This window comes from Eubalaena glacialis, chromosome 20, assembly GCF_028564815.1.
Source record: "Eubalaena glacialis isolate mEubGla1 chromosome 20, mEubGla1.1.hap2.+ XY, whole genome shotgun sequence".
NCBI lineage: Eukaryota > Metazoa > Chordata > Mammalia > Artiodactyla > Balaenidae > Eubalaena > Eubalaena glacialis.
The window spans coordinates 33,061,985-33,350,342 of NC_083735.1; the positions used below are offsets into that span (position 1 = coordinate 33,061,985).

The 288,358-nt window shown below is 44.0% G+C and overlaps 8 protein-coding genes, 2 long non-coding RNA genes, 1 other non-coding gene and 2 pseudogenes across 19 annotated transcripts; 7 read left to right on the top strand and 6 right to left on the bottom strand.

Moving 5' to 3' along the window:
* The first annotated feature begins 1,188 nt into the window (after positions 1–1,188).
* Positions 1,189–7,946, top strand: PLPP5 (phospholipid phosphatase 5). 5 transcript variants are annotated; one of them, XR_009698828.1, is made up of 10 exons: positions 1,189–1,267; positions 1,432–1,540; positions 1,977–2,067; positions 2,447–2,510; positions 3,281–3,405; positions 4,051–4,221; positions 5,138–5,329; positions 6,014–6,099; positions 7,507–7,610; positions 7,742–7,946. XR_009698828.1 is itself a non-coding variant. In XM_061177591.1 (8 exons), exons 1-7 carry the CDS (start codon positions 1,209–1,211, stop codon positions 5,299–5,301), a joined length of 783 nt encoding a protein of 260 aa, XP_061033574.1. In that variant the 5' UTR covers positions 1,189–1,208; the 3' UTR covers positions 5,302–5,329; positions 6,014–6,257. The 5 variants fall into 5 exon arrangements, 1 of the variants encoding a protein (XP_061033574.1); XR_009698827.1 differs by having other exon boundaries at positions 7,418–7,946; XR_009698826.1 differs by having other exon boundaries at positions 7,507–7,946.
* DDHD2 (DDHD domain containing 2) lies at positions 6,621–35,232 on the bottom strand. 2 transcript variants are annotated; one of them, XM_061177588.1, is made up of 18 exons: positions 35,012–35,232; positions 33,545–33,772; positions 32,538–32,728; positions 31,661–31,750; positions 30,973–31,093; positions 29,737–29,826; positions 28,651–28,786; positions 26,613–26,821; positions 26,263–26,330; positions 25,489–25,611; positions 24,527–24,622; positions 20,868–20,996; positions 20,605–20,760; positions 20,232–20,334; positions 19,921–20,091; positions 19,054–19,216; positions 9,263–9,370; positions 6,621–8,818 (listed from the first exon to the last, which is right to left on the bottom strand). In XM_061177588.1, exons 2-17 carry the CDS (start codon positions 33,762–33,764, stop codon positions 9,289–9,291), a joined length of 2,148 nt encoding a protein of 715 aa, XP_061033571.1. In that variant the 5' UTR covers positions 33,765–33,772; positions 35,012–35,232; the 3' UTR covers positions 6,621–8,818; positions 9,263–9,288. The 2 variants fall into 2 exon arrangements, with proteins under 2 accessions (XP_061033571.1, XP_061033570.1); XM_061177587.1 differs by having other exon boundaries at positions 33,545–33,787.
* A 14,152-nt stretch (positions 35,233–49,384) lies between these two features.
* On the bottom strand, positions 49,385–77,520 carry BAG4 (BAG cochaperone 4). 2 transcript variants are annotated; one of them, XM_061177589.1, is made up of 5 exons: positions 77,223–77,520; positions 60,279–60,386; positions 52,256–52,510; positions 51,131–51,385; positions 49,385–50,401 (listed from the first exon to the last, which is right to left on the bottom strand). In XM_061177589.1, exons 1-5 carry the CDS (start codon positions 77,490–77,492, stop codon positions 49,916–49,918), a joined length of 1,374 nt encoding a protein of 457 aa, XP_061033572.1. In that variant the 5' UTR covers positions 77,493–77,520; the 3' UTR covers positions 49,385–49,915. The 2 variants fall into 2 exon arrangements, with proteins under 2 accessions (XP_061033572.1, XP_061033573.1); XM_061177590.1 differs by lacking the exon at positions 60,279–60,386.
* LOC133081466 (origin recognition complex subunit 3-like) lies at positions 55,171–56,732 on the top strand (annotated as a pseudogene).
* Positions 77,521–77,648: 128 nt separating the features above from the next.
* On the top strand, positions 77,649–87,098 carry LSM1 (LSM1 homolog, mRNA degradation associated). The gene is made up of 4 exons (XM_061177361.1): positions 77,649–78,086; positions 81,960–82,028; positions 83,398–83,513; positions 86,628–87,098. Exons 1-4 carry the CDS (start codon positions 78,041–78,043, stop codon positions 86,796–86,798), a joined length of 402 nt encoding a protein of 133 aa, XP_061033344.1. The 5' UTR covers positions 77,649–78,040; the 3' UTR covers positions 86,799–87,098.
* Positions 87,099–97,310: 10,212 nt separating this feature from the next.
* Positions 97,311–98,905, bottom strand: LOC133081447 (uncharacterized). Its single transcript, XR_009698823.1, has 4 exons — positions 98,461–98,905; positions 98,297–98,378; positions 97,994–98,134; positions 97,311–97,544 (listed from the first exon to the last, which is right to left on the bottom strand). It is a non-coding gene; the product is annotated as an uncharacterized LOC133081447 (long non-coding RNA).
* Positions 98,906–99,175: 270 nt separating this feature from the next.
* On the top strand, positions 99,176–104,017 carry STAR (steroidogenic acute regulatory protein). The gene is made up of 7 exons (XM_061177580.1): positions 99,176–99,320; positions 100,313–100,426; positions 100,707–100,834; positions 101,943–102,101; positions 102,218–102,402; positions 103,282–103,375; positions 103,904–104,017. The coding sequence occupies exons 1-7, from the start codon at positions 99,257–99,259 to the stop codon at positions 104,015–104,017; spliced, it is 858 nt and encodes a 285-aa protein (XP_061033563.1). The 5' UTR covers positions 99,176–99,256.
* A 3,447-nt stretch (positions 104,018–107,464) lies between these two features.
* ASH2L (ASH2 like, histone lysine methyltransferase complex subunit) lies at positions 107,465–144,182 on the bottom strand. Of its 2 annotated transcripts, XM_061177578.1 has the most exons (18): positions 144,140–144,182; positions 134,691–134,946; positions 133,943–134,009; positions 133,678–133,823; positions 130,665–130,753; positions 130,289–130,383; positions 126,676–126,771; positions 125,901–125,996; positions 124,953–125,028; positions 124,158–124,175; positions 122,596–122,689; positions 121,633–121,850; positions 114,627–114,794; positions 114,136–114,329; positions 110,505–110,597; positions 109,083–109,181; positions 108,296–108,355; positions 107,465–108,199 (listed from the first exon to the last, which is right to left on the bottom strand). In XM_061177578.1, exons 2-18 carry the CDS (start codon positions 134,876–134,878, stop codon positions 108,092–108,094), a joined length of 1,905 nt encoding a protein of 634 aa, XP_061033561.1. In that variant the 5' UTR covers positions 134,879–134,946; positions 144,140–144,182; the 3' UTR covers positions 107,465–108,091. The 2 variants fall into 2 exon arrangements, with proteins under 2 accessions (XP_061033561.1, XP_061033562.1); XM_061177579.1 differs by lacking the exon at positions 124,158–124,175 and having other exon boundaries at positions 144,140–144,181.
* Positions 144,183–146,498: 2,316 nt separating this feature from the next.
* Positions 146,499–148,515, bottom strand: LOC133081448 (uncharacterized). Its single transcript, XR_009698824.1, has 3 exons — positions 148,446–148,515; positions 148,175–148,256; positions 146,499–146,576 (listed from the first exon to the last, which is right to left on the bottom strand). It is a non-coding gene; the product is annotated as an uncharacterized LOC133081448 (long non-coding RNA).
* Positions 148,516–148,591: 76 nt separating this feature from the next.
* LOC133081297 (probable ATP-dependent RNA helicase DDX28) lies at positions 148,592–155,715 on the top strand. Of its 2 annotated transcripts, XR_009698773.1 has the most exons (2): positions 148,592–150,355; positions 155,631–155,715. XR_009698773.1 is itself a non-coding variant. In XM_061177377.1 (1 exon), exon 1 carries the CDS (start codon positions 148,594–148,596, stop codon positions 150,238–150,240), a length of 1,647 nt encoding a protein of 548 aa, XP_061033360.1. In that variant the 5' UTR covers positions 148,592–148,593; the 3' UTR covers positions 150,241–150,446. The 2 variants fall into 2 exon arrangements, 1 of the variants encoding a protein (XP_061033360.1); XM_061177377.1 differs by lacking the exon at positions 155,631–155,715 and having other exon boundaries at positions 148,592–150,446.
* LOC133081299 (DPEP2 neighbor protein-like) lies at positions 153,125–155,958 on the top strand. The gene is made up of 3 exons (XM_061177378.1): positions 153,125–153,191; positions 154,314–154,468; positions 155,660–155,958. Exons 1-3 carry the CDS (start codon positions 153,125–153,127, stop codon positions 155,783–155,785), a joined length of 348 nt encoding a protein of 115 aa, XP_061033361.1. The 3' UTR covers positions 155,786–155,958.
* A 9-nt stretch (positions 155,959–155,967) lies between these two features.
* Positions 155,968–156,074, bottom strand: LOC133081493 (U6 spliceosomal RNA). Its single transcript, XR_009698832.1, has one exon. It is a non-coding gene; the product is annotated as a U6 spliceosomal RNA (small nuclear RNA).
* A 1,475-nt stretch (positions 156,075–157,549) lies between these two features.
* Positions 157,550–162,498, top strand: LOC133081286 (dipeptidase 2-like; annotated as a pseudogene).
* Positions 162,499–288,358: the final 125,860 nt, after the last annotated feature.

The window sequence follows — 288,358 nt, forward strand, 5'->3', positions numbered from 1 at the left end:
AGATGCTAAATGATGACTACAACTGGTTCTTTTTATATACAAGGGTGTGTGCATAATTGGAATTGATAGGAGAAATTCATTTGTATCCACTTGTGATATTGCACAACAAACAGATACCTACAGATTCTGCTCTCATTTCCTCCTGATCTTTATAATTACCTTTGTAGATTGGTTATTTCTGTACTTTGTTTATCTGTAATAAACTTTGTAGATCCTGTGAACTGTTATTTTTTGCCTAAATCCCTTGAGACTTGAGTCTTTAATAACAAAGCATCAATATTCACTAAGTCAATCTCTTTTGAGTTTCTGTGACTTGGCTAGAAGCTCTTGACACTAAAGATTAGTGTTCATTTTCCCTGGGGGTATTCCACTAGGGCATTACTGTATAATGACTTGATGTTGCCACATAGACTTCAAGATATATGATATTTTGGGGATTTTGTTGATTGGCCTATGTTTTATTGCATAGTGTGAAACGTGTAAAGCTTGGTTAACCTGTACATAGATAGCTTATTGTTGCCTAGTTATGGTGTATTAGCATTGCCTGTAATATTTAAGCTTCTTACTACTGTGTGTGCTGGTAGGAACATATAATTTTTGTACATTATATTTACTGAGATGCTGCCTTTCTTATTTTACAAATACTTTGGAATTCAAATGTGTTTTTTGCTTCCGTGAGGATTAATTTGGAAAGGTTTTTAATGACATTCCACTGATTTCAGATTTTGCTTGAGGTTGACTTCAATAAATTGTCCCGTATGTTCCAAATTAAATATGTGGACTTGTTCATTGCCCGTAATTTCTTGCTACCACTCAGTGGGCAAGAGGCCATCCTGGGCGGGAGGGGACCAGCGCGGGGCCGAAAGACCCAGCGCGTCCACCGCGCCGGCGAGGCCCGCAAGGTCCTGCGGGAGCCCGGCACGTCTTCCCGCAGCACGCGCTGTGCTTCAGGGGACTTGGATCCGGAAACGAGGAGTCCGCGTGGTCCCCGGGAAGGAAGGCCTGGGCCTCGGTAAGGTACGCAAAGTCGCGCGCGCGGACAGGCGGGGAACAGACAGTTGGGGCGACCCCTCACTTCCGTCCGTCGCTGTCTCAGGCGCTGGGGGCCGCCCCCGCCCCCGCCCCGCTCTCGCCCCGCCCCCGCTCCGGCCCCGCCCCTCTCCCCCTCCCTCGGCGCCGCCACGTCAGCCTTGAGCGCGCGCGCCGTGATGGGGAAGGAGGTGGCGGCGGAGGTGGGCGTGCGGCTCGCGCTGTTCGCGGCCTTCCTGTAAGGACTTGCGCTCGGGCCCCCGGCCCCCGGTCCCCGGTCCCCGGTCCCGGGTCCCCGGCCCCGCTCCCGAGCCCGGGGCCGGTAGGTCCTGCCGCCCGGCCGGGCTCCGCGCGCGCTTCCGGGAAGCCGCCGACGCGCCCGCACCTTTGTGTCCCCTTTAGGGTAACAGAGCTGCTCCCGCCCTTCCAGAGGCTCATCCAGCCCGAGGAGATGTGGCTCTACCGGAATCCGTACGTGGAAGCAGAGTATTTCGCCACCAAGCCGATGTTTGTGCGTGGAGAACCAGCCTTCCTTCTGACCGCACTTCTCACGGAGCCGAACGCTAGGGAGGGAGCGGGCAGGTCCCCCTGGCTCCGCCACGGAGCTGAAGACGAGCCTTCGCGTCGTAACGGTTAAGGGCCAGGTTGAGAGAGAAGTCCGTCCGCTTCAGCTCCAGGGACAGGGTCCGAGGGCGGCTGCTCAGGGCGGCCCGGGGCAACTGGTCATTGAGAGGAGGGGTGACGGCGGCTCCCGCGGGAGCTCGGCGCCCAGCTAGCCGCAGGCAGACCCGGCACACCGCACTTGCGGGGGAGCCGGGAGGTCTGATAGGCCAGTTCTGTCACTTCACCCCTCTTGCTGTGGGAGCTCTTTTCCCAGCTAGTTGTGTGACGTTCTCGGGGCGGCCCTGTTTCCTTTCGTGTGCTGAGCTCTGCCGTGTACGGCGCAGGTCGTCGCCTTGCTGGCCCCGCTGGCCCCGGTCCTCCTGGCCAGGTGTCTGAAGAAGGCGGACGCAGCGGACAGCCGGCAGGCCTGCCTGGGTAAGCGCGGCCTCCCCAGCGCCGTAAGCAGGAGGCGGGGGCCCCCAAGGGGCTTGCGGGGGGGGGGCCGAGCTCTGCGTTCCTCGGTGACTGTCTCCCGGGTGCCCCGCCTGCTACCTGTGAGACGTGCTCCACGTCCTGGGTGCACGTGCGTGCACCGGACTATTTGCAGCTGCGACGCGTCCTCAGTCTGGGTCGCGCGTTCTCCCTGTGCCACGGCGGAGTGGCCACCGGGGGCCGGGATTATTCTCACGCTCCGCTCCGGCTGGAGCCCGAGCGCTCCTCTGTCCCCGGAGACCGCGGCTGCGCCTAACGACACGGGCACCCGGCCGCTCCTCCTGGGCAGACGCTACCAGCAGCTACTTCCGTTGCCTTCCAGCTGCCAGCCTGGCCCTGGCTCTGAACGGCGTCTTCACCAACACAGTCAAACTGATAGTGGGGAGGTGAGTGCCCAGCGCTGCCGCCCCCCCAGGAGAGCAGGCGCACGCAACTGCTGCCACATCTTCCCCGTAGCCTTTTCTCTTTATTCAGTCTGATCTTTTTTTTTTTTTTTTTTTTTTAATTTATTTATGGCTGTGTTGGGTCTTCGTTTCTGTGCGAGGGTTTTCTCTAGTTGCGGCAAGCGGGGGGTACTCTTCATCGCGGTGCGCGGGCCTCTCCCTATCGTGGCCTCTCTTGTTGCGGAGCACAGGCTCCAGACGCGCAGGCTCAGCAATTGTGGCTCACGGGCCTAGTTGCTCCGCGGCATGTGGGATCTTCCCAGACCAGGGCTCGATACCTGTGTCCCCTGCATTAGCAGGCAGATTCTCAACCACTGCGCCACCAGGGAAGCCCTGATTTTTTTCTTCTAACAAACACTCCCTCCCTTCCCTCTACCTCGGTCCCTCGGGTGACTCTCGGGCTCTTTTCTACCCTGAACAGCATTTCCCACTGACACAGAGTAGGTGTCCTCCAGAGCACCCCCAGAAGCTGCAGCACGACTCACTCTTTGCCCTAAAAAGTAACTATGTGCCGCAGTGGCTTTTTTTCCTTCCTGATTTAAATATTGACCCTGGAAATAAGGCTTTTCTCTTAGTGGTGACTATCCAATCCAGTTTCACTGTTTTGCCTGGGACACTATTTGACTGACAGTTAAGAAGGTATCTAACACAACCAAAAAATAATTTCTGCAGTTGTAAATGATCCACGTTCAGACCTTGCTTATTTCTTGCAGGCCACGCCCAGACTTCTTCTACCGTTGCTTCCCCGACGGGCAAGCCCATCATGACTTGACGTGCACAGGAGATGAGGACGTGGTGAATGAGGGCCGCAAGAGCTTCCCCAGTGGACATTCTTCCTGTATGAATACCACGTGGACTCCACATCTATGCTTTTTTTTTGGATCACTGAATTTAACCTAGGAAGCTTGTGAGGATGGGAACATCTCACGCACTCTTGTTCTTCTATCTAGAAATCGGAGAGCCCCCTTCTTTAATAACAAGCTTGAACCTCGAATATTAAATGTTCGAGGACAGAGGAAGTAGTTTACCTTCATAAAATTTGAACATTTTATTATTACTGTATTATTTGCCTAAATCCTGCAATCTTGGTCCAGTCATAAAAATATTAACCTTTATTGAAGAGTTACTGTATGTCAGGTGCTTCCGAAAGCATTTTAGATTCGTGTCTCGTTTGATACCATAAAGAAAGAGCCCAATGAGATGGGTACTGTTATTTTTATGATTCCCATTTATGCATCAGGAAACTAACACATCAGGAAGTGAAGTGCCATCGCTAGGATTCCAAAACTATTCTCAGGGTAAATGTTACTCACTTTGGGAAACGGTCCTTTATTTTCCCTTTTGTTTCCTTCTCCCTCATAACTGATGATGTAGATCAATGATCTACACCAAAAGTTACCAAAAGGGAGAAAAACATGTTCATACCCGCTAGCCTCCTCTTTTTCTTTAAAAGACACATACTTAGAGGTTTTCCCTCTTCTAGTTGCATTTGCTGGTCTGGCCTTCGCGTCCTTCTACCTGGCAGGGAAGTTACACTGCTTCACACCACGAGGCCGAGGGAAATCCTGGAGGTTCTGTTCCTTTCTGTCACCCCTACTCTTTGCAGCTGTGATTGCACTGTCCCGCACCTGTGATTACAAGCATCACTGGCAAGGTAAGCAAGGCATCAGGCCATGGACGCCTCCACCGTTCTCCCATCGTTTCTCCCTAGCACTCGGCACAGGAGACGCTCCCCAGGTGTCTGCTGAATGAACAGACAAGTGAGCAGAGGATGGCCTGCATTCTGTACTGAGTATGCGTTTATCGCTACACAGAAAATGAAAAAGCACGCGGTTAGCTTTTAAACAGATTACCAAGGAGGAACATTCTGATTTTCCCATGACTTTGAAGCATCATAAGTTCAGAATAAACTCTATAAGAAATTTTTTACAACGAACCTCAAAGTTCAATTTACTTACACTGTCTGTCTTAAAAATCAAGTTCACTGTCGTTGAGATTTTTGTTCAGAAATGAAAGTAAAATTCAAGAAAACATAAAATTGTAATTAAACCAAAGAAATTTAAGTTGAATGACAGAGTAAAACATCCAAATTACAGAATATTTGCACAGAAAGCCCACAGTTCAAAAAAAAAAAAAAAAAAGCTGACAGTATTGCCCAGAGGACCTTAGGAGCTCAGTTTTAAAGAATAAACTAAATTTTTGCAAAGAGAGGCAACTCCTGAAGAGTTTATTCCTTCCTCTAGAACCCTTTAAATGTGAGAAGGAGTTGTTGATAGCATTAAGTGAACCTTCAGTATTCTTCTCAATTAAAAATATTCAATGCAGTGAACTCAGAAAAAGCCTTGTTATAACTACCCAACTAAAGATGTGTTTTGATTTGGTGTTTAGAGAACAACCTGACAATGACAATCCTGCAACTGTACGATAAAATTAAGAAAACCCAAAAAACCGATAAGCCTGGAATTGAGGGGTTTTGCAGGCTAAACAAGTAGAGTAGCCTGGAGGGCCAAGCTCCCTCTGCTGGGTGGCATCACCGTGACTGAGGGAAGGCCCGTCTCCTCTGCCTTCAGATGTCCTGGCTGGATCCGCCATCGGCCTGACGTTCGCCTACGTCTGCTACAGGCAGTACTACCCTCCCCTGACGGACGCCCAGTGCCACAGACCACTGCAGCGCAGCCCTGCTCTTCCCACCGCGCAAAAGCAGCCCGGCGACCCTCGTCATTTTGATGTTTAGACACTGGAGCTGCCTCCCTGGAAAACAGGTGAATCAGCCCCTCCTAACTCACCACACCCAGGACAAGAATTTCTGACCTTTTACCTCCTGAGAGGTACAGGTGAGGACAGAAGCCCCCATGATCATGCAGTTTCCCTGGCTCACAGGGATTTATTGCGAGGAGTCAAGGTCCATTTTAACTACTGTTCACCATGCATTCCAGTAATGAGATCTTTCCATGGTCTTTCCAGCTTATGAATGTGGCCCATCGGATTGGTATCCCAAGATCTACAGTGTTTTTACACTTAACTTCAGTACTGTTCTTGGAATGATTATGTCACAAAGAAGCTTTCACCTTAGCCCCACTTTATCCTAGAAGCTAGTGTTGATTATCAGAACTTAATTTCCATTTCCCATAGCTCAAAATCTTAAAATCTAGGGCATGAGCAATTAAATTATTTTAGTTCTGTTTACTTTCTCTGGTGGCAATTCCATCACGCCTTCAATAGGAAAATCTCCAATTCTGGCTTATTTACCACTGTGCCTATCTTATTCAAGTCCAGCTAAGTACTGCTGTCCATTTTGAATACTGTAAACATAAACAATTTGATAATTTGTTGAATTACTGAGTAAACACAATAAAAAAGAAACTGGTCAGGAGCGTGGATTCAGTACTCACTCTCTCCACCTTACTTGTGTAACTGTGCTCACAAGCTGCTTTCCCTTCACTCAGGACTGAAGATCCGCCCAAATGTGCCAGCTGTGCCAAGCGGCCAAGGCAGGGCAGGGTAGTCAGAGACACGGCTGTCTGGAGGGCAGGTGAGTCTCCCCCCGCCCCGCCCTCACGGTAGGGTATAAGGGACCATGACGGGACATCGGCGGAACTGATGGTGTAGGACCTATAACGGCCTTTCTCTGTGTTGTGATTATATTTTATTTGTTTTCTTTTTGTGATTATATTTTAAATATGACCTTGATTTGTGTATTTCTATAACATATTTTCAATATATCTTTTTCCTAACGGTGAACGTGGTTTTTTGTGCTTAAAGTTCCATTTGAGACCTGAAACATTTCCAAAGTTAGACACCAGATTCCCTATCTGACACAACTGATTCCACTATCTATAGCAGTGGCTGATGTCAATAATACCAAAGGAGCATCTCAATATTTACCTTATAATCGCCGCACTTTAAATCAACAGTCAAGGGCAAAGAACCTGAATGTTAGTTCTTTGCCCCAAACTCTTTTTAAACTTGTTTTAGTAGTACACAAGGGGAAGAGAAATGGTTATTGTATTGACTCTCTTTACTTTATGATGGATGAGCCAGGTAAAAGTAGGCAACTGGTCAATATGGTTTTATTTCAGTATTTACTAAAGTTTTAAATATAATCACATAAAAAACATTTCAAAAAGTGCAAAATATCAGAAAGCTAATCAGTGCTATTAATCTTTCCATGCAAACAATCTCTTTTGCTGAGATAAGCAATACCAGTTCTGCAGCTGGGAATATGTATAAAATGATACTCTACCAGCATTTAAAAATAGGCTCGGTCAAGAGATTGCACATGATACAACTGAAGTAGTGCAAATAATATACAACTAAACAAGGAACTCAAGTCAAGCTTATTACCCTGTGGAATATACATCCGTGATACCAGCACAGGGGGACAAACAGGATATAAAGCTCTTTTCCAGTCACCTGCCCCTCATCACCAGGAAGGAAACACTTCTTAGTACAAACAGTGGTCTATCTAGCCATCCAGGTTGATCCTGTTCATCTTTGGTTACAGGGACTCTTGCTGGTCCTTTGGTTTACTCTTAAATTTTAGTTATTCTGTTAATAGGAAGACCAAATTTAAATTTGAAGACAACAACTTGATGAAAGCTTCCCCTTTAATATGTACTGAATGCTACTGAATTCTCAGTAACCCTTACTTCAGACTCAGAGTTTATGTAGTAAAGAAAATAAAGTATTTCATATAGATGAGACTTCTTAGTGGCTTAGCATTAGTCTGTAAGCAGATGGACAAGGAAAGGCCAGGCTCTCACCTTTACCCCAACCTTCACTCTAGGGTGACAGTAATTAACCTTCCCTCTGCCGTCAAAGAGATGGCTTATGTGAATGTTAAATTCCAGGGCTTTGGATACCATGATACATTTACTTACAAGAAACCAATATAAAAAACGAAACACAGCTTGCCTGTCTACACCGCTCTGTCCACCAGGGCCTGTAGGAACCTGAAAGGAGTGTGAAGGACTGTCACAAAGAGAACTGCAAAGACAATCACACGCTGAGACCTGTGAGAAAGAAAATACCTGCAGCACAGTGGTGAGCAAGATGCCTTGGAAACAATTAGTCTCCATTCACCCGTCCTCTTCAAGGTGCATCTCACTTGCACGCTCTGACACTGACTCTGCAACAGCTGTTCCTGGCCCCACAGACGCAGGTTTGTCTTTCAGAATAAGGAACACTTCCCGCTAGCCAGATCTACCAACACTGCCTGTGCCGGGAGCCTGTCCCATAGCGTCCTGCACTACGGGTACCTAAGAAGGCAACGCTGTTTATGTGCTTGAAGAGGACACTCTTCAATACTCCCTTCACCCAAGCAGCTGTGGCAGATGGCTTACACAAATTCTATCTCACCATCAATGTACCACTAAAACATTTTATTCATCACTGAATAAGCAGTCAAAGCTGTGTAATTTCAGGTCTGTCAGCTTTTATAACCCTCAACTTAAGAACCAACAACTAAGTCGGACTTTGTCTAGAGTCTCCCAGTTTGAAGTATGATATGATATAAAAGGGCAGGTCTAGGATATATAATATCTTTGCTTTATAAAGATGCACCTGATGTGAACTGAACTGCCCACTTTAGACTGTCCACCGAGAGCAGCTCCAACAGCTGTGGAAACAATGAACAGCTCGGTGATCCCTAGCAATAAATCTGTCAGTCAGCTGTAGAGAGAGTAAACAGTATTTACAAATTTTAGTCTTTCTTCATACAGTACGTGTAGGAAATAAAAGCTGGCTCAAAAGAGTCTGATGGCCACCGGTCTCCCTCATCCACTTAGACTTGGCCTTCAAATGCAGAGAACACCCATGTGTGATGAGCAGACCCCAAAATGCCTTCTGAATCTCGGGAGTCCGCTTCCAGATTAGAATATTTTCTAAAGATAAGCAGTAATTTCTTAGAAAAATTTATACCCAACCCAAAACAAAAACTCAAACAGACTTTATACCATCTCAAGTAATAAGCAATAAAGTGTGGTACCTAAATACCATCATCAAAGTATTAAAGATGCAAACCACTCCCAGCTATGACGAAAGAATGGCAAGTGTTTCTTTGAAGCCAGTGGTAAAAAGTAATAGGGTCTTCCCTTTGCTTTTCCACTCACTTCCAGAGAGGAAGATTATCTTCCAAAGACCCCAGTGGTGAGTAAGTGGCAGGCAACCTGCAGGAAATGTCGCAGCTGAGGAGAGGAAAACTGCAGCAACAAAGAGGCAGGTTTTCTGGGGAAGGATCCCTCAGTGTCCGTCTAAGGGAGAGAGTGGAAGAGGTCATCACGCTGGAAGGCAACCAGAGAGAACGCCAGAGTCTGACACACAAACTTTCTAACTACACATCTACAGGGCTGAGTAACGTAAATCCCAGGGTGAGCTGTTTGTGCTTAAAGCTGTAACTGTTGCCATGGTAACTCTCAGATGGTCAACTATTAAGATTCTGAGTTTAGATTCTAAAAATGGCAAGTATTATTGGACCAAGTCGCTAACAAAACAAACATACACTAACCTTTCTCTAAGTGGCCTACTGTGCTTTTTTCCCATGAATTTTAACCAGAGTCCCTCTAAAAATGAGTAATAACCTGGATCTTGGTGACAGGCAACAAAAAGTGTATTTATAAAGAGCTGAGGCTCCACAGTTCCTCGTCCCATGTTAATATGTAGGAACCATGCTGCATACATGACATTTAAAAACTTACATTAAGCAGCCATAGGTGATTCATTTTTACTGTAAAGGCTGATCAAGGAAGATACCCTGGGTTTGGTAGATTTCTTTGAGGACCAGCAATACTGTATCTTCAGACTCCCTGTAAAGAGAAAAAATTATGTTGTAAAAAGAAGAAACTAACATTCGTACTAGATGCTTTACATATATCATCTCAATCTACACAACCACCTTACGAGTTCATTTTTTTACTGTTTAAAAAAAATCTGACTCAGAGGTGATGTAATTGGCAGTGGTTTGTAAGGTAACCTTATAACAAATAAGTCTAGCATTATGTCCTGTAATATAAAAAAGCCAGTAGTAAATGACCAAGCCCTCCCTTTCCACAGAACTCATTCTTGGAACAACATGGAAGAGTCGTCCAATTCATCACCTTAATTTTTTAAATGTTATTCACCTTTTTCAAAAAGCCAATACAATCATATGAATAAAAATCAAAGATATAAAAGGATATAATAATGAAGTCTCCTTCTCACTGTTTCTTCACCACTAGTCCCCAACTTCTGACAACCGACGTTACCAATTTCTCATACATCTTCCAGATGTTATTCAGTGTGTGTACAAGCAATTATTTATATCCAGTTTGTAAAGAAATTTGATTATAAAAATACAGCATTCACGGATTGCCGTAAGGGTATATGGCTCAAACACTTTTCTAGATCTAAGGTTTGACATTTTTTGAGTCATGGATCTATTTGAGAATCTAATGAAACCTATGGATTTCTCCCCAGAAAAGACACCATATACATATATACCCGAAATTATAAATAGAATTTCACTGGACTCATAGACTTTTTTCTATTCCCCACAAGCTCCATACACAGACGGCAGGCTAAGAAACTCCTTCCTCCTATACCAGTGAGGGGAGATTAGCTAAACCAGATATTAAAATGGTGTGATCCTGGTGCATAAATAAATGGATCAATAGAAAAGAACAGGAAGTCCAGAAATAGCCTTAAATACTCATAGAAATTTAATACAATAAAGTTAAAACCTCAAATCTATTAACAGTGTTGCAACAACTGGATAGCTATCCTGAAAATGATTTGGATCAATCCACACCTTACTATTAGGATAAATTTGAACAGAATCAAAGATTTATATGTAAAAATGAAACCCTAAAATATCAGAATAAACTGTGGTAAGGAATTCTTTGGAGAGCAAGGAAAATCTAAGTATGACACAAATTCCAGAAGCCAAAAAAAGAAAAAAAATAAATTTGACTACATAAAAATCAAAATTTCTGCTTAGCAAAAATTAATGTACACAATGTCGAAGACAAACTGGGGAAAAGGTATTTACAACTCATATCACAGATTTATCAATTAAAAAACCAAAATTTCAATATAAAAGAGAATAAAGGGTATAGATAACTCCCCAAAAAGAAAATTAAAATGGTCCTTAAATATATGTCAAGATGCTCAACCTTATTCATAATAGGAGGAGGGCAATACGAATTATAGAGTGCATGATACATACGCTGAAAACCACAAAACACTGCTGAGAGAAACTAAAGACCAAAATACACTGAGAGATAACTGTGTGTTCATGGGTCAGAAGACTCAGCATTATTAAGATGTCAATTCTTCCCCCAAATTGATCTATAGATAAAATGCAATCACAATCAAAATCCCTAAAAAGCTTTTTGGCTGAAATTAACAAGTTCATTCTACAATATATAAGGAAATGCAGAGGACCTACAATACCTAAAATAACTACGAATAGGAACAACAAAGATGAAGGACTCACGATACCTAATTTTAAGCCTTACTATAAAGCTACAGTAATCAGGACAGTGTTTTATTGGCATAAGGATAGACAGATCAGTGGAACAAAACAGAGCCAAGGCAATTCAACAGTTTCTCCATCTGAATAAACTTTTCAACAAATGTTGCTAGAACAGGAAAAACATGCAAAACAATGAACCTCAATCCTTTCCTCACACCATCTTTAAAAATTAACTCAATCAAAATGGATCATAGAGCTAAATGTAAAAGCTAAAATGACACAACTTCTAAAACAAAGGAGAAACCTTAATGACATTGGATTTGGCAAAGATTTCTTAAAAATGTCAGAAAAGCACAAACATCAGTAAAATGGACTTCATCAAAATAAAAAACTGCGCTTCAAAACCTACTTGCTAGAAAAATGAAAACCAAACCACATCCTGAGGAAAAAAAGTATATCTGAAAAAAACTTGTAACTAAAATATAGAAAACTCTCGAAACTTAATAATGAAATAATCCAATTTTTTTAATGGGCAAAAGATTTCAACAGACAATTCACCAAAGAAGATGTATGGATGGCAAGGGGGATCGATCAACGTGGCAGAGTAAGAGGACATGGAACTCACCCCCCCAAAAAACACATCAAAAGTACATCTATATGTGGAATGGAAACTGGCAGAAAAACTCCCGTACAACCAAGGCTGTAAGAAAGATCCACATGTAATCGTTTAGGATGGGAAGAAAAGTGATCAGGTTGGGACCTGTGCCCCTGGGAGGGGACTCAGAGGAAAAGGGAGAATGCACAGGCGGAGACCCACCCTGGGGAGTGAGCAGTGAGAGCCTGAGACTGAATGCCCCAGTCCTGGGGTCCTAATCAGGGGAGACGAGCCCCCTTGGCTAGCTGGAGGGCAGCAGGGCTGTGGGAGCACGTGCGTGCTGGCTCGCCCCCAGCCAGGGCGGAGAGTACAGTGGGAGGACTGCTCTAGTGGCTGCCAGGTCTCCCCGCCTGGGTGCACACCTCAGCCCCACTTGCTCCATGACGATGCACCACTGCACAGCATCTAGGGCCACCACGACAGGGAGAAACACAGCCAAGTGATGCACAGGCAACCCGGACCTGGGGTGGAGTCTGGGTGGGGTGTCAGCAGCCACTGTTGGCACTTACTCAAGCAGTGCATCAGAAGAAGCCCAGAACTCTTGACGGCGGCCCCTACCGCACGGCTTACGCCCCAACATACTCCAAGAGTCCACACAGGCCCCAGTTGCCCTGCAGTGTGGCCCCATAACAAGACAGGGGAGGCTGGGGGCAGTGATCGACTATGAGGGGCAAAGGGGACATGCACCCAAGGCTGCACATGGCAGACAGCTCGGACCTCTGTCTGCAGAGAGCCCACATGGGCCCCACTTTTGTCTGCCCTCCCCAGCTCTGGGGCAAGGGTTCCAGTGCAGGGGGGGTGGGAAACACACCTAAAGGGAACAGAGCCAGCCTGGGCCGGACCCTCAGGGCTTTGGCTCCAGCAACTTAGGATCAGACCCTGTCCCCAACTGCATGGTGACAGCCACTGAGCAGAGGGGAAGTCCCACCTCACACCCAGCTCCAGCTCCACCCCCAACTAAGGTGATAGCTGAGGAAAGATGACTTTGTCCGTGTCATCAAATCCTGCTCTCCCATCAAAGGCACTGGGCACACACAGTCTGTATAAGGATGCTCCCACATAAGAATACCCCTTTCAGACCGCAATAGGTAACTGTTTCACCTAAATTTATAGTGACAGAAAAAGTTAAGCAAAATGAAAAGGCAGACAAACTGCTCTCAATTGAAACAGCAAGAGAAAACCCATGAAAAAATAATGAAACAGAAATAAACAATTTACCAGATAAAGAATTCAGAACACAGTTAATTAAAAAATGTTAACTGAATTAGGGAAAAGAACAAATGAACATAGTGAGAATTTTAACAAGGAACTAGAATATATAAAAAAGACCCAATCAGAAATGAAGAATCCAATAGCTGCAATAAAAAACATACTAAAAGGACTGAATAGCAGACTAAGTGATACAAAAGAACACATAAGTGATCTGAAACATAGAATAATGGAAATCACCCAATCAGAACAGCAAAAAGAAAAGAGAGATTTTAAAAAATGAAAACCGTATAAGAGATCTCTGGGCTAACATTAAATGTACCAACATTCACATTATAGGGGTCTCAGAAGGAGAAGAGAGAGAGCAGGGCATCGAAAATGTATTTGAGGAAATTGTGGCTGAAAACTTCCCAAACCTGAAGGAAACAAATATCCAGGAACAGGAAGCACAGAGGGTCCCAAATAAGATGAACCCAAGCAAACTCACACCAAGACATAACATAATTAAAATGGCAAAAGGTAAAGAGAGGCTTCTGAAGGCAGCAAGAAAAAAAGAGAGTCATACACAAGGGAATCCCCATAAGGCTATCAGCTGATTTCTCTGCAGAAACCTTGCAGGCCAGAAGGGAGTGGCATGATATATTCAAAGTCCTGAAAGGGAAAAACCTGCAACCCAGGATACTCTGCCCAACAAGATTATCATTCAGAATTGAAGAAGAGATAAAGAACTGCTCAGACAAGCAAAAACTGAAACAGTTCATCAATACTAAACCTACTCTAAAAGAAATGTTAAAGGGTCTTCTCTAAGTGGAAAAGAAGTAAGAACCTATAGAAAAGGGAAAATCCCAATAGAAAAGGCAAATACATAGTAAGGACTGAGGATCAACCACTTAAATAAGCCAGTATGAAGATTAAAAGACAAAAAACTGTAAAAGCAACTATAACTACAATAAACAGTTAAGGGATAAACGTGAAGATGTGAAATGTAACATCAAAACCACAAAATGCAGGGGAGGGGAGTAAAATAACGTAGGTTGTTTAGAATATGTTTGAACTTAAATGACTGCCAGTTTAACACAAGTAGATATAGGTCAACATATACGAACCCCATGGTAATCACAAATCAAAAAACTACAACATATACACACACACAAAAAAGTAAGGAACACAAGCATACTGCTAAATAAAATCATTAAACCACAAAGGAAGAAAAAAAAGAAATGAATACAGAAGAACTACAAAAACAACCGGAAAACAAGTAATAAAATGGCAATAAGTACATACCTATCAATAACTACTTTAAATGTCAATGGACTAAATGCTCCAATCAAAAGACACAGGGTGGGGCTTCCCTGGTGGCGCAGTGGTTAAAAATCCGCCTGCCAATGCAGGGGACACGGGTTCGAGCCCTGGTCCGGGAAAATCCCACATGCCGCGGAGCAACTAAGCCCGTGCGCCACAACTACTGAAGCCCCCGTGCCTAGAGCCCATGCTCCGCAACAAGAGAAACCAAAGCAATGAGAAGCCTACGCACAGCAACGAAGACCCAACGCAGCCAAAAATAAATAAATAAATAAATTTTAAAAAGACACAGGGTGGGTGACTGGACAAAAAACAAGACCCATCTATATGCTGCCTCCAGGAGACTCACGTCAGAGCTAAAGACACACACAGGCTGAAAATAAGGGAATGGAAAAAGGTATTTCCTGTAAACGGAAATGAAAAGAAAGCAGGGGCAGCAATATTCCTATCAGACAAAATAGACTTTAAAACAAAGGCTATAACAAAAGACAAAGGAGGGCATTCTATAATGATAAAGGGATCAATACGAGAACAGGATACAACATTTGTTACTATATATGCATCCAAGATGGGAGCAGCTAAATATATAAAGCAAATAGTAACAGACATAAGAGGAGAAACTGACAATAATACAGTAATAGTAGGAGACTTTAACATTCCATTTTCATCAATGGACAGATAATCCAGACAGAAAATCAATAAGGCAACAGTGGCCTTAAATGACACAATAGACTAGGTGGACATAATAGATATCTACAGGACATTACATTCCAAAACAGCAGAATACACATTTTTTCCAAGTGCACATGAAATGTTCTCCAGGACAGATCACATGTTGGGCCACAAAACAAGTCTCAACAAATTTCAGAGGATAGAAATTATATCAAGCTTTTTTCCGACCACAACGGTATGAAACTAGAAATCAATTACAGAAAGAAAAATGGGAAAAGAACAAACACATGGAGACTAAATGACACGCTACTAAAAAATGATGGGTCAATAAAGAAATCAAAGAGGAAATCAGAAAATACCTTGAGACAAATAAAAATGGAAACACAACTCTCCAAAATCTATGGGATGCAGCAAAAACAGATTTAAGAGGGAAGTTTATAGTGATACAGGCCTTCCTCAAGAAATAAGAAAAATCTCAAACAAACCTACCACCTAAGGGAATTAGAAAAAGAAGAACAAAGCCCAAAGTCAGCAGAAGGAAGGAAATAATAAAGATCAGAGAAGGAAATAAAATAGAGATTAAAGAAAGCAATAGAAAAGATCAATGAAAATGAGAGCTGGTTTTTTGAAAAGATAAACAAAAAGGATAAACCTTTAGCCAGGCTCACCAAGAAGAAAAGAGAGAGGACCCAAATAAACAAAATAAGAAATGAAAGAGGAGAAATTACAACCGATACCACAGAGATATAAAAAAATCATAAAAGGATACTATGAACAGTTATATTCCAACAAATTGGACAACCTAGAAGAAATGGACAAATTTCTAGAAACATAAAAATTGCCAAGACTGAATCAAGAAGAAACAGACCATTTAAACAGACCAAACACTAGTGAAATTAAATTTGTAATTAAAAAAAACTCTCAGGAAACAGAAGTCCAGGACTAACTTCACAGGGGAATTCTAGCAAACATACAAAGAAGAGCTAACACCTATCCTCCTTTAACTATTCCAAAAAACTGAAGAGGAGGAAATACTCCCAAATTCATTCTACGAGGCCACCATTATCCTGATACCCAAAACAGACCAATACAATACAAAAAAAGAAAATTACAGGCCAATATCTTTGATGAATATAGATGCACAACTTCTCAACAAAATGTTAGCAAACTGAATCCAACAATATAAAAAAAGGATCATACATAATGATCAAGTGGGATTTATTCCAGGGACACAAGGATGGTTCAACATTCACAAATCAATCAATGTGATATACCACATCAACAAAAGAAAGGACAAAAATCACACGATCACCTTAATGGACACAGAAATGCATTTAATAAAATTCAACATCCATTCTTGATAAGAACACTCATCAAAGTTGATATAGAGGGAACATATCTCAACATAACAAAGGCCATTTATGACAAACCCACAGCTAACGTCATATGCAACAATGAAAAGCTGAAAGCCTTTCCTCCAAATTCAGGAACAAGACAAAGATGCCTAATGTTGCCCCTTCTATTTAACATAGTATTGGAAGTCCTAGCCACAGCAATCAGACAAAAAAAAAAAAGAAAGGAAAAAAAAAAAGGAAAAAAAGAAAGGCATCCAAATTGGAAGGGAGGAAGTAAAACTCACTATTTGCAGATAGCATGATACTTTGTATAGAAAACCCTAAAGCCTCCACCAAAAAACTGTTAGAACTAATAAATGAATTCAGTAAAGTTGCAGGATACAAGATTAATATACAGAAATCTATTGCTTTTCTATACACTAATGATGAACTATCAGAAAGAGAAAGTAGAAAAAAAATCCCATTTAAAATTACATTAAAAAGAATAAAGGGCTTCTGTGGTGGCGCAGTGGTTGAGAATCTGACTGCCAATGCAGGGGACACGGGTTCGAGCCCTGGTCCGGAAAGATCCCACATGCCACGGAGCAACTGGGCCCGTGAGCCACAATTACTGAGCCTGCGCGTCTGGAGCCTGTGCTCCGCAACAAGAGAGGCCGCGACAGTGAGAGGCTCACGCACCGCGATGAAGAGTGGCCCCCGCTTGCCACAACTAGAGAAAGCCCTTGCACAGAAACGAAGACCCAACACAGCCAAAAAAAATAAAATAAATAAATAATTAAAAAAAAAAAAAAAAAGAATAAAATATCCTAGGAATAAACTTAACCAAGGAGGTGAAAAAGCTACACTCTGAAAATTATAAAACACTGATGAAGGAAACTGAAGATGATACAAAGAAATGGAAAGATATCCTATGCTCTTGGAATGGAAGAATTAATACTGTTAAAATGGCCATACTATCCAAAGCAATCTACAGACTTAATGTGATCCCTACCAAAATACCCATGACATTTTTCACAGAATTAGAACAAATAATCCTAAAATCCATATGGAATCACAAAAGACCCCATATTGCCAAAACAGTCTTGAGAAAAAAAGAACAAAGCTGGAGATATCACCCCCCCTGACTTCAGACCATACTACAAAGCTACAGTTATCAAAACAGATTAGTACTGGCACAAAAACAGACACATAGATCAATGGAGCAGAATAAAGAGCCCAGAAATAAACCCATGCACCTATGGTTAATTAATCTACGACAAAGGAGGCAAGAATGCAAAATGGAGAAAAGGCAGTTTCTTTGACAAGTGGTGCTGGGAAAACTGGACAGCTACATGTAAAGGAATGAGATTAGAAAATTTCTGCACACCATTTACAAAAATAAACTCAAAATGGATGAAAGACCTAAATGTAAGACTGGAAACCATAAACCCCCTAGAAGAGAATATAGGCAGAACACTCTTTGACATAAATCACAGCAATATTTTTTTGGATCTGTCTCCTAAGGCAAAAAAATAAAAGCAAAAATAAACAAATGGGACCTAATTAAACTTAAAAGCTTTTACACAGCAAAGGAAACCATCAACAAAATGAAAGGAAAAGCTACTGAATGGGAGAAAATATTTGCAAATGATATGAGTGATAAGGGGTTAATACCCAAAATATATAAACAGCTCATAAAACTCAATATCAAAAAAAAAACAAAACAAAACCCAATCAAAAAATGGGCAGGAGACCTGAATAGACATTTTTCCAAGAAAGACAAATAAATGGGTAACAGGCACATGAAAAGATGCTCAACATCACTAATCATCAGGGAAATGCAAATGAAAACCACAATGAGATACCACCTCACACCTGTCAGAACGGCTGTCATCAAAAGGAACACAAATAACAAACACTGGCGAGGATGTGGAGAAACGGGAATGCTTGTCCACTGTTGGTGGGAATGTGAAATGGTGCAGCCACTGTGGAAAACAGTATGGAGGCTCCTCAAAAAAATAAAAATAGAACCACCATATGATCCAGCAATTCCACTCCTGGGTATATATCCAGAAAAAACGAAAACACTAACTTGAAAAGATACACGCACCCCAATGTTCACAGCAGCACTATTCACAATAACTAAGATATGGAAGCAACCTAAGTGTCCAGCAACAGACAAATGAATAAAGAAAATGTGGTATATATTACAATGGAATAATACTCAGCCATAAAGAAAAGATGGAATTCTGCCATTTGCAGCAATGTGGATGGACCTAAAGAATATTATGCTTGGTGAAATAAGTCTTAATTGTTTCACAGATATTTGATAGATGTAGAAAAAGGAGGATAGGCCAGTGTACATTTGGGATTAGAATGATTTCTTGTTCAGACAATTACAAAACAGCACACTCATATCATTTGAAGAAATCTTAACAAACAATTAAGACCAAAAAACCCCAAAACAAAAACAAACACTTAGGGGCTTCCTTGGTGGCGCAGTGGTTAAGAATCCTCCTGCCAATGCAGGGGACACGGGTTCGAGCCCTGGTCCAGGGAGATCCCACATGCCGCGGAGCAACTAAGCCCGTGCACCACAACTACTGAGCCTGCGCTCTAGAGCCCGTGAGCCACAACTACTGAGCCCGTGAGCCACAACTACTGAAGCCCGCGCGCCTAGAGCCCATGCTCTGCAGCAAGAGAAGCCACCGCAATGAGAAGCCCGTGACAGCAACGAAGAGTAGCCCCCGCTCGCCACAACTAAAGAAAGACCACGCACAGCAACGAAGACCCAACACAGCCAAAAATAAATAAATAAGTTAATTTAAAAAAAAGATAGACTTAAAAAAACAAACAAACACTTACCAGTAGCATAGATGACTTTGTAAAGCAAATAAATATTCATTAAAACTTTCAATGGGCTTCTCCTGTAGCACATAGTCGATGCGCTGGCCTCCATTCAGCATTCCCACATGGATGGGGGGGGCTTCTTGTTTAACTGCTACAAGGTTCTCTTCTGTGCTAACATCTGGATACAGAAGAACCATAATAAGAATATAAAAGCGTCCAGCCCTCCAAGGTTGTCCTTACTTTCCCTCAGACTCCAGCTGTACCGTAGGATGAGCTACCCTGCTCAGAAAGCTCTCTCTCATTTTCCTCCTCTCAATCCCCTTAAAGCTTCTCCTCAAGGCACACTGATTTTATCCAATCCCTTTCTTCCTTCCTGTACCTTTAATGGCTAATTCCATTTGCCTTTGGTTTACAAACTAAATGCAAACAGGGTTAGAACTCCTTAGGCAATTGAAAACTAAAGCAAAAGAATGCAGTATTAACTGTGAAATTAAGAGGAAAAGTGTCCTAGCTAGTCCCCAGCCAGGAAAATAAAACCAACCCATGAATACACAGACATTCCCCTGTAAAAGCAAGGTTCTTCACAGTGTAGGCTCTGAGCATCACTTCCATAGTGCCCAAGTGGGGACTGTTTTAAAGCCTCATTACTAGATGCTCAGCTTCTCTTGACATCTTCCCTCACAAATAATGTTTTTCCAAAATTTGTGGCTATTAGATGACAGAAAACACCAGCAGAGTTGAAGGCCCATTAGGACTCATAGTATTGGTCCTAAACAATAAAAAGGAGAAAGTAAGAAGACCCTGGGAGAATAAGAACCAGACACCATGGAGTCCCTGTTATCTGGCCTGGTGCAGGAAATCAGTATGTACAGTGTCACTGACCACTAGGCTTCTCTGAACTTGATTCAGGTTCTGCTTCAGTTTCTTCTGCAGTTTCTGAAGCTTGTAAGGCAGGGTATGGAGCTCTGGTAAAAGACTTCCAGGCCATCCGCAGCGAACCTAGCAAGTTGTTCTTAAGGTCCATGCTCATCCTGGTCAAGCCCTCTCTCAGTTCTGAAACATATATGAAAAAGAACATTACATGGTTTACAGAGGTAAAAGGGTTCAACACAGCTAAACAAAGTGAATGAGGTCCAGTCAGTGTGCACTGACCAGAAGGTCTAGAATTATCAGGTTCTATACTCAAGACTTACCTAAGTGCATCCGCTTCCTGCCTTTATGATGCGGGATCAGCATTGGCTCAAATTCTACTCCTGGGACCACCATTGGTTCAATCCTATAGGCCACAGGATCAAACTACATAGGAAAAACAATAGCTACATATACCTCTGCTGCAGAAAGATAATGACAGTCTCAGGAGCTATGTATCAGGCAAGAATAATTATAAGCTCATTTTTTTAAATGTAGTTGTTCTGCCCCATCACTTCCAGATTCATACTATTATAAATTATCTCATTACTACAGAATAATATAGAAAAAAGTAAATCAACACAATAGAATATCGTATGCTCTTTACCAATAAGCCCTAATATTCAGGTAAAACCACAAGAGCTGTCCAATGCTTACAGGGTGATAAATATTGAAGAAACCTTTGCATGTTGGAAATTTGTAGTTGGGGTCAATTCTTTTTAGGCCTCGGACAGTAAGGAACATTCCAATGGGAGATCCAAAGGCAAAGAATATTTCTGGTTTATAGATGAGCCGGGGGTATTTTACAGGCACCTGGAAGGAGGAAATAAAAGCATCTCTCATTAATAACATAAGTTACATCTGTTCCTACCATACCAATGGCAAACAATAAAATGACCAAAGAGAATTAGTATTGTTACCTGCCCAATGCCAACATCCAGATGTTCATCATTCCCAGTACCATTAGTACTACTGCAGAACTCCGATTCTTTGGGGATGTTAGACATATTTGCCCCTGCAGGTGATTTCGGGGTTGGTCTATTAATTCCCTAAAGAATAAAAAATAGTTCTGTGGAGCTGCTATGTAGTGAAAATATCCAAAGGATTATACAGTTTTCTACTGGTTTAAAAGGATGCTTGGGAAGGTTTTGAAATGGTAGTCAATAATTTTAAGAAGAATCTCTCAGAGAACAAGATAAAGCTGATGAAAACAAAAGTTGCCTTAAATTATGAATTGATATCCCTACATGCTCTGAAACAATGAAAGCTGTACAAAGCCATTTGGGTAGCAGTTGAAACTTTAGGCAACCATCATGAGAGAAAACGATAGCAGAGCACTGTGGAATGAATGTTGGGGATTGCTGAGGAGTTCAATGAAGTGCTATGCCTTTCTAATCAAAGCAAGTAGTATGTCTCTATCAGCCTTAAATCAGAACTGAGCAACCTGCTAAAAGGTTGAAAAATAATTAACTAGACTATGGAAAGGAATCAGTGGCCAAAAATGCTCAGTGCAGAAGCACTGTTACAACACGGTTATACCTTGAATACATTATACTAAGAGAAAGGAGCCAGTCACAAATGGCCACATATTGTATGACTCCGTTTATATGAAATATCCAGAATAAGAAAATACATGAACACAGAAAATAGATCAGTGGTTCACAGGAGGGAGGACTAGGGAGTGCCTGCTAATGAATATGATGTTTCTTTTTGCGGTGATGGAAATGTTCTGGAATTAGATAGTGGTAATGGTTATACAACTCTGCAAATATACTAAAACCCACTGAATTGTATATTTTAAAAGGGTGAATTTTATGGTATGTGTTGTGAATTATATTTCAATAAAGCAGTTACAAAACAAACAAAAGAAAAAAAGGAAAAAACTGAATGGTGGAAGTCCAGGGGAGATAAAGACTTCTGAAGCTAATAACACTTTTAAAGATATCAATAAATCAATCAACGTGATACATCATATTAACAAATTGAAGGAGAAAAACCATATGATCATCTCAATAGATGCAGAGAAAGCTTTCGACAAAATTCAACACCCATTTATGATAAAAGTCCTGCAGAAAGTAGGCATAGAGGGAACTTTCCTCAACATAATAAAGGCCGTATATGACAAACCCACAGCCAACATTGTCCTCAATGGTGAAAAACTGAAACCATTTCCACTAAGATCAGGAACAAGACAAGGTTGCCCACTCTCACCACTATTATTCAACATAGTTTTGGAAGTGTTAGCCACAGCAATCAGAGAAGAAAAAGAAATAAAAGGAATCCAAATCGGAAAAGAAGAAGTAAAGCTGTCACTGTTTGCAGATGACATGATACTATACATAGAGAATCCAAAAGATGCTACCAGAAAACTACTAGAGCTAATCAATGAATTTGGTAAAGTAGCAGGATACAAAATTAATGCACAGAAATCTCTTGCATTCCTGTATACTAACGATGAAAAATCTGAAAGTGAAATTAAGAAAACACTCCCGTTTACCATTGCAACAAAAAGAATAAAATATCTAGGAATAAACCTACCTAAGGAGACAAAAGACCTGTATGCAGAAAATTATAGGACACTGATGAAAGAAATTAAAGATGATACAAATAGATGGAGAGATATACCATGTTCTTGGATTGGAAGAATCAACATTGTGAAAATGACTCTGCTACCCAAAGCAATCTACAGATTCAATGCAATCCCTATCAAACTACCACTGGCATTTTTCACAGAACTAGAACAAAAAATTTCACAATTTGTATGGAAACACAAAAGACCCCGAATAGCCAAAGCAATCTTGAGAACGAAAATTGGAGCTGGAGGAATCAGGCTCCCTGACTTCAGACTATATTACAAAGCTACAGTAATCAAGACAGTTTGGTACTGGCACAAAAACAGAAAGATAGATCAATGGAACAGGATAGAAAGCCCAGAGATAAGCCCACGCACATATGGTCACCTTATCTTTGATAAAGGAGGCAAGCATATACAGTGGAGAAAAGACAGCCTCTTCAATAAGTGGTGCTGGGAAAATTGGACAGGTACATGTAAAAGTATGAAATTAGAACACTCCCTGACACCATACACAAAAATAAACTCAAAATGGATTAAAGACCTAAGTGTAAGGCCAGACACTATCAAACTCTTAGAGGAAAACATAGGCAGAACACTCTATGACATAAATCACAGCAAGATCCTTTTTGACCCAGGTCCTAGAGAAATGGAAATAAAAACACAAATAAACAAATGGGACCTAATGTAACTTAAAAGCTTTTGCACAGCAAAGGAAACCATAAACAAGACCAAAAGACAACCCTCAGAATGGGAGAAAATATTTGCAAATGAAGCAACTGACAAAGGATTAATCTCCAAGATTTACAAGCAGCTCATGCAGCTCAATAACAAAAAAACAAACAACCCAATCCAAAAATGGGCAGAAGACCTAAATAGACATTTCTCCAAAGAAGAGATACAGATTGCCAACAGACACATGAAAGAATGCTCAACATCATTAATCATTAGAGAAATGCAAATCAAAACTACAATGAGGTATCATCTCACACCGGTCAGAATGGCCATCATCAAAAAATCTAGAAACAATAAATGCTGGAGAGGGTGTGGAGAAAAGGGAACACTCTTGCACTGTTGGTGGGAATGTAAATTGATACAGCCACTATGGAGAACAGTATGGAGGTTCCTTAAAAAACTAAAAATAGAACTACCATACGACCCAGCAATCCCACTACTGGGCATATACCCTGAGAAAACCATAATTCAGAAAGAGTCATGTACCAAAATATTCATTGCAGCTCTGTTTACAATAGCCAGGACATGGAAGCAACCTAGGTGTCCATCATCGGATGAATGGATAAAGAAGATGTGGCACATATATACAATGGAATATTACTCAGCCATAAAAAGAAATGAAATGGAGGTGTTTGTAATGAGGTGGGTGGAGTTAGAGTCTGTCATACAGAGTGAAGTAAGTCAGAAAGAGAAAAAGAAATACAGTATGCTAACACATATATATGGAATCTAAGGAAAAAAAAAAAAAGGTCATGAAGAACCTAGTGGCAAGATGGGAATAAAGACACAGACCTACTAGAGAATGGACTTGAGGATATGGGGAGGGGGAGGGGTGAGATGTGACAGGGTGAGAGAGTGTCATGGACATATATACACTACCAAATGTAAAATAGATAGCTAGTGGGAAGCAGCCGCATAGCACAGGGAGATCAGCTCGGTGCTTTGTGACCACCTAGAGGGGTGGGATAGGGAGGGTGGGAGGGAGGGAGATGCAAGAGGGAAGAGATATGGGAACATATGTATATGTATAACTGATTCACTTTGTTATAAAGCAGAAGCTAACACACCATTGTAAAGCAATTATACTTCAATAAAGATGTTTAAAAAAAAAAAAAAAGATATCAATAAAGTAAATGTGTTTAATTTCTGAAAAGAGAGCCAAAGGTCAATTTTAAAAATTGCTTAGCTCCCTATACTAAACACCTCACAAAGCACAAGGATACAAGGAAGTCAAAAAACTGTTTAATCCTACAAGCTATATTAAGCACATACCATTGAATTTTTTCTGGTCCTTAAGTAGTTTAGTATCTTCTTTCTTGGTCCTAAGGGAATTCCCATTTCCTGAAGATCTTTGTCTGTGCATAAAGCCTAAGCATAAAAAATCAAATATCTTTATTTCTAGGCAAAATAAAATCAATTAAATGTCCTAAAAATAAATAAGTAAATGCCCTGTTCTCTGAGAGGAATAAGGCCTAAACACTCTGTTGTTCTTTGCTTTGCATGACTAGGACTCCCTAGTGGTAACAAAAACAAATAAACAAGCAAATATCCACAGCAGAGCTCTAGAAAGTATAACAGAAAATAAGAGTTGGAAAAGTTAGTGGTCATTTATTCCTGCTCTCATGTTTTCAGAGCTGTGCTGTGTTTTAGTCTTTGCTCCATTGCTATTAACATGGCTCCTTGGAACTCCTAACCTCCACAAAGCAAAGATCACTTTATATGATAAAAAGCACACAAATAAGGCTAAAGAGCATTACTAATGATAACGAAGTATTTATGACTAAAATGTTTCTAAAGGGCAGGCTCTTAGCAAGCAGTACGATGAAAAGAAGCAATAAAAATACTGAAAATGGGGAACTTCCCTGGTGGCACAGTGGTTAAGAAGCCGCCTGCCAATGCAGGGGACACGGGTTTGATCCCTGGCCCGGGAAGATTCCATATGCCATGGAACAACTAAGCCCATGCGCCACAACTACTGAGCCTGCGCTCTAGAGCCCGCGAGCCACAACTACTGAAGCCCGCGTGCCTAGAGCCCATAATCCGCAACAAGAGAAGACACCGCAATGAGAAGGCTGCACACCGCAAGGAAGAGTAGCCCCACTCTCTGCAACTAGAGAAAGCCCATGCGCAGCAACGAAGACCCAACGCAGCCAAAAATAAATAAATAAAATAAATTTATTTTTAAAAAAATACTGAAAATGGTATAGTGCAAAGTTTTAAAAGATTATTTTTACCAGAGCTTCCTTATCTACTTTCTCCTTCTCAAAGATACTAAAGAATTCAGAGAGTTGAAGTTTCTTCAAATCTTCCTCCAGTGTCGGTGTGTCTCCTTGATCCATGAAAATACTTGGCAAATCCTAAAAGTTAAATTGTAAAGCTCGTATTCTCTAAATTCATTCAGATTTTTATTAATATTACTTTGCAATAAAGGAAAGTACTATGTTAGATATCCACAGAGACCTATCTTAACTTTGAATAAATTGTAATTTATACGAAATATAAATTAAGATGTGATTGATCTTTAAGTTTTTGCAGTCAGTTGAAACCTAGTATGTTTTTAAATAAATGAATGAGTGAATGAATGAGTATCAAAGTATTCTTCATCATCATTAATAAAGCCTTCCCTGAACTCTTATTAATGTTTAAGGATGGCTTGCAAACAGAATTTCTATAAACTATATCAGTTTGCATCCAATTCACTCATTTCCTCATATGCAAATTCCATTTCAACTCAATGATTCTATAATACTAATAACAGATCAGTAGTGCATATTTATAATGAAAAAATAAGATACCTATAATTATTTTAGAATGTGGCAAATATTTGTAGAAGCATACTACTATCTTGCTTCTATCATCCAAGAATGACAGAGATAATTACAAGTCTGTTAAAATTAAAATAAATGTAAATATTATGGTATGAGACTAAGCGAAAAACAAAAAGCCTAAAATCTAAAAATGCTTACTAAGAAAGCATACAAAAGAACCTATCTGAACATCTAAATTACCTTTTTACTGTCAACATCCCCCAAAGAATCTTTCTGATTTGTTAGGATATCGAACAATATAAGTGAACCTACAAGTAAAACAGAAGAAAGAAGGGACAATTTCAAAGCATCAGCACTAAATAGCTGTCTTTTATACAAAAAAAAGTAATAAGCCAATTACCCATGAAGCAAAATCTATGAAGCAGGGAGTCATTCTTTCCAATCCACCACCACCCTTCCAACCCCTTCCAAATTCTTCATCATAGACCAGTTCTAGACCTCTGAATCTGATACTGATAAAAGACCCTGTACTTCAAAAACAGGTATCCTTAAAATGTGATAGTCATCTCTGGTCACATAGAATCCGTTACCTAAACTATGACCAGCAATGGATACGCCCCCTTTGAAATTAGGGTTCCTCTGCAGAAAAAGTACATATAATCGGTTCATTTCAGAAGCAACTGTGTCCACAATAGTCTGACAGTAGGTGGGGCTGTTGTAGAAGAAGACATCCAGAATTGTATCATTGGTGAAGTGCCTTAGGCGGTTAATGCTGGGCAGAGTTATTCGCTGCAGATCTCTGAAAAAACAAAAGATATTTTAAGCAGAAAACCTAAATACATTCCATAGCCTCCTCTAAGTTATTATCCAAATTACACTTAGAAATTAAGATACAAGGGATAACTATCAATTTACAGGAAATATAGAGGACAGACAGACATTTGTAATGAAGCCAAAGGGATGTGACCAGCAAAATTCAGAGTGTGAGAAACTCTGCAAGACAAAAAACCCAGCCTCCTCAAGACATAAATTACAAGAAAATAAGAGATAGAAAGGTAATCAAGAGATTAAAAGAGACTTAAAAGACATCAACTAATTGCAATTTATGATCCCAGTTTAAACTATGTGTGTATGTGCATGTATATGTATGTATGTGTATATATAAATCATGACATTTATTAGACAATTACAAATTCGAATACTGATTGTATATTTGCTGATATTAAGAATTTTTTTAGATGTGATAATGGTGTTATATATATATTTTTAATCCTTAACAGGATATACAAACTGAAACATTTAACAGATGAAATGATGATGTCTAAGATTTTATCCAAAAGTAATAGAGTGGAGGGATGGGCAGTACACAGAAGATATGGATGGGGCAGAACTGGCCACGTGTTGAGGCTTGTTGAGCTGGGTAATCATAATCAATACATGAAGATTCATTATATATGCTACTTTTGTGTACAAAATTCTCTATAATAAAGTTTTTTAAAAGATACAAGAGGCTTTTCCTAGAATTCTCAGCATTAAGGTTTTTTGATCACAAGTCAGATGATAAATGGATCAGCTCTCTCTACGCCGAATTTCTAAAAGCTGAAAGAAGGTGAGACTGCCAGATGCCAAGGACAAACAGAACTCATATCTCGCAAAGGAAAACAGTGTTGACATAGTATAAATCAGCTTCCACATAAAGCTTTCTCAAAGCTCCCAGAAAGACTCCTCAAACCTTCAACATCTTCTGTAGCTTAGAGAGGGCTATGTGCCCCTAGTAACCACTTAGCATCAGCTCAAATATGAAAGAATGTGAACTCTGTACACCTAGTAAAAGCAACACCACAATGGAGCATTTGGCATGTGGAATATGCTCAAATCCTAGGGTATTAAGAACTGAGAGACATGGAATCAGAAAAGCCATTTCCAAGACCAGCATGGAAACTATGCTACTTCCTTTATCTACCAGAGAAGCATCTCCTAGTTCTATCCTAGAACTATATTATGAACATACTTCTTTCTGGCAAGCCCACAGCTGAATATCCTTAATATAAGGCAACCTTCTCTGACATTACCAAAAAGTTTACAAACAGAACTACTGAGCTTATAACTTAAGAAAGCCATCACTTAAAAGTCATTGCACCAATTATACCTCAAGTTATAAACCCCAATTATTTAATATTTGGGAATTTCCTTTTTTCCCCAAATTTGGACAAATATTATCTAAATGTGATCACAAAAGGAACAACAAAATACTTTGTACATCTTGAGGTAGGTTGGCTTTTGACATCTTAAGATGGAAATGCTTATACACTATGGGGAGAAAGCAACATTTGGCTTTATGCTAAAGAAATAATAAAGCTGTAGTAGTAAACACTAATGAGCCAGTAAAACATACTGGAAGAAGATACACACAACTCCCCACTCCTAACCCGAGCTAGTTAAACAAAGGGATTGGTCCGCACTTAATAATGTATCTCTTAAGAAAAAGACACAGAAGTACAAAAAGTTTTCTGTTGAACAAAATTTTATATATACAATCAGCTATAGCAGAAATGTTCCTAAGCATATCAATGATCAGAAAACATTACAATCACAGTTAGCAACTCAAAGGTGTAAAGTACTACTCACACATCCACACCAGTGGAATGCAAAGGACTGTGCCAGTTGACTGGGAGAAATTCTACCCTCCCAATCTGCTGATTTTCTTGGGCTTTCTTAAAATGTGTCTGTAGCAGGTTCAAAGAAACACTGCGAAAATCATTAACTAGAAAAGAAAATTAACTATGCATTAATGGTGAAGCGATCAATTTGTAGAGCGAGGATGCAACAGATCTTATAATTATACTACACCCATCTATATTTGCTTATAGCACCTACTGACTCGAGTCAAAAGTAGAGTGAGTATTCAAGAAAAAATTAACAGTGCATGTAGGAAAAGACATTCCTTTAATATAGAACTGCTGTTACTATACAAAACATTTTTATATTAAAAAAAAATCACACAGTAACTTCAAAACTTCTGCCGTGTCAAGGGAACTGTTTCAATTTTTTAAAAAAACCACTTGACTATGTCAATTGGCCTTGCAGTCAGCTTCCTATCCTAACTTTCTGGTTCTTATAAACAACCTTTACCCAAAATGTTAAATTTTTAAAAAATACACTGCTGTTTGGAATTCATATTATGTCGATCTTAACCTTCTAGGAGGTTTATGCTTAGCAGCATTAGCCATTAGGATCAGACTCCCAAATTAGGGCAGTTAGACTATGAATACTACCTTTCAAAGTCAAGTTATACTAATGACCTAAATATTCCAATGAGAATATCATAAGGTTTATCACAGTATGAATTACAAAAATGGTTGAAGCTTCTGTTATTCATTTAAACTATATTATCTTCATGGTCATATATTTATGGTTCCCTTTAAATTTAGAATGGTTATAAACAGGACCATCACATCATAAAACAATATTATAAGACTTGAGGGCTTATTCACTCAAGATTTATTAGTTAAGAATATAAACCTATTAGCCTAAGGAATTTACTAGCAATTTAGGTCTAAGCTGGGAAGCTTGACTACCTTGCCACCTGTCTTTAGCTCTCCAAATCTTATTATGCAGCTAAGACAACAGACTAAAGACAACACTTTATCTCAACTCACAGGAGCACTAACAGTCCCCTTACATGATCTAATATGACATGCTTTGCAAACCTACCACACTGTACAATGCTTCGAAAGCGGAGATCACAGGCTGGTCCGATCCCATGGACTACAAAAACCAAGTGATCTATCTGTAAAGGTTCCCCTACAAGTGAAATTACAAAGAAAAATTACTCTATATAACTAGTCATGTATTCTAAAATCAAACATTCACAATGAATAGATAATAGAAATGGGCAAGTTAAAATATGAGCAGATATTTTAAAAGACACAGTCCCATATTTAACTACTTAGTAAAAATATAGTGATTTTACTTTGTTTCTAATTTATCTTGTAATAAGTCAGTGAAAAAATTGTTCAAGTTTTTTAAACTTTTTATTTTGAAATAACTGCAATCTTATTGAAAACTTGAAAGAACAGTACAGAAACTCTCATGTTCTTTTTATACAGATTCAACACTTTAACATTTACCACATTTGCTTTATTTCTCTATGTGTATGTGTATTCACACACATTTATTTTTCTGAACCATTTGGGAGCAGGCTGCATACATTATCAGATGGCATATATCACATCTCTTTAACCCTTTAATATTTTATTATGTATTTCCTAAGAATATGCTCTTATTTAACCACAGGGCAGTTACCAAATTCAAGTAATTTAATATTGACAGGATACTTTTACCTAATATTCTATTTTTATCAGTTGTACCAATAAAGTCTGGTATGTATTTGAAGCCTGAAATTTTAAACTCATCTTTTCAAATTACAGTAAGTCTACGACTTTGTCCAAGAGACAAGCCATCTCCTCTGAAAGATGAAAGGAATTTTATAATCCAGTTAAATATATTATAAAACCAACCATAAATGACCCTAGCTAGAGAGCAATGGATAACCATCAAGGTCCTACTGAAAAATAGTTTTCCCTGGTTGAAAACCTCCTGAAAACCTTCAGGAGTTACCAGGAATAAATTAATAATCAAGCAGGTGGAATCACACTTCTTAGAATTAGGACTAAATCAGTTCATTTGTACTTAGTGACCTCCTGATTAGTACTGTCAAATTTTATCCACCCCACCATATATACTTAGCAACTTTAAAAGAGATTTTTGTACCTATTAAGATTCTTAGTAGATGAAGTAATGCTAATCTTAACTTAGAATAAGCCCATTTGATTAAAGACCATTTTTAAGCCTTGACGTAATCTAAAGCCATAGAGAAAGACCATGATTTAAGTCATAAACAAATAAGTATATCAGAAGATAAGAAAAAAAGTGAATGATTAACATTACCACAATGAATGTCAACAGAGATGTTCTCAACCCCTCTCTTCACTGTTCGAGGTCGGCCCTGCTCAGTAGGTGTTGAACCCCATTCATCAGACCCCGCGACTGGCTGGTAATGTACCATAAGCTTAAATAAAAAAGATCAGAGCAATAAACATACTCTACATTAAAGACACTTCTATTTATACATTCTGAGGGGTAGGAACGGGTCTTTTAAAACATAACACATAGTCAAATCTCAACTGTAGTTTTGATATGCAACTCCTACAGCTTGAAATGAGAATCCTGAAAATACATTAGGCTAATGTTGTACACTTTAAATATCTTACTATTTTGTCAATTATACCTCAGTAAAGCTAAAAGAAAAAAAAAAAAAAAAGGAAAATGAAAATTCATCAGGCTAACAGATCTTTCAACCATACCCTACACGTGGAAGAGGTGCCCACATAACGTGTCAGTGATTTTCTAAATCTACAGTGACATAATTTTCCCTAAGAAAATTTTTGTGTAAGAGTTGAATGAGGAAATGACGGTAGGAGCCACAGCTTCAAGTTTCGTAACTGTGAATGTAATATAAAAATGTCCAAAGCTTATCCTAGGTAGAATCCCCAGAAAAAGAAACCAATTAAGTTCTTCTTACTAATGCAATTAACCTTTAATCCCAATGTTAAAGAAGGGCATTAATTTGCTTTACCTTTGGATTGTGCAATATAATAACTTCTCTGTTGGGAGACTCCAGTTTCTTTTTCCATTCATCCAGAGTTACAGCAAGCATGTAAGTTTCCTTAAAAGAAAACACATTTCATTAGATTTCCATAATGGTTTTTCTATTAAAACTGAACTTTTTTACAAGAATACTGCTAGATAAACAATTACAATAAGAATATCTTACTCTAATTTATCAAATTTATTTTAATTCTCTTAAAATGAGAACAGTACTAGTATAGAACAAAGAAAAAATAATCACTTCTACTTTTATTATCTAGACTGGAGATAATCGCTGTACACATTTTGATATATTTCTTTCAATAATGTTAATGCATGTATATTATCCATAAAATGAGGATTACATTACATATAAAGTTCTTTCTCTTGATTTATCAAATTTATTTTAAAATTACAATAATAGTACAGGACAAAGGAAAAAAATCAGTCCCAATTCCATCATCAAGACTAGAAATAATCATTGTTCACATTTTGATATATTTCGTTCAATAATATTAATATCCTACTCCAATTTAAAGCAAATTTCAGAATATTTTCAGAGCAAGAAAAATAAAAGGCAAAAAAGACCAATCCTGTGGTCACAGTTTAAATATTCACAAAGATCACCATTAGAGAAAAAAAATTTTAATTTAAATACATAATAGTTTCCATAGTATTTCAAAATTTGAAAATAAAACTACTTTATCCTGAAACGAACTTGCAAAAAGAAATGCTATGAACTGTGATGCAAATAGAACCAAACTCTCTCTGTAAATTCACAGAATAAGTCACAAGAGGAAGAAAAGATTATGAAATAAGAGAAGAACACAATGAAGAAAATGAGTAAAAAAGGGTCACAGGACTACCTCCAACACTTGGCTGAAGCTCTCCGAGTACGGAACATACTTATTATCTTTGTCTCCCTTGTAAAACCAGGTACAGCGCCTCACTTCCGATGCTAGCTCATCCCAGTATACGGCGTACCGCATCCTCTCCCCCAAATGAACATCATATCTGCCCCCATCAGTGGGCACAACTCTCCTATCACAGTCTTTTCCTATCAGGGAGTGGAAAGGGGAAAAGAAGTACATAGTATAGCAAAATAAAGCTCCCAAAATACAACTCTGAGTTATGCTCTAAATAATGTTATAAAACACACGAATGATCTGTTTCTTCTTGGCTAAACTACTTTATAAACCATCAACATCATTCTTGGTTTTAATGAAACATGAAAAAAATAATACCCAACGCTGTTTTGTTCTTTTTCTGAGGAGAGAGAGGAGTGTCCCTTAAAAAAAAATGTATACAAGAAAGCTCTTCTGAATTTTTTGTTTAAGGGACCAAAAGATAAATTAATGACCATCATGATGATAAAGTAGTAACCAGCATCATTCTTGTTTCCATAAAAGAAGAAAAAACAAGAGAAAAATGAAAGAATTCATTCTTTTGCAATGTGACACTGCCCGTACCACACTCTTCATAAACAGAAACTGAAACATAAGAAACATTATTGGTTAACTATGCAGGAATTACAATAGGTACTGTTTTCAAAATACAGACCAAATTCTTGAATATTATAAATTGGCTGGATAGTAATGCAGAACTTCTATATAAAAATGCTATAGGATGTTATAAAGCAGAAACTAACACACCATTGTAAAGCAATTATACTCCAATAAAGATGTTAAAAAGAAAAATTAAGTAAAATTTGGAAAGTATAAAAAATGTAAAGCAAAAAAAAAATGCTATGAGACAACTAGAAAAAAATCTAAAATTTACTTCTAATAGCACTCACTATAAGGACTTTTATATTATAGTTTTAGAGAAATGACAGTAAGTCCTTGTCTATTACAAGTCATAGCTTTCACCCTACCAGAGCCGTATGCCTCTTCCAGCTGCTGTGAATCCTGAGAGTTGAAAGGAATCCATGTCTCCTTAGAATCTATTATCTTACAATAAAACCAATGAGGAGAAACAGGTTCGTACAAACTGCCAGCATCCATGTCTATCAGCTCAAAGGAACTACATGAGTTTGGTGACGGGGATGGATCTGACTGGGACAATTGTTCCTCGTGTGATTCCACTGATGACATTTCTTTCTCTAAAAGACAAAAAACTATCAAAATTTCCTTCTATTAACAGTGTAATTGTTCACACACACAAAACTGGTCATTTTTAAGGAGTCAATTCTGAAAAAAAATCTAAGGGGGCTGCATAATTTAAAACAGAAAAAACATAAATTAACAGCTTTTTTTGGTTTTGTTTTTGGGGGTTTTCTTTTTTTTTTGGAGGAAGGAGGCCTTAAAACGCTTCTTATAGTTAGAGCAACCACTTTGCACTGATCTTCCAATCCTCTCAGAAAACTGCATGGTTTTAATTAAACAAAACTGGAATCACGAGAAACACATGGTCGAAACCTTGACTGCAAAAAAATTTTTACCCCAATTTCCAATCTAAGTCTGGTCCCAAGGCAAAAACGCGTACTCCGTCTTATTAACACCTGGTTTTAGGCTCCAGGCCCTTGTCATTACACATTTACCTGACTACTGGAATCACAATATTTAAAATAAAACTATTCACTTAAGAACCAGTCACTTTTTATCAATGCTTGAAGGGTGCTTAAGTAGAGACTGTGGTACAAATTCTGAAAACGCGAACCCTCGCTTGGGGCCGCTGTGCGCACGCGCGCACCCACTCGCACCATCCAGGTCTCAGACGAAAAGTAACAAGTGACCTCAAAAGCCTCCTTCCCTCAAGGAAGACCGTGACCTGTGTATTTCCGCCCCTTTACCACTCGCAGAGACTAACACTGCAGACGTCGACAGTAAACCCAGGCTCCTCGGAGGGGCGCGGGCAAGACCATCGCTATCTCAGCACCGAGCGCAGCGGGACCGCAAACACCCGGCCTCCCTCGGAGCGGACGCTCTCCAGCTTCCGCCACTTTATCTTTTTTCCCAGCACGAATTTACCTCCGCCACTTTGCGTGTCCCTTCTCCCCACGACCCCGGGCCTCCTGCAGCCCAGGTCTGGGACCTCAGGGTTCGCGGACGCCTCTCCCCGTCCCGCGTCCAGCCCCGCAGAGAGGAGCGGAGCGTGGATGAAAACGAGGTAATTTCCCGGTGCCTTCGGGCACGGTCGATGCAAAAGGGTCCCTGGCCGCGTCCCTGTAACCGAGGTCACCCTCACCCCGCCAGGGCTGGTCCTCCCAGCCCCCCTTCCCTGCCTCGGGCATCGCGTCCTCCTTCGCCCCTGGCATCTCCATCCCGCAGTGCCTCCCACCCGCACGCCGGTCGGAGCCCTGGGCCCGGCCGCCGCCCCCAACGCGCCGCCGCAGACTCACCTGGCAGCCCCGCAGCCTTTCAAGTTCTCCTGCCTTCGCTGAGTGGGCTACGACATATCCCCCGCGGAGGCCTTCCCCGCGAGCCCAGGAGGGGCGGGGCGGAGCATAGCAGGGCGGAGCTTGCGGCCTCGCTGGGCTCGCGCCCAACACAGGGCTCCGCCTCGCTCCCAGCGGGCGAGCAGCGGGCCAGGCTGCCGAGAGCAAAGGTGAGGTGACGGGGACCGCTGCGTGGAGGCAACGGGTGAGACGTGGAGGCCCGCAGGGGCGCTGGCGGGAAGTGTCGCGAGAGGTGGAGGGAATCGCGCGAGATGTGCTCCTCCGAGCGGGCTGGAGGTCTGAGTGCTGGGCACGCGGGTGTTGCCGGCGGCGCGCCCTCCGCTCGGTACCCGCACACGGGGTCTGGGTGAGAGGCCTCAGGTATTTAGAAGGCAGGGATGGGGAATGAGACGTTATAGGTGGGGAGCGTTTCAAATTGCAGTGAAAGCAAGGTTCTTCAAGATGACCCAGCCTCCCCACTTAATAGATGGGAAAACAGACCTCTGACCTGGTGGTACCCTGGCTAACCCTGCTCATGGGCCGGGATGGTGCCGGGACGCCGGGATGCCATACCCCTAGTGAGAAGTAGGACAGGGCGCTGGCGGCAGCTGCGTCTACCCAGACCTCCACTTCTGGGTGCTGAGAACGGATACCATTGGCATTTGCAAGGGAAGAAAAGGTCGTCTCTGGGTCTTTGCCCCTCTCCTTTGCGTTTATTGGGATTTAGAAGCTGCCAAAAAGATATCTTTAAAAGATGTAGAGGTGAGCTTGGCAGGATTCAAAAGCCGCAAGACGGTTGGAGACGAGATATTTTTGTCCAAACAAGATGACATAACTGAGGTAAAGAGGTTAAAAGAATTTCTCAAGTAGTACCCCTGCCAGCTCTATTTTGTTTTCTGGAAGACTTCAATTCCTTCGGGCATGCAATAAAATACTTTCCTATTTTCTAACTAGATTATAGGGCAAGGGTTCAGGGAATGTTTTTCTGTCTTATTTCTTCAAAAGCTGAGAAAAAGGAAACTAAAAGAGGGATTTTTTTTATAACAGATTAATTCTCTTACAGTTTAAGAGCCACACACAATTATCCACAAGTTTACTTATACCTTCTCCTCAAATTTATAACACCTGAATAGCTTCTGTTCTTTGCAGATGAAACGGAGCAGGACCCTACGGTCCCTGCCCCCTCACCCCATGTCCTCAGCCCGCCTTTTGTCTGTGGAAAAACTTTAGTCAAAGAATAAGTTTAATCAGAGAAGTGAGAAAATGCAGAAACAAAGGAAAACAGTCAAAGGAGACCAAATAATAGTTTAGTCATTAAGCATAGTCAAGGACCTTCAGTCCCTCCTCAAGGGCTATAGATCATATTCTGAGCCATATCCTGTGAGCTGTCTTACAGATACTGAAATCCCCACCAGGTGGAAGAAGTTAACTACATGATGACCAGACTGTAGCCATGACATAAGCTGCCACAATTCCAAGAACTGGCCTCAAAGAAATGGAAACCCTGGAACTAAAGATTAACTGCTCTTAAAACAACCAAGATGACGCTGATCAGACCACCGCATTACTGGTTTCAAGAGGACTGTCAGAACTGACTGTGCTGTTCTGCTCCCGCCTATGCAACCCTGAAACTCCCCTTTAAAAGCTCCCGTCCCCTGAGCAGCAATCGGGAGTTGGTTCTCGGACAGGAGTCCACCCTCTCCCCCGGTTGCCAGCCTCCGAAATAAAGCAACCTTTCCTTTCCTACCAACACTCGTCTCTCGAGAATGGGCTTTCCAGCGGCGAGCCGCCGGACCTGGGTTCGGTAACACAGAGAGGATGAAGAAAGCCAGGACTGTGCCCCAGCCTCTAGGATCCTGTCAGATGACTAGATAATATAACTAATACCAGTAGCTAGCTTTTAACTCTATGTTGTAGATAGCAACTGTAAGCATTTGACAAGTATAATCCCATTTAATTCTCACAGCAACCTGGTGAAGTAGGTTATCCCTATTTGCAGAGGTAGAGTGACTCACATACTACCAGCAAGTGATGGAGCCAATATTATAAACACAAGGTCTGTCTTCAGAGCCTGCACCTAAGTAACTTACCTAAAATCGCAGTTAAGTGATAGAACTGGAACTTGAATTTAGGCCCTCTTTCTCCAAATCCCTGTTGCAGCCTCTGTACCAGGTGTTCTCAATTTTTTTTTTGTCTCAGGACCCTTTATACTTTTAATTATTGAGAACTCTATAAAGAGTGTTTATGTAGATTGTATCTATCACTATTTAGTGTACTAGATGTTAAAACCGAGAAATTTAAACATTTAATTCATTTAAAAATAAGAAAAATCCATTTTATGTAAATATTTTTGCAGAAAAATAACTAGTTTCCAAAATAATTGTTTAAAAACCAGAGAAAAGGATGACATTGCTTTACATTTTTGTAAATTTCTTTAATGTCTGGCTTGATAGAAAACCACTGGATTCTCATATCTGCCTCTGCATTCAATCTGTTACAATTTTAGTTTTGGTTGAAGTATATGAAGAAAATCCAGCCTCACTCCACTGTGTAGCTGAAGAAAGAAGGACTCTTTTAATGGCCTTTTCAGATAATTGTGGAGTATTCTTTTTACTACTACAATAAAATTCAACAAATGGTAGGTTCTTAAAAGTTAGTTGCAATGTGGAATCTGAAAACATATTAGTGAATTTTTGTACTCTGATACTTTAAAACCCATTGGTCTTGGGCTTCCCTGGCAGTCCGGTGGTTAAGACTCTGCGCTTCCGCTGCAGGGCGCGTAGGTTCGATCCCTGGTCAGGGAAGTTCCACATGCCGCAAGGTGCGGCCAAAAAACAAAAAAAACCCACCATTGGTCTATCTTGAACTTTGAATAGATCTTTTACCCATGCATGACTGATGACATCATGCATTGGTCATTTGTAAAATATCAGTTCACTGAGCTATGCAGCCTTTCAAATGTTAACATATTTCACTATTTTTTTAATTACCACCAATCTAATTAGAAGTCTTTTAAGTATTGGGAAGCTGTCAAGCTCATAGCAGATAAAAGTCTTCCAAAATTCTTTTTCCTGTAAATGTCTAATTTCATTATTGGCAACAAATACTGTCAGTTGTTTTCCTTGAAGTGACAATCTCACTTTTTCTAGAAAAGTTCTGCCAAATACCTAAATCTGCATAGCCACAGTTTGTCTGTTGTTTGTACTTTCAACTAAAAATGATGTTCCATGAAAAAAAGAGTAGCTAGTTCAGTTACCAAGTCAAATAATGTCACGTGCTTTTTCCTCAAGAGACCAGCTGCAATATATTGTGATTTATGGGAAAAATATTTGGTCATTCAGATGAATGTATATATTAATTCACAATTCCTAGCTCACAGCTCCCAAAACCCTTGGACTTTCCTGAGCTATAAAAGCAGTGAGATAATATTTGGTCTCTTGTCCTCAGGTCCTGAAAACGCTTCAGGGAAAGTGACTTTTGGATCCCACAGAAGGAGGGAGGCTGCTTGCCAGGAGAGCCAACCATGTGATTAGAGGGTGGGACCTTTCAGTCCCAACGCCCAACCTCTGGGGAGGGCAGAGCAGCTGGAGGTTGAATCCGTTGCCAACGGCCAGTGACTGAGTCATGCCTTTGTAATGAAGCCTCACTAAAAATCCAAAGGACAAGGTTCAAAGAGCTTCCAGGTTGGGGAACATGTGAGGACTGGGGAGAGTGGTGCACCTGGAGAGGGAACGGAAGGTCCGGCCTCTCTCCCCAGGCCATGCCCTGTGTATCTCTTATCATTCATCTGGCTGTGGTTTTATATCCTTTTATAATAAACCGGTAATCTAGTAAATAAATGGGTTTTCCGGAGTTCTGTGAGCCGTTCTAGCAAGTTAATTGAAGCCAAGGAGGAAGTCATGGGAACGTCTGGCGTATAAGAATTGCTTGTTGGCGTGCGGAGGCCTCTACACACACACTGGAATTGGGTCCAGGAACGCTTTTCCCCAATGTACTTCAGCCCGCAGAATTGTTTCATACATACTAATCATTTTGTCACATAGAATGTGAAAAAGGTGTGAACTCAAGGGTTATGAGTTAATAAAATTATTAATTTTTACTCTTCATGAAGTATATTTTTAAGTGAAACTGGCACTGTGTTTATTACAAATTCATGGCAGTGGACAATACAATGACTGGTAGAACAATTTGTTTCCACTGCCTTAATTCCTGGTAAGGCGCCAGCAATTTTACCCACCATTGCTTTTCCATCAACAGTGCAAATGTCAACAACATAGAAAAAAAGGCAAATCATGTCCTGGTACAATTAAGAAAACAATTTTGATCTTGTGACCCCTAAAGGGGTCTCTGAGACTCTCAGCTTCCATGGACCACCCTTTGAGAACTATAACAATTAAATGTACCTAATCTGGGGCTTGGAATACAAAAGCAATGAATAACACAATACCTACCCTGAAGGAGTTCACAGTCTCAATAGGAAACACAAGCAGGTAAACAAATAAATATATCTTGTTGAACACAGACGTAGAGAACAAATGTATGGACACCAAGGGGGAACGGGAGGTGGGGTGGGATGAACTGGGAGACTGGGATTGACACATACACACTACTATGTATGAAACAGATAACTAATGAAAACCTACAGTGTAGCCCAGGGAACTCTACTCGGCGCTCTGTGGTGACCTAAAAGGGAAGGAAATCCAAAAAAGAAGAGATATATGTAAAAAAAAAAAACAAAACACAGGAATATGAACATTTCTTCATATTACCGTGACAATAAATACTCTGGGTTCAGACCTCAAAAAAAAAAAAAAATAAATATATCACGTTGACTGCTACAACAAAGACAGAGACCAGATACACCACTAGTTACAAGAGAGGGAGTAATCTCATGTCCAGGCATACCTCCAGAAATTCTCATTCAGTAGGTCTTCGGTGGGATTCAGGAATCTGCATTCTAAACAAGCCCTCTAGGTGATCTGGATGCAGACAGCATGAGATCCACACTTTGAGAAACACTGCCTTAAGTATAAATTCTAGGTTTCCAAGAAGGCCCAGCAGGTAGGTAGTTTCAGAAAGAGAGAATATCTTATGATATCTCTCAGAAAAACCACCAGTTGGGCTTCCCTGGTGGCACAGTGGTTAAGAATCCGCCTGCCAATGCAGGGGACACAGGTTCGAGCCCTGGTCCAGGAAGATCCCACATGCCGCAGAGCAACTAAGCCCGTGCACCACAACTACTGAGCCTGTGCTCTAGAGCCTGTGAGCCACAACTACTGAAGCCCACATGCCACAACTACTGAAGCCCGCGCGCCTACAGCCCATGCTCTGCAACAAGAGAAGCCACCGCAATGAGAAGCCCGCGCACCGCAACGAAGAGTAGTCCCCGCTTGCCGCAACTAGAGAAAGCTCGCGCGCAGCAACAAAGACCCAACGCAGCCAAAAATAAATAAATAAAATAAATTAATTTGAAAAATAAAGAAACCACCAGTTAATTTCACTGGCTATTGCTGTTGCAGTGGTATATCAAATCTTTTACCAGAAAAAGGCTTAAAAGGTAAAATCTGAAACAAAGTCTATTTTTTCCCTTTCAATGCTCCAGCGCAGTAGGCAACAAACTTTCTTCTGTAAAGGGCCAGATAGATATTTTAGGCTGCGTGGGCTGTAAGGTTTCTGTGGCATCTAATCAGTTCTGCTGTAGCACAAAAGCAGCCAGAGACAGTATGTAAACCAAAGGGTGTGGCTGTGTCCCAATAAAACTTTATTTACAAAAACAGGCAGTGGGTTAAATTTGGTCTCTGGTGGTAGTTTGCTGACTCCATGCTCCAGTGCAAAAGATAATGCTAATGGCTAGTAAGCTGCCTAAAGAGCAAAAGCAACAGTCTAAGGGTCATGAAACCACTGAATTTCACATCTAAAGTTGGAATAATTGTTAGGCATCAATTTTGAATTCCCATTTCTTTCCAGAATAAATCATATTTCAATATTCAAAAGGTATTGTGTTGAGTGCCTATCAAGGCATTAGGTGCTACGAGGATACACAGTTTTTGGAGACAGAAGTTCTCAACCCCTGGTGGACACGTCAGCATCAAAAGTTGAGAAAACTCCGCAGTTGTTTCTGATGATCTGACAATAAAATAACAAGGCCAGGCTGTGACAGTGATTCTCAAACTCTAATGAATAGAAGGGTATGCTAAGTAGATTCTTTAAATTTCAGATCGAAACCCAAGATAGTTAATCAGAGGGGTCATGAATCTACATTTTAAACAAGAATATACAGGCTGCTGCTGTGCGGCAAGTACCACTTACTGACTTTGTTTATAAAAGAATGTTAGAACTAGAGGAACCATAGAGACATCAGTGTGACGTTCTCTTCCAGCCCCAAGTTGGTGATTTTTATAAGTCCATAAACCATTCATAAAAATGCATTTTATTACTTTATAGCCACAACTGAATAGTTCCTGCCCTCAAGTTGAATAATCTTAGATTTTTTTTTTCCCACTTTGAGGAAAGTGATTTGCCTCTCACTTCAATGAAGACTGTTTTGAGCTGATAACTTCAGTTGAAGCTGTGCAGCAAGGTGTCTCCTTGGGCCCCTGGAGGTTTCCATCAAGCCAAGGTTTCCTCTTGGCTAGGGTTGTTGGACTGAGCATGTGTAAACGTAGCAAATGCGAAAGTAAAATACAACACTTTTAGGAAACAATAAGAGAAAATCTTCAGGAACTGGGGGTAAGCAATGAGTTCTTAGAGACGTGACACCAAAAGTTCTCAGAAGGAAAAACTGATAAATAGGATTGCATCAAAATTAAAAACTTTTGCTCTGTGAAAAACTCTGTTAAGAGGATGAAAAGACAAGCGACAGACTGGGATAAAATACTTGCAAAGCACCAATCTGACAAAAGACCAGTATCTAGAAAACACAAAGAATTCTTAAAACTCAGCAGTGAAAAGACAAACAATGGAACCCAAATTTGGTTTCAATATCATTCTTCAATAAGAGGGACAAGGGCTTCTTGTTGGAGCAACTGGTTCTAGCACTGGAACAGGAAATATGCAGGATGAGCCTGAAGAATCATGTAGTGCCAGAAAGTGAGGAGGGTTCCAAAAAAAAACAAACCCCACACAATCATGGGGGTATGTCAAAAGGACACAACTGAAAGAGCTCCCAATGGCCAAAGCAAGACATTCTGAGCAACAAAATAAATAAGGTAGCATTAGATCATAACACAAAGTATAAAATAAATATCTATGGGTCCATATGGATATAAATGACTGAGTAAACAAACAAATAAATAAATGGGAGAGAATGAACAAATCTACCTTGCAGGTAAATTCTAAAGAATTAACGTAGATAAACACCCTCAATGAGGTGGAAGGTAACTCTCCATCCCCTAAGGGTGGAGCTGCAAACGGGGACTTCCAAAGAATACGGTACGAAAAGGGGGAAAAAAGAAACAGTAACTGTGTAGTGGAGAAACCTGACAGACTCTACGTCAGCCAGGTGATGAAGGTTAACATCAACAGTATAAGCTATGTAGATAGTATATACATTTGATATATGATGAGAAAGGGCACTTACCTCTGTGGTCTTCCTCCCCAAAACCCAAGCCCCAGTGTAATTATGAGAAAAGCATCAGACAAATCCCAGTTGAGGGGCATTCTACAAAATATCTGACCTGTACTCCTCAAGACTATCAAAGTCATCAAAAACAAGGAAAGTCATGGGAGTTCCCTGGTGGCCTAGTGGTTAGGATTCCAGGCTTTCACTGCCATGGCCCGGATTCAATCCCTGGTCGGGGAACTGAGATCCCACAAGCCGTGCAGCGTGGCCAAAAAAAAAAAAAAAAAAAAAAACCCAAACAAACAAAGAAAAAACAAACAAGGAAAGTCTCAGAAACTGTCACACCCAAGAGGTTCGTAAGGAGATATGATGACTAAACGTAATACGGTATCCCGAATGGGATCCTGGAAGAGGAAAACGGTGTTTTCCAGGTAAAAACAAAGGAAATCTGGATAAAGTATGGACTTTAGTCAACAAGAATGTATCAATACTGATCCATTAATTGTGACAAACGTACAACACTGATTTAAGGTGTCAATAACAGGGTGTGGGGTATATGGGAACTCTGTAGTATCATCACCATTTTTCTGTACATCTAAACTATTCTACAATAAGAAGTCTATTAAAATAAACCCAGTTAGCAAGTGGGCAAAAGACACACACAGACATTTTACAGAACAGAATACACAGATGGCAAATAAGCACATGAAAAGATGTTCAATTTCATTAACCATTAAGGAAATGCAAATTAAAGCACAATGAGATATCACCACCTACCCATCAGAATGGTTAAAATTAAAAATAGTGACACCACCAAATACTGGCAAGAATGCAGAGAGACTCATACATTGCTGGTGGGAATGTAAAATGGTACATCCACTCTAGAATAGTTTGGTAGTTTCCAAAAAATTAAACATGCAAGTATGATATGACCCAGAACTACACTCCTGGGCATTTATCCCAAAGAAATGAAAACTATGTCCACACAAAAACCTGTACATGAATGTACATGGCAGCTTTATTCATAATAGCCCACACTGGAAACAACCCATATGTCCTTCAAGAGGTGAATGGTTGAACAAACTGTGGTACATCCATATCACAGACTACTACTTAGCAATAAAAAAGAACTACAGATACAGGAAACAACTTGGATGAATGTCAAGAGAGTTATGCTGAGTGGAAAAAAAAAAAACTGATCTCTAATGGTTACATACTATACAATACTATTTATATAGCATTCTCAAAATGACAAAATTTAGAAATGGAGAACAGATAAGTGGTTGCCAGGGGTTTAGCACGGTGGGAAAGGAGAAGCAGGTGTGGCTGTGAAAGGTCAACAGGAGGAAGAGTCGTGCTGACGGGACTGCTCTGTATCTTGACCATATCGATGTCAATATCCCGGCGGTGACATCACAGTACAGTTTTGCAAGATGTTACCATTGAGGGAAACTGGGTAAAGGGTACAGGAAAGCTCTGAATTATTTCATAAAACTGCATGTGAATTTACAATTATCTCAAAATAAAAACTTTAATGAAAAAAAATACAATATAGGGAACTTCCTGGCAGTCCAGCGGTTAGGACTCCGCGCTCTCACTGCCGAGGGCCTGGGTTCAATCCCTTGTCAGGGAACTAAGATCCCACTAGCCACGCGGCGTGGCCAAAAAAATAAATAAATAAAAAATAAGAAATACAATACAGTTGGTACTCCTATCGATCGGTTCCACATTCACGGACTCAACTAACTATGGACTGACAGTATTTGGAAAGAAAAAAAATTCAGGAAAGTTCCAAAAACTTGAATTTGCTGCATACCCGGCAACTATTTACATAGTATCTACATTGTATTTACAACTATTTACACAGCATTTACATTGTATTAGGTATTATAACTAGTCTAGAGATGATTTAAAGTATATGGGAGGATATGCATAGGTTTTATGCAATACTACAACATTTTATATAAGGGACTTGAGCATCCATGGATTTTGGTATCCGCGGCGGGGTCCTGGAACCAATCCCACGGATACTGAGGGATGACTGTACTCCTAGTTATTCTGGATTTCAGAAAAACAATCATTTTTAGTATCATTATGTCCCATGCCATATGTGGAACACACTGATACTAAAAGATGACTTGTTGTTTATCTGAAATTCAAATGTAACTGAGAGTCCTATATTTTATCTGGCAATACACCCTTGGCATTAGCTTACCAGGATAAGGTATATATTGCAAAATAAAAGAACATTTAAAAGTTGGCTAGAGAAAATGTGCCCTGATCTCAGAAACCCCTAAGTCCTCCCTTCTCAGCAGCTGGCATCTCCTCTGCCTCACATTTTATTACAACAAATGTGCTACTGCCCACCACTCCTGATGAGAAAAGCCACATAGAGTATAAAGCCCTCTTGTCTTCACAGAGGAGTAAAAATTATCCAGATAATCCTCCCTTCTCAACTTCAACTCAAAATAGCTATTCCCTCCAAGAAAGATTATGAAAAAATAATAATTAAACAGGATAGTCAGGAAGCATTTTCTAGAAGCAATTTGGGGTGTCCAGTATAACAACACTGTAAAAAACACAACCAAGAAGTAATAGACATCTGAAAAATATCTCTAACATGAAAAAGATGGAGATTGAAAAAGAAAGGAAAATGCAACTTTGTAGGAAATTCATTATTTGAGAAGAAAAAAAAATCAAGAAATTATCATTAATATCCTCAGAGATGTAAGATGCTACACCCACAAACAAGAGCAGAATCCCATAGAGAACACAGAGCACAAAAAAATTCCTAGAAACTAAAAATATGATAGATGAAACAAAATTCAGTGGAGAGTTGGAAGATAAAGGTGAGTAAATCCCCCACAAAGTACAGCAAAAAGGCAAAAAATCAAAGTGAAAAGATAAGTAAACCAAAGAACCAGTCTAAGAGATCTATAACAGAAACAGCAGGAATTCTAGAAAGACGTAATAGAGATTAGGGTAGCAGAGGAGGAAAGTAAACAAACAAACAAAACCCAAGACAATGTTATAGGACTTAAGGGCAGGAGTTTCCAGAACGAAATGTGCCCAGTAAAATGCCCAGACCCACAACAACACTGTACTGTAGAGGGGACAAAAATATCCTACAAGCTTCCAGGAAGAAAAACTAAGTTTTAAACAAAGGATCATGAAAACACATTTTCAAATACGCAAGATGGAAAAAAATTACTTCCTATGCACCCTTTTCCAGGAAGCTACTGGGGAACATGCTCTACCAAAATGAGGGAATAAACTGAGAAAGAGAACGACACAGGCTATGGAAAAAAGGAATCCAACAGAAGGGGTGGAGAGAATCTCCAGGATGAACAGAAGAGACCAGAATGAAAGTATGCACCAGGAACATACCAGTGCTGCAGTCAGAGGGCTCCAGGAACGCTTCTACAGGAGCCTAAAATTGATAAAATATGTCTGAGCATCTTAAGAGAAGATTTAGACAAAAGGGTTTGAGGTCAAATCTGTCATAAGCACATAGGCAAACAAAATAAGTATGACAAATGATTCATTCCAGAGAAAACAAGGAGTTGTTCAGGAAAAGAAAAGTAAGCAGTTTACTGCATGACTGAGCTCTGGGCAGCATTTACATAGTATAATAACGTACAACAGAATTACCATATAAGTGGATTGAGAAATTGGAGGGATGAGAGCTGGGATGTGTGTATGGTAGAGGCAGAGAGACCTAACCTTCATCCTCTACAACAGAAAATCAGTAGAAATGACCTAAAGCTGATAAATCAAAAGGGAGCAATACAACTGTGTTATTAAAAAAATATGGAGATAATTTTTTTAAAAAACTCAATCGAAAGTAGTTACTTTTGTAGAAGGAAAAATGGGAGTGGAACAGAAGAGTGCTCCTTTTCATAGAACTGACTTTTTTTAAAGATTTTTTTTATTTTTTGATGTGGACCATTTTTATAAAGTCTTTACTGAATTTGTTACAATATTGCTTCTGTTTTATGTTTTGGTTTTCTGGCCGCGAGGCACGTGGGATCTTAGCTCCCAGACCCAGGATCAAACCCGCACCCGCTGCATTGGAAGGTGAAGTCTTAACCACTGGACCGCCAGGGAAGTCCCAGAATTGACTCTTTAAATTGCTAACTTCCATAGAATTATTTGAGTCTTCAAACTCATAACTTTTTTAAAAAGAAAAAAGGATGAAAAACTCCAGTCATCAAGTATCCATCCCCCAAAAAACTTTTTTTAACGCCAATTTAATCCATACTCTTCAACCTAAAAAAAAATCTTCCCACCTCTAATGGTATTACATTAACCAACTACAGAACTGTTTTCAAAACCCCATTTTTCAAAGCACTTTAAAGAATTCCCCACCACCAATGTAGAGACCAGCCCATCCTGCTAATACTTCATTGGGACTTAAATTCATCTAAATATTTACATTGCCGTTTATATTTGGAACAATAGTGGCTTATTATAGAGAACATAGTTGTGTTTAACATGCCAGATCTGGATAACTTTATTCAAGATTTTGACAGAAATTATCCCCTAAGTAATATTAAACTTAGACACTTTTTAAAAGTCCAGATGTGAAATACCAAAAAAAATTTGAATTCAGTCTAGAGTCAATACTAAGAACTGAATCATATCCACAAAAAAAATGAATACTATTTTCCTTCTTATATTCACTACATTTTCTGGAACAGGTTGCAATTTAGTTTTCCTTTCCTTGACATTGGCATTTGGAATCATTTTAACATGGTTTACACCTTTAAGTTCTAAGTCTGTACTTATCCTGAATATCTTATTATAATTAAAATTATAAATCCAGAAGCAATAGCCCTCCCTTACAGAAAGAATCCAATTAATAAATGTAGAAGGAATAAGAGAAACAAAGTCACATTCGAACACCACAGTAGTAACAAGCAAGATCTGCCAGTGGATACAAAAATGAGTGGGCAAAAGTTTAAGCAGAAATAGGACATTTGCATAGCTCACATTATCTCTAGCAAACATTCAGTCATTACAAAGGAAAGCATAGTAAGTTTACAGCAGAGAATCCTAGCAGATGCCACCTCAGGTAGTGGCTAAGGTTAATAACACCAGAAATACATTACCGCATCAGGTGTCAAGATACACTGTCACAGATCGAAGGACGCTATGATGACATGACAACTAAATGCGAGGCAGGATCCTGGAATGGATCCTGAAACAGTGAAAGGACATTAGTGAAAAGACTAGAAAATCTCTACTTTCAAAACTCTCTACTTTAGTTAATAGCATTATATCAAGGCTAATTTCTTAACTTGACAGATGTTCTACAGCTATGTAAGATGTTAATGTAAAGGGAAGGTGAGCGTAGAGTATACAGAAACCGCTGTTTTTGCAACTCTTCAGGAGGTCTAAAATTATCTCAAAACTAAAAAAAAAAACTGTTAAAAAACACACACACACATATATATGGGCGTGTGTGTATAATGTGTGATTTATAGATAAAAAAATCAAGACTTCAGGGAAATTGGTGTCTTGGGCACTCAGTTAAAAAATAGTGTTCTCTTCTGTATTAGTCATTGTCTCACTGGTTTATGTTAACTTAGCTTTAAGGTTCTCCCCCTTCTAAATATTTAGTTTCAAGTACAACTTTTAAATTTTCATAGAAAAGCCTTTTGTAACATTCTTATATTAGGCCAAAAATAAAAATCCTAGAATAAAATTGTCACCATATTATCTCATGAAATCACTCATACCAACCTAAGACCCGGCCAATATTTTTACTTTACTTCTTCTCGTCATATAATATGTTTGTATTGGTTTTTTTAGTAAGGAGAGGAGATGGCTGGATTTATTTTCTTGTTAATAGGCCTGGCAGTCAAGAAAAAAAAATCACTTGGATATCTTATTAAGAAACAGCAGTTTTTCCAATAACAGATACTGCATACTGGAACTCACTTCAGATGAAAAAAGTAAGTTATCTACCTAAGTCTCTTCTACATGATAGCATAGAGCTACCCAAGCAAATCCAGCTAAGACCCTTTCAATATCCCTTCCTTAAATCTGGCTCTAAAATGAATGTTATTAGTGATGGTAAACATCTTTTTTATAAAACAGGCAATACTGTCTATGCAATTTATTCTAGGGAAACAAAGATAAACATCAAATCTACCTTTAAAAGAAGAACACAATTTCCCACTCTAGCTATGGCTGATTCATTCCCTGAGCATGAATCCTCTTTTACCCTCGTTGTTTCTTACTGTAAACTGAGCAGATACACTGAGCTGAAATCTGCTCATAGGGATCCTGATGGTGAAGCTAATATTTTAGATGGAGAATAGCATTCCCAAATGGTTGTATTTATTACTTTTGCAGTTATTATTTCTACGTGCTGTGGCATTTAATTTTTAATCTGTGTTCATCACACTGCTCCATACGGAAGCAGCTGTAGTAAAAAGATAATTAAGGGGGAAGAAAGGAAATTTTAAAGTGGATCTTCATCCAAATACGATTAAGACAGCGAAAAAGGAAATAGCCCCATTTTCATTCCTATACCCATGCCATTTCCAAATTAACCTTCCAATAGTAACATGAAAAATAGAAGTGGTAAAACTCTAACCTAATGATCTATACAAAAAAGGAGACAATCTACCTCAGGAACTCACTACACAGTGCAATATATTCAAGTGGTGAAAAGATATAAATTCATCCAGAACTGCCATACTATCTGGCTGTCAGTATAGTCTCTTGAGTAATTATATTAAACATATTACTACAAAATGTACCAAGAAGTAGAGAATAACACTATATTTGTGAACTACAAGTAACAAAACAAAACAGAGGTCCAAGAAGGCTAAAGTCCAAGCTATAATTTACGCACAAAGTGTACGGTGAAAGCGGTCACAATGTACAAAAATGTGACAAGTAATCCAGATGTTTAAAAAAACAGAGCCTGTTTGTCTCAGACAACATCCAGTCTTATCCGGTAGGTTTCTGATAAGCCTGTTACATAAGGTGGATTTCCCTCCCGCTGATAAGAAGCAGCTTGCAGATACCCATAAATTTCTTAAGGGGTGAGTCTACTTGGCAATACTGATAACTCCATAGCTTCCTATTACATTCATTGGTCTGAAAACTGAAAACAACTCATAACCCAACTGTTCTTCCAAGTCCTTTACCAGTTTTTCAAGTTTTATATCAAAGGAAAGTTGGAATGTATTGCTTCTTCTCCTCAACAGGCATTTCAAAAAGAGGGTAATTAACCAAAATCAAGAGTTCTTTGGTCAAGTTAGTAACAGGCTTCCCCTTTGTTCTAAATCCCTTCATAATCCTTTTTTTTCCAATTTTTCCAGTATGGCCTGGATTTTACAAACAGCCTCTTTCCTGGCCTGCCGGACAGAGTCCTGGCCCCCAGTTTCAACTGAATCCAGTTCCAAAAGTTCCTTGGTTAGCATTTCTTCCAGAAGCCAGTATGCTTTGTCTGTCTTTTTTCCTACGAACTCTTCTACTTCTTGCTCAAGATATTGGACCTTCTCCAGCACATGTATGATTTTTTTAATACTTGGGGGAGTCCCTTCATCTGAAGATAAACACTCTTCAGGAAGATTATTACTCTGATCTTGATTGCTGGGATGTTCGTTGGTGGCATTACCATACAGCTGAGGCTCAGCACTATATTGGACTTGGGAATCCAAGAGCTCTGAATTATCATTGTTCATTGTTCCCGAGGACTCGTACTGATGGACACTGCAAGGAAAGTTGTGCCGGTTCATACCTTGGTCTGATTGGCTATAGGGGTATGAGGAATCCTTGGAGTAGGAGAGCAAAGAGGGGAAAAAAGCTGTTTTAATGGGGATCCATCAACATCAGATTTGTTAGCCCACATCTTTCACCTGACCAGGAAGGTACATGAAAAGACTCCCCACCAATAAAAGTGGACGGCCCTCCTTAATCATTTGAGAAGAATACAGCCCTAAAAAGATAAAAGGAAGAGAATTCCTGAGTATAAAGGCTGGAATCTACCCTGAGACAGGTCATCATCATGAACACCTCATAATCTATCCCTATCACCTCACAATCCGTCCAGTGACTTAATACATAGGAATTATATAGTTTTTTCCCCTAAAGAGATAAAACCTGAAGACAAATCTTAAAAAGGAACCTGGCCGCAAGCAAATGATGTTCAAGTGTGTGGTTTAATAAAACCATGCAATTTCACATTGGTTTTGTCTTCTGTCAGGAGACTGAGGTAATAAAATCTAATCTTTGATTTTGTCTAACATTCCGATGGTATTACAACTACTTTAGTAAATGAGCATTCTCCTGTCGTTTAAAAAAAGGAAGTGAACCTAAAACTGCTCTAAAAAATAAAGTCTATTTTAAATAAAAAGTAAACTGGGCTAGGTAAAGCTATAAGTAGTAGCCACCAACATTTTGAAGTTAGTCCCCATTTAACACAGACCAATGCAGAAAAAGTTCCACGTTGCGCTCCCTTAATTACCCAGACATTAAGAGGACAACGTCTAGAAGCCTCCTACCTTGGGCTGTGGGGCTGGCGGGGAAGGAGGTGGCCGAGGAGAGCCACTGCTCGGCCATGATGAAGCGCTCTCGCTCACGTAGAGACTCCCAGGTGGTGCTGAGGGGGCAGCTGAAGGCCAGGGGTAACGGGCTCCCATGCCGTAAGCACCCGGAGGAGCCCAGGAGTCCTCCTGGGATCGTACAGTTGGTCCTGGTTGTGGAACACTACGATTACCATCCCCATAAGGATAATGGGGCACGCTCATTCCAGGGTTCTAGATTGAGAGGAAGGAAATACACTGGTCATTGCTAAAAAACACTTAAAGAAGTAATGAAAATATTCTAGTGTAAACAGATTCAGAGATGCTTCCTCTCGGCTTAACAGGGTATATTTTAGCTGCTATGGGACTAAACTGTAGTATTTCTAATGAGTTGCAAATATTTTCTCCAAACCTAAAAAAGCTTGGTTCTAAAGATATCAGGGGCAGATTTGGTGACCATCAAACTCAGAAAAATAGGGCCTAGACTTCGGTGGCTGAAGCACAGCACAAGTCTGTCCCACAGATACTATAAATAAATGGACCCATATGCTATCAGGAAGCACAAATAAAGACATACTAGAACTCTCCTTGAAGTGAACAGAGAAATAAACATGGGATCATTCATAGAATATTAAAAAATATAAACCTAACCGCTTGGGTTTCCCTGGTGGCACAGTGGTTAAGAATCCGCCTGCCAATGCAGGGGACACGGGTTCAAGCCCTGGTCCGGGAAGATCCCACATGCCGTGGAGCAACTGAGCCCGTGCGCCACAACTACTGAGCCTGCGCTCTAGAGCCCACGAGCCACAGCTACTGAGCCCGCGTGCCACAACTACTGAAGCCTGCACGCCTAGAGCCCGTGCTCCGCAACAAGAGAAGCCACTGCAATGAGAAGCCCACGCACCGCAACGAAGAGTAGCCCCCGCTCTCAGCAACTAGAGAAAAGCCCGCGCGCAGCAACAAAGACCCAACGCAGCCAAAAATAAATAAATAAATAAATTTATTTAAAAAAAAAAAACCTAACCTCTTGAAAGTGAACAGAGAAATAAACTTGATACCATTCATTAACATGAAAAAATAAAAACACAACAGGCGAATGCTCACCTGTGAAGCAGGATATCCTGGAACCTGCCCCCTAAGAGGGGCTGCTTCAGTCTGGCAGTCCTGCTGGGGATACATCCAACGAGAGACTGGGGTTGGGCTGTTGCCAGGTGAACGGTAAGTGCTTGGAACCTCTGTGGAGTAACCGGTCTGAGCATACCCGGATGTGTAATAAGCCCCTGGGTATGAGGCAGTATTTGTCCCAGGGCCAGTGGGGTATGGTGGGCCATATGCTCCATTTGTATAAGAATTCAAACTCTGTAAAAAAGCAAAGTTGGGAGAAAAAAAAGATGAATGAGTAGATGAGCTGAAATGCCCTCACTTCGAAAACTTTGGAAAGAAAGGAGATCAGTAACTAATGAAAATATGAACTACCTAAGCAACCCTTGAGGTATTCTTTCATATATTATAATCATATACATATATTAAACTCAGATTATCACCTTAGAGTCTGTGTCATAACAATGGGTATATTGTGATGAAGGATGAAGTGATGGCCTTTAGTGCTTCTCAGCCATTTCCATAAGTGCCCCTAACAACTGCACCTAATGGCAGGGAACTTGTCCCCACAAACTGAAGAGGGTGTTCCGGGAAACCTGGGAGAATGGCGAGAGAAAGAAGAAAGTAACCATAATACAACAGAAAGAAAAAAAGACCACAGAGACAGACCTAGCCCTGCCATTGGCTTTGTATTTACCCTCTCTGAACTTTAGTTTCTCCAGCAGGAAAATGGAAATCATAAACATATCTTGCAGGGTTATTGTAAAAATTAATGAGATGACATATATAAAATGCCTAGTATAGTGCCTGGCACGTAGTATGCTCAATGATTTGCAATTTTTATAATACAAATTGTTGTTAGTATTAATGTGGCAAGGTCAGGAAACGAACCCAGATCTGACTCCAAGCCCATGTGCTTTGTATTGATACTATCCCACTCTGCTTCCCCAAATGATAACAGCAGACAGAGACAAATTCCTCATGTATTGCTTACTGCAGTTTTACAACACCTATCCAGACTATTACTGACACCCAGAATCCTCAGTTTAGTAATCCAAACAAGATTAAAGCTAAACACTAAATGATTACCTTAATGTTTTCTATTAATTTCTACTTTACCTTGTTAAAATGGTAAAAACAGAATCAGGTTTTCCTGGACTCATCCTTCTAAAACTAGACAATCTTTCCCATTTTAGGTAGAAGAATAAGAAAAGAATCTTGTGATATTAACTAGACTTATCATGGTGATCATTTCACAGTGTATACAAATACCGAATCATTACACTGTACATCTGAAACTAACGTTATATGTCAATTATACCTCAATTAAAAAAAAAAAAAAGAATCCTGATATCTTCTACAGTTGTTAATTACTGAAGAAAATGAAATTTAAATTTGATTCCAAACCTACCACAACAAAAAGAGGGATAGATTGAAGTGGGAAGGAGGCCATAATTCTGTGGAAAATAAATTCTAAGCCACAGTTTTATGGCAAGAGGATAAAAGACAGGCTACTATCACCACATGGCCAAAGAATTCCGTGCAGGGACAGGGGTGAGGGAAAATCCAGCCAGGCATTCCCTGAGCAGCCACTGTGAGGCTAATCAAGTCTTCTGCCTACAGGCTGCTGTGCCTAACCAAACAATCCCTTATGCAACATATACAGCTGAAGACTTGATTAAAAAAAAATCATGTGACTTTTTGCTCTGTTATTCAAATTCTAGAAATCCTTCCTAAGGAAATAATTCAACTAGAGAAAAAATTATAGGCATGAATTTGTTCATCACAGCATGATTCACCATCACGCAGAACTGTAAACAACCTAACCGTCCCGTACTGATGGAATGATTAAGTAGACTATGGGCTATTCATTGAGGAAATTTTATTCTGTCTTAAAAACTCACTGTTAGGGACTTCCCTGGTGGCGCAGTGGTTAAGAATCCGCCTGCCAATGCAGGGGACATGGGTTCGAGCCCTGGTCTGGGAAGATCCCACATGCCACGGAGCAACTAAGCCCATGCGCCACAACTACAGGGCCTGCGCTCTAGAGTCCGCGAGACACAACTACTGAGCCCTCGTGCCACAACTACTGAAGCCCGCGCGCCTAGAGCCTGTGCTCCGCAACAAGAGAAGCCCACGCATCTTAACGAAGAGTAGCCCACACTCGCCACAACTAGAGAAAGCCCGCGCACAGCAACGAAGACACAACGCAGCCAAAAAAATAATAACAAAATAAATTAATTAATTTAAAAAAACTCACTGTTAGAACTGACCAGACATCTAATGATATTGAAGAATTATTTGGGTTTTTTTTCCTTCAAGTTTTAATAATGGCATTGCGGTAATGTCTTTAAAGCTTCCTTATATCTTAAAGATACATGCTTAAGTATTTACAAGAGACATAACATGATGTCCGGAATTTGCTTCAAAATACTCTAAGGATATATAAATGAAACATGATGGCCATGTATTGATACTTGTTGAAGCTGAGTAATGGGTACATGGGAGATTATCGCACCATTCTCGTTACTTTGGATTATGTTTGAAAATTTCCTTACTATTAAAAAAAAGTTCCTGTTATTTCACCCTATAACATGTAAAGTACATACGATAAATGAAAAGTCATATTAAAAGGCATATGTAAAATGAGTTGTCATATTAAAAGGCATATGTAAAGCTGTGTAAATATGATAGGGAAAAGGCTGAAAACAAATTTACCAAAATATGGATATATTAGGATGACAGAATTAGTGTTTTTTCTCCCTTTTACTTCCCAAATGTTCAGTAATAAAGTTGTATTTTATAGTAAAAAAAATTATGCTATTAAAAATGTCACGACGGGTTCGATCCCTGGTCGGGGAACTAAGATCCAGCATGCAGTGCGGTGCAGCCAAAAAAAAAGTCATGAAATCCCAAGTATGTCTAGAAACTGGCGGGCTGCTTGGACCATAGCTACTTCCATCTATGTCCAAGTAGACTATTTTCATGAAGGGAAATCTGTATCTAAGGATAGCAAGCTGTGATTTGAAACTTGTCAGCTGATATGGCAACAGAAAATCTGAAACTGAGCAACTGCAAGAAGAATTAAACAAAATCTTTGATAGTCATTGAATTTCTGTAGAAGTCTCATTCTGGATTCCAGAAGAAATCAAGAGACTGGAGCTCTTAAAACTCAAAAAATATCCCAAGTGCTGCTCTTGTTCTAGAGGTAAATGTAAATATGACTTAGCATTCAAAAGTCAGAATCATGTCACACCGTATGATGTCTCATTGCAAGCTAAAGATTATCCAGGAGGTAATACTTCTTCCAAAAGTTGGTTTTACAATTGATGGACTGTTTATAGATGTAGAATCCAAAGAGGAGAAAACTGATCAGGTCTCTCACTCAGAAAGTGATACACTTGTTCAACAGATTCCCTTTCCATTTGGTACATGAATATCAAACAGCAAACAGACTCAATCCAAGTGGGAAAAAAAACTTTTTTTCCATTAGCAACACCACAATTCCTCCTGCTGTGCTTATCTTGAAAAACATGGAAGGCTTCACCACAAAAGTACTCCAAGACTTCATAATTATCAGCAGTCGACATCAACTTGAGTTTCTACTAATACTCATTTCTGGAATTGTCAAATCTATTATCATCCACTGGTTACTTCCTCATGCAGTATCTCTCCTTATAGAACTATTCCAATTTTTGTCTCACAGGAGCTCCAAACCACAGTACTTAATAAGCTGTACTTTACAACCCAGGTCCCCCTTAAATTAAATGAAAAAGTGTTATAGGTTCTGATGAAAGTCCTTTTGTATCATGATTTCTCAATTCAGAACATTATAAGAGGACTTCAGTTTTCTTTCTTAGAGCATTTCTATTCCCAGGTACTCAGTGTTCTGTGGTGTAATCTCCCAGAACCCAAGGGAATTATCTTCTTTATCAGAAAATCAATGTGAAAACATCTGTCTTTCATCCTTTAGATACGTGGAAAAGAAGCTTTGGAAAAACAATTTGCATTCATGACCAATGAGAGGATTTTAAACAAAAACACCCCACCACAATCATTACTAGAGAACCTGTGTATTTATCATGCTTTTCCCAAGTACCCACTGGGTCAATGGATCAGAGCTACAACATGCATGTCTACAAATGATCAGCGTCGGAAGAACATACGTTAGCCTTGCAGTTGCTACAGACGTTGACTAAGGATGAGCTTATGATCATAGTTCAGAAATGTTCAAAGTTTTTAAGTCTTCTGAAGAGTAGCCTGGCAGCATAGCAAAGAAAATACAGGAGTTCTTGGCCCAGTTTCAAAGCCCTGATACAGAGGCCAAAGAGAAAGAAAATACTTCTGGGGCTTCAGAAGACAGTCCTTGATGCACATGAAGGCGTTAAAAGCAAATAAGAAGCAATCTTAGTTTGAAGGACTCAGAAAATACCTCGTGAATTTCATCAACAGTCTGGTGAGACCAAACCTTCTGTCCTGAGCTGGTTTACTTCATGCGGCCCAAACCCGCGCCACAAACCGTCCGACATGCTCCTCAACAATCCTTACTATGAGCTGAAAATGAGGAAAGCTGTATTTCGAAGACTGTCCCCTGTTCCTGCGTAGCACATAGACTGCACCTGAACACAACAGGCTCATCAGCTTTGGGGACTGCTCAGGGGCCCTCCCAACATTCATCGATTCTGAAGAAACGGATATACATTCCACATTACCAGGGGGAAAGTGCATGAAATTACGCACTCCCAGTTTATAAGAGAAGAGTGATCATGTGGCAAAGCTCACATGAGGCAGCAGATAGAAGGCAAAGGAGTGAAACCATTCAATTTTTAAAAAAGGAAACCAGTCATATCTACATACCACTACAGGAGTCTGTTTTGGTCAGAAGATAAATGTATAATCCCCATGTGATGCTTCAGCAGAAAATACACGTGTGCTAATCCCATACAAGCAAATGTCTAGATACCTTTGGGTTTAGAATCCAACAATTTTTGTATCTAAAAGCTCTCTCACATTATTGCTGTTGCTTTCAAAAAGTCATCACTAAATTAAAAGTGAATCTTTCTTGAATATATGTAATATATACATGTAATAAATGCCTTTATCTAAGGGGGGGGATGTCATCTCCAAAAATAATCTTTTTTTTTTTAATATGTTGACTTCCTTTTTTATTTGGCTGCGTTGGGTCTTCGTTGCTGTGTGTGGGCTTTTTTCTAGTTGAGGCTGGCAGGGGCTACACTTCGTTGCAGTGCGCGGGCTTCTCATTGCAGTGGCTTCTGTTGTTGCGGAGCATGGGCTCTAGGAGCGTGGGCTTCAGTAGTTGTGGCGCGTGGGCTCAGTACTTGTGGCTCACGGGCTCTAGAGCGCAGGCTCAGTAGTTGTGGCGCACGGGCTTAGTTGCTCTGTGGCATGTGGCATCTTCCCAGACCAGGGATCAAACCCGTGTCCCTGCATTGGCAGGCGGATTCTTAACCACTGCGCCACCAGGGAAGTCCCCAAAAATAATCTTTATCAATAGGAACAATTGATGAAATCAGACAAATTAACATTGCTGAGAAAAATTGTGACTCATGGCTTTGAGTTCTGTCTTCCTCTTACATTAACTGTAAAAGTAATGCATGCTACTCTCCAAATTGATCTATATGCAATCCCAATGAAAATCCCAGCTGCCTTTTGTGCTGAAATTGAAAAGTTCATTTCCTCATTGGCAACCATTGTGAAAAGTAATTTGGCTATATTAAACAAAGATGTACATATCCAAACCCACCAATTCCATACACTAGGGAAATGCTTGTCTCATATGTTGTACAATAGAAAAGAGAAAAACAATGTTGAGTTAAAGAAAAGCAAGCTGCAGGAGAATGCTAGTACGAAACCACTCATATCAAGTTTAAAATCATGTTAAATAATACTATAAAAATGCATATACAAGTAGTAAAAGCATAAAAACACATATGAGACAATTAATATAACTTTAAGAAATGGAAAGAAGTGTTATATGGGGTTTCAACTGTATTTATTTTACTTCTTTTTAAAAATCTGAAACTTAAAAACTGACAAAGCTAGGAGCTAGATAAAAAACAATGTACATATTTTCTGTACTCTTTCAGAATGCTTGAAATATTTTAAATTTAATATTTGTCATAAGAAGTCAAAATTTTTTCAACAAAAGCAAAGGCAACAAAAGCAAAGGCAACAAAAGCAAAATTAAAAAGTGGGATTACATCAAACTAAAAAGCTTCTACACAGCAAAGGAAACCATCAACAAAATGAAAGGCAGGGCTTCCCAGGTGGCGCAATGGTTAAGAATCCGCTTGCCAATGCAGGGGACACGGGTTCGAGCCCTGGTCCGGGAAGATCCCACATGCCGCAGAGCAACTAAGCCCGTGTGCCACAATTACCGAGCCTGTGCTCTAGAGCCCGTGAGCCACAACTACTGAGCCCGCGCGCCTAGAGAAGCCACTGCAATGAGAAGCCTGCGCACCGCAACGAAGAGTAGCCCGCACACTGCAACGAAGAGTAGCCCTCGCTCACCGCAAGTAAAGTCCGCACGCAGCAATGAAGACCCAACGCAGCCAAAAAAAAATTAATTAAATAAATTAAAAAAAAAAAAAAAAAGGCAACCTACTGAATGGAAGAAAATATTTGCAAATCATATATCTGATAAGTTAAGGAGTTAATATATAAAGAACTCATACAACTCAATAGCAAAAAATCAAACAATCTGATTTTAAAAATGGGCAGAGGATCTGAACAGACATTTTTCCAAAGACATACAAGATGGCCAACAGGTACATGAAAAGGTGCTCAACATCACTAATCATCAGGAAGTGCAAATCAAAACCACAATGAGATACAACCTCACACCGGTTAGAATGGCTATTCTCAAAAAGACAAGAAATAAGTTTTGGATGAGAATGTTGAGAAAAGGAAACCCTTGTGTACTGTTGATGGGAATGGAAACTGGTACAGCTACTGTGGAAAACAGTATGGAGGTGCCTCAAAAAATTAAAAACAGAATTACCATATGATCCAGCAATTCCACTTCTGGGAATATATTCACGGGAAACAAAAACACTAACTCGAAAAGATATCTGCACCCCATGTTCACTGCGGCACTATTTACAACAGCCAAGACATGGAAACACCCTAAGTGTCCATCACTGGATGAATGGATGAAGATAATGTGATATGTATATATATATATATATATATATATATATATATATATATATATATATATACACACACACACACACACACAATGGAGTATTATTCAACCATAAAAGAGAAGGAAATCTTGCCATTGGAACAACATGGATGGACCTTGAGGGCATTATGCTAAATGAAATGTCAGACACAGACAAATACCATAAGATCTCATTTATATGTGGAATCTAAAAAACAAAAAAAGCCAACTCATAGATACAGAAAACAAACTGGTGGCTGCCAGAGGTGGAGCAGTGGCTTGGGGTGCAGGAACGGGTAAAGGGGGTCAAAAGGTACAAATTTCCAGCTATAAAATAAGTAAATCATAGCATGTAATGTACAGCCTGGTAACTATAGTTAACATATTGTACAGTATATTTGAAAATTACTAAGAGAGTTTATCTTAAAAGTTTTCATCACAAGAAACTTTGTATGGTGACAGATGTTAACTAGACTTCTGTGGCGATCATTCTGGAAAGTATACAAATATTGAACCTTTACACTGTACACCTGAAACTAATATAATGTTATATGTCAATTATAGCTCCATAAAAGGTCAAATTTTTAGAAATAAGTACATTTTGCGTTTGTTGTTTCCAGGTCCTGAGAAATAATCTATCATGCATCAAGCTACCTTTGCCATAGGTAGTATCTGCCTAGATATTTCCTTATCTCTGAGCTAAAAACATTAAAATGATTAAGATAAAGTGCATTATATAACAAAAGCCCACACACCTTCACTATGAAATCTCCACAGGTTCTGAAAATAAATTGATTCATTAAGAAAAAATTCAGAAAGTCTGTCAATTTTAGACCCTACCTGGCCTTGCATTTCCGGTCTTACAGGATATGTACTTGGGTAAGGAGCCCGAGGTCGGGCAGGAGAATTCCAATAGTTGGAATTGTAGCTAGGATATGGTGGCTGCTCCTAAGGACAAAAAGGAAAATAAATTCACTTTTACTAACATCCTTACATCATTCTGAAAAGTTGATAGAGGCAGGTATAAGTATCAAAAAAAAAAATAGGCAATAGACAAAAAGCAATGGAACCCCACTCTAAAATCACTCATTATTAAAATTGATGCAGATACATGGTCAATCACGTGCCCTAGAACAAAGCAATTATTAACTATTCTTGTGCATTATGCCAGTTATAACAAATGATATATCTACTATGTCAAGTTAATTAGCAAAACCAGAGACATTCAATTCCTTTATCCTGCTCCAATCACTAACCCATCACTACTAATTTAATTAGTGCAGCACAATTATAGTTATTTGCCATTGTTAAGAAGAGTAGTATAATACTTACCTATCTCAACAACTTTGAAACTTGAAGTAATATTTTACTACTAAACTTTACTTCAAATGCATACACCTTCAATACTCAACTTCTTTGCCTGGCCACACCCTAGTTTTTTCATATTCCTCTACTTTCTGCTATGGCTAAGGTTTCTGCTGGCAGCCCACAACTAACTCGGGATCAGGAATTATGTAGAATAATTACCACTCCCAGGAGAAAATCTAGCTATGGCATTAATCTCTACAGCTTTCACTTCACCTCAAAAAGTTAGTGCAATCATTTTCAATAAGCCAATACACTCTGATAAGAAACTAGAACAACTCAAAACTTTTCAGGCTGTTTTAATATATACATTTGTCATCCCATGAGTTGAGTTATTTTGCTTTGAGCTTTATAGTTTAATTTTAAGCTTAAAGAGGATCTTCAAATCTTCAAATATGGTTTCACAAAGAAATTCACTGGCAGTTGTAGTCTCTGAGAATTTAATTATCACCATCTGAGCTTAACTGCACTACTTACCAGTTTCATAATACTTTGTTTTCAAAGCATGCAATTATTCCCCATGACATTATACAAGCTGGGCAAGTAACATCTCCCTTACATAATACAGCAACTAGAGCAATATAGAAACTAGCAACTTCAGATCCTAACAGCCAAATTTCTCAATCAGGCAAATTCCCCTGACCAATCTCCACCCGCACCCCCCCCCCCCCCCCCGCCTTCTTCCCCCGGTTAAGTGGTATTTGACTAATTAATTGATTTCTCTCTACCAAGAATTTGAATCTTAATTAAAGAGGTGAAAAGACCAGAGTTGAAGCTGACTCACTCCAGCAGTGGTGAACTAACACCTAAATCCCCAGAACTTCCTTGGTTTCTGTCCTTTTCTACTGATCCTCCGAAGTACCCCACACATTTTTACTACCTCTCCACCCACCCTGTCCTCACTCCTTCCTTACTCAGCTTCTCAACACCTTAAATCCCTTACCACTCTTTCCCTCGGATGTTCTCACCTGCAAAAACCTAACCCAGTTTAAACCCAATTATCCACTGATTCCACATCTGCACTTCACCTAAATATCGGGGGAGAGAAACACAAGCTCTCTGGTTTCACACAAGCAGACACTCAGCACCGCCTAGCAACTACACTATCCTTCCTCAGTATGTTCATCCCACTCACAGAACAACTATTTCACCTTCTTGTCCCCTCAAATCTCCAGTATCCTCTTATCCTACCCCTCATTTTTCAACTGATAGCTTTATCAGTTAATATGATAACTTTATCTCATATTATACTTAATATGAATTGAATTGGAGGAACAGGTATAAATTCACATATTTTTTAAATGTAATTTAACCTTGTATGCAAAACAAACAAATATGGGTAAGTGACAGCATGCCAGTTTTAAACAAAGGATTTAGGAATTAATGCAAATTCTAGGAACCCATTTGCACTCCTGCCCTCCACCATGGACTAGCAAATCCCATACAGGAGCTGTCATTTCAGCCTGAGTCCCAGAACAAAACACATGAACAAACTTGAACCCAACCCAGAACCTGGAGATGAGCCTCTGCAGTGACATCACAGAACAAAAGCAAGAAATAAATATTCATTGTTGTAAGCTGCAACTCTTGGAGTTGTTTTTTACCACAGGAAAAATCAACTGATGAGATAACTAAACATCAAATTGGTAACGTAACCATACAGAAAAAAGAATTATTTCTAATAACTTTTAAATCATCTTACTTTGACTGTACACACTTAGTGGAATATATTCTAAAAACCAGATAAACTGCAAAGAAACCTAAACTGCATCCATTAGGGAACTGTTAGTCATAATATTGATATTATTATTTATATTAACAGCTTTATTGAGATATAATTCACTACCATACAATTCGCTCATTTAAAATTGTCGAAGTCAATGATTTTTAGTATATCCATAGATATACTATAGAGATATGTGTGATCATCACCACAACCAATTTTAGAACATTTCAAAACCTGAAAAAGAAAACCCTTTAGCTATACCCTCCTATCTGTCATTCCCACAGTCCTACACCACCACTAATCTACTTTCTATCTCTATAGATTTGCCTACTCTGGGTATTTCATATAAATGGAATCATATAATATATGATATCTGGTGGCTGGCTTCTTTCACTTAGCATGTTTTTGAGGTTCAACTATGTTGTAGCATGTATCAGCGCTTCATTCCTTTTTGTAGCCAAAAAATATTCCACTGTATACAAATATCACATTTTGCTTATCCATTCTGGGCATTTGGATTGTTGCCACTTTTTGGCTATTATGAATAATGATGCTATAAACATTCACGAATAACATTTTATGTGGACATATGTTTTCAGTTCTCTTCGCTATATACCTAGAAGCAGAACTGCTGGGTCATACAGTAACTCTAACAATTTAAAAAACTGGCATTTGTTTTCCAAAGAAGCTGCACCATTTTATATTCCCATCAGCTAAGTATAAGGGTTCTAATTTCTCTATCTCCTCACCAATACCTGTTTTTTTCTGTGGTTTTGCTTGTTTTTATAGTCATCCTAGTGTGTGTGAAGTCGTATCTCACTATGATTTTTATTTGCAGTTCCCTGAGGACCAATGATGTTGAGCATTTCTTCATGTGCTCATTGGCCATTTGTACACCTTCTTTAGAGAACTGTCTATTCAGATGTTTTGCCCATTTTTAAATTGGGTTATTTATATTTTTGTTGTTCAGTCTTAAGGGCTCTTTATATATTCTAGATACAAGTCCCTTTTCTGATATCTGATTTGCAAGCATTTCCTTTCTTTTCACTTTCTTGATCATATCCCTTGAATTATAAAAGTTCTTAATTTTGACGAAGTCCAATCTGTCTATTTTTTATTCTGTTGGTTGTGCTTTTGGCATCTTATCTAGGAAACCATTGCCAAATCCAAAGAAATGAAGATTTATCCCTATGTTTTCTTCTAAGAGTTTTATAGTTTTAGTTCTTACATTTAGGTCTATGACCTATTTTGAGTTAATATTTTTAATATTATTTATTTTTTGGCTGCATCGGGTCTTAGCTGCGGCACGTGGGATCTTTCCCTGTGGTACGTGGGCTCCTCGTTGTGGCGCATGGGCTCCAGAGTGCGTGGGCTCTCTAGTTGTGGCACTCGGGCTCTCTAGTTGTGGCACGCAGGCTCAGCTGCCCCACGGCATGTGGGATCTTAGTTCCCTGACCAGGGATCGAACTGGCGTCCACTGCATTGCAAGATGGATTCTTAACCACTGGACCACCAGGGAAGTCCCTTGAGTTAATTTTTATATATGGTGTAAGGGTCCAACTTTATTCTTTGTATGTGGCTATCCAGTTGTCATGGTACCATATGTTGTGCCATAGACTTTTTCCCTCCATTGAATGGTCTTAGCATCCTTGTCAAAAATCAACTGACGGGCTTCCCTGGTGGTGCAGTGGTTAAGAATCTGCCTGCCAATGCAGGGGACACGGGTTCGAGCCCTGGTCCGGGAAGATCCCACATGCCATGGAGCAACTAAGCCCGTGTGCCACAACTACTGAGCCTGCACTCTAGAGCCCATGAGCCACAACAACTGAAGCCCAGACGCCTAGAGCCCGTGCTCTGCAACAAGAGAAGCCACAGCAGTAAGAAGCCTGCGCACCGCAACGTAGAGTAGCCCCCCACGCACCACAACTAGAGAAAGCCCGCGGGCAGCAACGAAGACCCAACGCAGCCAAAAATAAATATAAATAAATAAATTTAAAAAAAAATCAACTGACCATAGACACTCTCAATTCTATTCCATGTAGACATATAGGTTATGTATGCCTTTTCATTTCTTTTTCTTGCCCGGCTGCCCTCGCTAGAACCTTCAGTACAATACTGAATAGAAGTGGCAAGAGCAGATGTCCTTGTCTTGTTCCTGATCTTAAGGGAAAGCATCCAGTCTTTCATCATTCAATATGAGGTTGGCTTTGGGTGTTTCACAGATGTCTTTTATCAGGTTGAGGAAATTTTCTTGAATTCCTAGAGTGTTTTTATCATGAAAACGTTTTGGATTTTGCCAAATGCTTTTTCAACATCTATTGAGGTAATCATAGGAGTTTTGTTTTTTATTTGAATGATATGGTGTATTACATTAATTGATTTTCAGATATTAAACCAACCATGCATTCCTGGAATAAATCCTATTAGATCATGGTACATAATTCTTTTTATACATTGCTGGATTCAGTTCACTAGGTTTTTTTTGCGGATTTTTGCACATCCATATTCATAAGAGATATTGGTCTGTATTTTCTTTTCTTGTGATGTCTTTGCCTAGTTTTCCTCTCAGGGTAATAATGGCTTCACAGAATGAGTTTAGAAGTACTCTCTCCTCTTCTGTTTTTTAGAAGAGTTTGTGAAGAATAGGTGTCAGTTCTTTAAATATTTGGTAGATCCATTCAGATTTCCTATTTCTTCTTGAGTTAGTTTTGGTAGTTTGTATCTTTCCAGGAATTGTCCACTTCATCTAAGGTACCTAATTTATTGGCATACAATTAGTCATAATATTCCATTATAATCCTTTTTATTTCTGTAAGATCAGTAGTAATGTCCCCTCTTTCATTTCTGATTCTAGTAATCTGAGTCTTCTCTCTTTTTTTCTGGTTCAATCTAGCTAAAGGTTCATCAATTTTGTTGATCTTTTCAAAGAACCAGCCTTTAGTTGCATTGATTTCATCTATGGTTCTTCTATTCTCTATTAATTCATTTCCACTCTTATTTTTATTATTTTCTTCCTCCTGCTTGCTTTAGGTTTGGTTGGTTCATTTTTTCCAGTGTCTTGAGATGGAAGATTCGTTCTTGATTTGAGATCATTCTTCTTTCTTAATACTGGCACTTATGACTATAAATTTTCCTCTAAGCACTACTACTTTAGCTGCATCTCATAAGTTTTGGTATGTTATGTCTTCATTTTCATTCATCTCAAAGTATTTTTTTATTTCCCTTTTGATTTATTCCTCGACTTGCTGGGTTTTTTAGGACTGTTTTATTTAATTTTGACATATTTATGAGTTTCCCAAAGTTTTTCCTGCTATTAATTTCTAATTTCATTACATTATAGTTGGAGAACATACTCTGTATATTTCTATCCTTTTATAGTTATTAATATTTGTTTTATGGCTAGTATATGGTTTATCCTGGAGAATGTTCCATGTGCACTTGAGAAGAATGTATATTCTGTTGATGAATGGAGTGTTCTATAGACGTCTGGTAGGTCTAGTTGGTTTACAGTGTTGTTCACATCTTCTATTTCCTTGTTGATCTTATGTCCAGTTGTTCCATCCATTACTGAAAGTGGGGTACTGAAGTCTCTATTATTATTGAGTTGTCTATTTCTCCTTTTATTTCAGTAAGCTTTTCCTTTGTGTATTTTGTTCTTAGGTACATATATATTTATAATTGTTATATCTTCCTGATGGATTGACCTTTTTATCATGTCCCTCTTTATCCCTAGTAATATTTTTTGTTTTAAAGTTTATTTTGTCTGATATTAGCATAGCCACTCCAGCTTTCCTCTAGCTACAGTTTGCATGATATTTCTTTTTCCATCTTTTTACTTTCAAGCCATTTGTGTCTTTAAATCTGAAGTATGTCTCCTATAGACAGCTGAGAAGGAAAAACTTCCTATTCCTATGTTTCTCCTTTATTCTCACACTGTCACCACACTCAGAACACTTCTGATACCAGATGTCGGGGGTTTTCCCCCACACCAAGCAATTTCGCAACACCAGCTGGGTGTTCCACAATTCAACTTAATTCTGACACTTTCTATCTGGAGATAGCATCAGATTCCACGGGTTAGGGGCTCAGTCCCATGAGACTACCCCCCCTTACTTCAGATGCCAATTGCAAGTAGTCGGTCCCCAGGTTACCCATAACTTATGTCTGACTCGGCTACAGATTGGAGGTTCTCATGATCTCCTCCTTCTTTGATTTATTTGCTAGTACAGCTCAAAGACCTCAGGGAAATACTTACTTAAGTTTACCAATTTATTAAACGATATGATAAAGGATACAGATGAACAGGCAGATGAATAGATACATAGGGCAAGGTCTGGGAGGGTCCTGAGCACAAGAGCTTCTGTCCGTTTGGAGTTAGGTGTGTCACCCGCCCAATATGTGAATGTGTTCACCAACCTGGAAGCTCTCTGAACCCCATACTATTGGGATTTTTATGGAGGCTTCCTCATGTAGGCATGATCAACCCCTCTCCAGTCTCTAAAGAATGGGGAATGAGGCTGAAAATTCCAAGCTTCTAATCATGAGTTGGTCTTTCTGGTGACCAGCCCTATCCAGGAGCCATCCATGAAAACACCTAGAGTTGCCTCATTAGTATAAAAGACACTCCTGTCACCCAGGAAACTCCAATGGATATAGGAGCCCTGTGTCAGGAACCAGGTTCACACACCAAATACTAGGACAAAAGATGCTCCTAGCGCTCTTATGACTTAGGAATTTACAAGGGTTTCAGGAGCTCTACACCAGGAACCTGGGGCAGAGACCAATATATATATATATATTTTTTCCCATTATCTCACACAGCATATAGTTGCATCTTCTTTTTTTCAATCCAGTCTGACAATCTCTGTCTTTGATTGGATTGTTTAATCTATTCACACTTGATGTTATTATTGATATAGTTGGATTTACACCTGCCATTTTATTTTTTTGTTTTCTATATCTCGTATTTGGTTTTGTTCCTCTATTCTTCCTTTACTGCTTCTGCATTAAGTGAATATTTTCTAATGCAGCTTTTTAATTTCTTTAATGAGTATATATAAATATATGCATTATATATATGTATATATATGTCTATCTTTCCTTGACCACACCTAGCTGTTAAAGCTCCACAGATTTCCAGCTAATTTCTTTACTGTTTACTTGGGACATAAATTGCTCTACAAACTGATCCAATCAAATCTGGGTTCCTTGGAAGGGACACCTCCCAAAGTCAGTGTTTGAGATGTGTTCCAACCCCAGAGGGCCCCTCCCAGCGATCTCTTTCCCTAGTTCTCTCCAGCAAACTGGCTGGCCCGCAGCCTGGTCTGTATCTGCAGTGAACCTACTGATCTCCTCCCAAATGCCTTTACGACACCCTCCACAGTTTTTGAGAACATCCTTCGGCTTCAGCTTCTCCACATTCTGATGCAAATAAAGTCAGTTCCTTTGGGAAAAGATTAGGAGCTACTGGTTTTACAGCCTGCGTCTGCCTCCAGATAAAATGTCTGAGCTACACTCCGCAGTTGGGTTGGGGACAATGGTGTGCTTCTCTGAGAGACACCCCTGCTTTAAAAGCTGAGCACCTGGGGGGAAAGGGCAGTAGCCTCAGGCCTTCCCAGCTTGCCTTACAAGCCAGGGTAAGGGTGATCAGAGCCCCAGTGTTCTCAGCAGTGCCCTACCCAAGGTAAAGCCTCCATTCCACAGGTAGGGACAGGGCATGGGTAGGAACCACCACTATTGGCCACACTCGCCCGGAACGTGGCCTCTGCAACAGTAGCTGGGGGCAAGATGAGCAATGTCGATGTGCTGCCCACCCAGGAGGACTGGGACCTGGGGAGCGAATAAACTTTGTTTTATTTGCCTCTCCAGTCTAATGGAGTTTCTGTCTCACTGAGCTGGGGGTTGGGGGGGTGGGAGAGGTGGAGGATGGCACAGAATCTCACTATTCTTACCGAGTTTGAGTAAATTTTCTAAAATAAATGTTTCTTCATTTGCTAAATTCCTTAAGACCATTTCCAGAGACTTTAATTTGGTTGTTTTTTTAAAATATTTTTCACCAGTTTCACTGATGACTGGGCCCACAGAGCTCCTCACGCTGTCATGCCAGAGCTGCAATCTGGCATTATTTTGAACTTATTTTATATATTATTGTAGGATTGTACAAGTATTTGTAATTACCTTAATATTGTTAGGAACCAAAATTTTCCATACAAAAGTAATAAATACAATCTAAGAAGTAAAAATAATCTATGACATTAAACTTGAATTAACACAAATATGAACTTATTTATTTTTCTATTTTAAAATATTGATACTTATTCACAACATTGTAAATCACCTTCACTCCAATAAAAAAATTTTTTTAAATACTTATTTTATATAACTCTGTCCATTGAAAAGGTCTAGAAGCAACGACAACACAACAGCAATCAGTATGCCTAGCACCCAAATGTAACTTCTGTACCAGTTATTAAGCTACTGGCCCTCAGCTCCAAACACCGCGTTCTGTAACTGGCTCTGAGACGCAGCATCAGGAGTCTGCAAACATTTCTCTTTGCCACTTGCTTACTATTTGGCTCTGCCAATAGGGGGCACTAGGTTAGAGGAGGGGAGAATGGACTTGCTCCTTCCTGGTTGCACGCTGGCTTCCCACTCCTGCCAGTGCCAGCCCAGCAAAGCCCTTCAACCTGGGGGCAGCGTCAGTCAGCAGAGGCTGCAGACTCCTGGTTTCCCGAGAACTCCCTCACAGGTACCAGCACCTGCTCGGCAGTGCCTCCTCGGTGCCAGCTATACCAGGCCATTCTTCCAAGTTTCCAGGTTCTAATACCCCCAACCCCTTCTCTTTATTCCCCAGCCCCAGGAATTGAGGCTGTTTCCTGCAGTAACTATCTTCTGTGTTACATTTTCTCTTTTTACCTTTTCAGATCTCCAATACCCATTTAACTAATTTCCTAAATCAAATTCTCTCTTTTAAAAGAACTAGTGTAGGTTCTGTTTTCCTGCCTGGATCTTGACATATATAGCTTCTAAATAAAATTCTCCAATTAAAAAAAAAAAACACACAACAAGGTTTCTTAAAAGAATGGCTGATTATAACATCTGGGACAGACTACAATAAGCCTGGCATATCTTGTACCAGAAATCAAAGAAGCTGTCAAAAATCAATGGGTCATGTCAAAAGGACTTAGAAGCCAAGAAGAGGGGGCTCCCATTGGCATCACATGGGATCATTTAAGCAATAAAAGAATGACAGCAACTGATTGAGACACATTCAAAATACTGAATATATATATGTGTACACATACATACATATGTTATGCAAATGAGTTCATAAAATACTTTAAAAAACAGTAAGAAACACAGTTCCCTTTCTGTAATTTTAATGGGGTTTAGAGATGAATAAAAATTAAATCTTCCATCTTATCCTAGGAGTCCTTTTTTTAAAAGATGGATAAATATTTATACCTTGATTGTGGTACTGGTTCCATAACCATATGTGTTTGTCAAAACTCACAGAACTATATCTTAAAAATGGTAAAATTTATAACATATAAATATATCATAATTTTTATATGAAAAAAAGAATGTCCTCAATGAAGCAGTAAAAATTATTAATTTTATTAAGTCTTAATTAAAAAGACTGCCTTTGCTTTTTTTTCCCCCCTTTTGGACAAAATGGAACAAATCTAAAAATATCCCCAGCAACAATGAAAGTCTGTAGCTCAAGGCCCTCCTAACATGACACTAATTCTATGAAATAGCGTTTGGTTTCACAGGAAGCTGGCTGAAGTTGACAGCTGTTCTATAAACCAAATTGCCAATTTTATCATGTGCCGAAGTCTCTCCAAACTTTTTATGTGCTGTCTGAAACTAGACAAAGGTGATGATAAAAGATGATGTAAACTAAACAAATATGATAAAAGGTTTTCACAAGTGGGAATAATGTGAATTAAAGTTTTTGTGACAAAGGAAATTTGATTAAAATTATGCAAGAACATAATAAATTTATTTACTTTTTTCTCCTTTGAGAAGAAATACTTATATCTCAGGTGAAGGCTGGAGTCAACGCCTTTCATGTTTATCATAGAACTATCTAGTCCCATAAGAAGTGGATGTATGGTTTACAAAGTGACTTGCCACCATGCCTCCAAAAGATAACCCCAGCCCAAACAAATCTAACAGTAGAGGAATCTCAGTAGTGCTGGTACTACCAAAGATCCATTTACAAGTTTGTTTATATGTTTCGTAAGAATTAAGACAAAAAAAAAATTATTAGAAAAATACATTACAAATTATTTTTATAGCGATATATTCCAAAACCACTACAAAGCACTTTATGCTCCTGTACTGGCCATCATCACAAATTTCTCAGCTTTAACCTCATTTGGGTCTCTTCCGTGCTTCCCTACCGTGCCTCCTTTCCCCCAGCACCTGCTTCAGCATCTACCATATCAAGTTCCCAGCGTATCCCATCCCACTTCCTTTACTCTCAGATGACCTCGCCTCCTTCTTCATCGACAAGGACATCGAGAGCCAGGAACTCCTCCAATGCCCCTCTCCTGCAACTCAAAGCTTCCTTTCTCCCCCTCTAGCTCTGGAAGAGGTTTCTCAGCTCTTCCTCACTTCTTAATCCGCTTCTCCCCAAGCCATATTCCATCCTTTTGTTAGCATCTTTTTTCTCAATCTACTAGCTTACTCACATCAATTAAGTCTATCAGGTCTATTGTGTCATTCAAAGCTTGTGTTTCCTTATTTATTTTCTGTATGGATGATCTATTGGTGTTAAGTGGGGTGTTAAAGTTCCCCACTATTATTGCGTTACTGTCGATTTCTGCTTACAAACATCCTCAAGCCACCTCATCCTAAAAATTCTTCCCTCAATCCTGGTTCCCAGTCAAGTGACCACCTTCTCATTTACTAACAGTTTACACCACTTCTCTTGCCATCCAAACCCCCCATTCATTACTTAAATACTGTTTTAAACTCCCACCACTAAAATCAATGATACCTCTTTAATTGCCAATCCAACTGCTTCTCTTCAGTTCTCATATCACTCACCTGCAAAATAACTGTGGCCTCACTTGGTCTGTATCACACGACTTTCTGATTTTCCTTCTATCCAGGTATTCTCGCTCATTGTCTTCTGGGTCCTCTCTCTCCGTCACCCATCCTAGATCTCAAAGCTCTCCCCTGGCAGCATAACCTGGTTTGGTAATTCACTTATGCTTCCATTTGATGACTCTCATATCACTGTCTCCAACCCCTGTCTCCCTCCTGAGCCCCACATCTATTGTTTTGTTCCCAGACAACAACTCCTCAACACCGCAGACTCTAAAATTGGACATCAAAAAACCACAAAACAAAAACAGAAAATCACAGACGTCTCTCTCTAATCAATCACATACTTTGCATCAAGAGCTTGGCTCTCAGTAACCACCGTCACTAACTGGCTTTCAGCAGAAATGAAATAAAGGCAGTACATAAACCCTTGGCAAGTGTTTGTATTTTGTATTTTTTTTAAAGCTCCTCTATTAACCAATCACTAGTTCTTTTGGTACAAAACTAAACCAGGGCTTCGCTGGTGGCACAGTGGTTAAGAATCCACCTGTCAATGCAGGAGACACGGGTTCGAGCCCTGGTCTGGGAAGATCCCACTTGCCGCGGAGCAGCTAAGCCCGTGCGCCACAACTACTGAGTCTGCACTCTAGAGCCCGTGAGCCACAACTACTGAGCCCATGTGCCACAACTACTGAAGCCCACGTGCCTAGAGCCCGTGCTCTGCAACAAGAGAAGCCACCGCAACGAAGAGTAGCCACCACTCACAGCAACTAGAGAAAGCCCGCGCGCAGCAACGAAGACCCAACACAGCCAAAAATAAAATAAATAAATTTATATATAAAAAAACTAAACTATATATATCTTCCCATAAAAACCTGTTCCTCTTCTTTGTTATTCCTATGAAATACTAAAAACTCAGAATTACCTTCTGTTTCTCCTGCAACCCTCACTTGCAATTGATACACACCTTTGAAAATCTTTCGAGGGACTTCCCTGGTGGCACAGTGGGTAAGACTCCGCACTCGCAATTCAGGGGGCCAGGGTTCAATCTCTGGTCAGGGAACTAGATCCCACATGCATGCTGCAACGAAGAGTTCGCATGCCACAACTAAGGAGCCCACGTCCTGCAACTAAGGAGCTGGCGAGCCACAACTAAGGAGCCCACCTGCCGCAACCAAGACCCGGTGCAGCCAAATAAATAAATAAATAAAATTTAAAAAAAAAAAAGAAAAGAAAATGTCTTTCGAATCTATGTAACTTGTTTTTTTAAAATATTTTTTTCATTTATTTTTATTTTTATTTTATTATTTATTTATTTATTTTTGGCTGTGTTGGGTCTTCGTTGCTGCACGCGGGCTTTCTCTAATTGCAGCGAGCAGGGGCTACTTTTCGTTGTGGTGCCCAGGCTTCTCATTGCAGTGGCTTCTCTTGTTGCAGAGCACGGGCTCCAGGCACGTTGGCTCAGTAGTTGTGGCTCGCGGGCTCTAGAGAGCAGGCTCAGTAGTTGTGGCTCACGGACTTAGCTGCTCCGCGACATGCGGGATCTTCCCAGACCCGGGATCAAACCTGTGTCCCCTGCATTGGCAGGTGGATTCCTAACCACTGCACCACCAGGGAAGTCCCCTATGTAACTTGTTTTGAAACACATCCAAAAAATAAGATAGATAGATGTGATAAACATAATAAGTGCTAACCATAGAATCTAGGTGGTGGATATATTGGTTTTCACATACAATTTCAACTTTTCTAGATGTTTGAGAATTTTTATAATAAAATGTTGAAAAAAAACCTGTCTACATTCAGACATTGTTGAAACACATGCCCTTTTTGTTTCTTTTCTGACCTAACTGGGAGCCTAACTAAGCTGTCTCCCCAAACCCTCCCACTGTAGCCGTCCTCCAAGATGGCTCCCAAAGACCCCTGCCTCCTGCATTCACATGCATGTGAAGTGGCCTCCCACACTGTACTGGGGCTGGTCTCCACGACCAGTAGTATACGGCAGAAGTGATGGTGGATCACTTCCCAGCTTAGGTTAGAAGAGACTGCAGCTTCCAGCTTGCATCTCAGCACTCTCTCACATGACTCGTTCTGGGGGAACACGTAAATCCCCCAGGGATCTGGTTAAAATGCACACTCTGATTCAGCAGGTCTGGGGCAGAGCCTGAGATACAGCATTTCCAACAAGCTCCTAGGTGATGCGTATGCTGCTAGTGTAGGAATCAAACTGCAGTGCTGAAGTATAGCTAACAAGGTAAGAAAAGAAAGAACACAGGGAGAGGTTCTCCGTTTTTCCCCCTGCCATATTTAAATAGGTTAATATAAAGTCAAGCCTTTGTAGTGGTTCAGTGCAACATCATCTCAATACATTCAATTCTGCCGAGCAGTGCTTCTCAAACATGAACGTGCATATGAATCACCTGAGGATCTCATTAAACTGCAGCAGCAGTAAGTCTGGAGCAGGAGAGATTTTGCATTTCTAACAAACCCCCAAGCGACACTGAAGCTTCTGGTCCACGGCCCACACTTTTTAAGGAGTAAGGTTTTATTTTTTTTTTTAATATTTATTTATTTGGATGTGCCAGGTCTTAGTTGCAGCACGCGGGATCTTTTAGTTGCGGCACATGGGATCTAGTTCCCTGACCAGGGACTGAACCCGGGCCCCCTGCATTGGGAGCGTGGAGTCTTAGCCCTGGACCACCAGGGAGTTCCAAGAGTAAGGTTTTAAAAGGCTGCTATACCTTTTTTTTTTTTTTTTTTAATGCTATTCTTGTCTGTGTATGGCTGTGTTGGGTCTTCGTTTCTGTGCGAGGGCTTTCTCTAGTTGTGGCAAGCGGGGGCCACTCTTCATCGCGGTGCGGGGGCCACTCTTCATCGCGGTGCGCGGGCCTCTCACTATCGCGGCCTCTCGTTGCCGAGCACAGGCTCCAGACGCGCAGGCTCAGTAATTGTGGCTCACGGGCCGAGCTGCTCCGCGGCATGTGGGATCTTCCCAGACCAGGGCTCGAACCCGCGTCCCCTGCATTGGCAGGCAGATTCTCAACCACTGCGCCACCAGGGAAGCCCTATACCTTTTTTTTTAAGTCTGACATGTTTGATTATATAAATATGTAAAATTTACATGGCAAAAACCACAATAAAGTCAAAAGATAAACAACGAATTTAGAAAAAAAATTTGCAACACACGTGACAACATGTTTATCTTTTTTATTAGTTTCCTATTGCTGCATAAGAAATTATCATCCAGGGACTTCCCTGGTGGTCCAGTGGCTAAGTCTGCGCTCCCAATGCAGGGGGCCGGATTTCGATCCCTTGTCAGGGAATGAGATCCCACATGCCGCAACTAAGAGTTCGCATGCCTCAACTAAAGATCCCACATGCCGCAACTAAGAGTTCGCATGCCTCAACTAAAGATCCCACATGCTGCAACTAAGACCCGATGCAGCCAAATAAATAAATAAATAAATATTTAAACTGTTAAAAACCCTATCATCCAATACTTTTCAAGTTTCAGAAACGTCAACCTGAAAGACAGACTCTTGAAATGGTTTACAAATGCCAATTACACATTCCAGCTTTTTTTTTTTTTTTTTTTAATTTTATTTATTTATTTATTTTTGGCGTGTTGGGTCTTCGTTTCTGTGCGAGGGCTTTCTCTAGTTGCGGCAAGCGGGGGCCACTCTTCATCACGGTGCGCGGGCCTCTCACTATCGTGGCCTCTCTTGTTGCGGAGCACAGGCTCCAGACGCACAAGCTCAGTAATTGTGGTTCACGGGCCTAGTTGCTCCGCGGCATGTGGGATCTTCCCAGACCAGGGCTCGAACCCGTGTCCCCTGCATTAGCAGGCAGATTCTCAACCACTGCGACACCAGGGAAGCCCCACATTCCAGCTTTAAGCCCAGTCCCTCCAGCACCATCACCCACCCTGTGTGCACACCTGTACTCCACCAATACCTGACAACTCCCTGCACAATGTTAAGATCTTTACTTCTCTAACCTTAACCTGAAAACACACTTTTGTTTTGATAACATAGCAAGCCCAGGCAGTCGTCAGTTCAGCAGTCCTTCCTTTTTCCCTTCAAGTGAGCCTCGGTCTAGTTTGCCTACCTATAGGCTAAGCATTTCATCTTTCTACTCTGTCATGGGACTGAAGTCCCACGGCTACTTATTCCAGATTTAGATAGAAATTATGGACCTTTCTTCACAATTAACCTCTCACTACATGTTTTTACTCATACAATTTTTTAAAGATATACCATAAAACCCACCCTTTTAAAGTGTACAATTCAATGGTTTTTAGTATATTCAGAGTTGTGCAATCATCATCACTAATTCCAGAATATTTTCATCTTCCCCAAAGGAAACCCCATACCTTTTCTCTATCTTCCCCAATGTCCCCAGGCCCCCAGCCCCTGGCAATGACAAATCTTTGTCTCTACAGATTTGCCTATTCTGGACATTTCATATAAATGGAATCATACAATATTTGGTCTTTGTGACTGTCTTCGTTCATGTAGCGTATTTTCAAGGTGTATCCATTTGTAGAATGTCTCAGTACTTCATTCCCTTCTATGGCTAAACAATTTCATTGTATGAATATACCATATTTTATCAGTTTTTCAGTTGATGAGCATTTGGGATATCTCCCTTTTTGGCTATGATGAATAACGCTGCTATGAACATGCGTGTGCAAGTTTTTATGTGGATGTGTTTTCAGCTCTCTTGGGTGTATATCTAGGAGCAGACTTGCTGAGTAATATCCTAGCAGTATGCTTAACGTTTTGAGCAACTGCCAAAACCATTGAACCATTTTACATTCCCACCAGCAATGTTTAGAAATTTTCAACCAATGAGGATGTTATAATTCCTGAAGCAAAGGAGACGTATGCCCCCACCGTATAACGATAATTCTCTACGAAGAATATTGCATTAACAAAACAGAAGTATATTTCCGGCACGACGACACAGAATAAAATGTTAGAGGTCCGAATATACTGAGTGAGTTAACCTTTCACAGCCAGCAGTTCTTTCATCGTAAAATAGGAACGCTGTGATGACATTTACGTTGCAGTCACCGTTAAGATGAAATAAAACAATCCACGTAAAGGTGCTTTCCTACACTGATTATCCGTGATCCAATGCGGGGCAAAGCTTTAGGGGCAAAGGGCTAAATGCCCAGTTCCCTCCCCTTCCCTCATGTTCCTTCCCAGCGGGAGGGGTCGCTGAGCGACGGAGGAGGCTGCAACCACCTCCCTCCTCGGGGAGAGCCGAACTGACGAGCCACGCAGGAAAAATTGTTAGGACTCGAAAAGCAAGAGCCGGGCCACGCCAGCCCAACTTCGTCCCCAGGCGAGAGATTCGCAGCCTGCTACTCAGCTTCACAGGTCAGCGCAGGATCTTTTTTCCTCCTTTCATGGTAAGACATTTATTATGGTTGAAGCAGAAGACGAGGGGCAAAGAGAACACAAGCAAACCACCCCCCCACCCGCGATCCTAGTCTCTGTCTCTCCAAAGCCCCCCTAAGGAAAACACAGGAAACCCGATTCATTACGAACTCTTGGAGGTGGATCAGTCCCAATGTCCCTCACCCCCAAAGACTACCCTGTCGGACCCCCTGGGACAGATGGCGCAAAGCTTACCTGGTGGCCTCCTCCGGCCCGACCCGGCTCCGACCAGGCGCCTCCAGAGGGATAGTAGCCATCGCCTCCTCCGCCTTCTCCCGGCCAGGTGGTCTCAGCCGGGCCGCCCCCGCGCACTCGCCAGGAAATGGGAGGCTGGGGGGGTTCGGGGCGGGGAGAATATATGGGCGGAGGTGGGTGCACGGGCACATCTCCAGCCCCAGGCCCGTAGTAGCGCCCATAAGACGGACCGTCACTGGGGCCGTAGCCCGAGCGCCTCAAGGCCGACATGGGCTCCACTGCCCCCGGGCGCTTCCCGCCCCCCCAAGGCCGGCCCATTGCGCAGGCGCCTGCGGGGGAGCGCGACTGGACAGCAGGGAAGAGGGGGTCGGCAGGCAACAGCCAATCCCAGGCCGGGTCCCGCCCCCTCAGCTTCCGCGTCCTGAAAGTGGAAAGACGGAGGTCCGTGACTCTGGGGTCTGGGAAGCAGGAAAACGAGGGGCGGCACCGTGTTCCTTTGAAAGGGAGAACACATTTCCCCACTGTCTATCCAATCTAGATTCCTCTTCCCCTCTTATCAGGGATGCGGAAAGCGTATCCCAGGACCGCGCTACGGCCCCGCCTCTTCTTGAGGACGGGCACGTGATGCCGGAAGTGGGTGGGGGTAATATGGTGGCGTTTCCGGCAGGCCCCGGCTGCTGAAAGCCGGCGCGGGGGAGTTGGTCCGGGTCCGGGTTCCTGTCCCGGTCCCGCCGAGGCGGCGACTGCGATAGGAGGAAGGACGTGTTGGACGCGCTGGCCCACCGCCACTATACATTGCAGCCTTATCTCAACTCAAAATGAACTATATGCCCGGCACCGCCAGCCTCATCGAGGACATCGACAGTGAGTAGTTCATCTCCACCGAGTGAAGTCTGGGGTGAGACCCTTCTTCCCAGGAGGGTGCCTTTTAGGAGGGAGCTCATAGAATGAGTCTGGGCCGGGGGCGGTGTGTTTTTAGTAAGGTTCTGGACGTCCGGCGTTGGCATCTTCCACAGGATGCAGGAGCCACGGGACACACCGTTTGCCCACCTCCTAGCCTGCTCCCTGTATCCTGTCTCTCGCAGCCTTCACCGGCCCCCGGGCAAGCTGTAGAATTCACTTCTGCTTTTCAGGGATGCGGCTGCTGAGGCCCAAGTGTGAAAGTTGCCGCCTCCCCGGTGCATCATCTCCCACCTGCGGCATTTCGAAGTACCAGGTGGTTACTGGTGGATGAATGAGAATTCTTAGAGAAAGGATTCTTCAAGAAACGAAAAGAGTAATACAACAGCAGTTGGACTTAATTAGCACTAAACATAGGATTTATGCTGTGTGGCCGTTTGCAATCTTTTACCGTTGAGGGTATTCAGACTTTAGGGTTGTGGTAATGGAGACCACTGCCCGACCAGGTATTGCCTTTTCCAGAAAGACTGAGTCACTTCAAACTTACCTTTTTCTTCTGTTAGACAGTTTTCTCTCGCATTTATTAAGACCTCCCTTATTCTTAGTCACTGTCCTGAAGAAGAGCTCACTTCTGTACAGTTGTCTTTCCTTTTTCCAAACTCTCATCTGTGAATTACTCCTTAAACATTTTTTTAAAGTTGTCTCAATCGTGTGATCTGTCTCGTTAACTTGTAATTGCTGCAAAACGGTTTACACACAGTTCCAAACAAGTTACAGGAATCTCTACAGTTACTATGTATGTAAATTAAAGAGTGAGTTTATGATTAAATTCTCTTCCTGTCGTTTGAAATCACTTTTTAGATCCAAATTAGTGATTTTGCTATTGAAGGGAAATGTAGGTTGGACCAAAGTCATGTATGAATAACCACTGTACAAGCCTGTCTGTAATGGGTGATGAAATCTTCAATCTTAGTTGTCTGAGGATGCCCTTTTGCCCTCACCTCTCTTGTTATGTATCTGAATTATGTGAGGCTCCTAACACATCCTGCCATCCTACTAAAAATAATTGCTTTTCTCAAGCCTCTAACCCCTTTTTTGCAGATTCCAAGCTCCTCCTTTACTGAAAGATTTGAAACCATTTCATATGCACCCTTCACTGTGACATTCGCTCTCCTCTCCTCAGTCTTTCTGTATTTTCACCCAGCCTCTCATTTGAATAGAAAGTATTCCTCCCTTTCAGTTTGTATCTTACTTCTCTTTCCTCCCACTGCTTCTGGAACCTTCTTCCATTAATATCCTGTTGCTCTCATATCCTCTCTTGCTCCCCCTCTGAATCCTCCCCTTCATGTATGTTCTTGTCTGTCGAATTTTTTTCTCAGTTGTGTTTCACCATCCAATTCCCATCCCTTTTTTCACATCTTTACCCCCAAACCTCTTGAGTAATCTCCCATTTTAACTCTACTTCCTGACCACCTGCAATAGACCACCTACCTCTATTACCCCTGCAATCTGATTTCTTTTGTCAACACACTACTGAAACTGCAGTCTGAAAGACATCTTCTGATGCACTCCTCCGAGTTCTTCCCTCTCCTCTGAAACACTGTGATACCGTTACCACAGGATTCTTCATTTTCTTGATTTCTCCAACACTGGTACTTGATTTTCTTACCTCTGCAGCTGTTATTGTTCCCTAAAATAAATGGACACTTAGGTCCCATCTTTGGCTTGCTTCTTTCTTTAAATCGCTAGGAGGGCTCCTGGACTTTAATTATTATATCACCTCTTTGTGGACTTATCCAAAAACTGCTGTGATCCTGACTTCTTTGGCCAGTCTTACATCTCCAGTTGCCAGTTGACATTTCTACATCGGTGTCCTGATACCACTTCAGAATCACTACAGCTAATCACCTTCCACTGAGCTTGCTTCTTTTACTCCCAGCTCTTGGTAAATGGTCCTCCCTGATATGATGACTCAGAATTCCTACATCGTTAACTCATCTCTTCAGCACCCCACTCTCTCACACATACCCACATATACAAACACACTTGGCTGACAAATCCCATCCCTTATAACTGCAGTGTCTTGGTCCTCCCATCCTGTCCCTTCCCATCTCTCCCCTGGTTCAGGTCTCTTCTTCATGTCTCAGACTCTGGGTCTAGCCTCAAAACTGTTCTCTCTTTTCTGCCAGTTTAATCTTCAGAGTTTTCTTGTTCCCTGTGAAGTCACATCCAAACTCAGCCTGCTCCCAGTACTTTTCTGATTTCATCTCCTGTTATTTCCCTTCACACCCTCAACTTTTAGCCAGACATTTGGATACATAGCTCTTTTTTCTTCTGCCTAAATTACAGATTTCCCTCCTCTTCCCCTTCCCTGTCACTCTTCCTATGGCCAAAAATGTCCAACTCAGATACCTTCTCCAGCTAGATATAGTTTCTCTCAGTCTCATATAATTAAGATTTGCTCTCTTGTGGTACTTAATTATAGCCCCAAAAAGCCTATAAATTCCTTCAGGAAAGAATCACTGTCTTGTTCCTCTGTTCTGCATCTAGAAAGTACTTTATCCATGGCATTAAAGAACAAATGAATGACTTTGGCTACCTATTCTAGTGACTGGCTTACTATCATTCTTCAGTGTCAGCTCAAAGTCACCTCTTCAGAGAGGTTTTCCCTAGCCACCCTCTCTTCTGTAGCTTCTTCCCCTCTTTTTCTCATCCTGCTATCTTGTTTATTATTCTACTAGACTAATCACTATAGGGCATTTTTAAAAATTGGTTTGACTTTCTCCATCAGGAATATAAGTTCATAAGGTTGGTGACTCTACATGTTATTCTGTACCGCAGCGGTCCCTAACCTTTTTGGCGCCAGGGACCAGTTTCATGGAAGACAGTTTTTCCACGGACCGGGGTGGCGGGGCGGGGCGGGGGACGGCTCAGGCGGCAACGCGAGCGATGGGAGCGGCAGATGAAGCTTCGCTCACTCGCCCACCTCTCACCTCCTGCTGTGCGGCCCGGTTCCTAACAGGCCTCGGACACCAGTCCGCAGCCCAGGGGCTGGGGACCCCTGCTCTACTCTATATCTAGGCCCCAGAACAGCACATAGCTTTCCATAAATTTTATTGAATTTTTGCTCTAGTTTTATTATCAGTATCCTCATTCTACATGTCTGAGGTATTTTTTTTATTTAAAACCTTCCCTGATTCCAGAGTGTGAAACAGAAGCTCTCCATCTCAGTTGAGGGGAAAATAATTCTTGAATTAAGATCATAAAGATCACCTAGATTCAATTTCCAAATTTGCAGGTATAGAAACTGACATGACACTGAGAGGGTTTAACTGTCAAGCATCAGCATCTAGAACCAGTCGGTCAGGCCCCCTGACTACGTGCCCAGTCCTTCCCCACTCTGCCGCCCCCTCGGATTCTTTCATTACCGGTCTTCTCATCTAAACACCGGGCTGCCGGGGTCATCCCTCTAATTCCTCAGTGAACTCTGCCTTAAATACACTGGAAGAGGAAGTGGTAGAGCTTAATCTGCTATGAACTTTGTTTTTGTTGTTACCCTGCAAACTCACAGGCTAACGGACTTCTCATTGCAGTGGCTTCTCTTGTTGCAGAGCACGAGCTGTAGGTGCGCGGGCTTCAGTAGCTGTGGCTCGCGGCCTCTAGAGCGCAGGCTCAGTAGTTGTGGTGCACGGGCTTAGTTGCTCCGCGGCATGTGGGATCTTCCTGGACCAGGGCTAGAACCCTTGTCCCCTTCATTGGCAGGCGGATTCTTAACCACTGCGCCACCAGGAAAGTCCCAACAGTTCATTTTTTAAAGATCTTTTTTCCTCTCCCCAGAAAAGCACTTGGTCCTGCTTCGAGATGGAAGGACGCTTATAGGCTTTTTAAGAAGCATTGATCAATTTGGTACGTATTAGTCACGGACTTCTCCTGTACTCTGGATAATAAGAGCTGCCCATTGTATTTTTGTGTTGTTTCATATCGAAGTTTATTTGTCTGCAACTTTTTTCACGTGTCTGGCATAATGGAATATTGGTTTGAATCATTACATCATTGTTTTCTAAATTACAATTAGGTGGTTCAAAAGCTTGTGTTTACAAGCTTGTATTTCTAAAACTGGTTTTCACTAGAACATGCGCTGAGTGTTTTGGACTATTTTTTATTTTCCCCATTAGAGGGAGCCAGATGATAGAAATAAACTCAGTCCACTGAAAAAGCTGCTCATTTGTACATTGGCTTGGGTGCGACTACTCTTCAAAGCAGTTCCTGCCCTGAAGGTAATCCCTCCCTGTCCAATGAAAAGTGGGTCAGAGGCCTTTGCTGAAGCTTTTTAGGGACCCCCAACATTAAGCTTAGGATTTTATACCTTGGGATACATTAGACTCAAGGTCTTGGTCTTGGTTTTGCCTCCTGCATTTTTCTAAAGAGACCTTATATTTGCTTCTGTCTTAAGGAACTTCTCAGTTCATATCAGCATTTGCTGGACATCTGCTTAGGTCAGTGGCTTTGGGCCTGAGGAAGAACAACATAATTGAAACACATGTAAGAATTATAGCCGATAAGAGCATAGATACTGCGTTTCTTCACGTAAGACAAACAGCACCAATTGAAAGAGGAAAAGGAATTATTCTTCACAGATTGTGGTTCTAAACCTTAAGTCAAATTCATCAGACTACATGAGGGAAAAGTGGTAAATAGTGACTTTACTCGCTCAGATTACCAGATTATGGTTATCTGACAAAGGGAAAAAATAGGTTACCGTTATATCGTAATCCATGAATACCTACATTGGGTTAAATGAATAATGAATCCTAAGTACTGAAACAAAGTTAAATCTTTGGTAAATCATCACACAACACAGAAAAACGGTTTCCTTCCAAAAAACCCCAGAGTTTTACTTTCTGCAGTTGTTTGGGCTTTAGAGTTTTCCAAGTGCCCTATATCATTTATATTTTCTTATAGCCATGTTGATATTAGCAACTAACTCATAAGGAATTTAATTTTCTTCATTTATTTCCACCGTCCTCCTTATTAGTGCAACATAATCCCAAATACTCTCTCAGTTTGCAGTTGTTTAAAAGTCTCCTAAGTGGTTTGTCTCAATGTAAGAGTAAGAGATTGTTTGAAATTTTAGCTTTTTCCAGAACTAGAAAGTTTGAAAATCATGTTCAGCTAAATCTTTTCTACTCAAAATAACTGATTAATTGAGTAATGGACCTTCACCTATAAAGTAATTTGAACTAAATATCTTTGTTTCTTCCCTGTACATTTATAGCTAACTTAGTGCTACATCAGACTGTGGAGCGTATTCATGTGGGCAAAAAATACGGTGATATTCCTCGAGGGATTTTTGTGGTCAGAGGAGAAAATGTGGTCCTACTAGGAGAAATAGTAAGTGAAAACTGTTAAGTTGCTATGGCTCTTGATAATCATGCCAGTTAGGTTTCTTTTTTGTCTTTTCAAGAAGGAAAAAATATATTTTCCACCTTCACCCAGCTTCTCAAGGAAACCACCCAATTAGCTTAGGAAAGCCACATTGTAAAAGGAAAGCTACAGAGAACAATTAACTTTGTTTCAGTGCCTCCTGGCATTTTAAAGGTTTTGATCCCATTAGCAGCAAAATACCATTGATTTTTACCTGATACCATAAAAAATACTGTCCTACATGGGAATTCCCTGGCAGTCCAGTGGTTAGTACTCCCGATCTCACTGTCAAGGGCCTGGGTTCAATCCCACAAGCCGCACGGAGCAGCCATAGATATATATATATAAATATATATACGTAAATACTGTCCCACACAAATGTGTTCATTAGTATGTTGTTATTGTATCTCTAATAGCAGAAAATTGAAGCTTGATACCTAACAGGAGAAGAATAATTCAATGAAATGTGGCTTGTTAACACTGGAATATTCTGCAGTCATTTAAACAATTGGTTACAAATGGTTTTTCATGACATAAAGGTAATTAGTGGTGTTTGGGGGAAAGACACACTGCATATACAATGCGATATCTATGTTTTTTAAAGGGGGGAAGGGGAAAGAATGGCTGCAGAAGAAGGCTTTCTGTTAACTTTCCGAGGATGGGCTCAACTTCACTTGGATCCTTAGCTCCCAGCCAGGGCGGAGAGGTACCTGTTATCTGTGTCAGGAAAGCCAGCTGGCAGGTGAAAAGTTAGATCAGATCCTCTAGAGTGGTGTCACTGTAGGTCTATATGTGTATGTGTGTGAACTATTAGAAAACTGTTCCCCCAAAATATATATTAGAAGTACTCAGACATTTTTAAAGAAAATAAAACTTGATTTCACATTTTACATGAGACATTTACTTTAAAAGAAAAGTACTTTATTTAATACCTTTGACTTGATCTTCATGCTTCTGATTATTGGGTTTTCCAGGAAAAGCAAACCTTGGCGTTTGCTTGATTTTATCTTTAAAGTTTTCAGTAAAGTTTCCCAATCCCTAGCCACATCTTAAATCACGTTTACAGAAGTCTTTGGAGTGAAGTAGTTTGGTCCGTAGCTATTTTTAACGGTAGACCATTTGAGAAAGTAAGGAGGTAATTTTGCCAGGGTCATGTTTGTTCAGAGACCTCATGTGGGAAACAGCTAGAAACAACTAATCAATACTGTCCAAGTATTGCTATGAAATAACTTTTTCTAATTTTAAAAATATTGTTGTGGTTGATATTTTTGGTTTCAGTGTACGTTTAAGCAGCGGAAATTGTCACCTCTTTGTTTTAAAGAGGAAATGTATTACTTTGCTGTCGGGGGAAAGATTTAAGTTAAAATATCCATGCATACTGTGCTTCAGTTGTATAGTAGTAAACACCACATCCATGCTTTCTGTGCCAGTTACATTGGCACAAACATGCCCCTGTGTAGATGTATGTGAAGAGAAGTGAACTTGTGTTTATTCTTGAAGATTCATTGTTTCCTGGGAGCCCTTTTGTGGAGAAAAGTGCTCTTTTTTTTGTATGTTATGGTTTGGATGCTGCAGAATTCTTATAATGGTACCACTAAAGAAATATGGTTCAGGAATGCTTACGTAGTTCTATGAATCGGTAGTCAGTTTGAAGACATTATGAGCCAATTCTAGGAAAACTCAAACCTAGAAGCCATTTGGATTCTGTAAACATGCAGTTGTTTGCAACAAGTCCCTGGATTCTACCTCAAGGATGATGAGACACACGGCCTTAAGTAATAAGCTGATTGTTAGGAAACAGCATTACCATAACCACATGCACAGCTCAGCACATAACGCTGAAAAGCCCAAGAGGCAGTACACTAAGCCAAGAACGTTATCTTCCCTCCTGCTGCCCATGGGTTGTGAGGGAAGATGACACTTGATAATATATATTTTGCTGGATGCAGTTAACTTTTGACCCAGGGCAGGGCTTGCTTATGTAATTTATGTGGCTTTCATTCTAACCTTTCTGGTGAGAGTCCTCCATCTGCTGTGTCACTGCCTGCGGGTTCCGAGGCCTTAGCAGCATCTGAAGATAAGTATCCAGTGGTCGGCTGGAACGTCTGGAGAGTTTGTGTATGTGTTGATGCCTTCCCAGAATTTTATAGTTAAAAGAGAGGAGGATGAAAAATAAGAATGCCCTGTCGGTATAGGCTTTCCATGTTACTAAAACACAGAGTGACACCTGTATACTCATCTTAAGGAGAGTGAACTGAGTCTGTAGGTAGGTAATTTTATAGCAAGGTTCTGCATTATAAAATTGGTTATCAGATGTTTAGAAGGTGTTCAAAAATAAAAATATTAAGCATATTATGCCATATTAAGTGGGAAAAGTAGCCAATATTTGCGAGAAATATATTGGGGCCAAAATGGTTTAGTAACCTAACTGGTCTGCTGAGGTTTTCTCTAGAAGACTCGTTGCCATGGAGGGGAAAGAAGTCCTGTGTTATAATGTAACAACTCCTGGGTAATGCGACAGAGGGACAGTGTATTGCCTTTGGCTCGGGATGGAGCCAGGGTCCAGGGTGGTGGTGGGGGAGGGTCGGGGTGGGAGGTGGTGGTGCTACTTTGAATCAATGTTCTCTACCTTCTTACTGAGCACAAACCCCCAGAAATTAGGCTGACTTTGATCATGTATAAATACAAAATTTATTTTAAGCCATCTTGACCTCAGTACCTTCTCTCTTGGATTCCCTGGGGTTGGGGAAATAGCTGTAAGCAGCCCTAATCTTTTTTTTTTTTTTAAAGAGAAGGAGTACTTGTCTCATGTAGGACTTTACTTTGGATACACTAAAGCTTTGTTATACATGCCGATACTGATCCCTGTTAAACCACACTCATATGTGTTCTATAGGAGCTTTGCCAGCCATTTCTTTGTAAAATTTATCTGTCCATAGGATATTTCTGCCCTATCTCAAGTACGAAAAATAACCCAAGCCGGATATAGGAATCCATTTAGGAACCGGTTTGCCTTTAGATCTATGATGTTTTCTATTCTTGGTCATCAGGTGAAGTTTTCCAAACCTGCTTGTTTTGTAGGACTTAGAAAAGGAGAGTGACACACCCCTCCAGCAAGTGTCTATTGAGGAAATCCTAGAAGAGCAGAGGGCGGAGCAGCAGACCAAGCTGGAGGCCGAGAAGCTGAAAGTCCAGGCCCTGCAGGACCGAGGCCTGTCCATCCCTCGGGCAGATACTCTCGATGAGTACTAAGTCTTCTGCTCAGAGGCTGCAGCTCTTGGGGAGCAGGGGCTGTCACCAAACCAAGTGACACATTTGACGAGAGACTGCAGAGCTTTGAAAAGTCATTTTTATTTGGAATTCTTCCACATATGCAACATGAAGAAATCATGCGTTTTGTTTCGTTTTTCTTAATAACAAAATCATCGTTTAAAGAAACAGTGGCATGGACTCCTTTCACACGTCACTGTGGAGCCAGCAACTACTTCTTTATATTGCTCTTCTCACCCCAAATTAGTGGTTACAGGGAATATTCTTCATTTGCTTGTAAATAAAATATGAATCTCAAAATTGCAATGTTATTATTTCCCAAGTTTGAGTTGCCTTCAGTGAATAGTCATGAAATTGCTGCTTTCAAAGGTATAAGCAGTCCATACACACACATGCTGGGATTTCCCTTCTGTCACAATTCCAAGCTGCTAGTTACTTATGAAGGAGTATTTTCATACCAGATATCCTGCGGGTCCTCCTTTCTCCCCTTGTCGTGTTTTCTTCTGATAAGAAAAGCAAGTTTTCAGGCTTGAGGAGGGCTCTTTGCGTGAAGTTTTGCACTTACGATTGTAACAGAAGCTGGTGTTTGAGAAGCAGCGTCACTCCTGCTCCTGCTGCTTCTGCCTCACCAACAGCTATCCCAACCGCGTTCCCCTGAGATCCGCGTAATGACTTCTCTACATGTTCTGTTAATTTCATTAGGTTTTCTAGTCCTTTGGATTGAGTCTTGAGCCTCGTGTGCTGTGATCAAAAAGCACAGATAAAACGGTGTTTCAGTGACTGACATATCTCGGTTATTCTCGACCAAGCCAAGTGATGCCCCTTTTCTGGAATGATGTTGATCACACAGGAAGCCTAAGAGGCTGTACTCTCCGAGGGTACAGGAGACGTGGGTTAAAACCTGGACTCTGTTCTCTCTAGCACCTTGGGCTCAAGCAAGTCACTTATCCTCCCTGATTCTCAGTTTTAACTGTAAAATTATTCCAGATACTTATTTTATAGTCTGTTGAGCAAAGACATTGTTTGCAGAGAAGATATTTATAGCCAATTCCTATGTTTGAGTTATTTTATAGTATTAAATAGACCACATTTTAAGAGCTCAGGTGTTTTTAAAACTGCCCCAAATGCAGACTTCTGAGCTATTCATCATTGGGTTGGTTTCAACGTAGCTAACTTGTGAAGAACAGTTGCACTTAATGATTTATCTAGTGTGTTTCATCTCTAACCTTACTGTTGAATAGCCAGAATTTGTTACTAACTTCCCACACAAAGGGAAGACTTGTGGAAGAGGTGGCTAACTTTCACTACAAGAAGATGTTCTTTGAGAGTCAGCAGAATTACAGCATTCTGTAAGCATTCTTTTTTCTGAGCACCACTGTTTCAGAATATCCGGCACCTTCAAGAGATTCGGATTCACTGTACTCGTCTTTTCAACCTCCTTCAAACAGAATTCCAAATGCAATCAAAAGAGTCATGATTTATTCTTACGTTCAAAGAAGAAGAGAGACAATTTCCATGGTAGTTCAGGAATTTCCAAGCCATAGCTGGGCTTCAGTCATTATGCGTAATAACGTATTGCCTTTAGAACTTTGTCACACAGGCAGCAGCAAAGAGTCAGAGCTGAAGGATGGAATGAGACTCCCTGCTTCCCTCCTGTTCATCTCCCTGCTGCTCAGCGCAACGGCCTGCCCTCAGCTTTGCCCAGTCCAGGCTTTCTGCAGGTACTGAAATCGTGCTTTTTTCCTGGACTACTCCTCTACTGTTATCAGGCTTCAGAATCAATCTCAGTTCTATACCTTTGTTTTGTCTTTAATAGTTTCTTCCAATAGGGGTTCCCATGAGACCACTTTCAAGGAAAACAAACAAACAAGGAAGATCTACTGCAGCCCCTTTCCTGGCGATCTTTATTCTGATGTAACTGGGTACAGCAGCCTCTCTCTCTTTCTCCCACCTGTTCTTTTCCCCTTTGCTTGGCCCTTGACCTTACGTCGCATGTTGTCGGCTGAATTTAAGCCACAGTATCTGCTCTCCTCCCCTGCTCGGATAAACTCCCAACAGGCCCTGGATACTTAGCAGAACCAGATGCCCTCATCCTGCCCATTGTGGAGGGCTCCTCAGGGATGCCACGTCAGCGTGAACCCCAGGGGTATGACACAGATGTGATGGCTGGAGAGTGGCCTCGGTTTTGCTCACAGGAGTATGGGTGGCAGGTCAGGCAGAGTGAGGTACAGACGGCAGACGGTGCAGGCCAGCAGGCAGAGCAGATGCAGCAGGCCCTGGACGAGGCCGGAATTTCCTGTTCTCTCTGCTTAGGACATACTTGTCCCAGATAACTGCAAGAATCCTTCCCTCACGACCTGTTTTAAATAGCACACCTCCCCCCTCCCCCACCTATATCCTTGGCAGCTTTGCTTTTCACCAGAGCAAGTATCGCAGTCCAACGTAAGTTTCACTTTACTGTCTGCTCCACTCCCCCACTAGAATGTAAACCCTTAAGGACAGGATTTTTGTCATGTTCACTCCTGTAGTCCCACATCTAGGATGATACCGGGCATATATCAAGTCTCAGTACATATTTTTGGGGTTGAAGGACGGGTTGATGGACAGATGGATGGATGGGGAATGCAGTGAATTCAGGCTGGTCAGATAAGATACTTCAGAGACCAGTAAGGCCTCAAAGGATGAGGACGGCAGGACCCACCGAACATCCCGGAGTGCAGTGATTAGCAGAGATCCTTACACTGAATGTGGAGATGTTCTCTTACTGCCCTCACTGGAGACCACAGCCCCCCAGGCATGAAGAGTCTGGAGATGACTGGTGTGCCAACGTCTGGAAGAGCATCCCAGGGAAACGGGGCTGGGGGTGGGGGAGGACTTGTCAGGGTTGCTGGAGGCAACAGATACTCTTCAGTCCGTGTTCCTCCCAACTGCAGTGCCCCACCTCCACCTTCCATATTACCCCTTTGGGGATAAAGAGCAAGAGACTGCTTCATGGGTGCTTGCTTTTGCCAGCGAAGCAGGTTTTGTATCTAGCTAAGTGACCCAAGACCTCCTAGCCTGAAAGAATTAGGAAACCCACCCTAGAAAATGGCATGTACCTACCTGTCCCAAAGCTCTGGGGCTGTCCACCCTGGTTAGCACTCCCCTACCTGTGTACTCCTCCGGCTCTGCCAGGGCTCCTTGGGAGCAGAAAATAAAATCAAGTCCTCTTCTTTTCTCATGTCTCACTTCACCGCTTTGCCTCTCTTTTTCCCCCTTCTCAACCTCCTATTGTGTACCTATTCTCCTTTAAAAAAAAAAAAAAAATTTTTTTTTTCCCCCTAACTTCAGACATTCAGCGGCAGTTGCTGCAGGACCCAGGGGTAGAACATGGTCTCAAACGCTGCTGCTCGGGAAACGCAGAGCATTGAGTGGTGTCAGAGCACCAGCCGGCCAGCAGCTAGAACCGCAAGAAAGAGAGAGGGCCCAGTGCTGGCCGTATCCAAGGTCAGAAACCCAGATTGCCTGGGAATTCATCCCTAAGACCCAGTTTTATTGACGAATAAGTTTGCATACAGTAAAATTCACTCTTTTTAGTGTACAATTCTGTGAGTTTTAACAACTGCATATAGTTATATCACCATCACCCCTGCCCCTGTGAATTTAACTTCTCCCTCCTTCCCCAGCCCCTGGCAACCACTGATCTGTTTTCTGTCCCTACAGTTTGTGTTGGCAACTAATTCAAAAATTTTCTAAAAATAGTGTGCAGGTCAAATAAAATATCTGGAAAGTTAAACTCAGCCCACCTGCCTTCAGTTTGCTCTTCTGGTTTAGGCTATTACAGAAGACAGAGAGCTTTAACTGTGGCCCCTGCCAACATCCCTGGCTCTCACCTGCTGGAAACAGGCAGACGAGAACAAGGGAACCAGTGTAAAGGGACAGCTGAGCATGCTGAGCATCACCCTGAGATTTGTCAGGTATGAGAGGCAAATATGGGCCCTGCTTTTCAGAGAGAAACAGGAGATTTTAAAACGTGAAGAGCACACAGGCATAAAAAAGAATGAAATAATGCCATTGGCAGCTACATGGAGGACCTAAAGATTATCATACTAAGTGAAGTAAGCCAGACAGACAAAGACAAATACCATATATCACTTATATGTGGAATCTAAAATATGACACAAATGAACTTATCTACGCAACAGAAACAGACTCACAGACATAGAGGACAGACTTGTGGATGCCAAGGGGGAGGCGGGTGGGAGAGGGATGGAGTGGGAGTTTGGGATTAGCAGATGCAAACTATTATACAGAGAATGGATAAACAACAAGGTCCTACTGTAGAGCACAGAGAACTATATTCAATATCCTGTGATAAACCATAATGGAAAAGAATATGAGAAAGGATATATATATGTATGTATAACTGAGTCATTTTGCTGTACAGCAGCAACTAACACAACACTGTAAATCAACTGTACTTCAATTAAAAAAAAAAAAAAGGGTGCAGGCTTCCCTGGTGGCGCAGTGGTTGAGAATCTGCCTGCCAATGCAGGGCACACGGGTTCGAGCCCTGGTCTGGGAAGATCCCACATGCCGCGGAGCAACTAGGCCCGTGAGCCACAACTACTGAGCCTGCGCGTCTGGAGCCTGTGCTCCGCAACAAGAGAGGCCGCGACAGTGAGAGGCCCGCGCACCGCGATGAAGAGTGGCCCCCACTTGCCGCAACTAGAGAAAGCCCTCGCACAGAAACGAAGATCCAACACAGCCATAAATAAATAAATAAATAAACCCAAAGTTTAAAAAAAAAAAAAAAAAAGGTGAAGAGCACAGGCTGTGCGTCCTGGTTTCTTCACTTCAGAGCTTGGTCCAGCGGCACCTCTCAGCTCCTTGTCTGTAAAATGGGGATCTAATAGCACCAGCTCTTTGGGTGGTGGTAAGGAGTGAGTTAACATGTGTGAAGAGCTTAGAGCCACCCCCGGCTCAGGAGCGCTCCACGCCAGCCATTATCATCTGCTGAGTCCCCCCAGACTCATGGGATGCCTTCCATCCCCTCACTGAGCTTACACTTAGTCTCCTCTGTACAAATAAGAATGATAACAGGGCTTCCCTGGCGGTTCAGTGGTTAAGACTCCATGCTTCCAATGCAGGGGACGTGGGTTCGATCCCTGGATGGGGAAGTTCTGCATGCCACGTGGCACAGCCAAAAAAAAAAAATAATAGAGTGATAACATAACGGCAACCAACTCAAATTGAGGAATTAAGTGCTGGATTACATAAAATGTTCTCTGGGCTTCCCTGGTGGCGCAGTGGTTAAGAATCCGCCTGCCAATGCAGGCGACACGGGTTCGAGCCCTGGTCCGGGAAGATCCCACATGCCGCAGAGCAGCTAAGCCCGTGCGCCACAGCTACTGGGCCTGCGCTCTAGAGCTCATGTGCCACAACTACTGAAGCCCGCGCGCCTAGAGCCCGTGCTCTGCAACAAGAGAAGCCACCACAATGAGAAGCCCACGCACCGCAACGAAGAGTAGCCCCTGCTCGCCGCAACTAGGGAAAGCCCACGTGCAGCAACAAAGACCCAACGCAGCCAAAAATAAGTAAATAAAAATAAATTTATTAAAAAAATATATAGTCTCTGAAGGGAGGTAATCCATAATGACCTCAAGCCCAATGAGTTAAACTTGCCTTAACTTTCTGCTGCCCTCTCACAATGGCCCCTTTGGGGGAAAACACTCCACTCTTTAGATATTAAATAAGCATGTACCCTATAAGCAGGATGGAAGAGCTGGAAGAAAATCAATACTTATTGATAATGTACAAAGTGCCAGGCTCCATGCTTCCCAATCATTTACTAAACATTTATTCAGTATCTATTAATTATCCAGCACTGTGCTAAGTGCTGGGGAATCAAGAATTTGGAAAGGATCCAAGTCCTCATGGCATTTACAGGTCCTTACGGACGGAGCTCACAGACACGGAAAGAGGGGGGATCTACAGGTGCGGGGGCAGAGGGTCTACGGGAAATCTCTGTTCCTTCCTCTCAGTTTCTCTGTGAATCTAAAACAGCTCTTAAAACAGTCTTTTAAAAAAGGTGTGTGTGGGGAATGGTAACAGTCTTACTGATACTGTGATAAATGTCTGCCGGGGGGCCCAAAGGTATTGAATTCTAACTAAAGAGTAGGGGGACGGGGTGCCCAAAGGGAAGCCTTTCAGGGGGTAACGCTGTGAGCTGCCCTGAACGTGGAGGGCACCTCGGGAGCGCGCTGAGCTGGGCAAGACGAGAAGGGTGGCTGGGGGAAGTCGGGAGGGCCCAGACACTGGCTGAGAAGTTAGGGCTTGGTCCTGGGGGCTCTTGATGTATTGTTACCTGATTCAAGCCTTATAACCATCCTGAGAGGATTACACAAAGAAAAAGAAAAGGAAAAAGAAAACATACCGCTATTTTATAGATGAGGAAGTTCAAACTGAAGTGAGGGGCTCCCAATCATAAAGTAAGTGGTGGGAGTGGGATGGGAAGTCCGTCTGAACTCGACCTCTGTGCTTTCTGCCCTCCAGTCCACAGCTTCCCCGCACACCCAAGGTCGAAGGCCGCTGGCGATGCCCAGTACTCACCTCCTCGGGGCCGGGCCACACCAGCTCAAGGTCCCCTCCTCAACTCGTGGCCTCTGCTTCCCGGGAACCTGCAGAGGAATCTTCCCACGCCCACCCGGCTGGCTCTGACCTCTGCCTCTCTCTCCAGCCTTGATTTCCCTCCTCGCCCTACAAACACGCCACAGCTGAGCACCCCTCAGATTTTCCCCCCCAACCCCCGCCCGCTCCATGCTCTACCTGGAGCGCCTGCCCCCCAGCCCCTCTCCCACCTGGCTGACTCCTTCCTAATCTGACTTCCCCCCAGAAGCACCCCCTTCCTCCTCCTGTGTCGTTAGGTGCTCCCTCCTCATCCGCCCTCCAGCTCCCCACAGGGGGTCACCTGGTTCATCTTCCCCTGTAACTGTGGAGCTACACAGTGGACACTCAGCAAAGGACTGCTGAGTGAATGAGTGGGGTCCTCCCTCCCCGGCCCTGGGCCTTCCTGTCCAGCACTCTGCACGGCCTGGGCCGCATCTCTTCCCTCCCGGCCTGCGGTGCCCTCTGGTCTCCACCCTTGAGGGCTCTGCCCTCATCCAAAAGCAAAGCCAGACACAGAGGACTTCCAGAACCAGAGGGAATTCCCAGACCTCTCTGCCTACCTTCCTGCTCAGAGGGACCGTGAGAGTTAACAAGGCGCTCAGCCTGGAAAGGCTGAGGAAGAGAACCTTGGCCCAGGAGGAGGTCACCAGCACCCCACACCCGTCCCAGAGTCAATGGCAGGCTCTGACATCAGCAGCAGCCTGTGCCCCGATCCTGCAGTCTCCCCATACCACCTCCTCCCCGTCACAATGGCCATAATTCTCCCCAGGACAGCAATGGCAGGGCCTTGAACGTTATCTGCGTGGCCTGTCCCATGGTAACCCCTCTCCTCCCCCACCGAGAGGCACGTGTGCACGAGGGCGCACGTGGGCCAGGACGGAGGAGAAGCCTGGGGCGGCTGGCCTGCTGCCTTCCCCCCGGGCCCTCCGACCTCTTTCCACGCCGCTGGCTCAGGCTGGAGACAAACAAGAGGCCAAGGCTCTCCCTCTGGTGCCAGCTTCCCTGTGACTCTGAGAGGGCTGGAAACAAAGCCCACAAGCAGGGTTCCGAAGAGTCAGCTCCCCAGCTGCTCCCTGTAGAGAAGGAGCAGGAGCCTGCCCTGTGCCACCACCTGCCCCGCCGGGAGCTGAGCGCTGGGAGGGCAGGGGAACCAGCCACACAGAAGAGACAGCAAGCACGCACACGCCATGACACAAATCGGGACCAAGACAGCCCCTCTAGGGGGACCCACAGTAAGGGACAAGCCAGTTCCAGAAGGCTGGGTGGCCTTCACAGCTCAAGCGGGCGGCGGGCGCGGGGGCCCTGGAGGGCGGGCCGGGGCCGCCAGGCAGCCACTGCTCGGAGCGGAGCCCGGGACAGGCGTTTCTCCGGGTCACTGGCCGCATCTCACTGTGCCAGCACGGCCTGAAGGGGGCGTGTGGGACTCACCTGTTCCCTATGGACACCAGGCACCCGGCCTGGCTCCAGGCAGGTCCTGCCTGTTTCGTCCTTTCTAGAGTGAGGGGGACAGCAAGAGCTGGTTGGGGGGCCTTCCCTCCATCTCCGTGCAGTGGTGACAGGACACGGAACTCTCTCACCTGCGGGGCAGGCCCAGGCCCAGGGCCAAATTCAATGTGATTCTCTCGACCCCCGACCTTCTTGCCAGGTGAATCTGGCTCAGAAGCAACCTCAAGGTCAACCTTAAGAGGAAAAGATGTCATTGGAGACCAGCATACAGACTGGAATGAGATCCCCCTCACTGGGCCTGGACCAGAGCGTGGGAACTGCAGAGGAAAGACTGGGCCTCTCACGAGTCCCCGTTCAGACCACAGGGCCCCCCAAAGTGGAAAGACTGGGCTGGGCACCCCAATACCCTGTCTTTTGAACCTTTCAGCTCATGCCAGGCCAGCCTAGGTTGCTCGGGGAAGCATGAGGAAGGGCGTGGGGCATGGCCAGGCCCAGGCCCCCCCTCTTTGTGTCTCTGGCCAGTTCCCCCCTCTGCTCTGTGAGCTGACAGGACTCAGCCCTGAGGTGTCATCCTTGCTCCAGAACTAACCCCTGAGAAGGGAACTGAGCCTAAACAGGGCTTTGGTAAAGGCTGTTGACAGAAATGGATGAATCAATAATTGAACAGCTGAACACACGAAGTGTCGGGGGGCTGCAGGAGGAGCCGTGTAAAGATGGACTGAAGGTTGTTGTCCCAGACCTGCCGCCGACCAGCTGTGTGACCCTGAACAGCTCATTTCCACCGTCAGTTGAAACGCACAACGTGAGAGCTGTGACTTTTCAGTTTTGTTTGGAGACTTACCGAGGACTGTAGCCCAGGAGCCAGCCTCCCAGCTCTGAGGAACTGCTCTGAAGTATACGTGAGTTAGGTGAAGAGGGTACGTGCGACCAAGCACGTGTCTCAGAGAAGGGTGCTGCTAGTCATGAGAAGCGGGTATCTCCTTTAACGATTTTAGTGCTTTTCTAAGTAAGGGAAGATGCAAGAGTCCGGGTTCACAAAAATTGTCTCCTGAAAATCTCTAACTATCTGAGGGCCAGTTCTGCCAGTTTTCCCAGAGCACGGAGTGCCTCATCCTGATCTTCGCCCTTAAGTCCTTCTAGGGGTAACTATAGGTCAGCGACTGCAGGGGCTGTAGAACTGGATGGTGGGCAACATTCCTCAGTTGGCAGTACCCTCCCCTTGGTCATAGTTTTGACCAAGGTTTAGGAGGCGTTTCATGACCAATTTGTCCCATGGCGCTAGGAAGGCTCATTCTTAGGTCTGGCGAGGATTTCGTTGATACGGGCCACTCAATGTGCTGTTACTGAACTGGGCCCGTAACAGTCTTACTAGTCTGTTATAGTTTCCCTCTTACTGGAAACTACAGGAATAGTTTCCCTCTTACTGCTTCTTCCCATATCTAGGGTTACACTATTACAATCATTGATCTTATGTAGAACTATTTATTTGGTTAATCAAGTCGCCTAGTTGTCATTATTTTCATTGGAGGGTCCTTCTATATAGGTTGGAGAAAGTCCTTTAAATGATATATTTTCTAGTATATGTAATCTTGTTACAGGTCATGGGGCATCTGATCTTCATCCAAGGATTACTGTGATAAGCTTCAGAAACAAACTTACAATGTCCTTTTAATAATTCAATTAAACTTCACAATAATGTAACAAGGAGCCAATAAAAGAAGTGAGCCTTGGGCAGTAAGTACAAACTTGGAAGGCAGCTGACAACATTAGAACTTAATATCCACTAGAACTTTTTTTTTCTCTAAAATCACCTTCATTTCTACCAAATATAGCCCAATTAAGGCTAATCTGTTTGCAAAATAAACTTGGTCTGATTATTTACATAAGTGTAATTGATTATATAGGCTCTTTTAAATTGTTTTTCCTGGAACTTTTCATAAGGAATTTCAGACTGAACTTTTAAAAGGCCTCTCAAGTTGAGCCAGGAAAGCCATGCCAAGGGCTTGCCATTAGATTCCGCCACAATAACTACAGATTTGGGTGAATTCCTCTCTTCTCAAGGTCTCCAAAATACCTTGACATTCTTGCACCTGCCAGGAGTTGACCTTCCTTATTCACCTGATAAGGCTACTGGGAACCTGAAAGTTTCCATTTTCTGGAGGGATCAAGTAGAAAGAAAAGATAAATGTTTCAGTTCTGCTTACAAAGGTCTAATTTACCAAGCTGCTATAAATCATAATTAGCTTAAGGTTTCCTTATACCTAGAAAACAAAGATTAAAAGCCAGTAATACTTCTGACAAAAAGTCATAAAAATTATAACCATACTCATCAGTTATCAGTCATATATAACCAATCTTTTTTTTTTAAAAATTTATTTATTTATTTATTTATTTTTGGCTGCATTGGGTCTTCGTTGCTGTGCACGGGCTTTCTCTCGTTGCGGCGAGCGGGGGCTACTCTTCGTTGTGGTGTGCAGGCTTCTCATTGCGGTGGCTTCTCTTGTTGCGGAGCACGGGCTCTAGGCATGCGGGCTTCAGTAGTTGTGACACGCAGGCTCAGCAGTTGTGGCACACAGGCTTAGTTGCTCCGCAGCATGTGGGATCTTCCCGGACCAGGGCTCAAACCCACGTCCCCTGAATTGGCAGGCAGATTCTTAACCACTGCGCCACCAGGGAAGCCCTGTAACTAATCCTTGATCTTGATCCTTTAACAGTTTTATTAAGCCATCAGGGTTTCCACTAGAATTCTTTAATTTCTTACCCAGTTCAGTGGTTAGTTCCCAATTAAGTAAGTACTTGTAAGATAAGTTCCGTATGTATTTTACATCAATCTGGCTGGGGTGTTAGTCAGAGGTTGGCTTTCTGACACCCCTTAGTTGGCCTAATTGAGGAAAGACATTTGGCCAGCCTCACACCTAGTCACTCAGTCCAGACCATTCAGTGTCTTTCTGGAGGCAGAACTGGGCGGGGGGCACTCCCCGAGTATCTCTCAACTGGGCGTCAGGTACCTGTTATACACCACCAAATAAAACTCAGGATTATCAACCAATAATTGGGAGATCTGAGAACCAGGAGAAACTCACCCAAATTCGTCTGGACTCGCTGAGGAGGTGGATGGGAATAAAAGGCCCTTGCGGCTACCAAAGTCCTGACTCTTCATAGTGTTCAGACAGAGGAGAGAAGTTATTAGCTCTGTGCTCCTTCATGGTCGGCAAAACTGTCGACTGAAAAAAAACGTACAACAAGAGAGCTGTGAGTTTGTTTTATTTGGGGACTTACTGAGGACTATAGCCTGGGAAACAGCCTCTCAGATAGCTCTGAGGAACTGCTCTAAAGAGGGAGAGGTAAGGGGGACGCTGGCTATGTGTGATTTAGGTGAAGGGTACCTGCACTCAAGCACACATTTTGGTAGAAGGTTGCTCCTGGTCACAAGCGACGAGTTTCTCCGTTCATGATTTTAGTGCTTTTCTAAGTATGAGAAGATGTAAGAATCCAGATTCATAAAAAATTTCTAAAATATTATAATATTGATAACTGCCCAAAGGCTTACTTTGCCTGTTTTCCCAGAGCACAGCGGGCCTCATCCTGATCGTCTTCCTGAATTCCTTTCAGGGTGTACTGTAGGTCAGCGACCGCAGGGGTGATGACTTGATTCTTGTAGAACCAGGTGGGAGCACCGTTCCTCCCGAGACTTCAGGCCCCTCATCCTGGGGCTGGGTGGCCTCTGCCAGCTCTGCCTGTCCCCTATCAGAAGCCCTGGGTGCTCTCCCAGGGCAGAGCTTCTCAAAGTCTAGTGTACAGTTCACAGAATACCTTCATGGCAATCACCTGGGAATTTTTTTTAAAATACAGGTTTCAGAGCCTCAATTCTAGACTTGTTAAATCTGGAATTTCTGAGCATGAGGGCTACAAAGCTGCATTTTAAACAGCTTGCTGCTTGAGAACCACTGTCACATGTGCATACTTTTTTCTAAATTGCCTTGACCTCTGCTGCTCCTTTTTTTTCTCTCCCCTCCATCCACCCCGTCAGGCAGCAGCCTCCCAAGCCCTTTCCCCACCCCCGCCCGCACTCCCCGCAAATGGCCAAAGGCTCCTTGTGAGGCAATCCCTCTATCCTTGGTGCCTTCCTTTACACGATGAGTGATGGCTTTTTTATCTCCTGGTGATGAAACACAGCCTTCGGCTGGAGGCATTTAAGGCGCAGGACGCACAGTCCGGCTGCGGCTGCAGGACCCAGAGGCCAACCCTGACAGGCCCAGGAGGAGAGGAGCAGAGGAGCAGAGGGAGGAGCAGGGGCCAGAAGCACCACCGCCAGCCTCCACGCCTGCCCCCACCGCCAGGGAACCATGCTCCTCGCCACGTTCAAGCTGTGCGCCGGGAGCTCCTACAGACACATGCGCAACATGAAGGGTGAGCTCCTGGGCCCCCCTGTCCGGTGACCAGGAGCCCGCAGGCAATGTCTAGTGGGGAAAGTGTGGGCCTGGGTGGGGGGGGGGGACAGGCCACTCAAGTCCCAGGGGTGCCGCTCACTGGGGGAGCCTGTGCAAGCCTTTCCCCCCACCCCGTACCTCAGTGTCCCCCGCACTGAAGAACGGAGCTGGATGCGAAGGTTCCTGGGTGCCTTCCAGACTCTGTCATCCCCATTCTCCCCTCCAGGGCTCCGAGCTGTCTTGGCTTCTTCCTGACTCTGCCTTTCTCTAGGATGGGTACCAAGGGTGCCAGGGAAGTCCGAGCCGCAGTGGCAGAGGCAGGAGTCAGCCTGGACTCCAGGAAGCTGTGTTGGCAAGCCTGAGGCAGGGCAGGCGGGAGACGGGGAGAAGGACAAGAAAGGGGAGTAAGACAGCCGAGGAGCACATAGAGAGGGAAGGTGGGTGAGGTGGGCAGTCTCGTTGTCATCAGTCAGGAGGCAGAAACCAGGGTCACTGGAGTCAATCCCCTGCTGTCGCTGAAGGGACCACAGACACACCTAAGCAAGTCCTTTCTAATTACACTGGGTTCAAGTGGCCACTGTTTAGATGGAAGCCGCACTTGGAAGACCTGTACCCGGCGTGGGGCTGTTCTCTCTAGCTCAGCGGGAACCCCCGGGCACACGGAGCAGTTACTCACGCAGAGGCCACACAGACCTCAGGGGACGGGTGGCTGTAATTCCCCTTCTGTAGCAGGATAGGTTGTTCAAAGCTTCTCTCCCTTTCAAGAAGGAAACCAGCAAGCTTGAGTGTGGCCCCTGCCTCCAGGCCCGGCCAGCCCAGAAGGCAGGCAGGTTTCTGGGCCCTGGAGGTATTCCTGATCAAGTCACTTTCTGCCCCAGGCCAGCTTCCTCCTCTGTGATGAGATGAAGGGGTGGAACATTCTCTAAGGGGCTTTTCTGCTCCTAAGCGACAGTTTCCCTCCCTTCCCTGCAGGGCTGAGGCACCAGGCTGTGCTGGCCATCGGCCAGGAGCTGAACCGGAGGGCCCCAGGGGGCCCGACCCCAGCTGCCTGGATTAACCAGGTTCGGCATCGCGGTTCTCTGCTCGGTAAGTGCTGAGGCTTCTGGGCTTCTACCAGTGGCGGGGGGCTCCGGGGGGGCAAACAATGTGCATGTGGCTCTGGTCCCTGCCCCCGCATCCCCCAGCCGTCCTCACTCACTTTGATGGGAATGGCGTTGTTCATGGCTAGACCCCCTTCCCTGTCCCCTGTGTCTAACTTAACCTGCAGGCTGGACCATATGGCTTTGGTCTGGGCTCTTCAGAGATGAAAGGGGTGAAAGCTCGTGGGAGGCTAGGAAGCTCAGCCTCTCCGTGGCTTTGTGTCCAGGTTCTCAGCTGGAAGACACGCTCTACAGCGACCAAGAACTGGCCTATATCCAGCAGGGAGAGAAGGCCATGCAGAGGGCCCTGGGCATCCTCAGTGACCAGGAGGGCTGGAAGAAGGAGAGCCAGCAGGTAAGGGTGGGTGCGGAGGAACACACAGCTCCTCGCTCTTCGCGGGCCATGCTCAAGGCCAGCTGGGGTCTCTCCTCCTCTCAGAAGTCTGGCCTTGTGCAACAGTCACTGGGCAGCAAGCAGTTTTGAGAATTCTTTCCCAAGAATATATCCCCAGATACCCCTTTCCCCCAACAAAGATGTCCTGGAGACTCACGTTTGAGAAACGTTCCTGCATCCTTAGCTCCCCTCCAAATGCACTGTACACCCATTCAGACCATGCAAAACGGGGACTCCAGGGGCGGCAGAGGCCTCATCCCCCTGGGTCAGAAGTTCCAGTGCTGAAGCGCAGTGCCTGTGCTGTTAGCCCACCTTATGGCTGACCTCGCAGGGGTGACCTGGGCTCACCCGCAACAGGGCTGGACTGGGATACAGGTGGCCCAAGGCCCTCTGGGGTGCTCTGCTCCTGAGCACTGCCCCTTCCCTGGGAGCTGGGAACAAGGCGTGTGTTAAAGGCCAACGGCTCTACCGAGACTTTGGTGGCTTTATCTTCACCAAAAGCTCACATGCTGCCCATTGGGCAAAGTTCAGGTGAGATCTTTCCTTCTCCAAGTTCTCAGAGTTAAGAGACTACAAGTTTACGAGTTGGGAAATCTGGGATCTAGGCCCAGCAATGCTCTTAGTTAAGGGTCCTGGGGCATCTCACTGACCTTCTCTGGCGTAAAATGAGGGATTGGACTTTTAAAAAAACCTGTGTGTGAAATTAGCTGGTTGTAAACCACTTTCCCTGCTCCCAGGTGCGTCTCTCTCAGGATCTTTGAGCTTCTGAAGTCAAGTAAGGGCCTTCTCAGGTGGCGCTTACCCACACCCATCAACATTTACACCCAAGAAAAAAGGGCCCAGGGAACAGGCAGGTTACCTCCCCAGTCCTCAGCAGACATACGAGGCAGGCGGCAGGAAAGATGACCTCCTCTACCTTAATCAGAGACGGTTCCAGGCTTACTCAGGCTTAGCTTAGAGTTCCCCTGGCTGTTCCCCTCCTGCCTTGCCTGGCACTGTCTACGTGTCCTCGGCCGGGAATATTTTTTTCTAACCTTTCCCTTGGGGCTCCTCTCTTCCCTGCCGATAGGCGAATGGGGACGAAGTGTTGAGTAAAGTGATCCCAGACGTGGGCAAGGTGTTCCGGCTGGAGGTGGTAGTGGACCAGCCCATGGAGAGGCTTTACGAAGAGCTCGTGGAGCACATGGAGGCCATGGGCGAGTGGAACCCGAATGTCAAGGAGATCAAGGTGGGGAGGCCCAGGCGGAAGCATGGCCACAGCAGTCGGGAGGGGGCTGTGAGCTGCGGTGTGCCTCGGCCCCCCGCCTGGCTGAGTAGTGACTCTGGTTCTCTGTGGCCTGGCAGGTCCTGCAGAAGATTGGAAAAGACACAGTCATCACTCACGAGTTGGCCGCAGAGGCGGCAGGAAACCTTGTGGGGCCCCGAGACTTCGTGAGTGTGCGCTGTACCAAGCGCCGGGGCTCCATGTGTGTGCTGGCTGGCATGGCCACACACTACGGGGAGATGCCCGAGCAGAAGGGCGTCATCAGGTAACACTGGCAGCAGCCTCAAAAGCTCCCTTTTTTAACACAGGCTGGGGACATGCACCTGCCAAGTGTGTGATGCATCCCCAGCTCTAAGAAACCAATCCTTGGCTCCTACCCTCAGCTTCCTTTCACAGAGGAAGTCTCATTTTCCATCGCAGTGGGGGGAAGACAAGACTGGCCACACTTACATAACCAGTTTGTCCTGACCCTCCCAACAAGTTTAAGAACCTTAGTAATTTTCTAAAACAAGAAGTAGGGCTGATGGGACGAAGTGAGAGAGTGACATGGACATATATACACTACCAAATGTAAAATAGCTAGCTAGTGGGAAGCAGCCGCATAGCACAGGGAGATCAGCTCGGTGCTTTGTGAACACCTAGAGGGGTGGGATAGGGAGGGTGGGAGGGAGACGCAAGAGGGAGGGGATATGGGGATATAAGTATACGTATAGCTGATTCACTTTGTTATCCAGCAGAAACTAACACAACAATGTAAGGCAATTATACTCCAATAAAGATGTTAAAAAAAAAAAAAAGTAGTAGGGCTGAGGTTTAGCTGGTATGCTCAGATCCCACTGTAATGTTGATTAAAACAGAACCCATACCACTTAGAACAGTTGCTACCTGAGTTTCCCAGGGGCCCCAGCACCACCCTGGACCCTTCCTTGACCTCCCCGTCATCCAGCGACTAAAAGGCACCGCAGGAGGCCTCCAGGCTTCAGCTCCAGCTCCAATCAGCATTTGTTCTGATGAGCTGGTAACCGTGCCAACTGTTAAATGTCACCCTTGGCAAAGGACACTTCTCTGATGAGATTTGGGAAGACTAGTCAGCGTTTGAGAACTCAGCCTTGTCCTCCTGACCTGACGTGTCTTCACCCGGCAGAGCTGAGCACGGCCCCACCTGCATGGTGCTCCATCCCCTGGCTGGAAGCCCCTCAAAGACCAAACTCACCTGGCTGCTCAACATCGACCTCAAGGTAAGGGGTGGGGGGGCGGGGGCGGCTTGGGACAGGCGGTGGTGAACATAGTAGGCTCTTACTTCTCCCACATCATCCCGCACACAACTGGAAAGAGCCTCCACTTTGAGGGAACTGGACCATTGCGGAGGGGACACTGGAGTGATGGCCTAACTGCTATTCCACCATCTCAGAAGCCTGCACTGGCTCCCTCTTACTTCTCATATCAAATTTCAATTCTGTAGTTATTTTTAGAAAGAAGGAAACTTGGGCCCAAGAAGGTATGGTTGCTAGCTCAGGGTCACACCGCTGGGAAGACAGGGCTGAAATCTGTCTGGACAGCAAATCCAGCGCTTCTGACACGGTCATGACAGCAGGGCAGTAATGCAGTCCTCCAGCCCCTGACCCTGATCAACTGAACGGGGGCACGTACCAACAGAGCTAGAAGGCCAAGCCTAGGCAACCCACCAGGTGTGTGATCGGGCATGGCAGTGTCTAGAGCGGAATGTCACCCACAAGATGGCCAAATTCTTCTAACTTCAACTCTAGGGATGGCTGCCAAAGACTATCATCAACCAGGTCCTCTCGCAGACCCAGGTGGATTTTGCCAGCCACCTGCGCAAGCGCCTGGAGTCCCGCCCTGCTCTCGAAGCCAGGTGTTGAAGACCAGCCTGCTGCTGCCGACGGCCCCCAGCTGAGCGCGCTTGCAGGCTCACGAGGAGGTCTCTGCTGGAAGCCTACAAGTCTGTTAAAGATCTTCATCCAGGGACAGTGGGATGGGATGGTGGTGCATTTCCAATATGATACTAGAACTCAGATGGGTAACATTTTAGTACCAAGAAAGTGGGGACAAGGCTCTTTTAACTTCATTCACTGATTAGCTGTAAAATGAAGCATAGGAGTCCCAAAATATTTGTATAACTTTTTTTTCTGGGTCCTTGTCTACCTAGAAACATCTTTAAAATGCTACCAGTTAACGAACGCAGGGTGCAGAGGGTGCAAAATACAAGGATTAGGACCGCATGCTTGATGAGCTCAAGAGCTCCATTCCCTGTGGGCCATGTGTGCAGACAGAGCAGGTCTTACATAGGGCCTCCTGAAACCCTCTGCTCCTCCACCACGACGGTAGAGAACTGCGCCAAAGAACAAGCAACTCCCACAGCAGATACCGTCCAGAACTCTAGTTCAAGTTATCTTAATGAAAAAATACAAAACTAATTATCAGACTTATTCCCCTACTTCTTCCATGAGCAGTAGTCAGAATAAAGAATCGTAACTAACACAAAAACTTTAGTCTGTACCTGTTTTAAAATTCTACTCTTAAAATCCATGCTAGCAAAAAAAAAAAAAAAAAAAAAAAAAAAAAATCCATGCTAGCAAATTGCAACTTCATACTAAAGGAGTCATGGATGAAGACTTTAATTAGTTAAACTAAGTCCCCTACCTCATTCAAAGGAAAAACTCCAGGGGACTTAGGTCATTCAATCATGTAGGATCTGTCACCAGAATCTTTCATAAAAATTTAATTTACAGGATAAGCACAAGACTAAATCAGTTCTTAAAAGAACTCTATAGCTGGTAGCTGATTAACGGGCATTGGAAGATGAAGATTATGACTGAAGATTTTTATTTACCTAATCAAAAGGATAGAACCAAAGGCGAGTGACAGAATGGTATTACTAAGATAAAATCAAACAAAAGCAAATTTTATTACTTTCCCATGAGTGATTGTTTAGACCTAAAAAGGGAGCTGAATCTTTAGTTTGGAGTCTATTACATTTCCTCTTAGCTTGACTCGGGGCTGCCAATTTCTCTGCTTTAACAGGTCAATGTTTTACTATTTTGGAGGAGATGGCTGGAAGAAGGGGTGATAGGGTGACAGCAAAATCCCTTTCCAAGATTCAGAGAATTGGGGCTTAAAAAATGTAAGTTGAGATGGGGTTATTTGGCTAAAATGTATAAGTAGGATGAAAACCTAACCATTATCACTTGAAGCTTTTCCATTCCATAATCACTTGAAGCTCTTCCATTCCAGTGCTAACAGCATTGATGATTTACACCATTTGGAATTAGAGTTCTAGCTTATTTATTAAACAAATGAGCAGTAGCAGGAATGCTGTTATAATTTATTGAGGTATTGAGAATTTACAACTGATAGAGATATTTATTAATATTTATTCTGATTGTTTCTTAGTAGTCTATTTTTGGCATAGATGAAATTATGTTTATCCAGCCAGGAGCTTCAGAGTGAGATGGGATAATTGTAAAAGTGTTTCTAGAACAGAATTATCATCCACTCCCAGCTAAGAGAAAGGGTTACTTGTTGAAAGATGTGTAGAGCAACATATGCTCCGGTTTCAAGAGAACAGGCTGACAGTAAAGAAATGGGCTTTCAACACACACCATGGTTTTGAGTTTGATTATAATTTGCCTTTTTCAAACTATGCAACTGTGTCTTTGAGGTACCTGGGGAGATATTTTCTCACTTGTTTAATTTTACACTGGAATAAAATGAATTGTCAGTGATGATCTGCTTACAGAAACCATTTTATATAGGACTATAAGAAGAGTGGGTATTCTTTGAGCCCTTCAAATGAATCTAATCAAAACACACACACAGAATATGCAGTATAAACAGGCAAAAATCATTATTTCTGTAACCTCCAATTTATGAAAGCGAAATGCACAAACCCCTAATTTGATCATTTAAATGGAGAGTGGGTGCATAACTTACATGTGTGGTAATTCATGCTACAAAGAATTCATCTCCAGCTTCCTCTAGATAACACCATCCTCGTTTACTTAGAGTTCTTCAAACCCTGATGATCCAGAAGCTTTATAACCAAGTCTGCTCCATAAGACCACGAATGAATAGACCTCAGCCTGATTCTGTTGGGTTTCCTGTTAAGAGAGGTGGAATGACCGAAACAAAGACCCTGGGTCTGGGTGATTCATTAGGAGACAAATACATTAGTCAAAGCTTCTGTGTTAAGATACCAACAGTCACTTGAAATTTGGGAAATTAAACAGGCATAATATATGGGGGTCCTTGGCAACATATTACCGGACTCTTGGTGAACCACTCTATTAACCTAGGTAGGAAGTTACACGCAGGGAAGTCTGGAGCAATCCTGGGAGGACTGCATTGCCACTGATTAAAAGGGGGACAGGGAAGCACTCAGGGACCCCGGGGAAGGCTCATTCTTACATTCTAGTTTTTTGTCTTCTGAAAACTGTCCTTTAATCATCAGGTATTACAAAGGAAGATAAGCAAGGCAGGAAGATAACCTGCACAGATCAACACACAAGTTCAAAGGGAAGAGCTGGAGGGAGACCATTTACCCTTTTAAGTTCCTGTTCACCTTTTTAAAAAAAAAATATTTATTTAGGACTTCCCTGGTGGCGCAGTGGTTAAGAATCCGCCTGCCAATGCAGGGGACACAGGTTCGAGCCCTGGTCCAGGAAGGTCCCACATGCCGCGGAGCAACTAAGCCCGTGCACCACAACTACTGAGCCTGCACTCTAGAACCCGCGAGCCACAACTACTGAGCCTGCGTGCCACAACTACTGAAGCCCACGCACCTAGAGCCTGTGCTCCGAAACAAGAGAAGCCACCGCAATGAGAAGCCCGCACACTGCAACGAAGAGTAGCCCCCGCTCGCTGCAACTAGAGAAAGCCCACGTGCAGCAACGAAGACCCAACGCAGGCAAAAATAAATAAATAAATAAATTTATTTATTTTAAAAAATTTATTTATTTCTTTCTTTGGCTGTGCCGGGTCTTAGCTGTGGCATGCGGGATCTTTAGTTGCGGCATGTGGGATCTAGTTCCCTGACCAGGGATCGAACCTGGGCCTCCTGCATTGGAAGCGCAGAGCCTTAGCCATCGGACCCCCCAGGGAAGTGCCCCCTGTTCACCTTCTTGAGAGTCGGGTTTCACAGGATAAGAGGGGGTGGTCAAATTGGCTGGAGGGAACGAACAACGGGGGAGGGTGGAGATAGAAACCTGTCTCTCCTCCAAGGCTGGCTCCCCTTCCTCAGAGTGCCTTACTGTTCCGACACTGTCGCCACATGGACCCCAACCTGAAAGGGAAGCAAAGTGCCACACACACTCGAAGACAAGTTTTATTTGGGAAGAGTTTCTAATTGTTAAAGCTGCAAGCAAGTTCCCTTCACAAGTATAGTTCTACAGACCTAGTAGTTTCAGAGATCCCAGTGTTCAAAGGTACACCTCAAAATTAATAACAAAAACACACCCACGGCGAAAGGAAAGAGCTGTTAAACTGGTTTGGAATGTACAGCCATGGATTTCAGCTGTTCTCAGAAACAGGCCCACCACTTCCTTGGGAACCAGGCGGGATGGAAGCAATGCCCGCAGAAGGACATGTCTTTAAACATGTTAGCTACTTGGGCAAGATTATCCACTCCTTAGAAAACACAGTAAGCAGCAAGTCTCAGCTGGTGGGGTACATGGCACAGGCCCAGTTCACAGGGCGCTTATGGGATCCCAGGGTCGGCAGCTGTTGGGAATGGCACACGAAGTAAAAGCCATGATAGAAGGGGGAGTGCTGAAGGGCAGGGAGTCTCTCTCAGACCCACCCGGCCTCTAATTTGCTACAGCAGAGGCCGTGTTCTGCAGTATCTTCGGGAAAACATTTGCCACAGTTAAAAAACAAAAACAAAACCCGCTCATATTATTCCCCAGGAAGTCCGTGTCTGCAAAGAAAAAGGGACTTGGTCAGGGTTCCCACGGGGGACTCCGCCTCCCATCCACTTCTGTTTCCACGTGATACAAGACGTCAGCCAGAGTGTGTTCCACCACAGCGCCCCAGCCCATGTCACTCATCTGCGGGAGGAACAAGGAACAGAGAGGGGAGGTGAGACTGGAGGAACTGCAGCAAGAAGACTGAGGATGCACGCAGACATGTTCAACGTTACTCACAGGGCGGTACGTGAGGTCCTTTGGAGGATACTTGAAGCATGGTCCAAAGTTAATGGAGACCTGGGATAAATTCAATCCAAGCAGACATGAAGAAACAGAAGAAGAAAGTAGTGAACACCTTAACGTGACATGGGAAATTTCTCGCTTTAAATGTAGCTGTGATATTCACGGTATAACTGAAACAAATGATATACATTAATACTGCTAAAAGTGGTGAATACCCTATAATAGCCATCAAGAATTAGGTAAATAAAATAAACTTGTTCTGATTTCTGTTTATAACCTAAAGATTTCCTTATATTACTTCAATGGGGGCTACTGACAGAGTAAGAGGACATGGAAACTTCCAGGCATTGTCTTTTCAAATAATTTGGTTTTTTTAGCTGGTAGGGTCTAATGATAGTCCCTTCATGCTGGATCATATTTTTTAAAAAATCACTATAAGCAACAGTTACTAATGATGGTAGGTTATCACGACACATAACACCAAATTGATTTATGCGTGTAAATACTTTAGATCCTTTACACTGAACAACAGTGACCACACAGCACATCCAAAGGAAAGGTATGGGGCTTTACAATAACTTCATGATCTTTATCTGTCCAAGCAGATACTTCCTGGAGGACCCACATGTTTTTGGAACAAGCAGTAACAGGAGGAATACGCTCCCATCCCACTCCAAGGCCTTTCAGATTTCCTTCTAGAATCCCATCCATGGCTCTTTCACCACAGCCGTCCACCTATCTCCCTCAAGTTGTGTTCACAGGATGAACAGACGATACGTACCGTGCAGCTCTTGTACAGCGAGATGGCCGGAAAGTAAACCCCCTCAAAAATATCTTTGTAAGCCACACCTTGATTGACACCATTTTTATAAAAAATTATCTGAAACAAAAACCATGGTTTCACTTCAGAATTTTAAAAAAGAACAAACTAAAAAAGAACTCCGTTGGAGAACCCTTTATTAGCAGTATGGTGGCAGCACTTGAAGAAATCCTAAGAATAGCATGTAGCTTGTGTAATAGCAATAGCTGACATTTATATAATACCTTAGATTTTTCAGAGCCTATCTACATGCACTATTCCAGCTGGTTATCAGGGTTTTTTTTTTTTTTTGAGGTGCAATGGTGCTTTTTTTTTTTTTTTTTTTGGTCCTCAGGTTTAATTGCTTTCTGAATTCCTATGCTACTTATATCAAACAGTTCCACTTTCTGTTTTTCATTACATTATATTTATAAAAGGTAACGATCCCTTGGAACTACACCCTTTTGAGCTCATTTATCTGTCCCCTTCCCTTGCCTCAGGTCCTCACTTCTGCATTTCTACTTTGAAAATTTCGCAGGATCTTCTGTCAAAGTCTCTGAATCCTCATTTCTTTGTCCTTTCTCTCTCGAAACTATCCTGAATATTCTCTTAACCACTATGGATGGACTTCAGAAAAGGCTCCTTTTTCTGAAGTAACTTTCTCTACCTCTTCTTCCCAGCAAGAGCTATCTTCTGCCTGGCTGTATTTTCTGGCTGTATTATCTCCTTAGCTCAATTAACTGTTTCCCTTTACTACTTTTTCCCTAAAAACAATCGGAATCCTAGTTTATTTCCCCTACATTTGCTTCTATTACTGATGCAGGTGGCTTCACAGCATTTTTATGGAAAAATGTTTCCAGCTCAGAACTTTCTTCCATCCCTTCCCCTTCTATTTTGGGCCCTTGTGGTTGGTCCAGATGCACCAGCCCTTCTTTGATTGTGCTATGACCTTGGGCAAACATGTTCCCAACAACCCGGGAGAAGGGAGGCAGGGAAAGTTCTAGAAGGCACTGAACGAGCCATCACAGCTCCTGCTGCCCCCCGGGTCACACAGCGAGGCCCTGAATCTCCTATTCCAGTTTCCTCCTTCCGCACTTGCTACCTCCTCTGACAAAGGATTAAGTATCTCTGACTTGCTTCCTCAATTGCCCTCAGACTTTATTTGGCCACTGTTTTATACCCCCTTTTCTCTAAGAATCCCGGTCATCCCTCTCACAGCAGCAGCAGGTAGCCCAAAAGAACAAAACACGGCAGGCAGGAGAGTGCGCTGGCCCTGCTGCTGCTCTGTTAGCAGAAATCCCTTCATCCACCCTGTGGGCCTCAATTCCCTCACTTTCATAATAAGGGGGTTGGACCCAATGCTCAAATTCTTCTAATTCTGACATTTTGATGACCATGACTCACCTCGCTATGGGGAGTCTGCTTTAGGCTCTTCTCTGCTTTATCCACAAAGTCTTTTTCTTCAAAATACAAATAACTCTTGAACTTTATCAAAGCCTTGAAAACCAAGAGAGAAGAAAAAAAAGAAAAAAAAAGGAAAAATGAACCATCAGCTACATGATCATGGGGCGGGGGGGGGGAAGCCAGGTTCACACAAATAGCACTGAGTCCTTGTGTTCTGAACAGAAATTTAAAATCTTTGCAGAGTCAGCTTTGTTAGATTTTGAACAATTATGTGTGTCTTAAGAATTACCAGATGGCACATGCTTGTTAAATATTTTCACAAAAGGCCCTTACTAAGATTTGGGGGGGGGGGGTTACTTCCTTCCCTCCTAGTTCCCTACCTGTTTCTCCCACAGGTGGTCTCTGGGTCACTCCTTTCTTACTGGTTCCCAAGACTCTGTTTAACTATTCACTCCCAGGTAAACGTATGACATTAATTTTCTTTTTTTAACTTTTTTTTGTGGCCGCACCATGTGGCTCGTGGGATTTTAGTTCCCTGACCAGGGATTGAACCTGCACCCTCAGTAGTGAAAGCGTGAAGTCCTAGCCACTGGACCGCCAGGGAATTCTCTGACATTCATTTCCTTAAATTTGAATTTTTTCACACATACATACACTGAGCGTGGTGAAAAAAATTCAAGAGGTATACAAGAACACAAAATGAAGACTATCTCTCCCACCATGTCCCTCCACACTCAGTTTTCTGTTGCCAAAAGCAATCACTGTTCCAGTGTCCAGGTATCCTTCTAGAAAGTCTTGGCATATATTAATATCTTCAAAATTAAAAGGCATACAAATGGCAGCATACTAGCCATTCTGATTTGCATCCTGACTTTTTCATTCAACAATATACACCTGAGGTCATTTTATATCTGTATATATGTAGCTTCTGAACAGATCCACAGTATTCCATTTTATGGACATATTAGTAATTGCTTATTCAAATTAAAAACAAATTTTTATAATGGAAATGAAACAGTAAATAATTTTAAGGATTCCAACAGTATCCTCGCGGCAACTGCAGACCTCTGTGCAGTGTAGAACCAAGCACTCGTGTGGTTGAAGGTTCTAGGCGGTGGCAGGAGTGACGAGAGTCAGCAGTGTGATGCCACCAATACAATGTGCTCTGACTGCTTATTATCAGAACAACCTTGGAGGAGACACCACCCGATTTTTTTTTTTTTTTTTTTAATTTATTTTATTTTATTTATTTTTGGCTGTGTTGAGTCTTTGTGGCTGCGCACGGGCTTTCTCTAGTTGCAGTGAGCGGGGGCTACTCTTTGTTGCGGTGTGTGGGCGCTACTCTTCGTTGCGGTGTGTGGGCTTCTCATTGTGGTGGCTTCTCTTGTTGTGGAGCACAGGCTCTAGGCGCACAAGCTTCAGTAGTTGTGGCACGCGGGCCCAGTAGTTGTGGCTCGTGGGCTCTAGAGCGCAGGCTCAGTAGTTGTGGCACACGAGTTTAGTTGCTCAGTGGCATGTGGGATCTTCCTGGACCAGGGCTCGAACCCGTGTCCCCTGCATTGGCAGGCGGATTCTTAACCACTGTGCCACCAGGGAAGCCCCACCACCCGATTTAAGCACTTACTCTAAAGCTACCATCATCAGGACAGCGTGGCACTGGCAGAAATAAAGGTCAACAAATAGATCAGCGGAACAGAGAGCCCAGGAATAGATCTCCACAGTCATTGGACTGTCACAAAAGGAACCAAAGAAATGAGGAAAGGAGTTTTCAAAAATGGGGCTAGAATAAGTGGGTATCAACACAGAAAAAAAACCTAAACTTGGGGGCTTCCCTGGTGGTGCAGTGGTTAAGAATCCACCTGCCAATGCAGGGGACACGGGTTCGAGCCCTGGTCCGGGAAGATCCCACATGCCGCGGAGCAACTAAGCCCATGCGCCACAACTACTGAGCCTGCGCTCTAGAGCCTGCATGCCACACCTACTGAAGCCCGCACACCTACGGCCCGTGCTCTGCAACAAGAGAAGCCACCACAATAAGAAGCCCGCACACCGCAACAAAGAGTAGCTCCCGCTCACCGCAACTAGAGAAAGCCCACGTGCAGCAACGAAGACCCAACGCAGCCAAAAATAAATAAATAAATTTATATTAGAAAAAACCTAACCTTGACCTCTACTCCATGTCATTCACAAAAATGAATTCAAGGTGGATCAGAAACCTAGATGTAAGAGCTAAAACCATGTTTTCAAAGAAAACGTGGAAGAATACCTTCATGACTTCCTGAGAGCAGGCAAAGATTTATTCACTCATAGAAAGCAATATAATTGTAAAGAAAAATCTGAGATGGACTTCATAAAAATTAAGAACTTCAGTTCATCAGAAGACACCATTAAGAAAATGAATAGAAAAGTCAGAGTAGGAGAAAAATACTTTTTAAAAAGCCATTTCCAACAAAAGACTGTAATCCAGAATATATGAAGAACTCCTACAACTCATTAAGAAGACGAACAACCCAATTTTTTTAAAAAGTCAAAATATTTGAACAGAAACTTCACAAAAGCAGATGAATGGCCAGTAAGCACATGAAAAAATGTCCAATATCATTAGTCACCAAAGAAATGCTAATTTAAACCAAACGAGATACCTACTACACACCCACCAAAGTGGCTAGAATTGTTTGATAACAACAAATGCTAGCAAGGATGTAGTGCAACTAAAATACTCATACACTGTTAGTGGGAATGGAGAGTCTGACAATCTCTTATAAAACTAAATGTATAATGACCCAGTAATTCTATTTCTAGGCAATGACTAAAAAGAAATAAAAACATGTTGACAAAAAAGGTCTGTACAAGAATATGCATAGCAACTTTATGTATAATAAACCCGAACTTGAAATGGCCCCAGTGTCCATTAATAGGAATATAGGCAAGCACTGTGGTATTGCACAATGGAAACTACCCTGCAGTAAAAAGGAACAAACCACAGATTCCTGTAACAGCATGGAAGAATCTCAAAAGCATTATGACAAACAATAAAAGCCAGACACAAAAGATCACACACTGCATGGTTCCATTTACATGAGTTCAAGAACAAGCAAAACTAATGGAACAGAATTGTGATGTGGGGAAAAATTCACAACAGTGGCCGCCTCAGTAGGGGTAGGAGCTGGCACTGACTAGGATGGAGTCTGAGGGAACTTCCTGAGGTGTAAGATTCAGCGTCTCCACAGGGGTTTGGCTCAACCTCAAAACTCAGTGAACATACACTTAAAATTTGTACATTTCATTTTATACTGTAAATTTTATTATCAAAAGAAAAAACGAAACAAAAGTTAATCTCTAGCTAATGATATGCACCCTTAAGTACTTGGCAGGGGGTTAAAAAACATGGATGAATGGGTGGGTGTGTGGGTGGAGGAATGAATGGATAACATGTTAATGGCAGAATCTAGGTGATGGGTATCTGGACACTGACTTTTAAATTCTTTCAATTTTGTTATGTCTTAAAATTTTCAAAATGAAATGTTGGGAAAGATGTAAATGGATAAGCATCACTAAGAGAACACACAGTTGAAGGCATCAGCTGCCACGGGTCTTCAAACCCAGGAATCTCTCAGGAGGACAGACTCACCTTATCTTTATAGGTATCGGGCAGTGACTTGGCTGTCTCTGTGTCTTCAGGAAGACTGATATAAAACCCCAGGACATCTCCCTGTCCATAGCCAGAAGAGTAGTGCTTGCCAATGGACTGGTGGAATTTGGTCCCCTTTTTGCTCCGCCAAGAATAGCTAAATTTATCATAACCTAAGGGAGCTTGAAGGTTACCTGTCCCAATAAAAAGATACACAGGAAGTCAGAACTGCAAGTCAACTCTGGTTTGCTAAAGGAAAATACTCTACTCCTTTTTTATTTTTACTTTTTTGCCAGTTTTGTAAAATGGCTAACAAACTATTTCTCACAAGCAATGAATTATAAAAATATTCCTAGGAACTGCAAACCACCTAAACCCTCAGGAATTGAATTTTATGACCACAATCCAATAAGCCTACAAGTCGTGAAGCTCAGCCAGATGGTCTATACCTCTCCACCTGTTGCCACGTCCGTATCATAGCCCCAGCTTACCTAACGGCTGGGACCAGCCCAGCCTGGCAGCGGTGTCTGGCGGCATCTCATCCACCGTGATTTCAAAGTACCAGGCACCTTTCCGAACCCCATGAGAAGCCCGAACCATAGAGTAGCCCTTCTCTCCGACCACAGTCAGCCGGTCATCGGAGATCTTTAACTGGGGAGCTGCAGTGATGGAGATTAAAACAAAGGCCTGCAACTTATTTGAAATACTTGGAGACAACTGCCACAAACTCTTACCCTCCAGTAAAACAAAATAAAAAATCAGAAGTATCAAGTCAGGAATTTGAAATATTAGTTCAGGAGTTTAAAAGTCTCCAGATATAGATGAAGGAGGAGAAAGAAAGAAAAAGGAAGAAAGCTGTCGAGTAATCAGTTTTTATTAAATGGATTATTTAAGATGGCAGGTTAAAGCCAATTATACTTGTCTATTCCCTAAAATATAACAAACCAGTTGTAATGTGTTTGGATCCTGATGTGAATAAACCACCCTTTAGAAGACTTTTTATTTGAAACAATTTCAAACTTTCAAAAATAGTGGAGTCCTCACATGTCCTTCACTCGGCTTGCCAAGTGTTAACAGCATCTGTGACCATCACACAAGGATCAAAACCAGAAAATTGACATTGACACAATACTGTTACACTAATCTATGGGTCACCTTCGAGTTAAGCCAATTATCCAAATAACATCCTTTTTTTGTTCCAGGATCTAATCCAAGATCCCCCATTTCATCTAGTTGTCGTGTCTCCTCAGGTCTTTCATGACCCTGACATTCTGAAGGGTACTGGTCACTTGGATTGTAGAACTGTCCCTCAAACAGGTCTGTCCGATGCTTCCTCCTGTCTGGGTCCAGGTCATGCCTCTGCCGGGACACCACTGCAGTACTGCCAGGCCTCTCAGTACGTCAGGTCAGGAAGCACATGCTGTCCAAATGGTGATGTTAAACTCTGATCACTTGGTTAAGGTGGTGCCTTCCAGGTTTCTCCACTATAAAATTACTATTTCCCCTTTGTAATTAATAAGTATTTTGTGGGAAGATAAAAAGATATTTGAGACAATCAAGGAAATCTGATTTGGACTGAATTCAGATGATAGCAAGGAATTATATGTTTTGCTAAGTATGATAAGAGCTTGTGGCTATAAAAGCAAACTCCATACTTTTTAGAGATACATATTTTTAAGAGTACATAGGGTGAGACTTACTTCTTAAAAATTAAAAAAAAAAGAGACAGTGAAATAAAGGAGCAGATAAAACAAATACGGCAAAACCTTGATAACTGTTAAATCTGGATGAAAACTATATGGAGCGTCACTGTATTCACCTCTCGACCTTTGCGTATAGTTTGAATCTTACTTTACTAAGAAACCATTATGTAACATAAGGGGACAATCTAAACCAACTGGAAGGGACACTGTGACTTGAAAGTGAAGCAAAAAATGACAAAAGGTGGGAGAGTATTTTCGCGCTGTGTAGGTTGATTTTATAGATGTAGAAACATCTCCAACCCAATTAAGACTTAACTGAGGGAAAAGCATTTGAAATAGTATTTGTGGGACTCTAGAAGTTGTCTGAATTCTACTGGAAGAACAAAATTTAGTTTCATTAGCTTTTATAAAGGCTTACGATTTATGAAGTACTTTCATAGGTAGGTAGGTAGGTAGGTAGACAGATGGCCAGACAGACTCCCCCTCACAACTCCCACCTCCACTGGAGAAGCAGACCACGTGGCTGTTCAAGATCACACCGCAGCTGGCAGAGCCTGACTGAAGCCCTGGCGCTGCACTCTTTCTGTGACCCTGCAATGGCTCTCGTATTCAGGAGATACAATGATAACCTCCCTAAATTAAATGCACATTGTTTAACAGAACTTGCTTAGGTATTTGGCAAATTCTACCTTCTCAAATACAAATACTTCTTCCTTTACTCCTTCCTGATCAATTCAGTCCTAAAGCCATTAAGTGGGGCTGAGCAAGGTAAGTGTCTGTGACAGAACAGGATATTAAAGGGTCTACCTCCTCGCAAAACTTTTTAATTACAAAGGGAAAGAAGAGTAACTTTACAGTGGATAAACCTGGCAGATACCACCTTAGCCAAATGATCAGTGGACATCACCAGTAATGGGACACATTAAAGTCCTGCACCACCTACAGGATGTAGTATGTGAGATTATTTCTGTGATATTCCTGTTGAAGATGCAGAATTTGGATCATGAGGAACGAGATGAAACCAAACAGGGATATTCTGTAAAATATCCGCCTTCTAACTTTCAAAAGCGTCTAGGTCAAAGTCTAGGAAAGATGGAGAAGCTGTTCCAGACTGAAGACTTAAGAGTCACGACAACTAAATGCAGCAAATGATTCTCAACTGGACCCTTCTGCTATAATGGACATTCTGGATCAACTGGGGAAACCTGGATAGAATATGAGCATCGGATGGTAGCAATCAGATGCTAATTTCCTGATTTTGATTGTTGTGTCAGTTCTGTAAGATGTGAAAGTTCAAAAAAATATCCACTAGTTCTTTCATATTCTTCCTCTCAAGAGGTGGAGCCTAATTTCCCTCCACTTGAGTGTGGGCTGAATTTAGCGACTAATTTCTTGTAACAAATATAATGAAGTTGAAGTGACTGTCCCACTTCAAGATAGGTCAAACTCTTTACAGCTCTCTTGGAGAACTTGCTCTAGGAGAAGTTAGCTTCCATGGATGAGGACAAATTAGCAGTCTATGGAGAGGCCCACACAGTGAGGACCTGAGGGTGTCCTGTCAAAGCCACGTGACTGAGCCATCTTGGAAACAGACCGCCATCCCCAGCTAAGAGCTTCACTGCAACTTCCTGAGTTTTCCTGAGCCAGACCACACAGCTAAGCTGCCCCCAGATTCCCAACCCTCAGAAACTATGGGATGATAAACACTGGTAGTTTTAGAATGCTAAGCTTTATGGTAATTCGTTATGCAGCACTAGGTAACACAGGGAGAATGTCCTTGTTTGTAAGAAATACACAATAAAGTTCTCAAAGGTGAGACAGCATCATGGCAACTGACTGTCAAGTAGTTCAGGAAAAAAAAAAGTTTAGTACTGTTCTTACAACTTTTTTTTTTTTAATAAATCTGAGACTATTTCAAAATAAAAAGTTTAAAAGATACAATATAGATTTATTGTTAACTTTTAAAAGGCTCAGCATAAACAGCAGGCAGCCACTGCTATCCTACGTATTAAGTTCTAACATGTTACTGCTAAATAAGGGCCAGTGTTCTCCCATTTTTTCCCCTCCAGAATTACAGTTATTATGTAGAGCGAAACACGACAAGGCTCACTTCTTAAACCCTGAAGTCACTTATTTGGCCCTTCCCTACTATCAAAGTATGCTTGTCACTCACAGGAGTCAAACCGATCCATGTACAATGGTCATTAAACTGAGGGATTACGTCCAAGTGACTTCACTTGACTCCTTCACTTCTGAATGACTAGCATCAGTACAAGTGTTACAGCTTTTAGCATCAATTCAAGAAATAATGAATGGGCTTCCCAATGGAATAACTATATGGACATGTTTAGATTCAATTCAAAGAAACAACTGAAAGAGGCATATTTTAAACAACTGTGGAAATGTGAATATGGACTGAGTATGGAATAATTAAGAAATTATTATTCACCTCTATCAGGTAAGATAATGGCACAGTGGTTGTTTCTTAAAATCCTCGTTGGAGATAAATACTGAGATATCTATGGGTGAAATAATATGCTATCTGGATTTGTATTAATACTTCAGAAAAACAGCAAAGAAATCCATGAGGTACACTTGTCTAAAAGTAGTTTATTTAAATTCACTTTCACATTCTAACGGATAATGAATGCTATTCTCTGAATAACTGAATAAATTATGCCATTAAAAGAACTATTATACATTAAAAAGAGTTTTGCATGACAAAAAAGTCATAAACAAAGTTAAAAGACAACTGAAAAACTGGGAGAAAATGTTTACAACATATTCCACAGACAAAGGGCTAACTAACATCCCTAGCACATAAAGGGACAAAAGACCAAAATACCAACAGAAAAATGGGAAATAAAAAAACACAAACATAATTCACAAGGTAATGACTCTTAAACATGAAAGAAAATGTTCAAACTCAAAGAAACACAAATTAAAACACTGAGATTCCATTTCTCACCTCCCAGGCTGGCCAAAATTAAAATCTAGGACAACACCTTCTGTTTGTGAGGTTATGGGGAAACAAACATTCTCTACATTGCTGATGGGAATGCAAACCGGCACAGCCATTTGAAGGGGAATTTGGCAATATCTAACAAAACTAGGTATATACTTACTTACCGTTTGGTCCAGCAATTCCACTTCTAGAATTCAACCATGAACGTATACCACCAAAAATATAAAAACACACAAGCCCATGGTTATTCACTGCCTCTTGATGAATCCAAAATCCTGGAAGCAATCTAAGTGCCCATATTCAGAGTGGTTGAATAAACCATGTACATCCACATAATGCCATATCATAAAGTTAAAAAAAGAAAAACATGAGGACAAGCTCTTTGAACTGGCATGGAGTAACGGCATGAAGCAAAATGCAAGACTATCTACAGTATGCTGCCCTTCATGTATGAAAAAAGGAGATAAAAGGAAATACACGCGTGTGTGCTCACCTGTGCAGAAGAAATAAAGGATGAACTAGAAACTAGAGAGACTGGTCATGTAGAGGGTGGGTGGGAAAGTGGGAGAAAAAGAGGAAATGAGAGTGGGGCAGCAGGGGCGAGGAGGGATGACTCTGGGCAAACCTTTGTGAACAACAGTAGCTCTAGAACTACAGTAATGTTGCACATACCCTTCACACTCCCATGACACAGACGCACATGCCCCCAAGATGTGGGAGAACCCCAAATGGCATACCAACACTAACAACTGAGCCTACCGTATCACAAATGAAAACCATAAGCACACTGAAGGAGGTGGGGAAGGAAAGAACTAATCTAAGTTAGCAGTATCCTGATGGGATATGCAAGGCTAAGACAGAAACAGCTGTACATAAATGCTGTAATCTAGTTAGGGAATGTTTCCTACAGTGGTTTGCAATTCTCAAACCACCTTATGTGCATGTTAGACATGAACGAGTAAGAAAATGTATTGGAGGTAATTAGAGTCAGGTCTCTTACTGTTCAAGAAAGAAGTTACAAATATGGAAAGGTGGAAGGCTGGAACAACCTTGTGGTGTTTGATTAAAATCCAAGGTAGCACAGTAAACTCAGTATAGGCATGTATATATGTGTCGGTCAGGATACGGACATACATTTCCCACCTCGGTCCACTGCGGAAGCCTAGAAGCAACACCCTGTAACAGTAAGCACGCCAAACGCTCACATCTTCATTTCTAAACACCATTGTCCAACCAAAGGAACCCGGGCTCCTTGGAGAAGGAGCCGATACTTGGCCTGGAGCACGGAAAATATGAAATGAACCAAAAACATCTTGTGACGCCAGCAAGTAAGGAAAAAAAAATGATGGCACTTATCGAAAGGACACAAGATTCCATTCGCAACAATGTAAGTGGACCTGGAGGGTATTATGCTCAGTGAACTAAATCAGACAGAGAAGGACAAATACTCTGTTATCATTTATATGTGGAATCTAAAAAACCAAATGAATGTACATGACAAAACAGAAAGAGACTGACGTATATAGAGAACAGACTAGTGGTTACCAGGAGGAGAGGGAAGGGAGGAGGGGCGAGATAGGGTTAGGGGATCAAGAGGTACAAACCACTATGCATAAAACAAATACCCAATAAAAAAATAAAAAATAAATAAAGCAACTATACCCCAATTAAAAAAAAATGATGCTTTAAGGATATATTGTACAGCATCAGGAAATATAGCCATTATTTTATAATAACTTTAAATGGAGTATAATCTATAAAAATATTGAATCACTATGTTGTATACCTGAAAGTAATACAATATTGTAAGTCAACTATACTTCAATAAAAAAAAAAAAAAAAAGGAAAACACAGGAACCAACCTAAAGAAGCTCCTAATGGCCAAAGCTGGAGTAATTTGAGCAACAAAATAAAATAAATATCTGTTAAATGCACACTGATAAAAATAATCAATTAAATAATAAAGAAAGGAAGGAATAAATAGCAAATGATCAGGCAAATACCACATTAACAACTGTTGCCGACAAGATCCACTGATGGATGTTAAAATTAGTGGGCAAAACTTTACAGAGAAATGGGATACTTGCATAGCCTCGCAGTATCTTTCCCTAAGATATTTATGAACTATAAAGGGAAAGACAGTAGAGAGAGACAGCAGAAACCACCTTAACACAACCAATAATAAGACAACACAACCAATAATAAGACACATCGACATCACCAGCTCATGAGGTGATGCAGTGGGAAGGATTCATGTCTGCGGTGTTCTTCCAAAAGTGCAACACCTCAGTCTCATCATGAAAAAAAGTCAGACAGACCCTCACTGAGGAACAGTCAACAAAGTAACTGATTAACACTGCAACAGACTAAGGAGAAATAACTAAATGCAATGTGAGATCCTAGAAAAGAGGCACTAGAGGAAAAATTGGTGAAATTTAAATAAAGTCTTTAGTTTCATTCATAGTATTTACCGATGTTAATCTCCTGGTTTTGATAACTGTACTATGGTTATGTAAGATCTTATTATTAGGGGAAGCTTGATGAGGGATATATGGAAATTCTATTATTTTTGCAACTGTACTGTAAGTTTAAAATTAGTTCAACATAGAAAGTTAAAAAAAACCCACACACCATATATAATTGGCTAGAGCTTATAAGAAGAGAAAAGGAAGAAATTATTTCTTGCACATCCTGGCTGGGTCTAGTCAGAGATGGGGGTGAGGGAGCGGTAGCAGACTGACGTGTCCGTCGAATTCTAGACGGGACACAGCTGACAACAGAAGTTCAAAGTAACACTGGGTCCAACACGATCATTAATAGCTTACCTACCTCGATCATGTAGGGCTAACAAAACCCGTTCATACAAGCAGGCTCTGTAGAGGTCTCCAGGAATCGGTTTTCCTGCCCAGCAGTCGAGTTCAAGCTTCTCAGGGTCAGGGGCGTGGGGATCGGGCTCAGCTAGAATATACCGATAGCCATCTTTGTTAAATGGGTGTTCCAAGGGGTAGCCATGAGGGGGAAGGCGCTGAGCAGAAAACAAAGGGTCACTGCAGAAAGGAAAAAATAAAATCAAGAAACTAAAACCCCCTCTAGCTCCAGTGCCTTCACTTCCGTAAAAAAGGCCTCTGATTTATTAGAGTTCAGCTGGAACACATGCAACTTCAAATGCTTTTCATTATTCAAATAGATCATCCTGCCCTCTGCAGGCAAAACGGGGAAATGAAAATTACTTTAATCTGTATGGATATCTATGAAACTGAGCCAGTAGATCACAGGGGAGAAAGGGTACAGAGGAACAAGGGCAGTTGCCTTTAGTATATTTATTACTATAACTAATGAACAGAAACTCAAGAGATACGAGCACTTACTACCTGTTTCCAGGCTGAATAAGAAATGACCTGGATTTCGCCACCTCAGTATTGAACAAAGTGAAGGGAACAGCCATGAGAGGGGAGAGGAAGAAAGTTTACGTAAAAGGGCTAACATTCAATATCGGTTTCACTCTCTCTGGTCCATCTACTCTTCCTCAAGAAGCCTTAATGGAACTTTGCTCCCAGGTAAATCACCACAGGCGTGCTGCCCCAGGGCTGTTGCCCCAGGGCTGTTTCACTTAGTAACAAGTTCCTAAAACAGGTCACCTAGTCTGGGGCTCATTCACCCCTCAAAGTGCTAAGGATTTGAGAAAAAGGGCAGGCTTGCGTCCTCAGACACCTGAGCTCTTCCCTGCTGACGGACTCTGCCAGCCGCAGAGGGCGCTCTAACAGAGGTGAGTGGGGTGGGTGTTCTGCCCACCTCCGGGCCTTCTTGGTGGTCCCTGTGGCCCCGCCATCCTGCTGTTTGCGCTTAGCTCCTCTTCCTTTTCCACTGCTTCCCGCTGCAATTCCCCCTTTAAAGAAAAGGCAGATCACTTTCAATGAGCTGTGACAGACGCCCCGTGGGGATGCTGACACTCCACGGGACTGACACTCCCAGCGTGCATTTGTGTAACACCACAGGAGGACTTCCTGCCTGAAAGCAGACTGCGCTTCCCCCCGGTTCAGAACAAGTCTGCTGAGCGGCTCCCACCCCAGGACTCTGGGTTCTGGCAGTACGTCCAGTGAACCTAGCACTAACGATACCTGTGTTATAGTTTCGACCTTCGCTTCTTACATGAACTGCAACTCCTAGTACACTTTCCGAGGATGTGACACAAATGCATTTCCACTCGTTCAGATTCCCAACACCCACAGCTAGAAACAAGTGCATGGATAAAACCCTTCTCCACCCAAGTGAATACAAACACCCATAAGGAGAGAATGTCCTCACTATAAGGGGGGTGCGCGCGTGCTTGAACTCCACATGGCGCACACTCCATAAGCATAAGAGAGGCACAGCATCTGCTAAAGCACTGGACTTGAATTTCCAACAAGACAAAAGTACACCAAACGTGGAAAACAAAAACAGAGGTACTAAAAAGGTGTTTCTGTCCAGTGCTGCTAGGCATCCAGTATGGTTGTCTGTGACACAAGCAGGAAAGGCGGCTTCAAATTTAGCAGGCGATCTTTACAATTATTAAAATTGTGCCAATGCCCCAAATTTAGGTTAGACTAACCTGGCTTGTGGAATTAAGAGAAAATACCCATAGAGAATTTATAAATTTTATTTTTTAAAAAATGAGCTACATACAAGGGCCACAAGGAATACTACCTTGTATATTTCTAAAATAGGTACTCTGGAATATTTGTCCAGTTCTGTCATTCCTCTCAGTTTGTTTTTCCAACTTCCAGAAAATATCCCTGGACTGTAGGAAAACACCTTTATGTAAACAACTGCATGAAGTACTGTATCTTAATTTGGGGCAAGCTTGGAAATCATCAGCAGTTCTGCTGCAATAAAAAGAGGATCAAGACACAGAAGGCAGGTCATATTCTGCATAGACAGGACCAGATTCATACTGAACTTCCTTTTACGAACATACCAGCTTGTCATTCCTAGTCCTCATAAAAGGCTTAATGTTAAACGGCTGCAACATTAACTTCTCTAGTTCGAGTTACCTTCATCAAAAAACTATTAAGTTTTTATTGGCACCTGCATTTCAATTATTTTGAGAGAAGTTTTAGATCCATCTTGAACAAAACAAGCAACACAAAGGGGACTGCTGGCCATGCTAGGCAGAATATGACAACGTACAAGCTTCCAATTACTAACATTAAACCGGAACTACTGTTTCATATCGAGTGCTACTGCCACCATCTCCACAATGCTTTAAAAATTTAACTTAGGTTTAGCTTCTACCACAACTCAGCGAAAAGCATTTTCCAAAACACAAAATACTTAAGTCTGAGAGGCTGAAAGAAGACAGAGGAGGAATTCACCTCCAAAAGAGGCTCCACCTGTAAGAACAGAAGTGGCACCATGTATTTGTCAAATTTTAACAATTAAAAGGAGATTAAAATACAATTATGTAATTTAACAATTACATAATTTTAACAAATAATGTAAAAAGATGAACAATACACTTAGCTATTTCCCACCCATCTTAGAATACTAGTAACAGTGGAAATGATTACATATTTAAGATGCTACCACTCCAAAAGACAAGGTAATGACACCATGTGTCAGATGAATAGCTAGCTACCTCCCCATTATACCCACTCTCATTAGATTACCATTACTAGCAAAGGGCTTTCCTGCTCTTAGATGGGTTAGAGAGAAAAATATGCTACTGTGGGTGATCAACATAGAAATGCCGTCATGTGAATAAGCTGAAGATTAAGGGCAAGAAAAATGAGAATGTGGGCAGGAAGTATATTATATAACAGCTGAATTAAGGAAAAAGAGTGCAGAGCAAGTGAATCTAAATTAAGTGTTAGTTATGAAGATACAGATGGGGAGTCTAATATAAACACAGCGAATCTGACCTTAAAATTGTACCTTGTTTTATGCTAAATCTGTTTCACTTAAGACCAAACTGTAGTGTAAAGTGACAAAAAGTTCTCCCCTACTACCATCTGTCAAACCCTTGGCTAGCTCCTAAAAATTGAGATTTGGACTTTAAAACATCTTAGTAAATATCCAGTTAATAGTCAACCCAAAGACTGCCCAATTCTAGGCACATCTGGATTCAACAGCTTACAGGTATTTCATCGATGAGACACTGAAACACTTACCATTTAGATTCCCACTGGTAGACACAGCACTGCTTTGTTTTTGGTTGTCATAAGCAGGACCAATGTTACTAAGATCCTAGAGGGAAAAATATTCAATTATAAAGGGAGGCTATCTAATCAAACCAACCTGGCAATGCTCAAAAGAACAGGAGAAATTCTAATTGAATGACAACCTAGATCTGAAACCTGCAGAGGTCCCAAACTTAGATGCTTCAGGGATCAGCCAGTAACATGTGTGAGGCAGCCAAGTGTAAGGATCCAAGTGGTTTAAGAATGAGGATGAGTGGCAACCAACCTGTGCTGGGGGGTACGGCCGGGCCAAGGGCGCACCTCCCTGTGGGAACCAGACCCAGTGTAGTCAGAGCTTCGAATTTTTTTCTCTTAGAGCTTCGCATTTTACAAGAAAAGGCAGAAATCTGAATTTCTATATGAAATCTTAAATTTTCAATGTGGGCAAATCAAACATTTTAAGGCACAGCTGAAAGATTTGATCTCCTGAGATGCTGGATGTGACCCCTGCCATTTAAACAAAGAGGGGAAGTTTTCTTTTTCCTAATATTATGCTAGACACACAACACAAATTCTTCTTCACAGCAAATTTTTCTTCACACTAACAAATGTTTTTAGAGCAAAATTTGAGATGGAAAGAAAAGGAGAAATAACTTGGAATGGCATATTTGTGTTACAAGTGAGGAAATGGAAGTTAAAAAAGATAAAAGTGACACGCATCGAGTCATAACATTTTAGGGAAGAGCCAGAACTAAAACACCAGTGTCCTGGTTTAAGGTGAGTGTTCTTTCTTTCCGTGTGTAGTAAGAACCATTTATTTGGAACCCACCATGCTATGGGCATTTGTAAGTGGCAAACATACAAATGTAAACAAAGCCTGATTCTCTCTGTCCCCATGGCTTAAAAATCAAAAGGGGATTATGAAGCATATTAATGTACCTGATCCAGAAGGCCAAATTTGGGGTAATCTTCTTCTGGGTCCTTACTCCCAGGATCGGGGTGTTCCTTTACTAAGAATACATCTCTTTCTTTACTCTAAAAGGAAACAGTATTTTAGTATTACTGGAAATTTTATACTTAAAATGAATGGATGATGAACTGCTAACTCCAATCCCTAGGTGTAATCTCCAAATCCCAAAGCCCACCCCCCACCAGAAAAAAACCCAGCACACAACAGTATTGTTTTTCCCTGATTAGAAAATTAATGCATGACCATCAAAAAATTCAAAAAATAAACTTAAAAAAATGAGAGCCACTGTCCTTCATAACCCCCACCCATCACCCATCCCTGCATCTCACAGAGATACATACTGTTAACAGCTTGCGCTGACTTCTCCCCAGGTGCTCTCTCTAATTCTAAGGACAATAATGTTCAGAGTTTTTTTTTTTTTTTAATCAATGAAAACAATTGTCTCCAATTTCAATATAAAAAATTATACTTGCCAAAGTGCACTGGACAAAGGTTTCAGCGTCATACATAAAACTATCATGTCTTCATTTAAGACACAATGTGCAATTTACTGATTTTGTGTGAAAACTATTAAAATTTACAATTGCGCTCCAAGATTTAATACTAAGTTGTTCTCATTTTCTCAGTCATCACATTATTTCAGTGAGACCAAAAATATATATATATACAGATATATATATATAAATTCTTACAAGGAACACTGGTTTTCTAAATGTTGAGTCTAGTCAATTTTAGCCTACTTACCATCGTTTTAACAATGTTATTTGGCCAGGTCATTTTCCCAGGTCTCTGTCTGGTCGTCATGCACTCCCAATATTTATCAATAAATGGTATGATATCCTAATTTTTAAAACAAAATATACTAAAGCTTTTATAGTTGCTTTCAAAATTATACTCACAAAAAAAAAAAAAGCATTTTCAAAGACCTTGTCAGAATCAAAAGACAAATTCATGTTTTGCCTTTTAATAACTGAACAAATACATAATTGCATGCGAACAACATATAGGTTGTGAGGAATTTCAAACAAGTATACATATACAAGGACTTCCCTGGTGGTCCAGTGGTTAAGACTCCGCGCTTCCACTGCAGGGGGCACGGCTTCGATCCCTGGTCGGGGAACTAAGAGCCGGCATGCAGCAAGGCGCAGCCAAAAAAAAAAAAAAGATTCTGATTCAAACAAGTATATACAACTCTTAGTCACATAGGGCTTATAATCCAGTTAAAGGGAAAAGATCTGCCCTAACTCTGTAAGATGACTCCCAAGTACTCTCTCTCCTGAGCTCCTGTTCCTCCCCACCAGACACATCTCCACCTGGAAACCCCGCAGGCACCTCAGACTTCTCGTGACCAAGACTGAACTCTGTACCTCACCTCATAAATCTGCTCTTAACACTCAGAATCGCCCGTCACCCAGGGTCACAGGCTTGACACACAGAGTCACTCTTGTTCTTCTCGTACAACCTGCGCATCTAAACGGTCACCAAGTGAATTTTTTAAAAAATATTTACTTATTTATTTATTTATTTGGCTGTGTCGGGTCTTAGTTGTGGCGTGCGGGCTTCTCTCTAGTTTTGGCGCGGGCTCTAGAGTGTGAGGGCTCAGTAGTCTAGCGGCATGTGGGATCTTAGTTCCCCAACCAGGGATCAAACCCGTGTTCCCTGAACTGGAACAGCAGATTCTTAACCACTGGACCACCAGGGAAGTCCCACTAAATGAATTTTTAAATTTCAGAAACTTTTCACCAATCAGGGCTCCTTTCCACCCCCACTGCTTTGACTGTGGTCCTCGCCAGTTCCTGCTTGCATGACTAAAACAATCTCTGAGCTTGATCCTCTGGCACCAACTTCCCCCCATCCTAGGCCACCTCCCCCAGCCAGAGTTTGTCCGCCACTAACACCTTCCACCAGAATCAGTTCCAAATCTTTACTAACAGGAACCAGGTTGAATCAGGCAAAGCACAAGGGAAGACTGGGATGTTTTGTTGTTCCAGAAAGTAAGGAAGAGTTCAAAGACTGAAGAGGGACATATCAAAAAGTGTCAGGAGTCAGCCGGGATGGGTCTACACTGGTCAAATCTGAGCATCAGAAATCCAGAAATCCCATAATGGACTATAAAAATCAGTGATTCTTAAAATTAAAAACAACAACAACGGTGGGGGGGAGGACTCTTCTTCACAGAAGAATTGTAAACCAGTAAATGTATTCTGTTTACAATGACCATTCTATTAACTGCTTCAGGCTAGGACAGTCAATGGCTGCTACAACCACTGCTTGAAAGGGTTCATGCAAACTCCATGTATTACCCCATAAATTACTTAATAATTACAATGGAAACATCAAGTAGTTAAATTCAGGACGACTAATAAATAACCTCTTTACCCCAGTAGTCAAATTTAGGATCACTAATAATAAAACAAAGCAATATCTTATGCCTCCTGATGTGATACACAGAAAAACACACACTATCTACATAATATTCTTGCCAAAAATGTTTAACCCGAACCTAATCATAAGGAAATAATCAGATAAATGCAAATTGAGGAGCATCGTGGCAAACAACGGTCTAGGCTCTTCAAAATTTCAAATGTTATAGCAGACTAAAAAAACAAAGTAAAATAAAGGAACTATTCTAGAGATAAAAGAGACATTACAACTAAATTTAATGTGTGATCCTTGATCAGGTGCTGGATAGAAGAAAAAGCTATGACGGATACTATTTAGACAATAAAAATACTGAGAAAAATACACTCAATACACAAAAATATAAATTGTATACATAAGATAGTTGTATTGCATCAACATTAAGTTTTTTCAGTATGATTACTGTACTGTGGTTATGAGAGAATATTGGGTAAAGTGTAATAACTACAATTTAGTCTCACATAAGCTTAGGGGTAATATACAGACATGGGGAGATAAAGCAAACACAGCAAAATGGTAACAGCTGGCAAATCTAGATAAAGAATAAACAGATGTTCATTGTACTATTTGAATTTTTCTATATATTTGAAAAATTCAGAATAACAATTTAGAGAAAAAAAAAACTAAGAGGCAAACCTAATCACAGCACACCTCTATTTAAATGCATTCTTTTTAATGCAGGAAAAAAGGTTGGGGGGTGAGGCATGGGGTGGGGGACCCTCTGCTGACTCCTCCGGCTTACAGGATTAAGTCCTAACCTCTCTGCTTAGTAGAAAAGGCCCTGGTCAGTCTGATCCTGAATATATTTGTCTCACTAAATACCCTACACCAACCAGTGTCTTTCTTTTTTTTTTTTTGGCCTGGCCGCACGGCTTGCAGGATCTTAATTCCTCAACCAGGGATCGAACCCGTGCTCCCTGCAGTGGAAGCGTGGCCCCTGCAATGGAAGCTCCAAGTCCTAACCACTGGACAGCCAGGGAATTCCCCAACCAGTGTCTTTCAAACTGTAGGCTGCAATCAATTAGTAGGGTATAAAATCAATTTTGTAGGTCAATACTAGCATTGACTAGAATAGAAAATATCAGCATGCAGAGGGAAAAGATCAGAGGGTGCCTCAGTTTTAAATGAGAGTGGGTACATATGCATGTATACCAGGTCACAGTGTAAACTCCAAAGTTGTAAAATTTACTTAACTCCTATTCTTTTTACCGTGAGTCACAGTAGGAAAGACTCACGGACGGGCTGATCATCTAATTCTGAGTCCTGACTTTAGTCATGTGGTTTTCCAGTTTAACAATAAAGGATGAATCTTTTTAATAAACTGGCCTTCTCCCCTGACAAAATCTGTGACTGGCGTCCATAAAAACAGCTCAAACTAAGCTGAGAAGGTTCACCTCAACGTCTGATTATTAACTGTGGGACAGACAGTTGTTTGTTTCTATAAAGCCAATAAAAACTACTTAAGGATTTATCTTTCTTTTTTTTTTTAAATACACTCTTTTTTAATATAAGGATTCATCCTTCTAATAGCTAAGCCAATGACACAATGAGCACACACTAGGAAGTTAGTAAATCACATGAAATGAGAACAAAGTAACCACTGAATTAGTCATATATTCATAAAACTTGGGGGGAAAGAACTTATTGTTAGACTGTACAGTTGACCCTTGAACAACTCTGGGGTTAGGGGCACCGACTGTCTACACAGTCAAAAATCCTCATGTAGGTTTACAGTCAGCCCTCTGTATTCGTGGTTCTACATCCAAGGATTCAACCAACCTTGAAATGTGTAGTACTGTAGGATGTACTTAGTGAAAAAAATCTGCATATAAATGGACCAGTGAAGTTCAAACCCATGCTGTTTAAGGGTCCACTGTATTTAGAAGTTCCTCCTGATTCTTTGGCATAATTGCAATTACAATAATTCTATCTCTACCTTATCTTTGGAGAACATGGTTTTCGGATGTTCATCCTGTGTTCGGGACTGCCAGGTTAGGTTGGCCAAAGCACTAAGGCACATTTCTTTCAAGTCTATAAAAACAAAAAGGAAGAAAAAGTTACCTGTAGTAATATATCCCTGTTACCAAAAGAATATTCAACTAGGTGGTCCACAGATTAACAACTACAGCAGCAAAGAATAGAGTCATCATTTGATCTGAAATGGACAATAGCAATTATTCAGAGCTAAGCCCCAAGGTAACTTCTACCAGTTACCAAGCAAAGGTTTCCTGATTCGGCTGAGCCCAAATCCCTTTCCTTTGCCAGCTAACCAGAGGACAGTCACTTTGCAGTACTCTCGAGTTTGTCCTTACTTGCTTGCTTCCGGAGGAAGTAGGTATTCCCACTATGATGGCATACATTGCAGTGGAAACTGTAGTTGGTCATGAAAGGTAGACAGGATCTGGAGAACAGCCAAATTGTGCAAATTAGTGAAGTTCTGAACACACACTTATGAGAAGTAAATCAACAGGGATCCTTTCCCTCAGTGAAAGTTACATAATAACGCTAATGTATTAATATACTCTTAAAACTTAAAAAGGTCACCAAGGGAATTCCCTGGCGGTCCAGTGGTTAGGCTTCCACGCTTCCATTGCAGGGGGCATGGGTTCAGTCCCTGGTCAGGGAACTAAAATCCCACATGCTGCGCAGCAGTATCAAAAAAAACGAAAGGTCACCAAAACAGGGCTCATATTTTTACAAATACCTGGATTTTTCTGTCACAAAAATTTAGTAGGACATCATCCACTATAGTTGATAATTCGGCATCTGCAAGGTTCTGACCTGAGCCCTATCGAAGCTAGTTTACTGTAGTTTTTAAGCACCTAAAAGAGTATACCAGGCGACTTGTGGAAGAAGACAAAGCAGTCTCTTTAAATATCTTTACATTTAAATACCTGTATTTATATTATGTTCAAGTATCTTTGTAAAGTGCCAATACCATTGTTGGAAAGGGCAGACAGGTATAAAAAGATTAATTTTAAAATGTAAATAATTATTCAAGAACAACACAGAAGTCACAAAACATTACTTGCCTCATTACCAAATGAATCCTACAGATGATAGTCTTATTTAAGAGTTTAAAGGACCCAAGTAGTAACTTCAGATTTAAGAGTTAGGGAAGATTTTCTGAGGACACAAATTAGGATTTGGAAAGATGAGTTGGTCTTCTTTTCTACAGGCAAACTATTTTGTGTAGAGATGAGAAAGTGCAAACTAGGAGGCAAAGGGGCAAACTGGTGTACACAAGTTTGGCCAGGGGAGGGGAGTTGTCGGGGGTATGGTAAAAGATAAGGCTTGAAAGGTAAGAAGTACAAGAGGCCTTACATGCCCGTGGAAGTGGATCTTCTCTGTGGGTAACAGGAACATCTTGAAGGGGAAGCCACCTTGTGAAAGCAGTAAGTTTGGTGACAGGATGGGTCTGAAGGGAGGAAGAGATTAGAAACGGGAATACGGAAGAAGCTTCTGTAGCAGTTCCAGCAGAAGGTTAAAAAAAAAAAAGCCCTCACCTTGAGTGAAACAATAAAAATGGAAAGGACAAGCAAGTGTACAAGAAGAAAAAAAATTGGTCAAGCTTGGTAGTTGATTTGATGGGGGCGGGCATGAAATAAAAGGAGTCCTAACCACTAAGACTGCTTGTACCATAGAGGAAATCTCCTAAGAGGTGAGCTGGGGGCAAGAGAAGGCCTGTTTGAAGGCAGAGGGGAAGAAACTGGTGGAGGGAGAGACTGAGGGCTAACAGGAACCATGCAGTAGAGAAGTGTGGTGGCTCTACTGGGTGACTGGAAAAGTATAGGGAGAGCTTGGTCCTGAAAAGGAGAAAGTAAAAGAAAAACAAAAGACTGGTTTAAGTTGGAAGAGAAGAAATCAAAATAAAGGCAGGTTTATCTTGGACTTTGCTGAAACTGGTTTAAGGTATCCTTAAAGAGATGTTCCCAAGTGTGTGTCTACTGCCACCCCTCAAGGAATTAAGAAATATCCTTATGACTGTTAAGATCGACTTCCGTTACCTTTACCTCTCTCTAGAGCCCCTTCCATTAAACAGTCCATTGTGATAAGCTCACTTACAGAAGAGATAGGCAGGTATATAGTTACCTAATTCAAATACAATCAGGTGTTTAGAGCAGCCTTTTTCATACCCTGCTAGCTCACTCACTTCCTCCATCTCAGCCATAAACGATAATCTGTCCCACCTGCTGGGTTTTAGGTATAACTTCTCAAATTCAGGTACAAACTGGTCTCTACCAAACCTCTGAACTGTGGTTTGATTCACTGCTGGATTGTTCCACATTATCACTCTGATAAATCTCCTTTCCTAGGCCCTGTTTATCCAAACAAATTCTCCTTGGCAAAAGTGGCCCAATTTTAGGTCTTTTCTAACTGACCAGCTTATATATTTTCCCTATAGGTCTTTCTACCAAGATCAATTCTTCCTGATCCTTCAGTAATTTTCTTTCTTTTTTAAACATTCTATCCTTGCTCACCAGTCACATATTAATCAGAACATTAGTATTTCTTTAACTTTTTAACTAGAAAGTAGTCATCAAATTATAAAGGAAGGTTGTTTCTTCACAAACCCATCCAAGGGGGATTAATTTCAGAATCAACAACGCAGCCCTATTCTGAGACAGTCTTATCTAAATTTATTTGTATAATACGGACCATAAAGAACACCCCAGAGAGGCAGCAGTATAGTTATTTCCATAGACAGAGAGTCAGTAATGCTGCCTTGCTAGCTGTTGACCGAATCCCCAGAATAAGTAAAGGAGCCTTTCATTCTCAATCGTTCATAAAATGATTTTAATTCACTAGAAGAGGTGTAAAGACTGGAAATTGGTTTTGCTGAGGAGAGAATTCAGGACACCTAAAGGGAGTGAATTAGAAACCAAAAGGAAAAAAAGGATGGCTCAGGCATGAAGAGGACTGGCCATCTCAAATTTTTGACATCAGGCTTTTTCCACCATATACACCAACCCTTTCCCCCAAATCCACAATACCCAATACAAGGTTTAAATGATATTGTCTCAAATTTGTTTATTTAATGCTTTGTAATTACATGGTTCGTCTCCCATCCAGGTCCTAAGTGCAAAAACAGCGATAATAACTATCATTATACCTGTTAAGGGCTTACCCTTAGTAGACAGAAGACATGCTCAGGCTATGAAAACAATTCCTGATTCAAATCCTACTACTCACTGAACAGGGATCAGGAGACACAGGAAATACTACGCATTTACATTTGCCTACACGCTGACTATTCAACTGTTGGACGTGTTGAGATCTAGTATTTACAAAGTGATTCTTACAAAGTCTATGACAAATACTCACGAGGTATCTATGCCAAAGGTGTCTGCTGTGAACCATTTGGTACATATTCCACACTGCAGCTCCACCTCTCCCAACTGGCGACCATTCTCTTCATCCACGGAGCCCGCCTGAGTATCCATCACCTCTGAAGTATCCCCAGCACCTTCCTGTGTCCACAGAGCCATGAGAGAACCAAGTTAGTTGACCTGATTTTATTTTTGATTCGCTTAAAAACTTTAAAAACCAACCCTATTTTGCTTTGCAAACATCCAAAAGAAATACTTACTAGTGTATCCTTTCCATTAGAGGATTCTGTCTCCAAGCCACCACTTACATCAACTGAGTTTGCATCCCTGTAAAATAAGGAAAGCACTCAGAAAGAAGAATTTTCAAGAGAAACACACCTGAAAACGCCTATTCCCAAAGATGATGATCAAAGTACAGCTGAACTTCACACTCCTACTTTTTTCAGCAAAGACTGTTCTCAGACTGGATGCCCAGCATTAGGAAGAATGTGGCCAAGATAAACGCAAGCCCATGGGGCATCAAGGAAACCTAATCGGCCCTTACAGACAAGTCTACAGAGGATGGAACTGGTCCTGGGGGAGGTTCGCAGAGATGCAGCTTTTCCTCTCTGTTTTCAGAGGGACCATTACTTCCGCCAGTCTGGCAGCGCAAAGTGGTTTCCTCTCTGGAATTTCTGAAGGGTTCCTGCTAGAAAGTGACCTATCAGCACCCTGCTGGGGTGCAAGGGCCGGGAGGTAGAAGGAGAAACTTGGCCTAAAAGGTGCGAAAGAGGCGTAGCCCGAGATACAGTGCAGAGGGGACAGGCCAAGCGGTGGGCGGGACTAAGGTCCGGGAAGGAGCAGGGCGAGCCGTTGGCCGCAGGACCTGGGTTCGGAAGGGGCGGGCTGGAGGGCTCCCGGGAGCCGCGGGATTCCGAGAGGGGCGGGCCTCCCTCCCCCCTCCGGCTCCCCCCTCCCCCCTCCCTCTCCCCCCTCCCTCTGTCCTCCTCGGGCTGCAGGACGTCTCACCCGCTTTCGGCCTCTCCAGAGCCAGGCTCCGCGGCTGGAGCAGCAGACGTCCCCTCCCCGGCCGGAGCGGCTGCTACCGCTACTACCGGTTTCGTTTCCCCTTCTTCTGCCGGTGTTGCATTTGCAGCCACTGCCGGGCCGGGTCCTGCATTCACTCCCGGGCCGGGTCCGGTTCCCGCCGCCGCCATCACTGCCGCCTCCCAGACTTCTCGCGAGAATACTGTGTCTCGCGCGAGTTGCTCACTGGCCCTCTAACCTTCAAATAGTAAAGACTCTCATTGAGTACACCGCCTGCCAAGGGAAGGCGCTGTCTAAGCCCGCTTTAAGGTCGGGAGGGCAGACAGAGGTGGGCGGGGCCTCGGGGCTGGGTAGCTACAGACCGAGCCACGTGAAGGTGGAGGAGGTGTGATTACTAGTTGGATTTCCTCTAGGACTCACTTCATTTCAGGGTGGACGCTGCGCATTTTCGTGAGCGGGACGAAATCACCCCGCAGATGAGGCGCCTTGAGAGCGCTGGCAGCCTAGAGTCTTTGAATGCTGTGATGTGCATTGCAGGCGTTCCTCACCGTTAGACGTGGGAAACGTCTTCCCGCCCCAGAAGTAGTTTGTTGTACTGCCCTCGTGATCTGCCACTTTGATCAGGTTTCCTAGTGGCGTCTAGAGATGGGCGGCTTAGTTTTGTGACTTTAAAATTAATTGAAAATTTAAATCAAAAAAGTAATTGGGGAATTCCGTGGTGGTCTAGTGGTTAGGATTCAGCGCTTTCACTGTGGAGGCCTAGGTTCAATCCCTGGTCAGGGAACTGAGATCCCCGCAAGCCGCACAACACGGCCAAAACAAAACAACAACAACAAAAGTAATTGGTAATAGATCGCCATGTGATTTGGCATAGAACTTGGAAGTCGTTGAAAGAATTGAGTTGAACTGATTTCTAAATGGGAATCTGCTTGTTTATGTAAACAAAGATTGTCAGCTCTTACATCTATAAGCACGAAAAATAGGAATAGAATTGATGCTGAACCTGTCTTATTCTAGCAGTAGTGATATTCATGGATATATGGATTAATTGAAAATCTAATCCTGTCTCATTAAGAATTGCATCTCTAATACAATTTTAATTTTTATGTTTAGTAATCAAAATGTATACTATGTTTATTCGATCAGTTGTATACTGATAATTGACTGAAGAAATTTTTTTTTATAAGCAGATATTCATTTTAAATTATTATTTATTTATTTATTTATTTATTTTTTACTATGTTGGGTCTTCGTTTCTGTGCGAGGGCTTTCTCCAGTTGCGGCAAGTGGGGCCACTCTTCATCGCGGTGCGCGGGCCTCTCACTATTGTGGCCTCTCGTTGCGGAGCACAGGCTCCAGACGCGCAGGCTCAGTAGTTGTGGCTCACGGGCCCAGTTGCTCCGCGGCATGTGGGATCTTCCCAGACCAGGGCTCGAACCTGTGTCCCCTGCATCGGCAGGCAGATTCTCAACCACTGCGCCACCAGGGAAGCCCTGAAGAAATATTTTAACACTAGAGATTTATGGTCACAGAAAGTATATAAAAATTTAATTTCAACTTTTATACATATTTTTATTGCAGAGAAGTATTTAGACTTTCTAGTTAAAAAATAGATATATACACATATGTATTACCTATATATTTTTATATGTGGGTGCATATATATATGTTACATTTTATCTTATGAAGGAAGAACGGAAATAAGAGATGTAAAATTTCCAGCTATTAAAGAAATCTTGTTCATGTATTTTTTGTTTTTTGTTTTTTTTAAGTATACTCTTCAGTGGTTTTTATTTATTTATTTTGTTTTTTAAGATTTTTTTTTTTATGTGGACCATTTTTTTTTTTAAGTCTTTATTGAATTTGTTACGATATTGCTTCTGTTTATGTTTTGGTTTTTTGGCCGCAGGGCATGTGGGATCTTAGGTCCCAGACCAGGGATTGAACCCGCACCCCCTGCATTGGAAGGCAAAGTCTTAACCACTGGACCTCCAAGGAAGTCCCTGTTTTGGGGGGTTTTTTTGGCGGTACCACATGGTTTGTGGGATCTTAGTTCCCCGAGCAGGGATTGAACCCAGGCCCTGGCAATGGAAGTGCCAAGTCTTAACCACTGGACTGCCAGGGAATTCCCTATATCTTTTTTTTCTAATGCCAGTAGTGACACACTAAATCGATTTGATGACCCAAATTTGAAAAACACTGGTATAGCATTGTTTTCAAAGGGCAGTGGTCTGGGGATTGAACCCTGGACAGCACCTGCATTTTAAATGAAAGTCATGAATGGTCTGAAACCAAGTCCCCCTAAAACCGAGTTCCCTTACTGAATTTATGATTAATCTCTCTATCCAAAACTTCATTCCCTTTCTTGTCCCCTCTGACCTCAATTCCTTGTTTACTGAACAGTAATCAACCAGAGTCAGATGATTAAAATTGCTGTGGTCAATAACATCGTTAATGTACTAAAATTGCTATTATAGACATCACCATTAACGTACAAACTCAGATTGTTTCTCCAGGGCAAGATGAGCTAATAGACCCTGGCCACAGAATGTAAACCAGAGACATTCTGACTCTCGAAACTATGATTAAAAACCAGTGTTCTTAATCACAATGTGAAATGTCACAAGACAGTGTTTAATCCCAGCCTCTTTGGTCTTCCCCTTTAAAACACCCCAGACTCAAAGACCAAGTTGGAGAGTGGATCTGCAGCTTGTCTCCCACTCCCTCATTTGGTGCCCTGCAATAAACACTGTACTTTCCTTCACCACATCCTGGTGTTGGTAGATTGAATTTGCTGCACGTTTGGCCAGCAGACCTAAGTTCAGTTTGGTAACATTCATTTTAAAAGTCCTAGATGATTTCAATGGAGTAGTAGAGTGGTGGGGGCAGAATTCACATTGCAATGGATTGAGAAGTGAATAGAGGGCTGGAAGTAGAAATAGCTGTGTAGACAAATCTTCCCACCTTTTTCCTGAGGCATTTTACCTCTATAAAGAGAAAACCTGAGTCAATAGGGCAAAATGTCAACATCTGCTAAATTTGCTAGTCTGTTGCATGATGTCTTGATGTCTCATGGCAGAAAGAATTCAGTGAGAAACAAAGTGATAGGTAAGAAGTGGATTTATTTAGAGAGAAACACACTCCACAGACAGAATGTGGGCCATCTAGAAGGTGAGAGCAGCCCCAGGGTATGAGGTTGTCAGTTTTTATAGGGGTGGGTAATTTCATAGGCTAATGAGGGGGAGGACTATTCCAAGTATTTTGGGGAAGGGGTGGGGATTTCCAGGAATTGGGCCACCGCCCACTTTTTGACCTTTATGGTCGGCCTTGGAACTGTCATGGCACCTGTGGGTGTGTTACAATGAGTCTATTCAGAAGCTCAAGGTCTAGTGGAAGTCAACTTGTCCGCCATCTTGGACCTGTTTGGTTCTAATTAGTTTGTCGTGTCCCTGGGCTATGTCATTCTTTTAAAGATTGTGCCCTGCCCCCTTCCCTCCTGTTTCAGTTCCGGCAAGGAACCAGAACCTGTGCCATCAACATCAGGTGTGAGTGAAATTGCAGCTTGCCCTCTGTCTCCTATTGCTGATGATCCTTCAGCTCTACCATCTCTCACCTCCACTCCCTCCTCCAGTCAGTAACTCTTCTTTTTTTTAAAATAAATTTATTTATTTTATTTATTTATTTTTGGCTGTGTTGGGTCTTCATTGCTGCACGCAGGCTTTCTCTAGTTGCGTTGAGCGGGGGCTGCTCTTTGTTCCGGTGTGCGGGCTTCTCACTGCAGCGGCTTCTCTTGTTGCCGAGCGTGGGCTCTAGGCCCGCGGGCTTCAGTAGTTGTGGCTCACGGGCTTAGCTGCTCCGTGGCATGTGAGATCTTCCTGGACCAGGGCTCGAACCCGTGTCCCCTGCATTGGCAGGCGGATTCTTAACCACTGTGCCACCAGGGAAGCCCCTCAGTAACTCTTCTTGTCTGTTCATTCAATGCCAGCCCCTGTGTGCCAGCTGTTGTACTGTACTACTGTACTTTTCAAGGTACTGTACTGTAAGATTAAAAATGTTTTCTTTATTTTTTGTTTGTTTTTTATGTATTATTTGTGTGAAAAGTATTATAACCCTATTACAGTACAGCACTATATAGACGATTGTGTTAGTTGGGTACCTAGGCTAACTTTGTTGGACTTACGAATGCACTCTCGAATGGAACTTGTTCATATGTAGGGGACTTACTGTAATAATGATCTTAAGGGAACAAAAGGACAAACTTATCAGGCAAGAGAATTAACAATGGCAAAGGTAACAAATCAGTTGTAAAGACTCACAGTTCTACTTCAATGGTAAAGACTAGCGTAAAGCACTGTCTTGAGCTGTTTTGCAGAATTTAAATCCCTCCTCAAGTGCTCAATCACCAGATCAACTGGAACCTAAGGGGTGATGATGTTGACCTTTTCTGACCCTCCTGACTTCAATCAACTAAAGCTTGGACTGTCCACTGCTCAAGCCCCTTCATGAACATGCACGTACCCTTAGGTTAAAACTTTCCCAATTTTGCTGTTTGGAAACACTACTTTGAGAAAAATCCCTGGTGTTCTCTTTACTTGCTACAAGTAATAAATCCTTCCTTCTCCTTATTTTTGGCTTGGTTGTATCTTATGGCTTGACATCCACCAAGAAGAGACTCAGTTTTCGGGTAACACCAGGAGAGGTTTTTTTGTTTTGTTTTATTTTTGTTTTTGTTTTGGCCGTGTGGCTTGTGGGATCTCAGTTCCGCAACCAGGGATTGAACCCAGGCCCCAGCAGTGAAAGCCTGGAATCCTAACCACTAGGCCACCAGGGAACTCCCAGGATAGGTATTAAAGTGAACTAACCTACTGAAACCTAGTCCCCCAAAACCGAGTTCCCCTGCCAAGTTTATGGTTAACCTCTGTATCCAAAACTTTATTCCCTCCCTTTCTTGTCCTGTACCTGTTCCCCTAAAGATTGAGGAGCATCAGAGGAAAGGGGGATTGAAACTGCCAGGGTACAAAAGCCTTTCCCTTCCCCCACCCCCGCTTCTTTGTTTTTTGGCTGTGCTGCGTGGCTTAGCAAGATTTTAGTTCCCCGACCAGGGATCAAACCCGTGCCCCCTGGGCTTCCCTGGTGGCGCAGTGGTTGAGAATCTGCCTGCCGATGCAGGGGACACGGGTTCGAGCCCTGGTCTGGGAAGATCCCACATGCCGCAGAGCAACTAGGCCCGTGAGCCACAATTACTGAGCCTGCGCGTCTGGAGCTTGTGCTCCGCAACAAGAGAGGCCGCGATAGTGAGAGGCCCGCGCACTGCGACGAAGAGTGGCCCCCACTTGCCGTAACTAGAGAAAGCCCTCGCACAGAAACGAAGACCCAACACAGCCATAAATAAAATAAATAAATAAATGGATTATCACGTTAAAAAAAAAAACAAAAAAAAACCCGTGCCCCGTGCAGGGGAAGCGCAAGGTCCTAACCACTGGACCACCAGGGAATTCCCCTCCCCCACTTCTTTTTTCAGGAAAAGGCTTTAGTCTCCTCGACCTTCCCTGAGTTCCAAAGACCAGTTTCAAGCAGTTATTAATTAGAGAAGTGAAGGAATGCAGAAGCAAAGGAAAAGCGGTCAAAAACAACAGTTCAGCCATGAAACAGAGTCCTAGTTCCTCCTCAAGGGATATACATAACAATTTGACACAGATCTTTGGGTTGTTTTATAGGAACTAAGACCTCCCCCCACCCCACCACCCAGGTGGAGGATGGTGACTACTTGCTGAGACCCCAGACTGGGTGGAACCAGAAAGTTGATGATTGACATTCCTGGAACACCACTGTTACCTCACCACCACCCAATCAGGAGAAAGTGACACACCCCGCAGCCATCACCCCAGATGTTGCCTTTAAAAACTCTTCCCTGAAAACCATCTGGGAGTTTGGGTCTTTTGAACACAAGCTGCCCATTCTCCTTGCTGGGCCCTGCAATAAACCTTTCTCTGCTCCAAACGCTGATGTTTTGGTTTGTATGGCCTCACTGTGTGTTGGGTACATGAACTTGGGTTCAACAACACTACTTCTGTCACCTTTTGAGCAGAGAAAAAATGGTCCAGACCCTTAAGGAACTGAGGATTTTCTTCTCATTTAAAAAGAAAACAGAGATACATGTGAACTGAACTGGATTCTAATTCTGCAGAAACTGACCCAAATCTGTGTCCCTTTTACATCTCTCTGTCAGCACCCCCACTCACCTCTTGCATGAATATTTTCTTGCTGTTCCCTCAGAAATGAATGAAGCTTTCCAGAAATTCCTACCACTTAACAACCCACTATTAGACCTTCTTCCTCCTCCCAGGAGCCTGCCCTTAGCAAAACAGAGTCGTCCCTTGGAATCAGGGGGATTGGCTCCAGGGCCCCTGAGAAAACCAAAATCTTCAGATGCTTAAGTCCCTTATATAAAATGCATACAACCTACACAAATCCTCCTGTACACTTTAAATCATCTCTATGTTACCCATAATACCTAATACAATGTAAGAGCTATGTAAATAGTTGCTGGTGTATGAGATATTCAAGTTTTGCTCTTTAGAATTATCTGGAATTTAAAAAAGTATATGTTTTTGATTTGCAATTGGTTGAATCCACAGATGCAGACCCTGTTGATACGGAGGGCCAGCTGGAGTGGCTCAAGCAGTACTTCACAGAAGCCAGACATCTGGGGGTAGGACCTGAGATTTCTGCATTTCTAACAAGCTCCCAGGTGATGGCAAGGATGCTAGTCTGAGGATCACGCTTGGAGTAGCAGGCAGCAGAGTGTTTCTAGCTCTACTTCACCTCCTCACAAGCTTCTCTAATGTGCTCCTTTTCAACAGTGTTACTGAGCCAAACTTGGGTCCGAAGTAAAGCCAATCTACTGACACGATGTTGTGGTGAAGGGAAGAGTAGCATTTATTGCAGGGCACCAAGAAAGGAGTCCAGGGCAGCTAGTGCTCAAAAGAGCGAACTCCCAGATGGGTTTAAGGAAAGCATTTTTATTTTTTAAAAAATATTTATTTATTTGGTTGTACCAGGTCTTAGTTGCAGCATATGGGATCTAGTTCCCTGACCAGGGATCAAACCCAGGCCCCCTGCATGGGGAGCACAGAGTCTTAGTCACTGGACCACCAGAGAAGCCCCAGGAAAGCATTTTTAAAGGCAAGATGAGGAAGGGGAAGTCCCAGGATACTCATGCACAATTCTCTGATTGGTCAGGGCGGTGTCACAGGGGTTAACAATCCTTAGGCTCCAGTAGGTCTGGGGGCTATGTGCTCATGGTCATCAAGTAGTTAATTTCTTCCATTTGGTGGTGGTTTTAGCGTCTGGAAAACAACTCAGGAAATGTATGTCAGATACTATTATCTAGGTGCTTCAGAGAGGAGCTAAAGCAGAGGATATGGGGGAGGGGTTCTGTCCTGGGAAGGCCCCATAACATCCTGCTTGGTTACATCAGGGCTTTGTTTAAAATTCACAATAACTAACCCTGCTTAGCTATTACTAGATGTAGCAGAAGAGTTCTGAAATCGTAAATTTCCCCTCTTTTCCCTCTTTAGTCTTTTTGCCACACTCCTTCCCTCTCTCCCTTTCCACAAAGTGCTTAACCCTGGCTTTGCATTAGAATCACCTGGGGCGCTTAAAAAAAAAGACAATACCCTTTGGACAATATAACTGAACCCTGTAAAAGAGGGATCCAGAAACTGAGAGCGTTAAAAAAGCTTCCCAACGTGGTTCTAATGTGCCTCCGGGAGAGAGCGCAGCATGAAAAAGAAATAGCCATTACAGGGACTTACGTGGTGGCCCAGTGGTTAGGAGTCTGCACTTCCATTGCAGGCGGCGCCGGTTCGATCCCTGATTGGGGAACTAAGATCTCGCAAGCCGTGCGCCCAAAAAAAAAAAAAAAAAGAAGCCTATAGGGCTTCCCTGGTGGCACAGTGGTTGGGAGTCCGCCTGCCAGTGCAGGGGACATGGGTTCAAGCCCTGGTCTGGGAAGATCCCACATGCCGCGGAGCGGCTGGGCCTGTGAGCCACAACTACTGAGCCTGCGCGTCTGGAGCCTGTGCTCCGCAACGGGAGAGGCCGCGACAGTGAGAGGCCCGCGCACCGCGATGAAGAGTGGCCCCCACTTGCCACAACTAGAGAAAGCCCTCGCACAGAAACAGAGACCCAACACAGCCAAAAATAAATAAATTTTTAAAAAGCCTGTAATACACAATCTTAGAAGAACAGAAAGGACGCTGCACATAACTAAGATGTTTGGGGTAAATGCTTTTCCTCCCACACGAAGAGATTACCCAGGAGATGAGAAAGGGATGGGCCATGATCATGTAGTAAGTCCAGATAGACTGGGACTCAGCCTTGCGGAGATGTGGGTGCCCTGGTGGGGCCCAGATGAGGCAGGAAGACTCCCGTGTCCTCTAACCTGGTCCATACGTAGCGGAGGAAGCAGCAGGAGCTGCAGGGCCAAGGCTTCAATGACACACGTGGGCCCATAACTGGATACCAGGTGGGACGAGGGAAGGCTCGGTGGATGCCTAAGTGGATAGATAGCATCAAGCACCAGCTGCCCCCACCCTGACACCTGAATCCCTGTCCCCAGGAAGAGAGAGGAGCCTCAAATGAAGCCTGGATGTACCACCCCCAATGGAACACAGTTCACGAGAAATTCTGTGTTGGATTATACAAAGAAATGTAAAGAGAATGTAAAGAGAAATTAGGTCGGACTATGTGGATGAAAAATGTCACCTGCCACATTAGTAAACAAAGGATGTTGCAGCCATCAAGCCATCAGTTCCTACAGCCACCCCAGCTGTGCACCCTGAGGGGATTTAGGATGGAGAAAGCAGGATGCTGGCCCTAGATAGCTAAGCTAAGGTGCATATCAAAGGAATGATTTCAGTGAGCCCAGACTCTTGCATCATCCATGCACAGAAAAGCACACTAAATTCATTAACTTGAGATGTCTGGTTTTCTTTAATTAACAAGAATCTTTCATTTTTTCATTTTTGGCTGTGTTGGGTCTTCGTTGCTGCACACAGGCTTTTTTCTCTAGTTGTGGCGAGTGGGGGCTACTCTTCGTTGCGGTGCGCAGGCTTCTCATTGCGGTGGCTTCTCTTGTTGCAGAGCACAGGCTCTAGGCGCTCGGGCTTCAGTAGTTGTGGCATGTGGGCTCAGCAGTTGTGGCTCAGGGGCTCTAGAGCGCAGGCTCAGTAGTTGTGGCGTATGGGCTTAGTTGCTCCACGGCATGTGGGATTTTCCCGGACCAGGGCTCGAACCAGTGTCCCCCTGCATTGGCAGGCGGATTCTTAACCACTGTGCCACCAGGGAAGTCCCAACAGTAATCTTTTGATGTTCCAACTACCGGGTCTTTGTTGCAAAACTCCTACATACCCTGGCTCTTCCCTTACCTCTTCAGAGCAGTCCCTCAGAACTGAGAGGCTGGCTTCTGAGCTTAAGTCCTCAGTTTCGTCTGCAAAATAAAACATAATTCTCAGCTTTTAGGTTGTGCATTTTTTTTAGTCGACAGTTATAAAAAGATAGTTATATTCCTCGCCATCTTGAGCTGTGGACCAAGAATTACATCCATGACACTGGCAAAGATGAAAGTGTTTGCCCTCCAGAAGAGTTGTATTTGTACTTTATAGAGAGGATTCTGGACTCCCAAAGGCTTCAGTGTCTGAGGGAGAGAACTTGTACAGAAACAAGCATGCCCCATCCCTGTACCAGCCTTTGCCAAAAGTCTCTGGATACTTTCCTAAAAAAGTGCAGTTGGTTAGATGCCCAGGACCCTAGATTCCTAGGGTTCCCCCTGCTCTCCCCACCTCACCCCATGCCCCAGTGGTTTTTTTAATCCTCTATAAAGCAAAACAAAGCACTTTGTGTTCCTTGTAATTGTCCAAAAGATGAAGATAATTATTGTGGTGTTTCATCTCACTGGAGCATTCCATTAGTCTCTGCTGGAGCTCTTGGTCCTTAATCTCTAGTGTTTATAAACTGAGTTGACTAAAGACTCCTGATTACTTCCAGTAACCAGGTATCTGGGTCCTACTCAACACATTTAAAAAGAGTTCTATTCTTCCTTTTATTAGAAAGAGGTAAATCTCCACGTGGGTAGGGATTTTTATCTGTTTTGTTCACTGATGTATCCCAGACACCTAGCCCAGTGGCTGGTACATAGAAAGCACTCAGAAATGTTTGTTGATGAATGGTACTGCATTTCTCTCCTATGAATGAGGCTTGTCTCACTGTGAGGCCAAAGTTGCCACCAATCCCTGGGGAAAGCAGCCCAGAGGGTTCAGTAACGGGCTCCTCTGGCATCTGAGAAGTTTGAAAACAAGCTGTCTTTGTCTATCCAAGGACACAGGGGCACCGACTGGCTGGTTCTCCACTCTGGCCCTTGTCGTGGATGTAGGTTTGCTGTGATAGGCTTGGATGAGCAGAGCTGATGTCGTCAAATTATGTAGCTCAGCAGTTCTTAAAGTGCATTCCCATGACTGGCAGCATCAGGCTCATCTGGGGACTTATTAGAAATGAAAATTCTGGGGCTTCCCTGGTGGCGCAGTGGTTGAGAATCTGCCTGCCAATGCAGGGGACACGGGTTCGAGCCCTGGTGTGGGAAGATCCCACATGCCGCGGAGCAACTAGGCCCGTGAGCCACAATTACTGAGCCTGCGCTCCACAACAAGAGAGGCCACGATAGTGAGAGGCCCGCGCACCGCGATGAAGAGTGGCCCCCACTTGCCGCAACAAGAGAAAGCCCTCGCACAGAAACGAAGACCCACTGCAGCCATAAATAAATAAATAAATAAAAATTAAAAAAAAAAAAAAAGAAAAATATCCCCCAGGAATCTGAAAACAAAGACTAGATTCCAAAATAATTACTGTGAATGTACAGGGAGCATATCTCTTAAAAAAAAAAAAAAAAGAAGGAGGTAGGGTGTTAGGTTAGAAAGAGGGATAAAGGGTCTAGGCAAACAGCAAAGGGCTGAAAAGAAAATGATCAGCACTTGTACAACAGTCCTGATGCAGGCAGGAAAATGCAGGAATAGTGAAGGAATACCAACAGCCACTTTTTATTTCTGCAATGCCTTTGCAATTCCCAAAGTGCTTCATTTATAACTGTGATTCTCAAATCTAGCTGTACATTAGAATCATCTGGAGAGATTTTAAAAACTACCAATGGCCAGGCCTCACCCCAAGCCAATTAAATCAGAATATACAGTTCACTAGGGCAGGAATTTTGTCTGTTTTGTCCACTGTCCATATGAAAAGTACCTGGCACATACATGGTGCTCAGAAAATATTTACTGAATGAATAAATGAATGAAGGAATGTACCACTATCACCTGAGATCCAAGGAAGAATTCTTTTCAAAACTTAGGGAGTAACCAGGCAACGTCAGTTACCATGGCAGCCCTGGGAAAAACATTACCAAGTGACACTGACACTCCCAGGAGCCTACATTTGTTTCCACAATAAGTAAACCTTTCTCATTTCTAAAGTACTATACTGTGAAATATGCATCTCAGTAATAACTAGAGGTTACTCAATGTCTGCTGTGAGCAGGAGGAAAAGAGAAGGGCCTTACACAGTATCTAAAGCAATGACAAGAAGAAACTAGGGGCCATGGGCAGAGACAGGCTCAGACAGGCTCCAATCCCTATGATATTCTGAGGTGATCACATTGTAAGGGCTCGAGCATGAGAAAGCAGCCACTAACCAGCTACCCTGTCTCAAATATTTGGAGAAAGTCAATGCAAATACATAGCTATGTATTATTCTTTTCTGATAATTCTTTCAATGTATCCCTCCTGGCTTTGTGCAAAGCGATTCTTTGTTTTGTACCTGAAAAATGAGTGGCACATGTAAATGGATGAAACATGTCAGAGCAGACATCCAAGGAGCTCTTCAGCTAACGAACGAGGAGCTCCGAGTTCTGGGAAAGAATCGTAAAAGTAGTGTAGAATCACAATATCTTAGAGCAGCCTTTATATCAACTCCCCTCTATCATATCACCAATCAGTGGTCATCAGCCTATACATGAACTTTGCAGTGACAGAAAACCCAGCACTCTCTAGACAGATCTAGGTATTTCTAGTTGCTACAGCAGTCTATATCAAACTCAGACTCTGACTCCCTGTCACGCATCAGTCCCAGTCTGCCTTCTGGAATGGTACACCCCATGGCACACCTCATCTCTTTTCCATCTGGCACATTTCCCAAACACATGAGGACAGTTTTGTTCTTCCTAAAGTTCTCTTCTCCCACGTCACCCTCCTAAATCACTCCTTCATGTGTTTATGACTTTCAGGAGCCCCCAAGGTTTTCTCATCCCAAGGACTTGACAAGCAATGGCATCAGTGTGGCTGCTACAGATTCTGGGAAAGGGACAGGGCCACACAAGAGTCTGGCAAATGTGACTGACTACCTGAAGTGAGAGTACATGTGACAACCTCAGCCTCTCTTCAGTCCTCAGCCTCTATCCAAGGTTTCTCCATAGCATACTATTGACATTATGGGCCAGATAATTCTTTTGGGGTGGTGGGGAGGGCTGTCCTATGCCTTGTATGATATGTAGTAGCATCCTGGCCTCTACCCCCTAGATGCCTGCAGCACACGCCCCCCCCCCCCCCGGATGTGACAAAGAAAAATGTCTCCAGCCATTGTCAAACGTCCTGGGGGAAGGGTGAGGGCAAAATCACCCTCACTCAAGAGCCACTGCTCTATCCAATGACTCTGTTCACCCATGAGTACTCAAAACTCTCTCCTCTGCTGGCTTAACAGGTAACTCTCCAGAAAGTCTATCGTGTATCAAAATGCTATTTGAAATTTAATAGTATTTATCTCTATAATGGTATCTGATGAAAGTAAAACTCTTTCCCCAGATGTTAAGAACCTCCTAGGTGGTTAATCCACATTTACCTTATCTCCTACCCCAGGCACTGGAAATTACAGAAATGATCTGACACCCATTTTCGGGATCCGTTCAAGAAGTACCAGTAGTGTAAGGCTTTTTGGCAACCTGAACAACTGAATTCAAGTAAAATATCCTGCCTGACCATGGCTTTGTGAGACAAGCCACAAACCTGTAGCAGGACCCTCCTCGCTGCTGTTTACAGAATTGAGGTATCTGACTGGAAAGCCGGTGGAGGTGAACTAGCCAAGAAAGCAGTGGGTTCAGGATGAGAAGTTGGAAAGGGTGACAAGGGAGGGGAGAATGAACCTCAGCTGAAAAGAAAGGGGAAAAGTACCAAGAGATGAGTTCTCTTGACTGAAGAGAAGATACGCTGAAGGCCATCAGCTTGCCCTCGGGGCCCTCAGCTCTCTGGGGAGCTCTAAGGGAAGGGTGAGCCTGGATCTACGACTCCGGACTCCTGGTCTCGGCCCCCAGGCCTGATCATTCACTCAGACTCTCAATAAATACTTGTATTAAAAGACCTTACACGGGAACCACATCTGGGAAAACATCGCCGCACCCTCATAAGTTACAGGGGGAGACCCGAACTGGCCAAGCCATGACAGGAGCTGTGAGGGCGACAAAAGAGCATTGCAGGGATCAGACATCGGATCGCCAGAAGCCCTCCGCCCTCCTGTTTCGTAATGCCAGGGCCCCATCGCCGTGTATCGCCGGTCCCCGGTCCTGCCTCCACCGCGCACCCTTCCCCAAGGTTGGCCGGGGCCTGGAGTCACCATCCCCTGTTCGGACCTACAGACCTCGCCGCTGCTGAGCTCTACAGATCCCGCTCCTTCCACACAGTTCGCCAATTCCGCGGGCCTTACTGAGCCGCGCCAGCCACCGTCCGCGAGGCCTTGGCGCGCCCGTGACGTCACTGTCGTGCGCCTCTCCCGCAGCAAGGGGAATATGGCTTTAGCACGGCGGCTGCGGCTGTTGCTGCTCGCGGCTCGGTTGCTTCTGGCGCCTCGCCGGGACCTGACGGTCCGCGGTCCCAACGAGCGCCTGCCCGTGGTGCGCATCCCGCGGGCTCTACAGCGGCGGCAGGAAGAGCGGCAGAGCGGGCAGCGGAGCCCCCCGCGGCCGGTGCTGGTGCGACCTGGGCCGCTGCTTATCTCAGCGCGGCGACCGGAGCTGAACCAGCCGGCACGCCTCACGCTGGGCCCTTGGGAGCCCGCGCCAGTCGCTTCGCGCGGCTGGAGGAATCGGCGAGCCCACGGGGACCATTTCTCCATCGAGCGCGCGCAACATGAGGCTCCGGTGCTGCGGAACCTCTCGCCCAAGGGCAGCTTCACCGATCTGGGTCTGGAGCTCCGCGTTCTGAGCGCACTACGAGAGGCTGCTCCCGAAGTTGTTCGGCCCACAACCGTGCAGTCGAGTACCATTCCCCCACTCCTTCGCGGCCGCCACATCCTCTGCGCCGCAGAAACCGGCAGTGGCAAAACTCTCGGCTACATGCTATCTCTCCTTCAACGGCTCTTGGGCCAGCCAAGTCTGGACCCCTGTCGTATCCCTGCTCCTCGAGGCCTGGTTCTTGTGCCTTCTCGAGAATTAGCCGAACAGGTGCGGGCCGTGGCCCAGCCCTTGGGCAGCTCCTTGGGCCTCCAGGTGCGGGAGTTAGGGGGAGGCCATGGCATGAGTAGGATCAGGCTGCAACTGTCCAAACAACCTCCAGCAGATATACTAGTGGCCATTCCGGGGGCTCTGTGGAAGTCCCTGAAAACTCAACTGATCAGCCTGGATCAGCTGTCCTTCTTGGTGTTGGATGAGGCAGACACGCTGTTGGATGAAAGCTTCCTGGAACTGGTGGATTACATCTTGGAGGAGAGCCATATAGCAGAAGGCCCAGCTGACTTAAAAGACCCCTTCAATCCCAAAGCTCAGTTAGTGCTGGTGGGGGCCACATTTCCCGAAGGTGTAGGCCAGCTGCTGAGTAAAGTTGCCAGCTTAGACTCTCTAACTACCGTTACCAGTGACAAGCTCCACTGCATCATGCCTCATGTCAGACAGACATTCATGAGGCTGAAGGGAACAGAGAAGGTGACTGGGTTGGTGCAGATCCTCAAGCAGCATGACAGAGCATATAGGACTGGCCCCGCAGGAACTGTTCTGGTGTTCTGTAATTGCTCCAGCACTGTGAACTGGCTGGGGTATATTCTGGATGACCACAAAATCCAACACTTAAGACTGCAGGGACAGATGCCAGCCTCAATGAGAGCAGGCATCTTCCAGTCCTTCCAGAAGGGCTCCCGAGACATACTTCTTTGCACAGACATCGCCTCTTGGGGCCTGGACAGCACCCAGGTGGAGCTAGTCATCAATTATGATTTCCCTCTCACCCTGCAAGACTACATCCACAGAGCAGGGAGGGTGGGCCGGGTGGGGAGCGAGGTGCCAGGCACCGTTGTCAGCTTTGTGACCCATCCCTGGGACGTGAGCCTGGGTCAGAAGATTGAGCTGGCAGCTCGCCGGAGGAGAAGCCTTCCAGGACGAGGGTCCTCCTCAGTGAGAGAGCCTTTGCACCAGCAAACCTTATTGCAGCAGGCTTATATATGATGCCACCACAGGGACCTTTCCCTCTGTGCTGGATGGGTGAGCACACTTGTCAGTAGGGTGCTCTGGGCTGCCTAGTCACCTTCTGAAGGCCCGGGCTGCTGTCTGGCTTCAAAAGGTAAGCTGCTGGCCAACACTGGAGGGTGAACTACTGAGCATGGCTCTCTGTAGTCTTTCACGTGAAGAATAAAGTCGATCTTGGCTCTGTATTATGTCATGGTTTCTAACAATAAGCGATGTTTCTATGGGTGTCCCTTAATAACAGCTTCCACTGGGGCAGAATTCACTAGACTGAGAAGATTCACACTCCAAACTACCACACTTAGGACGAAGGCTCTTTCAATTGATGTTTTAGTTTAAATTTTATTTCCTGCCCCCAAACATCCATTAAGCGCCCAGGAGAAGGAAAAGGGGATGTGACTAGCAATAGAGGGAAATGTTCTTCACAACAATGGCCATGGCAAGCTTAGGCACTTCTGGTGAAATCTCTCTGGGAAGTACTGGCAGAGGAATAAAAGGCAAACTGACACAGAAGTATTGCTTGGTGTGCATTTCCAGGCTCTGCCTTCTTTCTCATCTCTTGGTGGCAGGCGGAGGAAGAGGAGAAAAGGTTAAACTTTTTTATAAACCGGCAGAATAAGCTTATCACATCCTCTCACTATCTCTGCATAGGTTCTAGTCTCTGCAGCATTATATAAGCTTTGCCCAAAGTAATGAACAGTTGAAAGTCAAATGTAATACTTCACCAAACAACTTAAAAATGCTTGCACACCGGAAAGGATTAAGTGGCAGAGAACACAAATGGACCCAGAGCAACCTTTGCCAAAAGAGAATATTGTGCTAAATGTACAGCCATAGCTCTTTTCCATATGAAGAAACAGTCAGAAGGATACAAGAACTTGGTCAAAATCACACAAGTAAGTAGGACAGAATCTGGTCTGTCTGTCCCAAGGGTTGTGTTCTTTAACCACCAGGCTAGCTTTTCTCAAATCTGATTCATGCATAGAATAACTATACACCTCTGTTTGCCTTGAATATTCCCTGTTTATACGTATGCCTGCTGCAGTTTTTCACATTGCCCACTTTGACTCCCAAAAGCAAGTGAGAATACACAATAATTTGGTCACTCTATCCATGGACCACTGTGGTGGGACTGCCCAGGAAGCTTATTAAAAGTGCAGCTTCCTGAGCCCTACCCCAGATCTAGATGAGTTTTCTGAGGGTTGGCTCAAGAATCCAGGTCCAAGTCTTTTTAAGTGGTTTTGTGGAACCCCCCAGGTGAGTCTCTCGCTCTCTTAAGTTAATAAACCATTTATTCTGCCTCCCCCAGATGCCCAGCCAGGTCCTGTTAAGGTAGGAGTCCCCGCACCACATCAGAGGGATGCTCCCAGCCAAGTAATCTCTGGAGCCTTGGGGAATCTGAATGGTCTCGTGCTGGCCCACCTGCCATGACAAACCTCCTCCAGAGCATTCCCCTTCACATTTTACCTTCTACCACTCCCAAAGGCAGTCTGCTCCAATGAGGCCTGACTTCGTCTGTCCTAACGTGCACCTGCTGACTCAAGCAGTTTAGGAATACAAGGTGCTGTGGTTCTCAACCAGGGTGGCCCAACCTCTAAAATAGTAGTCCAAGCAGTCTCTACCTCCTGGGCACATCCCCTCTGCAACAACCCCAGCAAACGAATGTCCCATCCTTGCTTTTTCAAGGTCGGCAACAGGGAGTCCCCTCCTAAAGAAGGTTCTCTCGCATTGCCACACTCTCAAAGGCTGCCCCCAATGTGGTTCCTTCCTGTGGGCCTGATCAGGCTAAGGGCAGAGTTGTCTCTTTCCTTCTCTGAGTCGGACCAAATCGTCTTAGTAACACCTCTTCACAGTGTTGACCATGTGTTTCACGGGGGCTGCTGCTGAGCCTTTATCTCATCCTTTCATGGTGGAGAGAGAGAGAGGATTATAATGATTTTTACTTCTAGGGGAGAGGGGAGTGTAATGATTATGTTGTCATTTTGTATTATGTCCTTTGGTTATGAACTTGTTTTGAATTTCATATTAAAATGGGCCCACCATTCCCACTTTGTGTGGTCATTCAGCACCCTCATTTTGCACCTTTAAGATCTCTCTCAGTATCACGTGGAAATGTTTGAAATGGCATGAGCTTGTCCTCACATTCCTATCAGCTGTAAATCCGGAGCCCCAACATGAACCTAACCATTGAGCAGAACACCTCTCCACTACCTGTGTAACACTGGGTAGGCCCCTTCACCTCTTGGTTTTCGTCAGTCCTCAGTTGTGAAAATGTGAGGGTTCTATGAGTTTATATTTGGGGCAGGACAAGGTCGAGGACAGTGTGTCTTTGTTTTTATTCTTCCAAACTGGAATGTCTTCCCTCTCTTCCCCATGGGTCCAAATCTCACTTGTCCTTCAGGCCCACTGCCAAGGAGCCTTCCCTGATTCCCCAGTCCACACAAGTCTCTGCCTCTTAGGGTCAGTGCCGTACAACCTAGCTCTCTCTTACGTTAATCTTGCCTCTCAAGCCAATCTCAGAATGTGGGTCTCTCTTGCCCTCCTGGGGCCCCTGGGGCTGTGCCAGCCCACCGGCACGCCCCACGTGGGGTGTCTGCTAGACTAGGGCATGGGTGGGGAGGCCCAGGTGTGAGGGGCCAGGCAGGGTACCTCTGCCTCCCCCCTGCTCTCCTCCACAAAACTGCCCCTCCTCCTGAAGCCTGACCCCCAAGTCACAGGTTCCTTATTATGACCTCACTGGGTAGTGATGACCTCACCGGCCTTCTCACAGTTTCCATGGCAGGGTAACTGCCAATGTGCTGCCCTCAGAGAAACTTGCCTGACAGTTCTCCACCAGATACCAACCTCTTTGGTTGTCTGAGAGAGAATGTGTGACTGGATCGTCTATATTAACTCGAACCTGTGCTCTGTTCCATGGGTGGGCAGTGCGGCAGGTACACCGAGACCGGGCATCTCTACAGGAGGCATGGTGTACACACAACCTCACCTGGCTGCCTCATGTTCCTGTGGGGTTTGCCCACTACGTATACCTGAGCGCGTTCCCAGCTGTAATACCAGTGACCTGGGACACCTTCAGGGACCCACAGTGCTCACTGCTGAGGACAAGTGAAAGGTCATCCCTGGACAAGTGTGCAGGATGGTCCTGATCTTTATAAATGTAGCTTCCCCTTTGGGCTACAGGATGCTTCCATTCAGACCCTTTCCTGATTGGCCTCTTAGCAAAAGACAAGTGCATTTTTGTTGGCAAATGGTAAATGGAGCAGTTTGAGGAAGAGGGCCACTGTTGAAACACACCTTCAAACCCAGGCACCTCTGTGCTGTCATGTAGACATCTATATCGGTGCCCTCAGACACATCCCATCCTGACCTGCTGAGTACTAGGGGAGAGGGTGGTGCCATATTGATGGGAAGACCGGAAGAACCAAGAGGGATGTTGAAGTGCTAATGAGACTGGAGGGCTGAGGAGATGGTGTCCCAGGAGGCTGCGTTGATGTGAGCCTAGACTTGGTACCCAGAACGCGGTTCTCAGTCTCCTGATCACTCTGCCTCAGTATTTGGCCTTGTTCTAATCTAGATAAAAGTATCAGAGGGCTAGAGTTCAGTGTGGTTGAAACAGGCAGTATAAATGGGGCCCAAGAGGGGTTGCCAAGGTGGGAGGGGTTCTTAACCAATTTATATTAGATTATTTTTTTCCGAAACTTGAAAGACATTTCCATTAAAGCCTCAGAAGTGACAGACTGCAAGAAATGTTTTCTCTGTTGTGGAAGGGAGAGATGGAGAGGCTCATGATTGCAATTACTTTCGGGTTCTACTGTTTTCCCTGGAAACGGTGAAGAGACCTCCTCATGTGCTGCAGCCGTAGGCTCTAGGAATTGCTTTTGCAGCCAGTGTCCCTTCTCTAGGGACTCATAGAGGTGATGGGCCAAGGCTGTGTTTTGGATGTCAAGTAGATTAAAGGTCTTCAGCCAGAAACTGGGAGAGACATGAGAGAGGGAAATTCTTGCAGGAGACTGTGTACAGCAGAAGTGACTGATCAGTTCTGATTTTCTTTGCAGCAGCAGTGGCTCCCGTTTCTCCCCCTACCCCTGGTCAGTACCATGTCCTCTACCGAGGGTGTGGAGAAACGCAGTTGGGCTGGCATGGGGAGACATACTGCCTGGTTGGTGGCTACCGGGCCTACGGGGATGTTCCTTTGGCCACGCCAGCAAAGGTGGAAGCAGAGAAGCCAGTCCCTAGACGTGCTCCCAAGAGAAAGCACTCTCCGGAAAAGTCGCGCAAAGATCTGGGTTGCCCCAGACCCAAAATCCGGCGATTGGAGCATTCAAGCCGTTTCGGACTAGAAGGTGCTTTGATTCTCAAGCAGGGTGGCCCAACCTCTGGGCACATCCCCTCCGTAACAGCCCCAGTAAACGAATGTCCCATCTTTGCTTTTTCAAGGTCGGCAACAGGGAGTCCCCTCCTAAAGAAGGTTCTCTCGCATTGCCACACTCTCAAAGGCTGCCCCCAGTGTGGTTCCTTCCTGTGGGCCTGATCAGGCTAAGGGCAGAGTTGTCTCTTTCCTTCTCTGAGTCGGACCAAATCGTCTTAGTAACACCTCTTCACAGTGTTGACCATGTGTTTCACGGGGGCTGCTGCTGAGCCTTTATCTCATCCTTTCATGGTGGAGAGAGGGAGGATTATAATGATTTTTACTTCTAGGGGAGAGGGTGGTGCCATATTGATGGGAAGACCGGAAGAACCAAGAGGGATGTTGAAGTGCTAATGAGACTGGAGGGCTGAGGAGATGGTGTCCCAGGAGGCTGCGTTGATGTGAGCCTAGACTTGGTACCCAGAACGCGGTTCTCAGTCTCCTGATCACTCTGCCTCAGTATTTGGCCTTGTTCTAATCTAGATAAAAGTATCAGAGGGCTAGAGTTCAGTGTGGTTGAAACAGGCAGTATAAATGGGGCCCAAGAGGGGTTGCCAAGGTGGGAGGGGTTCTTAACCAATTTATATTAGATTATTTTTTTCCGAAACTTGAAAGACATTTCCATTAAAGCCTCAGAAGTGACAGACTGCAAGAAATGTTTTCTCTGTTGTGGAAGGGAGAGATGGAGAGGCTCATGATTGCAATTACTTTCGGGTTCTACTGTTTTCCCTGGAAACGGTGAAGACACTTCCTCATGTGCTGCAGCCGTAGGCTCTAGGAATTGCTTTTGCAGCCGGTGTCCCTTCTCTAGGGACTCATAGAGGTGATGGGCCAAGGCTGTGTTTTGGATGTCAAGTAGATTAAAGGTCTTCAGCCAGAAACTGGGAGAGACATGAGAGAGGGAAATTCTTGCAGGAGACTGTGTACAGCAGAAGTGACTGATCAGTTCTGATTTTCTTTGCAGCAGCAGTTCCTTTGGCCACGCCAGCAAAGGTGGAAGCAGAGAAGCCAGTCCCCAGATGTGCTCCCAAGAGAAAGCACTCTCCGGGAAAGTCGAACAAAGATCTGGGTTGCCCCAGACCCAAAATCCGGCGATTACAGCATGGTGCCAGGAGGTAGACCCCACAGAATCTTGCTGGCTGAGCCATTCTGAAGAGAGAGCAATGGTTTAACTCCCTAAGGCAGCGAATGCCTCTTCCTGCTGTGACCCACCCCGTCCCCCCACTGCCCACTGCCACAGATTAGAACCTGCGTCGTTCTGTTTTTTTTTTTTTTTTAACATTTTTCTTTTTTTTTTAATTAAAAATATGGAACGCTTCACGAATTTGCGTGTCATCCTTGCGCAGGGGCCATGCTAATCTTCTCTGTATCGTTCCAATTTTAGTATATGTGCTGCCGAAGCGAGCACCGTCGTTCTGTTTGAGCCTTCCTCAGCCAGGAGCCTCCTTCCACACTAAATGGCCATAAGCAAGGAGCCTCAGAAACTGAGGTTTGAAATGAGAGTCTGCCCTGAACATCCCAGGGCTGAAGCTGGCCTGGAAGAAAACGTGACGTTCCTCTGCTCAATCCTCAGGGGCCCCTTTGTCACTTGAAGAAAGAAAAGTCTGCACTCTGCGAGCCGAGGAGGATGCAGGAGCAGAGACAGGGTGCAGAGAAGCCTTAGCAGTCTACCACATGGGCTCCTGCCCTGAGCCATGGTCAGCGGCCACCACCACAAACCAGGGGGGAGCTGGGTTTTTTGAAACTGAAAGCGGCCATCTGTGGCTTCCCAAAGAGCCTCCTGCCTGGGGTCTCAGGAGGCAGGCTAGAGAGACCCAGGAAGACCTGCTCCCTGAAGCAGGAACAGGATGGAGAGTCAAGCAGCACGCACCCTGCCCCGAGGTTCACATGCTCCTTTATTCCCAGCCCTTTCTGTCCCCAGTGGGGTCCCTTCCTGCTCAGTAAAATGCTTTCCTGCAACAGATTTCTAGGGTCGCCAGTGCTCACACTTAGGTCACTACCCCTGTGCTGGGCACTCCTGCTTCCCAGGAAAGGTTCCAAAGGTGGAACAGCTCCAGGGGGTGCCAGGGATCAGAGCAAAAACTTGAGAGGCTGGGGATGAAGGAGTTTGGGCACAGTCCCTAAAGCATCTCAGGGGTTGAGCTTCTGTGAGAAGGCACATCCCCTCTAGGTGTGTGTGTGTGTGTGTGTGTGTGTGTGTGTGTGTGTGTGTGTTGGGGGGAGGGGGTCCCCAGAGGAGGCAGCCAGGGGGAGGGCCTGAGGCTGGAAATGGGGAATGGCGTGCGGCCTCTGAGCAAGCACAGGCACTTAACCCTTGAGGTTTCTGGGAAAGCTAGAGCCACAAGGGCCACGAGATAAGGCAAGTGTAGCAGCGGAACCCAGGTGCCAGGTCTTTCCTCAGAACCTATACTTCTCCACGAGGCCGGGCCTTCCACGCTGAGGTAGGAGGGATCCTGGCCAGAAGGTCGGCCAGCAGCTCTGGGAGGAAGGTTGCTGCGATGGGGGCTCTGCTGCCATGGAAATGACTTCATTTCCTTCCACTCAAATAGCCTCCTGACTGGGTTCCTGCTCTGTTGAGTAAAAGGGTCGTTGACTCTCCCCAGAAGGTTGTTCAGTTCACATCCCAGAAGTCCCTCTCTTCAGGCCCTGGGGAGGTGTAGCGCCTCCTGAGGGCGCTCTTTCCTGAGGCTGGCTGACAGAAGTGGGGGAGCTTCCTGAGAGTTCCCAGGTGCTGGTTGAAGTCCCCAGAGAATGGTCATGCAGGTTGGGGAGTCAAGTAGGTGGAGAGAGAAGGTCGGGGGCAGAGGGCCCCTTCCTGAATCCAGAGCTCACAAGGTTACCCCCCCATTTCCAGAAACTCTCTCTTCCCCCACACCAGCCCACATGGCCCAGTACCGGGAAACCGGGAGCCCAGAGCACGTGTGGCCGCGGAGACAGTCGCACGCAGCCCTCGGAGTGGGCGGGGCCGGCTGCAGGCAGATGGGGACGAGGTGTGCTCCCGGGAGGCCTCGGGCTGAAGGTGGCTCTCTGAGAGAAGCAGCCCAGCTTGGCCAGGAAGGTTAGAGGCGGGCGAGAGCAACCTAGGGCGCCCCCTCGGAGCAGTGGGAGTGGGAAGAGGGGCAGGGGCGGAGGGAAGCCGCGGTGGGAGGCGAGCGGGCTCTCAGCAGAGGCCAGCTTAGCCCGCGGGCGCTGCCTCTGAGCAGGGGGCGGGAGGGCAGTGCCGCCCTGTGGCTGCCGGGCTTCGCGGATCGCGGCTCTCCGCACACGGGTCGCGGGGTCCTGTGACTCTGTATCCCCTCCCTCACCCCGCCCCCCTCGCGAGGCCGCGCCGCTGGGTGGCCTGTGTCGACGGGCAGAACCGCATCGCCCGCCCCTCTCAGACCCGCCTCTGCCCACCTGCCTGGCCCTGCGCAGCTTGCGGCCCGGGGGCCTCGAAGGTCCCCGCGCACTCAGCCAGCGGCCTCTGCTGTGTCTGCTGCTGCGGCCGGTAACCCGCGTCCAGACCACGCCGGGCACCTCCAGCACCCCAAGTCCGCGGGAGCGCACGCGGGCCCTGATGCGGGACTTCCCGCTTGTGGACGGGGGGGCTGCAGCGTGTGCGGGCTGGTGGGGGCCGGTGGGGGCCTAGCCTGGCCCTGGGCAGGGGAGGAGGTCCGGAGCATGCAGAGCTAGTGGGGAGGCTCCCTCACACCACCCCTAGATGTCCTCTCCATCATCTATGGATGCCCTTCCCCTTCTCTGTCATCCCCTCCCTGGTGGGAACCCCTCAGCCCAGGCCTCAGCTGCTCCTAGTATAGTCTGTGTGACAGTGTGAGGTGGGAGACCCCCCGGCTGGCCCAGGCCAGGCAATGTGTCCTGCCTGATCCCAAGACCTAAGGAGCCCACCCATTTGCCTTGACCTCCCTCCAGCCACAACGACATGCCCCTGGTCCTGAGGCAGTTTTACCACAATGGGCTACAGGATGTTAATCTGTGCAATTTCAGCCATGGCCAGACCAGCTTGGACAGGCTGAAAGATGGTCTCGTGGGTGCCCAGGTACCAAAGGGACACACAAGGTGCCACCATGGCTGCTGGGGAATGTGGGGTAGTTTGGGGGCCTCAGAGACCACAGGTTAGTCACATTGGAACTAAGTTACCATAGTGACCTAGAAAGTGCCATGCCATGGATGCTCGGGGCTACAGGGGTCACAGTGAGCCAACCTGACGGGCATCCAAGTACCACAGAAAAAGCAACGCATTACATGTGACTTCTGGACACAGTGAGTGCTGTGCCAGCTCAGGAGGCTATGAGAAGCCCAAGGAGTTCCAAAGCCCAAACTAAGCCCTGGCCTTCCCTCAGTTCTGGTCAGCCTACGTCCCATGCCAGACCCACGAACGGGATGCTGTGCGCCTCACCCTGGACCAAATTGACCTCATCCGCCTCATGTGTGCCTCCTATTGTGAGCTGGAGCTTGTGACCTCAGTTAAAGGTAGACAGGAGACTTCCCTGGTAGTCCAGAGGTTAAGACTCCACGCTTCCACTGCAGGGGGCTCGGGTTTGATCCCCGGTGGGGGAACTAAGAGCCCTCATGCTGCGTGGCACGGCCAAAAAAAAAAAAAAAGGTAAACAGACTGGTGGTGGTAGGTGTTAGGGACTTCAGTAAGCTACCCTGCCTCTGAAAATGATCATCTGACCTACCTGCCCCCAGCTCTCAACAATACCCGGAAGTTGGCTTGCCTCATTGGTGTGGAGGGCGGCCACTCACTGGACAGTAGCCTCTCCATCTTGCGTACCTTCTATGCGCTGGGTGTGCGCTACGTGACACTCACCCACACCTGCAACATGCCCTGGTGAGCGCAGTGCAGATGGTAAGGACCCAGTGAGGCAGGGATCTGCCCAAGATCACGCTGGGGCCCAAAGCCAGTTTACCCCTGGGATCCAGCCCTGAACCTGGGGTGGGGAGGGGAATGGAGGTTTGCAGAACAAGACTGAATCCCCAGAAGGGCCCTCCTACTGCCAGGCACAGCCCAGTTTGGGTCCCTCCTCTTGCACCAGGGAGTTGCAGGTGTAGACGGTTCGACAGAACCTCTTTCTAGGCTCTTGTAGCCAAGTCATGGCCACCAGTCAGACTGCCTCCTGGCCATCCTGCAGGGCACAGAGCTCAGCAAAGGGTATCCACCCCTCCTACAGCAATGTCAGTCGGCTGACCGGCTTTGGCAAGGTAAGGACCCGGGTTCCATACCCTGCCCCACATGAATGTACAGCCCCGCCTGTTCCCTCCAGATAAATGCACACAAGGTAAATGCAGCCCTGATGCCCTCTCCCCATCCTGTCCCTGCAGAAGGTGGTGGCAGAAATGAACCGCCTGGGCATGATGGTGGACTTGTCCCATGTCTCGATGCTGTGGCACGGCGAGCCCTAGAAGTGTCACAGGCACCTGTCATCTTCCCCCACTCAGCTGCCCGGGGTGTGTGCAAGAACACTCGGAATGGTCCTGATGATATCCTGCAGCTTCTGGTGAGAGACTGCCCTGGTCCTCAAACCTAGAGCAAGAGGTTCAAACCAGGAGCCCTTGAACCTGAGCCTCTTCTCCCTCAATTTCCTCAAACCCCAGATTAAATACCTTCTGCCCCCAAAACCCACGGTCCACAGCCCCTGAACTCTTGAGCCCTACGTGGGGGTCTAGGTGGTAAGATACTCCTCCAAACCCGGAAACCCAGGGCCAAGACACCACCCAGACCAGGGCTGCGGCTCCTCCATTCACACAAACCCAGAGAGGAGACGACTCTGACCTCAACACCTTCCTCACAGGGGCCAAGAGAGTGAACAGGCAGGTGGCTGTGCTGGGGGCCAAGCTGACTGTCCACCGGTCCGCCCCTGCAGAAGAAGAACGGTGGCATCGTGATGGTGCCCTTGTCCGTGCGGGTGCTGCAGTGCAACCCGTTAGCCAACGTGCCTACTGTGGCAGGTGAGCCTCACCCTGGGCTCTCTGAAAACTCTGATTTGGAGCTGAAGCTGGGTCCAAATTTGGGGAGGACTTCAGAAGAGCCCCAGTGGTTTGACCCACCTGTTGGCAATAGGTACAGCTCCCCAAAACCCAATAATGGACGGTACACAGCACCTTGGTGCCATGTGGAACTGGAGCCACGGAATCAAAACTGCGATACTGATGGGTATCAGGGAGGCTGTCAGACACAGAGCCTGGGTGCTGCCCAACTGTGCCTCTGCAGGGGCTCCTAAAGCGCACTGCCCCTACCTCTGGCCAAGGGACTGGACAGCTCCTTAGGTCTCTGGGGTCTTCATCAGTTGTACTCTTGTTCCTCTCTCATCCTCCACACCCGGGGAAAGGAGCCCCCACAGGTTCTCAAGGAGACTGGGAGGCAGGGTGAATCTTGGGTGGGAAATGGCCCAAACAGGGGGCTCTGGGGTCCACTCCAAATCTGAAGTCCGGTCTAGAGCCAGCTGGGATCACTTCAGATCAAACCTCAGGGCCCTCTAGTTGGTACTCTCGGTGCCAGGCCATGAAGGAACTGGCCTGTTTGGCCTACAGGCTGGAAAAAGGGGAATCAACAGAGGCCAGTCATCACCCCCACCCCTGCCCTGGAAGCCCCACACTGCTGACTTCCCATTCTTCAGATCACTTCGACCACATCAGAGCAGTCACTGGATGCCAGTTCATCGGGATTGGCGGAGATTATGACGGGGCTGGCCCGTGAGTGCTTCCCCATGGCTTGTCTCGGGCTGGCTGGGCAGCAGTGGGGCTTTCACAGCCACCGTGCCCACCACACTGTGGTCCTCATGGCCTTGACCATAGCCTCAGGTGTGCTGGCCCAACTGGTATCTCCCCTCTCCCAGGGTCTGCTTCCTGGGCTCTCCTGTTTGGCCCTACTCTAGGTCATCATATTTGTCTAAAACACCACACAGAGCTCATCTGCCCAGCATCTGCGCCCATCCAGTGCCAGCAGACCCACGGCCTCTGAGCAGACTCTTAGCAAGGTCTGGGCTGGGCTGACCATCTTCTCTGCCTGCAGCTGGGTCTGTGCATGCAGGGGGGTCAACCCCGTTCTTAAAAAGCTTTTCTTCTCTTTATAAATGGAGGCAAAAATTGCATTCAGTGAAAGGCATAGATCTTAACAGTACAATTCAATGACTCTTGACGAATAGTCGAGGCGCTTTTGGGGCATTCCTCTGAAGGATGAAGAGCAGGAGTGAATCATTTACTCTCTCCAAGTCTCCATTTTCCATATCTGACCAGGGCTGGGGTTCAGTGGACGCTGGACACATAGGGCTTTGGTTCTGACTCAGGACCAGGAAACAGGTCTGAGGCCCAATAGCTGGCTGGCTGGCGGCCACACAGGTTCCCGCAGGGGCTGGAGGACGTGTCCATATACCCGGTACTGATAGAGGAGTTGCTGAGGCGTGGCTGTAGTGAGAAAGAGCTCTGGGGTGTGCTTCGAGGAAACGTGCGGCGGGTCTTCAGACAGGTGGAACAGGTATGCTGGGCTGGGCAAAAGAGTAGCTCTGAGCAGGTGGTCTGAGCAGGTGTACGTGGGGGTGCTGTGAGAGGTGCTGCCCGCTGACTGCCGCCTCCAGGTACGGGAGGAGAACGAGGGACAGAGTCCCTTGGAGGATGAGTTCCCAGATGAGCAGCTGGGCAGCTCTTGCCGCTCCGTCCTCCCACGTCTGCATCAGAGAGAGGATCTGGCTCCAGACCAGAAACTAACCAGAGCTGTGGTTCGTGGGAATCCCATTTTGTCACCTAAGTGGTCATTCTCAAAATCTTGCCCCCACATGGGCCCAGGCCTCACAGTTATTGCTGCCTTCCCAGTCCTCATTGTTTGGCTCTGGTGATCCAGTTAATCCTGCCAGATGTCACTTTGGCAGCCACAGATACCCCACAAAGTTTCCTTGCATGCGAGCACAAACATTTCCTATGTATTATGTATTTCCTATGTATTATGTACATTTCCTATGTATTATGCCGAACTGGCCAAGCCATGACAGGAGCTCGCCGCTGCTGAGCTCTACAGATCCCGCTCCTTCCACGCAGTTCGCCAATTCCGCGGCGAGCTCATCTTTCTTGAAGTTCTTCCCTTAGGAGACGTGTAAAATGCAGCAGGATTCTCAACCCGTTCCCCGTGGTCACTTGTGCTAGATGGAGCTTTGCAGTGTTCTGTGCCGGCCGTGGGCCGCTGGTGGAACACTGTGTGACAACTGCCTGCACAGGACTTCGGGGATAATGAAATGTCTGTCTTCCCAGCCTGACGCTGCTGAAAACCACGCTTCCCAGAGAAGGAGAGAGATCCAGCTGGTCCACACCTGCATACACATTTGTTGACATGTGCAGATGACAGCAGGCTCTAGCAGGACCCACATCAGCCTAAATTCAAGAACTCGGGTGCCAGCCCTTGACAGCAGCTGAAGGGGGGTTTACAAGAGATGCAACCTCGAACCATACCCTAGGCTGAATCAGAGATGCTGTTGGAAGAAATAGGCCGTTGTGTCACTTTCACGAAGAGTTTGGCCACGAGAAAAGTCCCCCAGAGCCCAGCACTGTGGGAGAGGCCTCACCCACAGAGCAGGGCAAGTGTCCCAGGCAGGGTGCCCCGCGCCCGGCACCCCGCCAACCCAGCAGGAAGGTGCCCCCCCTACGCCCCAGACAACGGGAGCTCTCCCTTCCTGAATAATTGAGCTTCTCATCCAAAAGAGGTTCTCTTCCCACCCAAACATTAGAGCTTCTAAATATTTCAGGATCCCTGGGTTGTAGAGGGTCACTCGCCGTGCCCTTTGGATAAATGAAGCCAACGTCAGCTGCTTCTGGGCTGGCCTTGAACAAAACCATCAAGATGGAAAATCTCTGCTCCCGCCCTTCCTCCCGTCACCCCCCGGCAAGCCTTTCCTGCTGCATGCAGTGACCCGGCTCTTTCGTGAGCAGGTGAAGAACACCCACTGCGCGTGCAGTTCTGTGGTCCCTGCAGAGATGAGGTGGGTGCGGGGGACCCTCAACCATGCTGGCCTCTGCTGCCATCCCCAGGGCCCTTGATACGGGCTTCAGCACAGCACAGCCAGCCTCAGGAGGCCTGTGGGACCACTGGGGCCCCGGCGGCGATCCCCTGGATGTTCCTGGGAACGCTCCCACGACTCCAAGGCGAGCCCTGCCAGCACCCAACTCCACCAAGCTGGCACTCCTTACGTTTTCCGGATTCCGTTCGCAGCCCCCTCCTCATACGCATTCTCAAAGCTTCCAAGGGGGGGTGACCCCACTTCTCTGCTACAACTCCACCCTGAAGGCAGCCCCCGCCTGACAGCACTGCCCGCCCTCCCGGCAGGGCAGCCCTGAGTAGCTGCCCCTCCACGTGCACTGTCCGTTCCCAGGTCCCACACCAGCCCGCCGAGGGGTGGAGACTCCAGGAGAGACACTGTCCGCTCGCACTGCCCCAGCATCGCCACCGCCACTTGCATCCACTCTACACTTTCCTCCTGTGTGCTTCCCCACCCCGGTCCCCTGCGTGGGTCCCCCGCTGCGCGTACACAAGCCTGTGCAGAGACAGAGCACAGCCACCAAGTCTGAGCCTCGCCGCTGACGTCTGTGCTTGGAGAGGCTGGAGGAAGCTGCTCCCCAGTCGGCTTCACCGCAGGGTCCTGGTACCCAGTCTGCCTCCATCAGGGAGGTGATGGGACCCCACAGAAGGATGCCCAGAAGCTCTCCCGGCCTGCGGGGTCTGGGGCTGTTAAGCTCTCTAATGCTGGGTCCTTCGGAGATAAAGTCTTCAGTCACCTGCTTGGGCACCCCATCCCCTCTGAAGATACAAACTAAACCTCCTCCAGGGTCTTGGCCTGGAGGGAGGAGCCGCCCAGGGTCAAAGCCCATCCCTCTCTCTTCCCACCTCTAGACCTGTGGGAAGGGCTCAGGCTAAACTCCCGGTGCCTCTTCTCTCAAACCCTCAAGTGATAAGAGAAGAGGTATGTCTGTCCACCTCGCAGGGTCCTTACTCCGCCTGCCAGTAGGTGACATGGTCCTGGAGGTTCTTCTTAAACTGCCAGTCTCACTGTCTTAGCCTCAGAGTTACACACGCCCAGGAAGGACCCCGGGTACACGGCGTCCCGTTACTCCCAACTCTACTCCTGAGCTTCAGGGTTAACTGACAGCAGGGGACAACCCATTTCAGGGATTTCTCGTTTCCAAGGGCTCTTGAATGCAGAAAGAGCCCTAAGAGTCAAAGGAATTTAGCTCCAGTGGTGAAGTTACAAGTCATCTGGCAAACACTTACAGCTGGAGGGCCAACTAAGCACCCCCTTAAATCTCACCACACAGACTCTGCTGATCCGGGCTGGCCGGTGTGGTTCTCCTAAGGTTGCTTGTGATATTGATCATCTTGCTGTACCTCCCAGTTAAAGACACAGCCTTAGGAAGATGGCTGGACCCAGACCATCAGGCAATCATATTTACCCATTGACCTACCCTCTTCCTCCCTCCTTCCTCCCTCACTTTGGAAGCTTTAGCGAAACATATTTCACTTCCCACTTTAAAATGAAATCATTAGTCTCTAAATAATTAACCTTGCATGGATAGGAGGGCAGGCAGTCTGCACACACACCTGTGCTGGTCGGTCTGCCCAGTGAAAGGGAGGAGCAGAGGATTCCCCAAGGGGCTTTCTCGGAGCTTCTGAGGCTGAAATTTGAGGGTTGACGGGGTGTGCACGTTAGGAAGTGAAAGAGAGAGACTCCAGCTGCAGGAGAGGAGGGGAGAGACTCTCAGTGGTCTTCCTAGTTAGTGAGCTGTCGGAGCGAGTGGCATTCCTCCCCATCTCGCCCATGAAACAGTAAACACAGCACATGTCTCTGTGTCCTTTTCCTAACAATGAATTATTTTTTAAAATATTTTAACTTTGTGTGTTGTTGTACAGGAGGGTCACTGAGGGATATATTTGAGACTAGGACCCCTAACTCCATGAATAACAAAGTTAATATCTGATGCAGCCAGGACGTTGCAAAGCCTCTTGGGACCCCAGGTACCCAGGATCGCTCTGCACGGAAGAGCCAGCTGCCCACTCGCTGCTCATCCACCTGCAGGCTCCCCGGTCAATTGCTTACGTAGCCTCCTGTCTGTATGTTCCCTGTTGCAGCTCACGGCGCTTGACTAACTGAGCCCGAAGCATTCAGAGCCTCTTCTGCTGGGTGCTCAGAGCACTGATCCCAAGAGCTGCACCACCAAAACAGGATTCTAAGGGTCGACAAAATGGGAAATCTTGCAGTTTATCCTCTTTCTAAGGATCCACCGTACTTTTTGTTAGTAAAGCCTCTTAGATAACCTTTAAGAAAGACACCTGGGTTTTTTCCCAAACTCACTAAACTTTTCCCATAATGAAATTTTTATTAATATTCTCCAGACTTGTGCTTCACAAAAACACTCAGGAAGTCTTTTCCAGAATCGTATAGGTCGTGTCTGCAACAGTAGTTCTCGTGCAAATGCAGCAGTGAACTTTGCATGACTGTTTCAAGGATGTTTAATTAAAGCCAAGGGCATGATTCCTAAAATGCAATTCAGTGAAGATAATTATACAAGGAAATAAACTAATATGGTTCAAGTAATTGGCCTTCTGGTAGACCAGTGAGAGGCATCTGCCTCAGAGTGCCTACAGGGGTGGATGGGGCGGGGGACCTTGGATGGTCACTCCTAAAGGGCACTCCTCCCCCAGACTTTGTAAGTACTAAACAGCCAACAATTCGAGGTTAGACTCTCAGAGGGAAATCAAAAGCACTGTTATCTTGCTTTAATAATTGAGGATAGGATCTATATGCTTTGGAGACGAGAAAAGCAAACGGCAGAGATGCCATCCCAGTAGGAAACTTGATGAGCTAATCAGTATTCTCCCCTGAATGGAAGTCTCTATCCTCCTCCAGGACTGAGGCAGGGACGGACTTGCCTGAGGTCATATAGTGAGTTGGTAAGAGGAGAAAGTCACATCCAGTTCCCTGACTCTGTTCAGTGATTACTCACCCTACCAACAACCCAAAGACCTCAGCTCTTCTTGAATATTTTGAACTGAGTTGTGGGCTTGTAAGGTACCTAGAAGTTTTTTATGGTTTTGTTTTATTTTTATTAAGTAGCTGGATGTCTGAGACCACAGTTGATGCACAACCAGAGGAAAGGGAAGGAAAAGAGGAAAAGGTAGATGAAGTGTGTCCTCCTGAACTCTGGCTATTTTGTTTTCAAACTTCACTTCTCCGTACTCTAACCATGAAAATACCGATGGTCATGGTGATGGCAGTGGCTGTGATTTACTGAGCCCCCACTCTGTACTATGTCCCGTCTTAAGCAGGCTCTCTTGATTCTCCTGCTGGTTCTGTCTCATTTTTCTGACTTTTAAACCTTGGAATGTCCCACCCACTCCTCTTCTCCGTCCTCACTCACTCCCTTGATAATCCCATGCAGCCCCAAGATTTTTAATGAACTACACACTGATGATCGTATCCCAGCCCCGGCCTCTCCCGGGGCCCCAGATGCTCACACGCCTCTGTCTACCCATCACCTCCACTTGGGTATCCAAGAGACTACTGCTGCTTAATGCGCCTGAAGCCAAATTCTTGGTTCCTGCACCCCACAACCAAGGGGTTCTCCTTTCACCCAGTTCTCCGTTTCAATATGTGACAACTCCAGTTTACCCATCGTTCAGGACAAAATCTTTTTTTTTATTGCAAAAGTGTTGTTTCGTTTTTTTAAAATTTTTATTGGAGTAGAGTTGATTTACAATGTTGTGTTAGTTTCAGGCGTACAGCAAAGTGAATCAGTTATACATATACATATATCTGCTCTTTTTTAGATTCTTTTCCCGTACAGGCCATTACAGAGTATGGAGTAGAGTTCCCTGTGCTATACAGTAGGTCCTTATTAGTTACCTATTTTATACACAGTAGTGTGTATGTGTCAATCCCAATCTCAGGACAAAATCTCGAGGTCTCTCTTTGTGTTTCACTATTCACCCAACCCATCCCGCATACTAGCTCATCCTACAGGTTCTACCTACAGAATATTTCCAGATTCTGATGGTCACTTATCACCACGACCACTGCTGAAATGCAAGCTCTCTTCCTCTCTCACCTGGAGATGCAGTCACCTCCGACCTGGTCTTTTGGCTTCTCCACTTACAGTGTTGTTGTTTTTTTTATTGGAGTATAATTGCTTTACAATGTTGTGTTAGTTTCTGCTGTACAATGAAGTGAATCACCTATAGGTATACATATATCCCCTCCCTCTTGGACCTCCCTCCTCCCCCCCATCCTACCCTTCTAGGTGGTCACAGAGCACCGAGCTTACAGTCTTAAAATCTACTTTCCACTGAACAACCAGAGTGGTCCTTCTAAAACATACATCAGGTCATTTCTCTGCTCAAGGCCACCAGTTGTTTCCCATCTCACTTAGAGTAACCCTGCCAGGCTGCGTGATCCAACCAGCCCCTGCGTGCGCACACACACACACACACACACACACACACCCTCTCTGCCCTCTTCTCCTTGACCCCCACTTTCCCACCCCTCCAGCCACACAGAGCTTCTTCATGCTTCTTGAACTTGCCAAGCACTCTCCCACTCCAGCACCTTTGAACTAGCTCTTTGCCATACCTGGACATCTATATGGCACCTCATTTTCTTCCAGGTTCTGTTTAAGTATCATCTTATCAAAGATGCCTTCCTTGACTGTCCTTTAAGAAAAGTCATCCCCACATGCATACACTGTCTCCCCTACCCCTCACCCCGGCTTTATTTTTCTTCTAAGTATCATAACCACCTGACACAGATGTCATTGCCGAGTTTTCCATCTTCCCATGTTAGACTATTAACATCCGAAGAGGAGAGACTGTTCTGTTTACTGCTTGATTTCCAGCACCTAGAATACGCCAGAGTATGGATTTATATGTTTATATTATTTGTTAAATCAATGAGTGCAGGTACCGTGATCCAATTTTACAGATGAAGAAACAGAGACTCTTAGAAGCTGATAACCTGCCAAAGACCAGTAAGCGGTAAGTTCAACCAGTAAGTTCATCAGACACTGGAGTCTTTGCCTTGGTGTCCAGTCCCCTGTGGTGCCACCACGTCCAGCACATTCACAGCAATAAGGCATCTCCTCCTCCCGACCTCTCTTCTGCTGCTTCCGGGAAACAAACTGCTCCCGGGAGGTGTGGTGGGGAAATGCACAAACCAGCAACAGGCAGAGAGAAGTACAGGGTGTGTGCGGTTTTATTGGTGTCACACACCCGGCCTCTTCTGTCTCTTGTAATCGAGTTGCTGAAATGTGTACGGCTGCCCCAGATTCCAGGGCACCTACCCCAGAGGGAAAGCGGGGCTTCCAAAGCAGGCTGGAGATGCCCACAGCCACTTTGCTGAGCCTCATCACACGCACTGCTCAGGCTTCTGGATTAATCATGAGATGTGGAAAGGAGCAGGAAATCTACCCCCGTAACTGCAGCTCAGCTGGGTTCCTTAGGACATTTCCCAGCAGGCAGAGTGATCCCCGCTTTGCCAGTACTGCAGACCCATCATTAAGCCCAAGATCCGCCATCCCCTCCCGGGAACAGAGTGCCTGACTCACCCTCCCACCAAGACCTGCCGGGGGAGCCAGTGGACGCCCCTGACCCAGAGCTGCCAACAGATGCCACCGCCCACCTGGCTGCCACAAGATGGGGCCGGGAGGGACAGGGCAGCTGGCCCCAGTCCGGCTTCCCGCTCCCCCTCCCCCTGCCCCTCCCCCCCCCCCAGCGCTGACTTCCCCCAGCTCTCCCCCGGGAGCCGCAGCCCACATGCTCCTGAATCTCAAGCTGTTCCCCTTGTACTCCGCCTCCCAGGCTTTTCCCTCAGGCCAAGGGAAGAAACCTCACCCGAAGAATATCAGTCTATTGATATGGGTCCCGACAGCCTTTCTGAACAGAATACCAACGCCTCAAGCCTGCTCTCTGTCTCCGCCACCTCACACCCTAACTGCAACCTCGGGCTCTCTTCCCGGTTCTGTGGGCCCTGGGCTGGGCTCTGAGGCTTCAGGGTCTTTCCTCAGCCTGAGCTGAGAGGTGCAGGGGGTGGTGTGCAGTGGGGAGGGTGGGAGACAGGCAGAAATAAAGACTGAGAACTGGAGCCATGCGGGGATAAAGCCAGCAGCCTTGCTGCTGCTGCTACTTCAGAAACCTCACTTCTCCTCCCGCCTGTGACCCTTCCACATCCCAAGGACATGTCCCAAGGACATGTGGCCTGGGAGTCTTGCTTCTTCGCATTTCACAGATTGATCTGGGAGCCCGAAGACAGGCTGACAGGCTGGGTTCTGCCACCTCGCTGCCGCTTCTGCTGCGGATGGTGACGATGGTGGTGCTGTTGCAGCATCTCTTCTGGTGCCTCCCCTTTCCTCCATCAGCCACTTTCTACTTGTTGCCCTACTCACGAGCCCATGGGTTCCACATGAGTCCCTGGGATATTAGAAGTCATCACGTGTGTGGAGAGGAGCAATGAAGGGGCCATGGGGAGTGCAATCACAAAGTAGGGAAAGCCGAGTTCAGGAAAGATAAACAGATTTCTTTACTGCGGGACTTCTCAGAGCCTTTAATTTATGTGTTTAGATTGGGAATCCCCAGCAGGAAAATCAAGTAACAGTATTCTCTAACTTATTTTTTAAGAGAATGAGATTTTCAGGGCACTCAGCTTCAGACAAGGGCTTCAGAGACCTATTTTGTGGAACATCCCTGTTGGCATGAAACTTGGCCTGAGGCGTGGGGAGGAACTGGGAAGAGCAGACGCTGAGGTGGGACAGAGAGTCCCCCTTTCAGAGAAGCAAGACGCCCCTGTCAGCACCGCTCAGCCCTGGGAGGACTTGCCACGTGTTTGGAAAGGAAGGACGGGGGGGTGTGTATGAGGTGGGCACCCAGAGAGGACGGGGCGGGGAGACGAGAGAAGGGGGGGCTGGAGCCCTGGCGGAGACGGTCAGCTGCCTCCCGAGATGTGCCTGAGACCCCCGTGCTCTCCTTTCAGGCCTCAGCCTGTCAAGGAGAGAGGAGGGAGGAAATCCGAGGCTGGCTGAGGCTTTGCTCCCAAAGTTTAGGTTTTGTTTTTAATTCTGTAAAGTGAGTCAATGGAACTGAAGCATTTCCATGCATTTCGGTTTATTTTAACCAGTATTTATTGAATGCCTAGGATGGGGCCGGCTAAGTCAGGGGCTGTGAGGAATGACAGTGTGAAACCCAGCTGCCACTTTCAAAGAGTTGGTAGCATTACTGGAGTGACAAGACCACACCAGCGAACGATTAGGGGACGAGAGAAGACAATGAAGACCACAGGGAGAAGCGCCAGCATGGCCAGGAGGGTAGGGCTGTGCACAGGGAGACAGATGGCAGGGAGCCTGGGAGGGTTTCCATCTACAGAGACATGTGGACGGTGGGGCACTCCTGCATGAGGACACTCAGGGAGGCACCCTCAGCAGCCCCCTCCATCCCAAGCAAGATGGCTGGGAGCTTGAGACTCCCGTGGACATGAAAAGGCTGGAGGGATGCTGGTGGCTAAGGCCACATCCCCTATTGGGTACCCTTAGGCCTTGTGGAAAGGCAGAGGGGTAGGGACAGTGAGGGCTACTGGTGGCGTATAGGGATGGTTAGAAGGTCACCCATGTGATCTTCATCACCTTCCCAACTGCCAAGTGGGGATGTTATGGGCTGAATTGTGTCCTCCCTGCAAAAATTCATATGTTGAAGATCTAACCCCCAGAAGCTCAGAATGTAACTATTTTTGGAGAGAGGTCCTATAAAGAGGTAATTAAGTTAAAATAAGGTAATGAGGGACCCTAATCCAATCTGACTGGTGTCCTTATAAGAAGAGGAAATTTGGACACAGACAGGCACAGAGGGAAGACCATGTGAAGACACAGGGAGAGGACGGCCGTCTCTAAGCCAAGGAGAGAGGCCTCAGAAGAAATCAGCCCTGTCAACGCTTTGACCTAGGACCTTCAGCCTCCAGTACTGGGAGAAAATATATCTCTGTTAAGCCACTCAGTCTATGGTACTCTGTTATGGCAGCCCCAGCAAACTCATACAGGGACTAATGCCGTCTTCCCGGCGTTCCTGGATGGAGCAGAGCCTGCCTTCCTATTTCCTCCATCACTTAGTCTTCCATTTTCTCCACAGTTTCATTGTCAAGATCAAATACCATAATACTGTATGGGAAGAAACTTTGAATGAACTTTCTATAAACATCTGTTAACAGTAATATGGCACCAGGCTGGGCAGTGGAGATTCAAGAATGGGCAATGCAGTGGCCCCACTTTCCAGGAGCTCCCAATGGCGTGTGGATGACAGTCACACACAGGAGTGGCTGCAGTTCTTAACAGGTGGTAACACAGTGGAACCAGTGAAGCACAAAGGAAGATTGTCCAAAGAGGGGGCATTTGAGCTGGGCTTTGAGGGATGAATAGGAGTCTGTCTGGGAGAGAAGGCAGAGTATTCTCTATAGAAAAAGGAGCATGTACAAAATCCAGAGGCAGAGTGCATGATGCGTTCATAGAACAGTGAGGAGTTGGGGTGTCTGCATGGACCACGTGGGAAGGGGTGAGAAGGGGCTGGGAAGTCTGATGGGGGTTGTAGTCCAAGGACCCCTGGGAAGGAAGCTGGCCTTTGTCACCAAATAGTGAAGAGCCGTGGAGGGTGCTAAGAGGGACTCCAGTGCAGTGTGGACAGAGCCTGGTAGAGTGAGTAGATTAGAAGTCTGCTTTTGGACCCTTTGGGAGCCTGTGGCGCGTGCATCTGCCAGGCAGTGACCACATGGGTGTAAGGCTTAGGAGAGGGATTGGAGATGCAGTGGAGGGGGTGGGACGGTGGTGTGGACAGCAAAATGAGAAGGCAGTGGGGGCTGGGAACCCACCTGGGCCAAACATTTAACCCTTCTGGCCTCAGTTTACTCATCTGTAAAATGTGGAGAAAAGAGTTCTCACCCCACATGACCATCATAAGGATGAAATAAAGCGAATAAAATAACGTAGAAACTCTCAGCACGGCCTGGCAGGTACACTCAGCGACGTGGGCCCTTGCTGCTGTCCCTGGTCCTGGAGGGACAGGGTGGGGAGCTGGTCACACAAAATGGAGTCTCAGCAAAACAAGGAAAGACATCAAAGCTCGTCACCAACCTGTTTGCCTTGGTGCCACATTTCTCCAGCTGTGGGTTTGCACTGAGCCGTTCATCCCTGACTCGGGACGAAACGTTCTGACGCCGGAGGAGAGTGTGGAGCAGTGTGGGGCGCCAGGTAGGCTATGAGGATGGCAGGCTGCCGAGGGCATGCGTAGAGAAAGGGTGGAGGCTTGGGGAGCACAACGCTCGGGCATGGGGAAGAAAGGAGAAGACAAGGATGTCAAAGGAGTTGTCAGGAAAGGAGGGAAACTGAAAAACTCACTTTCATGGAAACCAAGAGAGGAGACAGTTTCAGTAAGGAATAGGATCTTCAAATCCTCCAGCGACAACAAAGTGATGGAGAAGCAAACCAAGAAAAGCTAAGGATGCTGCAAGGGGAGCCCCTTGGTGCCTGAGGATGCGGATTCTGTGGGGTTGGGAGAGAAGAAGCAGCCTCACGGGCTTGGGCAGCCCCTGGCGTTGGAGAAGTGGAGGCTGGGGGCACAGACCACGATTTGAGGGAAGGTGTGTCAGGCTGGAAGCATTTGGGGGCAGCCGAACCAAAGAAGGAGTTACTTCAGGGGAGACTTGAGCTTTTATTTATGTTGGTGGGAGGGAGAAGAGCCAGTGGCTTGTGAGGAAGAGAAGCAAGATGGAAGGCAGGCAGGGTCCCCAGGGAGAAAGGGAGGCATGGAATCTAAGACCGCCTCGGGGAGGAGCCCTTCTGTCTCTGCACACGGGGAAAGGGGTTGAGAGCAGTGGGCAAGGAAGGAAACCTGCGGGAGAAGGAAGGAAACAGAAGCAGGCTCCATCTCCCGGGTTCCATCAGACAGGCTGGTCATTGCCTCAGGAGGGCTGGGGTGAGGGCAGGTGGCTGAGACCTGAGGAGAAGGAGAAAGGTTGACAGGGCTGCTACAGGAGAGGCAAAGTGGATATGAGGAATGAAGTTCAAGTCTGACTTAATAAGGTTTCCCCAACGGTAGATCCTGGGATACTGATTTGGGGGCTAGTCTTGTATTTAGGAGATGACCCCAGGAAGTGTGGCGGGGAGTTGAGAATTGAGACAATAGAAGGCACATTCGTGGGTGAGTAGCTGCTCTAGGAACATGGGCTGCAATCTCTCAGGGTTGCCTTTTGAGACTGGGGAACTCACACCTCAGAATTGTCTCACCAAGGGACCTGGAAGCCAGGGTATTTATCCACCAGGCTTTCCTTCACTGGTTGAGATTATCCCTTGCACTTAGTGTATCCCCAATGTTCCTGTGGCCAGAGAAATCCCTCAAGCAGAGAGACCCAGAGCTTGAGGTGAGAAATGGTGGTAGTCAGAATTCTAAGGTGGCCCCTAAGAATCCCTCTTCCTGGAGACACATCCTGTCTAATCTCATCTCCTTGCATGTGGTCTGGGCTGCGAATATGATGGGATATCACTCCTGTGATTTATGTTACATTATGTGGCAAAAGAGATGCTGCATATGTATTTAAGGTCCCTAATCCTTTGACTCTAAGCACCATCATTAAGTGATACTGAACTAATCAGGTGAGCCCTTGAAAAAGACAAGAAGCAGTAGTGCATGCTCTCCCCTCCCATTGGCTTGAAAAAGCAAACTACCATGTTGAGGTCCGGAGGGTAGTCTCCAGGAGCCGAGAGTGACCCCAGCCAACAACCAGCAAAAAAAAATGGGGACCTCAGCCCCATAACCACAACCACGAGGAACTGGATATTGCCAACAAGCGGTAAGTTTAGAAGAGGACCCCAGCTTCAGATGAGATCCCAATCCCAGCTGACACCTGGATAGCAGCCTGTAAGATGCCGAGCAGAGGACCCAGCTGAGCTGAGCCAACTCCTGACCCACGGGGACTGTGAGAGAAGAGACGTGTGTTGTCTTAAGCTGCTACCTCTGTGATGGTTCTCTGTGCAGCAATGGGAGACTGAGGCAGAGGCCATCAGCGCATGCAAGCCGTGTCTACCAAGCTGCAGGTGACCTTCAGGGTGGGATGAGGGGAGATGGACCAAGCATCTTCAACCTCCTCCCTCATCCAGAGGCTCAAACCCAATGTCAAGCCCAGGAAGAGGTGGGGTGAGTCTCCCCCCTCCAGGCGCTGCAAGGATCAGCTGATCTGCTTGCAAATACTAACACGGGGTGCTGGGCTCCTGGGCTGTGTGGTCTGGAGGCTGGAGCAGGCACAGACTCAGAGCTGGTGGCCCCACCAGGCTTGTTGAAGGAGGTGTTCTGGGGCTGCCGTGGTTGCCGGGCACAGGCAGGTGATTTGCTTCTCTCTCTTTCCTTGAGTTTTCCCATCACTCTTTGGGCCTCGGGCACCGTGATAAGAAGACCTGGGTTCCTTTTCCTCTTTGCACTGGAGGCACTGCGTTTCCCTCTGCTGGATGTCAGATGCTCTCTTTGTAAGTTTGGATACTTATCTCTCTCCTTCCCTGCTACTCAGCTGAGTGGAAATTAAAGCCAACAGAGGCAATTTTTACAAGGCAGACCAAGAAAAGGTACTTGAAATTACACACAACTCCACACTGAAAAGTCTGGGATCCCCTCCATGGCTAGACTCTGCGCTTAATCATTTTGAAGTGTGGCACTGAACGTATTACCGCAGAATTTCCTTGTCTAATTGAGGCTCTTGCATCTAATGCAAAAGTTTTATGAAAGATTGACACTCAGAAGGTTAACTGGGAACATGATTCTGTATTAGGCTGTGCTTTCTGTGTGTTTTTTTGTGGTAGGATTACCAAGGGTCATGGTGTGTCTGGGTCTCAATTTTACAGATTAATAAATTAGATTTTATTGGTTCATCTAAGGATGAGCACGTATTTGGGAATGAATGCATAATCATCAAACTCACAAAGGGCTGATGGGTAATCTTCGTAATGGGAGCAGCAAGTCCTGTAGAATCATCCGTTCAGGTCATGGCCCGGGTTTAAATTTTGGTGGGTAGGATCACCCCCAAAATAAGATTTAAAATCTTACTCAACAAATATCTCCTGAGTCCTTCTTACGTGCCAGGCACCAAGCCAGACACGTGGTGGGTGCAGCAGTTAACTGTACTTCAGTCGTGCCCTCGAGAGGCTTCCTCACACATAAATGTGATACTGATGAGAAGGTGATACTGTTTTTAAAAAAAGAAAATCTGTAGGGGAATGCGGGGTGGGGGAGAACTCCTTCCAGCAGGGGATGGAGGGAGTGGGGAGGAAATCAGAACCAAGGGAGACAGCGTTCGGGCTGTGTCTTGAAGGAAGTGTGAAGGTTTGTACCCAAGGGGTTGGGGATGGTTATTCCAGGGAGAACAGTCAGTGAGCAAAGACACAGAGGATGGGAAATGAGTAATGTGTCTGATGTGGTAGAGGGGAGGTGCTAAAAAGACAAGGAGGTACCAGATTATGCCTCGTAGTCTCAGAATTCATGGGATGTGTCAATCAAGCAAGGAAAGCTTGATGAAGTCACCTTTTCCGGGGTTTGGAGCCTTCTATTTACATAATCAGTATCGGCTGCTTGAAACTGCCTCTTCCCCCAATCGGGGGAGACCCGCTGACATGCTTCAGTTGGCTCTGCTTAGGCCCCTAATTCTTCCTCAGTCATTAAGGTCTTCTGCCATCGTGACATGACTCCCGACGGCATCTCACAGCTCACAAGACTGTAGCTTATCGTGCGTTAGTTACTCTGTGCGCTGGTGTCTTCCTGCCAGCCTTCTAGAACGCGCCTGCGCTCTGCGGTGAGAGCTACGAGCCTCTGCTCTCACCAGCCACGCGGAGACCCACTGCTCCTGAGGGCGCGTCCTTTCTCCATCTTTGGCAGAACTTAATTTGCTCCCGTGACAGAGGGAGACATTGCCTGACTTTGTCTCCATCTTCAGGGTCCACAAGCCTCCCTGACTGCCACAGGACTGGAGATGGAAATGACCTTGGGTGGGTTGAACATGGCAATCTGGCCCCGGGGTGGCAGTTCGACAAGGTCTTGTGAGTTTCTGCTGCAGAGAACCAGACGTAAGAATTGGCGGGGCATATGTCCATGTTACCTGATTGTCCAGAGCTCCAAAAAAGGCCTGGACCTTGCATTTGGTGAGATGTATTATGGCTGCGAAGGCAAGTTCTTGTCAAACAGAACCAGCTCTGCTACTTGCCAACTGTATCACCTTGGGCACGTTATTTAATCCAAGCCTCGGTTTCTGTGTGTAAAGTGGGGGTCAAGATCGTGCTTACCTCCTAGGGTGGCTGTGAGACTGACCGAGATGAGGTCTACATTGCAGCCAGCACAGTGAATGACCCGTAATGGAGCTGGGTAGGTGGTAGCTGTCATCAACACAGACTCAGAGGGCTGGCAGGGGTATCAGAAACCTTTCAGCCAGTGGGAGGCACTGCCAACTACACCCCTGGTAGGCAGGGAGAGCTGGACCAGTTGCCAGCCAGCCCATCCCTCAGTCTCTGGGGCAACTGCAGGGGTTCCTACCAGCCCCTCCCTCCTTCCTGCATCTGATTCTGATGCCATCAGCAGTCAATGAGCCCAGAGGGACTCTCCAAAGCTCCCCTGGGTTTCCAGTTTCTAATTTCTACCATGATAACCTACCGTGGGTCCAGAGAAAGGCAAACTCTTGGCCACCTGAGGGACAAGGAGGCAAGATACCCAGTCTCGCTGTGGCTGATGGTAGAAAGCATGATGGCAACTCAGGTTTCTAAGCTTCCAAAGACAGTGGGACCAGGCATGTGCCTACCAGCTTGGGTGAGTCTATTGCTACATCTTGGGGAACTGTGTTAGCCGCCTGGCATCCTGTTGGTGACATGACCTGGGTCACAGTGAGAGTGTTAACACACAGAAATCAGCAGACGTTGCCAGTCAAGGTGCCTCCCCTACCCCTACCCCCGAGAGCTGGTGAACGTTTATCAGCCCACCACCCAGCAAGACTGTTCTCGCTCCCCACCCCTGCCTTGGTTGCTTGTAACTATTCCCCTCACACTACACACCCATCTCAAGTGTTCCTGAAATAAACCGCCAGAGACAGGTGATGAGAAGCCACTGGGGATGCGGACAGGGAGGCTGACCCCCTGAGCCAGCATTAAGGCTCCGCCTCCCTCCTTTTACTGTCTGTGCTCCTTCGCGGAAGAAAGTTCACCAGCAGGTATTTGGCTACAAAGACTCATCACCAAGACATTTGCACCAGTGCTCCGAGGTGCATGTGGAGCAAAGAGGAAACCAGAAAAATGACTCAGAGCCCCGGAACTCTGACCTCTAGGGGACCACTTAGGGTCACAGAGACTTGTGGACTCCACCCAGACCCCATGGAGAGGCCTAATGAGGAAGAGCTTGTGGGGCTGGTGGAAAAGGAGGGCTATCCAGTGTCAGCCAGCATCAGCGAGCTCAGCAGAGACCTCAGCTTCTCTGGGGTCACATCTGCATCTCCCCTTGAGGAAGCTGAAAGGAATCCAGAGCAGCAGCCTTGAGGCTGAGGGAGACGGAGCACCTCTGCCCCCATGACCTTCACCAAATGGACACTGGCCGTTCTGTTCCGTCAGGGGCATCACTGAGCAGCAGCAGGCTTCTCCAAGGACCCGGGAGCCCCAGACACTGGGAGTGGCACCGCGGAACCCGCGATGGGCATCCCCCTCCCTCCCCCTCTCTCGCCCATGGAACCCTTTCCCTCCGCAGCAGTAGATTTCTCCCTGAACTTCATCCTTAAGGGAATCTGGTGCATTCGCTCCTACAATATTTATGACCCGCATCAATTTTTCATTCATCCCATCACTCAGCTTCTCAGGCGAGTTTGGAAACTTTCCCTCTGAGTTCTCCTTCTGCTGAGGGTGAGATGGGGACCGGAGTAAAGCCCCAGGGACCTGCTGCGCCATCCGCCCCGCCATGCTCCTGCCCAGAGAGCCAGTGTCTGCCACGTTAACTGCCAGCCCCTCCGCCCCTCTTTCTAAGCCGCTCACAATCTGATTACACCTCAACGTCCAACCGTACACCCCACCTCTGCTGCCCCTGGCTCCCCCCCTTCTCACTGTGATCTGCAAACACAAAGCTTCCCCTCCCTCTCTGGGTGGGGGAAAGGGGTTCCTATTGCTTCTGACCCTGTCCTTCCTTTGGTGCATCTGGCCCTGCCTCATCCTCCAAGCCCAGACCAATTCCACATCTTCCCCCAAGCCACGTTTCCCCTCATCTAACCCCCATACCATCTCCTTGCTCATCCCTGTTTCACTTCAGCCAGTAATTAATGACTCAGTATTTAGCTGTTCTTTAACTATTCTCTCTGGCTGAAATGTAAGCTCCCTAAAGACAGAGTCTGCACTTTCACACTTCTGTGGCCTGTTTCCCATGGGGCTTACAGTATATAGCACCAGCTACGTAGTAGGTGCTTCATAAATAACTAGATACATAAATAAATAGCAAAGAATAAAATAACATAATAAAATGATAAATAATAAAATAATTATAAATAAACAATTTAATACATAACGTGGTGGAAATCATTTGGACTTTTTTTATAATAGTTGGGTCTTGTTCTTATCTGGTCTAATCTCAGATGTAATGATGATAATACAGAGATGTTCTTATCTCTGAGAAATACGATAGTATGTTAATTATATTAATAATAATAACGATTGCTCCAATTTATTGAGCCCTTACTCTGTGCTGGAAGCAGCAAAGTGTTTTACAGGCACTAGCTAGCTGGCCTTTCAGGTAAGTGTTGTTATAACCCCCATTTCACAGGTGAAACACAGAGAGGATGTGACTTGTCCAAGGACACACAGCTAATATGAGTTAGAGCAAATGCTCAACTGCTGTAGCCCAGACCAGGGTTCATGCTTAAACGTCGCCTCGTTCCTGCCACAGCTAGTATCCCTGCATCCCTACATCCCTGCGCACAGTCTCCAGGAGGGCAGCCTGAGGTGTGGACAATGCAGTAGCCACCAAAGGCCGGTGCAACCAGCCCAGCAAAAGAGGAGAACCTTCAGGTAAATATGGGGAATGAGCGTGAACACTTATATCTGCTCCCGCCTGAAATACCAGAAATGTTACGTAAAGGAATAACAAAAGGGTCGCTCCCCAAAGACAGGGAGAGGAGGGGAAGCCACAGCATCAACACGATTCTGGAAGTCAGAGGGTGGGGAGAGGGTGGACCATTAGCGCGCGGGGCCGATGAAGGACCCGCAGTCCCGGGGTGGAGGCGTTGCGTTCTGGGGAAGATAGGTAAGGACAGAGGCTGAAAACAGAACTGTCTGGACACTTTCTACAGAATAATCAAGCCCCCAGGTCCCCTTCTCGTACCCTGCACAGGCAAAGAACAACTCCTTTTCCTAGTCAGCTCAGGCTGCTATCACAAAATACCCTAGACGGGGTGGTTTCAATGGCAAACATTTATCTCTCAGTTCTGGAGGCTGGGAAGCCCAAGATCAAGGTGTGGCCACTTCATGGTCCTGTTGCAGATGGCTACCTTCTTGCTCTATCCTCACATGCCAGGAGGGAGGGAGGCTCTCTGATCTTATAAGGTCACTAATCCCATCATGGGGGTCCACCCTCATCACCTCATCTAATACTAATCAACTCCCAAAGGCCCCACCTCCAAATACCATCACACTGGCATCGGGCTTCAGCCTATGAGTCTGGTGGGGACACAAACGTTCAGTCTGTAGCACCCCTCCCACCCTGCAGGATGGACTTCAGAAAAAGGCACTTGAGGCACATTGGCAGGTGTGGCTGAACTATGAAGCTAAGGAAAGAAAATGAATGATGTCTGTCTACAGAGCAAAGAAACCTTCACCCCTCCTCACTCCCCATCACCCCCTTCCAGTCGCAGACTCCAAATGCCGACAACCAGATAGATATATATCCCAAGGCAGGAGGTCAGACAATATTCTCTCAAGAAACAGAATTCTCTGTTAGCAAGCAGATAGCCCAGAGCAAATGGAGAGTCTCCCCATGAAAAAGCCCATGACCACCCCCATCCCCTAATAGCACAGCCTGGGAGGCATTGCCCCACCACAGTCAGAGAGCTTCACATCAGCTCAAGTCCTCTATTCTGAAACATTGACAGACAGCAAAGTATCAATAGGTTTTTCAAGAAAGCATTCAACATAAAGATCAAAACAAAACAAAAAAAGATTTTTTTAAAATCAGGAAATAGAGAAAATATGGAGAACAGAAGAAAATTTCCAAAGACCATCAGTATCTTTAGAGACATAGAACGATACTATTCTCATGAAACAAGAACAGAATGCTCTAAAACCAAGATGGGGCAATTAGAGAATAAGAAACTCTTTAAGAAACAAAATTAAAATAATGAATGTTAAAATGTTAAAAAAATTAGTGGAAGATTCAATTAAATCAAGTAAATATCCCAGAAAGTACTTTTAAAAAGCAACAGGAAGAGAAGAAACAAACAAATGAGCTATAGATAAGCTGATAGGAGAAGTCAATGAGCAGTTCAGGGCGTCCAATGCTTAACTAGTAGAAGAAGTTCCATAAAACGAAAACAGGGAAAAAATGGATGGGAAGATAATAACAAAGACATAAAGGAAATAGTATAGGAAAATTTCAATCTGGACAGATTAACAGGGCCCATTTAATAACCAATGCAATGTACAAAAAAAAGGCCCAGAGCAGGAAACCCTAATTATGAAATTTCACAATCAGGATAAAAATGATAGTTGAAAGAAAGGGAGAGAGAGAGAGAAAGGAAAAGAATGAGGAGGAAGCAGAGGAGGAGGGAGAGGGAGGGAGAAAGGAAAGTTATATATGATGAGATGAGGATCCGAATGTCATTGGATTTCTCAAGAACAATACCAGATGTTCGAAGGCCTTGGAAGTTCTGGGGGAAAATATGATTTTCAATTGCCAATCAAAATTAAACACTTAACCATCAACCAAGTTTGAGACATTTTCAGGCATGAGAGTAAGTGTTCTATCTCCCATGCATTATTTCCTAGGAGGTACCAGAAGAGAAGTTTCAGGAATAAAGCATATGTGCACACACACACACATATAAACACACACACATGCATACATGCATACAAACATACAAACACGCATGCATACATGCACACACATGCATACACACACACAAACACAAACACACATGCATACATGCATACACACATGCACACACATATATACGTGCATACACGCATACAAATACACACACACATACATGCATACACACAATACGTGCACACACATGCATATGTGCACACACACATATATAAACACACACACATGCATACATGCATACAAACATACAAACACGCATGCATACATGCACACACATGCATACACACACAAACACAAACACACATGCATACATGCATACACACATGCACACACATATATACGTGCATACACGCATACAAACACACACACATGCATACATGCATACACACATACATGCATACACACAATACATGCACACACATGCATATGTGCATACACACATGCATACGTGCATACACATGTGCACACATGCATACACACATACAAACACACACATACATGCATACACACACACACAGACACATACATATATACATAAAACAAACTCAGGGGAAGAGGCAGGTAGGGAGTAAACCAAGAAAGAAGACCAGATCAAGGAAACCAGTGAGACATCAGAGCAACTGAAAAAAAGCCCCAAGACAACAGTCAAGTGCCATGTGCAAAGAAGGGAGCAGAAAAACAGAAAGCTTCTGGAGAAAGAGATCCAGGAGTAAAAGTAGAACAACAACAACAAAAAAACTGTTACAGTTCAGAGAGTCCCCTGGTGGCCTAGTGGTTAGTATTCTGGGCCTTCACTGCCGTGGTGAAAAAAACAAAAAACAAAACCATTGGTTTGCTTTTCTGAGCAAATCCTGATCAATACTAAATAAAGTAAATGAAAAGATTTCTAACTCTAGGAAAAACAAAACAAAAGGATGTATAAGAGCAAAAATATAACCATAATACAGCATGTGGCTTAGCAGTGAACAGTATTTGCATGAACTTAATAAGGTAATGACCAACTACTAGTTTATCTAGAATGTGTGACGTAACACATTCTAGACAATTTAATATTGAGAAGACTGAAGGGGACGTGTACATGTGCAGGTGGGAGGGGGAGGAGAGCTAAATCCTCATCCAAGTTTATTCCCGCCTCTGGGCTCTTGCACTGTCAGTTCCCTCTGCCTAGGACACTGTTCCCCAAACAAGGCATGGCAGCCCACTCCCTTATTTTACTCAAGTCTCTGCTTAAATCTCACTTCTTTTGCCCAAGATATCTAAAATAATGCTCCCCCGACCTACAGCACCCTTATCATCTTACTCTGCTTTATTTGCCTTTGTAACGTTTCCTAATCACGTATAATATAAACCTTACAGAATAGTGCGTGCCACACAGTAGATACCTAATTGATTGAATAAAACAATGAATGAATTACCATGATGTGAAATCCATAGTCCATGTCTGGCTCAGCTTGAGTTTCTCCAGAAGCAGACCCTCAGATAAGAGTTAGTCCAAAAGCTTACTTGAAGTGGTTACCCGGGGTTTAGGGGGGCAGGGGATAATAAGGAGTTAGTGTTTAATGGGCACAGAATTTCAGTTTAGGATGATGAAAAATTCTGGAGATGGATAGTGGTGATGATTACACAGCAACATGAATGTACTGAATGCTGCTGACTTGTACACTTAAAACTGGTTAAAGTGATGTTTTATGTTATGTATATTTTACCACAATAAAAATGGTATGTATGTGTTTTTCTTTTTTTAAGGGAAAAAAACCTTACTTGGGAGAAACAAAAAACACCATAGAGAAATAAGTAGAACAACGAGGCCACTGATAAAGGTGTATGATCAGGGCTTCCCTGGTGGTCCAGTGGTTAACACTTCGCGCTTCCACTGCAGGGGGCACAGGTTCCATCCCTGGTTGGGGTGTGGCCAGAAAAAAAAGAAAAAAAAAAACAAAAAACGGTGTGTGATCAACCAGAGTCCACCAGAGCAAATACATTTTTTTAATTTTTAAAAATTTTTTAAAATTAATTAATTAATTTATTTATTTATTTATTTTTGGCTGCATTGGGTCTTCGCTGCTGTGCACGGGCTTTCTCTAGCTGCAGCGAGCGGGGGCTACTCTTCCTTGCGGTGCGCGGGCTTCTCATTGCAGTGGCTTCTCTTGTTGCAGAGCACAGGGTCTAGGTGTACAGGCTTTAGTAGTTGTGGCTCGCGGGCTCTAGAGCACAGGCTCAGTAGTTGTGGCGCACGGGCTTCGTTGCTCCGTGGCATGTGGGATCTTCCCGGACCAGGGCTCGAACCTATGTTCCCTACATTGGCAGGTGGATTCTTAACCACTGCACCGTCAGGGAAGTCCCAGAGCAACTAGATCTTAATCCCACAGAGAAGTTCTGGGGGTGGCTAGTGCATGCCCCAGAGTGAGGTCCACCAGCAGCGAGGGAGTGAGGGCGTTTATACACCAAGTCCCATCAGGTTGGGGGCTACTTCTGGCGGATTCCTCAGCACTTCTGGCCTGCCCTGTGCACAGGCAGGGTGGTCTTTGAAGCAAGTCTCCAGGCAAAGAGATGACACATCAGCAACTAGAAGCAGACCAGCTGCCCTGAAGGACTAAGGCCAAGGGACATGGGTGAGGCACTGACAGGTCTGTGACAATGCCTAAAATTGATAATACACGTGGGTACTTAGAATCATGGAGTTGAACACCTCAAGCCACAGCCAGAAGATTTAAGAGGGGTTGCATCTGGGGAGTAGGACTGAGAAATGGGAAGGAGATTGCTCTTTTTGTCATAAATTCTGATTTTTAAAAGTATTATTTCACTTTTAAACTATGTCCATGTATTATTTTGAAAAGGAAAAAAAAAGATGAATTTTAAATGAGTATGAATATCACCAGGAAGTCATCCCACACTGATTTGGTTCTAATACTGTTTCCAGTATTTTGCCATGACAAATACCTGTAATAAATAACTTTCTGCATATAGTGTTTTAAATTTGTGAGGATATGTTTTCAGGGGAAATTTCTAGAAATGGGATTGCCGGTCAAAGGTTAAATGCATATGATGCTTGGTTTGCTATTTCCCACCCACAGGGGCCGCCCCATTTTGCACACCTGCCATCACCGGATGGGAGTGCCCATTCCCCACACCGGGGCCAGCAGCGTGCTGTTAAGCCTTTGAACTTTTGCCATATTCATAGGTGAGAAATAATATCTCAATGTGGTTTTAATTTGCATTCTTCTTTTTACAGTAAAGTTGAACATTTTTTTTTTTAAATAAATTTGTTTATTTGGTTATTTATTTTTGGCTGCATTGGGTCTTCGTTGCTGCGCGCGGGCTTTCTCTAGTTGCGGCGAGTGGGGGCTACTCTTCGTTGCGGTGCGCGGGCTTCTCATTGCGGTGGCTTCTCCTGTTGCGGAGCACGGGCTCCAGGTACGTGGGCTTCAGTAGCTGTGGCTGGCAGGCTCAGTAGTTGTGGCACACGGGCTTAGTTGCTCCGTGGCATGTGGGATCTTCCTGGACCAGGGATCGAACCCGTGTCCCCTGCATTGGCAGGCGGATTCTTAACCACTGCACCACCAGGGAAGTCCGAAGTTGAACATCTTTATAAGATTCATTTACATCTATTTTTCTGTGAACTGCCTGTCCATTACCTGCTCATTTTTTTCTATCAGGTTTCAGATCTTGTATCCCTCTCAATTTCTAAGAGTTCTAGAGTGATTACTCCAGCATCTAGGAAATACATTGTAAATATATTCTCCCAATTTGTCACGTGTTATGGCATTTTTCTACATTTAAAAATTTTTTTTAAATTTTGTATTGTCCAACTTGTCAGGCTAATCCTTTCAATACAGCATCGCATGGCAGTGGACATGTAGGACATCTCTCCTTGTTCCTGACATGATGGAAAAGCCTCTATTGTTCTACCAGTGATGTGGCTTTAGGCCCAAGGTGTAACGATACACCTGGTAATGTAATGGTACACACACACACACACACGTTAAAGAAGTGTCCATCCATTACTATTTTACTGTGTGGTCTTTTTTTTTTACATTTTATTTTATTTATTGATTTATTTTAATAGATCTTTATTGGAGTATAATTGCTTCACAATACTGTTAGTTTCTGTTGCACAACAAAGCAAATCAGCCATGTGCATATACATGTCCCCACATCCCCTCCCTCTTGCGTCTCCCTCCCACCCTCCCTATCCCACCCCTCTAGGTCATCGCAAAGCACCGAGCTGATCTCCCTGTGCTATGCTGCTGCTTCCCACCAGTGAACTATTTTATTATAAGGAATAGTTCTTGGTTTGTGTTGAAGGCCTATATCCATCCACAGACTTGCAAGATTTTCCTATATTATTTAATATGGTGAACTATATTAATCAATTTTCTAATATTAAACCATTTTTGCGTTCTTAAAATAAATCTCACTTGGTCATAATGTGTTATTTTCTTAACATGATATTAAATTCTTTCTGCTACTATTTGGGATTTTGCCTAGATATTCATAAGTGAGAATAGTCTGCAGTTTCCTCTTTTTATGATCTCTTTAGCACATTTATTGTATAGCAATATTGTATTGTTTCATAAAAATAATTTGAAAGTCATTCTTTTTAAGCTCTGAAAAAATTGGTATAATATTGGTCTTTCAAGTCTTGATAGAAATCACCTTTGAAATCATCTGGGCTTGGTGAGTTTTTTTCAATGGTGTGGTTCTTGGATGACCTTCTGTATTTCTTTGATGGAAATTAGTCTGTTTAAGAGTTTCTCAATTGAAATCAGTTTTGGTAAATTGCATTTTCCCAGGGAATTCTCCATTTCATCTAGGTTTTAAAATTTATTTGCATAGTGCCTTTGTGATACTATGATATAATAAGAAATATACATTTGGTCTTTGTAGGGGTGGAAAATTTTTTCCTTCTTTTCTAGGTTTTTTTGCTGATATAATAATCAAATTGACCCAAGACAGATTAACAGGAGAAAAACAAATTTAATTTTGTACATACAGGAGTCTCATAAAAATATGAGACCCAAAGGCAGTCAGGCAATTGAGGTTTACATGTCAAAAAGGAATGAGATGGGGGCTAGGATCAAAGGGATCATTCAGGGCAATTCAGGGCAATTCACAGGAAGCTAAGAGCAGATGTTTGGTAATTAGATGTTTACACTGTCATGCAGGAAAGTTTTCCAGATTAAAAAAATCATCTCTGGTAATAGTTCTTATTCTGGGCCAGGTCCTCTATCTAAAATATTTTAGTCAGTTAAGGGAGAGGTCAAAGTTCTTCCTGAGTCTACTGGGTCTGGATCACCTTCAGCCATCACGCCAAAGGGATGCATTTTGGGGTGGCCTCTTCTGGCACAGAGCTTCCAAAAGCCTTTCAATTTCCTGATTGACAGGAGTGATAGGAGCATCTTTTGTTATAATATTTCCTCTTAGTCTCCAGTTCCTGATACAAGAGCTTCTAAGACACTGGGAATCTCCTGAGTGATAGGAGAGAAGTTTGCAAGCTAATGAGATGGCTGGTGGCTGGAGAGGCCCTGGACAGCATGTGGATGGGGGCAGCTTGTCAGAAAGACCTAGCCATGAGTGGAGAGGTGGCGCCGCAGTCTAACATTTCCCCGCCCAGGTGTGTCTCTCAGCTTCTAAGCGCGATTTTATCTGAGTCCTTCCACCGCTGGGACCCAGAGGCACTTGCTCTGTTCTGCACAGTCTCCATCCCTCCCCGCGGTGGTGAGGGCTCCAGCACCGCCCCCCTGGGCTTCAGATGTCTGTTCCTTACTTACTGAGGGTTGCCGTGTTCCCTGTCTTTCAGGTGTGTTGTAGACATGGGTTACAGGTCCTGTCATGCGCCCTCCTTCTTGCTCTGTGCGGTTTCTGCAGAACCTGTGGAGATATTCCAAGTTTGGCAATTACCACCATCCTAAGAGCTCTTGGTAGTTCCTCGACTGACTTTTGAAGACTGCTTTTTCCTTCAAAACTCTTTCTGAAATTTCTTAACTTGGCTTCACTTATTTAAAAAGTGTTGAGTGGTAAATGAGGAAGCTACATAAGCGGTCGGACTCAGCCATCCCCTAGCCTGGGGCATAGGTAAGAGACATTTTCTGTGTCCGGAATGTTTGGAAGGTTCAAAGACCCCAAAGGAATCCTATATCCTCAAATCCTCTTTCTCTTCTGCCTGTTCCTACCACCTGGTCCTCCCAGCCTACCTACCTTTACCTCATCTTGTAAGTAGGAGCACAGGTTCTACTCACAGTGGAAGTCAAATAAGCAAACGACCCATATACAGTCTAGGGCGCCAAGACTGTGGTCAGAAGATTAGACCCAGGTTCACTTCTCGCCGCCCAGTTCCAAGTTCTGGGGACAGTCATGTACCTCTCTGAACTCAGTATCTGTGTATATAAAGCTAGATGGCTATCTCACCTCAGGAGATTTTGTGACTCTCTTATGAAACATGAAGATGCTTTAAAAAGCAGAAAATGCCATAAAAATGTGAATCACGTTGATACAAGCCAGAGACAAACATATAGATGTCACATCACACATTTCAGTAAGATTAGTGACCAACCTGGATGTAGAGTCATTCTAGGCATCGGCGACAGAACACAAGGGTCAAAGGAATAATCACCTCCGCCATGGAATTGAACATCTGCTGGGAACACTCTCTAAGTACCATAGGGATGGAGGTACGTAGTGTGAATTGCAAAACCCTTAATTAGGTTCATAATAGTTTCCTTGGGCAATGGACAGTTTTGTACCAGGCCATTTGGGGACCAAACTAAGAACAAAGGCGGCAGCCCCTGGCATCTTGAGAAAGATTTTTTACTGTTTCTTCTCCTTCCCATTTTTATTTATTCTAAGAGCAGAAAACAGGAATTGGAGACGCCTACAGCGTCTTCTCTGGTTCTTGGCTTGCTAACCCTTTTCTGAGGTCTTAAACAAGTGAAGAGTGAGAGTAGCTTTTTACAGAATTTTGAGAAAGAAGCAGCACTGGAAGTGGCTCAGTCTCAGGGCGGCTGCATGAGGATTATATCCACTTAGTTGGTTATAATCTGATTTGTCTCCAGCCCTGCCCTTCCTATAGGTCTTTGGGGGCCACCAGGAAAGACACCATCTTCTCTGTACTCTAGAACTCCCTGATTTGGTAGACAGTTATTATTTAGTGTCTTTGATACCTTTCCTCTGGAAAATATCTCAGCACCTAATTTATGTTTCCTACTTTTAACTAATCCTCTTCTCTGCCATCATCTTAGAAAGCTAACAACAAATGAGAAGTTACAGCACCTATAATACATATATTTAGTAGACTCCGTTCGTTACCCAAGCTGTGTCTGTTTCTCCTTCTTCCTTGCTAATAGATCCTATTGTGTATAAGTATCTACCCTTTGTCATTCAGGGGAAGGAGATCCCATTCCCGGGGGTAGATCCCACTTTGTCTGAGACAATTCTGGTAATTCCATCCCCCTGCCAATGATTGGCTTAATAGCAGACACAATTCTGGCCAGTGATACATGACGGGACATATACCAAGGCGCTTTTGAGAAGGAATTTGTCACTCCCAAGAATGAGATGAAGGAGGACACCTCCCTTTTGTCACGTCTGGACACAAAGCCTGGAGCAGCCCCAGGCGCCATGCTCTAGCCTTAGAACGAAGCCAGACCTCTGGTTATGTGGAATAATGAATTGTCTTTTGTTTAAACTACTTATGTCAGGGTTTTTTGTTCCAGCAACTAAAACCATCTAATATAATAATGAGAGTAACATAAAGAGCTTCTGATCAAAAATTTCCGTCCAGAATCATCCATACCCAAGAAGTATACTTCCACCTCATTATAAAACCTTGACGGTGAAAATGTTTATGTGGCAGAAGTGAGTGACTTGGCTGTACGAAGATTTCCCTCACAATCCCTTTAAACCACAAAGTGTGCAAATTTTATACAAAGATACCTGAGTTATACACCTAGGAACTTTTCAAGAGAAGCCTTGTTTTAAAAGGGTGTACTTCAGGTGTATAATATTTCACTTCCGAGAAAGTAGAAGCTATGCCTTTGACTTCTTAACAAAGAAGAAGACTGGCCTCTTAACAAAGGCTGGTCACTCACAGGAGCCACCAGCCCTTGCCTACTTATGAAGGGGAAACCGGATGGAGTCCCCATCACCGTCCATCTTGTGTGCTTCTCAGATAGTTACTTCCGGAGCCCCCAGAGCCTATTATTCTAACCAGCCAACCCAAGGCTGTCATCTCATTGAAGATGAAAAGAATGTAAAACTTGAGGGTTTAATGCCCCCAAATATCACCAGAAATCCTGATTTTAAAACAGAGTAAAACTACTTTATTTTAAGTCTCTGCCATAAGGAAGAACATCACCTTGGCTGCCTCTTAGCCGTGACTTGGAAGGGGAGAGTTAGAAGTGGGCTATTTCTAGGGCTTTGGTGTCTCGGCTCAAGAGACACCACTTGGGTTGAGTCTTTCAAGACAGGGAACTGATCGGGGAGATTTTGTGATAAAATAGTTTAGGAGTGATGGACACAGCAAAGCAAGCCTCCTGAGACAAGTCTTAATATGTAAACTCTTACCTGAGAGTAAGAGCTTGGCCAGGTGAACAGACAGTTGTCGCCAATAAAAGAGAATAGTGAAGTTGTTTACAGGTTTGTAGTATTATATTTCCCAGCAAAGTTTCCCTGTAGCAAACAACTTGGTCATGTTGACACAGCTGGTCTCAGTGTTGTCACAAAAGATCATATATCTCAGGGAGCAAGAGAGAAAGGTTTGAATTCAGAGGCAAAGGGAGAAACTGCACGTCTCCTGTTATGTTGCCCAATATTCCCCACTACATCCTGTCCAAAAAGTGGCCTTGTTTGGTTTGGTTTTTAAGGACAGTGACTTCTTAATGAGCTCTAACAATACGCATGAGTTCATGCCAGGTGTTCTGTACCAAATCATGGCCATGCCTATGTGACCTTAGGCAAGTCGCAAATTCTCTGAGCCTTCATTTCCACAACTAGAAAAAATAAATAATACATTCCAGAGTTGGTATGTGGATCAAACCACCTGATGCATGCAAAGTGAACTTAGCATGGTACCTGGAATTGCTCAATACGTATATTGATTTCCTTTCTCTTTCTTCAAAGAACTTACAAAACTTTTGGAGGGGCAAGAATAACATAGTTGACAGGTTAATAGCAAAGTTTGAGACTGCACGAGACAACAAATGCCAAGTGGGTCAAGTAAGTGCTAGAGACAACAAGCTTTGGAGGCTGGGGTGTGTGGGTGTGGGGTGTCAGGACAGGGTCCACGGGGAGGCAAGCTTGAGGGTTCTTGGTATTCTTCTCTGATTCCCCCTGGGAAGAGTCCAAGAGAGCATTTGCTTCAGTCCCAAGACTCCAGAGTTGCAAGTACTACCCGTGTATGGTTGTGGGATACTCTACTTCCCCTCAGGAGTTCACATGGCCCAGACCTCCACATCTGAGCGCACCCTGATGCACTGTAGGTAATTCAGCTGTAAGTGGAGGGGTGAGAAAGTAAGACGCCCACTCTTTAACCCTCAACACAAGCTCTATCCTGAGCCATCACTGCCTGACCTCTCTGCTGGAAGGACTACGTCACATAAACAAGGACTCACGGAGATGCCCTTTGACTGTTCCTTTTGAAGCCATTGAACCCCGAGAAGGTACTCGACGGCCAGTCCCCCCATTCTGTCTCCTAATCTGGCTCCTCTAATTCCCCAGAACCAAAGATGCTCTCAGGCAGTAGGTATCCCTCGGCTAAAGGAGGGAGACAGAGAGAGGGGAACTGAGACCCAGAGGCCAAAGGTTTCCAGCTTCAGACCTTTCTCCTCCCAAAAGGTCCATCCCCCACTTGAGGACCCAGCTTGTTATATCTGCACCAGGAAGCAAAGAGGTCGTTTGCTCTCTATGCCCAGGAGACATAGTGGCTCCACTTTCCTTTTATCTTTCTTTGACTGTAAGGACACCTCCTTACAAACCTCCCTAGATGAAAACTCTAATTCAAAAAGATATGTGCACCCCAATGTTCATAGCAGCATTATTTATAATAGCCAAGACATGGAAACAACCTAAGTGGCTATCAACAGATGAATGGATAAAGAAGATGTGGCATATATATATATATATATATAATGGAATACTACTCAGCCATAAAAAGAATGAAATTTTGCCATTTGCAGCAACATGGATGGACCTAGAGATTATCACACTAAGTGAAGTAAGTCAGATGGAGAAAGACAAATACCATATGATATCACTTATATACTTATATGTGGAATGTAAAAAAAAAAAAAAAGATATGAATGAACTTATTTACAAACAGAAATAGACTCACAGACATAGAAAACAAACTTACGGTTACCAAAGGGGAAAGGGGGGGAGGGATAAATTAGGAGTTTCAGATTAACAGATACACACTACTGTCTATAAAATAGATAACCAGCAAGGACCTACTGTATAGCACAGAGAACTATATTCAATATCTTGTGATAATCTATAATGGAAAATAATCTGAAAAAGAGTATATACATTTACATTTATGTGTGCATGTGTGTGTGTGTGTGTGTGTGTGTGTGTATAACTGAATCACTTTGCTGTGTACACTTGAAACTAACACAATATTGTAAATCAACTGTACTTCAATTAAAAAGTAAAATAAAATAAAACTCCCTAAACTGTTGTGAGTCTGGGCTTCAGCTCAGGATCACTCCTACGGGACCTGGGCCTGAGTGATATGATGCCCCAAACTGCAACTCCATCAGGGCCACTCTGACGTTTTGGCCAGTGTGGCACCCACGTCAGTCTAAAACTCCAGGAGAAACAGGCATTGCTGACCTCCCTCGTAGTTATAAACTGGACTGGAGGTAAGAGGCCTGCAATGGACTAGGAAGACCCAGACCCAGACCCACCAGATGTGATGGTCCAACTCTTAGCCTCTTACTCAGTTCAGTACAAATGCCTTTTCATTAAACTTCGTAGAGACATCTGCTAATTCAAAGGTGACTAGAGATCAGCCTTTTCCAGATAATTCTCATGGGGTGGAGGTAGCAGAGAGTAGAGCTCCACATTGGTAGAGAAGAAAGTAGGACACATGGTAGACTTGGAGGATGCTGAGTGCTGGCCCTAGAACCTTCCGTTTACACTTCAGAGTAACTTGGGAGGATAAATATTATTAGCCCCACTGGAAGAGGCCATGGAGTAACTTGCCTAAGATCACACAGTTAATAAAGTACAGAGCCAAGATACAATGATTCACATCATTCCCAAAGTACTTTCTCCCATGCCTTATATCTCAAACTTTAGTGATTTGAGCACCACTTCCCTGGTCTCACCATACACATGTACATGTGTGCTATCACTTACTGGATATCTTTCTTCATGTGGATCTCTTTTTAAACTTATATACATTCTATATTTATGTATTCAATTGTGTTTATGTTTAATATATGCAAAGACATTCTATTTAAGAGACATCGTAAAACCATTTAGGGATCAATGATCAAAATAGAAGACAACTCTGAAGATAAAAATAATCAAAATGAGTGTCCCTCCCTCCCTCCCCATGGGTCTCCAGGAGAACATCACAAGTACCTGAATAAGGAAAGGACATCAGCACAGGTTTGGATGGAAGAGACCGGTCGTGGGAAACTGACTCCATTGCAGATTGACCTGTGGACCAGCTACTGTCAGCTGCCTGTTTTCATATATCCCATGAGCTAAGAGTGAATTTTACAGTCTTCATGATTAAAAAACTGTAAATGATTCCAAAAAAGAAGAGTGTTTTATAACATGTGAAAATTAAATGAAATCCACATGTCCGTGTCCATAAATAAAGGACACAGCCATGCCCATCTATTTACACACCGTCCACGGCTGCTTTCACTCTGCCGCAGAATTATGTAACTGCCACACAGAGACCGTCCAACCTGCAAAACAGAAAGTATTTACCATCTGCCCTTTTGCAGGAAGTTTGCTGACCTCTGGCCTTGGTGATGGAGGACAGTGCTTTACAAGTGAGTCTGGTCTTTTGTCTTTTGAGCTTCAGGGCTCTTTTATTAGCTGTTATCCAAACCACTCACTGTCACTTCAGGGGACCCCTCATGTAGAATATTCAGGCTCCGGGTGCCCCAATTTATCCCGTGCCAGGAGATAGCCATGAATATGGCCCACGTGTCACCCCTTGAGTATGGATGATGATGGTGGTGGTGATGGTGGTGATGATGCAGGGGAAGAAGAAGGAAATGGCAAAGAAAATGACAAGACAGCACATAGGATTTGTGGATGTTGTGCTTGGTCTAGTAATCCACCTAGACCATCCCATCCTATCCCTATGAGAGAGATACTATTATTGGTCCCATTTCGCAGATGAGAAAAACCAAGCCTGGAGCGGTGCAGTGAAGTAAATTGCACATGGCCACACAGGGGATGGTGGCTCAGTTATCAGTCAGCGTTCCAGCTCCTGAACCTGGATCGTACCTCTCTAGCAGATGGCTGCCTGCAGCACCTTCTGAGTCCCAGGAAGCCTGAAGATTCTTTGTTGCCGTCATGATTGATTTCCTTTTACCCAACAGCTTACTGACACCTGGGCAGGTCCACAGCTGAAAAAGGTGATTCTCAGAAACATTATTAAAGTTAAGAAAAAGAAAAAGTCACAGAAAGTATCAGTCATTCACAAAGTATATTCCCAGAGTGATCCAATTTCCAAATCCAAAATCAAACACAGTAATAAATTTCCCACCTGTTGAACTCAGATGCCTGGGCAGATCTCAGAAATCTTCACGAGAGATCAAAGAATCCATCTATGCATCAGGGCTTAACTTTAGATAAATGAATAGTGTTCTGTACTTAGTGAATTTTGAAGCTCATTAAATGCTATTGTGGTTTAGAAAAGAAATTCATTTAAACAGATTATTGAATTTATATTATCTTTTTGTCAGGAGGCTTCCTTTTCCCATCAATAGTTACTAGATTGGAATAACGGCCATCCCCGATATCCTCACATTGAAAAGTGATTGGGGACCTTGACTGCAACATTTAGCCTCACAATAGAACAAAATGTTTACAGTTGATTCTTGCCAAGCAGACTCGGGTATACAAGCACCGAATTCAGAGCCCTTCCACTTCCATGAGTCTTTCAAATCGAATTACCCAGCTCTGTGTATATCCATGGGAAATGAATATGGACAAAATTTATTTTGAGTCCCATCCAGAAGCTTTTTCCAGAAACAAATTATATTTTTAGCCAACTATAAAGTGGGCACTGGCTAACATCAGCTCTGATTTCTAATAATGAGTAGCTGCCTCAAGCCACAGTGAGCGATGGGTCACCACGAGTGTATGAAAAAGCTGGATGCAGCCATTCACCAGGGTCGCCGCGGATGGGATTTCTACCTTGGGCAGGAGATGCTGATAACCTCAGAGGACCATTCTGATTCAAAATCTATTATTCTAAGATAAGGCCCAGGAGCATTTTTCTGAGACGATCCCAAAGAAAATGTAATAACTCCAGGCACACAGTGGCTCTTGTTCATCACTTACCTGTTTCTTCTGCCTGCCCACCCCCTGCCCCCAACTTTCCATTAAGTTCGTAAAGAGTAGAAGATTTGGCTTGTGGGCTGCAATTTAATATGTGTGTAAAAGCGATATGAGGATCCTGCCCATCAAGAGGGCTGTAGTCCAAGGAACAGGGCAGGCTTTATTAGTTCCTCATCAATTAAACAGGGAAAACCTTCAGGCTCCAAAATGAACTCTGTCTCGGGGGGCAACAGAGAGAGATCGTTTTGTCTAAGACAGCAGAAATCCACTGCGGACAATGGAAGCTCTGTTTCACATGGGGAAAGGGTGGGAGTCTCTTATCTGCCTTCAACAGCTATTTTCAGTGAGGGAGAAAATCCCCTTGTAAAGGAGGGGGTGACAAACAAGGACCCCGGAGGCTATCTCAACCTCCACGTCCTTCCACACCAAGATTCTGGCATGTGCCACTCTGTAGGAAGACTTTTCCCGTGAGACTCTTTTTGTGCAACAATGTTATGGGCAGCACACCTTCTAGATCCTGACACTTTGGTGCAGAAAGAGTGGAGAATGACAAGCCGTGACAGGTGTGTGTGGCCCGGGATGGGAGAGTCTGATGGATATTTGGTAATATTGTGATAGACAATGAAAGGCAGGGACTGTAAAGAGATAATGTTAGAAAATGAGGCTGATGGATGCCTGGTCGTGGAGGGTCTTGTGTGCCAGGGGAGATGCTCCTGCAGGTTACAGAGCCAATAAGGGTTCTGAGAAGGGGAGTGATGGAGATGTAGATCTGTCAGTCACCGCCTGGGGGGATGCACTTGGATGCCCCACAGGCTTCAAAAGCCAAGGGAAGAAGCTTTGACTGGAGATATTAATGTGGGTATCATCAGGGTGTAAGTGATTGATAAGGACATGGGAGGTATGAGATCACCCAAAGGAATAGACTGTATAAGGGGTGTGGACAAAACTGGGAACCTATGAATGAGATAAGAAAGCAACAACAACCACATGGCCCAGGAGCAACCAGGGAAGTCAGGAGGGCAGAGGGACGCAGGAGCCAAGACAGACGCCATCCAAGCACCGCAGAGCGCCACCCTCCTCCCGTCCAAGCGCCGCAGAGCGCCACCCTCCTCCCGCCCGGGCGCCGCAGAGCGCCACCCTCCTCCCGTCCGGGCGCCGCAGAGCGCCACCCTCCTCCCATCCAAGCACCGCTTCCTCTTTGGGGACAAGGGTGAGAGGGTGCAGGGATCCAGTAAACCGGAGTTGAGGGTAACCACTCCTCAGAGATCAAGTGCATTCTTGGTACTAAAGGGGAGAGCAATGACGTAGAGACTTGCATTGTCAAGAGGACGTGGCCCTGGTCTAGGGGCAGGAATGTTGAGCCTGACCTGACCCTGACCGTGGGACTTGCAGAAGGTCACTTTTCTCCTCCTGGGCTCCATTGTCTTAACTGGAAATTCAGGGGCTCGACTGATCTGCTTTCTGCTCTCAACTCAAACAAGCTCCATTTCTACAAGGAGATGAAGTTGTCAGTCGTCTCCCCAGCCCAGCTGGACCAATCATCATCATCCTCCCCAGTTGCCAGAAATATCAAAATTGAATGAAGGGGGCTTCTCTGGTGGCACAGTGGTTAGGAATCCGCCTGCCAATGCAGGGGACACGGGCTCGAGCCCTGGTCCGGGAAGATTCCACATGCTGCGGAGCAACTAAGCCCGTGAGCCACAACTGCTGAAGCCTGCGCGCCTAGAGCCCGTGCTCTGCAACAAGAGAAGCCACCGCAATGAGAAGCCTGCGCACCACAACGAAGAGTAGCCCCCGCTCGCCGCAACTAGAGAAAGCCCGCGCGCAGAAACGAAGACCTAACGTAGCCAAATAAATAAATTTATTTTAAAAAAATTGAATGAAGGGGCCCAGCTATTTCAAAAATAGAGCATTTCCTTTTCTACCTTCAAGCTGCCATAATGTACACGCCCTGCGTCATACCTGGCTCCCAGTGTTACAATGAAAGTACTCTGTTCTTCCTGATCAACAGCAGGAACTCTTCTCCTGGGCTCTGAAGGTCAGTTTAGAACATTCTTAAAGGTCTTGAATGAATCATGAGAGCGTTTCCAAACTCATTTTGGGGAAATGCAATAGCTTAGGGCACAGGAGGAGCATTTTACAGGTGTCTTGGCGACACGGGGATTTGTTGACATCCCAGGGGGTGGGGTGGGACACGTTTGTTTCTCCCCTGCCAGGAGGGTCAGCTCTTCTGCACCAAGAGAGCCCTTTGCACAAGATACCCCCGTGCAAAGCCCTCACCCCCTCTCACGAGATAGTTCAGCCCAGAGCCCCTGACACACACTTAAGTTAGTTGGTAAAATGCATTTGTATCGAATTGCACATCACTATATTATTTCTGACCTTGTTTTTCCAAAATATTCTTATTTTTAATTCTTCCATAAAATTGTCTGCAATCACCTCAAAGTTGCAGTTTATGATTAATGATATGAAAATGTTGATACATTCAATTGCCTCTTCTCTGTAAACCACAATATTTTTATTTAAGAAAAACTATCTCCAACAACAAATTCTACTAAATGAAGGGTAGTCTTGATTCTAATTTTTCTCACATTGAAATGTATAAATATTTCAACCCAAATATTTTCACACTTTTTTTGCTCCCATTCAGAGCAGCTTTCTTTGACACATATTCCAGTAAGACAAAACAGCAAATAAATTGCCCCATCTTTTTGAACTTTGACTATATTTAAATGCTGCCAAGTTGTAGGTCTCGTCAATGTTGTTCTATTCTGGTACCGAATACATATCTTTCCATTAAAAATAGAAGCTCAACAAATTGAGCTATTTCACAGTGAAATCATAGAATATCAGCATTCACTCATTCACCATTTGCAGTCACCTTGTTTGATTTATTCATTTCTCCTTGCTTTATGGAGATAAACTTCAGTGGTTTCCAGTTTGCAAACTTTGTCTTCAAAATCGCAACATTACAATTTGCTAAAAGTTTCAAAGCTTAATTAAAGTTTTTCGGTGTTCTGTTTATTGCATATCTTCATTAAAGATTTTCAACACCTTTTGAACAAAATGCAACTACAGTTTAGAGGACTTATTTCCAAAAATGTCCAAGTCGTCATGTAGCTTAATTCACAAAGGTTCAGATATTTCTAAAGTCCAATTGGTGGCAAATAATGAAAAAAAGAAAGCACATACTACCAATGTCAAACTATTTTGGAAGGAATTCAACATTAACTTCATCAAAACAATTTTGTATTTCAGTTATTCTGTGTATATCTGAAAATAGTCATAAACAGCAACACCTCTGGCCTCTACTGTGATTGGTAGAATATCAAGAGCTTTTTGGACACAATTATGAATTTTTAGTGCACCGCAACCAATTCCAAGTATATTTCTGCTCCATAATTTTCTTAATTAAAAACACTGGTTTTGGGCTTCCCTGGTGGCGCAGTGGTTGAGAATCTGCCTGCCAATGCAGGGGACGCGGGTTCGAGCCCTGGTCTGGGAAGATCCCACATGCCGCGGAGCGGCTAGGCCCGTGAGCCACAACTACTGAGCCTGCGCGTCTGGAGCCTGTGCTCCGCAACAAGAGAGGCCGCGACAGTGAGAGGCCCGCGCACCGCGATGAAGAGTGGCCCCTGCTTGCCACAACTAGAGAAAGCCCTCGCACAGAAACGAAGACCCAACACAGCCAAAAATAAATAAATAAATTTATTTAAAAAAAAAAAAACACTGGTTTTACCACAAAACTGTGTTCTCGCAGACCTTGTTTATATTATCTCTGTAAAAACAATAATTCTGTCTTCAATATTGAACTTTATAATGACATTTATAATAGCGTTCACAACAATGGCTAGATTTTGCCTTAAAGAAAAAGAACTTCTAAAAGCTTTACTCTGTTGTCATGAATTGGACAAAGAATCAAGCTATTATGGGGATTAATTGATTTTCCTACTTGGAGTATCTGATGACATTTTATAAAACTGGCATCACTTAGCTGTGGGAGCAGTTCTCTTAACGGAACCCACATGTCAACAGCTATGGCTTCATGTTTTGTATGCACCAGGAGAACTTGGGATTCAGGATGAGTGATTCTAGAGACCTAGAGTCAGCAATACTGCATCATACACTCCAACATTTGTTAAGAGGGTAGATCTCAGGTTAAGTGTTCTTACCACACACACACACACACGGAAACTTTTGGAAGTAATGATATACGTCTTTTATCTTGATTGTGGTGATGGTTTCATGGGTGTATGCATGAGTCCAAACTCATCAAGTTGTATATATTGAATATGTGCAGTTTATTGTATATCAATTATACCTCACTAAAGCTGTTTAAATTTTTTTTTAATTTTAATGAGTGGAATTAACTTAGAAGCTATAAATGATGTAAATAAAGTCATTGTTATAAACAAAAAGTAATACTCTTCAGAGTAAGTTTAAAACATGCTTTCTAAAGCTGCATGTAGCCTTCTTAAAATAACTCCTGGAGTAACTTCTCAGGTAGATGTTGACCTTTCTTTACCAGATTTGAGTTCTCTGGGTTTTGGGGGCCGGGGGGGCCTGGTCACTGACACTGCTGAGCCTCCCAGGGTGGGCAACGAAGGCCAGCAAATATTTTGTGCACATTACATGTTGTTGATGTTGATGATGATCAGCTTTCTTAAGAAACAGAAATTTAGTACATACTTCATTTTCTGTTAAATACACAATTTTTTTTAACAACCATTGTGATCTTTATAAGGATTGCATTAATTGGGAAAGAACTGATATCTTGATAAAACTTAAGTTTTCTAATATAGGAATTAATATATTCCTTCATCTATTTAGATTGCCTTTAATTTATCTCACTATTACTGTAGAGTGTGATGTATAGAAATTTGACACATTTTTGTGAGATATATTCCTAAGTACTTGATTTGTTTCATGCTATTTTAAATGGTATCTTTTTTTCAGATTTCATTTTCCACCTGTTTGTTACTGGGATATAGAAGTGAAATTAATTTTCCTACATTGACTTTGCATCTGTTAACCTTGGTAAACGTATTTATCTTAACTTTCTGTGAAGATTATTATTCTGAATTTTCTATTACATAAACATATCATCTAGGAATAATTTCTTCTTCCTTATTTCCAGTCCTTATACATTTTATTTTGTTTTCTTGCTTTATTGTACTGGCTAGTAGCTCCAGTACAGTGTTGAACAGAATTGGTGTTGGTGAACTATACTTAATTTTTCAGCTCATTTTTGCAAATGGTAAACGCAATTGCAAAATAAAATCACTCCAAAATAAACTAAATAAATCGTTACATGACTCCATAAGATTAATGACAAAATCAGTGTAGCTGGAGTATAGATGACTCGCTGTCTATGCTTCAGCCTCTATTTCCCACACATATTTCACCTACACCCAGCCCATAATTTCTGGTGTTTTCCCACAAGCCAATGGTGGCCTAGAGGCTTCCTGCATCTGGGCCACAGCACAGGTGTGAGTGAAAGTGGCTGATGCACCAAGTGGACCCATGGGTACAGGAGTGACAAATACCTGTCCCAGCACCACCTGTGATTGGAGGATTTACTGTCCTTAGCAGCTTGTGTCTGAGAGGACTTCATCTACCAGTCCCTCCAAGAAAGGTGTTGGTGTCTTTCAACTGGAAGAGCTGGGAAAAGAGAGCTGAGTGGTTGCTGGTCATCTCCCAGATAAAACCACTGCACGTGCATCTCATACACTAACCAGTAAGGTCACGGCAAAGTGGGAACCACCAAAGGGAGGTCTACCAAAGCCACCCAGGCTTATTTCAACAGAACTATTGATAATAACATTTCATTTAAAAATGAAGAATCCCACAAACACTAAACCAAACTGGGTGCTGAGCCAATAGGCACAAACTACCTCAGCCCTGGGCAGACTAAGACATATGTGCCTCTTTATTCTTCCCTGGCACCAGACTTTTATTCATTTTCTCTTACTGTATATGAGTCAAATATGCAAAAAATTTGGAAGGTGTCTGCAACAGTCAGTATTTATTCTCCATCAACAGCTCGAATACTTTCCATTTCGGAGACTTAATTTTGGTGTAAGAAAAGGAGATGGTGAATGAAGGCCAGGAAATAGAGAAGCCATCAACATCCAAACAATGGAAACATTTTTAGAATTTTACATTACTCTGGGGGCCTTTAGAACAAGAACAAAAGTGAAAAGAAGCCAATCTCCCAGGCACTGTTGAAAAATATTTTGGGGGGTTCCGTCCTTCCCATCTGACTAACGGACGTCAGTGAGACAGGAGAAAGCAGGAGAGTGTGTGCTTTGGGGCAGGAGAAGGTAGTGTTAAGAGAGGAATTTGTCATCCCCTAAGTATTATTCCCCCAAAGCTATGATGTTCCTTCAAAAGAATTGATGTTTTCCAGTCCACCGTAAAACACAAAATTAAAAAAAAAAATAACCAACCTTCTCTCCAAATGTTAAACTATCCATTAGATTGATGCCTGGAGCTCAGCAAGCTGCAGAACAGAGACTAGTATCCCAGAAGGCTTTGCTCCAACTTTCAAGCGTCCCACGGAAAGGCTGGAGGTTTACAGCTGGTTTGAGGGGCAAGGAGAGAGGGTGAGGAATAACCCTGGCCTTGGGTGTGATCCAAAGTGATTTCGGGCAGCTGAAATTTTAGAAAAAAAATCACTGTCCCCACACCTGCACAAACATCTTCTTCCCCCTTGCATTTCCCCTGAAACAATGCTTTAGTAGAGTCTTAACACAAAAATAACATGAGTCTTGTAATCCACTCACAGCGCCCAGAGCATCCTCAAGGTTAGCCAGCTGTCTCTGTAGCTCAGAGGGAGATGCTTCAGTTCAAGTCAAGAACTGTGGATGCTGTTAGCAGGACGAACCCAGGTTTCAAACTAACTAGAGTCCAAAGTCATCAGTGCAAACTTGGTTGATCCCAAACCCACAATAGGTCCTTCATCCTGCATGACATTAACTTTGGCTGTTGTTACTAAACAGGGAACAAAGGGGAAAGAATGCTGAGCTGCTGAACAATGGGTGTGACTGTTTTCTGGTCATTAAAGTCTTTTTTCAGGTTCTCGGAGGCAAGGTCGCCTCCTCATTTCCACCCTCTTCTCTGACAACTGTATTCAACACAAGTGTATCTGAAAATCAAAACAGGGGATTTGACCTCAATAGTTTCCTATTACAGCTATTCAGTCAATACGGACCAATCTAGCCCCCTCTAGCCCTTGAGTGAGGATGGCTTGTAGAGTGTGAAGAGTTTCTCAACTGATCTTTCCTTACACAACAGGAGCAATACTCTCATCCCTGGAATCTACTATCAGTGATCCAACGATGTGCTGAGTGACCACGGACAGCAGAGGTGTCTCCCCCAGCCTATGTTTCCTGCAAGCAGAAGACAAGGGTTACTGGCTTGGAAGGGCTGCGATTTCATGCAGGTGGAGGTAAGGATGCTGCTAAGACAATATTAGGGTTACTGCAGCCAGCGCCCTCTGCCAGATGGTCAGTTCCTGCAGGGCGGTGGCCAAGGGCCTCATCCGCGTGTTCAGCGCATCGTCCAGCATGATTAGAGCCTGGCACACTCTGGAGACCCAGGAAGCATGTCTTCAATTGTGTTCACAGCTGCTTTCCGAAGGGCCGGTGTCACAGCAATGACTGTGCACAGTCTGAATAGATTTGCATGTGATTTTTGCCTCCTGACTTTAGTAAACCTCCTCGCTCCTAGGAACGGCAAATTAGATTAAACAGCACAAGCGTTTTCAAACACCATAGTTTGGACAGGATGCACACAAAATGCAGAACAGATTTCCCAATCAATTCCTCTCATCATCTTTGAGATGGGGAATGTCAGCCCGATAAGGAAGCACTTGTATAAACAGGGGGAGGAAGGAAGGGAAGGGTGGGCAGAAGGTAAACAAGCTGAGGGTGGGAACAGAAAAGGAGCAAACAGACATCATTTTCATAATTCCCCCAATTTTTCTTTGAAACCTGCCTAATCAGTTCTTCAGCTCTTCGTTAACTTTGGTTCCATGTTGGCTTTTCACATGGGAATAGACTGAAAGGAGGTAGAGGGAGGGACGGGGAGGGATGGAGTTTTTCTTCTCTTTGTACCCTCACTACCTGGCCTGGAGCCTGGTCCGTGGGGCTAGAGTTTACTTTTATTTTTTAATTAAAAAACACAATTGTTAGTGAGCTTTCACATACAATATCTCAGATGATGGGAAATGCAGTTATTGCCCGTACTGCCCTAGAACTCCTGCTGCATTTAGCGTGGTGGTGCTGCCAGCTTAACCCCAGTAAGAAAGCTGGGCTCCTTAAAGACAAGCGGGCGAGCGGCAGCTGGGATTGAACTCTGAGGCAGTCTGAGCGGTGCTCTTACCAGCCATGCTGTGCTGCTTCCATTGCCAGTGCCTGGAGGTCACAGCTCCCAGCCCCTTGCGAGAGAGCAAAGGAAATGAAAGATGAAATTGACAGACTCAAGAGCTGAACTCTGAGCAATTGCCTCCCCAGAGACTCAGAATTCTCTGTAATTAACATAGCTAGCTGCAAGGAAAGGGATGTGCATTGCTTTTGAAACTCATCTGGTAAACTTGAATTAAACCAGGGAGAGGGCACTGGCTGGTATCCCTGGGAAAATGGGTTTCCAGACTACTAGACACTGGGGGTGAGCTAAAGTTCAGAGACACCTGGGCACTGACCCTGCTTTATCTGTCCACACCCATGAGAGTTTGGCAAGAACCAGGGGAGCCCCATGTTTGCAAATGGTCCTCTAAAGCCGTGGTTCTCTCCTGAATACCTGGAGGGGCTTTAGAAACTATTCATGCCTTGACTTCACTCCCAGAGATACCAATTACACTAATCTGGGATACAGTCTGGGTATCTGTGTTGTTTTCTTCTGTCTTCATTTTTTAAAAAATCTTATTTATTTTTGAAGAGAGATTACATGTGTAAGGCACAGATTTTAAAATGTACACAAGGACAGTACAGTAAGTCTCCATCCAAGCCCTGTCCTCAGCCACTCACTTCTCTCAGAGCCAACTTCCAGAGATAATTTTAAAACCGACAAGAAATCATATATATTTATACATAAAATGAAAGTGTAGCATGCACTGTTCCCCACTTTGCTTTTGCTCTGTTATCTATATGCCTTGACCCTCCTTGCTTTTTAAAAAGTTTCCCCTATTGGTAACATCTTGCACTAGTGTGGTACATGTGTTACAATTGATGTGCAAATATTGACATGTTACTATTAGCTAAAGTCCATAGTTTACATTAGGGTTCACTCCTGGTGTTGTACATTTCATGGATTTTAACAAGTGTATTAATGACATGTATCCACCATTCCAGTGTCACACAGAATAGTTCCACTGCTCTAAACACCCCCTGTGCTTCACCTATTCATCATTCCCTTTCCCCTCACCCCTAGCAACCATAGATCTTTTTATTGTCTTCATAATTTCCAAGTATATGAAAATTATACTTGGAATCATACAGTCTGTAGCCTTTTCAGATTGTCTTCTTACACTTAGCAATATACATTTAAGATTCTTCCACACCTTTTCATGGCTTGATAGCTCATTTCTTTGTCTAGTTGAATAATATCCTGTTGTATGGATGTAGAGCAGTTTGTTTACCCGTTCACCTATTGAAGGACATCGTGGTTGCTTCCAAGTTTTGGCAACTATGAAGAAAGCTGTTATAAACATCTGTGTACAGGTTTCTGTGTGGACATAAGTTTTGAACGCATTTGGGTGAATTCCAAGGAGTATGACTGCTGGATTGTGTGCTAAGAGTATGTCTCATTTTGTACGAAACTGCCAAACTGTTTTCCAAAGTGGCTGCACCATGTTGCATTCCCACCAGTAATGAATGAGAGTTCTTGTTGCTCCACATCCTTGTCAGCATTTGATGTTGTCAGGGTTTTGGATTTTGGCCATTCCAGTAGGTATATATGCATCTCATTGTTGTTTTAATTTGCAGCTTCCTCGTGACATAGGATGTTGAGCATCTTTTCATGTTCTTATTTCCCATAAGTACATAAGTCTTCTTTGGTGAAGTGTGTGTTCAGGTCATTTGCCCATTTTTAAATTGGGTTGCTTGTTTCTTATTGTTGAGTTTTGAAAGTTCTTTGTGTATTTTGGATACTAGCCCATTATCAGATACGTGTTTTGCAAGTATTTTCTCCCAGTCTGTGGCTTGTTGTTTCATTCTCTGAACAGTATCTTTTGCAGAACAGAAGTTTTTCATTTTAATGAAGTCCAACTTATCATTTTTTCCTTTCATGGATTGTGCTTTTGGTATTGTATCTAAAAGTCATCACTGAACCTAAGATCACCTAGATTTTTCTCCTGTGTTGCCTTCTAGGACTTTTACAGTGTTGCATTTTACATTTGGGAGGATGATCCATTTTCAGTTAATTTTTGTGAAGGGTACAAGGTCTGTGTCTAGATTCTTTAATTTTTTTTTTTTTGCATGTGTATATCCAGGTGTCCCAACACCATTTATTGAAAAGACTATCCTTCCTCAGCTGAATTACATTTGCTCCTTTGTCAAAGACCTGTTGACTCTATATACGCAGAAACCTGGGTATTTGGGGGTATTTACCGCCCACCCCCAGGTGATTCTAATATGTAGCCAGTGTGTGCATTGTTAATATAAGTTCCTCTGGGAAGGTAATGTAAGCCCTGGATATAAAAGGGCAGCGGCTTAAGAAGAATCCACCTGCTTTCTTAATTCTGGAGGGGAAAGTGTCACCAGCAGCTGCATGTCCTGTTAAAACCCCAGCTCCAAGGAAAAGCCACCCCAAGGTGTGTTGCCTCTGCTCCTACATGAACTGCCTTACTTGCTTTAAGAGGAAGATTCCTAATTAAATAGGTTGGGAGCGTATAGTGTGTGTGTGTGTGTGTGTGTGTGTGTGTGTGTGTCTGCAGCCTCCTCCTTGCAATCCTTAAACACCTGAGATCTGCACGGGGTTGAGTATGGCCAGGTGCTCTGCAGGGCATGTGGAAAGTTTAGGCTGGGAGCCAGAAGAGAAGGAGAGGAGGACAAAACGTGGATGGAGAAGGGAGAGGATGCAAACTCTCCCAGACTAGAGAAAGTCTCCAGGGCTGTTTCCAGCTAAGGGCTTCATCAGTTCCTGTCAAATCACCCCCTTGGTAGGGATAACATGCAGAAGCAAGGCCCTGGTGGGGAGAATGAAGTCAGGGCTTCGATCCTGGGAGGTTAGGAAGACAGAGCAGGAAGAACAGGGCTGGGGAAGCAAGGCAGCCTTGGTGCTGGTGGCAGAGCCGAGGTCTGTAGCCGGAGGCCTGGTCCAGCCCTTGGGCCACCCAGGCAGGAAGGAGATTACACAGCGGAGAGGGAGCCAATGCCAGGGACTGGGGGAAACTGGGACCAAGGCAGGAGCCAGGTGGGAACCAAAAAAAAAAAGGTTGGTCCCTGGAGCCTGGCACACAGCTTTCAGTAAGTGTCTGTGGAAATAATGAGTGAATAAGTGAATGACTTTGAAGATTTAATCACTTCAAATCACCCTTCCTGTGATCATCATCATATAATATCTCTCCTTTATGGGGTTTACATCCGTGCTAGATGGTTGCCTATAGGGTAAATATTATTCCCATATATTATGGGCTGAATCGTGTCGCCTCAAAAAGAGATGTTGATGTTCTAACCCCCAGGACCTCAGAATGTGAGCTGATTTGGAAACAGGGTCTTTACAGAGGTCATCAAGTTAAAATGAGGTCATTAAGATGGGCCTTAATCCAATATGATTGGTGTCCTTGTAAAAAGAAGTTTGGCCACAGAAACTGATACACACAGAGGGAAGATGATGTGAAGACCCACAGGCCATGTGACTGGAGTGAAGCAGCTACAAGACAAGGAACCCGAAGGACAGCTAGCAACCTCCAGAAGCTGGGAGAGGCGAGGAAGGATTTTCCCTAGAGCCTTCGGAGGGAGCATCGCCCTGACACACCTTGATTTCAGACTTCCAGCCTCCAGAACTGTGAGACAATAAATTCTGTTGTCTTAAACCACCTACTTTTGGGTACTTTGCTACAGCAGCCCACAGAAACTAATACACCATGTTAAGGTGAAAAAAATTGAGGCGGAGTGATATTCTGTAAATCGTCCAGGTTCACCCAGGCAGGAAGGGCCACTATTGCTATTTGAAATACAGTCTTATTTCTCCAAATCTTTCTTCCACTCTACTATGAAAGTGTGTTGTGGATCTCAAGAAAAAGATGTTTCCCAGCCATGTTTAACCAGGCCCATGTAGACCCACTTCATCATTCCCATCATGATTCTGCAGCCTAGCATAAAGAGACCCTTCTCAGAGGTCAGTACCTCCATAGAGCATATTCCCATCTGATGAGCTACTCCTTCCTGCTCATATAAAAGGAGATCTTCAGTACGACACTTGACCCAATTTCATTTGGGAATGAAGTACAGAATCAGGACATTTACTGTGACAGTCATTCCAAGGGAATATTCTCTTAAAGACAAGGTCAAAATGGGGTTAAACTCAGAACTTAAAAACCAAGTCAACAATGTTCCCTGCAAATCACTAGCCTACAGGGCCTCCCCTAGGGGGACCAGCATGGAATTTGGTCCTAAAGAAGGGATTGACAAATACACACTACTATATGTAAAATAGATAACTAATAAGGACCTACTGTATAGCACAGGGAACTCTACTCAATACTCTGTAATGACCTATATGGGAAAAGAACCTTTAAAAAGTGGATATTTGTATAGGTACAACTGACTCACTTTGCTGTACAGCAGAAAGTAACACAACACTGTAACTCAACTATACTCCAATACAAATTTTAAAAATAAATAAATAAATAAATGATAAAATACTCCTATAAAAAAGAAGTAGGGCTGTGTACAGGAGCTCCCCTGAAGTGATGAGGAAGGGGCATGTCTAAAGAGTGAGCTCATGGAAAAGTGGTTTTTTTTCCAAATACAGAAACCAAGAGTGGGGTGAAATGAGGATGGAGTCAGGTGGAGTGGGGATTGGACTGGGACCCCACGAAGGCAAGGGCAGGAGGGTCCTTAGCCGTTCCTGCCAGCTGGTGGGAGTCTGCGCTGGCTTTAACAGCCATGCCCATGCTGGGTGGCTGCCCTGGGGGACAATCCAGGCGGCCACTTCCTCACCATCCAAGAGGACTTCCCTCTGGCAAGAGCTGTAAACACCTCCTCCCCATCTGTCCTCACTTGCCCTGACTTCCCTGCAGAGGGGAAAAGCACTGAGCAGGCAGGCACATAGCAGGCATTCACTGAATGAATGATGGCGTGCAATTTGCAAACCATCTAGAATGCGAAAACCACAAAAGCACCAAAATGGCACATCCATCAACGGAGTCTTCCCAGGCTATGTTCCTTTTCACTTGAAGGTGTGAGCAGACAACCACTGTATCCAAAGGGAAAATGAATGAAAAGTGAGCATCATGTAGAGTTTACTGATCAAGTAATACATAACCAAGAAAATGGCATGTTGCCGCCTCTATATAAGTGTTATTGTATTGCAGGGTGAATGAGCTGCAATGGTCAGTCACGCTCATAGATGACTTCTATTGGTAATGTTCTTACCCAGAACACCGAGTGTCAGAGTTTTGTCTGCTTGCTGTTCTGCATTACTTATAATTGACATCAATGATGACGCGTTTCTCTGTATTTCCCAGCTCTCATTTAATCAAATATCCATAGCATCTTGAAATAGAACTGGAAAATTAGAAGTGTTCTATTTGAGCATCTGCTTAACACAGAAAATTAAACCCCACAATACACACACACACACACACACACACACACTGTCATCAAGCAGCTGCCACCAGCTCACTTCCCCCAGGTTAGATGCCCTAGGAGAGAGCCCAGATGTCAGAAACTCCAGGTCTCTGGCTGTGGGTACCTGCTCCCAAGGTCATGCTCACCTACAGGGAGAGGAAATGAAGGGGAGGGGAAATGTTACAGGGAGAAACCTTTGGGGGAGAGTCTTGGATTTGAGAAATAAGATGAGATGTTTAGAACTGGGGACAGGGGAGAGGAAGAAGAAAAGAGATGTCTTGATACCCTACTCTTCCTTCTAACCCATCTCTGGCCCCAAACGAACTAAAGCAGATATACATTCCCAGGCAGCCTTGGCAACAGTTAGCTCCGTGGCCAGGAGAATTCTCTCTCCACCTGTCTGAAAATATTATCTTGCTGTTGCCAGATGTTCCTCTAACCAGAGACAGAGCAGTCCCAGACCCCAGTGACAGATAAAAGGCTCTTATGAGCAAATACCTGGGAGGCAGAATTTCCTGATGTGAATGAGTTTCTGTCAAAGTGCAAAAAAGATTAGATATCTTTTTGGATAGAGCCAGCCAGATGGCAAAGAATTCAAGCAAGAACAAAACAAAGAGGGAGAAAAGGTCAGGGGGGAAGAACTACAGACATTGGATTTTCTGATTCAGCATTTGGCTAACAATTGATTCTATTTCCAAAGGCAATTTGAATGTTTTTGTTCTGTGAGTTTTCATGTATTTCTAGCCTCACCACCTTTATGTCAAAATACCCCCAGCCTGATGGATTCCTTTTCCTTTCTAAGCCATGAGACCCTGTGGATCTATCTGACAGTGTTCCTTGCTGTGTACCTTGTACTGTACTTTGGGCATATTAACCTCCTCTCTTACTAAACCATGAACTCCTTGCAGGCAGGCAGCATCTGTGCCTAGCTTCTGTCTTTTAGATAATTTGGGGCACAGCAGAATGGGCAGGAGGGATCTGTTCTCAGGGATCCCCAGGACCCAGGACCACTCTCAGGTTCCATGCTTCTCTAGAAGGACTCACAGAACTCAGAAAAGCAATGATATTCACAGTTGTGGTTTATGATAGCAAAAGGATACAGGTTACAATCAGACAGGTAAAAGACACATAAGGCAGAGCCCAGAAAAGAGACCACACATGACCTTGTAGCTGTCCTCTCCCCATGCATTTACACAGTGTGGAATTCTCCCAGCAAACAATGTGTGACAACACCATGGAGCATTGCCATCTGGGAAGCTCACCTGAGCCTTGGTGTCCAGCATTTTTACTGGGGGTCAGTCATGTAGGCATGGAGTGTCCACAGAGTTGAATTTGGTTTCTTAGTCTCTGGTCACTCCAGAGGTCAGACTGATAAGGTCCCCACCATAAATCACATTGTTAGCATAAAGAATCTGGCCATGGATCAGGGCCCCAGGTAAACAGAGATACCTGAGATCAGGCAGGATATTTCAAGGGTTTAGAGTATATCTCCCAGCAGCTGTCAAGGGGCAGAACTTCTCTGGAATGTGTAGGGTTTGGACAATCTGGACCTGCTGAGTCAACCTTTTATTGTACAGGATCAAAGGAAGATAAACTCTTCACCACAGGTTCATGTTCTGACCAGTCACAGGGGGTTTCTAAGCAGGCCCACCTAGGCTTACAAATGAGAACCAATTCTGGCTGAGGCTGAAGTCTACCTAAATGAGAACAGAGAGCTTCCTCATGTTGAACTTTCTAAAAGATTCTGTTTAAGAAATGAGCATGTTTGCAAAACAACATCTCTCACCTTTGTTGAAGTTTTTACCTATGAATTTCATGATTCTTGGGCAAACAGTAAAAAGGACTTATGTGAGCCCTATGTTTCTATACGCCAGACATACTTGCTTTCTCTAAATGCAGTGGGATTCCACGTAATAAGGGTTGAAAACATAAAATGGAATAACCTAGATCAAAAAGAGAATTCAAAATACCTCTGAAAGAAAGTGAATGGGAGTTAGTGGATGGATAAAGTAAGCCAAGAAAGAGATGGCCTGGATGAGCAGTTCTCAAAGTGTGGGCTGTCGGTAATGTCATTATTATATTTTCATGATAATACTAAGATCCTATTGGCCATTTTCATTTGTTGACATTTGCATTGATGGTCCAAAAGTAATGGTGGGTAAAACTGCAGAGGTCTCATCATGAATCCAGGCAGAGGTACCATATTGTCCCAGAAGTCATTGTATTATTCACTCCCATGCACCTGCAGGAAAAAAGTCAATTTCACCTAAGGATGTTACAACAATTGTTACAGGTTGAAACAGTAAAGTTACTAATTGTATTAATTTTGACCTTTAAGTTTCGGTGTAGAATAGAATATGTATACAGAATTATCCAGAAAGGCTACTAAAATACTCCTCCCTTTTCCAGCTACACATCTGTGTGAAGTCACATTTTCTCTAATACTTCAAGATTGAATGCAGAAGTAGAAATGAAAACCCAGAGGCCTTTTATTAACCCAGACATTAAAGAGATTTGCAGAAAAATGAAACAAAGCCATCCTTCTCACTAAACTGTTTTGATTCGGAAAATGTAGTTATTGTTCATGAAAAAATATGCTTTTTTCTGTTAACATGCAATGATTTTATTATTGCTATTTTTAAATCAGTGAATACATAATTATTTTTTAAATTTCTCGGTTTTAATTTCTGATTCAGTAAACATTGACAGATACAATCCAGATAAGTAAAAGCTCGCTAGCATGCTCAATAATATTTAAGAATGTAGAGTCCAGAGACCAACATGTTTGAGAACATCTAGCCTAGATCATGCTTCTGTCTGTCTGTCTGTCAGTCTACCTGGAGATCTTGAGGGCTGAGTCACCTCGAGGGCTAAGACTGAGAAATGAAGCTGAAAGCTGAGGATTAAAGACAGGTCTATATGGGGGATGGTTGTATCCCACCCACTCCTTCCCCATGGAGCACAGACGGATCTTTCTAGAACCACTGCCTCACTCTGCCCAGGACTATCCTGGATTTTTACTGAAAGTCCCACCACCTGGGAAATCCCTCCCAGATGTGGAAAGACCTGGTTTTCCATTGCGAGTGCAGGAGATTGGGGGGAAAGTATAAAACCCATACAGTGACCCCCAAAGTAGGGACTGAAGCGGCACTATCTTTAACGTCAAGTGGCCGTGGCAGAGATTATTTGCCTTCATAGATGTTGTCATTGTCATTCACCTCTCCTGACCGCTGATGTTGGTGACCACCATTTGTGGTTCACTCATTAGATCCTCTGTGGTTTCATCCCCGAGCGATGAGATTCCAGCGTGCAATTCAAATGCACTGGAACTTTGACTTTGCCCGTGAAGTAATGGCTGTGCTTTGTATTGGGATAGTGCTTGTTTAACATTTCACACGGTGAATACTGTGATCGTGTTTTCTAAGAGTTCACGTCATCAAAATGCGAACAGTGAACTCACACCCGCATGACCCAGACATCACTGAACGAGACTAAACAGCTGTGTTATTTTAATGACAGACGGAAGGATGCATACAACTGGATCAGGGAAATAAATAACCAAAGCAGGGCACACTGCATGACATGCCAGAAAGAGTTTGGTCGCTGTGGAGGAGAGGGCACGAAAGTACTCCTAGAGACTGGACCTCAAACGTCTGGGATGAGACAGGCAAGTACTTCTAAATCCATCCAGTTTTTTGTTTCCCCAAAGACACCAATGCTCAGTCAAAAATAGTGACTGCTGAATTATCTTGAGTACACCATGCAAAAAAGCTCATAGTATTGTATTCTTCTTTTGATTGCTCTATGAAATTGAGTAAAGTAGTAAAATTACATTTTCTGATTAAGAAGATGCAACTGAAATGACCTGTGGGCAAACAAAAGGGAACATTCTGATAAATTTTGTGTTGGCCCCTAATGCTGTAGCACTTCACTCATTCTGTAAAATCTTACCAGGGATTATGCTTCTTACTGTGTATCAAATGAAGCATCAAATTGTAGCAACTAAAAAATTCTCCCCCTAGTTCTTAGGCACTTTGATTTCAAAAATGGAATTTCAGATCATTTTAATCAACAATCCTGTCCAAAAAAAACTCAGCTTCCCTCCTCTAGCTGCATATTTGGCAGACAACACAAATGTAAATCTTGGCAAATTCCATTTCCTGCGTAAAGTTCTTACCAAAGAAAATGAAAGATCTCAGCTGTCAAATGTCCTTCACACCTCGTACAGAACACTGCTTAAAAAAAAAAGATGTGATTTGCTTACCTGTGTGATACTGAGGCTTTCGTAATGAAAAGTTTTTGATCACTTTCCAGGTTCTTCAAAACATGCGGAAGCACTTAGATTTCTGATATTTTGTAAGGAGGTCTCTTCTTGCCTACAAGACGGCTATTTTTGTTGCCAGCCACAGAAATTAAGTTAAGAGATTGTCCTCCCATATAATCATGTTCTCTAAATGTGGGACAAGAGGAACGTGGAAACACAAGAGTGCTTGGAAACACACTGGGGATGAGAATGGAGAAAAGGATTACAGTGAAACAGAAATGTATGTGCTGTTTCTGCAAAACAGTTTGATGATCTGTGAAGAGCCCGTAAGCGTCCTAGAAAAGGTGGGACTCACCGCATCTGAGTTGTTTGATGTGAAATGTAGGTTGCAGTAAAAAGTCACACAGAAAAAAAGAAATGACTCAGTTTTGGGAAATAAGACTACTTCCAAACTCAAAAATCTGTTACTGGAAAGCAGCAGCCAAGTTAAATAGGAGTTTCTTATTTTGTTTACTAAAACCATAACTTATTTGAAATCCAGCTTTGATTTCACAAGTTCAAATTACTTCTGTGTTTTTAAAGTATTTTTCCCCCACAGAGAGAGATTTAATTTATGATGACACCCGACGTGCTTCAGAGTGTTTTAAAATGATGGACATTTTGGAGATGGCCAGCCTATATGATGAAATTATAAATGCAAAGACCTGATTAGCAGAGAGCTGGTCCAACAGGAAAAGTCCATAGATGCAAAGTGAATGAACATTTTGGAAGAGCTGCAAACAAATTCCTACAAGTCTACAAACCTGCTAGTGCTGGTAAGTAAAAATCCTAACTATCCTATGGCCAAATGCCTTTGTTGAGGGGTTATTTAGCTTGAGGCCATCACATTGGCCTGACTCCAGAAATCAGTATAATGTGGGCTTAATAAGAGCACTGCGAGGCAGTGAATTTTGACAGTATTCAGTTTTACTACTACATAAAAGAAAAGAAGGCTTTTTATTTAAAGCTGTAAGCAATTCAAGGAATTCCCAGGTGGTCCAGTGGTTAGGACTCCGCACTCTCACTACCGAGAGCCCAGGTTCAATCCCTGGTTGGGGAACTAAGATTCCACAAGCCACGTGGCATGGCCAAAAAAAAAAAAGAGAAAAAGCTGTAAGCAATTCAAAGAAGCATTATTGGAAAAGGAAACAGAAAGAGTAAAAATATCCAACTGTATCAAGGGACAGAAAATATATGTCATTGTCATTTTTATTAAATATAGGTAATAACTATTTAATTATTCCTACTGTGTTTCCCTTTTTTAAAAAAAACCCTCACATTTATGCATCTTAGGAATACACAATAATATAGCCTAAAAAATGAAAATATACAATAAATAGTTTCCGAAAAAGGGTAAGATAAATTGTTGTATCAAAAAAGAGAAACATTATAAAAATATAATTACATTTTCTTACACAGTATTTGTTTAATTACTATCAATTAATTTTAATTTTTTATTTATTATTAATTCTTTTACTATTAAATACTACTAATTGCTACTGTTCTCTAGTCCTACTGTTATTTTAAGTAATAGCATGTATGTAACAGAAAAGTAAATATTACGGAATGACCTAAAGTTGCAAATAAGCACCTGTTTTTCATATTTTTGTGTTAAATTATAACACACTTAGATATAATTATTTTATATTATACTATTATGGGTTTGGGGGGCCTGTTTTTTGGTTTTGTTTTGTTTTTAGTCTGGCACAACTGTGTCCCAAATTGAGGCTCTAAAAAAATTGATTACCCTACCATTATCACCAATACAGCACTACCCAAATCTTCTCTATATAAATCAGAGAAATCTGGGGGGAAGTTAGGTTTCTAGTGGGAATACTGATGACCCAGAATAAGGCCTTTTCTCAGGGCTGGAGATGGAGGAGGCCCCCAATCTCCCAGCTGACTCCTCTCTCAGGTGACGTAAAATCTGCCAGTTCACAAGCCCTGCTTTGCCTCATGCAACAGGCCTGGTAAGAATCCCTCCTGGGGGGAGAGGCCTCTCCGGGAACCAGGATGCTTACACAGCACCAGAGGAAGCCTCCCAGGCTGCACAGTCCTTTTACATTAAATGTGAACAGGAAACCAGAGATCGTCAGGTATACAAAGAGAATCAAGTATCTTCGTTCTGAACAAGATTTTAAAAGAGATTTTTTAAAAAGAAGAAGAAGAACCAGAAGAAACAGAAAAAACTCAGGGAGCAAGGAAGCACTTTTAAAGCATCCTATTCAAAAAGATATTTTCCATCCCCAAACAATGAAAACATGCCATTAAAAAATACATAATCAGAAAGTCAGAGACTTTAAGTATGGCTGATGAGGGCTGAGAAAGTTCAATAAAAGTACCAGAGAACAAAATAGAAGAAATCTCTCAAAACGCAGAGGAAAAAAATAGAAATACGAATAAAGAGACATGGGGACTAATTCATCTAATAAATGTCCTAGAAAGAGAGCAAGAGTTTAAGAAACAATCAAAGAAATAATAAAAAATAAAATTTTCTCCAGATGAAGGTTACAGGGGCCTACTGAGGGTACAACTCAACAAATGAAAAAGACCTAGACCTATTCTTGTGAAATTATAGAGTATGAAGGATGAAGAGAACACCCTGAGAACTTCCACTGAAGAAAAATAAATTACCTGCAAAGAAACAAAAATCAGATACTCTTCAGCATCACTGATGACTAGAAGATAACAGAGCGATGCCTTTCGATTTCTAATGGAAATAACTTTAATCCTAAAATGTATCTACCAGGAAATAAGTGACCAACTGTGAAGAGAGAATAAAAGTAATTTGAGATGTTCAAGGACTCAGAAGGTTTATATCCCATGCATTGTTTCTTTGGAAGTTCTGGGAGTTCTCCAGGAAATAAAGGGAAAGGGAGATTCAATAAAATAAAAAATATTATGGAGAACTTAGAAAAGGGTTAGGAGATAACAGTGGAAGGAAGGAAGGAAGGGATGGAGAGATGGAGGGAGGGAGGGAGGGAGGGAGGAAGGGAGGGAGGGAGGAAAGGGGAAAGAAAAAGAGAAAGGAAGAAAAATAGTTAGAAACTTTAGGGAAAAAATCTAAATGCAAACATGGTCCAAATAAGAGGCGAGATGAATTATAGCATAATTTGAAGCAATGATCAAATATATTAAAAAAAAACTGTATCTTGCTTTAACAACATTCTCCTTTGAGTGACAAAGGGATCTGCAGGTAGGGATGTATTTTCTCCCTAGAGATCCCATCACCATTCCAAAGAGACTCACATCACTTAGCCAGAATTTAGTAGCATTTGCTTAGAACTGTTTGCTGGTTTTGAACTTTTAGAATCAACTTTTATTGTGGTTACAGGAAAGAAAGAAATGTGATCAACCTGAAGATGGTAAACTTCAGTGTAAGTGACAGAAGGTGGGGAGTGGAAATGGGGAAAGGATGGGGGTAGGAATCCTGATATCTTAATCATAAAAATGGAGTTGAAAGTTGCTGAAACAAGAATGAATGATTAAATGCATTATTCAAAGTTGTAAGGCTAACCAGTAAAAGAACCAAAAACAATCGCACAAATATTAAACAATAGAAGATGTCAGGAGAGAGAAGGTGGAGAGTTCATTAGCTAAAACCTCCTAGTGTGCATTGGGTGACAGCATTAACAGTCCACCAAAGTGGTATGAAAATTACTTTGAACTGAAAACATCTCAACCATCAGCAGCCACAGAAAGAAACATTATCTGAACTTCAGCAGAGCCACACAAAAAATACAGGTGCCGTTGACTCCCCTCCAAGAGTCTCCTGTTTGGGAGAGGACTGACCCTTAGCACTGGGAAGTGAAAGCTCAGCTTCCCAATAGTACCAAAAAGATCAATTAAATCTTCTATACTTTGACACTTAAGCTCTAAACCACACCCCTCTTTTGTTAAGTTGGTTATAAAGGTTTACCTCTGTCTATTCAGTGAGTTACTCGCTACTGAGTACTCCCACATGCATAGTAAACTTTTCTCCTGTTGATCTGTCTATTGCCAGTTAATTTGCAGGCCCTCATGCAATAGACCTAAATGGATAGAGGAAAAGTTTTCCCCCCAATAGTTTTGGTAACAAGGATGGGGATGGCTGGGACACCCCCAGCCTACAGCTCAGCTATTAGGGGCTCTGACAAGCCAGCACAGGTAAGAGTAAGCTTTCTTACCAATCAGACTCCCAGATCCCTGCTCAAGGTCTGGTCAAGGGAAGGCAAGAAGAGCCTCTGTTTCTCTCTCTATTTTTAAAGGGGGATTTTCTAAAATTTAGATTTACAGGATAAAATTTATGCTTAAAACTAGTTCTTTGGATATTTGATTCTTAGAGTTGGACCAGCCCCTCCTACATATAGCCATTCTCTCTGCCTTGCATGTTACCACTTTGTATTGTCCCGACTAAAAGTGTTTTGTGTCCTGCGAGCTTGGCTTTGGAAGCCAGAGTGTTCTTTCTGGCTTTTCCCTGCTAAGGGGCACAAACTGTTGGGTCTATGTCTAGAGGCAGCCAATTGCCAGTTTGAGGGCCCGAGCTTTCTTACTGACTGTCCAGCTCCCCTGTGATTGTCTAAATTCAAATTCTTTTCTATCAAATTGCCTTTGTGGTGCTGAGAATTGCCATCTCAGTATCACCCATCTGGTATCATGGATTGGTGGGTCCATGACTGAAGGCAATTGATAGGGTCAGCAATTCTCAGTTACACCCCCAGAATCTACCATTGAAATTAAAATAGAGGATCAGGAGTTGGATTTTTTTCAGTTGATACTGGGGCAACTTTCTTTACCATCTGCTCTAAAAAAGCTTGCAATCACAATCCCTTCCTCTTTGCCTATGAGATGTAATCTCCTACCACCCGGAACTATCTTCTCAGGGTCTCCTCTGAGTAAGTGCCAATTACTGCCCTCCTCCCTTCTTGAACTCCTGCTGACTATATGCTCAGCCACTCCAGCACCAGCTGTTTCCTTTCTTATTGACGTGACTTACTGAGGATAATTTAGAATTTCAATGGCTTCTTTGAGAAAACTTAATATCTCTCAAACTGGATCCTCTAACACCTTTCTCTTCTCATTCTGCCCTTAAAATCCCTACAGTCACTTAAGCTTTAGGCTTCCTGCTCTATCAAGGGCGCTCAAGGGACTCAGGGACCCCCAAAAGCAGCCACCCCAAACTAAAGAGGCTAATCGCAAATAGACTGAATATTTCATCCGCTCAGATGAGCTTGGGAGACAACTAGACAGCTGTGTGACGCCTCCTCAGCCCCTTCTCCAAAATTTAGTCCACAGCCTCCTTAAGATTACGTATCAGGGCAAATGAAAATCTTAAAAATCTCCGCTACAAATATTCGTTAAAAAGCTTTAGCCCTCATATTGAGCAGCAAACCTTAACTTCTTCCATCTGCCAGAAGCACAACTTGGATAAAAATATAAAGAGATGCAAAGGTGAGAATGAATTCTGATATAAACCAGTGAGTTTTGTGTTACTGTTTATGCCTAACTCGGCTAAACTTTTAGAATGAAAGCCAAAGATCTCTACTTGCATCTGTTTGTATGTTTATGTACTTATGTTTATGAGGTATTTTCCTACCTCCAGATGGTATGCCAAATTAATTTATAAAATCTTTTAAAGGAGCTGTATTCTAATTGGCTTAGAGAAAAATAAGCACTTATTTAAATAAAATATTCCTAAAATTCTCAGAAATATAGAAATTAGTCCAAATGCTTTTCAAGTTCATATGATTTGGGCAAATAAGGCTAGTTCAATATAATTGATTTAATAAAAACAGGTATTTCTTCAGAGTTGTCAGCATTAAATACAGTCCAAGCAAACATCTTTATTCTACCTGGGTTAATTAGTCAAATAAGCTTACAGTATATCTACTGTATGTTTAAGATTATAAAATTTATAGATTTGAATTTAATCAAATTGAGTCATTGTTCCAACACACTTTATTTGAAAAATAATTATGTTTTTCATATCTGCCTAAAAATAGTTTCCAAAACCTTTTTGGTGACTTGCAAACTTAGAGTTATACTTCATGAAGTAACAGATGTTCATTAAAGATATAAATCATTTCTAAATAAGAAACTACTAAAACATTTATTGAGTATAAGTTTCTATACTTTTAAAAGAAACTAGAGATATTTGGATTAGTTATTTTTTAAAAGAAACTAGAGATATTTGGATTTGTTAGTAAACATGTTCTTTTCCCACACTGAAATTGTTGGCTTTTTTACTTTAAAGAAGCATATATCTGTAGAAATTGTGAAATGGTATATATATTCATAAAATTTGCTAATCGCTATAAAATGCTAATACATGACAGACAATTCACAATGGTCTACTTCCTAGTTTTCTCTGCATAATAAAGGTTACTCATAGTTAAAACTTATAATTAATGTATGTAAATGAAACTACTAGAAATAATAAGAGTGGAGGGAAACAATTTTGTATGCACGGAATGTAAGATGTATCTTTGTTAAGGGAAAAAGAAAGTAATTTTGTCCTAAAGTAATTGTTTAGAGGTTGTTTAAAGGTTGTTCCACAATGAGAAAGACAAAAGAATAGGACAAAAACCTGAATGGACATAGAAAGCTATAAAAAGTATGCGGGGAAAAAAAGTGCTCAAGCTGGCTTAGATCAAATAGATTTATCTGTGAGGGTTTAAAATGAGCTTTAATATCAGTAGGTTAGGGACTTCCCTAGTGGCACAGTGGTAAAGAATCCACCTGCCAGTGCAGGGGACACGGGTTTGAGCCCTGGTCCGGGAAGATGCCACATGCCGCGGAGTAACTAAGCCCGAGTGGCACAACTACTGAGCCTGAGCTCTGGAGCCCGCGAGCCACAACTACTGAGCCCATGCGCCGCAACTACTGAAGCCCACGCACCTAGAGCTCGTGCTCTGCAACAAGAGAAGCCACCGCAATGAAAAGCCCGCGCACCGCAACGAAGAGTAGCCCCCGCTCGCCGCAACTAGAGAAAGCCCACGCCACGCACAGCAACGAAGACCCAACACAGCCAAAAATAAATAAATAAATAAAATTTATGAAAAAATAATATCAGTAGGTTACTGATGTAAAACTAGACTTTTCTGTCTCTTAAAATGACTAAAATTCTTGGGTTATTAATCTGCTCTTCATGAAAGATTGTAAAAGGTTTTTCTTTAGCTCTTAAAATAATCCATCTAGGAAACAGATTCTGTGACTAATCAGAATAATCTCCTATGTTGTCTTTATCATGTTCTCAATAATTTAAGAGAAACAAATTTTCTTATTAGTTACAGCTAAGGTTTTTTTCTTGATCAAAACTGTTACCTCCTATATTTACCTTTAAAATCTTTTATCATCACTTTGGTTAAATAAATAACAAAGTATTTTTTTCACAGTGACCTATGATCTTATTTAATCAAGTGTTCAAACTTTTTGACATTTTTGACAACTTTTGATATTTTGCCTTCCCCCAAAGCAAATTCTAAATGAAATCTTTATCTCAAGCTGACTTAGAGATTTCCCAGAGGGAATCTGGAAAATCTCAAGGGATTTGTTTCACGGTCTAAAAAAAGAAATGTTAGAACATAATTAGTTTTACTTGATAAGTTTAATTGTATAAAAAGCATTGTCAAATAAGAAGAGATACTGAACCTTCCCTAGGTTATTTTTATATGGGTAAATGTTGTTAATGTAAATATTTCAGGAATTATATGCAATTCCTAGAAATCTGTCAATGACCTTGCTGTTCATGACAGGTCCTTATGCTGTTTTGCCTGATAGTAGAAAACAATGGTATAATGCTATCAGTCATAATTCCAGAAACTATTGAAAATGTTGTATGTCACAGAAACAACCAAATTTCTTAGTCAGTTGCATTATGTTTATAATGAACTCTCATTAGATCATAAACCACGCCCTTTCTAAGTTTTTCATCATTCACAGATAGTTACGGGTTTACCCTTGTTCTTCTCTGAAAGCACTTGCAATCAGCTGCAGACCCAAGTGAAACTTCAGCAAAAATGAACTGTCTCAGAAACCCAGGAAGAAGACAATGCCCTGTCTGGGGTACGGGTTTTTGATAGCATTATTTAATTCACTTTGAGATCATACCACTGGGCCAAGTCAGGTTTTACAAGAACTCTAGTGGAAAAGCCAATGAGTTCATGAAATTGCTAACCCAAGAACAAGCAGAACAAGAACTAATTACATGGGAGTGAATGAAGTCATGGAGAATACTTATGATTTTTTATGGATTTCGTTTGGAACATTGCATGTTCTTCAGTGTTCTATTTTCTAGATGTAAGGAACTCCTTTCTCTTTTCTCTTAAGCTATCCATAAGTCATAACAATTTAGTAGATTACACTTTTGTAAACAGAAATAAAACATGATTTTTTCTTCCTGCCTGATTCCTCCAGAATTCAGAAACTCTTATTGAGTATTCTTATTTTCATGTCAATATCATTATTTACAGTTTCAGTAAGAATCTATCCTCCTGGTATTAAGACATGACTAGAAACATTAGTTACATAATTGAGGCTTTGACTGGAAGGTCGTATTTGAGAATGATGTGCGTAGAATTAGGCGTGAGCACTCAGTTCTGTGGAAGTAAGGTTGCGTTTATGGAGCCAATGCTTACAAAGTCCTCTTGGAAACACCAGCCTGGTACCTGACTTTCAGGGTTCCCAACCTTACAGGTAATTAAGGAAGGTAACTTCCTGGCAAGCCCAAGAACTATAAGATATTCAGGGGACTGCAAGAAGAGGATTCACACAAATCTGTAGGTTCTGCATGTGAAGTCTAATGACAAGTTCTTGGTTTGGCTTCCTGGTCTCAAGAGGCTTTAGAAGTGCAATCTGAGACTCCTTAGCTTCCAGCAAAGCAAACTTTAAAAGGCCTGTGTGGTCAGTTACTCCTCTTGCTGCCCTTATGAATAATCAGGCCAAATTTAATGAGATAAGACTTATTTTTGTAAGCAAGAATAATCTCACTTTGTTTATCTATGACTAAAGAAGGAGGTAAATGTAGAGAGATGTTTCAATAGAAAACTATAACACACCCTTGTGGGTTATCAGATTCTAGTCCTGTTTGTTTTCTTTGAGGTTTTATTATCTACCTGTAAACTGGACTAGATCATGCCATCTTACACATTTTGTTGGTCTTTCCCAAATTCTCTACTCGTCTAGCTTACTTTGATATTGAGTTATGACCCTCAAAATGAACATTTTCAATTTCTCTCCCACCCTACCGACTTGGTGTCACTGAAATCAGACCTGACTGCCCAGATCTTCCTGGAAGTCTCTAGATTGTCTTGTAACTGCCCTTTTCCCCAAGGATCTGAAAAAGGCCTGCAAGCTGAAGCTGGTTGACTTGATAAAAACTTCCAAGGACTGATCGACCATCAGGTCATGTGTGGGAGGCCATGAATAAAGACATTCAAACTGAAAACCAGAAAATCCATTGGATTGCCACTGGCGTCCTCACCCCACCATCTGAACATGCTTTGAACCCAATGTTTAACCCTTTAGATTCAGAAACTGGGCTTATAGTCTGATCCAACCATTCATCTTTACTTTTCTTCATTCTAATCTGTTCTTCTTTCCCTTTGAAGATTGCTCACGTCCCAATTTCTAAACTGAGTCTTCTCTTCATAGCAATCAACACAGCTTTTTGTCTGTGAAACTTCTTGAGAAATTTCAAAAGGGGGAAACGAAGGAGTTAACAGCTTACCAAAGTGGCATGAAAACTTTTTTCAGTTACTTTAAACTGGGGGCGATCAACCCCCACAGAAAGAAACATCATCTAAACTCAAGCTGAGCCTCCCCAAAATACAGCTGCCATTGACCCCTCCTCCCCTGCTCCCTGTTTGGGAGAAGACTGGCCCTTAGCTTTGGGAAGTGAGAATTCAGTGACCCTTTAGCATCAAAACAACCAACAGACCCTTTCGTACTTTCCCATTAAAGTCCTAACCTCCCCCTTTTTTGTTAAGTTGGTATATAAACCTTTACCTCTGGCTACTCAGCAGGTTACCTGCTACTAAATATTCCCGTGGCATAATAAGCTTTTCCCCTGTTAATCTGTCCATTGCCAGTTAATTCACAGGCACCAATTATACAGACATGAAGTGGGTAGAGCAGGGGTCTCCAACCCCCCAGGCTGCAGACTGGTAGCGGTCTGTGGCCTGTTAGGAACCAGGCCACACAGCAGGAGGTGAGCACAGGCGAGCGAGGGAAGCTTCATCTGCCGCTTCCATCACTGCCCATCACTCCCCATCGCTTGCATTACCTACTGCCTGAACCATCCCCCACAACCTCCCGTCTGTGGAAAAATCGTCTTCCACGAAACCGGTCCCTGGTGCCAAAAAGTTTGAGGACTGCTGGGGTAGAGAAAGTTCTCCTCCTACCAAAGATGTCAAAAATTATTGTCTAAAATTGACAAGTCAAAGAAACAGGGAAGTGCATTGTAAGTGTATTGTCTATAGTTACAAAGGTAACCAATAGAAGACCTCAGAAAATAGGTGCAAGAGATTGTCTTGGGGGAACTGGAAATGGGGTTTGGAAGGGAGAGGATGAGCAAGCCATTTGTTTTTCGTTATGAACTTTTCCATTGATATCTGATTTCTTGGTGCGCACATAATAATACTTTGATAAAAAGAAAATGAAAGTAGTGAAAGCAGAGGAAAGTAATGCCTGAGGACAGGTGTGGACACTTTCACACACTCCACGGAGTCAAGCTTCTCTCCTCACCATCCCCCAGGCCTTCCACGGATGTAGCCCAAAACTGTGAGCCTGAAACATATACATCCCAGGGGACTCATACCTGGGCAAGAGTCCCAGTAGAGCCTGGAGGGGATGTGGAAACTGACTGAGACTTCAAAGTCCAGACCCTGGTGAAGTACACATTCAACTGCAAATGTTTTTGCTGTGCACTCTGACAGGCCCACAGTTGGAGGTATTCATGTGCTAATCAGAACTCACAAAACAATGTTATCCATCAGCAGCTAAAATCAGTACAAATTGTTAGTGCGGAGAAACTTTCAAGAAGCCAAAAGGGAACAGACTTCAAAGGGACCGCATCTAGTTTATTATGGAAAATCTGATTTCCCCACCTGTATCAACTGTGTTGCCTTTCTTTGGACTATCAAAGGATGTGTACACCAGATAAATCTAAGTTTGCAAAGCTTCACCTCCACACGCAATTTTCACAGGCTTTCATCAACCTCCACAGGCTTGTTGAACCGTAGGCCCTGCCCTATTTCATGCACATGTGCTTTTTTCAAAGAAAACCCTGAAACTGAGGGATATACCCAAGAGTTTCCCAAATTTTCTGGGTTCCTGGTGTTCTCAGTGTCTCAGTAATTTGTTTTAGCATTCCAGGCCAAAAGAAGTTTATTATTAAGTAGTTGGGTCCCAAATAACTTAATACATATTTATATTCTTACTAACTCAATAACCAGTTGAAAAAATATACACATAAATTGGAAAAAAAATTATTCTTAGCGACAACTACTTACTACTGGGATGTGTGCCCTGGGTGCACCTGTTTCGGGGTACCACCACCCTCATTTCCTGTTCACCATTGATTTTTTTCACATGATACTTTATTCTTATCACAGTGGAGAGTGGGGAAAATAATTTTGCCTCTATCCTTCTGAATTCTTAGCTGGGACCCCTGTAATAAATGACAGATTAACAAGAGAAAAACAAACAGAAGTTTATTAATATGTATACCCCATGTATACATGGGAGGTACCCAGAGAAAATGAGTAACTCTCTGAGGTGGTTTAAAATTCAGGCTTAAATGCCATCTTCATAGGGAAAAGAAAGGCAGGATGTAGACCTCTTCAGGGAGACTAAGTGATTTTTAGGAAAGATGAATGGGCCCTTCGAAGAACAGAGGGGAGATATAATAGTTTTTGACAAAGTTTGGGTATGGTGTTGATTTCTAGTCTTTTCTCCAGTGACAAGAGTCCATCTTCCCTGGTGGATGAAACACCCAGCGAGGTGATTTAGGACAACTGAGTTCCTTTTGGACGATCTATCTTTAGGCAGATAAGGAGGGTCCAAGGAAAGCCTTTCCCCTGCATTTGCAGTTTTTCAAGCTCCTGCAGCTCGATAACCGATATGCTAAAGTGGCATATTTTGTCCTGAATTCCCTACAGTCATATTTTGGGGTGACACATTGTTACCATTCAGCAGCTGCCTCAGAAAACACAGGTTCAAAAAGATACGGTATCATCAAAAGGAATTAGTGCAATCGTGTTGAAACTGTGGACTGTCTCCAGCTAGTAATTCACAAGGGGAGTAAATCATGAGGTGTCTGACAGATGTCAAGTTCCCCCCAAATTTCACAGTATCCCACAGTCTCTTATGAACTCACTGTGATGCTGGGTGCCTTGGCATACAGTGTGTGAATCACAGACCCATCCCAGACAAATTTGAGGCCACACATAGGTTTCTGAAAAGTTAGGGAGATGGTATTAAGTGGCAGCTGATGGGAAACTGGGGGCTTCACCTGAATACCAAGTAATCAGGAATTTCCAAAAATCTATACATTTGAACTTTAATGCTACCAGCAGAAGACTATTACCGCAAAAAAGTGCCGGAACATTCAGAATACTTCTTGTTCTACAAAGTAAGACATGTAAACCTCAAAGACTGTTTAAACTAGGAGACATGACGGAGATAAGGCAGCCCAACCCCTCCACTGTAAAGTAGAGAATTTAATAACTAACATTACTGAGCTCTTACACACATCAGTCACTATTCCAAGTGCTTTACTTCATTAGCACATGTATCCATACCACAATCCCATGAGTTGCTATTATTATCTTCATTTTACAGACAAGTAAACCGAGGCAGACGAGGTCCAGAAATTTGCCCAGCTTGGGGAGAAACTGGCATCAGACTCCAGACCTCCTGGCCCCAAAGTCCAAGTTCTTCCTCACGTGGAAAAGAGACGTGAAGATTCTTCACTAGATTTGGTTCAGTACTTGACAATTTACAACATGCTTGCAAATCAATTGTCTCCACCAAGAGTGATAAAACTGCAAGGTGGGTGGGACAAATGTTGTACCCAAATTCCTAGTGGGGAAACTGAGACCGAGCGGGATCCAGGCCAAGGTCAAGTTGCTAGTGAGTGATTATATGGGGCAAGGCTGGCTTTCTGGTGAAATTACAGTTCAGTGATTTTTTGTTTTCTCATAAATTTTCCAAGATAATACAAGTTACATCTTGGTAGAAAATTAAAAGACTATTACTGTTCACTAATCTTCAGATAAAATAATAACAGCTTCAAATCACTGTACCACGTGCCAAGCATTGAGCCAAGCCCTGTACCTCACTAAGTCTTCTCCACAACCTTACAAGGTAGATGCTGCCCCCATTTCACAGATGAGGAAGCTGAGGCTCAGAGGTCCTGCTTAGCCAGGGTCCTTCAGCGGTTTCTAGAGTTGACTCTAGTTTTTAGAGATGACTCTAAAAGCTAACATATGCTTAACCATTGTGCAGGTTTTACAAAACCTGATTTGGTGAAAATAATATGCTTCAGTTCCAGGAACTAAAGAGAGTGTTCCCTGGCAATCCTGTTTTCTGGGGGAAAAAATCTTATCTTACCTGCTACAAAATACAATTGTGACTTTGTAATCACTATTTTCTATTTTCAGAAATTGGTGGACACAACAGGAGTGATAACATGGAGAAGTCAAGAGCCAGGGTTTTATTTAATTTGGCTTCTTGTGTAAGTAGAGCAGTGGAATTTAAGGAGATTAAAAACTAGAATTACAGAGAGAGTGGCTTAGGAAAACAAAGGAAATGAACAGGGGTTAAACCCTTATGGTACATCACAAGCCTGACCCTGTTTCCTCCTCAAATCCCCTAACCAGATGAACATTTTACTGGTTTAATAGTGAGGAAACTGAGGCTGGTGGCTAAGAACTAGTAACCCACTCGCAGTGACATGGGTTGGGGGTGGGACTTGAACTCCCAAACCTGAGCTCTTTCTCCTGACAAACTTCCAGACCAAGGAAACTTACAGTGCGAACGTTGGAAAGTGATTATTTGTGCAAAAGTAAAAATCTACAAAGAACAATATCCTGTAACAATTTCTAAATAATAAGTAAAGGATTAATAACAATTAATTTAAAGATCTCATTTCACCAAGAAAGAGAGGCAAACAACCCACTGAGGATATTGAGAGGCCACTCCACCAGGTCAGCGAGGGCTGTGATCCTTGCATCTCCCAAGAAGCCAATACTTTGTTTTTTTTTTTTTTTTTTTTTATTTAGGTAAGAGATGACACCCTTCTCCAATGGCAAAGTTCCAGGGTGTTTTTTTTTTTTTTTTCTTTTCTTCTTTAATTTAATTTATTTATTTATTTTTGGCTGTGTTGGGTCTTCGTTTCTGTGCGAGGGCTTTCTCCAGTTGTGGCAAGTGGGGGCCACTCTTCATCGCGGTGCGCGGGCCTCTCACTGTCGCGGCCTCTCTTGTTGCGGAGCACAGGCTCCAGACGCGCAGGCTCAGTAATTGTGGCTCACGGGCCCAGCTGCTCCGTGGCATGTGGGATCTTCCCAGACCAGGGCTCGAACCCGTGTCCCCTGCATTGGCAGGCAGATTCTTAACCACTGCGCCACCAGGGAAGCCCAATACTTTGTTTTTTATATCACCTTCATCAAAAAAGCAAAATGAAGCTTTTTTTTAATTGTCCATGAATGATTCCCAAATACAGTGCTTAGATTAAAAGACAAAAACAAAAAACCACTCTTAATAGAGTTTAATAACATGGACATCTAGGTTTAAACAGAGGGTTTAAAATACTTGCAAAGAATTATTACAAAGATTGCTTTGTAAAAGGGTAAGTTCTAGAAGAGTATTACCCCCTTCAAAAAAAAAAAAAGAAAGAAAGAAAAAAGACAGATCACATTCCTACAATTTGTCAAAGGCATATGTAGTGCTGTCCTTGGTATTTACTTGTACAGCCTATTACCTTTGTTTTTTCCCTCTGACGGATGTTGACGTGTGTATTCAAAGAAATTTAACTCAGATGCCACCAGACACACACAGGAAGAACACACAAGTCTTCACTTATGTGGACTGACTCAGGACCTACAGAAGAGAAACATGAAGTGACCTTTAAGCTTAACAACAGCAAAAAAAGGAAACACTGTTTTATTTGGTTTTTTTTCTGTTTTTCAAATTAGTATCCACTTCATATGATTGTTGTGAGGATAAGTGAGTTAATTTGTGTCAAGTGCTAAGAACAGTGTAAGCACGTAGTAAGTGTAATAGGGAAGAACAAATCTGACTCCATATTGAATCTGTTTCTTTTACTTTAACCTGTGTGTTCTGTTGCTTTTGCTTCAAGTTAAGAAGGTTGCCTATAGCCTGAAATATACAGGAAGCCCATCCTCAAGGCACTGACCTTTAAGGCTATAACACTTTTCCATTCATATAGAGATAAAAAGTTGCAGAACAGAGAATAACATTTGTCTTGTTGGAAGTTTACAGGAACATCTGACCTGACCTACTGTGGACAGCTGCAAGAACAAAGGATTCCAGCACCAAGAAGTTTGCAACAACTAACCACGCTCCTCCCTCACCTGGCCTTTAAAAATGCTTTGCTGAAATTCTTTAGGGAGTTCAGGATTTGGGGGGCAGGAGCCACTCTTTCTTCTCATGTGGCCCTGCAATAAACGTTTCTCTGCTCCAAACTCCAACGTTTCAGTAATGTTTGGCACATGAACTTGCATTTGATAACATAAGCACTCCAAATTAATGTTGCCTATTATTGCTACTATCATTATTATCATTCGGACACCAATTGACCTACATTGGCACCCTGTGTAAGGCTCCAAAGCCAAAGGTTGCAATGACAGAAAGGTCACGGGACATGAGCTTAGCTCAGCATTGCTTTGCCTGTCACTCCAACCAAGGGAGCCTGTCCGGGCAGGGACATCTCTTAGAGCAGACTTGTCTTCAGTTTTTAGAATGCCGTTGTCACTGTTAGAAGACACATTCTTAAGTACCTGAGTATTGAATCTGAATTCAGTGTTTGGCTTGCTGGGAGTAAGTTACTACCATGTTGAACTTGAAAAACATTTAGTTCTGTCCTAATCTTAAATTTCAAAAAATGTACAACATAGAGTAACCTAAAAAGGATTAACTCGGTGATGTCTGTTTTTATTTCTGTTTCTTCTGGGGTTAAAAAGTAAGTTTAAATAATATGTGATGGAGGCATAGGAAGAAGGGGGAGGTGAGAAAGATGTCACCATTTAACAAGAAGTGGTACCTGGTATTTTAAAGCCTTCCCTCCACCAAAAGTAGCATGTCTGTTATATAAATTAGAATATTGAATATACTTCTGACAGAAACCAGAAGTTTGGATGTGTATATGTCACTTTATGCAATAATTAACTCATGTAACCCTTTCTCCACGATTCTTTTGGTTCTTAGTGCTTCCTCCTTTGCAGGAATTGAGTTATACCAATTTATCTCCCCTACCACACTGAAAGCTCCTTAGAAGTAGAGATTATTTTAACTTTGCATCTCCAGAGTATTACCATTTGTGTTTAGGACATAATAGCCTCTCGGTTACTATTTAAATGAATAAGTTAAACATTCAGTGAGTATTTAACGAGTATCCACTTATCTATTATATATAGTACTATCTTGACCCTAAGGGGGATACTGAGAAATATGAGAAGGAGTTTCCATCTAAAAGGAGGATAAATAAGACTTGATACAGACTGTTAGATAAGGATGATGAATGCCGAAAATGGAGATGGTGATTTGGGGAGGACAGCCGCCCTGCCGTGTCCCATCCAGGAATCCCCGCAGTGTCTAGCATTATGGCAGGTGTCCAAGCACTGCTTGTGGATTGAGTCAATAAACATAACATCAGCGGTCAGATTTGAAAGAGAACTTAGAGTTTATGAAGTCTAACTCCTCATTTTACAGATAAGACTGTTCTTTAGCAGGGTTCCTCCCACTCTGATTATCCTCCCTCTTCTCCATTTTTTCAGGACCCCAGTTGTACTTCATCTTCTTGGCAAGAAGATGCCTTTCTGACTCTTTCCTGACTCTCTCCATGCAAAGTGACCTTACAGCTCTAGGCTTCTCGTAAATCTTAGTTTCTTTTATTTTCTTTCTTTCTTTTCTTCTTCCTGCCTTCCTCCCTTCCTTTCTTTCTTTCCTTTTTCCTTTCTTTTCTTTCTTTCTCTCTTTTTTAAATTTGTTCCTGTCTTCTTGCTTCCTTCTTTTTTTCTTTCCTTCTTCTTCTTTTCTTTCTTGGGTCTCCATTTTATTAGTTACACATTGTACATACTATTCATTTACAATCTTTTAAATTATGAAACATTTCAAGGACACAGTAAAGTACAGAAAAATGATAGAACCAAATACCCACTCTCCAGATTTATTAAAAGTTCACATGTTGCCACATCTGCTTTAGCTCTTCATTTAAACTTATGTCATAAAGATTCGCTTGGGAGCATAGACTCCAATCCCCACGTGGTCCTTACCTCTGAGAACGGAGGAGGTGGAGAAGCAATGGGACGAGGGGCAGAAGTTGGGAATTTAGCTATTAACTGCCTCTGAAAAATTGATGACAGCAACCAAAACATCCTGGAACCTGATTTCTGCTCCTCCTGCATACTCCACCCCCATTCTGATGCTTCTTTTTCACTCCATCCCCCTTCAACAGTCAGTCAGATGCCTCTTTTTCTCTGACTGAGACTCTCTCATTGTGATACAGCTTCTCTGCCTAAGTGTTGTCTCAATAACCAACTCGATTCCAAGCTCCTGCAGGGTAGGGGCCACGTCTTACCCACATTTGTCTTCCACTCAACACAGAGCCATATGGAACACATTGGAAGCTTATTTCATTTTATTAAAACGTATATCTCCTATGAATATGGCATATGCAGCTTATTTGTTTTATTTTAATAAGGGTTTCTCTCTCAAATTATTAACTTTGCAATGTCTTCATTCATTATCTCATGCCTAGTCTTCCCAAGAATGTTTTAAATGGAACAAGTCAAATTTACATACTCTCTCAAACTTGTTTCCAAGGGATTCCCATTACGATGAGGATGAAAAATTGCCGAAGGCAGTTTTCAACCCCATCTGCACGTACCATGCTTTGGGGATTCATTAAACACATTTTCTTTGCTTATTTGGAAGATAAACTGTTGCAGTGTCTCCATGGTGGGGCAGATGTAATCTCGCCTGGCCGGACCTACTGCCGGTGCTCCGCTGCCTGGTGGAGTTGAATGTCTCAAAGGTCAACAGCTCTTTCTATCATTTTTCATTAAAGTGCTTGGAGCAGGCAGTTCCTAAAGGAATAATTACTTGGAATCTGGCATATGATTCTAGCTCTCCCGGTGAGTTAACCTTGAGCATTCCAGCCCAAAGCCAGCTCTTGACAGGTTTTTGTGGGAGTTTCACCTCACACCTTGGAACAACTGAAATGTCTTAGGAAAACCACAATTCCAAAGCAAGAGTTCCCGGGCTGGGTGGGAGACACAGAACGCCCCAAATCACCATGCACCAGGGTGGGCTGACTCGCCAGATGGGAAAGGGGGAGTAGGGAAGGGAGAAACCATCGTGTGGGCTTCACGAAATGGATCGTTTCGAAACTTGATTCCCAATAGGTTCAGGGAGAGAGCAATAAAACTGTTATGATTCTAAACTCCAGGCTCTACTGACAGAATCCAGCTCTTAAGCACAGCCTCAGCTTGACCCAGACACCTTGGGACCCCAGGTGTCCTTCTTGACCAGCAGAATCTCATAATCCAAATCTGGTTCCTGTGGCCAGAGCTGAAGGTCCCACAAGACAGAGGCAGAGTCAGGGTCTGCGGACAGGAATAATGTGGTCCAGGTGATTTCATCATTTCAGACTCTGACCCATTGGGAGCATTGAAAGTGTTCTCTGGCAGAGCTGCAGAATCATCTGTACAACACCCTAAGGAAATTTTGATTCCATTGGTTTATCAGTTAACATCCCTTGGGTTGCAAATAATTCAAACTACTCTGGCTAGGGTAAATCAGAAAGAGAACAGGATGGAAGAGACCTGGGCTGGCTCAAGAAGAAAAGATAGCTGAATAATAAATAGCCCAGGCCTGTGGAAACTAGGAGCCACTCAGCCCCTGGCGCTTCCAGAAACATTTCTCTAGAGCCGTTTTGGCCAAAGGAAATAAAATTCCAACCACATATGTCATCTCAAATTTTCTAGTAGCCACATTACAAAAAATAATAGCAGACAGAAGGAATTCATTTCAATAATATATTTTATTTAACTTGATAGACCCAAAATATTATCATTTCAACATATAATTCAAAGAATTATGAATGAGATATTTTATTTGCTTTATTTTTTTAACATCTTTATTGTAGTATAATTGCTTTACAATGGTGTGTTAGTTTCTGCTGTATAACAAAGTGAATCAGCTATATGTGTACATATATCCTCATATCTCCTCCCTCTTGCGTCTCCCTCCGACCCTCCCTTGAATGAGATATTTTAAATCCTTTTTTTTTTCATATCAAGTCTTTGCAATCCAGTGTGTGCTTTACACTCACGGCCCATCTCAATTTGCATACATGCTCCGTAGCCTCCTAGGGCTACTGAATTGGGCAACACAGCTCTGGATGCCGCCATTGGTCCAAATTATTACCAACGACTCCTGATATCAGGGTATCTAAGCTCAAAATTCCCAATCTCCGGGAGACAGAGATGAAACTGGGCAGCTAGCATCTTGGCCGCAGCTGGATCAGTTAGCCATGTCAGGGCAGGACCACCGAGCACAGACATGGCGGCTGAGGGTCCAGACGCGGAGAAGGGGGAGTCATGAGGAGGAGGCCTTGGGAAGGGGCAGCCAGAGTAGATTTGGGGTGGACATGGGGAGTTTCCAAAGTCCCATGGGAAATGTACGATGGGGGAGACGGGAATCACTGGCTGTTTTCCTGTTTCTTACAGATAAGAACTGAGCCCAGAGGATCCATGGAACTAGTTCAGATATCAGCTTCTTTCCCTGTCACGTAGCTGTGGTTTCAGGGTGAGAGGCGGGCAGCTCTGATGATGTTGTGTCTCCACTCACTGAGAAGGTCCTCTGTGAATGCTTTCAACCTCCCAGGGAGGGACTGGCCCTCCCTAAACCCATAGAAAGTGGGCAGTTTTTGTTATGACCCCAATACTTCAAGACACTGCCTAGACCACATCAGCCCTTTTCAGCCAGCATCAGTCTAAAGGCCTCAGGGGTGCCTTCTCTTAGCTTTCCTTCTCTCTCTCTGGGAGCTCTGATTTGTAGCACTTGCCAATTTCTGTAGCACTGATTTGTAGCACTTGCCAGTTTCTGTGGTGTAAATGTTCCCATCGTGACCAATTTCAAACTACCAGCATGACATCAATCTCCCTGCAAAAACCCTAAAACTTTTTATGTTTTTTTCCTTTTTTCTTTATTGAAGTATATTTGATTTACAATATTGTATTAATTTCAGGTGTGCAACATAATGATTCAGTATATATATATATATATATCTTTTTCTTTTTCAAATTCTTTTCCATTATAGGTTATTACAAGATATTGAATATGGTTCCCTGTGCTATACAGTAAATTCTTGTTGTTTATCTATTTTATATATAGTAGTGTGTATCTGTTAATGTCAAACTCCTAATTTATCCTTCTCTTTCCACTTTGGTAAAACCGTAAGTTTGTTTTCTATGTCTGCAAGTCTGTTTCTGTTTCATAAATAAGTTCATTTGTATCATTTTTTTAGATTCCTCATATAAGAGACATCATAATAAAGACATTCAGATTGCCAACAGGCACATGAAAAGATGCTCAACATCGCTAATTATTATAGAAATGCAAATCAAAACTGTAATGAGGTATCACCTCACACTGCTCAGAATGGCCATCATTAAAAAGCCTACAAATAACAAATGCTGGAGAGGGTGTGGAGAAAAGGGAACCCTCCTGCACTGTTGGTGGGAATGTAAATTTGTGCAGCCACTATGGAGAACATTATGAAAGTTCCTTAAAAAATTAAAAATAGAACTACCATATGATCCAGCAAACCCACTCTTGAGCATATATCTGGAAAAGACAAAAACTCTATTTCAAAAAGATACATGCACCCCAAGGTTCATAGCAGCACTATTTACAATAGCCAAGACATGGAAACCATCTAAGTGTCCATCAACGAATGAATGGATAAAGAAGATGTGGTACATATATACAGTGGACTATTACTGAAAATTTAACAATCAGATCTGGTGACCCAGTAATGAGCTGGATCCAGCATACCACGGTGGTGGAACCAAAACACTTCCCTGTCTGAGCCCTGCCCATTCTCCCCTTCTCCATGTCCCCAAAGCAGCAGCATGGTATGCATGCCAGCCTCAGAGCCAGTCAGAACATGGCCTGTCTCCCGGGTCAGACTCTTTCCCCCAATTGGTTTCTTTGATATTTGGGTTCATGTTAAGTAACTTACAGGACAGTGGTGAGGCTTAGAGAAAATTCTTGTAAAGCTGCACATAGGAAGTATGCCACAAAGTATGCCACTATTCCTATCTTCCCATTTTGAATTTTTGACACGTAAACTCACGCAGAGAGCCAGGATAGAGTCAGATTTGAACACAGGGCAGTCCCTCCAAGGATTTCAAACTAAATTACCAATACTGTCTAGTTCAGGATGGTGTAGACAGGTATGGCACTTCTGACCCTCTGTACATCCCTTGGAGCAAATTGGTGGGTGGGGGGGAGGATCACAGGGAGTGAGAGGTGAAATTGACATTTGGAGCGTAGTGACACAGAAATGAAAAATAATATTAAGTCTTGTTCTTTGTTTCCTGGGACAGCTGTAAGGAGATATCACAAACTGGGTGGTTTACAGCAACAGAATTTATTCTCTTAGTTCTGGAGCCTGGAAGTCAGAAACCAAGGTGCCAGCAGGGACCCATTCTCTCCAGAGTCTCTGGGGGGTGGCTGCTTCCTTGCCTCTCCCAGCTTCCCAAGGGACCCCAGGCATTCCTTGGCTGTGGCAGCAAAATTCCACCCTCTGCTTCCGTGTCCCATGGCGTCTTCGCTCTCTGTGTGTCTCTCCCATCTTCATCTTACAAGGACGCCATCATATTGGATTAGGGCCCCCTCATTTTAAGTTGACTGCATCTGCAAATACTCTACTTCCAAATATGGTCATATTCATAGGCACCTGTTTTTTTTCAGCATGTCTTTAGGAGGACACAATTCAACCCATAACAGGTCCTTTGTAAGATCTGGACACGATAGCACCAAATCCCTAGAGGATATTCTCAGCCCTCTAGCTACCTTTCCTCAACAAGTAGAAAAGCATTTTGTGTATTTATAAATTAAACTAATATATTGTCAAACTCGTTGAAAGCATTGGAGAACCTGGGCCTCTTCTCTAGGTCCATCAGCCAGACTGAATCTGGTAAAACGTAGTCGGCAGGTCTGTTCTCAGCAGGAGGACTCTGAGGGCACAGATACGAGAGGCCCCTGGTCACACAGAATTAGAGCTCAGTCCCAACGTTCAGATGTGTAGAATATCTTTTCAACCTCCTTATTAATTTCTTCCCTCCCTTCTCTACCTCTGCTCTCCCACAAAATGATCATTGCTCATTCATTGTCACTCATTCATTCATTCAACAAGTAAGGATTCAGTGCCCACCACTGAGGGGTCCTGTTGTGTAGTATTTCCAACCATGCCTGATTTGAATCCTGGCTCTACTTATAAGCTGTGTGACTTTGGGCAAGTTACTAACCTTTCTGTGCCAGCTGTAAAAGAGGAAGAAAAATAACACCCCCTTCCTTGAGTTGGTGGGAGGACGACACATAAAGCGCTTACCACAGTGCCCGGCACCTGGTGAAGCACTGAACACACATTGGTCACCATGGTTACCATGAGCCTGGCCCTAGATCAGACCCTGGAGATACAGTGACAAAAAGACCAACAAGGCCCGGTTCAAGGAGTTACCATCCAATGTAGATACTCGCAAACATAACAATTCAGACACACATAACAATTTCAGATTTAAATCACTGTATTTTGTAAAATCTCATTTCTACAACTATTCCCTTGGGCCCCCCTGAGTTTCTGATTTTGTGGCCAGATGTGTTGAGGGCATCTCAGCCAGTCAAGACTCTCCAACCTTCCAATCCAGTCCAGTGAAGTGCTGCCGGCACCCACACGTGGGGGAGGTATATGGAGGGCCAGGGGGTGGGCCCCTATTTATTCTCCCCAAAAAGTCTTCCAATTTGGATGCTCTTGAAATAAGAAAGAGTAAGAAGTAAAGAGATTGAGACAATTTTCCATGTTGGAGTTTCACCAATATAAGCCTGAAAGCAACCTTGATACACTGCACACTCTCCAGGAACCTAAAGAAAAATGTACGACTCTATCAGGGTTCAGTCCAGTGAGAAATAGCCCAGCCTCAGTCTGATCATCAGTAGCTCTGGGAAATGGAGACTGGAGGCAACGGGACATGGGTCAGTGTGACCCCCTCCAGGATGGCCTGGGATCCTTGTAGGGTGGGGGAGGGGTGGTTTACTGGCATCAAGAGATTCTCGCTTGGCTCTTATAAGAAACTCTATTAGTTCCACGTGTATTTAACTATTTATCTAGTTCTCTTCTACCTGTAATGAATCTATGGGTCAGTTCTTTTTTTTTTTTAAACATATAAAGCTAATAATTTTATTTATTATTTTTTTAACTTTTAATTTTATATTGGAGTATAGCCAATTAACAATGTTGTGATAGTTTCAGGTGCACAGCAAAGGGACTCAGACATACGTATACATGTATCCATTCACTTCGATGGGTCACTTCTGATTTTAAATATTCAAATATAAATGAAGCACAGAGAACTATATTCAATGTCTTGTAATAACCTGTGATGGAAAAGAATTGGAAAAATATATACATGTAAATGTATAACTGAATCTCTTTGCTGTACACATGAAACTAACACAATATTGTAAATCAACTATACTTCAATTAAAAAAATACTAAATTAAGAACTAGCTATAATTTATGGGTTTTAACTTATTTATTTTTTTTAAACAGTGAAAGTGATGCTCAACTGTTTTTTTTTTTAATTAATTAATTTATTTATTTATGGCTGTGTTGGGTCTTCATTTCCATGCGAGGACTTTCTCTAGTTGTAGCAAGCGGGGGCCACTCCTCATCGCGGTGCGCGGGCCTCTCACTATCGCGGCCTCTCCTGTTGCGGAGCACAGGCTCCAGACGCGCAGGCTCAGTAGTTGTGGCTCACGGGCCTAGTTGCTCCGCGGCATGTGGGATCTTCCCAGACCAGGGCTCGAACCCGTGTCCCCTGCATTGGCAGGCAGATTCTCAACCACTGCGCCACCAGGGAAGCCCTAACTTATGTTTTAAATTTGTTTTCAAGAAGACATATTATAGCTATCTTTTCGTTAAATGTCTTGGTAAGACTTCTCACGTAAATTATTTAATAAATCAGAAAAAAAATTTTTTCCAGCCTTGTACACTGATGTGCTGTTTGTGGGATATGATCGCTGCTGCAAATCCATCAGCTGCTTGAGAACAAAAACACAATCAGAGAAAAGGGGGCTTAGAGATCATCCCACCCCAAGACCTCCAAATGGACTGCATCAGAATCACAGATATGCAGATTTCTGCTGACTCCCTTCACTGGGGGCTGATCCAATGGTCTGCAGTGAGATGTGGGGATGTGTGTTCATCTTCCCCTCCCCTTGGTAGTCAACCTATTTAAGTAGTACCCATGCCCGACCCCACTGCAGACAATGGAGACCTTGTCTTTGGTGGTGAGGGCTGAGTAACTGAAGCTTGAAAGCCCTCTCCAGTTGGCTTTAGTATGCTTCCAGGGCTGTGATCCATTAACCCGGTGGGAGAGGCAAAAAGGGAAGCAGGTAGAGGGAACACCTTGTGGTTAAGGCTAGAGCAGGTGGGCAGGAAGGACACACCAGCCCTGCTGTCCATGCAGCATATGTTGTTATATGTGCCTGGGTGCATTGGAGGTGTTCCTTGGTGAGAAAAAAACGGCAGCATCACAAAATCTAACAAATGGAATGTCCCCATTCAAAACTCTACCGTGGGCCATATTGTCCTGAGAAATTCAAAATAGGGGATAATTTGTGAAAGAAGAAAACTAACCCTGAATTTGAGGAGTGTGAAGGGAGAAGAGACACTTACCCAGACTGTGATTCAGAAGATACTCCCACATTAGCCAAAAGATTTTAAAGCAAGGTCCCTGGAAGCTGCATTTCCTTCAGATACAAGAAGAGGCAGATAACAGACCTGAGTATTGAATTTTCTCCTGACAGCTGATAAGGCTTCAATTCTGTTGACTAACAAGTACATGAGATGTTCAATTTCCCTGGTAAGCAAAGAAATGCAAATTAAAGGAAAACACCAGCTTACACGCCTCAGAGTAGGAGGGGAAGTCAGATGATGCTCTTGCACGCTGGTAGACATGAGAACTGGGACAACCATCCTGAGACACCACCTGGCAGTCAGTCCCTCAGGACATCAGAAATGCATATGGCGGCAAGTAGGAAAGCCCTCTCTTGGGGGTGTGCTGCTGAGAATACACACATACACATCCAAGCGTGGGTATCAAACACATCAGACTAGGTGCATATGGGGAGAGGGGATGGGAATATGGATGAGGAGACAAAATGAATAAAACAAAGAGGGGAACCCTACAAGACCATTTATGGTAGCATGCCACAAGCTGCGGAGTTTAATTAACTAGATGCTCTCCATCTGAAGCCCAATTTCATTAATTACCTAATTAATTAATTACCTTGACTCTTCAGCCTCTCAGGGCCAGCTCATCCCTTGGCACCGACAAAAGGTAAGTCTGAACCTTCCAGGCAGGGGCTGGTTTCAACCAAGGCCTGCCTTGAATGATGTCATTGTACACCATGAATGCAAATCATCTCTACAGGGAATAATATTTTTTAAAAACCTTTGTCGTTCTGATGAATGGAGAATGTACAACTGGATTTTGAAAGATACACAAGGATTTAAAAATTAGATCTTTCTTTAAAAGTCAAATGCATTTCATTTTATAAAGTGAAGATTTAGTGCCCCTTGTTGATGCCCAAGAAATTCCAAATTATCACAAGGTTGGGCTTGGTCAGTGTGATGGGTAGAATCATGACCTCTCAAATGTCCAAGTCCTCATCCCCAGAACCTGTGACTATGTTACCTTACATGGCAAAAGGGACTCTGCAGATGTGAATAAGGTCAAAGATCTGGGGGTAGTGGAAACGCTCAGGATCATCCTGGTGGCCCTGTGTAATTACACAAGTCCTGAAACGCAGAGAACCTTTCCTGGTCATCATCAGAGAGGGAGGTGTGACCACAGAAGAAGGTCAGAGAGTTGTGACATTGCCAACTTTGCAGACGGAGGAGGGGACCAGAAGCTAAGTCCTGCGGGTTTCCTCCAAAAGCCAGAAAGGCAGGGAAGTGGATTCCTTCCTAGAACCTTCAGAAAAGAATGCAGCCCTGGGATACCTTGATCCGAGCCCAGTGAGACCCTGCTCTGAAGAACCATATAACAATACATCTGTGTTGTTTCAGGCCACTACACTTGTCATAGTTTGTTATAGCAGCAACAGGAGACTCATACAGCAAAGGCGACCTGTCTTATCCCGATCCAGACAATCTAGAGTTAGCTTCTCTTTCTTTTTTTTTTTTTTTTTGTAATTTGCCTGCTAAAACTCTACAGAGTCTTCAGGAGTACAATCAGATGAGGCAGGACTGTGGGCAGCTCACAGATTGTTAGAACTGGAAGCCATCCAAGAGGAAGCCCAGTGCAACTGCCCACCCAAAGCCAGAATCTCTCCTGCAGCATCCCTGACCAGTGGACACTCAGCCTCTGCTTGAACCCAGGGGAGAGAGCTGCAGCTTCAGAAAATTCTACATATAGAATTTTCTCTTCCTAGCTGACTTAGTTCTGCTGTCAGAGAGAATTTCCTATTTTTTTTTTTTTTTAATTTTTATTGGGATCTAGTTGATTTACAATGTTGTGTTAGTTTTAGGTGCACAGCAAAGTGAATCTGTTATATATATACATACATCCACTCTTTTTTAGATTCTTTTCCCATATAGGCCATTACAGAGTATTGAGTAGAGAGTTCCCTGTGCTATACAGTAGCTCCTTATTAGTTATTTATTTTATATATTGTAGTGTGTATATGTCAGTCCCAATCTCCCAATTTACCCCACCCCCCCAAGAGAACATCCCTTATGAGGAAGTCTAATGCATGGCTGGAGGGCTCTATTAAAATGTTCTTTCTTGCTGTGAACCAATATCCACTGCCCTAAAGGGTCTATGTTTTGGCATTAGTTCTGCTCCTGCAATGAAGTAGAAGAGAAGATACAGGGTGTACATTGGGCCTGCGATTAAAAGATTAGGTTCAGAAGACAGGTTAGCAGATTATTGAACTGCCGTTCAATTCCAGCCCATTCAATTCTATATACATTCATTGAGCACCTATTACATCCCAGGCATTCTGTTCGCTACTGGGAATGTATTTGTGAGCACACAGGCATGGCCCCTACATGGTGGAGCTTACAGTTAAAATGAAACAGATAGTGAATAGATCCAAAATAAAAATATAATTATAAATTGTAATACATGATATAAAAGAAAAGTACATGTGTAATATGTATAACAAATGTACTTAAGTATGTGCTTAATCATTTGTCAAAAGGGTTCCCATCCTGAGGCTTAGATCTCAGTGTGAAATGAAACTTTCTTTTGTCACTAGACAGCCCTTTGAGTTCTCAGTAGTTCAGGTGGATATAAAGCTGCCCAGTGCTACCTGACTGTAATACTGTTATTTGAATTCAGGGGCCTGTGTTATGTTTAGTATAAATAAGGCCACAGCTGCCTTAACTATATGTTTTTGATGGATTTGTCAGGATTATTTTGCCTAGGAAGCCAGCCCCTGAGGGTCTGAACATCTTTTCTGTACTTAGGCATCTCATCACCTAACCACACAATCGCCTTAGCTCGGCTGGCCTGGCTACTCCAGGGCAGAGTCAGAACTCCACCCAGCAGATCTTATAAGAGGGCCCTGACGGCTCTCAGGGTGTTGGGCTGTGCCCTGCAGGCCTGCAAGCCCTGTACTTGCCCAGCTGCAAGATCGAAGAGCCACAGAGACACCAAGGGTTTAATGGATGGGGCAGATTACCAGTCTGAAGCAAGGTCCTGGAGCAACACCCCATCCCCCATGGTGCGCAGCAGACGGCGGGCAGGACATGGTGGCCGTCTTTGTATCCCATTAAAGGAGGAATTGACGTCAGGTCGGTTACCAGGGAAACTAGCAGAAGGTCACACCCGCCCCTTTGATAAGCATAGTGGAGAGTTTTGAGCTAAAGCTAGACTGATCATTAGCTGCAACCTGGAGCAAGTATGTAGAAAGGGCAGTCAGGTGAGTGGGGTGTAGGTGAAGCAGGCCCTGGTAGAGCAGAGGATGTACAGAGAGCAAGAGAGCAGCCATCTTGAGTGGCCTGACCATGTACTAGGACAGCCCGAGCCTGCAGGACATCCAGCCATCTCTGATGACATGCTGGGACATACAATCAGAGGCTGTCCTTCGTCTGGTGAACTTGAGAACCCACTGCTGTCAGACCAGAAAGCTGGTTATGTCTACTGATTGTATAGATATATGTATTGATTGATTCATCTATATTCATCCATATATCTATATATTCATTCATCTGTATATCTATATAATCAATATTATCTATGGTAATATAGCTAACATTGTTGGTGAGGGAGAGGACCACCACGTAATGGTAGAAGGTTCCCTTTGCTAAGATGTGGCTATAGACTGAATGTTTGAATCCCCCCCCCCACCCAAATTCCTATGTTGAAACCTAATTTCCACTGTGATGGTATTTGGAGGTGGGGCCTTTGGGAGGTGATTAGGTCCTGAGGATGGAGCCCTCATGAATGTGATTATAAAAGAGACCCCAGAGAGCTCCTCCCTCACCTCTTCTACTATGTGAGGACACTGCAAGAAGACAGTCATCTGTGAACCAGGATATAGGCCCTCACCAGACATCAAATCTGCTGGCATCTTGATCTTGGACTTCCAGCCTCCAGAACGGTGAGAAATAGATTTCTGTTATTTATAAGCCACCCAGTGTATGGTATTTTTTTATATCAGCCCAAGAAGACTAAGACAGATATAATTTTAAAAATATATGTACCTAAAAAAATAGTCTCAAAATACACAAAGTGATTAAAAAGATCAATCTTCAGGGAGAAATAGGAAGTCCACCATCATAGTGGAATATCTTTCTTGATAAAAGGAACACCTTTTTGCTTTTGAATGATCCAGAAGACAGAAAGAATATCATCAGGGACATAGAAGATCTGTAAAACTCAATTAACAAGCTGGGCCTAATAGACATACAATCCTGTACCCAACATTAAAGAAATCATATTTTTCCCCTCAAGAATGCAGAGCAGATTTCTAAAATTTGATTATGGAAATTAGTCAGGCTTTACCTACCCATATATTACTCTTTTTTAAAAATGTATTTTATTGAAGTATAGTTGATTTACAATGTTGTGTTAATTTCTGCTGTACAGCAAAGTGATTCAGTTATACACATATATATATATACATTCTTTTTCCATTATGGTTTATCACAGGATATTGAGTATATTTTCCTGTGCTATACAGTAGGACTTTGTTGTTTATCCATCCTGTATATAATAGTTTTCATCTGCTAATCCCAAACTCCCAATCCATCCCCCCAACAACCCCTTCCCCTTGGCAACCACAAGTCTGTTCTCTATGTCTGCGAATCTGTTTCTGTTTCACAGATAGGTTCATTTGTGTCATATTTTAGATTCCACATATAAGTGATATCACATGGTATTTGTCTTCCTCTTTCTGACTTACTTCACTTAGTATGATAATCTCTAGGTCCATCCATGTTGCTGGCAATGGCATTATTTCATTCTTTTTATCTACCCATATATTACTCTTGCTTTGTTCTGGCAAGGAGGAAATGAAAGCCTTGATAAGGTCCTGTTGGAAATGAAAACCTTTAAAAAGGCCCTGTTGGAATAGAATTTGCACTTGGAGTCAATAGGCCTGTTTACACCATATCCGAGTCCTGTGATTTTTCAGTTCTCTAATTCAGTTGCTTCATCTGAACAATGGGACAGATACCAGACCCCCAACTTCAGAGGGTGATTATGAAGGCCATGTGAGATCAGTTATGGGCTTATCATCATCCTTCTCATCTTCTGATTCAACCTCTCATTTTCTAGAGGAGGACTCCAAGACTGAGCCGGGGGAAGTGATTTGCAAAGATAGGCAACAAAGGAAATTCAGGATGTCGACACCCCCCTAGGGCAACTCTACACCTGCCAATGTTAATCTTCCCCAGAGAGAGAACGCATTCCCCAGCAATTTGGGCAAAGCTGTCCTTGTTATTCTTACGGGACAGCGAGTCTGCAGGCAACTCAGTAAGAAAATCAAGTGATCTGGTTTCCTTGCCAAAGGAAACAATATCCCTAGTTTCCTAAATAAGCATAAATGTCAGGACCAGGGGGATTAGTGGCACCACTGTCTGCAGGATGGAGAGTCTTTCAACTTTTCCTTTTCCCCTGCAGCTGCAATTCCTCCAAAGAAGCCAGAGCAAGTTTAGGATTAAAATAAGCAATCTGGGTTTGGAGGGTGCCTGAGGATGGCAGAAAGAAGAAACACCACTTACTGCATTTCCCCAAGCAATAGCTCCTGGGGGATCCCGACCCCATGTTTTGACTTCGTTCCTCTGGCACAAGAGATCAGTGTTTTCTCGTGTTACGTCCTGAAATTCAGATCCTCTGCAAAACAGTTTATCTCAAACGACTCTCATCTCTGCTTCTTCCCTTGATTCCCTCTACCCACTACAGGATGGACTTTAGGGACATAAAAGTAAAGGCAGATATTTCAGGGAAAAGAGGTAGCAGCCAACCTTTGTAGGGCACCCAGTCTGCTGTTTCACTGGATCATCACAACTCAACGCCCCTAGTATTGTTATCACCATTTCATAGATGAGGCTCAGGGCAGGTACCGGTCATGGCTGCTCGGAAGTGGTGGGGTCAGGAGGCCAGCCAGTTTGTCAAAGCTTAGATTGTCCCCAGAACTTCTTAAACTTTCTCAGGACTGAAATATCCCTAGCAAGAAAGATGTGTTCAGGACTTCCCTGGCAGTCCAGTGGTTAAGATTCTGTGCTCCCAACGCAGGGGGTGCGGGTTCAATCCCTGGTCGGGGAACTAAGATCCCACATGCCTGGCGGCGAGGGCAAAAAAAAAAAAAGAAAGATGCGTTCATGCACATTCCCGGGTGCTCTGGGCTCAGTAGACACAGCCCGTGGTGTTCAGTCTGAATGGAACATTCTTCCTGAACGTTTACTGGGCAAACTCCCTGACGTGCTTCCAAATCAGCCAGTCATCATGTCCTCCAGGAAGCCGAGTCCCGGGACTGGCTCAGTTGCCCTCCCACATGCTTCAATATTGCAACACCAATGAGGGCACTCCCCTGGGTGGTGCTGCTTGTTTATTTGTTTGTAAGGCCCACGAGGTCAAGGACCACGTCTGCCTTGTGTGTCTCCAGCACGCAGAACACTGCTCAACACAGTGGAGCTGCGTGATTAATGCTTGCTGAGTAAGTGTTGACTCAACTTTCTAGCTCATATGCGAATTGCCTCTAGAAGAGCTCTGCAAGCACGGCACCAACACCAGAGAGCATGGACAGCCCACGCCACAGCCATTCTACCGCATATTGTTTGCACTCCAGCCACACTGGCCCTTCTTGAATTCCTGAAATATGCCGTGTTCCCCATACCACAGGGCCTTTGCACACACTGCTCCCTGTAAGTGCACCACTTACTCTTTCTCCAGGTCTCTGCTCGTGGTGCACATTCTTTTAGCACCGTATGCTTCTCCCTCACATCATTTAGCACATGATTCCTGTCTGATTGCCTGGCTCTCACACAGCAAAGGCCGGCAGGGGGCCTTTTTGTTTGTTTGCTTGTTTACCCTGGTGACTCAAGCACCTAGCACAGTGGCTGGCATGTAAGAAAAGCTCAATACATTGTGCGTGAACAATGAAGAGATGCTTAAATGGAGACCTGTGTGGGGCAAAGGGTATTCCAGGCAGCGGAAACAGTTTAAGCAAATCCCCGAGAAGAGAGATGTCATCTGTATTTAAAACCGAGAGAAGCCCATTATGTCTGGACCACAGAGGATGAGGGGGAGAGGGATGCAGGTGAGGCTACAGAGAGGCAGACAGTGCCAGATGCTGCAGAGTCTTCCAACACATGTTAAGGCCTTGGACTTGACCCCTGGGGTCATGGGAAGCCATCAAGGGGTTTGAAGCAGAGGGGTTATTCTCCTGTTCCTCACAGGAAACCTATTCATCCACATCATCACATGCCACCGCATCTGTGAAGTTGGTCTTTGGACCGAGGGTCAGCATTTTACATGTGCACACACCAAGTGCCGCCATGTTTACCCGAGTCCATTGTTCTCACCTGCTGAGGTCGTGTTGCGCCTTCGTTGTATCTTGACTTCCAGCTTGGCGTCAATAGCACTTTGAGGTAATAGAAGAAGTCCCTGCTGTCAGGAAATATTAGAAAAAACAAAGGCAGTTATGTTCTTAGAAGGCCTCCCCTCTGTAGCTCCTGTGGTATCGTGAATTCCAGCCTTAGATTTCTTGGAATGTGACCCCCATCTGTTACAGACTATAAGATAGCCAGCCTCACCCCTCCTTAAGCTATAATTTTATGTACATGTCCTTTTATTTTTTTATTCCCCTATCTTCTCCTTTAGTTCTTCCTAATTGTAGATTTAGAGAACAATATTTTAGGATGGGTATATTTGATAAAGGAGGTGAGGAAGAAGAATTTCCTCACTTACTTCAAATATATAAACTGGATTTCTTTTCCCCAAAGAAATGTGCTTTCTTTTCTTCCTGCTCTCTGATACATTTTCATACATTTGTTTGGGTTTTGTTTACATGTTTTCCAAAAGATATCAGAAATCCAGGGTTTGATAAACATTTTGAACGTAAGAATAACTTCAGCTGGTGATGTTTTGAGAGTCACGACATCCTTCTGGTTTGGAGCAATTATCACTGGAAGGGACAATTCTGTTTCTCCCGGGCAGAGTTACAACAGGATAAACTGCATTGATAGCTTTTTGTTTGTGTGGATTTTGTGGGTCTTTTTGTTTGTTTGTTTGTTTGTTAAAGTATAGTTGATTTACAATGCTGTGTTAGTTTCAGCAAAGTGATTCAGATATATATATATATATATATACATTCTTTTTCAGGTTCTTTTCCATTACAGGTTATTACAAGACATTGAATATAGTTCCCTGTGCTATACAGTAGGTTCTTGTTGTCTATCCATTCTCTATATAATAGTTTGCATCTGCTAATCCTGAACTCCCACTCCTTCCCTCCCCCATCCCCCTCCCCCTTGGCAACCACAAGTCTGTTCTCTATGTCTGTGATTCTGTTTCTGCTTCATAGATAGGTTTATTTGTGTCATATTTTAGATTCCACATATAAGTGATATCATATGGTACTTGTTTTTCTCTTTTTGACTTCACTTAGTATAATAATCTCTAGTTGCATCCACGTTGCTGCATTATTTCGTTCCTTTTTATAGCTGAGTGATATTCCATTGTATATATGTGCCACATCTTCTTTATCCATTCCTCTGTCGATGGACATTTAGGTTGTTTCCATATCTTGGCTATTGTCAGTAGTGCTGCTATGAAAATACGGGTGTAGGTATCATTTTGAATTATAGTTTTGTCCATACATATGCCCAGGAGTGAGACTGCTGGATCATATGGTAACTCTATGATTTTCTTTTTCAAATATTTTTCAAGGTTGGACTGAGAGGTATAGTTTACCTCCCCCATGCCTTCCTCCTCCTCCTTCTCCCCTCCTTGTGTTGGTTTTCTGACAGATATCGACCAAATATGAAAACATCCAACAACTCTTTACTTTTATTTTTTAACATGTACAGATTTACGGAAATCATTTCAGAAACTGAATTCTAGATGCTTGAAACACGCCTCATGGTTCATAATGGATAATGGTAAAAATGGCAATTTGGGGATTATTTCTATATCTGTGATCATATATCAAGAGAAAAAGAAAACACTCAAAAACTAAAAAATTACCAAAGGGGAAAGGGGGGGAGAGGGATAAATATATATATATATATTTAGCTGAGCCACGTTGCTGTACAGCAGTAATTATTAAAGAAAAAAATCAAAATGATAGATCTGCTTTATCAAACTGAGACTAAAAGAAAAAAGATGGTTGCTCCAAAATAACTCATTAAATGGTGGGAGAGGGCAGTGCTGAGGATGACACTCAGGCCCTCAGGCAGTGATGGTCACGGCCTCTCCAGGGTCTGCTGGCCCATCAGTGGGTCAACTCGTTGTCTCTCCTGATCGGCCCTCATTTCTCCATCTCGCCCGCTAGGAGACGAAGAGGGGGCCCTGGTGAAAGATCTCGCTGGAACCCAGGGGTACCGTTCCAGGCACCCCACGACCCATGAGGATTCCATGAGACCAGTTCCAGAACAGGAAGAAGCCGAGTCCAGGCCAATGTCTCAACAAATCCACCAGCTCCTAGTCATCCCTGCTTCTCTCTCCAGATGCTTCTACAATTTGTTTAGCGTCTTATCACAGGTAGCTATGAAATTCTCCGCAGGATCCCTGGTGGCATTGACCTTCCTGCCTTCCGAGCTCTGTGTCTACAGCATTGCGCACATAGAGCCCGGCACAGCTGCCCAGGTGGCCGGTCCTCCGTCAGAGCAGAGCCTGTGACCTCCTTTCAGCACTTTAACAGAGAAGCAGTCATCCAAAAGCAAACATCTTCATTCGCAAGAAAACAAATCCTTCCTGCAACATTTTTCAACCCAAAGAAAGTGCCAGAATGTTTTTAGATTGAAAGTCAGACATGGTTCATGAAGCGCCACTGACCAACAGGAGCTTCAAGCCAGCGTTTTGCACACCAAATGCTACAGACCCCAACTCAGCCCCCGCCATCCAAAGTCATGCAAGGTTCTGGAGAACAGGCCGCGCGTGCCGCAAAGAGACCCCTGGGCCAACGTTGGCTCCAAGCTGCTTACTCATTCGTAATCAGCCCACAAGGACCCACGGTGTCCGGGACTCTCGCGGTCGGCTCACTTCTCTGCCCCGCGGCCCTTACCTGGGGGTGGGCACATGTCGGGGACTGGAAGCCTGATTCTGTTACCATCTGGCTGATTCAGTCCAGATGCTCTGTTTATTTCAGAGTGCAAAAACACACACCAAGAGCTTAAAACTTACATACAGACAGGAAACGCACTCCAGTGTCTGAAACTTGGAGCTGGGCCTCTTCTCAAACAGACGCTGTTTCTTTCCTGGTGGAGGCCCATGTCTCCTGATGGAAAGGGTCCTTCTGTCTCCTCACCCTGGGCAGTTCAAGGCTCGGCTGGCTATACATTACATATCTTAAATGTACTTTGTCTTCCTTTGTCCTTAACATTTAAAAGCAGATGGTTTAAACTTGATCCCAGCCACAGTCCTGACAAACTGGCCGTGATGTACACCTCCTGGCACAGACTTCATGTGCACAGGGGAGTGCCCGCGATTAGCAACAGATGCTGCTTGGAAACAAGCAAGACTGCAGTGCCAGGCCTCAGTCTCTTCACCTGTCAAACGGGGCAAGGACAGGACTTCTCAGGTCTATTCCAGCCCCGGAGCTCCGGTTGCCATGTGCACCCCTGTTGAAGGGGGCTACCTGCCTGTCTCTGGAGTCTTTGCAAAGCTCTCTTTGATATCCAAAGAATGCAAACGATGGAGAAAAGATAAAAAGGAAACCGGTTAAAATCAAACAGTGATGGATCCATTTCCCAGACTTTGGTTGTAAGCCTTAAAGCTCTGCATTAACAACCTAAGCAAGGAGAGTTTGTTGGACTGAATGGAAAAACATGCTGACCAACGAGGCGATCAGAAGGACAGATTCAAGGGCAGATTTGGAGAATTTCCAGAGATGGGGCTGCAAACCATCCCATTATGTTGCTGATATCAGAGTGAGTCATCTCCAGCTGACTTTTTTTCTGATATCTTCACTAAAGATTCCAGTTCCTGGCAGAAAAAGTTTTTTGGGTCCATCTGAGCCACATACCTCCTCCTGTGGCTACGGGCAGCGTCCAGTGACTGACGGATGACCAGGACCAGGGTCAGGGAGGGTTGGGGGCTCCAGAGGAAGGGATGCCGAGGAGGCAGAACCAATGGATTCTCATTCTCAGTGGTCACCTCTGGGTCATCATGAGTGTTCCTTGCTTCTGATGCTTTTCTGTGACATCTAATTGTTTTAGATATTAAACTTTACTGTTCCACAATTATGTGTATGTATGTGTGTGTAGACATATATGTGTATATATGTACACATATTCATAATATATGTACATATACACAACATATACATATATATATATGTATATATATTCTTGAGAAGATCGACACTGGATTCCCTAAACCCTTAGTATGAGTTTACCATTGACCTTTGAACTGCATGGGTCCACTTATACACAGATTTTTTCACATTGAATATGCCCTACTGTACTACACAATACAAAGTTGGTTGAATCCTTGGATGTGGAACTACAGATACAAAGGGCCAACTATAAAATTAAACTTGGATTTTCAACTGCATGGGGGTGGTCACCCCAACTCCCCTGTGTTGTTCAAAGATCAACTGTTTTTTAATCAGAGGCTGTTTTCTAGCCAAGAAGCGTTCTGTCCAGCACTAAAAGGCCGAGAGCCCAGGCAGTGGAAAGAGCCTTGCAGGTAATAGGCACTCAATCAGTTGTGTTCAATAAAAATGGAATGGGGAAGAGCTACAGAAAGAAAAGTTAAGAGGCAACTACTTCACCTGTCGTTGACCCATCCTCTATCCCCTGCTGTGACTAGGGGATTTGACCACATCCTCCTTCCCCCAACCCTATTGCTCTACTGTTTCTCTTTAGAGGAACAGCTAACGAATCTACTTTGAGAAGAATTTTCCTGCCTTTAATTTATGGTTGCAAATAAAGCAGATGCTAGGTCTCCTCCTCACTCTGCATTGTTGCCTGCACCTTAGGACAAAATGCAGCCTCATACTTGCAGGACTACATTGAACAAGACCAGCAGGTGGTGTATGACAAAGCCCACCTCTCTGGTTTTTGCCTCCCACTAGCCCATCAAAGTTCATTTAACAGAGGAGGCATTCTCTCTGCCTCTAGATGACATTCAGCAAATTGATGACTTGTCCTTTTCCACTTTTAGCATAGACAGAGTCCTATGTTCACTCCAAGTTCCAGAGCTGCTCTAAGTTCAGAGGTTAAGTGTCCTGCCCACAATGTTGACGCACACTTCGTTCTCCATTCTCCCTCCTTGACAGAGCCTGTGGTCAGTAGGCAGCCAGGCTTTGGGGGATGAAGCCACTTCTGTTCTTCTCTGTTCATGCCACACCCCCAATTAACTAGCTGCAATTTTGAGTCCTGCCTGGTTTGAAGGGGATGGATGGGGATTAGGGAGGAGAGTTGAAGGAGAGGACAGTTCTATCTGTGGGAAAGCACTCCAGCTCTCCAGCCCAGCAGTCGGTGAAAGCTGACCCTCCGATGGGCAACCCTGTGGGTTCTCTGGAGATTCTCAAGCTGGGGTCCTTCAAATGGAGCCACTCAGATGTGGACTCCATCCACAGGCCCCTCTGCCCACTCTGCTCCCCTCTCCAGGAGCCACGCTACACCTAGGAGGTCCCCTTGGACAGGACCGGGAACAGGTCCTTATGACCCACGTGTCCTCCATAGGAAAAAGGTCCATCTTCAGAGCAGACTGATTTTTCTCAGCTCCCCTCTGCCCCTCTACCCCGCCTTTCCATTCATGTTCCTGCTGCAAGTCAAGCCTAGGGTGTGGAATTCTCCACTTGCAGGGAATACATATCAAGTCCTGCAAGCTGTCCTGTTGAAGACGTTCTCTCTTTCCCTCTCATTCTGTCTCCCTCATCTCCAGGAAAGGAGGAAGCACCATCAATCCCTGCCATCTTAGGGTGTCCAGTGGACCCTAAGGGGGTGGGGCTCACACAAATGCCCCACAGATACCTCTCCTTGCTTTGATGCTCGTGACCTTTTTATAGTCCCATCATGGAGGAGGGTTTCAAAAATCAGGGAGCGAGTTCTTGAGCAGCTGTTTTAAAGCTTCCTCCAGGTTGGTGGGTTCTCATGCTCCTTTGGGCATCTAAGATTTACATCTGGGTCAAAACTTCAATTGTGACATCCTGTTACACTCATGTACTTACAGCTTTTACACATATTACCCATCACCCTGAATCTGTACAACACCCCTGGGGTCCAAGAATCCATTCTATACAACGCCCAGAATCCACATTGACACAATAGTCTGATAAAGAGGTAACACTACCTACACTGTATAAAGATTCACCTTTAAACAGTGAAGTTTCCCAAACAAATTAAATATAACTCGACCGATCATGGTCAAATAGCCCAAAGCACCTCTTCATAAGCAAGGGCGGCCTCCCCTCCTCCCCATCCTTGCCATGGATTCCAGGACCTCACACCCAGCAGATCCACAGACAAGAGGCACTTTGGAGAGAAATGGCTGCCTTGGTCCAAGAGAGCAGGGTCAGGCTGCCCTCGTGATAACCTGCCGTGTATGAAACCTGCACAAGAGTGATACCAGGCAGGGCTCTATGGAGGTGCTGTGCACAAAAGCCTTTCTGTGTCCCCCATTTCTTTGATTACAGGAAATAGGCTTCATTCAGCCTCCATGACCTTTCCTTAGTTCCAATGGGCAGATTTAAGCAGTTGATAGTTAAAGAAGGGAGGGGATGCAAGACCAGGGAGAAACAAACAGTCAAGATACAATAGTGCAGGGACTTCCCTGGTGGTGCAGTGGTTAAAAATCCACCTGCCAATTCAGGGGACATGGGTTCGAGCCCTGGTCTGGGAAGATCCCGCATGCCACGGAGCAACTAAGCCCATGCACCACAACTACTGAGCCTGCGCTCTAGAGCCCACGAGCCACAACTACCTGAAGCCCCTGCACCTAGAGCCCGTGCTCCGCAACAAGAAAAGCCACCGCAATGAGAAGCCCACGCACCGCAACAAAGAGTAGCCCCCGCTCGCCGCCACTAGAGAAAGCCCGCGCACAGCAACGAAGACCCAACGCAGCCATTAATTGATTAATTAATTAATTAATTAATTAAATTTTAAAAAAGAAAAAGAAACAATGGGCAGGCTTGGGGCAGGGTCCTGGATCCCCTTCAAGGGATACACACAATAATATCTTTGAGCTGTTTTGCAGATACCAAAACCCCTACCAGGTGGGAGAAGTTATTAAGGACGGTATGCTGCCCACAAGTACGTAGACCCCAGACCAGTTGGAACCTGAAGGTTGATGATGCCGACTCCTACTTACCTCACCACCAACCCATCAGAAGAACGTCCACAAGCTGATCATGCCCTCTCTGAACCATTACTATAAAACTTCTCACTAACCTCTCCAAGTTGGGACACACAGTTTTTCGAGGCAGGAGCCCACTGTGTCCCCCTTTGCCTGGCAAAGTAATAAAGTTATCCTTTTTTACTTCACCCAAAACTCTGTCTCTGATCGATTCAGCATGGGTGTACAGAGAAGCTGAGCTTTCGGCATCAACAGGACCCGAAATTTCCTTCCGGGTGACTGGTGCTGGCACTTTTTCCTGAAGGGGTAACCATTACCCTGCCAAGTTGAAAGTCTGGCTGGTTTTTAGGGCATTTAAACTTGATTTTTCTCCCGGAATCAAGGGTTTGGCCAAGATAGGAATTTTACAGAAAGAGTCAAGAAGCAAAAAAGGAGATTTGAAAGAGAGGAAGAGACAAAGGAGGATGAGAGGGAGAAAGAAGGAGGGGCTTCAGAGCAGGGAAGGAAGTCCTCCAGCTGCCTAGGGACCCACCCTCCTCCCATACCACCACCTGGCCCGACCCCATCCTGTGATCCCACCGCCGCTGACTCCCAGGGACCAGGGCTCGACTGGCCTGGGACTCCTTCCGCCCCACCCCCACCTCACTCCCACATGTGCAAACCTCAGCTGCACCCCCAGCCTACTCAGGACCCTAACCAGCAAACGGGGCCACAGGGAGCCATGGCTTCCGCTCATGCATCCTTCAAAGGCATCACAGGACAGTGTGTGAGAAAATGCATCTGGAAGACCAAGACCATTCAGCCTAGAGCGGAGGAGCTCATGAAGCATCCCTGGCTTTTTTAGGGCAACGCTTCACACACACACACACACACACACACCCCTCACAATAGTGCAGGGCCAGCTCCTCTCCCCCGCGCAGCCCTGCCCCTGGGCTCACCACCCTTCTGTGTGCCCCCTGGCTTGGTTTCCCCTCTCCAGCCCACCCGTGATCAAGCACATTATCTGGATGTCGTTTTTCTGGGTCAATCTTGTCTCCTCAGGTGAGTGTAGACTCACTGAGGCCAAGTCTAGCCTCTTCTTTGATTAAAGCCTCCCCAACACACACCCTCTGTGACCCTGCGACACTACCGAACCCAGCACAGAGTGGGTCCCCCAAATATTTGCTGCAGCCCGTGGATGTGGCCCACAGGTTGAGAGCTGCCTTGTTCGGAGCTGTGGGACCACGAGGTCAAACCTGCCAAATCAGCCCCGACCAGAGCTGGGGCCCCGGGATTTTCCAGGCCTGTCCCTCCCGAGTCCCCAGGTCATTCCCTGTCTTGGCCATCAGGTGGCACCACGGCTCCACGGGTCACCGGGACTGTGGCGTGTGGGAGGGCAGCTTTCTCATCCTGCTGCCCCGTGTGGACCGTCCCCAGCCTGCGTGGAGGGGAGCCTGGGGCCGTGACCTGAGCCTGGGGCCGGGGCTGCCCCACCTGCCTGGGGCGTGTTGATTGCCCAGCACGTGAGGACACAGCACCTCTGCGCTGAGCAGGTAAGCAGGGCTCGCGATTAGGAGGCTCAGGAAAGCACGAGAAGTCTGGCTGTATCACTGACACTCACCTTCACGGGGCGTGCCTGAGTCCCCACATCCTTTCCCTTCATCGCCACCTGCCCCTACCCACTCCCCTTTCCTGATTCAGGCAGGAGAGTCATTTGTATTCCCTACGAAGGTCATGGTGGACACGAAAGGAGTTGGCACCCAGAGGACCCTCTGCCCCCGAAGCCGCAATTTTCTCAAATCCTACAGCCTTTTCTTCCTAAAGCCACTTTGACTAACAAGCCTTTCTATCAAACTCTCAGCAAATTGATCAGAAAAAAGTACTTACCCAGTACATTTATTTTTGCCAATTTACCTTTCTTCTCTGAAGGCATACAGATTGGATGATGTTGAATAATCGTGATTTCAAATCAGTGCATCCAGGGCTATGACCACAACCCAGCCCAGAGACTCTCTGGCGTATCTGTTGCCTCCGACCTTGCCCTTGAGTCCGTGCACCCCTTGTATTACACAGCTAAGGTCGTAACAACACAACCCACTGGGCCTCTAATGGTCAGAAAGAGGAAGAAGGAAGGAACACAACTTTAAAAGATTTAGTAACAATTTAAAAGACACAAACATTTTAATATATGTGAACTGCATACCAGCAATCAGATGAATATACAGATCACACGGGGCTCGTCTATAAGTTGAGCTTTATTTTGAATTCACATGATCCCCAAGGCAGCTTTTAAATTTGAGAGTTCTCTCTCTCTTTCTCAGTCCCTCTCTGTTTTACACACACACACACACACACACAAACACATATCTGTCCTTTGTGTCAGGTGTCAGTTGGTCACTTATGCCAGACGCCCCTCCCTGACCCCCCGACCCACCAAACTGAGTGTGGCGTGATCCGAGCATCTTAGCCTTGCACTGAATCTTAACTGTCCATGGGCCCCTCTGCACCATTAGCTTCCTGGGACAGGCAGCTGGGTTCCGTCCTTCTCTGGCTCTGGCACTGTGCTCTACAGATCTATTACACCCATGAACACACGTGCATGGGGTGTGGACACACACACACACACACACACACACAGACTCACACCTTTTCACAGGAACTGGTCTCCAGGGAATCTCCAGGAGCCGCAGGGGTCAGACCCTCCCTCGCAAGGCTCAGGGATGCTTTTCCAAACGCAGGCTGTAGAGAAAGCAGCTCCTGTGGACGTGCGCAGCCCAGCCTTACAGTTGATAGCTGTGTGCTGGGCTTGGTGGGGATACAGACACACTGTTCAACATCGAATCAGTAGGAGCCGGACTCAAAACAGCCTTGTGACCCTCTCTTCCCTCCAGTGCCCGGAAATGCCCACTCGTGATGGCCCCGGAGGCCCACACCCCTTCCTAGCGGCCACCAGCCTGAGGATCCGCTGCAGGGAAATTGCCAGCCTGGCGGGCCCCTCTGCCACAGTGCCTTCCCCTCCTGTTTATGCGAGGAGAGCGGCTGAAGTCCACCTCTGCCTCCTGCCAAACCAGGGCCTACACACTCATGCCTCTCCCTCTTTAAAATCCGTAAAATCCCTGCTCCGCTGGGGTATTTCCTCTCACCAAGGTCCTACATTTTTCTAGGACTGAAAAGAAATATGTAAAAATGTTTTAAATTGGAAGATGATAATCCTGGTCTTCCCCAATCATTTCTGTTGGCCGGAAGGAGTAGAGATTCTTGCTCTGCTCCTCTTGGCTTAATAAGTAAACAGGGAGGCCAGCACTGCTCTTGGGACAGGTCCAGAACCTTCATGGGATCGGAAAGGCCCCGGCCTCAGTCTCTGAAATAGTCTCCCCACCGCCTCACCCCAGGCTCCCGCTAACCCTTCCGCGGCTTTCTTTTTCTTCCTGGCACCTCCCCTACCGGAATTATATCATATATGTATTCATTGGCCTGCTCGCGATCTGTCTTCTCCAAGAGGATTTAAGCTTCTCGAGATCAAGAACTTTGTCTCATTTATCACTGTAGCTGCAGAGCGTGGAAGAGCGCCCAGACACGGGAGGAATTTGACACGCGTTTGGAGAATGAACGAATGAATGAATGGTCACTCCTGACCCTCTGCGTCTTCAGCTCCGCCTCCTATACTCTTTCCTGGGTCTCTGTACCTGGGTCACCCTGGCCCGCCGTTCCTCTGCTCACCTTTTCTGTCCCCGGATCCGGCACACCTAATATACACCCACCCCTTCCAGACCTCAGCAGAGACCCTCCCCACCCGTCCCCCACCACGCATGTCACACCTACCTGTACTTCTTCTGCACAGCACTTGTCATGCTTTGCGATGTTGTATTTCTTTGAGCGATTATTTACCCAGCGACTGTGCCCTCTGCCCAATTTCTCATCACATATTCCCCGTTCTTAGCACAGGGGAACACAGCAGGAGCTGAATAAATATTTGCATTTGATATTTATTATGGCTATGATACTTATTATGACTAAATCATATTGATTATGATTTTATCGTGAATAGATGTTTCCTTCAAACTCTTTGAGTTTGGGAGTAAAGGGTACAGTTTACAAAGATAGAAGTAACGTCCCAGGTTGCCAAGAAGTTTTAAAAATCTTTCTGGGCAGACTTTGCTAAATTTTCCTACTCTTGGAAGCCAAAGCACATAGGATTAAACCCATTATTTTTCAGCTATTTGCTAATGGTGATTTTCTAAGTTAGGTGCCAGAAGGATGGAGAGGTGAGGTCTGGAGTGGAAGGGGAATGGGTCATAACAGGGGAACAGGAGGGTTTGCCCAAGAAAGAGGTTAAGGTAGTTAATTCTGAGTTTTGGTCTTTCCTCACTGGGACTACCTTCCCAGCCCCCGCTGTTATAATAGGAAAGGACAAAAAACAAGTCCTTATCACAAAACACCTCGGCAGTTAAGACTGTGAAAATGTCTGCTTTTCCTTACTGCCACAAGATTAGCGAGACAACCTTGGATCCAATTTCATAGCATTTTGGAACGTTAAGATATTGGGGGAATCGTGCTACCCGAGCCTCTAACTGTACAGATAAGGGAACTAAGGTCCACAAGTTAACCAAGTTCGCAGAATTCAGTCCCGTCTCCTACACCACTCTCTCAGAGGCAAGTTTTTGGTTTTCTTAAATTAGCTAAAGTTTCCAACATCGTTGTTTGGAGCAGACTATGGTCAGTAACACAAGGCACATGACTGCTGACGAGAACCACGTGTGTGTATTAACTACCTAGCGTGTCTTCATCTGGGTTTCCCCCAAAGCAGCCTGAGACAAGGGTTTGAGTGAAAGCAGTTGATTCTGGAAGGGGTGTCAGGAAGCGGGTAGGGATGGGGAGGGGATGGGGGGAGGGGGGCAGGGAGGGGAGTGGTGAGACAACAGAGGGAGCCCGTAAAGGTGGGCTGATGAGCAATTTCTAACCTCGCTGGAGATACCCCAGGTTGGTTAGTCATCCAGGGTCCACCCCTCTTCCACTGAGCTCCCTCGGGGGAGGATGATGGGTGAGTAGCACTTACCACCTGCCCGCTGGTGTCTCCTCGGCCATATATAGCACAGGGCTGGGGGGACGTGGAGACCGGCTTCAGGCAGCCTCCACGGCAGGTCAGGGGGCTCGCACAGACCCCCCCCCCACATTGTGTAGGCGGGTGAGATGCAAAGCTATCTAAGGCATGACGCCTCACCCCAGATACCTACAAACAGAGGGGCCTTGGAACTCATCCAACCAGAGCTCGGCAAACATTTCTGTAAGGGCCAGGTAGTCAATGTTTGGGTTTGGGGGCAGCATGTTCTCTACCAGGACTACTCACTTCTGGCTCTATGGTGAGAAAGCTGCCGTAGACAATATGGAAAAATGGAGCATGGCTGTGTCCCAGGCAAACTTTATTTACAAAAACAGGGTGGAGGACTGGACCTGGCCCTAGGCCATAACCCGCTAACCCTTGATCTAAACAAATCTCTTTATTTTAGCCTAGAGGAAAATAGACCCACAAAACCGACCTCAGCTCAGGGGTCATAGCCACTTCTGTGTCAGCTCAAATGACCCAGGACTCTTCCTGGCCCCAAACCACATAGGTTTCAACCCACAGATGTAAGACCTGCTAACTCAACCCTCGGGGAGCTGCCCGGGGAGCTGTCCCTGCCATACGGGGCATCATTGCTGGGGGGAGAAGTAAGCTAAACACACGCCAAGACCTTGGCACCATGGGGCAGGACAGTCACATTCGGTAGAAAAGTCTGTGAAAACCTCCCAAGTGGCCCATGAAGTGCGGTGCCCATGGTCTTAATTCTGAAAACTCAGCCTCTGTGCACAGTTGCCAAATCGAATCTCGGAAACAGAGTTTTGGGTGAAGTAGAAAAGAATAGCTTTATTGCTTTGCCAGGCAAAGGGGGACACAGTGGGCTCATGCCCGCCAAAAACTGTGTGTCCCAACCCGGGGGGTGGGGGTGGGGGTTTGGTGAGGAGTTTTATAGCAATAGTTCAAGGGCGGGGTTGCTGATAAGGGTTAGGGTGTGTGAAGGGCCTGCACTCCTTTAATCTGGCCTCAGATGGTCTCTTGATGAGCTTCTCGAGGTTATCAAACTGTGACCTCTCTGGAACATCTTCCATCTGGTGGGGGGTTTTGTGCTGTAGAAGAGCTCAAAGACATTGTCATGTGTATCCCTTGAGGAGGAACCAGGATCCTGCCCCGAGGCTGCACTATTGTTTCTTGACTGCTCCCCCCTTTTCTCTGCATCCCCTCCCTTCCCTGATTAGCAACTGTTTGAACGGCCCCCTTGCCCAGGAGCCCCACAGGGTCTGGCTCAGTTTCACTCTCATGCACACACGGTTGCATATCTCCTGGCTTTGCCTCAGATCCCTCCATCCTTCCCCACCCTGCACCCTGTTTACCCAGAGCATGGACCGTATGAACCACAACAGCAGGCTCACATCCTCTGGATTCCTGTTGGGTTCAACAATGGTTGGGAGGAAGGAGGACAGTAAAATCAGGACATTAACTCTCCCATGTCCCTCCCAAGTGGTCCCCGCAAACTGAACGTTTCCCTCTAACAAAGGTCCGGCCAGGCTGGTCCTGATACCGACCTGCCCTTGCTCCTTCGAGCATAAGTGAAACCGCAACTCAGATTGGGACTTGAACCCACGGTCTTTTAACTGAGATCACACACCTGGTCTCAGGACTTAATGAAGCTCAGGTTTTTGATGTCTCACCACAGAAAGAATTCAGTGAGGGACAAAGTGATAGGTAAGAAGTGGATCTATTTAGAGAGAAACTCCACAGACAGAGTGTGGGCCATCTCGGAAGGAAAGAGAGGCACCGAAATACGGCATGGTTTGCTTTTATGGGCTGGGTAATCTCATAGGCTAACGTGGGGGAGTATTATTCCAGGTATTTTGGAGAAGGGGCAGAGATTTCCAGGAATTGAGCCATCGCCCACTTTTTGATCATGGCGCTGGTGGGTGTGTCACTTAGCTTATGCTAATGTATTACAATGAGCGTACAATGAGGCTCAAGGTCTCCTGGAAGTTGAATCTTCTGCCATCTTGGATCTAGCTACTTCTAACCAGTTTTTGTCATGTCCTATGGCTATGTCATTCTTTTAAAGGTTGTGCCCTGCCCCCTTCCCTCCTGTTTCATAAGGATGGATAAGGAACCCCCAGATTCCAGCCCTGGGGGTCTACACTATCTTTCATGCTTTTCCTACGCTCTTCCCACATCTTTGTAAAAGTTCCTGTATTAAATATTCATGAATATTACGAAATTACCCCCAATTCCAACGTGCCATGTGTTTACCACTGGGCTCCTGACTGCCAAGATATAATACGTGTCAAATGACTGTCCCAGGCTGTACCTGCTGTGGGACCCTGGAGGGGAAGAAGGAACTTCTCCTGGTGGGTCCAACAGGGGATGCTGACTCGGGCCTTGAGGATGGGGTGCAAAGAGGCTGAACAAAGTGGATGGAGAGACCACGTCTGGAGGTGGAAAGAGGCTGGTGGTATGTGTGTGGCGGTGATCAGTTTCAAATCCTTTGCCCCAACTGAACTAGAGGAGGAGGCCCAGGCAATGCAGTCCAGATTCTGTGAAAAGGCCAGGAAAACCTGCACTCCAAATGGGGAAAGAGCCTGTCCAGACCTGCCAGCTGTGGCCACAGAACCAAAGGAGGAGATTAATCAGCATTGCCTACCAGGGTGGAGGGATGGGGGCGACACCCAGAGGGACCCCAGTGTGCACTGCAGACCTTCAATCCCCCCAAAAGCTCGCAGAGCAGTCTGCAAAAGGTTGCGATTCTTCCCAAGAGGGTGTGGGTAAGTTCTGCCTTGCTTTGGGGGCCAGAGCCAAAGTCTTAGGCGAGGAACCAGAGGCTGAAGAAACCATCAAGGGGGGGAAAGCAGGGAGGGGCGGATGAATTGGGAGATTGGGATTGACATATATATACTAAAATGTATAAAATAGATAACTAATAAAAAAATGCTGTATAAAAAATAATAATAAAATAAAAATTAAAAAAAGAAGAAACCAGTAAGAAACCGTGGCTGCCAGGCGTCAGAAACAAGGTCCTTCTGTCCTTGCAGATTGGACTGGAAGAAAGCTAATGTTTTGGTCACACACAAGCAAGTCACCAAAATGGTGCCCCTCTCCCCTCCCCCTCCCCCCAGTAAAAACACAGAAACCCCGAGAGGGAAGGCGCACACAAACACACAGACACTCAAAGGCCAGGACACGTCATTTCCAAGTGCATTACATGGCCCACTTAGCAGGCTTCCCCGTGGATTCCTTAGACACTATTAGAGCCCTATAATCGGGATGTAAAATTCAGGCAGGTTTCCTGTAGTGTATCAAGCTGGTGACTCCCCCAAACCAGAAAACAGAGCAAGAAGGTGCCAGAGCTGAAGAGGGAGGAGATAGGAACTTTCTGAAGTTAGGACTGGATTGAGGACTCAAGCTTGAGCACACTGCTCACTCAGCCCCCAGGGGGGTTGGGGGGAGCGTCTGGTTCTTCTACTTGACCTTGGCCTCCAAGGCAGGAGATGTTGTCCCTGGTTACTTTTTATGGATTCATCATGCACAAATTCACTTTCCTCTCTAAACTGACTACCTTTGAAACAGCAGAAGTTTCCTTTGTTTTTCTTAATCTGTACCTCTTCCAGCAGGGTACCTAAATTGGGTATTCCAGAGTCTTCTGTCTCTTCCTCTCATCAGCTTCGCAGACTTTGACCCTATTTGCTTTGGAATTTCATCCATCCGGTTGCCATTGGTACCTAGAGTGCCTACTATGTACCCTAGCATAGATTCTCTTGTCCCTCCCTGCTCATTCCTCAGATTATTTTGGTTCTTCTTCCCCGTTTTTTTTTCTCCTCCTTGGTTAACTGCCTAAAAAGCCCCCTTGATCTGCAAAGGTGGAATGGGAGAGTCACCATTCTCTTTCACAAACGAGGGAACCTCGGTACAGAGATATTTTATTCTTAGGGACCTGCTGCGGGGCTGCGGTCTCCTAGGGAGGAGAGAAGCATCTCAGTTCACAGACTTGGGCTCAAATTCCACCCTCTCCTGCCAACCATTCTGGTGACCTTGGACATGCTGATGAACTGTTCTGAGCCTTAGTCTCCTAATCTGGAGAATGGGGATAATGTCACTTCTCTCAAAACATGTTGGGGAATTAAATGAAAAAACTTTTTCAGGTGATGTGGGAGCAGTTCTCCATATGCAACCAGACCGCTTGTTTGCAGAAACATGGCCTTTCCACTAGAAGAAGAAGGCACAGAACTACAAAGAAGGCAGGACAGGGTGAGGAAGGCAAGAAAGAGGATTCCCTGATCTCCTAACATCATGCAGATTATGAGGAGAAAACAACAGTAACCTCCTGCCCAGCATGGTTGGCCCCTCTTGGTCGGGATGCCAGCACCCTCTCCCCTTGGCCAATCTTCCTTTAGAGAGACATCCTGCAAGTGTGCAGAGAACAGAGCTCTTTCAGAGCCATGAAAGGATTGGGTCCTTACATTCAAATAATAGGTTAATGTCACCTCTGGCTGGTTGCTATTTTATGAGATGGTGAGAAGCTGTGTCCATTTTTCAGCATTTACTCTCTCTCTCTGGCCTAAGAAAGAATTCCTTCTAGACCCAGATGTGGACGTGGAGGCTTAGGGTTATACGTGGTGCCCACCTTGCTGAGCTGGAGAAGCTGAAAGCCCTTGAGAGGGAGCTGGGAGCTGTGGAGGAGCCGGGGTATTCAAAGTCACGTTCTAGATCTGGGTGGGTGGCGGACAGGCACCCCAGTGGGGCAGACCCTCAGGTGTGCAGAGCCCCACGGTGTCAGCAGAGAGCATCTGGTCCCTTTTGTGCCCCATTGGTGGAGTCTGCAGCGACCAGCTTGGACCCTGGCTTGTCCTCCGCAGGCCGCGTGGCAGATGGCTGTGTCTGGTACTCCTCTCCTCTCTTCTTTTAAAAGGCACCAAAGATGTGAAACCTTCAAGAATCCCCGAGTGGCAGGTGCTGGCGGTTTGGCTGAAGCATCTACTGTGATCTACTCTGGCATCCGCCCTGGCACAGAAGCAAGGGGCGGGAGGGAACAGTCAACTGAAAAAAAATATGCACAATCTAAAAGTTGAGAATTATGTTTTATTCGGGGTACGTACTGAGGACTTCAGCCTGGCGGACAGCCTCTCAGATCGCTCTGAGGGCCTGCTCCCAAGAGGTAAAGGAAGAACCAGGATATAAGGAGTTTTTGAGAAAAACCCAGGTAGTTGGAGCATCAAAAGATTACCTTTAAAGGAAACCAGGCATCTCAGGTTAACGAATTTAGCACTTTTCTCTGCATGGGAAGATGCAAAAGCCTGGGCTCCCTGAAATGATCCTTTAGATGCGCACCTTAACTATCTAGGGCCAGTATCTTGTTTTCCTCTATCCTGGATTCCCCTCAGGGGTGGGGGGATGGGGAGTATGACTGCAGTGGCTGATGGCTTGATGGCTGCAGCATCCTTTGTTTACTGATATGGCAGGCGACATTCTTTGTCCACAGAACCTTGGGAGCATCTCTCCCATGCTCGCTACTCACCCGTCAAAGGCGGGACTAAGTCAGTATCTTTCTCAAAGTGTGATTCTTGGATCACCCTTTTCAAATGACCAAGGTACGTGGTGACAGTGCAGACTCTTGAGTCCCCCAGGCTGACTAAATGGTTTTTACTTTGGGACCCCAAGACGAAAGAGTCACTAAACCTCTTCCGGACCATCAGTCACACGACCGTGTGACCACACAGAGACAGCAGTCAGCTCCACCCACCTCATCTTCCCACCTTCGAAAGCATCAGGCCTTCAGCATCAGAGTCTGATTAAAGTACCACCCACACTTCATTTCCTTCGCTGAAGGCTCTGGCCCACATTCAAGTCAAATCTCATGGAGTAAACTATTATCAGTCACTTGCACCTAAGTCAGGCCAAGCTTCAAATCCTTTTTGAGGACAGGTATGAACGTGGAGAAAAGTATGGTGGGAGGAGGAGAGGGAAAGAGGAGGGAGGAGGGGAGAGGGGGGAGGGGAGGGGAGAGGGGGGAGGGGAGGGGAGAGGGGGGAGGGGAGGGGAGAGGGGGGAGGGGAGGGGAGAGGGGGGAGGGGAGGGGAGGGCAGAGGGACCAGGGCTCTGCTGGGATGAACGTTGTCCCTTCACAATTTCAGCCGTGGCTGGTGCCAGGTAGGAATCAATCTTTAAAAATCTGCACGTGCTTCGTGAGACAGGGGGTTGTTTCCAACTTTGCTACATGCTTGGAGTTTAGTACATCCTGACTAAAGCCTTCAACCGTCCTTGCAACAGAACTTGAGCTGCAGACTGGTGCTTGCCAAAGGCCTTCCTGCTCAAAAATAATATTTGTGGAGGGACGGAGCGTGTCTCTGAGAAGCTCTGAGAGGTCAGGAAGCTTCTCCCTCACAGGCTGGTCCTGTGCGCCAGCCGCTCCGTAGCCACAACCCCACGCATCCTTCACATTTTGGCACTTCTGGGGGGGACACACGGGCCCCTTCAGACTCTCCAGCAGGAACCAGGAAACACTGGAGGGGAGTTTTTGGCAGTGCTATGAATACCCCCTCTCAGAAAGGGCCAGGGCAGGCACCAAAGCTGTCTTATCCTGAATTTAGTGCTGTTTTCACTTGCTCTTTGAAGCTATTTGGACCTCCCTCCACACTCCTGGGGCTCTTTAGCTGTTTTCCCAAAGACTCAGTTCCTTTTTCTTCATTTATTTCATGCCATTTTCAAACCCCTCACCTCCAGCACTTCCCCTGTGCCCGCCACTCTCCTCCTCCACTGCCCCTGCCCTTCTGGGTGCACTCAGCCCTTTCAAGGGGCTCCTCACAGCAAGTCTCCCTCTGGGTGCAGGTCCACAAGAGCGGCAGGGCCATTCTGGCAGGTGCGTGCTTCCACCTCTCAGAATTAGGTAGGAAACACTGGAAAAGACCGAAAGGGCATGCGTCAATCGGTAAGGTTCATTGAACACAGACTCCTTGCTCAGTACCACGATGTTCTGGGAAAGAACAGAGAACAGGAGCCCAATTCCTGCTCCCAAGAAGCTCAGAGCAGGATGGTGCTGACGGTCCTTCACTCTGCAGGCCCTGCTGGGTGTTTAGGGCAGAAGAGCCTGGAGCACAGACCAGGTGATTTCGGCATCCCTGCCCGTCTTGCAGATACAGAGAGGGAGACTCCTAGAAGTGACGTGGCTTGCCAGGGCCTCACAGGGGTACAGGGGTGGGCCGTGATGCTAAGTCAGGGCATCTGACCCAAAGCCCAGGGAGCGTCCCACCCAGTGGACTGGGGCACCAGTACCAGGATGCGAGGTCTGGAGCTGAGCTCACAGGGTCTGGCACTGGCAAGCCAGGTGGGGACTCGATGAAAGCAGCTGTTCCTGGAAGAACATCTGCAATCCATGTACGAGACGGACTGGAAGGAAGAAGGGTAAAGATTGGGTCGCCATCTAGGCGTCCGTTAAACGAGTTAATATGATCAGGTGACTTTGTGTATATTAATCCTCTTCCAGGGCTGTGATATTGTGATTTATAATAAGAAATACGTATTTGGTCTTTGTCTTGGTTCTAGCATGAGCTCCTAAAACCCTTGGAATTTCCTAAGAGATGAGAGCCTTAAAGGTGTCTTTTGTTATGTTAATGAGGTGACTTTTGGAAAGCCCCTTTAGGTTGGGGGCTGGTTACCAGGGAAACCAACCACGTGATTGGAGGGTTGAAACTTTCAGTCCCACCCCTGACCTCTGGGGAGGGGAGAGGGGCTGGAGGTTGAATCCATCGCCAATGGCCAATGATTTAATCAATCGTGCCTGTGTAAGGAGGCCTCCATAAACACTCTAAGGACTGAGTTGGAGACCAGCCAGGTTGGTGAACACATCACGATGTAGGGAGAGTGGAACCCAGAGAGGGCATGGGAGCCCCGTGCCCTTCCCCCAGACCTCACTTTCTGCGTCTCTTCCACATGGCTGTTCCTCAGTTACATCCTTCTTTTTTTAGATTTATTTATTATCATTATTATTTTTTTAATTTTTGGCTGTGTCGGGTACTAGTTGCGGCACGCGGGCTCTTCCTTGTGGTGCGCAGGCTTCTCTCTAGTTGTGGCATGCGGGTTTTCTCTTCCCTAGTTGTGGCGCACAGCTTCCAGAGCACGTGGGGTCTGTAGTTTGCAGCATTTCCCTGCGGATTCTTTACCACTGGACCACCAGGGAAGTCCCCTGAGTTACATCCTTTTATAATAAACAGGCAGTCTAGTAAGTAAACTGTTTCTCTGAGTTCTGTGAGCTGCTCTAGCAAATGAATGGAAGCCAAGGATGGGGTCCTGGGAAGCTCTGATCTCTAGTCAGTCAGTTAGAAACACAGGTGACAACGTGGACTTGCAGTGGAGTCTGAAGGGGGCGGGGCGGTCTTAGCCCCTTAACCTGTGGGATCTGCTCTCTCGGGGAAGCCGTGTCAGAACCAAGTTGACTCATGGGACAACCTGCTGGTGTTGGAGAATTGTTGTTGATCTGGGGACACCTCCTCTTCCCCAACACTGGAATTGGTACCAGAACAAAACTCAAAAGGGCAAAACTCAAAACAAATCTTTTGTGGGAGGAGGGGATTAACTTTTCCAAGCAAGCCCACTGACACCTACCCTCACAGCCTCTCGAGTGAAAGGAATGTAAAAGCAGCTCCTTTTCTTGCTTTTCTGTCACATCAGCCACCCTCACTCTAACAAGGCCACGGAGCCGGAATTATCACCTGCTTCTCACTATCACCCGTGTTCGAACTGAAGGGGGCTCCGAGTTCAGCCCACGCCATCCACCACCCTGTTCTCCACTCTGTGGGCAAGGCAGTCGTGAGCATCTTCTCCCAGGCCGGGCCGCAGCCAAGCACGCTGCCCCACTCCTAGGAAGTGCCACCAACTGGCTTATCATCCAGGCAACATTTGTTGAGGGCCCATCCTGTACCAGGCACTTTTCCAGGCCCTGAGATACGTCCACAGGCCAAACACCTTCTTCTGCAGCCTTCAACCTATCAGAGAGTGACAGGCATCTACAAGCAGGTAAAAAATGAGATGGCCAAGGTAGGTCATTTGGTAGGTCATCACAGGTCATGGGGAGCCCTGTAGATGGAGGGCCATTGACGGCCTTTTACACTGGGGGTTGAGGCCTGAGGGACGGGGAGGTTTAAGCCGGATGAGAAGCTGGAGGGTGAAAGTGCCCGGCAGAGGGGACAGCTTGTGAAAAGTTCAAAGGCAATCACCGCAGGCTGAGGAACCGAACGGAGGCAGAGGCAGCTGTAACTGGGAGCATGACAGGCCTCGTACTCAGCCAGCGCGTGCGAGTACCCACGCGCTTGTTTTTTGGCCGACATCTGTTCTGATTGGTCAATTGTCCACTCCGATTGTGTTAGGTAGCTAGTCAGACATGAGCCGGTCCTGCCCCATCCTGGAAGGGGTCATCTTTCCCTCCCCCACCTGGACACTGGTAATCAGAGCATGCCCAGAGATCCTCCCTCTTTTGGTCAAGGACCACTGCTAAGTTTCCAGCCCTATCAGGACCAAGCAAGATAAAACCGCCAGCACAGGTCAGCGCAGGCGCACCAAGACCGAAAATGTGACTCAAAGTAACCCGGAGTTCATTATGCCATAATTATAATAAATTAGCATTGCGGTCCCCCCCCCTCCATGGGTTTCACTTGGGTGCTTATGAGTAAGCATCCGCTCACTAAGGGAAAGGTTATATGACCTAAAACTGTCAATCAACTCAGAAAGTGAAACTTAGACAGTCGTCTAAACCACAACAGCAGCATTTCATCATTCCCACCCCAACTCCTGATTTGAACCAGCAGGGTGTAACCTCAAGGATTTTCCATGGTGCACGGAAGACTTGGCCCTAATGGAGAGAGTGTGTCATAAAGGTGGTGGTCAGGAGTGGGAACTGTTCTCTGCTCCCAGCCTGAAGCAGTTACAAAGGGCAGGGCCACCCGGGCTTAGAAAAGAACATCTCGGATGAGGTCCCGAGGTTTGGCTCTTTCTCCTTCACTGGTTTTTCCCAAAAAGGCTAGATGGTTTTGGTTCAGGATCAGCCTGTCCTCTTACCCTTTCAGCTCACCAACCTTCTGTTTCCCCATCTACCCCTTCTATCTCTGCCACAATAGCAAGATCCTACTTTGAACTGTGCGTTCTGATTCACAAAGCTCCTTCACATGCATGATCTCATTTGATCTTCTCAACAACCCTAAGGTAGAGCTATCATTCCCAGTTTACAGATAAAAACCTGAAACTCAGAGGCTATCACTTGCCCAAGTCATAAAAACAGAACTCATGACTTCCCCCCAGATATGCCCTTCCTCCAGCTTTCTCCACACTAATGATGGGATCCACCAGCTACCCAATGATTCATGCCTGGGAAACACTTTTGACACTCTCTTCCCCAGCCTCCATCTCATCGATGACCAAATCCCATTATCTCTGTCTCCTAAATACCCCGCTCTGAATCCAGCTCTAGACTATCATCTAAGTCACCATTATCTCTCCCCTGGGGCTGATAAGACAGCCTCTTATCTGGTCTCCCAACACCATTCCTGCCCTACTTGCCTCCATTTCTCACACCAAGCTGAGAACTGTTGCAGAAATGCAAATCTGATTACATCACTCCCTATTTTAAAACTCCTTACAAAGTCCCAAAGTCTAGTAAAAAAAAAAAAAAAGAAAATGCATAATATGGTTCCCAAGCACTTCATGGTTGAGCTCCTGCCACCTCTTCATCTTCATCTTCATCACACCTACCTCTTCCCCTCCACCCCTAAGTTTAACCACAAAGCCTTCCTTCCATTCTCCAAAGATGCTGAACACGTCCAGCCTCAGGACCTCACACCTGCTGCTCCTTCTGCCTGGAATGTCCTTTCTTTCCGTCCAACATCACTTCGTTTGGTTAGTTCCTACCCAGAGGTCTCAGCTCAAATGTTCCTTCTTCAGAAAAACCTTCCTCACTTGTCCAGATGAGGTCAAGTTGTTCTCTTACATACTTTCATAGTTCCCCATATTCTTCCCTCACCACTAGTATCACAATTAGAATTCGTTTATTATTTACGCAGTTGTCAAAGTTACCTATTGCCGCAAAAATACTGCATCACAAACTGCTCCTAAACACAGGGACTTCAAGCAATAATCATATTCTCATGGATCTGCAGATGAGTTAGATGTGGCAGAGCTAGAGTGTGTGTGTGTGTTGTATGTGTGTGTATTGAGACAAAGAGTCAGAGAGTAATAACAAGGAGCTCAACTCACAAGTGTCTGAAAATCCAGAGTTCGGGTTCTCCAAGTCTCTTGACTTGAAATCCTAATGTATGTTAGGTGTTTTGCCCAAAATTTGGCTGTCGCACTCAGAAACAATTTACTTATCGCCCCCCCAGCCCACCCTGTGCCACTCACTCATATCTGCCAACAGAATGCCAACCCCTCAGGGACTGTGACGGTTCATTGTATGTCAGCACTTGAACGCACTGGGTCTCTCTCTTTTTTTTTTTTTAAATTTAATTTTATTTATTTCTTATACAGCAGTTTCTTATTAGTTGTCTATCATATACATATTAGTGTATACATGTCAATACCAATCTCCCAATTCATCCCACCACCACCCCACCCCACTTTCCCCCCTTGGCATCCATATGTTTGTTCTCTACATCTGTGTCTCTATTTCTGCCTTGCAAACCAGTTCATCTGTACCACATATATGCGTTTTTCTAGATTCCACATATATGCGTTAATATATGATATTTGTTTTTCTCTTTCTGACTTACTTCACTCTGTATGACAGTGTCTAGGTCCACCCACGTCTCTACAAATGACCCAGTTTTGTTCCTTTTTATGGCTAATATTCCATTGTATATATCTACCACATCTTCTTTATCCATTCATCTGTTGATGAGTCTCTTTTCGTCTTCTACACAACGAGATGATTAGACTCTGTGTTCATTAAGGCTTATTAGGCTAAGCTGTTGTAACAAAAGCACCCCAAAATACAATGGCTTAAATAAATTAGAAGTCTATGCCTCTTTCTCATAAAATCTAAACTTATGTAGTTCCGGGTAGTAAGTCGGCTCTAATCAAAGAGGTCATCCAGGGAGCCAGGCTAGTGGGTCACCTCTCCTGTGGTCACACATGCTTCCACCTCTGGATCCAAGGCAACAGAAAGGAGAGAAAGAAGAGCCAGGGCTTTGCTCTTTAAGGAGACGACGCTTTAAAACTTCATACCTCATTCTGTTCACATCCCTCTGGCCCATGACAAGCCACATGGCCCCTGAGCTGCAAAGAAGGTTGGGACATTCAGTTTGTAACTGGATTGTCATTACAAGCTAAGAGTGGGGGAAAGGGTGGGAAAGGGGCTCTGTTTGAAAAGAAAAGCATAAGTGGGAAGAGAGTTTACCACAGAAAAGTGGATCTTGAAAGTTCTTTTGGCTCTTCCAACAAGAAGAGGCTATGTTCTTCAGCCATTACACAATCTTTCCTAAGTATTGGCTTCATCTTGTTGTCATGTCTTTATTCCAGATAGTCCATTGTGTTGTGGGCACATTTCACAATCCACGGCTCACTGTGATCTTGAATCCCTCTGACATATTTCATATGGATTGGCCAGGTCATGTGCTTTTTCTTCCGTCTCTTGCTTGATCGTTCGTAAAATCTGAGCTAATTAACAAGCTTCATGGTGGTTACGTTGTTTCTTTGATGACTTTTCTTTTCCTCTTCATTGCTATTATTTCCGGTTATTGGTTGGATTTTCACATGTCATGGAAAATCCTTAGGTTATTTTCAGATTTCCCAGCCCCACCCCCCTTGGTAATCTCTTTTCCTAATAACTGAGGCATTTATCTGGCTATGTGCAACATCCTCTTCCCTTTATTTCTCCTAAAGTTACCATACCATAGTGTTCAGCCTGGGAGAAAGAACGAAGGCCAGGGCAAGAGTTTCCCATATGCCTTATTCCACCTTTTGAAAGCCTAAAGAGATTAAGGTAAGTCAAAATTCACAGAGGCTTGATTTTCTGCAGACTATTCCCCCTTAATTCTTCTTTAGTCTAAAGGGAGATTTCCATACTTTAATACTTCACTTAAAAGTGACCATGGGGCTTCCCTGGTGGCGCAGTGGTTGAGAATCCGTCTGCCAATGCAGGGCACACGGGTTCGAGCCCTGGTCTGGGAAGATCCCACATGCCACGGAGCAACTAGGCCCGTGAGCCACAACTACTGAGCCTGCGCGTCTGGAGCCTGTGCTCCGCAACAAGAGAGGCCGCGATAGTGAGAGGCCCGCGCACCGCGATGAAGAGTGGCCCCCGCTTGCCACAACTAGAGAAAGCCCTCGCACAGAAACAAAGACCCAACACAGCCATAAATAAATAAATAAATAAATAAATAAATAAATAAATAAATAAAGGACACTTCTGTTTTAAAAAAAAAAAAAAAGTGACCATGGCAAGATCCACATTTCCCAGTTTTTTGCTAGGGTTTCTTTCAGCTAATCTACGAGCTCCATGCATTATTTAGCATCGTCCAGCCTCATCCAACAAACACAGCCAGCCCAGCACTTATGATGCCCTTGACAGCACTTCTGCAGCGTGCTTTCCTTGACTCTTAAGCCACTTTCCCTCTCCTTTATGCTGGGATCCTGGTTGCTCATGACAACTCTTGTCTGGAGAAGAACAGGAACCTTGCCTGGACGGAAGAGAGGAAGAAAGTGAGCAGCACTCAGGAAAAGGGGACGGAGCCAAGGAGAAAACTGCAAAAGAGCAGAGGCTTGGCTGGAGCTCACGCTCTGGAGGTCATGGCCAACGGACCTCGAGGGCCCACGAACGATGGCAGCCAAGGAAGGAGGTGCAGCCAGCTGGCTCGGGAGCCCTAGAAAGAGAGGACTCTGGACTGATGGGTCCTCAGAGTGCCCTGTGGGGAGCAGAAGAGAGAAGTGAGCCTCCATCAGCCAGGCTCTGATCAACAGATGGAGGAGAGAGAATGAAGAACACCAGACGTTAATTTCCAGGGTGTGGTGAAGAAGACAGCCAGTCCTAGGGGGGCAGAACTGGCCAGTAAACCATGAGCCCATGTGGGCAGCTCAAGAGTGCTGCCTTTTGGTGAAGCAGGGGCTGGGGACGCCTGGCATCCTCAGGAGGCTTTGCAGAGGTAGATGTGGTCAATCTTTGCTCTGCAGAGTTTGCTCCGGACCCTTCATGTTTTTCAGGTGAGTGAGTGAGTAAGGGGAGATTGGTGCTAAAACAGTAAAGAGAGTCCAAAAAGGGTCTTCCATTTCTCTGTATCAGAGACTCAAAATGAATAATAACAATGGTTGAAATGAGCCTGAAGTTGCCCTGGTTTGAGTTTTGTTCAGGACAAGGACAGATATTTGAAACAGTTCACATCAGAACATAGAACTGGAAATACTTCCATTTCAGGTTGAAAAGCATCCTTGGAATCAATTCTAGGTTTAGCAGGAGAAGGAGGGTTCAGGGGTAGTAATGCTTTGAATCAATTGCGGCTTTCATCTCTGGGGAAAGAATCTCTTCTTCTTTTACCACGTTTTCTATCTAAGATGGTATTAAGGTCGGAGAATCTAGGTCACAGTATAACCTCCTCTGCTACTTAAGAAAAAGCAGAGACAGAGACACCCCTTCATCAGTTGAGGTGCAAGTTTGCAGGGGAGCCCTGAAAAATTGCTCAGAAAGACTCGCGCATGATCAGAAAGACTTGGCGACAAGACAGGACATTTATAGACGTTATTCTCTGAGGGGCTGTCTTACCAGGCTCTGCCCCCTCCGACTTTCAGAGGGACAAGTCCCATCCTCCACTCTAATTGGACCCTACCGTTTTCTCATTATTCTAGAGCATCTCAAACTCAAGAAGCCCAGGACATAGTCTCTGGGTCTTGGGTGATTAGAGGTACCAGCAGGTTTCCCAGAAGTCAAGATAGACCTCAAGAAATAGAAGCAAATCCCTCTGTGAGCTTTTTCACATTCCCACAAACATTTTGCAGATGAAATCAGATTAAAACTTTAAAAAATGTGGCTGCTTTACATTATTTACAATTGCAAAGTTATGGAAGCAACCAAAGTGTGCATCCATAGATGAAAGGATAAAGAGGATGTGGTATTTGTATACAGTGGAATACTACTCAGCCATAAAGAGAATGAAATTTTGCCATTTGCAGCAAAGTGGATGGACTTGGAGGGCGTTATGCTAAGTGAAATAAGTCAGACAGAAAAAGACAAATACCGTATGATATCACTTATATGTGGAATCTAAAAAATACAACAAACTGGTAAATAAAACAAACAAAAAAAAGCAGACTCACAGATATAGAGAACAAACTAATGGTTACCAGGGGGGAGGGGAGAGGGACAATATAGGGGTTGGGGAGTGAAAGGTAGAAACTACTGGAGGTAAGATAGGCTACAAGGATGTATCGTACAACACAGGGAATAGAGCCAATATTTTGTAATAACTGTAAATAAGTGTAACCTTTAAAAATTGTATAAAAAAATTTTTAATGAAAAAAAAATGTGGCTGCCTTGAAAAAAAAAGTATTTTCCGAGAGGACAGTCTGACCGTGTTATGCTGGGGGAAGGGCACATGAAGACAAGAGGCTGACCTTTGCGTGTGTCCTGGTGATGATGGCCCGGAAGGACTGTGGGCTGACTTGAAGGTGAACACAAGCCTCTCTCGGGACTTGTACACAGTGTGAATTTACTCCACAAACTGTAGGCTCAAAAAACAGCCCATTTCTTTATTTTTCTAAATGAGATTCAACCTTGCTCAGCTTTCTAAGTCAGGCTCTGTGCCATCCGACTTTCAATTCCTTTTGGGTCATTAAAAAAATTCCTGGGGTTCACATCATCCCGGAAGTGGGGAAGGGTCTCTGCCTCAGCACCTGTCTTCACTACTTTGATGCTCAGTGTCCTAGCCTGTGTGGTCCATTCCAAGACCTGGGCTCTGCTGGCAGGGAGCCTCAAGAACGGGGATATAGGGATATATGTATACGTATAGCAGATTCACTTTGTTATACAGCAGAAACTAACACAACATTGTAAAGCAACTATACCCCAATAAAGATGTAAAAAAAAAAAAAGAAAGAAATGCATATACTAAAACAAAGGAACCCTTCACAGCTCTTACGGAAGTGGTACTTCCTGTTCACCCCGGACATCTCCACACTCATTCCATCCAAGGTCCTGTACCTCCTGCCTCTGGGTGCAGGCAGAGCACAGGTCCCCATCCCCCGGGGGCCCAGGAGCTCTCCATCCATCCGCTCTGGGCGTCCTTCCTTGGGATGTGTCTCCCCTCCCCTTCAACCTGAGAAATCCCACACTGGGATCAGCCAGCTCCTCCCCTGCACAAGCCTGTACTTGTTTCTCACCTGGGGCAATGGAGGTCCAGGTCCCCAGAACACAGAGCCCCGGCTGTCCCTGAGGGGAGGTGGGAAATACCACTCATTCCTTCAAGAGGCCCATACAGCCCGGAAAACAACAGGGGATGGATTCCTGAGTCAGACTGTATGGCCAGCACTGTATAGGGGGGCCACCTCCCCCCACAGTCCTCAGGGGTGATTTCGCTGACTCTCTGCCTAACGGGGGTGAGGGAAGGAAGCCTGGCATCCCGGCTCTGATCTCCTCTTTCTGTTCATCACACAGAGACACTGACCAAGGGAGCAGGGGAGGCTGGCTGCTGTCAGGGCTCCTCTCCAAACCCTGTGCCCGGCTGTGGGGCTGCGTTTCCCTGGAGGAGGTGCCTTTCTCTCTGCCTGGTCTGGGGTCAGCCCTGGACCTGCGTCTGCATGCCCTCGGGTGTCAGGGCTGACTCACATGGACACCTTGGGAGCATTGCCCAGTGCTCTGTGAGGCTTACACTTAGCACGGGGGTCCCACGAGGAAGGGAGAAGTGAGAAGAGGCTTCCCATCCCAGGAACCAAGCCCCGGAGTCTGACAGCAAGGATGACAGCCAGCATGCTTGAACGATGTGGCTCTGCTCAGCTGTCTCCGTAGTGGGTCAGGCAGGGCCAGGGCGGGACATTTTCCCCTCTGGACAGTCTCTTCCTGGAAAACTCTTCCCCAGTTGAGCTGACTTACACAGCTTACTGGAAAAAACTCTGAAATAGGAGTTGAGAAACTTAGGTTGCTATCTCACTAAGTGACCTTTGAAAATGATTTCTCTCTTCTGGTCCTCAGTTCCCCCGTCATTAGAATCCCAGGTTCCACTTAGAGTAGTTAGAGGATCATATTAAGGATGGATAAAACTCCTGTGAAAAGTACAAAGAAATACACAAATATTAGTAGCAAGAACGAGAGTTCTGTTAGGTTTGAGGGAGTCTCTTCTTTCACTCAGATCCTTGCTCCTATAACACGTCCTGTACAGGGAGTGTAGGGGTCCAGAAGGAAGCTGAGAAATTACAGGAACTTTTCTTGATACAAAACCAATGTCTCCCGTTCTGTCTTGACAGGAGAGGACAGACAGCCTCCTCCAGGCTTTCTAAACTCTCAACCATGGTTTCCGGGAGCTTCAAGCAATTTGTCCATTTGGGTTGGGTCTTGAGATCATCCTGGTCCCCATCCCCTTGGAGCCCCCCAGAGACAGCCGTCCATCCTGGGCTCACCCCCTTGAAGGCTTCATCCTTCCCCAGTCATGTCCAGGCCAAGTGCCCGGCTCTGGGGAAGAAAAAGAATCGGTGGGGAGGGGGCGTTGGCACAAGGAATCCAGGGAAGGACAGGGAACTTTGGTCCCCCTGCCAGAGCAGACTTGGACTCTAAAAATAGTTTCATGATGTAAACCCCAGAACAAAGTCTTCTTTGGCTCCAGAAGTAAAAATTCTCTGTTTGGAATTCAATCCAAGGCTTTGTTCTAAATACTTTACATGACAGAACCTATGAATATCTCCAGCTAATTGCTCCGAGTTTTGTAATCTCTGTGGCAAGAGTTCCAGCCAGGTCAATTAAGGGGAGTGGATATGCTCTATCGGGGGGGCCCCCCAAGTTCCTGTAAATCAGATCGTGTTTGGCTTTGTACCCAACTCAGAAGCCTGTTGTATGACTTGGTCTAAAGGCTCTGTTTCCAACCCAACCTGTTGGGTTCTTGGCCATTATGGTGGGGTGGCAACACAGAGGGGGCAGGGGACGCACAGAGACATGCACTTTATCAAGGCTTAAAATGAGGCAGGATCTCAGACCGCAAGCACGTTTCCATGAGTTTGCTTTTGGTTAGATGCGAGAAGGGGTTGCTGAAAGCTCCAGCCTTATGCTTTGTAAATTGGATCAATCAAAATCTACCCTCTGGCTTTTATTAGGGAAACTCCAGGCCCGAGGCAGGGTAGGCAGGCTCTGTTCTCCCACAGGAAGACCCAAGCTCATCATGAACAGAAATGATGGACATTGAGAATTCAGAAAATGGTGGCAAGAGCATTTGGCCCATGGCTCTGGCCCAAAAGAAGACTTACAGAGAGAAAATAGCTTCAAATTTGTATCCCCAGGGGCCTCCCTAAATGTAAAACTTTATTAAAACAAATATGCAACATTTCCTTCATGCACCACAGGTAGGGGCTGAGGGACTGAGAATTATTTACTTGTTGCTCCAGGAATCATCTGAAGCCACTAAGATCAGTGAAGGTAAATGATATTAAAATTTAGAAATCTTCCCAGATTGCGGGGGGGAAACAGACCATCCCACCCACACATAGATTCAAGGGCAAGTTACACACAAGCAGAGCAGAGTGATAGGCAACCTGGTCACAGACTGTTTTTTTTCTTTTTTTTAACATCTTTATTGGAGTATAATTGCTTTACAATGGTGTGTTAGTTTCTGCTTTATAACAAAGTGAATCAGTTATACATATACATATGTTCCCATATCTCTTCCCTCTTGCATCCCCTCCCTCCCACCCTCCCTATCCCACCCCTCTAGGTGGTCACGGAATCTAAGAAAAAAAAAAAAAAAGGTCATGAAGAACCTAGGGGTAAGACGGGAATAAAGACACAGACCTACTAGAGAACGGACTTGAGGATATGGGGAGGGGGAAGGGTAAGCTGTGACAAAGTGAGAGAGTGGCATGGACATATATACACTACCAAACGTAAAATAGATAGCTAGTGGGAAGCAGCCGCATAGCACAGGGAGATCAGCTCGGTGGTTTGTGACCACAGACTGTTCTTTAAATGGAGTTGGAAATTCCCCTTCAGATCTTAGTCAATGGTTGTTTCCGGTTTGTTTGCTTCCTTGTTTTCCTTTCTCATTAATTACTTTTAACATGTTAATTTGCTCATTCAGCAAGGAGTTTTTGAGGGACTATTATATCCCAGCTTCTGTATTAGGTGCTGGAAATTCAACAAAGAGCAAAACTGGCCAGGACTCCTGTCCTCCTGGAGTTTACCGTCCAATTGGGTGGCGGTGTTGGGGGGAAACAAAGATCTTCAGAGGGTACCAGGAGAGGCTGCATTGTAGGTGGTGGCTTATTTTGTTTGGAGGTTTGATTTTACTTTGTTTTGGGAGATTGTCTTCTGAAGAAGGTGGTTTGGGATATGGTTCTTTCAATATGATTTTTACTTGTTTTGTTCTTAATCAATGACATCTTGGACTGTCGCTGAAAGCTCCTCTTGGCTGAAGCTGCTCGAATGATCCATCCCAAATTGTTTGGAAATGTCAGGAAGATGAGCACACAGGCTGCTGTCACCAATTCAAGTCAGAGCTCAAGAGTAACCCGCCGGTGACCTCTGACACCGAACGCCGTGGGCTGTGGTCGCCTCTTAGTTGCCAGGCTCTGCAGTGGTCCCTGGGGAACATTCATCTGGGTGACTGCCATGGGTAGATGTCTCTTCTTCGAGGTGATGACATCTTTGTGGGGATTGAGCTGGCACCTCATACCAAGAGTTTAGGTCTAAAATGAAAGGCACTTAGAGGGAAGGTTTGTACAACTCTTTTCCAAATACATCAGTTACTGACGTGCAGAGAAGGTCCTTATAGTAAGATGTGGAAACTGCAGGCTGCTTGAACACTCTCCCCAGTGTTTTCTACCCAACCTGGGGAGCAGCTGCTCCTGAAACAGTCCTGGCCTATATAGACTCTGGAGGCCACAGCTATAAAATCACCATTTAGTCAGACCTCCCAGCTTAACCTGCCATTCTACCAGCCTTCCTTCCCTCCACCCACCAGAAGCCTTTCCTTTGGGCCTCCCAACTGTGCATTTCCTTTGAGTCTCAGAACCTAGCTTCCAGGTGAGATGCTAAGCCTGGAAAGGTGGATGACTGAGGGCGCCATGTTTGAACAGCCATCGCTGAGACTCACTCGTGAATGCGGGGTGGGCAGGACACGGGCCATCTCCTAGGTTTCCAGTCCACAGCATCATCTATCCCTCCATCTTCTAGAAACCTGGACATGGGGTTTCTATTTACCTTCTGAAGAAAATCAGTTCCAAGCATAGAATTGGCAGGATTCCTAAGAGCTCTTAATATTCATCCTCCACCATGTCATAAATCTTCTCTAATCTGTCCGCTTATGAAAGCCAAACAGACAAATTTCATATTCTTCTCTCCTTCCTCTTTTCCTTTTTTTTTTCTCTTCTACTTCTCACATCCCTCTCCCCCTAGCAGGGGGAGCGTGAAGGGGCACAGGGGCCTCCAACTTTCTGTTTGTGCAGAGGAATTATTCTCAAGGCAACAATTTTCCCAACAACGATGTAATTATGAAATATTACCCAAACACATTGGGTATTATTGAATGTGCCATTTCTGGATCCTGGCCAAAAGGCTTTGGCAGAAACAGGACTCAGGAAGAAAAGAGGGAGAAAAATTATGCACACGTCTCCCTTTCCATCCTGCTGTTGAATTAAACCACATGTAAGTTTTGTAGCAGCGCACAGCAGAAAGGAACAGCTCCAAAACACGTGTTTCAGAGCAGAGATCTTGTCTTGGGGATTTTGAAAATTAGTGGCTAAAACAATATAACATGAAGTCAGGGCATGTGGAAGTGATTAGGGACCGTTGCCATGTACGGTAAGAGCTGTTAATCAGCGCCTCACTGCTGGCTACTTGGAGACAGGATTTGAGTAAACATGGAGTTGAGCTCAATAACTAACCCAGGGGTCATGAGGACCCTGGGGTCAGGGATCACATTTACCCTTGGGAAAGAGGTGGAGTTAATGACACAACAAATTCCTTAGTAAAGCAAACCCTAGAGGGATGCTAAAGCACAAACCTCTTCCACAGGGTTGTAATTACATGTGCCTGGGGCTCGGAGGAGTCTCTGGCATTTCTTCCCGCCACAAAGACTTCACAAAGAAGCACCTCAAAGCTAGGATGTGTACGGTCTCCTTATATTTCTATCATTCACTCATTGTTTCATTTATACATTTGTTCATATAAATATTCAAGTAGTATTGATTGCGTTAACTACTATGAACACACACTATGGACAATGTAAAGATCTGGTCTCTACTCTGAAAACACCTGCTACCTAATGAAAATAGAAAACCTATCATTATAACAAGCTGAATTAACAGTAGAAGACATGACATCAGGAAACATACATGTAACTAGTAAAGGAATAATGCAGACAACAACCTTTCAAGGAGTTTAGGAGAGGGTGCTGAGATTGCTGTGGTCCAGGGTAACCTGAAAGGGATGGGATTTGGGTTGGGCTGTGGATGGGTGGGAAGGAGGAGAAGAGGCATTCCAGGTGAGTTAGGCCAGTGTAGAGTGGAGGTGAAGTCCTTCTTCTTTTCTCCATTCATGTATAAAAGCCATGCAAGAGCTCTGCCATCAGGACAGGGCTGAACAGATGAGCCTGACATTGACAGGAGATGCCAGAAAGGATGACCAGTGATGGTTACATTAAATGAGGCCATTAGGGTGGGCCCTAGTCTACTCTGACTGGTCTCTTTATAAGAAGAGGAGATTAGGACACACAGAGAGGCACAAGGGGTGCACAGCACTGAGAAATGACCTTGAAGAAGCAGCAAAAAGGGGAGCATCTGCAAGCCAAGGAGAGGGGTCTCAGAAGATGCCAAATCTGCTGACACTCTGATCTTGGACTTCTGGCCTTCAGAACTGTGAGAAAAGTAATTTCTGTTGTTTAAGCCACCCAGTCTGTGGTATTCTGTAATGGCAGCCCTCACAGACTAATACATATGGCTTTTCTCATTTCATCTGTGGATGTAAATTACAGTAACAGATTTAAAAATGTTAATTCATGCTTGCATTCTTAGGATAGACCAGTTATTTAGGATATATTTTTAATACATTTTACTTAGGATATTTACATCTGTATTCCAAGGTGAAATTGGTCATAATTTCTTTTCACGTATGATTTTTAATCTCATTTTGTCATTAAAGATAAAGGAGTCTCTATGAAACAAGTTGAGGATCATTCTGTTTTCTATTTTATGGAAAATTTTGAATAACATTTAGTAAAATTCACCTATATAACCACTGAATCTAGTAGAATTTGTGTGTGTTTTGGAGGTGGGGGAGGGGATAGACTTTTTTAAAACACTGACTCAACTTTTATAAAGGTTGTAGATGTATCCAGGGTTTATATTTCTTTTTGAGACAGTTTTGTTAAGTTATATTTTCTAGGAATTTTTAAAATTTTTTCAAGGATCATTATACAAGAATTAATTGCATTCCTAAGTAGCAGAAACATAATGATAGAAAGCTTTTAAAATATACCATTAACTACATCACAAAATATAAAGTGCCTAAATAAATAAATCTAACAAAATAAGTACAAAGTTTAGAAGAGCAAACTAAATCCAAAGCCAGCAGAAGAAAGGAAATAATAAAGATAAGAGCAGAAACAAATAAAATAGAAAAAACAATAGAGAAAAATCAGAACCAAAGTTGGTTCTTTGAAAAGGCCAACAGAATTAAGTAAACTGAAGCTAGACTAACCAAGATTTTACACACACACACACACACACACACACACACACACAAAGAGAGAGAGAGAGAGACTCAAATTAGTAAAATAAGGGGAAAAAAGAAGGGGCATAGCTACCAACCAAACAGAAATTTTAAGAATTATAAAGATATACTATAAACAATTGTATACCAGCAAATTAGATAACATAGATGAAATAGACAAATTCCTAGAAAGACATAAACTACCAAAACTGACTCAAGAAGAGATAGAAAATCAGAATAAACCTATAACAAGAAAAGACACTCCTCACAAAGAAAATCCCAGGCCCAGAGGGATTCATTAATGAATCAGTCAAATATTTAAAGAAAAAACACCAATCCTTCACAAACTCTTCCATAAAACAGGAGAGGACAAAATGTTTCCCAACTTTTCTTATGATGCTTACCTTGATATCAAACAGAGACAAAGACATCACAAGAAGACCACAAATCCTGTGGATGTAGACAAAAATTCTCAGCAAACTGCTAGCAAACTGAATTCAGCAACATGTAAAAGGCTGATACACTATGGCCAAGTGGGATTTATCACAGGAATACAGGGTTGTTTTAAAATTTAAAAACCAATCAATGTGATAAACCATACTAATAGAATAAAAGTCAAAAACTACATGATAATCTCAATGTATGCAGAAAAAGCATTTGACAAAATCCAATATTCTTTCATGATAAAAACATTCAACAAGCCAGGAATAGAAAGAAGCTTCCCCAACCTGAAAAGACCTTCTACCAAAAACAAAACAAAACAAAACAAAAACAAAAATGAAAAACGTGAATATCATACCTAATGGTAAAAATGAATACTTTCCTACTGAAATCAGGAACAAGACGAGGATAGCCATTATTGCTACTTTTATTCAATACTGTATCAGGATTCTAGCCAGGGCAATTAGAAGAAAAAAAAAGGAAGGAAGGAAGGAAGGAAGGAAAGAAAGAAAGAAAGAGAGAAAGGAAGAAAAAGAAAAGGCATCCAATCGAAAAGGAAGAAGTAAATCCATGCACGTTTGCAGATAACATAAATTTGTATATAGAAAATCCTAAGAAATTTAAAAAATACTGTTAGGACTAATAAGTGAGTTCAACAAGTTTGCAGGATACAAGATACAAAATGCAATTGTATTTCTATATAACAATAAACAATCTGAAGATAAAACTGAGACAATTCCATTTATAATTGCTTCAAAAAGAAGGAAATATGGAACAACTTAGGAATAAACTGAACAAAATGTAGGACTTACACACTAAAAACTACAAAATAGTGTTGAAAGAAATTAAATAGGACCTAAATAAATGGAAAGACATCCTGTGTTCATAAACTGGAAGACAATATTGTTGAGATAGCAGCACTCCCCAAATTGATCTATAGATTTGATGCAATACCCATCACAATTCTAGCTCCCTTTTCTTCATGAAACTGACAAACCAATCCCAAAATTTATGAGGAAAACTAAGGGAACCAGAATAACCAAACAATCTTGAAAAAGAAAAATGAACTTGGAGGACTCAAACTTCCCAATATCAAAACTTACTACAAAACTACAAAACCACTAATTAAGATACGTGGAACTGTCATAAGGATGGACATACAGATCAATGGAATAGAATTGAGAATCCAGAAATACATCCCTACATTTACGGTCAATTGATTTTTGACAAAGGTGCCAAAACAGTTCAATAAGGAAAGAATAAGCTTTCCAATAAACAGTGCTGGGACCACTGGATATCTATATCCAAAAGAATTAAGTTGGAACCGTAACTCACACAGTATACAAAAAATTAACTCAAAATGCATCATAGACATAAATATAAGAGCTAAAACTATAAAACTGTCAGAAGAAAACATCAGAGTAAATTATCATGACCTTGTATTAGGCACAGTTTCTTAGATATGACACTAAAAATACAGGTGACAAAAGAAAAGAAATAGATAAATTGTACTTTGTCAAAAGTATAATAAAATAATTTTGTGCTCCAAAGAAAACTTTAACTTGTACGCGAGTGTTCAAAGCAGCATTATTTACAATGATAAAAAAGTAGAAACAACCTAAATGTCCATCAACTGATGAATGGATAAATAAAATTGGTCTATGTTCATACAATGGAGTATCATTAGGCCATAAAAAAAGAAGGAATTACTGATACAACATGGATGAACCTTGAAAACATGCTAAGTGAAAGAAGCCAGGCACAAAAGACCACATAGCGTACAATTCCATTTATATGAAATGTCCAGAATAGGCAAATCTATAAACACAGAAAGTAAATCAGTGGTTGCCAGGGACTGGGGACAGGCCAGGGAGAAGGAGAGTTGGGGAGACTGTCTATGGGTATGGGATTTCTTTGAGGTTGATAAGAGTGTTCTAGAATTAGATAATAGTGATGGTTACACAGCTCTGTAAATATAAACTACTGAATCACATACTTTAAAAGGATGAGTTATGTGGTATGTGAATTATATTTCTATAAAGTTGTTTTTAAAAAAACAAGAAAAACTTTAAAGAAGACATAGCTATATGAAGAGAACATCATGATTACAGCTTATAACATCAATATTTAAACATGCCAATTCAATCCAAATTATTTTAAAGAGTCAATGAAATACAGCCTAAATCACAATGGGTTTTTTTAAACAGACTTAAAAAGCTAAGTCTAGATATTATTTGGAAGAACTAGCATTCAAGAATAGCCAAGGAAATTTTAAAGAATAAAGTGAAGATGGGTGATTTCCCTACGGCTATGAAAACATATTTTAAACTATATTAATCAAGACAGAGAAGTGTTAGTACAGGAAGAGAGAGGTATAGAAGAGATTAGACCTTCCAGAGACACCCACAGACATATACGGAATCTTTTTATATGACAGAGAAAGCATTCAGCCCTCAGGAAATAGGAAAGGATGAGCAAAATGGACCAAATTCCTAAAGAAAGAATCTGAAAACAGAAAATCCAAATGACCAATAAATATATGAAAAATGCCCAATCACACTGGCAATCAAGGAATTAAAAATTAAGACCATAGTGAAATACTATTACATATTTATAATGTCTGACATTATGATGAATCAGCAAGAATATGGAGCAATGGGAACTCATATCCAGCTTCAGGAGTTTAATTTGAACAATCACGTTATAGACTGATTTAACAATATACAGTCAAGTTGAAGATGTGCACATTCTATGACCCAGATATTCCTTTTCTAATAATCTATCATAGAGAAACTTTTGCACAAATCTCTCTATGGGCTCAAAGGAAGTACAAAATGTTCTAACAGCACTATTTTTAATGGGAAGAACTGGATATTTTCCTAAATTTCCAACAGTAGGCAAATTTCTGCCTTGCTTGCTACTGAATTCTCAACACTTATAACAATGCCTGATAGTACTACTCAAGAAATATAGGTTGCATCAATAAATCAATGTAAAAGAAAGACGTTCCCAAGTCCCCCCATCCATCAGAAATCTAAGTGGGAAAAGAGGACTTCTGATAGAATTTTCCATGTTGTCTCTTAGGCTGTACAGTCTGGGGTTCACCTCCTCAGGGTCTAGCAGTTCGTGATTTATCTCTTCTACAGCAAAATGGAAAGAAGAAGATTCTTGTAGCTCCTCATTTTTCTGCCTCACGTTATTACTACTAAAAATCACCGTGGCAGCCTTCTGGAAAAAGAATTTTCTCCCCAGACAGTAGCCTTTATCACCTATTGGAAAAACATTTTTTACCAAAATGTATCTCCACCAAAGGAAGCACATTTTCTAAAATGTAACATGGCTATCTATCTATCTATCTACGTAGCTATGTATCTATGTATCTATCCATTTATGTATCTATGTTATCTATCCATCTATGTATCTATGTATCTATCTATCTATCTAATCTATACGTATACATTCTTACTCATGTCATCAGAGGTGTCAGTGCTTCTGATGCCATATTTGTCAACAAGCCTTAATGAATAGCATGAGATGCTGATAGTCGGAGCCTTGTGACACTACAGATCCCAGGTCACAGTCAGAAAACCTCCATGGGGACATTGATGCTAGAGTGCCTCCTTGACCTGTTCCTTCAGGATGATCCATTGCAGAAGCTGCATGAAATCCCTGGTCCCGGTGTCTCAAAATGGGTTCAGAGAGTAGCTGCCTGATGCAATCCAAACCTTCCTCAGTGATCTACGTGAGCTATCTGCCTACAAAGGCTTCCATTTGTGGGAAATCACGTTGCTATTCTGAAGACTGGGCTATGCAGCTTATCCAGGAATTCTTTACATGAAAGAATTGGCTAGAAGCTCTGTCTAGTGGCCTGGATTTAATCCTGAAATTGAGAGGAAGGCAGGGGAGTGGGGTACGTGCCAGACTAGCCAAGGGAAGTGATCAAGAAGCCAGAATCACCCATATTTCTTTCTCAGGGATCATATCTGGGGAAGAATATCTTGGTTTTGATCTGCTTCTTCTCAGACGGCTCCTGATTGTGGTTGATTACAGCTCCTGCGGCATCAATCACAAGTCTAAGCCAGTTAATTGAAAAACACTGATAACCAGACATTATGGTTTCTGACTCTGGATTTGCTTTTATCGTATGGATGTATCTCTACATTGTCTGCATTGTTTCTCAAAGTCTTGCAACAGAGGTATTACAGATATTCTTAAATCAATTATTGAAGGAGGCTAGCCAAGAAAACTTCTCTGGTTTCTCATTTCTGATATAACAACTGAAGTCATTCTTGTTGAATTACTGAAGAGGAAACATCTCAAATCTTGCCTAACATTTCCAGTCAGACTTAGATAAGACCTTACAACACAATCAAGCATATATTCTGAATGTTTCTTAATGATGCTCTTTCTACACCTACTTTATTCTCTTTTTTGCCACCAATGCCGGCATTGTAGGAACCATGGGATTTGAATCAAGAAATGAGCTCCTGACACCAAACTTACGTCAAAGTCAGTGACCTGGAAATCTAGAATCAGACAGACCAACGAAGCATTGCCATAATGAAAGCTATTTATGGAACACCTGAGCACCAACTATGTATTAGGTACTTTTCGTAATTTCTCCCTAGTTCACACATCACTACAATATAGTACATATCTAATCTCCATCCCCATTTTTACAGATAAGGAAATGAGCTCAGAAAGATTAAGTAAATTTCCCAAGTTACAGCCACTAAGTAGAACGACAGTCCAAACCCAGGTCTGTCTCCCCACCAAACCCACTGCAATAAGCAGACTATTCTTCACGATGGCGGCTATAGCCATGGCCCCCTTTTAAGAAGACTGTTCAACTCACTGCACCTGTACGATGAATAAGCCTTAGATGCTTTCTTGTATGTGTTGCCCTGCTGAGGTCATTGTTAGCTCTGGCCAAGCTGATTGGAGCAGGGGTGAGTCCTGCCACTAGGCTGCCCAATTGGCCAGTCGATAGGTTGAACTATGAAGTATCTCTGACCAAAGAGCATTGCCCAGAAAGCATAATGATGATTCACTTCATCCAGTCAAATCCTCCTTCTCTTGGACTTTAACAGCAGAGACAGGGAAAGAGTCGATAGCTAGCTTTGTTGGGGGAGCACTAGGAAACCACACAGGAAGAAGACATAGAAAGAAGACAGGCCATGAGGACTCAAGAATAAGCAGTGTCAATGAGAAGCCGAAGATCTGAGTCAACAGAATAAAACGCCTATAAAGGATGGGGGATGAGATAGTAGGTTGGTAGTCACCTGAGTGCTGGAAGCAGCGAGGAAGACGCTCTGAGTCACCGGAATTGTGGGAACCAAGAAACTCCAAGGCTGGGGAGGAGCGGGTGGGAGAAGGCAACCTGGTGACTAGAGCTGCATCTTTCCATTTCCCAAGCTATGTTCCCGTGTCTTTGAGGCCAGCTCTGCATCTCTTTCCGAGGATACTGTGACATCCCTGTCCCCCTTGTTACGTATGTATTCTTGCTCTGAATCCGCATTCCTTGACATCACTGAGGACCAGGGGAGGCAAACTGACCCGCACCCTCCTTCCCTTATGTGGTGCTCCATGGGGAATGAGTGCCTGCAAAGTTCTCTCCTGTTCCTGCTGCAGCCCGGCCAGGAGAGCGGCTGAAGCATCTCTCCTAAGGTGGCTGAGTCCCAAAGCCTCGCTGGTACCCAAGAGGGGACCTCTGGTCACAACTGCGGAAGGTGCAGATCCCTGGCATTTTCATACAACACAGGGACAGCCTCGAAACAGTGCGAAACGACTTAACTAATGGAAAAAGGATGGGTGGTTCCCCTCTCTGCTTTTGTTTCTTTCTGGGATTGTGGGCACCTGTTCTTATGAGGTTCCTTACAGTCTGAGCCTCAGAGATACACCCTTAGCATGGTCTCGTGAGTTTTGCCTGGACTTGAGGGTCTGCTTGCTTCCTGCGTGTTCCTTGCTACTTGGGTACAGCCAGAACTAAGCAGAGGGTTTCTGGTCAGGAATAAAGTTGAGAGAAGGGAAATGAGAAATGGTCAAAAACTCCATTTGAGACCCAGAAAAAAAAGGGGGTTTATAAAAGAACATGCTCATCCCCTTCCTAACGGCTCTGGATCTGCCCCAGAAAGAGGGAAGGACCCTCCTCTGCCCCAACTTGAGTCAGGAACGCCGGCCAGCAGCGCACTCAGCCACAGAGGACCAGGCATGTCGTCCTGCAAACTTCCTTTGAACATCAAAGAGCCCACGGCCTTCTGGGTGACCTTGGAGGAGGGAAAGAGAAACGGGGAAGCCCGGAGCCCCGTGTTGATGGTATAAAGATCAAACAGGACGCAGTGGAACAGAATGTTTCCGTTTATCTCCTGACTCTTAAGAGGCTTCAAACTGCCCGCTGTGCCCTGAAGCTGGGGAATTAGGAAGGAACTGAGGTGTCTTTTTTCATTCGAGGAGACAGAACAATGCAGAAATTATAACTCATCCTAGGAAAGCCTCCTAAGGGATTTTCACCTTCCCTGTGCTGGGGAAAGCCCTTGCTTCTGAGAAGTCTCACCCCCATCATTGCACACCCCTTGCTCCCTGCTCCAGGGCCCCGGCCTCTCTGTCACTGTCATTTTCTTGAGACTCAGCACCCGGTCCAGCACCTGGCCTTGAGATGGCACTAATAAGTATTTGCAGAATAAAAGAGTAACAAAGGAATGAATGAGTGTAAGATGTCCTGTTGGAGGGGGCAGTGTATAAGCACGGTCAGCCTATCAGCATTTCATCATTTCGCTCAACTTCAATGAACATACACGAACCGTCTGCCTGTGTGTAGGGGGAGACAAGAAGAGCCTTAGACACAGCACCTACACTCAGGAGCCTTCAATTTACCTAAAGAGATGACATATGGGCCCATTACAGGAATGTGTGTAGAGTCTCAAACTATCACCCAGGGAGCACTAGTTAAAGATGCAAGTTTCCCAAGCCCCACTCACCAGGGCTTCTGATTCAGATAAGGGCCCCCAAATTGAAAATTTGAGCCAAGTCTCCATGTAATTCAGAAGCTGATGTAAACCAGTCCACTCCTGGAGAAACACTGACGTGTGGGGAGAAATAGACCCTCTAGGCA

What these genes read in the sequence shown, in the direction of transcription:
- LSM1 (XM_061177361.1), top strand. Translation starts at nt 78,041, where the DNA reads ATGAACTATATGCCCGGCACCGCCAGCCTCATCGAGGACATCGACA. An exon ending in CCTCATCGAGGACATCGACA is followed by an intron (nt 78,087 to 81,959) that starts GTGAGTAGTTCA and finishes TCCTCTCCCCAG; the next exon opens with AAAAGCACTTGGTCCTGCTT. An exon ending in AAGAAGCATTGATCAATTTG is followed by an intron (nt 82,029 to 83,397) that starts GTACGTATTAGT and finishes GTACATTTATAG; the next exon opens with CTAACTTAGTGCTACATCAG.
- ASH2L (XM_061177578.1), bottom strand. Translation starts at nt 134,878, where the DNA reads ATGGCGGCGGCGGGAACCGGACCCGGCCCGGGAGTGAATGCAGGACCC. An exon ending in GTTAGCCCTACATGATCGAG is followed by an intron (nt 114,795 to 121,632) that starts GTAGGTAAGCTA and finishes CCATCACTGCAG; the next exon opens with CTCCCCAGTTAAAGATCTCC. An exon ending in AGGACCTCACGTACCGCCCT is followed by an intron (nt 108,200 to 108,295) that starts GTGAGTAACGTT and finishes TTCCTCCCGCAG; the next exon opens with ATGAGTGACATGGGCTGGGG.
- LOC133081297 (XM_061177377.1), top strand. Translation starts at nt 148,594, where the DNA reads ATGGCTTTAGCACGGCGGCTGCGGCTGTTGCTGCTCGCGGCTCGGTTG.
- BAG4 (XM_061177589.1), bottom strand. Translation starts at nt 77,492, where the DNA reads ATGTCGGCCTTGAGGCGCTCGGGCTACGGCCCCAGTGACGGTCCGTCT. An exon ending in GGGCCGGAGGAGGCCACCAG is followed by an intron (nt 60,387 to 77,222) that starts GTAAGCTTTGCG and finishes TTTTGTCCTTAG; the next exon opens with GAGCAGCCACCATATCCTAG. An exon ending in GACCGGAAATGCAAGGCCAG is followed by an intron (nt 52,511 to 60,278) that starts GTAGGGTCTAAA and finishes GCTTTTTTACAG; the next exon opens with AGTTTGAATTCTTATACAAA.
- PLPP5 (XM_061177591.1), top strand. Translation starts at nt 1,209, where the DNA reads ATGGGGAAGGAGGTGGCGGCGGAGGTGGGCGTGCGGCTCGCGCTGTTC. An exon ending in GCGCTGTTCGCGGCCTTCCT is followed by an intron (nt 1,268 to 1,431) that starts GTAAGGACTTGC and finishes TGTCCCCTTTAG; the next exon opens with GGTAACAGAGCTGCTCCCGC. An exon ending in CAGCCGGCAGGCCTGCCTGG is followed by an intron (nt 2,068 to 2,446) that starts GTAAGCGCGGCC and finishes GTTGCCTTCCAG; the next exon opens with CTGCCAGCCTGGCCCTGGCT.
- LOC133081299 (XM_061177378.1), top strand. Translation starts at nt 153,125, where the DNA reads ATGTGTGACTGGATCGTCTATATTAACTCGAACCTGTGCTCTGTTCCA. An exon ending in ATGGGTGGGCAGTGCGGCAG is followed by an intron (nt 153,192 to 154,313) that starts GTACACCGAGAC and finishes TTTTCTTTGCAG; the next exon opens with CAGCAGTGGCTCCCGTTTCT. An exon ending in CTTTGGCCACGCCAGCAAAG is followed by an intron (nt 154,469 to 155,659) that starts GTGGAAGCAGAG and finishes ACGCCAGCAAAG; the next exon opens with GTGGAAGCAGAGAAGCCAGT.
- DDHD2 (XM_061177588.1), bottom strand. Translation starts at nt 33,764, where the DNA reads ATGTCATCAGTGGAATCACACGAGGAACAATTGTCCCAGTCAGATCCA. An exon ending in TCGAAGCATTGTACAGTGTG is followed by an intron (nt 28,787 to 29,736) that starts GTAGGTTTGCAA and finishes TTTCTTTTCTAG; the next exon opens with TTAATGATTTTCGCAGTGTT. An exon ending in GGACCAGAAAAAATTCAATG is followed by an intron (nt 20,997 to 24,526) that starts GTATGTGCTTAA and finishes TTTATTCTTTAG; the next exon opens with GGAATTAATAGACCAACCCC.
- STAR (XM_061177580.1), top strand. Translation starts at nt 99,257, where the DNA reads ATGCTCCTCGCCACGTTCAAGCTGTGCGCCGGGAGCTCCTACAGACAC. An exon ending in ACACATGCGCAACATGAAGG is followed by an intron (nt 99,321 to 100,312) that starts GTGAGCTCCTGG and finishes CCTTCCCTGCAG; the next exon opens with GGCTGAGGCACCAGGCTGTG. An exon ending in GCATCGCGGTTCTCTGCTCG is followed by an intron (nt 100,427 to 100,706) that starts GTAAGTGCTGAG and finishes CTTTGTGTCCAG; the next exon opens with GTTCTCAGCTGGAAGACACG.